This window comes from Leiobunum rupestre, chromosome 2 (genome assembly GCF_980474605.1).
Source record: "Leiobunum rupestre chromosome 2, qqLeiRupe1.1.hap1, whole genome shotgun sequence".
Classification (NCBI taxonomy): Eukaryota; Metazoa; Arthropoda; class Arachnida; order Opiliones; family Sclerosomatidae; genus Leiobunum; species Leiobunum rupestre.
The window spans coordinates 84227308-84490319 of NC_143385.1; the positions used below are offsets into that span (position 1 = coordinate 84227308).

General features: G+C 36.3%; 3 protein-coding genes across 5 annotated transcripts; 2 read left to right on the forward strand and 1 right to left on the reverse strand.

Moving 5' to 3' along the window:
* Positions 1 to 3196: 3196 nt before the first annotated feature.
* RpL10Ab (ribosomal protein L10Ab) lies at positions 3197 to 6451 on the forward strand. Its single transcript, XM_090166547.1, has 5 exons — positions 3197 to 3340; positions 4286 to 4438; positions 5757 to 5905; positions 5988 to 6160; positions 6223 to 6451. The coding sequence occupies exons 1-5, from the start codon at positions 3336 to 3338 to the stop codon at positions 6391 to 6393; spliced, it is 651 nt and encodes a 216-aa protein (XP_090022673.1). The 5' UTR covers positions 3197 to 3335; the 3' UTR covers positions 6394 to 6451.
* Positions 6452 to 19167: 12716 nt separating this feature from the next.
* On the reverse strand, positions 19168 to 204748 carry LOC149959843 (neuromedin-U receptor 2-like). 3 transcript variants are annotated; one of them, XM_090166550.1, is made up of 9 exons: positions 204342 to 204748; positions 134466 to 134561; positions 126360 to 127021; positions 118334 to 118646; positions 63040 to 63275; positions 59344 to 59478; positions 35498 to 35963; positions 29710 to 29888; positions 19168 to 19824 (listed from the first exon to the last, which is right to left on the reverse strand). In XM_090166550.1, exons 3-9 carry the CDS (start codon positions 126622 to 126624, stop codon positions 19544 to 19546), a joined length of 1875 nt encoding a protein of 624 aa, XP_090022676.1. In that variant the 5' UTR covers positions 126625 to 127021; positions 134466 to 134561; positions 204342 to 204748; the 3' UTR covers positions 19168 to 19543. The 3 variants fall into 3 exon arrangements, with proteins under 3 accessions (XP_090022676.1, XP_090022677.1, XP_090022675.1); XM_090166551.1 differs by lacking the exon at positions 134466 to 134561; XM_090166549.1 differs by lacking the exon at positions 134466 to 134561 and having other exon boundaries at positions 204337 to 204748.
* LOC149959844 (uncharacterized) lies at positions 108769 to 111533 on the forward strand. Its single transcript, XM_090165271.1, has 4 exons — positions 108769 to 108776; positions 108855 to 109310; positions 109380 to 111158; positions 111216 to 111533. Exons 2-4 carry the CDS (start codon positions 108873 to 108875, stop codon positions 111531 to 111533), a joined length of 2535 nt encoding a protein of 844 aa, XP_090021397.1. The 5' UTR covers positions 108769 to 108776; positions 108855 to 108872.
* Positions 204749 to 263012: the final 58264 nt, after the last annotated feature.

Genomic DNA, 263012 nt, shown 5'->3' on the forward strand with positions numbered 1-263012 from the left:
CATTTCGCCTTGAACCTTCAGCCAATGAGAGGCCGTAGAGTGGTTCCGCCAAGGAGGATAATAATCCTCCTTGGATCCGCTACTATAGCTGGAGATAGGTAACGTCATTCTCTCTGGTGACATTAAATTCTTGGCAGAACCACTCTTTGAGCTCTGATTGGCTGAGATCTGGCTATCGTCTGCCACGGCGTTTGGCCCATTTTCCAGCAGCCTTGGAAATAAGGTTTTTTTTTAAACTGGTCCTTATGACCAGTGACCCACTAGCATATGAATTATTAAACTGGTCCTTATGACCAGTGACCCCCTAGCTTATGAATTATTAAACTGGTCTTATATAAAATGTTCTAATGTCATTTATAAGCCTAAAAAAACCTATACTACATGTTTAGAAGTGAGATTATATTGGTAACATTAACTTTACACGTATTCAAAATAGTTAACTTTATTTTACAAGTACCACAAGAATAGTACAATATAGTACTATCTCACCTAAGACTACTTCCATAGCCTAGAAGACTTTCGCAATTTACCGTATTATCTCTCTTTCTCTGGGCCTCGTAACTCCGGAGTCCCCGGTCCGTTACCGCGTAGCCTACCGTACTCGGGGAAAGCGAGACTAGAGGATTGAGGGTTTGAGGCCAGAGGGGGGTTAGACAGTTAGACTCGTTCGAGGGATGCGAGCGAAGGGACTCTACATAAAACATCGAAGTGCGGCCGCGGCGGTAGTAAGCGGAGTCGTGGTACATAGAAATCCAGTGAATAGGGAAATCAAAATTGATATAAACCTTGAAATAATAGGTCATCTCCTATTATTTGGTATTATTAAACTGGTCACCTTCTGTTTTTTTGTTATTATTTCGAATTAATAAACTGGACACGGTGACCAGTGGCCCCCAAAATTTTGGATAAATAAACTGGTCTGAGCAATTAATTAACTGGTCTTTGACCACCTGACCACCGTTATTTCCAAGGCTGTTTTCCAGTTACACGGCAGCATTCTAGTTACCTATGAGATTTCTATGGCTCTGACACTTAAAGGGTTCCCATAGGCATGGAGGAACCTTTCTCCAAGCCATAGGTTTCATCAGCCTCGTAAGGGGATGACAGTAGGGGGTTAAATAGCACCGTTTTTTAACGCGGAAGGAGACAAAATTTTTGGGTAATACGAATCTTTACAAAAAACGTCGTCATTTCGCGGAAATTTGGATTTCGATTTTGGTCGCAACCATTGATATAAGAAATGTATATAAAGGTCTAGATAAATTTCGGGGCGTCTAAGTCTAACATAAAATACGGAATTGACACCTAGCAGACACCGACGTGTGACCAAGAGCGCGAGCTCTCTTACCATTTTAGTACTAAGGCCATAGTCTTTAGACACCATCTGTTGGTGACTTTTTGTATAATTTTTAAGCAGGAGACAATGGCTCTCGCGACGATAGCACGATCTTTCTTACCGATAGATAGCGCCTTATAAGGATAGCCTGCAGAAATTACGCGTTTCTGCAAGCTGTCAAATCCGTATTCACTCCCTTTGAAATATTTTATCTAGACCTTTATATACGTTTCCTATATCTATGGTCGAAACGGTCGGAGTTTTTGTCACCTTTGCCTAGTTTGCTTTTATTCGAATTTAATTGAAATTAATATGGAAAGTTGTTCTTGTTCAACTTTTGACCGATCTCTTTTCAATTGATTTTCTTTTCGTCTATCACGTATTGTTCGACATTGTTAAAACCGAAAATTTTAAAACAGACTGGGGAACTCGCGGGGAATACTACCATGGAGCTTGCTCCATGATACTACGCGGTCATCGTACATTCGTTTAAGCGACGCACGCCCTCTAGTGGCGGTAATCGAAATCAAAATCCGGACTGGCTAGGGGGGCCGCAAGTTTTTCCCCTTACGAGGCTGATGGAACCCTTTAAGCCGCGTTCACACTAGACACTTTGGAGATGTTTTGAAACGGTTTCGAAATTTCAAATTAAACATTTTCGGTGTCAACTGTATTAATAGGCATACAATAAATATATTCTACACCAAAATTTTACAATTCCATCTGTCAAAACCATTTTAAAACGTTTCCAAAGTGTTTAGTGTGAACGCGGCTTTAGTCTAGGTGGGGCCTAACCGTATTTTTAGCATTGCTCAAACAGGTGAGACTTTTGCCTTCTCCGTCTCGTGCCGAGAAGAAAGTGGGAAACTAGACCATCATGCCTTTGAATGCTATTCTCAAAATCACCTAGATTCAAAATACCTGCCTCCCACGTAGCCAATAGCTGCGTTTACCCACTTCCTGCCGGAGCTCTGAAAAAATAGGCCCTTCAATCAAACATCAAGGAAATCACCAACAAGTAATATTTCTGAAAGCCAGGTGAAAGATTTCATTGCTTCAACAAGCACAGGGCCTGTTACCGGGGTAACCAATTATATAACTTTGATGACGCGCTGTTCAAAGTTGGCCATGATAGGACAATACAATGACCGATTGAGGAGGTCACGTTCCGGAAGTGGGTAAACACTTCGTTACAAAACCGCCAATCAGAACGCTCTCAGATTCTAGGGTACGGAGTTTTATGTTATCATTGTTCTCAATAAGTAGTAAATATAAATAAATACACAGTGCAATTAAATTTCTTCGCCAGTTTTTCGTCCTTTCTTGAGCTCCCGGGTCTTTGCAGGACGTTGACTGGTTTTGGATTCTATGGTCTGGCGGGAAGTCACTGGTGTACACTTTATCTGTACTGGTCCACTACCCAGGATGAATGATTTCTTTTTATGAAGTAACGTGGCCTTATTCATTGTTTAAATATTGCTCTTACGTAAAAGTCTTTTACTTTTACCAGTCTACGAGCGCGCGCTACAGTTGTGAGGAATATAGCTTTTTCTAGCACGCGTGCAAATCGCTCGTGCGAAGAATATACTATTAAACCTGGGTCTTGTGGCGTAAGAGCGACATTTAGGTTAGGCAAGACCTTCACTTTTTATTGTATAAAATCAACTATTGAAGAAATCGAAATACTCGGGATTGTAGAATGCTTGCTGAAACCTTGCTGAAACGGTCTATTTTCCCCTTTCCAAAGTTATTTACAGAGCAAGGAGAGTCTAAATAATATTAAACTCTCCTTGCCAAGAGTATGCTTAGTTTTGGTCATTTGGTGTCTAAGGACTCAAGGCTAGACTAGTTTATATAGTCTTTGGTTTTAGCAAAGTGAATTCTCTCTGGTTTTATCGGTTATCGAAGAACATCAGATATTCTTTGGTGGTTTTTATTCACGCTCTTGGGGTGGTGAACGCGTTGCCTGACGTGGAATTTGGAATAGCTTACATCAGCCATGAGGTAAAAATCTTATTTAATCCGATTCTAAAGTATTATTATTCCGGATATATATTATTTTTTCAAAAATTTACTTATTATGCTCTTTCGTGACAAGTTTATTTGAGGTCTTCTTGCTTTATTGGTTTATTTTTCACATATTACGAACCATACGTATTAAGACTCGTGCTGCTTTACCGTGAGGAAATTCTGCCCATTTATTTTATGTTGTCCTTTTCATCTTGCCCAGTATTTATTTGCACACTGGGATTTTTTTATATAATCAATTTTTGTAATATTTAACTAATCTGAGGTTTAAACGTGTAGCCATCAAAAACACCCTTAAACCAGGTTATGTATATTACAAACCTTAAAAAAACTTAAAATTCATGACATTGCTACATTCTTTTTTGAGTGATTTAAGTGATTACTTTTAGGGAATAATTAAAAGAACCTTAATTCTAAAATACAGTGATCCCTGAATTAATCTGAAAATTTGGCTGCCTCTTGAGACAGATCAGCTTGGATCAATCCACGACGGAGCTACACTACCAGTTAAAGATGTTAATAAAAATAATTATAAGCTAGGCTAATACCCAAGGCACCACCTTAGGCCTAAGTAATGAAGCAACTTTTTTAAAGCCATTAACTCAGGTGGTTGGGTTACAATGCCTAGGAGAGTGGTAGAAATCCATCTTGTAGCTGCTCTTTTTATCTAGTGCTATTGGAGAGTACTCTAAGCAGTCCCATGGCAAACTATTAGTATACACTCTTTAAAGTTAACCACTACCCATGATGAAAATAATGCTGCATGTATTAAATGACAAAACTTATGATTACCATATGATATTTTCTGAGCTGTGGTTAACATCTATGTGAATTAAATTTCAAGTTCGCCAAATAAATAAAAATAAGTGTTAACATTTTAAAGAAAGGTGTCGTTAATTTGTTTTCAATTTCTTTTCTTAGTAAAATCAACAAAGAGACGCTATTTGAAGTGGTGAATTCTGTGTTGGATAAGTCGCAGAAGAAGCCTAGGAAATTTCTAGAAACGGTTGAATTGCAAATTTCTTTGAAGAATTATGATCCTCAAAAGGACAAACGTTTCTCCGGAACAGTGAAGTATGGCACTTTAAAATGTGGAATATGCTTACCTGAATTTGCAGTTTAAAGTGAAAACTATTTTATATTTACTTATATTGTGCAAATACCAACTTTTTCTTGCTCCATTTTCATAAATTGGTTAGCGTAAATTTGAAGTGGTTAATGAGAGTCAAGTCAAAAATTACTCTTAAATCAAATTATATTAAGGAAATTTTAATTTTACTGTAGTACCAGTTTATTTTACATTTAGAAACCCTGTATTACAGGTGTTACTATTAATGATTCGCTATTAAATTGCAAAGACAGGGAGCTGAGTGAATTTGCTCAGCGGACCTGAACCCAAGGTCTTAAAAACTACGGGGAGGTAGCATTGACAGGTATATTACCTAGAAAGCTACCGCTATAGCGCAACAGTGCCTACCAACTAAGTTGTAAGTCTGCAGTATTTTGTTCTTTCAAAACAATGAAGGGTTAAAAAGTATTTAGGAATATGTCATTTGTAGCTCAAACAAAAGTTAAATTCGAGTACTTCATACAGCAGCATTGTTATTTGACCCATCTTATTTCAATTGACACAATTGCTTTTTTAAGTCAATACCAACCTGGAATATGATTACAAATGGGAAATCTTTACTAAAATGACTAGGGGAAACCTGGAAAAGTCTGGGAATTTGAATCTGAAAAAACTGGCAACAGTGATTACAAACATCTGCACAAGGGGTCCAACATTTTCCTCTTTTATTTACGGGATTTTAGATTTATTGTGGATTTGTCATACAAAGTCTATGGGAGCAAAATTCTTTGATATTTTTTTCCAAATTTTGTATGGGATTTGGCCAAATGTCCGACCCCTCACATCTACCAGAACTAATATGCCCATGATGAGAAAAGATGTGTAATGATTTCATATGCAGAGGTTTCTGCAATTGAACATAAAAATAGTTGGATAGCAGACAGAGTTCAATACTAGCTAGACTGAGAAAAATTGGAATGTTAATAAGTCAGTTAAATTACCATTTAAATTAATGCTAAATTCTATACACATTGTTTTAATTATTTTTCAACTGCTTGTTCTGATTTTCAAATTGTATTTGAGGATGCTCGTGGATTAAAAGGGATTTAAATTGATATCAGTAAAGAATTGGCTAAGAAATTTTTTTCTTTGGTAAATACTAAATTGTTCTGTGATGATACTGTACAATCTGAATTCAGTTGTAGATTTAACTGAGACCTGAGAACAAATGCGGCTATTATACATGATATACCTTTTCTCTAAATTAATAGTAGTTAACCAATAACCAATAAAAATACATATTAAAAAACAAGTATATTTTAGGCTCAAAAACATCCCAAGACCAAAGTTCAAGGTTTGCGTATTGGGTGATCAACAGCATTGTGACGAAGCTAAAGCCAACAATGTTGAGTGTATGGATGCGGAAGCATTGAAGAAGTTAAATAAAAACAAGAAGCTAGTTAAGAAACTTGGTATGTTTCACTAATATTGCGGTGTACGGTCCATTTCAGTTCAGTGCAATAATACTTACGTACCAATTTCAACTTTTTACAGCCAAAAAATATGATGCTTTTTTGGCCTCGGAGTCTTTGATCAAGCAGATTCCCCGTCTATTGGGACCTGGATTGAACAAGGCTGGCAAGTTTCCTTCATTGCTAACTCATAACGAATCCATGATGGCCAAGATTGATGAAGTTAAAGCTACCATTAAATTCCAAATGAAAAAGGTGTGATTGTAGTTTTGTTAATTTGTTAAAAAGGGCAATTTTTTAATGTTCCAATATTTTAGGTTTTGTGTCTGGCTGTTGCTGTGGGTCACGTGAAGATGACGCCAGATGAATTGGCTCTAAATATTAATTTGTCCATTAACTTCTTGGTTTCTTTATTGAAGAAAAATTGGCAAAACATCAGATCGCTTAATGTTAAGAGTACTATGGGACCACCACAAAGATTGTACTAATGAAATAAAGTAAACACTTAAACAGTGCCGGTGCTAATTCTGAATTTGGTAAAAAATATTTAAGTCTCCATCCTTGTGTGACATTTTCTTGTAATGGAGAAACAGATTTCTAACAAAGTTTCTCGGTGACACTGAATTACCTTACTATTTGTCGCTAAATTTGGTTATATTCTCTGGGACAAGAAAGTATTTACTTTTAATTGGTGAACTTGCTAATTTTGATTGTGGTAAGTAGTATTAATTTGAAAAAACAGTAGCAGACATTTGCAAAATCACTAATGATTTTTAAAGCAACTGTCCGCCCCTGTTTTAAAAGATGGCCATGAATCTATGCGATTCTTCGAAAAAAATTACTTGCGTGGAGCCATCTATTTAAAATTCCAAATAGCGAAACAATAACGTCGTCAGAGAGCTATTATAGAGTATTATATTTAGACCACTTTTTACTCTACTTAGTGAACTTTAACCTAAGTTATATCCCATATGAAATATATTGTAAACAATTACTGTAATTTAAGTTATTGACAAATTTACAAACGAGCCAATTAACGCCAAGCATACTTTTGGGTCAAAATGTAGCTTCAGCATCTTGTTTTGATTGCGACGCTAGCGACATTTGTTGAAAAAAGAGGTACTTCACCTAGAGCCGACACTTGCTTTTAAGTTTCACTACCACTCAAAAGTGAGTTTTCACTCCAATCACTGTCACTCTTTCACCAAGAGTGAACTCATTAGTTAAAGCTAGGAGCAACAAACGAGGAGAACGCAGCTAGCCTTTAAACACGCTAAGGCAGTGTTGTGTACAAATTTCATTGGACAAACCCTTATGTAGAACGTTTTACGGGCAGGGGGGAAGGCAATTTCCGAATTTTTCCTTCCGACGGCAGCAAACGCTAAAGCGTCTAACCATTGAAAAATCCACTGACTGACGGGTTGCGTTCTCCTTCCAAGTGTGGGGTGCTGTGTTTGTTGTTAAAAGTCACTGCTTTCACTTTTATTCTTAGTCAGAAACTTCAAATTCAAATTTCCCGCCTTAAATTTTATCCAAAAAAACGTACTATAAAAGAGAAGAGTAGTACTCTTTACTTTCCTTAGTTATCAATGCCGTATTAAGAGATGTGGAAGTTTCTACCCGACCATAAAACTCCAATTTAACAACCACCGCATGAAAGAAAGTGGCGGCTCTTATCATTGCCACCTGTATTATGTAAAGGCCCCTGTAGGCTGTTATTAGAGATGGCCAGTGGCGTAACTAGGAACTCCGCCCCCCCCCCCCGTGAAAAACAACTCGGGGCCCTTTTAAATGGCACCGATTTTATTCATAAACGTTTGGGGGCGCTATTTACGCCACTGGAGATGGCCACGAATCTATCAGATTATTTGAAAAACGCGAGTGCAGAGCGTGGTGCCATCTATTTATATCAAAAGAAGGTAAAATTAAAAACAGTCAAATGATATGATAACAGTTTATTATCTACTTACTGGACGTTAACCTAAATTATATATCCCATTTAAAAATATCGTTTATAATTGCTGTAATTTATGTTCTTGACCAACAGTGGCGTAACTAGGAACTCCCCCCCCCCCCCCACGAAAAACAACTCGGGGGCCCTTTTAAATAGCACCGATTTTAATCATAAGCGTTTGGGGGCGCCGCGGGGTCTGCGGGGGCGCTATTTACGCCACTGAATGACCAATTTACAAACGATCCAATAAACGCGAGGGATACCTATAAGTACTGTCTTTTTGATTTTGACGCTAGCGACATCTATTGAAAAAAGAGCTACTTCACGTCGAGCCACCACTTGCTTTAAACATCTTTTTTAATAATTGGGATTTAGAATATATAATTTTGGTTAAAGTCCTCTCAAACTGCCAATTATAATACACTACGATGGTGCTGTGACGATGTTATCATTTGGCTATTTTAAATTTTAGCTTCCCTCATAGATGGCACCGTACTTCAATAAAGTCATTCTTTTAAATTCAAAATTCCCTATCCCACCACTACCAACTTTAAGTTGACTCCTACAAGCGAATAGACGCTTCAATAAATCATCATCAAGGAAATCGCCAAGATATAATGTTTCCGAGAGCCATGACACGCAAAGTTACTGTTTATATAGTGCTTTTTGACATAATAGAAACTTTTCACCATTACGGTATCATAATGTTGGTATGCCAAAAGTGTTTCTTTTTAACCCGGTAGCTTTTTTGTCATATTAAGGCTTAGCAAAAACACGACGGCCTGTTTACAAGGGAAAAGTTTCCATTATTTCAACAAGAACTTTATAAAAAGTAACTTGCAGCTAGGAGCCACAAACACAAGAAGAACGCAGCTTTAAACACGCTAACGAAGGGTTGTGTACGAATTTCGTTGGACGAGCGTCACGAGCATTGAGTTGGGAATAAATAGAGGTACAACTAAATCTGGCTGGCGCGGGACCAATTTCGTTCCATAAGCAGACTTTATCAACTTTATCTGATGCGAAATTGAAATGTATGATTTCTCGTAAAAAACCAACCTTTGAAGTTGTTTAAAAATAATTTTATTCTGTCAACACGATCCTTTTTAACTCAAGTTACGGTGAGTTAGCTAATAATTATTTATTTTTAGCCATATAACTTTACAAAATAGAGATGGCGCTACCGCCTAATAATAAAGATGACTTTCGTACAGTCTTATCAGAAGAGGTAATTGTAATTCTAGCAGTATTATTCCCAATTCAATGGTCACGAGCCTTTACGCTGAACGTTTTACGGGCGGGGGGGGGAGACAATTTCCGAATTTTCCCCTTCCGACGGAAGCTGCAGGCGCTAAAGCGTCTAGCCAATGAAAAACGTACACAAGAAAAGAAATATAGACAAGTTCTATATGGGTCTTTTCATAAACGGTGGTATAAAATCGAGGGGCTGACCACTATCCGTAATCGATGTACAAGCCCGTAGCTTTGACTGTACTAAAGTTATTACGTAATCGATTACAGATTTAGCACTATCAAAGGCTGTACTCGCTGTAATCGGTGTACAGAATTTAAGGAAGTGGTTAGCTCTTCGGATAAAATAGCCCGCATATCACGCCACTTAACATCAAATATGCTAGACCTTGCGCAGCTGGTTTTTTAATGTGTTGTAAGTTCTATTTTAGTTCTTAAACAAATAAAATAGAACTTACAACTCATTATTAAACAGGTCATGCAAGGCTAGCCTATTTGATGTTAAGTGGCGTGATGTGCGAGCTTTTTGTTGGTTAATAATGTAATAAATCGAAGTAACGGGACCTTTAACGATTAGTTACACCCACAACAAGAAAATATAGGAAAATATTTTATTTGTAAAAGTTATTTTAAAAAATTTCATCGGTAAGCTTGGTTCCAATAGCACGTTCGAAGGCCGTACCCGTTTACAATAAATAATGGTACCGTGCGCTGCAAACTTGAAACTACTGCGAGCAACGAATGCTGCCGCTCTATGTTATAACATAAAAAATAATATAAAAATATAGGCTTCGTGCGTAGTTAAAGTTTTGGTCATAAGTTTCGCCGCCTACCGAGCGTGCTTTAAAAGTTCAACCGAAAAACATCGAAATTCAAAAGTTTCTTCACATATTTAGTTGATTTATATTAGGCAGATGGCGCTATATTTCCTAAGCTCCAAGTCTAAAAGTTATACACGTAATGTAAACGGTGATTTCTTCAGAATTTGGCACGCTTAAGTAAAGGCGCTCCCGTGTGAGAAGAGTATTTACCACGGAAAATGGGGTTGAATCGATGAAAAGGAGCTTTCCTACTGCAGCGCCCTGGTTGGCGCTCAGTAGACACGAAAGAAATAGGGCCGCAGTAGACTACCCAAAGGATTATATTTAAAGGGGCTCCAAAGTTCGGTGGCAAAAAAAAGAAAACTGAGCATGCTTTTCATTCCCCCCAACCGTAAATTTCGCACTTTACTGACTTTACACACATTTTGCCACCGAACTTTGGAGCCCCTTTAAAGCAAGTGGTGGCTCAATTACCACCTGTATTATGAAAAGGCCCCTGTTATTAGAGATGGCCATGAATCTATCCGATTCTTCGAAAAACGCGACTTTACTCGAGAGCGTGGTGCCATTTATTTATGGCAAAGGAAAATTAAAAATAGCCAAATGATATCGGCGTCAGAGAGCCATTTTAGAGTATTATAGTTAGACAGTTTATACTCTATTTAGTGGACTTTAACCTAATTTATAAATCGCGTGTAAAAATTTTGTTTATAATTGCTGTAATTTATGTTATTGACCAGTTTACTAACGATCCAATCAACGCGTGGTGTCAAAAGTAAATAGGGGGAGAAAGTCTGGCACCTTGGGTCCAACCGCACGACGTCTTATTTGAGGGGTAAAATTTTTGGGCTTCGGAAATGACTTCCCCCTCGCCTCTTTACAGGGACACAAAGGTATCGGTTGTACTCCGCCACGATGAAAAATAGTTCTCTATAAAATACGTGAATATTAAACTTTTGCTTTCGATAATTTGGTTAATATAGTTCCTAAATAAAGTAGATATATGATAGAAACTAAAATGCGACATTTTAAAATTAATAACACGACTTTTGAAAAGAAATAAACCGGAACTAGAATAACGCTCACTCAAATCGTGGAGAGGGTGTCGCCATCTAAGAGCAAAGATCGGACTAATTGGTAAATCTACGTTGTTAAGGCCTAACAATTTGCAAGTTTAACTGAGCTTTTTTCGTTTATTTTACAATTGATATAGTAATTATTAATTAAAATCAACCGTTATCGAAGGAAATAATGGTCAGCATTTGACAGAGAGACTATTTGAAATCGCGAGGCGGTGACATGGTTGCCAGGGAATAAAATTAAAAATTTTCATCTTGAGCTTGGACCGGAATACCACAAATGCACTACTTCGCGCGTTATGCGCTATCCTTATTGGTTAGAAATATCACGTGATCACTAGCTCTTTAAAAAGGGTGTCCAGCATGGTGGAAGGTAAAATCTGAAGGCAGTGATAGACTTTCTCCCCCTATTTATTTTTGGTGGTGTATCTATAAGTACTGACGTTTTGGTTTCGACACTATAGCGACATCTATTGAAAAAGAGCTATTTCACGTCGAGCCGCCACTTGGCTTAAGGGACATCCAAATGTCATCTGTAATATATATATATAAAACTCACAATTATTAAACCTACAATAAAATAATTTGAAATGTCATGTCATTTTCTTTTAAATCTTTAAAGATTTAACCAAGAATGTATTTATTTATACTCAGGGAGAATGAATACGTCGAGATTATTTGTAGCGTTTCTCCAATTCCACCCGTTGGGGCCCCCGGTATGCTTCTCCACCTTGGATTAATAATAGAGACTATTATTAATCCAAGCCTCCACTTTAATAAAATCAAATAATACTGCAATTTCATTGGTTCTTAAAAATTACGCTTTCGACGCGAGTAACGCTGCTGCGAGGGCGCAAAAAATGAGACCACCTCACCCCCCCCCCCTCGATAGTCTCGACATATTCATTCTCCCTTAGTATAAATAAATATATTCTTGATTTAACTATAACATTTTAAAATATTTTGGTAAACTACAATAATATAACACTTTGTACCGCCAATAGATGATGCTACAAAGTACGGCTATGAACTCTGGCGGGAGATGTCGCTATTTATAATAACAGGAGTTTATTGAACAGGAAAAGAAAGTTTACACTTATTGCGCCCTGCTTTAGTATAGCTATAGGGAATGGCGATAATATTAAATACCATAAAGGTTACACAAAAATAAGAATGAATTGACAGCAATGACAAAGGAATGGCGATGGATATGGCATAAGGTACAGTTAGGAAAAGGAAGCTATATTTTTTTTTTTGGTTTTATACAACTTGTTGAGAAACGAGCCTCAATATAACGCACACCTTTGGAAGTAGTGAATGAAAGCCAATCAATAGCCGGAGCATTAAAATCGCCTAACACAATAAGACGGTCCGCTAACTTGCTGGCCCTCTCCACCGTTCCCACGAGCTTCTTGAAAAAGTCAGTTGGTGTGTTGGGACTACGGTAACAACACAATATAAGAATTAAACGCACTCTCGCCAGCTGAATTTTCTTTGATGAAAAAGAGATGGCGATGGAGTCTATCGCGACTCATGCTACGAGCTATTCCAATCTCACTTCAATCTTTATTGCGAAAGTCGAACCTTAGAGTAAAAGTATATGTGGCAAGGAATGAACTATATGCCCCGAAGAGTTAGAAATCAGTCACTCCAGGGGGCTGAAAATCCTCTCTCCGCTACCTTTGGCTGTACAGCGTAGTTAGAGACACCTCCGCTACTCTCATTGCCGCTACTATCTAATGGAAAAAATTGAAAGAAAATAAGTAGTCCCGAACTCGACGCTAACACCAATTTTGAGCTTGCGAGAGTGCGTTTAAGGAGGAAGCAATTTTAAATTGGCAAGCTAAGATATGTGGGGAGGTAAGGGAGCGATTGAGAGAAACGGCAAGCCACGGATGACAGTAGAATATACATCCACCACATTTGGTGAAGTCACAGTCAACTCTAAACGCGTCGTAACCATCGATATGAAAAATTTCAGGGCCCATATCTTTCCGAAGACAAGTTTCAGTGATAGCAATGAGATCGGGGACACGTTCTTAGGCGAGTAAGCGTAGTTCAGACAGTTTGCTCAGTAACAAGCCAGAGTTCGTGGAGAGAAAGTTCAAAGATCCACTAGTTGTAGGGATGAACGGAGAGGCGCCAGGATTTAAAACCGATAGCGCCACAGTGCGAGGAGTTGGATGGGAGTAAGATGCGTTTTAAGTTGAAGGGAGCACAGACGAGGGAAGCCGCACAGGATTACTTAGAGAAGGTGCGGCTGAAAAGAGTTTTTTGAAGGAAGTCGAGTACTATCGGAGCATGGAGGTCTCTGCGCTGATGAGTTATAGATCGCATTAGGCGGATAGGGGAGACCATAACCAGCGGCGTAGGAACGGGGGGGGGGGTACAGGGGTACAATGTACCCCCCTTGAAATTGGAAAGGAGCGCCAATTGTTTTAGAAGGGGCGCAAAAAGGATGCTGATGAGGGGGCGCCATATTTAGCATCCAAGCTGTACCCCCTTAATCCAAAACGTTCCTACGCGCCTGACCATAACCTAGCGGATGAAACGAAGGTGGTTGACTGGTTGGTATGTGTAGTTAGCCGCCGAGGAATGTGGAGGGGTGCTAGTGGCTAATGACATGACCGAAGTCCTGTCACTCGGCTGCGTAGAGAAAGAATCACGAGAAGGAGAGAAATTCACGACCGTATTATTCCGAATAACTAGGCCAGATTCACCTCTGGCAACACGGCTATGCAGTTCGTCTAAGCACGGCCAACTTTGATTTCTCGCGCATCTCTCGCGCTACAGCGGCCATCTCATTCGTTGACGTTCCTGTGTTAACCTATGAGCAAAAGATGTGTATGACGTCAGCGCCCCTAGCGGATTATTATTTTTAGTATAGTTTTTACATTGGGGACAATATAACCACCGAGCGTGGCGCTGAACTCTTACACATTATAGTACAGTTTATAGGGGGAAAATCCTTGCTCGCGGAATTTCGACGAATGTGTTGGCCGTAGTAGCGCGAACAGCGCGTGATCAAAGTTGGCCGTGGTCTAAGGCACGGCGATAGTCAGCTAGTTGTTTCGGGGTCTGATCAATACCAGCGGAATAACTATAATGCGAGTTAGTGGAGCGTCGACTTTTGATAAGCCCAAGGAAAGCTCGTTTTGCAGCCATGTGCGGAAACACGATAAGGAAGGGACGAGGTCGTTCTCCTGTGGCTGGGGTTCTAGCGCCAAGTCGGTAATACGGTAGGTTAGTGGGAACCCTACTCGAGGCAAAGAGCTCAACAAGTATTCCAAGTTCGTCTTCAGGCGAAAGATCCTCAGGCACACCAAAGAGAATGGCGTTGAGCCTTCTTTTCTCCACGGCCAGGTCCTCCGAAGTTACAAAGTCGGAAGTAGGTGGGGGCAAAGAGGTTTGCAGTTTATGGGTTATTTTCGACAGAAGAGACTGTTCCATGGCATCAAAGGTGGCTTTGAGTGACGAGGCCAGTGTATTGACATCGCCCGCGAGGGAGTCAATCGAGGTACCATTTTTGTTGATAGTGAGATCTAAGTGGTCGATGCGCCGAGAATGATAAGTTTTGGTGATGTGAAGAGCATCCTGTGCGTTTTTCATACTGTCGAAAGCCGTTTTTAGGTCTGCTTCAAATTGATAAATTTTTAGAGCAGTGAGGGCCAACTTATATTACGTCTTTGGTGGTGTTTAACTTATTGGGTTATTATTTTTGTGGCTATACTCATACATACCCATACATGAGTACTTTTGAGTAGGCTACTATGAGTGGTTGAGGAGTTCCAATTAGAGCTCGGGGAAGCGGATAAATAAACCGCCAAAATTTCAATTTTTCATAAAAATTTAATGTTTATTTAAGGATATTATTCTCGACTATTATACGATTTAATATGCAACAAATCAGTTTTTATTCTGATAATTTTCGGATATGGATATAAAAGAAATGAACGGAAAATTTTCTATCCGAACGCCGAGCCCTAGTTAGAATGGGTTTGCTTCAGCATAATACTTGCTCTGTAGCTAGTCACCTTCCCGGACCTTAACTATGGTCTCTTTTGATATTTATGTAGCCGACGTCGACGTGGATGCTGTTTTTTGCCCAAGTCCTCCATTGCAAAAGTAACATAATTACATGAATCAAGTATTTAACCCATGAATTTCCAACTCTATCATTAGCCACGATATACTCAGAGACAACGTGGAGCGAAGCCTATTTTCGCGCCACACGAGTTATTTACTTTTTTAAGCCATTGAGAACGAATTCGGAAATGATGTCATTTTAGCGCCAGATGGTTTAGGCGAGCAGAATTACCCATTGAGTTGGGAATATTAATCTAGAGATCCAATCAAATCTGCTCCCCGCGAAACAAGTTTTTGAAAATTACGAATGTGCCGTCTCCTCTAAAATGACGAGAAAACGTTATCATATGACCCGTGGCGCCAACCATTATTTTTGGAAAAAAAACCCCTTTTGCCCGGAAAACGCGTCTTATTTGAACCAAAGATAATTTAAACTCGTACCCTAGATTCGAATACTGAGAGCTTTCCCATTGACGGTTTTGTTACGAAGCGTTTACCCTTTTCCGGCACGTGACCTCAGAAAAATTGGGCTCCATCGGTTGCGGTAAGGCGCAAGCCATGGAGCGAATTTTTTCTGAGTTTCAGCAGGAAGTGGGTAAACGCTATCGGCAACGCGCGAGAGAGTGATTTCGAATCTAGGGTACGAGTTTAAATTATCTTTGTTTGAACGAACCACTGAGAGATAGACGGCGCCACGGGTAGAATGATAAAGTTTTCTCGTCATTTGGGAGCAGACGGCAGTATTCTTATTTTTTTAAAACTTGTTTCGCAAAATACTGAAATCCGACGTTTTGATTGGACCTTTAGATTAATATTCCCAACTCAATGGAATTACCGCGAACTTACTTCTCGCGGACGGTTCGCGTTATTTCGTTAAAAATAAGGTTTACAGTTATAAATATTTCTAGAATAAAAATACAAAATGAAGGAATGTAACTCCGATCTTTTCAAAGCGATTCTATCGAGTGCCTGTGAGGTTTTTAACAATTTAAACATACAATTATCTCTGAAAAGCTAAGCCACGGTGATAATTTGGAAGAAAAACCTGAGTCAGTGTTTGCCATTTTATTATTATTAAAAAATAAATGCTCTGTTATAATTTGATTATAAAAAAAACTATCAGGCTTTTAGCGAATTCCTGGAAAAGGCTATTCTGTCGCTCAGCGGGATGAGAAATTCCAAAGTGAACAAACTACTGCCTTTCTTGAGCTGGCTCAATGGGCGTCTCAATAAAAGCAGATCAGAGAGTCCCCAAGGAGTAATAGCACTGAGAGCGTAGAATGGAAAGTTAGGTTTTATTTAGTCTTTGTCTCTTGGTTTTGAAGCGGTGCCGAAAATAAGACCACATTTTAGGCGGTAAAAGTCATATAAAAGTTAATTAAAGATAAAATTTTACCTTTATATCATATAAAATTTATCATTTACTTCGACCAGGACGAACACGTGTGCAAAGGCTTGTCTCTTCTGTGAAAGCATGGTGAAAGTGAAACGCAAAATCTATTTTACAAGTTGGATTGAAGTTGGCTAAGTTGGTTGGTTACCGGTTGAATTGGCCACCCTGTTACCGCCCGACCGAAAATATTTCAGATCAGTGACTACGTCATGGGAGAAGCGAAAGGAGAGCGGCGTTTATTGAGACGACTATTGAAGAGAAAGAAAAGAAAATAATCTGACATGAGCTCTCGCTCAATTGATCAACCAAGTGAGAAAATTCATAACCTTCATTTTTGGAAGCTGCTCACAATAATTGCTCACCTCTGTTATAAAATGCGCAATCTTTTGTAGAGTCTCGACGCGGAATAGGGAAAGTGTTTTAAGATGGTCATATTTTGGAGCGGAATCGGAGGCATATTTAACTCGCCGTTTCGGTAACGGATAAGAACATGTGTGTCAGATCTATAGCCCGGTGTACCGCAAACAGAGGGCACACCACCGGAGGTCCTCATCATAATGCCCTACGCCAGCGTCCACAGCCCGGACAGGTGACGGAACAGCCAAGGCAGCCAGAGAACCCTACCGCTGACGGTCGCACCTTCGACGCAACCCGCTCAACTCAGCAGAAGGAGCAGCAAGGGGACGACAAACGCCTCACTTCGCACACAGCAGTGGGAATAAGAGCGGATGCTCTAGCATCGGAAGCTAGCACCCTATCTACGTAGGTAAGAAGTCAAAGCCTTTAAGATACGGCTCCTAAAGGGGAACGACGGGCACACTGCGGCCCAGCGTAACCCGACACAGGTGGCACCGTAGATCCCGGTGGGGCCCACAAGACAGGGAAACAGGGCCACAGCGCCTCATAGGAGACCCGCCGCCCCACATCAGACAACCAAATCTGCCGAGGCTACAGGATGCCTGGCCCTTCTCCGTTAGCCTGAGCCGAAACCCAGTTTCCAGCCCCTACCTGACCGAAGTCGGAGATGGAGATAGGACCAATTGATCACGGCTAACATTTCCCAGTGCGCCACCGCCCTTACGGTAAAGCCACCAGTTATTGCACACTGCGATCCTTGAAGGGCCAACGGATAGGAACAGTATGAGAAAATTTGGTCTCTACAGCTCTCTAACCTTAAAGGGGCTCCAAAGTTCGGTGGCAAAATGTGTGTAAAGTCAGTAAAGTGCGAAATTTACGGTTGACTCTGCGGCCTCTGCCCGCCTCTGCCAAGGCCGAGTGAGGGTTTGGGGGGAAGGAAAAGCATGCTCAATTATCTTTTTTTTTCACCGAACTTTGGAACCCCTTTAATACTTGGCTTAAGTTGGTTTTGAATCACAGCGTTGAGTGAAACTCGCCATAAAATCAGGTTTCATTATCGAAGCTGTCGAAATTGACCAAATACAGGATATACCGAAATATTATATTATCGTTCTTGGTACTTGTCATACTTATTAGACACTTGAAAACTTGTGTGTATACCTAGGTTAATCGTTTACAATCTACACTCTTACAAGTTCCCCGTTCACGTTTCAAAATGGTGGCAACCGAAACGAGTCTGAGTGGTGTAATGGCGTTAGCTTCTCCGAGTTAGCGCCTAAGATTTTGCGTCTGTTACAGACAAATTAAAAAGTCTTAAAAACGTTTTTCTTATGTTAACTTATCAAAATATAAGCAAATGATGCAAAAGTTGTATTAAAATGCAAGTATCATTATTTATAATGTCAAATTTTATTTTATTATTATTATTATAAAATATAAAAACTGATAGCGTCTTCTTTAGCCGCTACCAAAATTAAATAGGGGGAGAAAGTCTATCACGGCCTTCAGATTTTACCTTCCACCATGCTTGACACCCTTTTTAAAGAGCTAGTGATCACGTGATATTTCTAACCAATAAGGATAGCACATTACGCGTGAAGTAGTGCATTTGTGGTATTCCGGTCCGCGCTCAAGATGAAAATTTTGAATTTTATTCCCTGGCAACCATGTCACCGACGCGCGATTTCAAATAGTCTCTCTGTCAAATGCTGACCATTATTTCCTTCGATAACGGTTGATTTTAATTAATAATTACTATATCAATGGTAAAATAAACAAAAAAAGCTCGTAGCTATAGCTATTATTTCAGTTAAACTTGCAAATTGTTGGGCCTTAGCATCGTAGATTTACCAATTAGTCCCGATATCCGCTCTTAGATGGCGCCACGCTCTCCACGATTTAAGTGAGCGTTATTTAGTTATGGTTTATTTCTTTTCAAAAGTCGTGTTATTATTTTTAAAATGTCGCATTTTAGTTTCTATCATATATCTACTTTATTTAGGAATTAAATTAACGAAATTATCGAAAGCAAAAGTTTAATATGAATTTTCACGTATTTTATAGAGATCTATTTTTCATCGTGGCGGAGTACAACCGATACCTTTGTGTCCCTGTAAAGAGGCGAGGGGGAAATCATTTCCGAAGCCCAAAAATTTTACCCCTCAAATAAGACGTCGTGCGGTTGGACCCAAGTGCCAGACTTTTTCCCCCTATTTACTTTTGCCGCTACCTATCTAGGTTTCAATGGCAAACCAAAGGGGGCGTTGCGATAGTTTTCGGTCGCGAATTGTTATTATGTTGAAAGTAAAAAAACCACAGGAAAAGTTGGAAGTAAAAGTTTTATTTCCTTATACAAGGTTTAAACGCAGGCCTTGCAGTATGAAATAGTTCTTTTTATAAAATAACCTTGGCCATCTTGTTGAAATGTTGCCTCCCCGCTTCAGCTGTGGATCCGTTTTCTCTCCCACTAAAGAGTTTATGAACTCATTCTTAGGCATTGGCTGAACTATTCCAGGGCAACATTTCAACAAGTAGGGCAAGCGTAAAGACATTTTATAAAATCAACTATTCTCTCAAACGTTTGATTGATTTGACCCTCGATAGTCTTTTATTTAGGATGCGGCGCACGAAGTCCCGAATTGCGGTTTCTTCGCGGCTCAGAAAAGTCGAAATTCGCCGAAGAACGAAGTTCCTTAATTAAACGCAGGATTCGGTGGTGTTTGAGGAAGAATTTTCCGCACCACGGCTTCCGGTGGTCGATTCGACCAAAGACAACTCCGGCGCTCCGTCGCTCACAGGAAGGTATTCCTGTTTGTGGATCCCGGTCGCGCGTTTCACGCTCTTATTCGAAGCGTGAAACAACAAGTTGCAATTGGTGCAATTTAAACAGCCAGCTCCTTCTTTCTCTCCGGACAGCTTGGCAATTTCGGGACCGATAATCTGCTCCAATTCCTGCGCTAGAACAATCTCGTCTTCATCTACAGAATCATAAAATATAAAATCCCTATTAATTTATTTATACCAATTAAATATATGAATTAATGGTAATTAAATATATGAATTAATGTTAATTAAATATATGAATTAATGTTAATTAAATATGAATTATTGTTACTTAAATATATGAATTAATGTTAATTAAATATGAATTATTGTTACTTAAATATATGAATTAATGTTAATTAAATATATGCATTAATGTTAATTAAATATATACATTAATGTTAATTAAATATATGCATTAATGTTAATTAAATATATACATTAATGTTAATTAAATATATGCATTAATGTTAATTAAATATATACATTAATGTTAATTAAATATATACATTAATGTTAATTATATATATACATTAATGTTAATTAAATACATGCATTAATGTTAATTAAATATATGCATTAATGTTAATTAAATATATGCATTAATGTTGATTAAATATATATTAATGTTAATTAAATATATGCATTAATGTTAATTAAATACATGCATTAATGTTAATTAAATATATGCATTAATGTTAATTAAATATATACATTAATGTTAATTAAATATATGCATTAATGTTAATTAAATATATACATTAATGTTAATTAAACATATGCATTAATGTATACTCATTTCAAATATGAATATCAGATTCTAACTCTTATAATTATTCTTTCTACCACTTGTGGCTAGGATTTGTCGTGCCTTTTGGCATTTTACGATGAATGTATTAATTTCAACCATGATTATCGAACTAAGGATGCGTTCAGTAACTCTCAACGAAGTGTCTGAAAAATTATTTTCGTTGAGACCGTTACTAACGTCAGGGTTGTAGAGAGAGTGCTAACGTGACGTACGATCTTGTTGAACGCTTTCTACGGTTGTTGTAATTTTTTTTTAATATTGTCTGTTGCGGCGTCTGCAGTTAGCCTTACACCGTGCTGTGACGTCACGTGACCGTTGAGCAACGGAAAAACCTGCTCTTACAGCCGATGATTTCGTTGCTCAACGGACGGGCAACGTGACGTCAAAACCGGAAGTAAAAAAACCGTTCAGTAAAAAACCGCTGACCGTTGAACTCAGCGCTGAGCAGCCTGAGCTTTCTCAGAGTTACTGGGTACGTTCAACAACTAGGAAACGGAGTCAACGGTGGCAGCGTTGGAGCGTTGAAAGTTGTTGAACGACTTTTAGAACTTCCGGTATTGACGTCACGATGCTCAACGGTTGAGGAAAAAACTCAACGCCTAGGGGAGACGTTGTAAATACGTTGAGTGCGCTAAAAGGTCGTCTGCAGAAGCGTCTGATCAGTTTTGCCAACCTAACGCTACTCTTTTGTTAAACCGGGATTTTGAATGTAACTCCAATATATCATCCTCTATTTCATCGTCATTAACGAAAATTATAGAGGCAAGCTTCCTTTTCCTTTCCATGACTTTTGAATACGACGCCCAAAAAAATTCAACAATCCAACGCATCCTCCGTTCAACAAATAAATTCTCAACGCTGAAGCGTTGAATTTATTTTGCCGTTCAACAACTGATGACGTCACGATACCCACCGTTGAAGCGTTGAGTTTTTTTTAAGATTACGTTGAATGAACGTTACCTAGTTGTTGAACGTACCCACTGACTCGATCCACAAAACGTTTGCGGTATTGCGCCATTAACCGGCGAAGAAAATGAATCGGTGATTCTTAGAAAAATACCTGTACTCTAACAAAATTACTTGATAGTCATAAATAAAGGAATTTATTATTAATATGCTTACCTATTTTCGTTCAATAAAAAAGATGTGTACTAAAATTTTAGAAACTAAATTTCACGCTAAGACTTGACACTGAAAGCTAGTCATTGCGTAGTCAAGTTTCAAATCGTTGCCCTTCGAGGCTTCGATACCTTTTTTGAGTGGCGGCGCGTGACTGACGTCATAATAATAAAGCCCCTCCTATCCTAGGGACAGAGAGATAACCTCTCAATTCGATATTCAGGGTTGAAATGAATATATTCGTGATTTCACTCAACAGTTTCCTTGGGTCTACAAAACAGGGATTTTGGAGAAAGCAAGTCTGACTTATGGGGGTCATTCGAATGCTTTCGTAATCTCAAGTGTTAAAGTTGAATAACTCAGTTGATCTTTTTAATTTTTAGTGATGTTGGCTATTAGCAGAAGAAAATAGGGGGAAGTACGCTTCTAGTCAGCATTGGAAAGGCGTCACTTTTCACGAATTTTCGCGCCAGAACGGTTTGGCGGGAAATCGCGGATGAATACATCGTTTAAATAATAATTTTTTATCAAATTGAACAATCGTAACATATTGTCCTTTTCATTATCTGCTAAATGAGCTAAGGCGTCTTTACTCTCGTCGTTTATCGCCGTGTTGAAACAAAACAAAAGTGGAACTACTTTTTCATTTTGGTTAATTATGCGTAAAAGGTGTTTTCGTGGGTCACACGACGCCTTCTACAGCTCAAAGCTACAGATACGTACTTCCCCTATTTTCTTCTGCTATTAGCTAAAATTTTAAAAACTGCCAGAGCAGACAAAAAATTCACCGCAATAGCTTTAAAATGTCTATATAGGTTTAACGCCTTACTGAAGCTCTTGTTTCTATTTCTCATTTATATTTTATATGGTATTTCTGAGTGGGGCAGAGGTGGGCATAAATTGTGAGCCCTCTTTTATATGGTATTTCTGAGTGGGGCAGAGGTGGGCATAAATTGTGAGCCCTCTTTTATATGGTATTTCTGAGTGGGGCAGAGGTGGGCATAAATTGTGAGCCCTCTTTTATATGGTATTTCTGAGTGGGGCAGAGGTGGGCATAAATTGTGAGCCCTCTTTTATGATAATCCTCTCGAAATGAGCGACCACGTCCAATACGAAGGTCAGTTGATCTTGTTCAGCGAGAAAGAGAAATTGAGCCAGCTCAGCCGAATAGTTCTCTCAGTCAGTGATTGTTCATGGCGTGGTGAGCGAGATCGGCTGATCGACGCGCTATCCTGCTCAATTTTATGCGCTGCGTCCTCTAGCGGCGGGATAGTTCGTTCACTAGAAAGCGCTGATGGCGGGCTGAGCAAGATCGCACCGAGAGAGGCATTAATTTGTTTAAAATGGAATTTCTTATCCAGCTGAGCGACGGGATACTCCGTTTTCCGGAATTCGCTCACAGCGCGGCGAGAATTTTTTAAATTATACAGGGTGTTTCAAAAGTTTATGCAAAATTTTCAGGAGTTGTCGGGGGTGAGTTGAGAAGTATGCCCGTTTTTTCCCCATTTTCCTACGATGAGTTAAAAAAGCGCCAGAGAGCTTCAAGGTGTGGCCTACTAGCCCTTGGAAGTAAGCTGCAACAAGTGCAAAACCAAGCAGCAGGGAAATGCGAACATTAAGGTTTGTGTAATAGGTAAACAAGTTGGCAAGCCAAAATATACCTCTCCTCTGAAGAATTGTCCCTAGTGGTATTAATTTATCGAGATGACCCTTAAAGATATCTCCGCAATTCAGAGTTATTTACTAAAAACGTAATCCCGGTTCAATCCCGCCCGGTATAAAATTTTAATTTTAATTAAAATAATTGAGACGAAACAACCGAGTTTAATTTCTTCAGAATAATATAAATTAAGTAGTTACAAAAGCGAGTTAGACGTACTAAAACAATGCACAATTGAATTTAACCCTATTTACGGAACAAGTTTATCATTTAAATATAATACGAAGCAAATTTTAATGAAAGAAATATCTACAGAGGGTATTTGTATTTTTCTCGCTTACGACATACTTGCCGCATCTTTAACGCTCATTTTATTTCAATTAAATATAAATATTTAATTAAATATAAGATTAATATAATTTATAAATATTTAATTAAATATAAGATTAATATAATTTATAAATATTTAATTAAATATAAGATTAATATAATTTATAAATATTTAATTAAATATAAGATTAATATAATTTATAAATATTTAATTAAATATAAGATTAATATAATTTATAAATATTTAATTAAATATAAGATTAATATAATTTATAAATATTTAATTAAATATAAGATTAATATAATTTATAAATATTCAATTAAATATAAGATTAATATAATTTAAAAATATTTAATTATATATAAGATTAATATAATTTATAAATATTTAATTAAATATAAGATGAATATAATTTATAAATATGTAATTAAATATAAGATTAATATAATTTATAAATATTTAAAATGATGTAGAATAAAAAAACACCGTAGTTTAACAAACGTCGGTGGCGCAGAGGTTAGAGTAAATCTCTTGCACGCAGCAGACCCGGGTTCGATTCCCGGCCGGCGCCAATAAATCGCAAATTGATACTAAGATGAATACCGTGAACAATTGGTGGAAACCCTGCCATTGGACGTTGAGAGGTTGCATAACACTTACCACTCGGTCCGTCCCAAAAATCAACAAGAAGTTGAAGAGAAAACGCCCGTACAAAGACAACAAACACACACTCAACAGACTCAACGAACACAAACACAACAGACTCAACAGCCACATCCGTCATAACACAAACTCAACACCCACAACCGTCATAACACAAACTCAACATTCACACCCTACAAATAAACATAACAATAACGAAATATCCAATCAAACTGAGTTAAAACTGTCGCGACGGTGAACATTAACGAAAAAACCCCATCCAAACCAAACCCAACCGCAAATTAATCCGTTAACGCTCACCATCGCACGGGGGTTTTACCAACCCTTCGACAGTCCTAGCAACTGCGAACGCAGAGATTTCGAGAAACTGCGTACGAAATGATTAACCTTGGCACAGACAGGGTGATTGTATAACCCCTCCTCGGAGAGGTAAAAAGGACTTTTTAAACAAATCGAGGTAACCAGCGTAAAAAAGTAAACTTAAACAGTATTTAAAGTCCCTGCTGCTTGGTTTTGCGCTTGTTGCAGCCTACTTCCATGGGCTAGTAGGCCACACCTTGAAGCTCTCTGGCACCCTTTCAACTCATCGTACGAAAATGGGAAAAACCTGGCATACTTCTCAACTCACCCCCTACAACTTCTTAAAATATTTGCATAACCTTTTGAAACACCCTGTATATTTTTAGTATGTTTGTTTTAATAAAACAAATCGACTAAAAAATATAATTTTTAAAATTTTTCTCACCGCACTGTGAGCGGGATGAACCATGGGCCAAATAATGATAAATCCAGGACATGACTCTGGTACCTTCACGCGTACTAAATCGGCCGTCCACTAAAAGACACAGGCGGCCATTTTAGTAGGGGGGAAAAGGAGGAAAAATAATAAAAAATTTGGGGCAAAATCAAGCAAGTTTCCGGTTTCCCGAACGCCATCTAGTGATGACTGAGTCGGAATTCGGAAATAAGTGGCGGTTGTAATTCGAAAATCCTGCCATATTTCGCCCCTCATTTTTTGATACATTTTAACGATTCTAGGAAAGTATATGTTTAATATTATATAATTATATATATTATACTAATTATGAACTTAGTACGTATAAAATAAGTACTTACTTTAATAACCACACTATATATGATAACTGTGAATAAATATTCCAGGATATTTACTACGACGACCACGTGTATTATTTTTGAAAACTGTCCCTAAAACATTTGCCCCCAAAATGACGTAGTTCCGCGATCGCGCGTTTTTCCCAATAGGGGGCAATAGTGATCGGGTGTTAGCGCTGTTGGACGGGTTTTTCGCATAGAGTCATGTCCTGGATTTATCATTATTTGGCCCATGGATGAACTAATCTGCGCTCAGCCTGAGAGTACTCAGTTGAAGAGAAACAAAATAAAATCATTTGCCATGAGCTCTCGCTCAATGAGGCTCTTGAAAATTTTTAGATAAAAGGGGGCGAGACATCGCATGACATTTTTTTTTATTGCACGAGTTGCCTCAAGCGCGCGAGTGGCATATAAAAGCCAAGGTTGAGTTAGGCAAATAATGTTGCGCAGCGCCCCCTTTTATCTAAAAACATTTCCAGAACCTCATTGATCAACCAAATGATATGACGGGCTATATTTTTATACAGGGTGTCTGGTTTTACTTTGAAATCGCATTTTTATCACAAACTATAACAAGTAGATTTTTTAAATTTTCATGGTATACGTATGACGTAGGGCACATTCTAATTTTTAATTTTCAGAAAATTCTAAAACGATTTTCATGTTTTTAAAAATATATTTTTTGACCGGTAGTTGTTAGACGAAACCTTTCAATAAGAAAGTTGTAGAGCATACTTGAAACCGTACAAATAATGTTGGTTCGGTCGAAAAAGACCGATGGTTCATAAAGATATGAGGTCATGAAAAATAACAAGTTGGTTTTAGGACGAAGTAGCTTTTTCAGCATAAATGTATCAAAAATTGATATTTTTATTGAACACCAACAAATTACGGATGGGTTCTTTTGTTTTAGACATACAAGTTTCTAGCACATCAACGTTCAGATTATTTACTATTTAAAGCGACAGCTTCCTAATGTAAAATCATCCTCCCTCACGAGGGGCTGATCACTCCGCGTAATCGGTGTACAGAGCCGTACCTTTGACAGTGCTAATCTAAGCGTAATCCGGTGTACAGATTTTCTAAGAGTGGTTAGCCGCTCGCTCCCTCATTACTGGAATTTAGGAGCAGCAAACACAAGGAGAACGCAGCTAGCCTTTAAACCATTGAGTTGGGAATATTAATCTACAGATCCAAACAAATCTGCTCCAAACGAAACAAGTTTTTGAAAATTACGAATTTGCCGTCTCCTCTAAAATGACGATAAAACGTTATCATATGACCCGTGGCGCCATCCATTATTTAAAAAAAAATATATTTTTGCCGGAAAACGCGTCTTATTTGAACGAACCATTGAGAGATAGACGGCGCCACGGGTAGAATGATAAAGTTTTCTCGTCATTTGGGAGCAGACGGCAGTATTCTTATTTTTTAAAAACTTGTTTCGCGAAGTACTGAAATCCGACGTTTTGATTGGACCTCTAGATTAATATTCCCAACTCAATGCTTTAAACACGCTAACGCAGGGTTGTGTAGAAATTTCATTGGACGAGCCTTTACGCTCAACGTTTTACGGAAAAGGGAAGACAATTTCCGAATTTTCCCCTTAAATCGTCTAACCAATGAAAAATGTACACAAGTAAATAGACGACTTTTGACGGGTTGCGTTCTCCTTGTGTGGGGTGGGGTGTTTGTTGCTCCTTGGTGGAATCTAATTAAGCCGCCTCTTTATTATCGCGATCAGCGTGCATTGATGGTTCAATTGTTTTACGGCGAATTGAATTGGAGGAACGCTACAAGAGTAAGTCAGTTATTTGGTATTCGCCATCCAAACACAACACCAAGTCGTAACACCGTTCTCGGAGCTGTTCGAGATTTCAATCACCAACTGCAGGATCCGTGGAGTAGGTCGTCAAAACATCAACATGGAAGACACTGTCCTGGCTTACCTTGTTGCTTACCCTCGACGCAGTATCGGTGGCGTAAGTAATGACCTGGGTTTGGCAAGGGACTAGGTCTGTAGAACCCTGCGAAACCAAAACTTCCATCCATTTTGAGTGACTCTTCACCCTTGGAGGAGGGAAGTATTCTGGAGTGGAAAATCCCATAGCGGTAATAAGAACGTCCTTTCCCGCCTATTGCTGTTAGAATTACCCAGACTACCCCGGTTAAACCGGTTTTTGGTCGGACGTCAGCTTTATCTGCCATCATTCTGGCTTGATGACGTCCGACCAAAAAGTGCATGATGGCAATTTTACAAAGCCGCAGGTGGCGCCCGGCTTTTCCACTCCAGAATACTTCTCTTCTCCAAGCTTCACCAAGCGATACGGAACGTCGTTATGACTTTTGTAACTGGCTGGGCATTATGTGTGAAGAAAACCCGGATTTTCTTAATCTTTTCTTGGTGTCCGATCAAAATTCGTTTTCAAGTCATGGCCCCTTTCAACCACGAGAATAACAACATGAGGGATGATGTTAATCCAAATGGGGGATTCGCTCACCATCATCAAGTCCAATTTCTACTGAACGTTATGGGTGGGTCTGTTCTGTCCCCTTTTTTGCCACATCGTCTGAACGGGCAGAGCTATTTCAAGCTCTTACAGATCGAAGAAGCGAATCCGTTGGACGACATTCCTCTGGCCCACTACCCCCGGCTGTGGTTTCAGCATGACGGCGCGCCACCGAATCAACCTCGATGGAGTGGAAGGAACGGTCCCATTCGATGGACTCCAAGACCACCAGACCTATCAGCGCTCAACATTTTCCTCTGGGGGCTTCATGAAGGAGCACGATTACCAGATGCCTATGGCGAACATCGAAGAAATGCTTCAAATGTGTTTTCTTATAGTGCCCGGAAAAGCTATTGCCTACTATGACCAGCCTCATATCTTTATGACAAATCGGTCTTTTTCGACTGAACCAACTTAATTTGAAAGTTTTCAAGTATGCTCTACAACTTTCTGGTTGAAAGGTTTCGTCAATCACCTTTTTCAAATTTTCTGAAAATTATAAATTAGATGTTCCTTTCGCCATACGTATACTATGAAAATTTGAAAACCCTACTTGTTATAGTTTTTGAGAAAAATGCGATTACAGAACAAAATCAGACAACCAGTATTTTTTTGATAAAGCTTGCAAAATATGGTATTTCATAAACCAAATTTTCTATGACCCCGGTAATAATTTTCAAAATAATTTTAAAGTTGTCCTCCAAATGTACACGTGAAATTCAAATTTTTGCCCCCCTCCCCCTTTGTTGGATATGGAAGGTTTAAAATAACTGTCGGCTTTATCATTGCCACCTGTATATTGATAAGGCCCTTGCTATTAGAAAATAAGACTTTACTGGAGGGCGTGGTGCCATCTATTAATGGCAGAGGAAAGCTAAAATTCAAAATAGCGAAACGATAAAGTCGTCAGAGAACCATTGTTGAGTATTATAATTAGACAACTTACACTCTACTTAGTGGACTTTAACCGCACTTATATATCCCGTATAAAATATATTGTTAAAAATTACTATAATATAAGTAATTGTCCAATTTACAAACGAGCCAATCAATACGAGGGGTACTTTTATGGTCCCGCCTTTTGAATCAAAATATAGCTCAAAGCAAGTGGCGGCTTTATCATTGTCACCTGTATTATGAAAAGACCGCTGTTATTAAAGATGGCCAGAAATCTATTCGATTCTTCGAAAAACGCGACTTTACTGGAGAGTGTGGTTCCATCTATTTATGGCAAAGGAAAAAAAAATAAAATAGCCCAATGATAACGTCGTCAGAGAGCTATTGTAGAGTATTATAGTTAGACAACTTGTACTCTATTTAGTGGACTTTAATCTAAATTATGTATCACATGTAGAAATATTGTTCATAATTGCGGTAATTTATGTTATTGACCAATTTACAAAAGATCCAATCAACGCGAGGGGTACTTATAAGTACCGTCCTTTTGATTTCGACGCTAGCGACATCTATTGAAAAAAGAGCTACTTCACGTCGAGCCGCCACTTGCTTTAAGTATCTTGTTTTGATTTCGACGCTAGCGACATATGTTGTAAAAAGAGCTACTTCACTTCGAGCCGACACTGGCTTTAAAATTTCCAGGTGGTACATGGCCCATATGGCGCCGCCGCTGGGGTCCAAAAAGCGCAATAAATCCGAACTAATATCTTGTCCCATTGAATCTGTTTTTGTGGATACAGATTCCTTGCTTGTCCAAGCCCGGCCGCGGCTGCACGGGCCTTCATGATTAGGACCGTCTTCACGCTTTTCTCGTCGGGTCCGCTCTTGGGGTACATGTCTGAAATTCCCTACACTGACCTTGCGAGAACGTTTTACCTTTCTCTTTTTCAAGAAAGCAGGATGGACTTTGCTGATTGTTAATATCCACCTCGACTTCGACGTTGTTTTGTTTGGCGCTTAACGCCGTCACTGACACGTTGTTTCTTTTGTACAATAGGCGACTGTTAAAATTTGGCTCACTGGAATGATGGCGACGACTTTGATTCTCTTGATTACTAAAAAAAAACAATGTATAATTTAAGAAAACACTGTATCACAATCTATTAAGTAATTTGGACCCTGGCCTACGTTGTTATATAGGCACTTCAAGAGCCAAAATTGGTATTGGTTCGCTGGAGGCACTTTCTTGAAATCATGTACGAAGCGAAACAGTTATCATTAGTCGATTGCGTCATCTACCGCAAGTTTGTGGTGATAATAATTTACTAGCGTGAAACTAGTACAAGCAGGCGACTTTTAAAAAAATTATATTTTCTCTGAAAGATAGGTGACGCCACGGAGTAATGATAACAATTTCGGTTCGAACGTGATTTCAAGAAAGTGTTACTCAATACCTCAGCCACAACAAATATAAATTGTTGCTCTAGAATTACTATATTCCCAACCCAATGGTCGGAACCTTTTATAACTTTAAGCACGGCCAACTTTGATCTCTCGCGTTACAGCGGCCATCTCATTCGTTGAGGTTTCTATGTTAACCTATGAGCAAAAGATGTGTATGACGTGAGCGCCCCTAGCGGATTATATTTTTTAGAATAGCTTTTACATTGAAGCCAATATAAAAACCCAACGTTATAGTACAGTTTATAGGGGGGAAATCCTTGCTTGCGGAATTTCGACGATTGTGTTGGCCGCTGTAGAGCGAACAGCGCGTGATCAAAGTTGGCCGTGCTTTAAGACAACGCCATATTTATGTCGAGCTAATGTGACTCGTGGTATAATATCTATAGAGTGTTGTCGTCTGAAACCCTGCGACGTCACCATTGTAATTTGCCTATTGATAAAAAACGGTAACTGTCATGGCGGCCACTATTAACACTACAGCTGTGACGTTACAAGTTTTCAAAATCGTATGAGACGACAACACTCTATAGCGTTTAAATTAAAATACTGAATATTATAATAATCGTTCTCAACAAATCGAGTGATAATTGTGGTAGGTTGTTCCTTTTCTAGTGACGTGCGTTTTAGCAATCGTAAATACTTGTTTAAATTTTAATGCTCCTAAGCCTCGTATATAGAGTAGTAGCACTCCGTAGCGAATTTTTTATGAATAGGAAAAAGCATGGGTGACGTTGTGTGACGTAGCACTGCCATTACTCTATTATTGGCGAAATTAGAGACACATTTAAAGTAAAGCAGGGTACACGAAATGAAATGTTTGGGTTCAGAGATCAGACAATGCTCGCAGTCATAAATAAGGCACGTTTTAGCAAAGAGTATAAAAACTACGTAACCTAGAGATATAAGGACGGTCGAAAGTAGTAAAGGAAGTTGTAGCAACCGGGGGGGGGGGGGGGGAAGGCACTCAGTGAATTGGCACTTCAAATTTCGGTACCGCAGCGCCACTACGGCAGTATTTAGTACAATAAATAATAAAACCGGAGAAAAATGGCAGTTACGGTGTTGCGGAGGTGCTAAATTTGGCATTTTGGATATTTAATTGTCTAACATCTGTCAATTCAAAAAAGTGACAGTAATTGTTTACTGTTTCGTGATTTTTTTAGTTAGAATTTGTGGATTCGTTGTTTCGGTGTTTATTTTCAAAAAGTGAAGAATAAGGCGTTTGTTCTCTAACGTTGCCAAGTCCTAAAGGTAACCAATTCCTTAAACGCACTCTCGCCAACTGAATTTTCTCACATAGGTAGCTTTTAGTTCTTTGATGAAAAAGAGATGGCGATGGAGTCTATCGCGACTCATGCTACGAGCTATTCCAATCTCACTTCAATCTTTATTGCGAAAGTCGAACCTTAGAGTAAAAGTATATGTGGCAAGGAATGAACTATATGCCCCGAAGAGTTAGAAATCAGTCACTCCAGGGGGCTGAAAATCCTCTCTCCGCTACCTTTGGCTGTACGGCATAGTTAGAGACACCTCCGCTACTCTCATTGCCGCTACTATCTAATGGAAAAAATTGAAAGAAAATAAGTAGTCCCGAACTCGACGCTAACACCAATTTTGAGCTTGCGAGAGTGCGTTTAAGGAATTTTCAAGAATGTTGAACTAAATCAAAATGATTGCCACTTAAAACTGCCGTAGTGGCGCTGCGGTACCAAAATTTGAAGTGCAAATTCACTGAGTGACTTCCCCCTCGGTTGCTACAACTTCCTTTACTGCTTTCAACCGTCATTATATCTCTAGGTTACGTAGTTTTTATACTCTTTGGTTTTAGTATTGGTTAAACACGTTTTTACCTCTCCGAGGGGACTTTGTACCCTAGGAGGGGTTATACAACCACCGTGTCTGTCTGTTTGTCTGTCTGTGGGTGGGTGGGTCTGTCTGTCTGTCAGGCCGGCGAACGCGTTCGCATTTTCGAGGCAAAGGGTAATCACTGCGTACGCAGTTTCTTAGAATCAGGGAAAAGGTTTTTCCAAAACGCCCTCTTTTTGTCATTGGGTGTAGTATAATTTTTTAATCGGCCGGGATTCGAACCCGAGCCCTCTTGAACGACAGGTGAGCGTCCTACCGCAGAACCACGGATACAGTTACGCTTCACTGAAAATTAAACTCTTCCGAGGAGAGGTATATTTTGGCTTGCCAACTTGTTATTTTCGTATTGTACCCGGGTTTAGCAAATATTTCTAAAATGTGTTAAAATTCAATTGCAACTACATGTTTTATTTAGCAGTCAAAGTGAAAAGGTGATAAGGTACATATTACCAATTCGCATAAAGTAAAAATTAAGCCCAAAGATAGAGGTTCTCTAAGTAGACGGCACGTGATTTTCGTTTTAAAAACATGCACCGTGAACACTATTCGCTTGTTCTGGTGGAGTTAATTACTCTACATCGTGAACTATTCGTCAAGTATTGAGGCTACATTTTTTACTCCTCAAAAGCGGGAGTAAAGAGGGTAAATGATAAAATCGTCTGCTTATCCATAATAACGGTAATAGTCAGTGTAGGGAGCTGTTGGCTCGGTCGCGTGGCATGCAGGGCTTGTCACCACCCTCCTACGCATTGTAACCCGGCCACCTGAATTAAGGGCTTCAAAAGTCGCTTGATGACTTAGGCTGATTTTTTTTTAAATTATCCGTCAAAATGGCCACAGGCAGCCAATTTCGGAAAACGTTTTTAGCATGACTCGAACTATTCGACGCCACAGAATCGGAGTAAAAAGTCGTAATAAGATTACTCAAGTTCTTACACTGCTCCGAAATCAAAGAACCAGCGAAAAGCATAATTAATGGAATAATCAATTGTCGTGTGTTTAGAGAGGTCACGCCACTAGCCTATACCATAAGTCTTTAATATTCTTCCGTAAGTTTGTCACTTTGGGGAATATTTTACTGAGAGCTAGTAACGGAGTGACGTCATCACAAGAAAAAATCACCCCCTAGCGAGGCGCTGTCAAAGGCTCCGTGTGACGCGTTAGCAAGCGGACGCAAAACGGCGACGAAGCCCGTAATGTAGTCTGTCTTGCGAATAGCTTTCAGTAAAACTTTTGCGTGTGAAGAATAGGAAGTGTCACACTTTTGTAACAATATTATACACTTATGCCTATATCTACTGTACTTAAAGTACAAATTGCCTTTTCCTGGCAAATTATATCATCATTCCAGCTGTTTGGATGAATATTATAGGGAGCTAACAGTTCTACGTCAAACGACGTCACCCATGCTTTATCCTATTGAAAAATATTCTACCAAACATGGTGGCCCCAGCCCAAGCTACGGAGTTTTTAGCTCCCTATACTGTGCCATATTTGGCGAATAGTTTTGTGATATTAACTGTAGGTGGCGCCAGTTCCTAGAGATCAAGCTAGATCTTTCTAGAAGCAGATTTTAGGCCTATTATGATAGGAGTTGCCCAGTGCATTTATCGGATCAGTTAATTATTAAATGTTTAAGTTGATAATATAGTCGATTATTTCGAACTAGTGTTGTAAGTCGGAAAATTTTCCGGAAATTGACCGAGACCTTTTTCCGGAAAATTTTCTGATTTTTCCGAAAAATTAAAAAAGTTTTCATTACATGATTGGTCTAATATATTGTTGTTTGCAAATTTAAATTAAGCGGCATTTTCGCCTCATTTTTTCGAATCTAAAAGCAAACCTCTAGACTAGTTTAAACTGATTAACAATGTAACACTATTAATGTTTTGTAGTATGTATACTGATAGTAGACATTTTATATCGATAAAAAGTTAAAAACATTAAAAACCCTTAAATATTAATTTATGTTTCAATTTTTTATTTTTAAATTAGCGGAAAAGTTTCTGCAAATATTTCGGCATTTTATTTTTCCGGAAAATTAACAACACTATTTTGAACCCATTTTACAACATATACCTATCTTTTGGAAAATCGAAGATTTTTTATTGTTGATTTGTCATATAAACTCTATGTAAGGGAACTTGAATTTTGTGGATTTGTATCTAAATTTTGTACGGGATTTTTCCAAATGTCTGACAACTCACGAGTGAAAAATTCTCAAGAAGAAATACTTCTCAGCTTCTGAGTCCGGGCTCATTTTTTTTTTTTTTGTGGTTGAAGATAGTGCTCCGCAGATCCGGCCCTTCGGCTCCGGCTCCTGCTCCTTAAAAATCTGGGAGCCGACGTTGGCTCCTAAAAAACCAAGAGCCGGAGCCGGAGCCGCACGTCAGCTCCCAGATTTTTAAGGAGCCGGAGCCGAAGAGCCGGCTCAGGAGCCGGCTCTATTCTGTTAAAAAAACAATTGAATGGTTTTGAATTTTTAATGGAGTGTAGCTTCTCCGAATGCATTTGTACATTTTTCTACTATATACATTGGCGGGAAAAGATTGAAATTTAAACACAGTTGAGGTTCTACAAGCTTTATATGCTTTTAAAATGATAATTTGAGCCTTGCGAAGATTTCAACTGACCAAAAAGTTGGAGGGGAAATAACATTAGTTGCCCCTTCCAGTAAAATTCTAGGGAGGGGCATTGCCCCCTTGCCCCCCCTGGTTCCTACGCCCTTGGCCACAGCACAGATTCACAGTTACAGAATAGACTATCAAGTATAAACTTCAGTAACTCGGTACTTCCTCATATTTTTTGAAAAATAATTGTTTATATTTTCATTTTGTAGAAAAGAACATTCCAAGTTTATTGAAAAAGTTGTCGGACAAATGTCCAATGATCCCCCTAAGATTTTGAAAAGTTATCGGACATATGCAAAATTTATCGGACAATGTCCAGTGTCCTGTACTTATTTCATGCCCGGACTAAATGTAGTAAATATAAACCAAATAACAACACACTACCGTTTACCAGTCCATTCTGAAATTTTAGACAAATGCACGTCAGTTTGATAAACAATAATTGTGAAAGCATACCGCTAATAGTAGACGACTACTACAAAACATTTCCACTATTTGATGCAAAAAGGGAAAGAGCCGGCTCTATAGAAATTGAGCCGGCTCCTGGAGCCGATCTAAAACTAAGGGAGCCGGAGCCACGGCTTCAGATCCGGCTCCCAAAAACACGGAGCCGGAGCCGGCCAGAGCCGGAGCCGTTTTGATCGGAGCCGGAGCCATTATTGAGCCGGAGCCGGAGCCGTGCGGAGCACTAGTTGACTTGAAGAACATGATGCTTATTTTAAGTAACCCTGAGTGTAAAAGAATACGCTCTTGGTGAGACCCACCTCCGAACGTTAGATCTATTTTCGGAGTTAGTTTCGTGGTCCAGGCTGACGGACTCGTAATGCGGATTCCTTGTCCAGGCGACGTTGCCAATGGGGAAAGAGTCGCTGTGCTCCAGCGCGACATGCGCTACCCTGTTCGGGCTTCTGTTCGAATTACTGGAAGAGCCACGCGGGAAAGAATTGTTATTCGGCAAGTTTCTGACGGTGTTATTGGCAGGATAGGTTATTTGAGATTTGACGGAGCTCTCGGAATTCGAGTTTCGAAACGTGGACACTCTCTGTTGACTCCGTTTGCCGATGGCGTCCTGTCCGGTAAAGTGTCGCCAGCAACAACAGCAGCAGCACAGTAAGCACCACACACCCGGCGACCCGTTGCACAACTTCTCCCTGAAGGCCACGCGGAATCTATTGGACATCACACTGTACAGGATTGGATTTATCGTCGAGTTTGAATAATAGAAACAACCTGAAATACGAAAGAACACAAACAGAAAAACAATGTTATTTTTCTTTATGCGTAACATATACATTTCTCAAGGTAGAAGATTCTCCACAGGATCAACGCCATTAGAGGCTGATTCATATGGTAATAAAAATAATAATCAGCTAGGCTAATACCCAAGGCACCACCTTCGGCCCAAGTCAACTAGCGACATTTAATGCCTTTAAATCGAGTGGCCGGGTTACAATGTGTAGGAGGGTGATGGAAAGCCCTTCATGCCACGCGAGCCAACAGCTCCCTACACTAACTATTACCGTTAAAGCAACTGTCGGCTCTATCATTGCCACCAGTATTATGAAAAGGTCCTGTTTTTAGAGATGGCCATGAATCTATCCGATTCTTCGAAAAACGCGACTTTTGTGGAGAGCGTGGTGCCATCTATTAATGTCAAAGAAAGCTAAAATCAAAAATAGCGAAACAATAACGTCGTCAGAGAACCATTGTAGAGTATTATAATTAGACAACTTATACTCTACTTAGTAGACTTTAACCGTAATTATATATCACATATAAAATGTATAATTGCAAATTACTATAATTTAAGCTATCGTCAAATTTACAGACGAGCCAATCAACGCGAAGGGTACCTATAAGTAACCGCCTTTTGGGTCAAAATATAGCTTAACTATCTTGTTTCGATTACGACGATAGCGACATCTGTTGAAAAAAGAACTACTTGACGTCGAGCCGACACTTGCTTTAATCTTCACAAGTTTTTATGGAAAGGGGAAACCGAAGAACTCTTTCTTTGGGCGGTTATGACTGCTGTAATCCCGTTGAGTGTCCTATTGCACTTTCGCTAGCGGATCCTGAAGAGAATCGCGTTTTACACTAAGAAGTTGCTCCGTGAAAGAGCAACTAATTTCTTGCTCCCTGAATCCCTGTTGCTCCGAGGTCAGTGACAGAGCAATGGAATTGGGAACAAATTTTGATACAAAAATGTTTTTTAGGAGTGCATGGAGGCGGTCAGGTAAGAAGAGTTGCAAATTATTATTATATTAGAATGATGATCACCATTCTGACAGTTCAGAATAATTTGGACTTTGCTTATTTTACCATTAATAGATTTTATGGTAAATTAAGTTAACACGCATCTAATATATCTCGTCTGTAATCCATACCTCTACTTGGAATGCTTATCGCGGCAGATTTTCGTCTCGATGTGGCTGACTGTTTTTTTTAACGTCACTATGTTAACTTAACAAACAACTACGTAAAAGGGGAGCACGCGCAGAGGGGATTTTTTTCTCTCGTATGCGGGGCCAAAGCCGTTAGAGTTATTTTACCATACGCGATACGGCATGATAAGCATTCCAAGTAGAGGTATGGATTCCTGCTATTGTTTAATCTCTAGAAATAGAGTATGAAACCTTGCTTGTCTTTATTTAAAATATAGCCTAAAATTTCCTCCAGGAAACCACGTTTTTCAAAGGGAAATCGCATTCTTTCTGACGGAACGATGAAGTCACGTGAAGCATTTACTGGATCCGCTATTAAATACCGAAAGTCTTACCAGATGGCGTACCCAGTCTGAAGTGTAGAAATTTTGAAGCAAGGGGTGACTCCGAAGAAAACCCTTTGGATGCTTTGCCTTATTACGCCAAAAAGACGCCGTAAAGTATCACCCCGTATCAACCGACGAAAAGCTTTGGCAATCTCAACCAATCAAACCTAATAGAATGTTGGAATAGCTTGAATAGCTGCCGAAAACGACATCTATAGTACTATCGAGGTACTACACTAGTGCGGCCATTTGTTTTAAATTACCAAAACAAATTCGGGAAGTAATTATTTTGTTTACATTTCTTTTATGCTGAATTGAACTTTTGTTTATAGTTTTTACTTAGAATAGAGTTTTAAGTAGGGTTTTTGTAATAAAACAGGAACTATTTATATATTTATTTCCCGTCAAAAAGTTTAAATTGACTTCATCGAGTACATAAAAAACATTAAAATTGAACCTCTCAGGAATTCATTTAAATATTTATTTCCCTTTAAGCAATTTATGTATCTTTTCATTTAAACCATTTTCTTTCGGCGGCGCGTCTTATTAGCGACGATAGCCTGCCAATAAATTTCAAAAAACGCGTGACGTCTTAAATTCGACGTAGTTTAACCCCCTTGTCGTTTGTCGATGTACTTTCAGAGTGCGGTACCATTGGGTCCTTGGACATTCGAAGTGTAATTAGTGTATACATATTTCCTGCTGCAATCGATCACGGAGAATTAACAAATCTCATTAACAAAATTTTATATGTGTAAGTATATACGATGAATAGTGGATCAACTTAGTGGACTACTAATTGGTTCTCACTAGCCGAGGCCCGAAGCTGTGCTTTGTCTATGTAGACCTATTACTGGCAAACCATGGCCCATGGCTCGTTGTGTTAGAAATTTAACGATAATGAGGCGCCACTGACGTACTTTTGAGGGCCCGCCGTTTTGCGAGCGAAAATGTTGAGTTATTTTCGTTTATAGTCTACCATTATATTTTATTAATCGCGAGTCCTAATTTACCCCAAATAATTGGTCAGATTCCATTATTAGCGTATTGAATACCTAAGTCAGATTCGTTAATTTTAAGGGCTGTGCGAGTAGTGGTTTTATGCAATCGACTCGTGTTTCGAGTATTAATAGATTTTTCATCGGGTAATATTTTAATCGAGTTGGATTGTCGAGTATTCGATTATTTCCAAACTTTCCTTGTTTGAGTAGTCAAGTAGTCAGAAAAATCGTTCGGGTACTTGATTAATCAACGAGTTCTAATCGGGTAGTCAAGTAATTAATAAAAATGTTAAACAGCCTACTAATTACTACTTAAATGGATATTAGCCTTGTTAGGTAACAACTAACAAAGTAAAAAAGATAAAAATAATTACCAAAACGCTAAACTAAACTCAGGTTTTCACGGTAGAGATAATTCTGTTAATGGATTGTAACAGGTGTAGTTATATATTCGAAATAAGAATTTCCAAAGTTTTAACAATAAAGAACTAAAAACAAAGTAAAGGGTGGGATAAGTTCGCGTGCAGGACTCACGATTTCGACAAAGCTTATGCTACTTTCGTGTTTGTCTGTCAAACAAATTTCAAGCTCTCTCAAAACCAAGACCAAAACTAAAAAACTTAATTACAAATACAGCCAGCCAATCACTCAAAGTCATTTTAAGGGATGTTCGTATTTGGAGTACCCGACGAGTGGTCGATTACCCGAATATTGAGTGGTCGATTACCCGAATATTGAGTGGTCGATTACCCGAATATTGAGTGGTCGATTACTCGAATATTGTCGGCGGGAAAAACAATTCGGATAAATTTACAGGTGGCTTATTCGAGTATTCGAGTACCCGAGTGTTTAAAATTTGCTTAATCGAGTTCGAGTTCAAGTATCTGACCTTAAAAATCGTCGGGTACTCGATGCTGATCGAGTACTCGCACAGCCCCATTTATTTTCGTCTGCTTCGGCTCTTCAGTAATTTTTAGCTGCAAGTGTTTTATATAAAGTGTACAAATAGTTAATAAGAAGTAGTTGTTTAATATTGTGACGAGCTCGGTGGTTTCAGAATTTGAATTTGGTCCACTACCTAAACTAATTTATCAAATTTAACCATATAGACAAATAAAACATTATCCTGAACAACTATAGCGTACCTTTCCTGCCTTGCAGGTGTTCACCCACTTACTGCCGGAACTCAGTGGCTGCGAGCCCCCATAGGGGAAACATACGGGTGCAAAATCCCCACAGGAATAAAATTTAGCAAATATATCAATCAGGGAAAAATTTCTATTCTCACTAAATTTATGTTTATCCGAAGTTATTTTGATATTGAAGGCGCAAGTAATATTAAAATAAAATAAGCGTAACATTGATTTCGATAGATTCGTCTAAATAGAAAATCGCCTCGTCGTGTACCCTGTTTTACCCAATTATCTTAAACAACTGTCGGCTCTATCATTGCCACCTGTTTTATTAAAATGCCCCTGTTATTAGAGATGGCCATGAACCTATCCGAATCTTCGAAAAAAATTACTTTCGTGGAGAACGTGGAGCCATCTATTAATGGGAACTGAAGCTAAAATTCAAAATAGCGAAACAATAACGTCCTCAGAGAGCCATTATAGAGTATTTTATTAGACCACTTTTACTCTACTAACAAGGAGACGACCCGCGGTGTAACGCACCGATTTGGTTCAAACTGGGGGGTTTGGTAGACCTTCATGTAACTTGAAACACCCTAAAGGGAAATGTCTCCATAGGCAACCGTTTTGCCATGGCAACCAAAAATGTTTTTGACAACACAAATTGGAAATTTTCCCATAGAAAATAACATGGGAATCTGTCCAATATTAATTTTTGAAAATGCTAAAAATAGAAAATATAAGTAAGAAAATAATGAAAAAGTTCGAAGTTGATTAAAATCTTTACAGGGGTACCCTTACATTTGGTCAGATTCCCATGTTATATTCAATAGGAAAATTTCCATTTTGTATTGTCAAAAACATTTTTGGTTGCCATGGCAAAACGGTTGCCTATGGAGACATTTCCCTTTAGGGTGTTTCAAGTTACATGAAGGTCTACCAAACCCCCGAGTTTGAACCAAATCGGTGCGTTACACCTCGGGTCGTCTCCTTGTAAGTGAGCTTTAACCTAAACTATATCCATATCAAATATATTGTAAACAATTATTATAATTGAAGTTATTGACAAATTTACAAACTAGCCAATCAACGCGAAGCATACTTTTATGTTCCGCCTTTTGGGTCAAAATGTAGCTTCAACATCTTGTTTTGATTTCGACGCTAGCGACATCTGTTGAAAAAAGAGCTACTTCACCTAGAGCCGACACTTGCTTTAAGTTATGCTAGACAGCCTAAAATAGCTTTGTAATGTATGTTTCCAAGAATATAAAATCTCGCAGTATTGGTCCAAATTAAATAACTAACATAGAACGAAATTAAAAACTTACCAAATATTAGAAACACTTTTGTTTTTAAGTATATGAATTTTTGAATAAAAATAATGGCCCTGGCCCCCACAGGATTTTTTTCCGATCGCCGCAGTTGCGAATCCCTAAAAATTGAGCTCCTTTTTTACCATGGTAACCAACAATACAGGGTGTTTCAAGGACCAGAGAGCTTCAAAGTGTGGCCTACTAGCCCCTGGAAGTAGGCTGCAATAAGCGCAAAACCAAGCAGCAGGGAAACGCGAACATTAAGGTTTGGGTTCGTGTGATAGGTAAAAAAGTACTTTGTAAACAAATCGAGGTAACCAGCGTAAAAAAGTAAACTTCGTATTTAAAGTCACTGCTGCTTGGTTTTGCGCTTGTTGCAGCCTACTTCCAGGGGCTAGTAGGCCACACTTTGAAGCTCTCTGACGCTCTTTTAACTCATCGTAGTAAAATGGGGGGAAAAAAGGCATATTTTTCAACTCAACCCTACAACTCCTTCAAATCGTTGCACCACCTTTTGAAACACCCTGTAGATAGCGTCCTGTAGCTTGTACTAATTAACACGGAGGTTTCAGTTTCCCGAAAATGTAAATCACACTTAGGGTAATCCCTCTTCTGGTAAAAAAAAAGCATTACTCAATCAATTTTAAGCTGTTTGAATAAATAGTATTATCTTTAATAGCTATAAGGTTTCGTAGCTTAGACGTTCAAGATTCGAAATTTTAAGCATGGCCGCTGCTTGTGATACCTTTGCACTTGCGCAGTGGCTGCAAGGAGGATAGGAAGGGAGGCGAAGTAGGAGGGATGATCGCGCCAGCATCCTTGTAAGAAGCATGGCGCGCGCTCGGCGGGAAGATTTCGGAAAAATGGCGGCAAGATTGCGGCCGCTACGCTACGTGTGGCCGCCATTTGTCCGAAATTTTCCCGCCGAGCGCGCGCTAAGCTTCTTACAAGGATACTGGTGCGTTAATCCGTCCTACTTCGCCTCCCTTCCTATCCTCCTTGGTGGCTGTTACGCATATTTCCCCCGATAGAGGAATAAGAATAACCGTGTCGCGCACTTGCGGGCGAAATTCAGTGGAAGCGAAACGAAATTAGGATAATTGGTCCCCTGATTTCTCGTCCCAAATCTATATATATAAAAATGGATGGGGGTATTATGTTTAAGATTGATAAACTCTTAACATTGCTTGACCGATCACCATAGAAGCTGGCACATCAAAGTGTCTTTTCATGGTGAAGGTTCCCTAGAAGGCGCTGCGGCGCATCATCTTCTATACCGTACAACCGATCGCCGTGGAAATTGGTATACATGGATATTTGATCACGGATAATATTTTCGCACCATGAATTTTGCTATAACTTGCCACAAGATGGCACTGCAACGCATCATTTTCTATACCGTTCCCATCGCCATGGAAATTGGTATGCTTGATATAACAATTACATAGCGAATAGAATAGGTAAATAGTCCATAAAAATAACTCCTACTGATAACGTTTCATTATCTTTCATTTTTCCACATTAACAAACAAATATACACTGGCTGGATAACGTCTGCCGGGTTCAGCTAGTAAAATATAAAAGTAAATGTAGACGTATCAAAAGTAAATAGGGGGAGAAAGTCTGGCACTTGGGTCCAACCGCACGACGTCTTATTTGAGGGGTAACATTTTTGGGCTTCGGAAATGACTTCCCCCCTCGCCTCTTTACAGGGACACAAAGGTATCGGTTGTACTCCGCCACGATGAAAAATAGTTCTCTGTAAAACGTTAATATTAAACTTTTGCTTTCGATAATTTGGTTAATTTAGTTCCTAAATAAAGTAGATATATGATAGAAACTAAAATGCGACATTTAAAAAAAAAACACGACTTTTGAAAAGAAATAAACCGTAACTAGAATAACGCTCACTTCAATCGTGGAGAGCGTGGCGCCATCTAAGAGCAGAGATCGGGACTAATTGGTAAATCTACGATGTTAAGGCCTAACAATTTGCAAATTTAACTGAAATAATAGCTATAGCTACGAGCTTTTTTTGTTTATTTTACAATTGATAGAGTAATTATTACTTAAAATCAACCGTTATCGAAGGAAATAATGGTCGGCATTTGACAGAGAGACTATTTGAAATCGCGAGGCGGTGACATGGTTGCCAGGGAATAAAATTCAAAATTTTCATCTTGAGCGCGGACCGGAATGGACGCTTCAATAAAAGATACTCGGTTTCTACTCCCCTCTCCAAATTCTTCTGGGAAGGAGCTATTTCCGGTCGGTCGGTTAAACGGTTAGAATGGCTAGCCAAAATGTCATTTTTAAGCCAAAATGAGACGCGTTTTTGCCTTCGTGCGAATTTTGAATTAGATAAGAAACGCGTTCGGCTCACGTAAATTAAGGAACATAGTATAAGAGGATAATATTATTATTATCCTCTTATGTTATAAATATTTAAAATTATATGTAATATTTTTATGTTACAGGGCATTTTTAAAGCTTCTCATGGAGGCAGAGTTAAATAAGACTCCTATAATTATAAAATTGGGTTCAGGTCAGAAACAAAATCTACTGAGTCCTGTAATAAATCATAATAATTATTCGTCACCAAACGTTTCACCTAGAAATAACGTTTTAAGGGAAACCCCTAGTCAAAATAATATCAATCATCCAAGTAGTTCTCAGCATTACATAGCTTCCACTGGCAAAATTGAAAGAAAACTAAATTTAGTTGATGCTGACGACAGACTATCAAGTGACACATCTATTGACCAAACAGCAGCTGGTCCAAATCGCAAAAGGGAAAACTGTAAAACCCTATCTTTGAAAAATTGGCCTGAAGGCTGTTGGACTAAGCAACTTAAATACATGCCAAAGGGCTTCTGTATCAATGTAATTTATGACTTTTTTAATTTGCATAAAGCTAAAAAACATTTGGAAGATGGGAACCGGATGGTCAAATCTAATAAAGTTAGAAGCGTCTTCCTATCTGGAACTCCAGAAACTCCAAATTCCATATTTGTTAAATGCATTGTTAACTCTTCATACAACTCAAAAAATTATATTGTTCAGTTAGAACTTCACAAAGAAAGTGGTGAAGTCTTAAACTCATATTGTCAGTGCCCATGTGGTAAAGAGGGAATTTGTAAACATGTTAGTGCAATATTATTTTACTTATGGGATTGTAAAGTTGACAAACTTAACTATATTAGGGATGATATTTCTTGCACTCAAAGGGAAAGAATGTGGGGAAATTTAAAGTCTACTTCTAAGCTTCAAACAAGGAAATTTAAAAATCTCAAATTTGTTAAACACAAATTAAAGGATAGGAATGTTGACACAAAAAATTCTAGAGATAGTAGGAATCAGATATATTCATGATTACCAAAATTAGACCCAGAAAAAATAGATCAAGATAATGACAAGTTAAAAAGAAGGCTTGAAACATACTCAAATACATTTCTTAGTAAGAGAAAAATGCTACGTGCAATATTAGTGGAGAATAGCTTTAATCCAACACCATCACCATTCTTATTTAGAACTGATGATTCTGAACAAATTGATCAAGCAATTAGTTATGGGCCAACTTGGGGTCACAGGCTTTGAGTGGTGCGATTTTTTTATTGTTACTGGAAACGATTATTTGTGTCAAAGAATTAAGTTTGATGGCTATTTCTTTAACGAAATAATGGTTCCCAAGCTATGTGATTTTTATTTTAAACACTTCATTTGAATGGATTTTAAAATTTAGTTAGTTTGTAATATATAATTTATGCGTAAGGAATTTTTCAGTTTATTTAAAGGTTTAAAAAATTTATGACATCATTGTATGTTGTTTTAAATAATAATACTTTAATTTATTAAAATTAAATAACCTTTATATTTACATGTAATCACTTAAAAGTTCGATTAAATATAATTTTTAATGCATTTGTTATAAAAATTATTATTCCTCACTCAGCACTCTCTCTAGTAAAGGCTCGTTAGTCAAATTAGTAAGATGACCGCAAATCACCCACAATTTATTCATAATGCCACTCATTGAATTAGGGAAAACATACTTTAGTATTCGGTTAGTTTTTATTTCACCAATGACTCTCTCAATATGTATACGTAGATTGGCAATTTCTCTAGTTTTCTTCACCTCTTCCTTAGAAAGTTGAGTTTTTCCCCCTAAGAAAGGTGGAATATTTAGCCAAACACCTTTTTCCTCTAACTCTTCATACAAAATAAAGCCTCTGTCTGACATAAGAGAATCTCCCTGCTCTAAAAGGTCCAACAATCCACTTTCTAACGTTATCTCTTTATCAGAGATTCTACCTGGTGATAGTTCAGAAATAAATGTAATAAAACCATTGGGCGCAATACCAAGAAGGCCTTTTGCAGTATTGTGTTTTTTATATTGTGAATAAGTATCTGCTTGTGTCGTATAATGGTCCGGTTTCTCAATAAATATTTCAGTAGCATCAATAATCAATCTTGTAGTTGGGTATAATGCTTTAAACGACTGCGGCATGAAATCATCAACTACTTTACGAGATGCCCAAATAGGAATGCGACTTAGTCTTTGATATAACAAATCTACCCACGTTATCCAAATATTGCTCACGGTTTGAGTGCTAATCCCAAAACGGTAACCTAAATCTTCTTCTAACAATCCAACTCTGATACGACATAAAACTAGGAATAATTGTTTTTTAAAATCAACGCTGAGAGGTCTTCCTTGCGTAGATTGGTTTCTTGGTTTCTTTCGTTCGTAAGCCTTAGCAGAATTATAGAAGTTTAAATTAGGTAAATCATCTTCAAGGAACTGATATAAATTATTGAAATCCTCTGCTGATTTAAAACCAGTGTAAAATTTTAATTTGTCTTGCATGCCGGAAATGTTTTCAAAACAAAATCTAGATGAGGCATTTCTTAAGTTTTCCTTTTGTACTTCTTCCAATAATTTCTCCAACTCAACGATTCTTTTCTTGAACGTTTTATTTTCTTGCGAGACTCAAATAGATCTTCTTTTTAACACAGTATGAATGATCGAAATTAAAAATTAAAAGATTAGGCATCTAATTACACTAGTGAAAAAAATTGTGGTTATACCTGAAAACTCTCTTAATGGTTCTCTTATAGTTTCAGAAAATTCAGTATCTATAGTTGTAAAGGCAGCTACTTCGGGCACACAATGTTCAGGCTCTCGAATGGTTGTAATTTCACCAGGGAATACATAGTTTTCAATAAAAATGGGGTACAAGTCATTAAACCTTTGAATACCATCGTGTTGGAAGTGTAACCCGCAAACGACATGGCTTTTAGCTGCAGTCGAGTTGATGGGATCATTGATAGGTGATAGTCTTTTCGGTTTAGGCCTTGGTTTATGGGCGATTTTACTTGATACAAAACGAATTCTTTGAATCCATTCATTACGTATAAACTTATCTTTTGGAAAAAGATGAAAACTAATTCCTTTGGAACTAAACGTATTACCTTTGCAGTACGGTATGCAACAAGTGTTTCCTTTTAACCAGGTAACTTTTTTTGGCATGTTAAGTTTTAGCAAAAAACCGATGTTACGTTCGAAAAAAGTTTCCAGCTTTCTAATATTTCAACAAGCACTATATAAATAGTAACTTATGAGTCCTGGCTGTCGGAAATATTACTTCTTGGCAATTTCTGGGAAGATGTTTTATTTAAGCGCCTAAGTAATGTGCTATCCTTATTGGTTAGAAATATCACGTGATCACTAGCTCTTTAAAAAGGGTGTCAACTTGTCAAGCATGGTGGAAGGCAAAATCTGAAGGCAGTAATAGACTTTCTCCCCCTATTTACTTTTGGACGTATGTATAAAATAAATGTATTTAAAAATGTTGAATAATTCAAAATGAATACAAGTATGATATACATTTTAAAATATTTCTATACATCGTATTGCGTCGAGGTCTATGTATTTTTGTTTTTTGGGAGTCTTTGGCATGCCAGTTTGAATTCCGTTAGACTTTGTTCCTTTTTGATAGCGTGTTGGAACGGCCACAAGGTCGGATTACAGCACGAAATATTGGACTGAAATCCTCTGTGCCAGGATTCAACAACGTTGTTGGTCCTTGGGAAGTCAGGAAGTACTCTGTCTCGAACTGACCAGAGATGTAATGGAAATAGAGCATTTTGACGCTTGTTTCTGATGAATCAACCAAGAAAAGCGTCTTCAAAGTATGCTGCAATACATTCCGCTTCGTGCGGCAAAGTGGATATCAAATCTTCAAACGCATCGTTGACGTGACAAATTCCCGAGAGAGAAGAAACAAGATCACCCCGTCCGAATCCACGCGAAGTGAGAATTATCACTATCATCGGAAAATTCTTAGAATTTTGAAGCAGCCGAGGCATTGCGTTTGCAACATTTTTTCAAAAGGTGGCACTAGCACTAGCAGTCGAGAGTTACGTTGAAAAGACGCGTTTTGGCAACGTTTCAAAAAGCCCGTTTTTTTTTAAATACCCAGCCCAGTGGGTTTTTTTTTGGGTTTTTTCGGGTTTTATTGGGTATTTATGGGTTTTATTGGGTTTTTTCGGGTGTTATTGGGTATTTATGGGTTTTTTGGGGTTTATTCGGGTTTTATTGGGTATTTATGGGTTTTATTGGGTTTTTTCGGGTTTTATTGGGTATTTATGTTTTTTTTGTTTTGTTTTCGGGTTTTATTGAGTATTTATGGGTTTTATTGGGTTTTTCGGGTTTTATTGGGTATTTATGGGTTTTATTGGGTATTTATGGTTTTTTTTGGGTTTTATTGGGTTTTTTCGGGTTTTATTGGGTTTTTTCGGGTTTTATTGGGTATTTATGTGTTTTTTCGGGTTTTATTGGGTATTTATGGGTTTTATTGGGTGTTTTCGGGTTTTATTGGGTATTTATGGGTTTTTTGGGGTTTTTTCGGGTTTTATTGGGTATTTATGTGTTTTTTGTGTTTTTTTTCGGGTTTTATTGGGTATTTATGGGTTTTATTGGGTTTTTTCGGGTTTTATTGGGTATTTATGGGTTTTATTGGGTGTTTTCGGGTTTTATTGGGTATTTATGTTTTTTTTGGGTTTTATTGGGTATTTATGGGTTTTATTGGGTTTTATTGGGTATTTATGGTTTTTTTGGGTTTTATTGGGTATTTATGGGTGTTATTGGGTTTTTTCGGGTTTTATTGGGTATTTATGGGTTTTTTGGGTTTTATTGGGTATTTATGGGTTTTATTGGGTGTTTTCGGGTTTTATTGGGTATTTATGGGTTTTTTGGGTTTTTTCGGGTTTTATTGGGTATTTATTGGGTTTTATTGGGTATTTATGGGTTTTATTGGTTTTTTCGGGTTTTATTGGTTTTTTTCGGGTTTTATTGGGTATTTATGTTTTTTTGGGTTTTTTCGGGTTTTATTGGGTATTTATGGGTTTTATTGGGTGTTTTCGGGTTTTATTGGGTATTTATGGGTGTTTTCGGGTTTTATTGGGTATTTATGTTTTTTTGGGTTTTTTCTGGTTTTATTGGGTATTTATGGGTTTTATTGGGTTTTATTGGGTATTTATGGTTTTTTGGGTTTTATTGGGTATTTATGGGTTTTATTGGGTTTTTTCGGGTTTTATTGGGTATTTATGGGTTTTATTGGGTGTTTTCGGGTTTTATTGGGTATTTATGTTTTTTTTCGGGTTTTATTGGGTATTTATGGGTTTTATTGGGTATTTATGGTTTTTTGGGTTTTATTGGGTTTTTTCGGGTTTTATTGGGTATTTATGGGTTTTATCGGGTTTTATTGGGTATTTATGGGTTTTATTGGGTTTTTTATTTTAAAAATATTAATATTGGGCTGGGTTTTTTTAATTCGAAACCTGCGTTTTGGAGAGGATAGCTTTCTCGGGATAGCTGTACTGGAGAATTTTCTATTTTATATGTTATGAACATAGGGGCTGTTCACAAATTACGTAACGCAGAAAAACCACTTTTTGGACTCCCCCCCTCCCCCTCGTAACAAAAAGTAACAAATGGAAAGACCCCTCTTCTCAAATTACGTAACAAATATTGAACCCCCCCCTTATATAATTTTAGTACGTAACAACTAATATGCTGGCAATAAAGTACAATAAGATCAGGTACTACATTTTATTTGTAATTTACATTTGAAATTACAACTGTATTTTTATGCAACACTTTAATACCCACGGGTTTTATTGTGGTGTCTTATGGGGGAACGCTTTTCCGTAAGCAGATATGAGGGACATAAATTGTCCATTTTTAACAATGAAAAATCAATCTAAACTGAGGAAAAAGTTAAAAATTTACGTGGTAGATCCGGACTAATCGTTCTCGCACCTTTGTCCATCCCTCTAGCGGGGGGAAATAGGCGAAACTGTAGATCAAGGTCATATGAAATTCTTTTAAACGTGAGTAAGCCATCTTTTAAACGTGAGTAAGCCAATGAAAATGCTTATGTTTTAAATAATTGCGACTGTTTCTGAAAGTTATGAAAATTTTATTCTACGATGTTAAAAATAAGATGTGTTACGTAATATTTTAGTCGACCCTCCCTCCCCCCACGTAACAATTCGTAACGCTTGAACCAACACCCCCTACCCCTCTACCGCGTTACGTAATTTGTGAACAGCCCCATAGCAACAATTTTATGCCGATGAAAAGAATTTTATTGTTATCATTTTAAGAAGATGTATTTCTATCCGCCCAATTGCTAAACGCAAAATTTAATAACAATATTTTTCTTTCTTAACGATAAAAACAGAAACCTAGGAATATTAATGATAAAATTAGCGAATAAGTTGATTAGTCCATTATGAAAGGGATAATAAAGCTAAACCCTAAACCATTTTGAAGAAAATTAAAAACTTACTAATAGCTCGTACCGATAGGTCTTCGAGCAAACAAAAAGACGCGAAACTCGGACCAAATAGATCTTCGAGTGAAAAACAAAATTAAATTAAATAAAATAGCCAGAAATTAAAACGGTAGACTGGTTTCGTCCTATTTGGGACTCGTCAGTACCGTGCGGGAAATCAGGCTCGCGACTATAATCCCGAATAGAGAAACTAAGCCTAAACATAAAAAAATTTCAAAACGAGTTGCATAGCAACGGAAAGCCGAATAGGGGGAGAGAATATGAATGACCCGTATCCTGGAATGGAAAACTGTATTCTCCCAATACGAGCTAGGACTTTAACCTAAGCCTGTAGCGCCATCTTACGGCAGGCAGTGTTACTAGATTAACACATATGCAGGTACACATAATTTCGTCTGCTAGATGTTCGAAATAAGAAGTAGCAACGGGTTTTTCTTTGGTTGAGTACTGGAAACTTAATTTAATTAGTGGAGGAAGCTGAATGTTTGGTTTTTGTAGCAAAAAATTTTAATATATAATTAAACAATATATATTTTCCATTATTTACCTCTTTTTTACTTTCGGAAAAAAACAGTAGAGTTGTGTTTTTGGAAAATTAAATTGAACGCTTTTCCTTGTTTCATTGTAAAAACTATATAAACACGTGGCGTGCCAACAACTAGCAGACTAAAATATTTTCTTAAGTTCATACTATTTCCGCTAGATGTCTATATTGTATTAGGTTCAATGGTTTAACGTTGCCAACTACCTACCCAGTCAACTCCATAATTTCCATTCTCCTAGCAGAAACTATTACGAATTATTTCTTTAGGCCTTGGTCTCAGGTCTACTCACTCTGCTACTATGTTACAATCGTAGAGTGGAATTTGTTTTTGAAAAGTAAAAAATAAGGAATACCTCTGTTTACTTTTCAGTATTAAATTTTTCCCTTCCGGGCCTTCCCCGCGCATTCCCAATAGTCTTTCTTTCAAAAACGCAATTCGGATAGATATTTTTATCAAGAGAATTATTGGTTTTCTAGAACCTTTTTTTTTTCTTATTTTAACAAAAAAATGTATTTATAGATACTTAGGGAGAATGACTATGAAATCCCCCCCGCATGAAAGGGGTGGGGGTAAGGAAGGAAAAACGTCACCAGAGTGCGTTAGCAAAAGTAAATAGGGGGAGAAAGGCTATCACTGCCTCCAGATTTTACCTTCCACCATGCTTGACACCCTTTTTAAAGAGCTAGTGATCACGTGATATTTCTAACCAATAAGGATAGCACATTACCGTGCGAAGTAGTGCATTTGTGGTATTCCGGTCCGCGCTCAAGATGAAAATTTTGAATTTTATTCCCTGGCAACCATGTCACCGCCTCGCGATTTCAAATAGTCTCTCTGTCAAATGCTGACCATTATTTCCTTCGATAACGGTTGATTTTAATTAATAATTACTATATCAATTGTAAAATAAACGAAAAAAACTGGTAGCTATAGCTATTATTTCAGTTAAACTTGCAAATTTTTAGGCCTTAACATCGTAGATTTACCAATCAGTCCCGATCTCCGCTCTTAGATGGCGCCACGCTCTCCACGATTTAAGTGAGCGTTATTCTAGTTTCGGTTTATTCCTTTTCAAAAGTCGTGTTATTTTTTTTTTAAATTTCGCATTTTAGTTTCTATTATATATCTTCTTTATTTAGGAACTAAATTAACCAAATTATCGAAAGCAAAAGTTTAATATTCACGTATTTTGTGTCCCTGTAAAGAGGCTAAGGGGAAGTCATTTCCGAAGCCCAAAAATTTTACCCCTCAAATAAGACGTCGTGCGGTTGGACCCAAGTGCCAGACTTTCTCCCCCTATTTACTTTTGATTTTAGGGAACCAATGAGATACCGCGCTGATTTCATTTTTCTTTTAAGGGGGAAGGAGCAGTAGGAGCTTACTCTCAGAGCGTGAGAGCAGCGTTGCCAGACGTACGATAATTATCGTACACGTCGATAATTTCGAACAAATTTTTGGGACGTACGATATTTTCAATGGCGTACTATATAGTACGCATTTTTCGATAATTCAGCTTGCGCGTACGATAATGTACTATAATTTTTAATTTGTCTGTAAAAATTAGAATTTAAAAGTAAGTTTTCATTGTGTCGAACTTTATTAGTGTTATTAAAAAAATATTTAAGAAGTTTACCGTCAATATTTAACAGAAAATTCAAATTTACCGCCAGTTTTCAGGAGTACGATAATGTATTTTTTGGGCTCTGGTACGATAATTTCAGAACTTGCAACGCTGCGTGAGAGGAAATGAAGGAAATCCTAAAAATCGCGTCAACCTAGTCACTCACCCATTCTTGAGATTTTATTGGAAATATTTTTATTCGTTTCCAAAGGAACGGGTTTCTAGAGATAAAATGGGCCGATAGTTCGATACAGCGACCTCTGACGGCGGAACAAGTTATAGCAGAAGTGTATAATATATATCGTACGAGGGAAGTATTTATCTGCCTATCCTGCTAATGTTAGTCGCTTGAAACATGGGTATTCGCGGGCTCCCGCTGAGTTTTCAAAATGCTTTTTGGAATTACACCTAGTGCGGACCTGCTGGGCGAAATTCATCATATAGCGAGTTTCTAAAACTATTACAGAAGGGAAAATGATTTAATAATTAGTACATATTCCTACGCAGTGTAATTTTAACATGGTTAGGAAAAGTTATACGCGTGGGTTAATAAATTTCCTTTATTTCCAAAATAAAATAAAAAGTATAACTGCTAAGATGGTGCCACCTAGGAGCAACAAACACAAGGAGAACGCAGCTAGCCTTTAAACACGCTAAGGCAGTGTTGTGTACAAATTTCATTGGACGAACCTTTACGCTGAACGTTTTACAATTTCCCAATTTTCCCCTTCCGACGGCAGCAGGCGCTAAAGCGTCCAACCAATGAAAATTGTACTCAAGAAAATACACGACTTTCGAAGGGTTGCGTTCTCCTTGTGTGGGGTGCTGTGTTTGTTGCTCCTAGGTGCCACAAGTTCCACTAGCGACGCGCGAACCTAGAACGCTAACCGAATCCGATGGGCCGTGACTTCTTTTAACAAATAGACTACACTAGTTAAGTTTTGTCCACTTTTGACCGCGGATACTGGACCAACTATAGGAACTAAGAAAAATGACAGTGGTAAATTTCGTTCCTTTGTTCAAGCTTAACAACATGTTTAAATTTGAAAAAATCTGTCAAAAGCCAAATTCCGTAGAAGAAGTTCGATGTCCTTTAAAATGTTTTGGGCCCCTTCATAGGATTTACTGCCACTGCACTGAATCAAAATATGTAAAATTTTCTTCTAATTTTTCTTTGTGCAGTTTCTTCCAAGATTTCGGGCCTCCGAGGGCCTAAACGGGTATCACGCCTCTGAGAGTTTTTCAAGCCCCACTAATGGACGTCGCTGAGAAATCAAGGGCCCAAAGCTACGGGCCTTGGAGGTCCCCAATGGGTATCATGATAGAACCGTTTTTAAATTTAAATGATCATTACCCAAACTGAATTTCACACACCGGGTTTTAGGAATAAGATAGCGAAAGGCGAACGTGTTAATTGTCAACTAACTCGCGAGCCAGCGCCTCAGAACCGGGAAAGAGGTGCAGTCATTAATGTATAAAGGCGTACTTATGTATATTGATTGTCCTTGCACGTTAAATGATAGAATCGCTGAATATATTGAAAATTAATTTCAATAAGATTGTACGGCCAAAAAAATCGGTTCAATATTATCGGCAGGGACGACAGTTTTCGTACGTCTGGCAACACTACCCTCTATAGCGATTTCGTTCAAGCGCATTGAGTAACCAACGGATCCAGTAGAGACAAAAGGGAGTTCCAAAACAATATTATGTATATCTCTTTGGCCGAGAGCGTTAGATCATGGATTAAATTAATCCATGGTTAGATTTCCGTCTCACACGCGGAGAGTCCTGGGATCATGTGTCCATTTAAAAAATATATATATTAACTCGTCGCTAACGCCATCTCTAATGCTGTCGCAGGATTAGACTGCTACTATTAAAATGACTATTATTACTACAACTACTTCTACTACATTTAGGCCATAGCAATAGTGCCACTTGAGATATATAAAAATGCGGCAAGGAACCGCATTCTTAATACCTTTGTTACAATTTCTGGCAAACACGCAGACGGCATCTCGTCGCGTGGGTCACACAGATTTCAGAAACACATGTAGACGTTTAACGGTAATAGTAAGTGTAGGGAGCAGTTACAATTTAACACGGCCACCTGAGTTAAAGGCAATAAAAGTCGCTAGATGACTTGGGCAAGTTTTCAAATGGGGGTTTCTATACAAGCTCCATGCTTGGGCCTAGGGTGGTGCCTTGCTTTTTGTTTGGCGGGTGACGAAAGTATCGCCAGCTCTGTCGCACATTGGAAGTTCAGCTGTCAATTTGAAGATCTACGTTTCGAAAGGTAAATAAACCGATTTGTAGGGACTACAGCGCTTTCCTAAACAGCATTTGTTTAATCAGAATTTTCCAAAACAGCGTTTTTCAAATAAACGTTTTGTCAAAATAGTGCTTTGTCATAACAGCGTTTCTTTATACAGCGTTTCCCAAAACAACAAATTGTTCAAACGGCGCTTTGTCATAACTGCGTTTCTTTATACAGCGTTTCCCAAAACAACAAATTGTTCAAACGGCGCTTTGTCATAGCGGCGGTTCTCAAAACCGTATTTTGTCGAAACAGTGTTTCCCAAAACGGCGTTACTTTCTATAGCACTAATAATATACGCCTATTGTAATACATATTTTTCAGGAATTTCGGCAAATTTCATTACCTAATGGTTTCTGCCGATAGTTAGTATTGCAAACTTACCTAACCTAACCTAACCTAACCTAACCTAACCTGACCTAACCTAACCTAACCTAACCTGACCTAACCTGACCTAACCTAACCTAACCTAACCTAACCCCTGAAGTTCCTATGTATGTTATACATTTTCCATCGTCAATTCATATAAATTTTAAGAAACCGCTGTCTTGACCAAAACCGCTGTTTCAAAATCGCTAATTTGAGAAACGCTATATTCAGAAACGCTGTTAATGGAAAAAGCTGTTTTGACAAAACGCTCTACTGAGAATAAAACGCTGACTAAACAAAACGCTCTTTCGACAAACCGCGGTATTGAGAAACGCTATTTCAACAACAGCTGTTTTAACAAAGCGCCGTTGCAACAAAATGCTGTTTTGAAAAACGCGCTTCTGAAAACGATATTTCAACAAATGCTATTTTAGTCAAGCCCTCTATTCCCTACATACCAAATAGACCATTTATTTATAACGTTCTTAGTACTTTATAGGGTGATATATTTTCTTCTAGATACTTTTTTATTGTTACTTTATTATTTAAATAAATGAGTTTGTGGTATTTTTGGCTGTCAACCTGTCAGCATCAAAAAAGTTAGGAACGTTCAGGTTTAGATATCGGTTTCTAAAATACTTTTAGTGGTCTCTGGCTTACCTCCTTTGCAATCTCTGATGTTATGCCAGGAAATATAAGGTACCTAGCTAGTGAATTTCATTAAATAAGTGGTTTTTACCACGTACTATATGTAAATTACAGCACGTTTTCAATATTTTGTACTTTTGTTGTAATTCAGCTCACCTCGGAAAATATGAAGTATGCTTTTGCTTATGAAATGTAGAAATTGTTTTATTAATAAAAGAATAAATGTTATTTATCATGTATTTTAGACAATTTATCTTACAACCTTTATACGATTAACCCAACTATTTAGAGCTTGGACAGGCTTATCCAGCTAGTAAATATATATTTCTGAATATGAATGTATCTAAAAATTTCATTAAATACTGATGTAATGTTAAAAGAGGGCAAGATAATTAATATTTTACCTAGTTGGGTAAATATGGGTTTTTTGCGCGTTTCTAAACATATACAACCTGTTTTTGAACAATTGATTGGTTTTTGAGCAGTATTCGTGAGTCGACAAGAATGAGGTGTATGGGATAATTGCATTCGCGATACCACAACTAAAGTTTGTCTGCTTATTTATATAGAGATGTATAGTGATTGCCATGAAAATTGGAAAGACAAATTTTTGCAACATAATAATGAAGAGGAGCTCAAATTATCTAGCCTCCAGATTTTACCTTCCACCATGCTTGTCACCCTTTTTAAAGAGCTAGTGATCACGTGATATTTCTAACCAATAAGGATAGCGCATAACGCGCGAAGTAGTGCATTTGTGGTATTCCGGTCCGCGCTCAAGATGAAAATTTTGAATTTTATTCCCTGGCAACCATGTCACCGCCTCGCGATTTCAAATAGTCTCTCTGTCAAATGCCGACCATTATTTCCTTCGATAACGGTTGATTTTAATTAATAATTACTATATCAATTGTAAAATAAACGAAAAAAGCTCGTAGCTATAGCTATTATTTCAGTTAAACTTGCAAATTTTTAGGCCTTAACATCGTAGATTTACCAATCAGTCCCGATCTCCGCTCTTAGATGGCACCACGCTCTCCACGATTTAAGTGAGCGTTATTCTAGTTTCGGTTTATTTCTTTTCAAAAGTCGTGTTATTTTTTTTTTAAATGTCGCATTTTAGTTTCTATTATATATCTACTTTATTTAGGAGCTAAATTAACCAAATTATCGAAAGCAAAAGTTTAATATTCACGTATTTTGTGTCCCTGTAAAGAGGCTAAGGGGAAGTCATTTCCGAAGCCCAAAAATGTTACCCCTCAAATAATGCATTCTTGAAGTCAAACAAATGTAGAATACATCAAATTCGTTCAAAGTTGTGGGAAGTAAACTAGCCAGGGTGGATTACGGCAACTTCGAACGTATTTTACAAATCCTTGAATAAGAAAAGTTATTTTTAGGCCCATGAAAAAATTCTTTAGACACCTTATCCCAACCTTTCAGCTTTCTAAGTCCATCAAATTTTAAATGGAACTCAATTTCGCCAAATGCTGTTTGGCACTGTAACTCCGTACAAACTAAGGTAACTCCAAAACCCCCCTCTCTCTACCTCTGAATACACAAGAAAGATTGAAAGAGTATGTATCTTAAGTAAATATTTATCCTATCTTATAACGTACATGGCATTTTATTTCTTGAATGTGAACAGTGAAAATTATTAATAAGCCGGAACTTACCAGGGTTGGACCTAAGGATATTTTTTTAGTAGTCAGTCTCCTATCCTTTTTTATTTTAGCAGTCAGCCTGACTAGTGAGTCTCCTATCCTTATTTATTTTAGTAGTCACTGACTAGTGGGGGTAAAAGGGGGTATAAAAACAAGAAGGACAGCCAATATTTTGCTTTACCCGTCAGAATTAAAATAGGAGTTTATTATCACTTGAGTTACATGACTTTGTCCGATCACTTTTTGTGAAATAAAATGGGATTGATGAATGATAACTTTATGATACGCCATATTCGCCATTATTTATGAATATTTATGTAAATTTTTCACTAGTTAAGTTGACTAGTGAGCCCCCATATTTTGATTAATTTTAGTAATCAGAGCATTTATTTTAGTAGTCAAATGCCGTGACTAGTGCCTTATGTCCAACCCTGGAATTTACGGCATCCATCGTCAATCCAAATTCTCCAGCTGCAATGATCGTTAAACCTTTCCGTAAGGCCTAGGCTTGCCACGCTAATACAGGTTTAATTAGTTACATTACGCGTTAGTTATAGTTAAGTTGGCTTATTTAGAATTTCTAACACCAACCTGTTTAAAGATCTATTTTTACTCTTACAAAATTTAATAACACAGTTTCGAATCATTGTTCAACTTTTAATAACAAACAGCGCGGCGTTTCAAAATATAAAAAAACCACGTTCTCGGGTTGCAATAAAACGCGTCTAGCGACGAGCTTGAGACCGCCATTTTATTTTGGAATTATTTTAGATATGTCCTTTAGTTAGACGCGGTGGAGATGGCGTTACTGTCGTACGCCAGCCAACGAAAAGCACAGGCTAAAGGCATGGAATAACCTGGTTATTCTATGCGGCGCCCACGAAATATAAAAATCGTTCTAGTGATTTCTCCGATTTCTATGGGGGAACGAAATACACTTATCGGCAACTCGAAGCGAGGAGTATGGGCTTTTTGGAGTACAGAACTCAAGGGGGGGGGGGGGGGTTTGCTGGTAAAGCTTTTCGAGGCCTATTCACACTAGCCAAATATTTTCTTTCACTCTTGTACGTGAAACAAGTTGCATTTTAGTTAACACGATCCACGAAGTTGTTGAGATTTCACGCGAAGAAAATTACTCGTAATTCTCAGTAAAAAGCCTTTTTACTGACAAAATATGAAAATTCACATTAATGATGGTATTATCAAAAGTAAATAGGGGGGGAAAGTCTGGCACTTGGGTCCAACCGCACGACGTCTTATTTGAGGGGTAAAATTTTTAAGCTTCGGAAATGACTTACCCCTCGCCTCTTTACAGGGACACAAAGGTATCGGTTGTACTCCGCCACGATGAAAAATAGTTCTCTATAAAATACGTGAATATTAAACTTTTGCTTTCGTTAATTTAGTTTCTAAATAAAGTAGATATATGATTGAAACTAAAATGCGAAATTTTAAAAATAATAACGCGACTTTTGAAAAGAAATAAACCGTAACTAGAATAACGCTCACTTCAATCGTGGAGAGCGTGGCGCCATCTAAGAGCGGAGATCGGGACTAATTGGTAAATCTACGATGTTAAGGCCTAACAATTGGCAAGTTTAACTGTAATAATAGCTATAGCTACGAGCTTTTTTTGTTTATTTAACAATTGATATAGTAATTATTAATTAAAATCAACCGTTATCGAAGGAAATAATGGTCAGCATTTGACAGAGAGACTATTTGAAATCGCGAGGCGGTGACATGGTTGCCAGGGAATAAAATTCAAAATTTTCATCTTGAGCGCGGACCGGAATACCACAAATGCACTACTTCGCGCGTAATGCGCTATCCTTATTGGTTAGAAATATCACGTGATCACTAGCTCTTTAAAAAGGGTGTCAAGCATGGTGGAAGGTAAAATCTGAAGGCTGTGATAGACTTTCTCCCCCTATTTACTTTTGGTATTATTCAATATTAATATTTCATTTGTATTTTCGTAATCAAAACCATGTGTACGAAAATTATTAGATTTCAATATTTGCCTCTAATTAAGCCTCGGTCACAAAAACCCGCCGTTCAAGGCGTTCTTCAAAATTTGGGCTTTTGTGTGACCAACACGTTGTGGAAATATTATCTCCATTCACACTGAGCACCTCTTTTTTGCGATTTCTGTTAGTCAACAATATTTTGCAATAATGATGACTCGTGTGAATGTCCTCCAAATTTCGTTTGCGGCCACCCAACCGTAGTTTTCCAACCGTGAAAAAAAGTTGGTGGGGACACCCTGGCTTTGAAAAATAACTTTTAAAGAATATTGGCGTTGACTCAATCGAAAATTAAGAAAGCGCGCTTAGAAAATGGTTCTAAGAATAAGTAGTCTTACCTGCTAACAAGAACATATACTGATTGACTTTTCTAAGAGTGTCCGACCAATCTCCGTACAACGACACGTAGATGAAAAGCAATCTCTGAGAATGAAAGGGCGCCCAGCAAATGAAGAACGCCAGAACCACGGCCACTGGAATACAACAAAAACTCATTTGGAATTGCTGCGTTAAGATATTCCCAACAAAATATATCCATGAATATGATATGAAATCTTAGTTGCTTAAAGGGGCTCCAAAGTTCGGTGGCAAAATGTGTGTAAAGTCAGTAAAGTGCGAAATTTACGGTTGACTCTGCGGCCTCTGCCCACCTCTGCCAAGGCCGAGTGAAAGGTTGGGGGATGAAAAGCATGCTCAATTTTCTTTTTTTTTTGCCACCGAACTTTGAGGCCCCTTTAATTTCACCATTTTTGGATCCGTTATCCTGATGTTTGGGTTATATTAGAATTATTCTTTATTTGCGACTAAAACAATGTTATATATTCTCGAATTTAGTCACAGGAATTTTTCGATTAATCATCTATTTCGGTTTAATAAATCTCAAACTTAACGAACTATCTCCAATCATAAATATTTTACAATTTTTCAATATATTTTTTTAATGAGAATGGCGCAAGATAAATGGATGGAGTTCGTTTTATTTTGTTACATAGCTAATAACTTCGAATATGTTCAGAGCACAATTCCTAATGAAGACGGTTTCTGTATAAATAATTACTCATTATCATGGAACAACTCTTAATTTTTTAAATGACTTTGCGGCCGAGTCATGAATTAATTAAAAGGTTTTTGAAGCATATTGCAGCCTTTGGTTGGAGATAATTTAATTCACCTTAACTAGTCTATACAGCGCGAAGCTGAGGCTGTTCTTACCCCATCTAGAGACATTCGCCAGTACTAAACATTCGTTGGGTTTCACCTAAATTCAATGTAGGAATGTGTAACGATCAATCGAAATTCTCTTTGTACAACAGCTGGAATTTTAGGTGAAAAACACAACATTTTATTGACAAGTATTAAACCAGAAGGCGCTATTTTTTTAAGTACGCTTTTTGCAGTTATATTTTTGTTCCATTTCTCACTCTTCATAAGTGGTTTTTCTTTTAAAGTGTTTTTTTTTCTTAAAGAGCCACAGAATTCGGAAATAGGGCCTGAAACATGCCAGAATTTGATTGTTATCACGAGGTACAGAAGGGGAGGAGCTACCTGAAATTCGGGACGAATTTTTTCAAATGATTCTGAAGCGTTTTAACTCGTTGCCTACTTTTTTATAGAGGCCCGTACAAGCATCCAGACAAGGGGTTACATTTTAACGGCGCGACAACTTGTTTGTGGCTTCAAATTAACGACAGATGGCTCTCGGATCTGGAACTAATGAAAGGTTTTCTCGAAATTCGTTATGTATTTTTCTTATGTACGTTAGGATTAAAAAACTTTTTTGCTGGTCTTGACTTTTGAAACGTTTTTGTTGCCTAGGCAACGGGGTCCAGATACGAGAGAACCTAGTGGTCGGAATTGGCGAATAATAATTTGAAGATATTTCTCGTGCAAGGGCCTTTATGATAACGTAGTCAACGTTTAACAGAATGAAACCTGTCAGTGTTACCTCTGAGTTACCTGTGATTACTTAAAGAAACTACAGGAAAGGTGTGTTTAGTTTATGTTTGAAAAATAGGGCTGCGTCAGTCGCCTATTTCTCCCGCAATCCGCCATTATAATTACGTTCAAAAGTGACATAATTACCAAAGGTGTACGAGTTCCCATTCTTTCCAATGTTAACGATTTACTGAATGCTGCTATCGAGATAGACCACATAAATGGCTAGGCTAGGATGGACAACGCGCAACCATTTTGGTTTGTTCTTTAGTGATTGGCATTAAAACGTAGATAGATGGCGGTAGTTTCCGTCGAGTGGGAAAAAATTAACAAGCCTGCTAACTTTCCCCAGTGCTTCCTTAGTTCTCGAAGCTGCCGCCAGGCGACACTATTTCTACTTTTGAACTTCATTCCCTCCCCTCCGAACTTTTACTTAGCGTGTAACATATAATATTCCTTTCAAAAACGAATACATTGACACACTATTGTTACGTTAGATTTATCCTCCCTTCAAAACGCCATTTTGTCAAAAAGACTAAAGCGTAAAATTACCGGCTGGTGCCAATTCAGGAGATATATAATAATGTATTTTCTCTTTTGTGAGTTTTCACTCTTCTCTGACAGCAGCTTTGCAGAGCGAGAAATAAGAACGAAAAAAGATAAAATTCCTAACCCAACCTCGCCACCCGAAAGCAATAACCAAGCAAGTCTAAGAAACTCCTATTTAAGAAAGTAGTGGTTTTAGGTTTTATATCATGACTAATAACGATGAAAATACAATAATGCAAATATTTATAAATTTAAGCCGTTCTTCTAAAAACTGCCCAGATTTTAAATTTTGAGCTGGTAAGACTTTGTTTCAGGCCCGTAACCAGCCGCCAAATCTCGGGGGCGCTCAATTTTTTTGTGTGGGCGCCAATGCCTTGATACTAATAATCGTTATTATTAACTCCCACACCTAAAATTAGTAAATTTACTAAAATTGGCTTTATTTTGTTATTTCAATTGTGATAAATTAGCAATCGATTTTTTTGCTGAGCATCCCCTGGCGCCCCCTCCCCCCATATACGGACCTGCTTTGTTTCGTGCCAAAATGTGGGCGCCGCCATTTTGTACAAACCACGACCGGCAGCACTGCTATCAGGGCTGTTTATAAGTAAGCACTATAAATGATACCGTAAGTACAATTTAATTTAGGGTTTTTAACTCTCCATCTAGAAGGCTTAGATGGCCTGCGTCAACAGAATATTTTACAAAATATAGGAAAGGACCTCGCACTTGTTCTGTGGGAAATGGTTTTCTATGGATTTATTTCAAATTTAAATATGTTGTAAGGCCTGGTCAAAAGACCACAATTGTCCATTGCCGATTATACGTAGCTCCAATCAACCGCCATTACATTACAGTCTACGGGGAGGGTGAGGAAAAAATTGGTTTTGGGGGGTTGAAATTTCTGCGGTAGAGGGCTTGCTCGTTAGTTGTCTGTACGATAATGGCGGCGCCCAGTAAACGTTTCTAAAAAGAGTGTTACTCTAGCAAGAAGCAACTGTAGGATAATTGTAGGAACATGGGAGGAATGGTCCAAAATCACCACCTACAATTACTGCTAGGTGAGCGTTAATGGAGGATATAGTGAGCGGCAGGAATCCATACCTCTACTTGGAATGCTTATCGTGCCGTATCGCGTATGGTAAGATCACTCTGACGGCTTTGGCCCCACCTACGAAAGAAAAAATCCCCTCTGCGCACGCTCCCCTCTCACGTTGTTGTTTGTTAAGTTAACATCTATAGAGGTATGGATTCCTGTGAGCGGCAATGGTGGCGCCCATGTTTTGGCGTGAAACAAAGTCTATTCAATAAGGTTAAAGCACCATTCATTAACTAAATATATTGAGTCAGCATAATGTAAAAACACACTACAGTTCTTGTTTCAAATTTATTTTCAAAATTGTGTATCTCGACTTGCTTGAATTTTGCTGTGAGTTAGCGGCCCCGTGAATCAAGCTTTACCGCTTTGTATTTGTTATCGTCGGCAATTTATTAGGAAACCAAAGTGGCAGAAAGTAAATGGGCGCTTTGGTAGCTTCTGAGACGATTACCTAGCATCCTGACAACGATTCTCCGGGACTGCGACTTAAATCGATCGGAGTCTGTCCGGCAGGTGGTGCGCGATTCGGAGGCGGACCTCTGAATGTTGCTGGACTCCCGCAGCGTCACGGCTATTAAGGCGTACAGCACGATGATCATAGTCATGGGAACGATGAAGAACAGGAACGTTGAACAGAGCATCAGAGTTTCCCAGTTGCGGTCCGGGTTGTTGAAAGGGAAGCCACACCTGCCACCGAGCGGAAACAATGAAAAAGGACAAATGAAAATAAGATACGAGATAAAGCTGAGATAAACGGCCAATTCACACCAGAAAGGTCTATTCACACGAGCCAACTTTTATTGGTGAGCGCAGTTTCGACTCAAGTTCGCGAAAAGCGTGCACTTTCGTTCACACGCTTCACGAAAAGTTGTCGAGATTTCAAACGTTAATAAGCGATGAAAATTACTAGTAACTCTTTAAGCGGAGAAAATTACCAGTAACTCTTTAAGCGGAGAAAATTACTAGTAACTCTTTAAGCGGAGAAAATTACTAGTAACTCTTTAAGCGGAGAAAATTACTAGTAACTCTTTAAGCGGAGAAAATTACTAGTAACTCTTTAAGCGGAGAAAATTACCAGTAACTCTTTAAGCGGAGAAAATTACTAGTAACTCTTTAAGCGGAGAAAATTGCTAGTAACTCTTTAAGCGGAGAAAATTACTAGTAACTCTTTAAGCGGAGAAAATTACTAGTAACTCTTTAAGCGAAGAAAATTGCTAGTAACTCTTTAAGCGGAGAAAATTACTAGTAACTCTTTAAGCGGAGAAAATTACTAGTAACTCTTTAAGCGATGAAAATTACTAGTAACTCTTTAAGCGATGAAAATTACTAGTAACTCTTTAAGCGGAGAAAATTACTAGTAACTCTTTAAGCGATGAAAATTACTAGTAACTCTTTAAGCGGAGAAAATTACTAGTAACTCTTTAAGCGATGTAAATTACTAGTAACTCTTTAAGCGGAGAAAATTACTAGTAACTCTTTAAGCGATGAAAATTACTAGTAACTCTTTAAGCGGAGAAAATTACTAGTAACTCTTTAAGCGGAGAAAATTACCAGTAACTCTTTAAGCGATGAAAATTACTAGTAACTCTTTAAGCGGAGAAAATTACTAGTAACTCTTTAAGCGAAGAAAATTGCTAGTAACTCTTTAAGTGGAGAAAATTACTAGTAACTCTTTAAGCGGAGAAAATTACTAGTAACTCTTTAAGCGATGAAAATTACTAGTAACTCTTTAAGCGATGAAAATTACTAGTAACTCTTTAAGCGGAGAAAATTACTAGTAACTCTTTAAGCGATGAAAATTACTAGTAACTCTTTAAGCGGAGAAAATTACTAGTAACTCTTTAAGCGATGTAAATTACTAGTAACTCTTTAAGCGGAGAAAATTACTAGTAACTCTTTAAGCGATGAAAATTACTAGTAACTCTTTAAGCGGAGAAAATTACTAGTAACTCTTTAAGCGGAGAAAATTACCAGTAACTCTTTAAGCGATGAAAATTACTAGTAACTCTTTAAGCGGAGAAAATTACTAGTAACTCTTTAAGCGAAGAAAATTACCAGTAACTCTTTAAGTGATGAAAATTACTAGTAACTCTTTAAGCGGAGAAAATTACTAGTAACTCTTTAAGCGATGAAAATTACTAGTAACTCTTTAAGCGGAGAAAATTACTAGTAACTCTTTAAGCGATGAAAATTACTAGTAACTCTTTAAGCGGAGAAAATTACTAGTAACTCTTTAAGCGGAGAAAATTACTAGTAACTCTTTAAGCGAAGAAAATTACCAGTAACTCTTTAAGCGATGAAAATTACTAGTAACTCTTTAAGCGGAGAAAATTACTATTAACTCTTTAAGCGGAGAAAATTACTAGTAACTCTTTAAGCGGAGAATATTACTAGTAACTCTTTAAGCGAAGAAAATTGCTAGTAACTCTTTAAGCGGAGAAAATTACTAGTAACTCTTTAAAAATACCTCCTCTACTAAAAAATATGTCAATTTACGTAAATAAAGGTATTTTTTAATCGTATTGTAATTTAGTTTTGCGTAGTCAAAAGGATGTGAACTGAAATTATTAGATTTAGACAGAATTGGCCAAAACTCAGAGTAACTTTCCCCCACACTTTTCTCACTCCACTTCCGAAAAAAACTCCACTCGGTGAGTGAGCTCGCGGGAAAAGAGTGAAAGCGGTCAAGGTCAGCTCTTTCACTCTTATTGATTTTCAAGACTATTAAAAGAAGGCGGGAATTTGGAATTTAAATTTAAATAATAACTTTACTCCAGAGCGTGGTGCCATATATTGACGGCAAAGGAAACTAAAATATAAAATTAAATAGCCAAACGATAACGTCATCCGAGAACCATTGGAGATGATTATAATTTGGCAGCTTTAACTCTGCTGAGTGGACTTTAACCTAAATTATACATCCGACATCCTAATTCTTAAATAAGATGTTTAATGCCGTGGTTGCTATTGCTAACGGGCTAGCCCCAAGCACCTTATGCCAATGACGTTGGATTGACAGTCTGCTACCTCACCCTCTTTAAATAAGCTATTGATAACTAAGTATATTTTTTGGAACAAATTTAAACTTCCCTTCAAGAATAAGAGTGACATTGGTGATCTTGAGTAATCTCACTCTTTGCGGAAGAGTGCACTCGGCGAGTGACGGCAAGCGAGAGTGGCAAAGAGTGAAGATTTTTATCTAGTTTCACTCTCAGAGTGCAGAGGTGGGCAAATATTGTGAGCAGCTTCCTAAAATGAATGTCCAAGAGTTTTCCCACTTGGTTGATCAATTGAGCGAGCGCTCATGCAAGATTATTTTATTTTCTTTCTCTTCAATTGAGCAAGCTCAGGGTGAGCGCCGATTAGTTAACTCAGTCAGTAATTGTTCACGGTGCGGTGAGCGAGATCGGTCGATTGACGCACTAGCCTGCTTAATTTTAAGCGCCGCGTCCTCTAGCGGCGGGATAGTTCGTTCGCTAGAAAGTCCTGAGCGAGATCGCGCCGAAAGATGCAGTAGTTTATACAAATTGGAATTTCTCAACCCGCTGAGCGACGGGATAGTTAGTTTTTCGGAATTCGCTCAGAGCGCGAAGAGAACAAAATATTAAATAAATATTTTATCGTTGATTTGTTCATTCTATGTATTTTTTTATGTAAAATTAATTATAAAAAATAAAACTTTTTCCTCACAGCGCTTTGAGCGAATTCCGGAAACAGACTATCCCGTCACTCTGAAGGATGATAAATTCTAATGTGATGAAACTACTGCCTCTCTCGGCGCGATCTCGCTCAGCCCGCCATCAGCGCTTTCTAGTGAACGAACTATCCCGCCGCTAGAGGACGCAGCGCATAAAATTGAGCAGGATAGCGCGTCGATCAGCCGATCTCGCTCACCACGCCGTGAACAATCACTGACTGAGAAAATTATTCGGCTCTCAGCCTGAGCTGGCTCAATTTCTCTTTCTCGCTTAACAAGATCAACTGACCTTCGTATTTGCAGTGTTCGCTCGTTTCGAGAGGACTTTCAAAAATGAGCGCTGACAATTTTTGCCCACCTCTCCTTGAGTTAAAGTTAATATTTAAAGCAAGTGGCGGCTCAACGTGAAGTAGCTCTTATTTCAATAGATGTCTCTAGCGTCGAAATTCAAAAAGGCGGTACTTATAGGTACACCTCGCGTGGATTGGATCGTTTGTAAATTGCTCAATAACTGAAATTACCGTAATTATAAACAATATTTTTACACGAGATCTATAATTTAGGTTAAAGTCCACTAAATAAAGTTGTCTAACTATAATTCTCTACAACGGCTCTCTGACGACGTTATCATTTGGCTATTTTTAATTTTAGCTTCCTTTGCCATAAATAGATGGCACCACACTCTCTAGTAAAGTCGCATTTTTCGAAGAATCGGATAGATTCATGGCCATCTCTAATAACAGGGGCCTTTTCATAGTACAAGCGGGCAATGATAGATCTGCCACTTGCTTTAAAAATCACTAGCATTTTGCCCATGTTTTAAAGGCCGAGAAGAGATATTCTTTTTTCTCGTGCGCGAATTTTGACCCCCGCAAAACGGAACTTGTCAATTTCTTGAGGAGTGACAGCGTGGACAGCTTGACCGACGGCTCAGACTGTTCTTTAAAAGAATACCCATATTGGGCATCAATAAAAGAGCAAAGGTACAATATTCACAATTGTCCAAGCGGTCACTCAAGCTGTCAGAGCTGCCAAGCAAGAACTTTTTCAATGCTGCCAATCAATTTGTCAGAGATGTCAATCAATTTGACACTTGTCAAAAAAAAAGCCGCATCACTTTTGAGAAACCAATTTTTTTCGAGGTTGATGCAAGTCCTTCTTGGAGTAGATGGTCTGTGCTTTAAACGCACTCTCGCAAGCTAAAAATTGGTGTTAGCGTCGAGTTCGGGACTACTTATTTTCTTTCAATTTTTTCCATTAGATAGTAGCGGCAATGAGAGTAGCGGAGGTGTCTCTAACTACGCTGTACAGCCAAAGGTAGCGGAGAGAGGATTTTCAGCCCCCTGGAGTGACTGATTTCTAACTCTTCGGGGCATATAGTTCATTCCTTGCCACATATACTTTTACTCTAAGGTTCGACTTTCGCAATAAAGATTGAAGTGAGATTGGAATAGCTCGTAGCATGAGTCGCGATAGACTCCATCGCCATCTCTTTTTCATCAAAGAACTAAAAGCTACCTATGTGAGAAAATTCAGCTGGCGAGAGTGCGTTTAACTATCTTAAGTTTAGCTCGTGGCTCACCATCGCTTGATTTCATTTAGATGGTTAGAATTACTCATCGGTAAGACATCGATTCAAAAAACGTCACTGAAACGTTATCAGATTGTAACTTTGTAAATGCGACCGAATGATGTAATGTTACCAGTGTTAAAAAATGGAGATGACAGTGAGTCGAGTGACCCATCAAACTACCACCCTATTAATGTACTCCCAACTTTATCCACAACATGTGAAAGAATAGCTTATAAGGACATATACCAATATTTAGAATCAACGGGTGCCTTTTATGAAAATCAGTCTGGTTTTAGAAAGGGAATTTCTACTATTACATCTATTTTTAACATATATGAACATATTCTGGATCATTTAGGAAAAGGACGATATGTAATCATAACTTTCATAGATCTCTCAAAAGCATTCGATACAGTTCAACACAATCTCTTATTAGAAACACTGAAAAATGCCGGTATTGATGGGAAAGTACTATCGTGGCTTCGGTCACGAATAATGGGTTATCATCAAACCCAATGAATGTAAAGCACGGAGTACCTCAAGGCAGTGTCATAGGCCCTTTATTATTTAATTGATATACAGCTGACCTACACAAATCACTTGAAAACTCCCTGGAAAATGAATACGCGGATGATGACGCAATATTAGGAGCGGACCAAAATCTTCAGGTTGCAATAAGGAAAATGGTAGATGACCTAAATAATATAAGCATTAAACTCCTTACTTAAGGACTTTGTTTGAATAAATCTAAGACAAATCTCATAATCTTTAGTCCAAATAGAGAAATGAAAAAAATTGCATCAGAAATTGAAACTATCTGCCAGGGTACAATCAAGAGAACAAGCTCATTCAAATATCTGGGTCTCTGGATGGATGAGAATTTAACATGGGCCCCACATATTGACTACACAGTAAAGAAAATTAAGACCAGACTATGGTTATTAAGACCACTACAAAACTTACTATCCACTGACACGCTTAGAATGTTATATAAAGTGCTAATTAAACCAATACTGGATTATGGAAATATATTCTACCAAACAGCCAAAAAAATCCACAAAAATAGATTACAAAACCTATTTAAAATTATAGTAAAACTTATCGCAAAAAATCAAAATATTCTTCCTTGTCAGAAGCTATCGAAATACCGAATGTAACAAATTTGCAACAAAATTACGAATTATACTTACTCCTCTTTATATTTAAAGTTAGGCAGGAAAAAGCCCCGCAGTATATTTTCAAGTGGTATAAAGCAAAACACATTAATGATTCTGGACCAGCTACCCGGGGTCAAAGAAATAATTTCCATGTAGAAAAAATTGGAAAATTTGGTGAAAAAAGTGTAAAGAAAAATTCATTTACTATGTGGAATAAGATGAATGATGAACTAAAAAGTATAAATTCATACAAAGATTTAAAAAATAAAATAAATGTTTTAATATGTAAAAACCAGGAAGTGCTCAATTGAGCCATAATTTTGAATGATAATTTTGTTCCCACTCCTAAATTAAGTTTTAAATTAATGGACGGTGGACCCTTTTGTAAACAAGTGTAAAACTTAAAAGGTGTTCCTATAAAAGCATTTTACTATATTATTATTATTATTATTATAGCTCAAGCGTTGGTCTTTACATAGCTTAAATGTTGATTTTCTTATGATACTTTTATTGACGGTTTGCTAGTTTTTTAAATATGTTTTCGTGTAAACATACATATTCTCCGATTACATTCTTTCGAAATGTTGATCACTTGTTGATTTGTTCAGCTAACTGAATCTGATGGGATTAATTATAGCAGTACAGTTCAGATGGGTTACTTGGGATAATGAATCAGATAATGAAGATTAGGAAGCGTCACACTTATGTAAAAATATTATACACTTATGGTACTGTTACTATTATCAATTTTTGAATACTTAAATATTACATATAATAGTTTTGTTAAATAAAAATTAAATCAATCAATTTTTTATCTTATTAAATTAAATATATTTTTAATACCTAATTGTATAAGATTAAATTAAATCTTAATTAAATTTTCCAGATTTACTTTGTCTTGGAATTGTTTTAGAGTGTATTCATGGTGTTTCAAAAGGTTATGCAAAAAATTTAAGGAGTTGTAGGGGGTGAGTTGAGAAGTATGCCTGTTTACCCATTTTCCTACGATGAGTGAAAAGAGCGCCAGAGAGCTTCAAAGTGTGCCTACTAGCCCCTGGAAGTAGGCTGTAACAAGCGCAAAACCAAGCAGCAGGGACTTTAAATACTGTTTAAGCGTACTTTTTAACGCTGGTTACCTCGATTTGTTTACAAAGTCCTTTTTGACCTATCACACGAACCCAAACCTTAATGTTCGCGTTTCTCTGCTGCTTGGTTTTGTACTTGTTGCAGCCTACAACTCCTTAAAATTTTTGCATAACCTTTTGAAACACCCTGAATACACTGTGTGATTGTAAATTAATGATTTAAAAACTAATAACTTGATTTAAATCATTCAACCCTGCTTCTCCGTGAAATATATGGATGCCCTTCGAGGCACTGGAGAATTTTTTGAAAGCCAATTCAAGTTCTCAAACAGAAATCCAGCTTAAGAGTTGAATAAATTACATCATTTTGAAGTTTCTGGCGTGTGTACGGCGTTCATTTGATGGACTTTGAGAAGCGCATCTCCGTTCTCAATCATTGCGTATCATCAAATGGAATTTCTTTGAAGCCAGCGAATAGTGCTCGAGGAAATTAATTCTAGGAAAAGACGAGCTATTTTTGAGCGTCTCCGAATGGAGTGAGGCTATGGCCCAAGGGGATTCGGATATCCGCTTTTCAGTTAAATTAATTTCCCTTTATTACAGTAGCACGGGGGAACTTTTGATGGTATCTAGATTCAATTTGGCGAGTTGGGTCTTCATACTTTCTGTGATTAAGAAACCAGAACCGAAGAGATATCCGAAAATAATTGTGATAAATCCGATACCAGATTATCCGCAATTACGTTCGGATATTTAGAAGCGGATTAAGCCAATTTGAGGCGCTCTCGGTTTTTGCGTTTACATGTAGAATACGTTAATAATATTAAATATTGCATCCTTAGCTTTTTCTGTGGTAGCAGTTTTTAACCAGAAATCTCTCCAGCTCGGGATAGAGCATAGCGCCGATTTGATTTCGGTCGGCGGCGGCGTTTGGCGAAAATCTCCGGCGGCGGCCGCGCGAAGGGGTCAAAATATTTATCCTCCTTTTAAAAATTTGAAAAATTAAAATTAAAAAAGGTTTTTGAAAGAAAAAAATAAAGTTACGTAAAAAAACTAAAAAAGTGTTCGCCGGTGAGATCAAAATTATCAGCGGTGGCACGCCGAAAAGTAAATGACTCGGCGGCAGCTAAAATATCGGCGGCGGCGGCGTTGAATCGGCGGCGCTGTGCTCTAGCCGAGTCTAGCTCGGGGCCCCTTGGATATTTGGGGTCCGCTTAGTCCGCCCCTGCGGATATTATCAAATCAGAACGTAATCTGCATTCATTGGGATAATAACTTATACCACAAGTAACATAAGCCCAATTAGTATGATATTTCGATATTGTTTTAATACAAATTTTCTACCGAAAATGTTTTCGACACTGACATTCTCGCGCAACTCCGACTTGGACATGTAACCGAACTAAGTAGTACATTATCATCCTTGGTAATAGTATATTTAGCTTTGCGTATATTTAAACACCAGGGGGCTCTGTGCTGAACTAAATTACTTTGAACAAGGGTACTTTGAAATCAGATTGCCGGATGTGGGGAATATAGAAAACCTGATCTACCTAACTGATTACCTTCAGATATCTTACAATAGGTGGTTTCTTTTCGCTGGTTCCGGGATTTCGGAGTAGGGTAAGAAGAGTAACGCTATGACGTCATTCTACTTCGATTCTGTGGTTCGATTCTATTTTAGGGGAAAAAATTATATTTTTCGCCGGTCCAATGAAAGGTTTTAGCCACCAAATTTCCCCATAGAGAGTGTTATCATGACGGCATTACAAAGCTTAAGAAAACGCTAATAAAAGGTTAGTATTAACTTGTATGACGTGTAGACAGTAGACGTAGCTTTTTGGTGTACTAACTGTCGTCTACAGGTTAAACCTAACCTTTTTTAACACTCGATTAACTTAAGCTCTCTATTAGTACTATCGTTGAAGGCTTAGAGGTCGGGGATGGTTAACTTTTATTCAATAAATAAAGCTCTCAAAATTATTCGTAAAACGTTTTGATCAAGTAATTTATATTTCTGTATTATCCGATTAATTTTTTGATAAATTTGTAAAATTAATCGGAAAAACGACGTTTTTTTCGATAAAAACCTCAAATTTTACGAATAATACATGTTTTTTAATCATTTTCCGAAATATTAACCGGTAAATTTCTTTGTTTACATTTTTTCCCGAAAAAAATCCATTTAAACATGGATAATGATTAACCGTTACCGACCTCTATGAAGGCTAATGTCATTTCACTTTTCTAAACACATCCTTTATTTGAGCTATTAGACAGTTTTAGCAAACCTATTAGACAGTTTGAGCAAATCTATTAGACAGTTTTAGTAAAACTATTAGACAGTTTTAGTAAAACTATTAGACAGTGTAAGCAAACCTATTAGATAGTTGGACCAAACCTATTAGACAGTTGTAGCAAACCTATTAGACAGTTGTAGCAAACCTATTAGACAGTTTTAGCAAACCTATTAGACAGTTTGAGCAAACCTATTAGACAGTTGTAGCAAACCTATTAGACAGTTTTAGCAAACCTATTAGGCAGTTTGAGCAAACCTATTAGACAGTTTTAGCAAACCTATTAGGCAGTTTGAACAAACCTATTAGACAGTTTTAGCAAACCTATTAGGCAGTTTGAGCAAACCTATTAGACAGTTTTAGAAAACCTATTAGGCAGTTTGAGCAAACCTATTAGACAGTTGTAGCAAACCTATTACGCAGTTTGAACAAACCTATTAGACAGTTTTAGCAAACCTATTAGGCAGTTTGAGCAAACCTATTAGACAGTTTTAGCAAACCTATTAGGCAGTTTTAGCAAACCTATTAGACAGTTTGAGCAAACCCATTTCTAGGCGTTTACGCGAACGTGTATGAATTTTTCGTACTACAACTATCTATTACTAAATTTCTCATGAATAACACCTATCAAAACTGTAATTTTTCTGTATTTTCGACGTTTTACAATTTGTTTCCAATTTGAAAACGAATCTCTTCTCACAAATATTCGCTAAAATATGTTTTTATAATTTGCGCGCCTTCATTAAGCCCTACTCTCAGAAATATTTAAATCAAATTTGCTTATACGGATTTTTTTTTGTAAAATATCTACATGAGTATGTAACTAAATATTAAATTGAATAGAGTAATTTCTATCACAATTAAATATTTATGTTTTGCATGGGCAACATAAAAAACTTGACTAGTTAGTTTTGGAAGCTCATTTTCGTTTCTTTTTCATTAATCCTTTTTAGGCTTTGTTTTTCCATTAATCATCCAATTTTTGTAAATTTAATTCCAACTGGGCTGCATATATTTCTGTTTATAGCTCGATGCGTCATCAAATGCAAATCGAGATTTAATTTGTGTTACTGCTTCTATGTAAACGATTCTCGCATTGCTGTAAATTTTATCAATTTCTTTACGATTGAAATCTTTTGTTTGTTGCTGGGTATCCGTTGCTTTTAATCCCAGATATATATTAGATGGTTTGATATATTGGCTCGTTAAAAAATGGTCGATGTAAAATGCATTGGTTTTTTTTACATATTCAGTGTTCATGAAATTCCGGCATAATGTTTGATTAGTTCGTTGACCTCCGATTCAAGTTTACAAAAAGTGGTGTGCTACTTTGAATTAATATGTTGAATGATGTTAGAAATCCAAGAGCATATTCTATAAACTCCATTAAACACTTCATTTGAGGGTTTTGAAGATGTTTAATGTGTAATGGTTGGTACTAAGACGACTCTCAGGAGGACCATTATGTTATAAAATAAAACACTAAAATACGTAATACTTTAATATAGACAAAATATAATATAAACTTTAAAATATCAAAACTATAGACAAAAAACAGGCGAGTGAGTTAGACTACTCGGATAGGCATCCTCGATCGAACATAATCGAAAATTCCGACCAATCGACAAACGCGGAACGTCGATTCTCAAACCATCTTGACGCGTTATCCTTACGAGCACTATGGATAAGCCCCAACCATTGCGAGGAAGGCGTCCCACTCATGGTAAACACCTTGGTTGCGTCACGTAAGAAGTGAAAGGCATTCTCTTTCTTTTTACCGCTAAATGACGCTGACGCCAACCAATTATAGCATCAACGGGATCCCACTTTGCTTTCTAACGTTAACATTGACGACTGATTGACGGGATTCGATGGGGTTAATCCTGGTTTAATCGGAACCCGGGTTAAATTGGGTGGACAACGGTAATACCGGAGTTGGGACTTTTTCCAGTCCCGTAAGGCGCACTTCAACCGATTTAAATCTAGCTGCCGTATCGTTTGTTAAGGTATCGATTTGTTTTCTTTGATTTAATAAGTCTGCCTGAATATCGTCACGGAAAGTTAGGAGATCCGAGCGAAGTGATTGGAATTGCGACGCGACTTGGGATGCAAAATAATTAAACGCATCTGTTAGAGCTTGGTTCGAATTATGAGGGACAATCGGAGGAGGATTGGGTGGTACGATATTGGTGGTTTAACAGGTTGAGATTTTACTAGCGATTGATTGGCTTGAGAAGACGTTGTCCGTGGTGTACTAGTGTGTTGCGGGATTATTCCTGAGAAGTTCGCGGCAATTTTACGGCGAGACGAACTTGGCGTTCCTATATAAGTTAGGTTATCCATGGAACGAGAACGTTCACGCACAGTTTTCGTAACGGTATTAATCACTAGAGCTGGTAGCGGTGGATTTGGCGGTCCACCACCGACACCAGCAACTCCTCCACCAGAAAACGAATGCGCAGGAGGCCGCACCGGACGAGACGGCGTCCGAAACATGGCAAACGGGGCAAAAAGAAACAAAAAACGGCACAGGGAGAGAACACGTTGGGCGCCAATGTAATGGTTGGTACTAAGACGACTCTCAGGAGGACCATTATGTTATAAAATAAAACACTAAAGATGATAAAATACGTAATACTTTAATATAGACAAAATATAATATGCACTGTAAAATATCAAAACTATAGACAAAAAACAGGCGAGTGAGTTAGACTACTCGGATAGGCATCCTCAATCGAACTGGGGACAAAAGGTAGAGTAGAATAACTAACTCGCCTGTTTTTTGTCTATAGTTTTGATATTGTAAATTGTATATTATATTTTGTCTGCATTAAAGTATTACGTATTTTATCATCTTAAGTGTTTTATTTTATAACATAATGGTCCTCCTGAGAGTCGTCTTAGTACCAACCATTACAAAAGCCAACTGGTTCGCATGGGTCGGATCTCTAAATGACAGCTCTGTCCAATAGAGTAGTAACGCTGGCTACTGCTCTAATATTCGTTTCACACAATCACTCAATGTCAGCCATATCATGGTACTTGATTTGAGCATTTCGTGCGGTTTGAGATTGCAGAACTCCTGAAACTCCTTCAATGCGTTTGTACTTTTGGAACTCCTTTTAAAATGATTATAAACAGTTTTACTTGGATCTTCAAAAGTGTTTGAAACCTTCTTGTAAAAATATTCGGCAACCAAATGAATTAAATGGCAAACCCACTTGACAATAATAACTTTTGGGTGATTCTTCTTGATTAATAGAGCAACAGATTTAATGCAACATACCATCGTGTTTGTGGTATCAGAACAAAAGCCTGCCCAATTTAGTAAAGGTAGGTTTAAGCCCTCCACCACAGACATAAATGTATTATAGATTCCAATTACATCTTGTTAACAAGGCACAATTCCCAAGAAGTCAACTTTTAATTCCAGATTGTTGTCGCAATATTCAACCATAACAGCCAGTTGCTTCACTTCGCCATAGTCAGTTGTTTCACCAATAAAGAGTGAAAATGAAGATTTGGCTAACTCTTCAATTAGTTGAGTTTTAAAATATGCTCCCAGCCCTTAACGAATAATAATAGTAGCTTTTTATTTTCCTAAATGTATAACTGATTTACTATTGACTTCTGTGGGATGAAAAGGACTAGAGTGTCTACTGAGCAATTCACTTCGCACACTAACGCACATATAAAAGCTTCCGTTTGTTTAACTTCGTTGCAAACACTAGATGATGCGATATCACGACCCGTTAACTTTCGGGGAGTGATCATCTATTTTTCTCCCTATTTTTTATTTCTTTTTTTCCATCTAGGGGTCAGCTCAAAGTATTATTGTGTTTTCTCTATGTTAAATCAAGGTATTGTTTTTCTAATGTATTCTGGCAGACCCGTAGTTTATTTAAATTTACGTAACCTGATAAGATAAAGTTTTATTAGTTTTTGCTTAGTATACAGGGTGTTTTAAAAGGTTATGCACAAATTTTAAGGAGTTGTAGGGAGGGGGAGTTGAGAAGTATGCCTGTTTTTCCTCATTTTCCTACGATGAGTTAAAAAAGCGCCAGAGATCTGCAAAGTGTGACCTACTAGCCCCTGGAAGTAGACTGCAACGAGCGCAAAACCAAGCAGCAATGTATGGACTAGCGGTTGGCAATGCTTTGGCTGCTCAACGTTTCTACCAGGAAAGGTACCCGAACCCGTGCAAACCCGTCTCACGGACTTTTACCAATGTCCATCGTCGATTACGTGAGACAGCACATTCTGGGTACGTTACTAAATTTTTTACTTGAACTTCTCCGCGACTGGTTCGTTACAAACGTATTATTCGTTTTACAGAACAGGAACGAAGTTGGTCGACCACGGGTTGCCCGAAAAGTTCAGTTCGAAGAAGAGGTGCTAGAGGCTTTCAACGACAACCCGTCAACAAGCACACGTGCTGTAGGACACAAAATGGGAGCCAGTCATTTGTCCGTTTGGCGGGTCACGCACGAGAATCTTCAGTACCCTTTTCACAGACAGAGAGTACAAGCGATAAATCCGGGTGATTGGCCATTGCGAGTGGACTTCGCACGGTGGTTCTTGGAGTGTTCAGAACAAGATGCCTTGTTTCCTAAAAGCGTCCTTTTCACTGACGAAGCTACTTTCGGAAGGGAAGGCCCATTCAACACCCACAAACCAGCGCGAGTGGGCACCCGCATGCCACGTTTACAAGATGTCTTGCCTAATCTTCTGGACGACGTACCACTAGCGACTCTGCGACGAATGTGGTTGCAGCACGACGGGGCTCCTGCTCATTATGCCTTGGCGGTCCGGGAAGAACTGAACCAGCGATTTCCACGCAGATGGATAGGGAGAGGACGTCGTCTTATGACCTTCGAGATTACCCGTCCTAACTCCGCTGGACTTTTTCTTGTGGGGATGTATGAAGGATCTGGTATACGCCACGCCAGCAGATTCTGGCATTGATTTGGTGGCAAGGATCCAAGCGGATACCGAATAGATTCGGAACACACCGGGAGTATTTCAACATGTACGCCATTCCCTCCTTCGACGCTGTCGCCTTTGTGTAAGAGTTGAAGGAAGTAACTTCGAACATTTATTGTAACTTGCACAAAATACACATTTTCCTACTTTGTTCTTCTTTCTTATTACTCATTTGGTTTTTGTTATTTATCTCAAATGGGGAAAAAACAGGTATACTTCTCAACTCACCCCCTACAACTCCTTAAAATTTTTGCATAACCTTTTGAAACACCCTGTATAGCAGACTTAAATTCAGACCAGCAGCTTTTTATTTCCAATTTTTAATCTTTACCAGGTTCGGACATAAGTTTTTGTAAAGTGTTCTATTACCCCTGGAGGCACGAATTATCAAAATGGCCCTTAATTTGTCAAGTCGTTCCATGATTCCATCTATATTTTTGGGCTAGTTTTCGGGAAAGAAAACATTTTTGACGGTGGGCTTTTCGGGGAAAGTTTAATTTCCGTTTGGGTGGCAAAGTGTCTCACTTATACCTGGAATTTCGGACTGATGCGTGTCATATGGGGACTAGATAGATAGTCTGCCAGTCTCGCGTTGGCAGGGCCGTGCAGAGGGCCAAATCCCTGGGGCCCATCGAAAAAAGGGCCATTAAGCATGCCTTTTAGGGGCCCGGTACAATAGGGCCCCATCGGCTTGCCATTCACCAGCACTCCCCCCCCCCTTTTAAAATTTCAGTTAAAAGGGCCCGCGATGACATAATTTGCCCCGGGGCCCGACAGTGGCGGCACCAGGAATTGTCGCGAGGGTAGGCAAACCAAATAAATGGGCCCCCGACCCGGGATAACCCCCTTATCTCAACGAAATGCTTCAATAAAATAAAGTAGTGATGTACATGACGAACAAAAAAGTTCTAACAACAGTAAAACGAGTCCAAATATAACAGAACTGGTTTTATTTACTAGGAGATACCTCCAAAATTTTTAAATACATTATCGACATTTGTTTCATTGTTATTTATAAATACTTTTTTCACTTGGGACAATTTTGAGACCCTTTCTAGATCAATTTGGGGCCCCTTATAGGGTGATTTTGGGGCCCCTCAAAATTTTAAGGTAGGCAGTGGCCTACCTGGCCTACCCCCTAGCGCCGCCACTGGGGCCCGAAATGTCTCTGCATGGCCCTGCGCGTTGGGACTCATTGTTATAAAAGTGTTTTAATAAATTTAAAAAATAACCAATTTCTGCGCACTTATTTTTACAAACTCGCTTTCCTTCTAGAAATAACTTTCAGTAAAAATTTAACGTGCGACAGATGTGGGATTGACTCATTTATTGTAAATTACAGATGTCACATACTTCGTTAGGTGAGTTCGTGTGAAACTATTATTCGGGGCACGGCGTGGCACTCTTGTTTCTTTCAACATCTAGCGAAGTGAAATACGGGGCCATCTGTGTTTCCAATAGAATACTAATTTATAGCGTTTTTGTTTGGTCTGCTCCGAAACTGCTCTCTGGGATCGATTAAATTTTACGAGTGGCATTAGAGAGGTTAACGAAACGTGTAGGCATAGATGCACACCAAGACTTGGTCTCGGGCTCAGTCTCACCCAACCTTTTGAGACCTCGGCTCGGTCTCACAATAATTTCCCCAAAAACATGAGAGCTCGTCTCGGCCTCATAATTTGTTTTCCCTAAATACGAGAGCTCGTCTCGGGCTCATAATTTGTTTTCCCTAAATACGAGAGCTCGTCTCGGGCTGATAATTTGTTTTCCCTGAATACAAGAGCTGGTCTCGGGCTCATAATTTGTTTTCCATAAATACGAGAGCTCGTCTCGGGCTCATAATTTGTTTTCCCTAAATACGAGAGCTCTGCTCGGGCTCATAATTTGTTTTCCCTAAATACGAGAGATCGTCTCGGGCTCATAATTTGTTTTCCCTAAATACGAGAGCTCGTCTCGGGCTCATAATTTGTTTTCCCTAAATACGAGAGCTCGTCTCGGGCTCATAATTTGTTTTCCCTAAATACGAGAGCTCGTCTCGGGCTCATATTTTTATCCTCCTAAACACAAGAGCTAGTCTCGAACTCACCAAAATTATACATTAAATAATATATCACCTTTTTAAATCGGATGTTTTTTTTTCCTATCCACTATCAAATCAATCCAATCTAATCTCACTTCGGTTAGGCCTAGCTACTAGCTCTAGGAGTAGGAGCCAAGGCAAGGCTACCTTACACACGCGGCCCGCGGTTGACGCGGAACAGCACGATACAAAGTCAAACGAAATAGCCAGGCGACCAGGCCTGGTACTCTCTTCACTACAACAACCTTCGAAAATTCTAGATGGTAGTTTACTTTGGACCAATCAGAAAACGACTGGGTTAAATCACGTTATCCGAAATAGCCAATTACGTAAATTCCGTATTAACCCAGTAGGTCAGAGCTATCTTCAAGGGCGACACGGCCAACTGTGATCACGCGCTGTTTGCGCTTTAACCATAGCGCAAACAGCACGTAATCAAAGTTGATCGTGTCGGTGAGATAGAAAGCGTTACGGTTACCGCACGTGTTGCTCTGCGCCGCAGCGCTCCCCAGTGGCCAAGGGAAACATAATCGTGCTAAAACGAACACAAAACCGTCTCTTAAAAATTAAAAGGCCTCATATCGGGCTCGTTACAAAAATATGGTCTCAGCTTGGACTCGTAGTAATACACTATATTATATTGTACTCAGCTCAGGCTCAGGGCAATTTACTATATTTAATGGTCTCATCTCGAGCTCACAGAAATTTACTATGATCCCATCGAGACGAGCCATATCGTATTTAGGAAAAAAACTATGACCCCGAGACGAGCTATCGTAGTTAGGAAAAAACTTATGAGACCGAGACTAGCTATCGTAGTTAGGGAAAAAACTATGACCCCGAGACGAGCTATCGTAGTTAGGAAAAAACTTATGAGACCGAGACGAGCTATCGTAGTTAGGGAAAAAACTATGAGCCCGAGACGAGCTATCGTGTTTTTGGGGAAATTATTGTGAGACCGAGACGAGACTAAGGCCAAACCAAACGTTTGGTGAGACTGAGCCCGAGACCAAGTCTGGGTGTGCAGCTATGGGTGGCGGTAGCATAAAATAATTCCCTAAGCCTATGCCTTTTTCGAATTCATTAGTCTATTCACTAGAGATAACTAAAACAAAATAATAATATAGTTGACCAAACCGCTTAAAGATGTCGCCCTATTCCTGCAGACTTTATTCCTCCAAGGAAATAGAATGTTTTAAAATATTGCGTTTAAATGAGTTTCCGGAACCTGCTAATTACTGATAGCTACTTGTGGAGGGACGTTTAATTGAAGTCATAAACAAACGGATAAGCGACTCTATCGGGAAAAATAGAAGCCCGGAAGTGGGTAATCGCTACGTTATAAAACCTTCAATCGAAAAGCTCTCTGAATTTGAATCTAGGCCTTCTAGGGCGCGGAGTTCTACATTATCTTTGGCCTGAGGTGCACCAAAAATGCGTGCCCAATAGTCTTAGTCGATAGCTACGCCGCAAAATTTTCGTTTTGAAAACGAAAACATTTGAGAGAGTTGGCCGTTTTTGGTCTATCGAAATCTGGCAGCCTTGCCTGCCTTCCGTCCTGTATCTCCATACCGAAAATGGCCGACGATTACGCCGCCGAAAATATTTTAGTAAACTAATCGGCGGCGTTTTTGACCGTTATTTTGAATTATCGACTAAGACTATCTAGAAATCTATCCACAAATCGTTTCCTAGATTTTAATTCTTAGAATATGCTGTTAATTTTCTTACCTATTTTCTTTAAATTATAAGGATGCGTAATTTCGTATTTCAAATTTCGCTCTAAGCCTCGGCCAAGTTACAAAACGTTGCCATTAAAAACAATGTTTGAGCGGCGGCGCGTGACCAACGTCATAAAAACGAAGCCCTTCTCGTCCTAGCAACTGACTACCAAATGCAGTTCGATATATATTCACGGTTGAAATGAATACATTTGTGGTATTACTCTTTGTCTCTACAAGTGTATTTGTTCCGAGCTTAATCGTTTCATATTCTTCTCAAAGGAATTGATAATAATAATCTTTTACACTTTCCTATAAGAGTCCTCCCAACTTTTCTATTAAAATCTTTATCAGAAATATTCTCCTTAAATGCGTGTATAGATTTTAACGCTTAGAAAAGGTTTGCAACAATGGTAGATGCAATTGTAATTGACTATAAAACTAAATACAATCGAACAAGTTTTGGATTGAAGTACTATAAGCAGATTACAGAATTCTTGTATAAGAGCTAATACTCTTTGTAGTAACAGAATCCTTAATTATAGTCGAGCTCACTGTTTAAACGTATGACTGCTTTGAATAGTTCTTTCTATAAAGTAACGGTGCATTCTTGTTCAGAAGTTTCTCTTATTTTTACAAGTCTGCGAGGGCGCGCTCGAGGGGTAAGACACTCCGCGAAATCGGTGTACACTGCCGTACCTTTGACAGTGCTAAATGGAACTCGCGAACTCTTGAAAATATGTACCTTTAACAGTGCTAAATGCACGAACTCGGTGTACAGATTAATCTGAGCCTGTCTTACCCCTCGGGCGCGCTACAGTCGCCAGTGGAATATAGGATTTTCTATCGCGCGTGAAAATAATATTAAAGCTCGGATCTTGTGACGTAAGAGCAGCATTTTAACCAGTTGGGCAAGACCACTTTTTATTTTATCAAATAAACTATCATAGTTTTCTATATGAATGTCTGTTGCTACAAATATCGAATTATTCATCAGATCAGATCATTGAGGTTAAACTTTGACGACATCTTGCCAATTTTGGAAAATATCTTGCCAGCGGAAGCGAATAATTTCCGATTTGTGTCTGAAGAAAAGCGTAACAACAGCTGCGTCCACAAAAATCCCCATCAAAGTGGCTACCGGTACTGACCTTTGAACCGGTTTTTACACCCAATCTCAAATGGGGATGTGTGTGTGCTCTTTTCGCATGATACGTAGCCGCCGCCGTCGCCGCCGTATTAGAAATAGTTCTTCAATAAAGCATTACCGAGCCTCGATAGCCCAATATTGATTGTGAGGCGGTAATAGTCAGTGTAGGGAGCTGTTGGTTCGCGTGGCATGAAGGGCTGGCATTCCTACGCATTGTAACCCGGCCAACTGAATTAATGGCTTTAAAAGTCGCTTGATGACTTGGGCCTAAGGTGGTGCCTTGGGTATTAGCCTAGCTGATTATTATTAAAAAAAGGTTTAGCTCCAAATATTTATGACAGAGGCATATACAGATATTTATGACCGAGGCATATACTACAAATATTTATGACCGAGGCTTAACTACAAATATTTAAATTAATCCTTTTTACTTTATTTTAACGTTGGCAGTACCCATATTTGTTAGGTTAGATGGGTAACTGGTACAACAATCGATAGGAAATATCCCTAACTATCATTTTTTTGGGATTGGGACCCCAAAACGTGAACAGTACCCAAACTACCCATTTTCGTTTTTGCACCATGACTTTTACACACAATCCCATAGGAATTTCTGTATACTATTATCACAGGGTACGTAGCCGCCAGCGCCGTTTCTGCGATTAATTTAAAATGGTAAATGATACAGCCATCGATAGTGCAGACCCTCGACAGTCCAATTTTAATTTCGATTAATGGAACTTTGTCAGTGCCCATATTTGTGATTGCGTGGTACTCTACTAAACTCCTCACACGATTGGGTTAGAAGAGTAGATGATCTATCAATCGATAGGAATTTTAATTTTGCCGATCAAAGGCTTAGAAGTTGGGTAGTCAGGTGCGTACGGGATTTTTAATCTCAAAGTGATTTCAGAAATCAGCAACTGATTTTCGTGATGATTTTTGGTAATTAAGCTAATTTCGGTATTTTGGAACTGATTTCCCGCAGATTTCTGGATTTTCAAGTGGATTTCAAGATTTATAAAGTAATTCTTCTTACTCAATGGACGTATTTATTGAGAGAGTGTTGTAATTTATTGGGATTGTCCCTAATGCACTAGGTTGTTAAGAAAGCGCTTTTGGTTATAAATTAATCTTTTGTTATTATAGTATGTGCTTATCAAGTTTAAGTAAGGGTGATTGAAATATTGTTCATACTAGACAGGGTGATTGAGAAAGCGTTATATTGTGTTTTTGAGGTAAATTTACTCTTCACTTATACATTTAATGTACAGGGTGATTGAAATATTGTATCTAATTAATAAAGTGTTGTAATTAATTTTTCTTGGAGGTAGTGGGGTGATTATTTTAAACGGCAGGGTGATCCGAGATATTGCTCTTAATATACAGGGTGGTTAAGGAAACTCCTCTTAGGTTATTACAGTCGCGTAGGAATGGGGGGTACAGGGGTACAATGTACCCCCTTGGAATTGGAAATGGGTGCCAAATTGTTTTAGAAGGGGTGCAAAAAGCCTGCCGATGAGGGGTGCGCAAAATTTAGCATCCAAGACGTTCCTACGCGCCTGGGTTATTATACTGCACCCAGTAAGTAAATGCACACGGTGATTGAAAATTTGTTCAAATTTAAATTTAATATGTAAAATATACCATAATACATCGTGGGGGATTGTTTGAACTAAAATGTCGGGGACATCTTGATTTTATACTGGCAAAGCAGTGTTTAGCAAAGGAGGTGTAGAGGTGGCAAGACAGTCGTGAATGGTTTTATGGAAAGAAGATTAAATACGCTTGTATAGGGCTTACAAAGACAAGAATAGTCTGGAGAGTCCTTAGTCATTCTAAATTTACTGGACAATGTTCTAGATCCGAGATTTCATGCCCATACCCTAAAAGACTAAAGCCCTATTCACACGAGCCAAAACATTTTCACCAGCTCCACGAAAGGTTATTCGAGAGCCGAAAGGAGTCTAGGTGGCGTAACGGCGCTAGATTATCCGAGGTGGCGCCTATGACAGACAAAATAAGAAGCCATAAGAACTTTTTTCCTTAAATAATCTTATCAAAATTTAAGTAAACGATGCAAAAATTATATTATATTATATTATATTTATTTAGTCAAATTTACGAATAACGATGAGGAAAAACTAATAGCGTCTGCTTTAGGCTAGGCGCCCACTGGCTCTCCGTTTCGTATCCGTCCTGCCTTCCGCGAGGCATTGTCTCCGTTACGAAGCAAAGGCTTGTTAAAGGTAGGATGGAGACGTTACGAAGAGCAGTGAGCGCCTGGCCTAAGCCGATACCTATCTAGCTTTCAATGGCGAACCAAAGGGGGCGTAGCGCTAGTTTTCGGTCGTGAATTAAGATTTTAATAGTTAACCGGAGAAGAAAATTACTCGTAATTCTTAAAAATTCTATTAATTAATGATTTATAAAGGTATTTATATATATATATATATATATATATATATATATATATATATATATATATATATATATTTATACAGGGTCTTTTTTTTTGCTCGGAAAAGTGTTTTTTTTCAAAAACTATTTATAGTACCGATTTCAAATTTGGAAGGTCAATTCTCTATACCGGGGGACATCAGTTTGAGAAATTTGAGCGTTTTCGGTAATGTTTTTCACCAATTTTGAAAAATTATTTTTCGACCACTAGGTGCGAGATAAAAAATTTCTATTATAAAGTTGTAGGCCGTCATCGAAAACCCTTAAAAATTGTTCACTCGACGAAAAACAACTTATTTATCAGTGAAAATTCGAGCTTGAAAAATTTACAAGTTGGTGAAGCCAAATTACGATTGTTTGAAACGATAATTGAAACCGAATTACCTAATCCAGTTGAAACTTTGGTTAAAAAAACGACCGGATTTAAAAAACACGAGGCTATAGGTCAATCCTAAACATGCATTGGGTATTTAAAGGAAAACTTTGGGAGATTATTATCAGTGTTTGATAATATTTCGAACAATGCCTCGTTATTCAGTAGCTGAGCGTACCGAGATAGTTGCCATTTACTATGGAGAAGCAGCGCAAAACCTTAGAAGAGTGACTGAAATCTTCGCAGAAAGACATCCAAATGGAGCACCATCTGTAAATACAGTAAGACGAGCAATTCACGATTTCAATCAATTTGGTAACTTGCAACCTAGGTTTCGCGGATTGGGTCAACCGGATTTTGACTTCGAGAACAATGTACTCGCGTACTTTGTGGCATATCCTCGTCACAGTTGCGCTAACGCCGCTGCTGATTTGGGTTGTTCTGCAAATCGTGTGTGGAAAATTCTTCGTAAGAATCGCTATCACCCATACAGAGCTACGCTCCACCAAGGACTAATTGACGGAGACCATCAAAGACGTTATGAATTTAGCAACTGGTTACTAAATGCTGTCCAAGAAGATAGACAATTTTTGCGCCATGTTTTGTTCTCCGACGAAGCGTCATTTTCTAGAGATCGGCCCTTTAATCATCAAAACAGCCATCTTTGGTCTGACATCAACCCACATTGGGGTTTTGAATATCATCACCAGGTTCAATTTGAACGGGTCAATGTTTGGGTTGGACTTGTTGGAAACCGTTTGATTGGTCCCTTTTTCCTGCCGACGAACCTCAACGGCCAAAGGTATTTACATTTTCTACAGAACGAACTGAGTGACGTAATCGACGACCTTCCATTGGCTGAAAGACGTCAGTTGTGGTTTCAGCAAGATGGCGCCCCTCCGCATTTTTCCCGGCAAGTAACTGAGCACCTCAACAACGAGTTTCCTGAAAGGTGGATAGGGAGAAATGGTCCAGTGCATTGGCCAGCAAGGTCACCTGACCTAACACCGCTGGATTATTTTCTCTGGGGATTCGTTAAAGCAAAGGTATACGCCACGCCCATTGAAACTAGGGAGGAACTCATTAGACGAATAATCAGTGCTTGCCGAGACGTCACACCAGAAATGGTAGAGAAAGCGTTTGAGAACTTAATTGTCCGCGCACAAACCTGTGTTGCAGCCAATGGTGATATTATTGAAAATGTTTTGTAAAAATTTATGTGAATAAAATATCTGCATTTAAAAACCAAACGTGTACATTATTTCAAGTGTGAAAACTCTACTACGTTTGTATTAGACTTGTTCCCTTTTCAATTATCGTTTCAAACAATCGTAATTTGGCTTCACCAACTTGTAAATTTTTCAAGCTCGAATTTTCACTGATAAATAAGTTGTTTTTCGTCGAGTGAACAATTTTTAAGGGTTTTCGATGACGGCCTACAACTTTATAATAGAAATTTTTTATCTCGCACCTAGTGGTCGAAAAATAATTTTTCAAAATTGGTGAAAAACATTACCGAAAACGCTCAAATTTCTCAAACTGATGTCCCCCGGTATAGAGAATTGACCTTCCAAATTTGAAATCGGTACTATAAATAGTTTTTGAAAAAAAACACTTTTCCGAGCAAAAAAAAAGACCCTGTATATATATAAGGAACACGGCGTTCTTCGGCACTTGGTCACCAAAGTCGTTTGTGTCCAACGCATTCTGGAAATATTTTATCAATTCACACGGCGCAAATTGGTTTGCGTTTCGTGTTGGCCAACAATGATTTTGCAAAAATGTAGTCTCGTGTGACGAGGCCTTAAGTATAAACTCTTTTACGTTTGCCCTCGACAGCTGCAATATAGAAGCAACTTTTAGAATCCTTGGGAGGACCGTTTTATGTCCTGATGTAAAGAAAGCTGCTATCTACTGCCGGCTACCGAAAATTCGAGCAACTAATAAAGGAAAAGCGTAGGTACTGGTTCGTACTGCCGACAAAACCCCAATAAATAGTTATAACCTACATGTATTTCTCTCGTCCAGGGATCAAAACAAGTTTCCAACTAACAAGTTCCTAACTGGTTAGCGAAAAATTACACTAAAAAAGCGTGGTTTTTCTTCGGGGAATCACAAGGCTAACTATAGATTCTCTGTTAACCTAAATGTATTCTTGTTATCTATCTTTGGTAATAAAACAGGACACACGAAAACGAAAAAAAGTGATTGAACGATACAGCAGCCAAGGAAAAATAAAACCCATAGGAGTGCAGTGCAGTCCATGTTTACGAATAGAAACGGACCATCCTCACGTATACTAGTTCTTGTTTAAGGCGAACTAATTAAGTATTATACGGCCTGAGGCTAAGCGTTTACTTTACCATCACCAAATTTTTAATACAAACTTGGCAAGAATAAGTCAGTTTCGTAAAGAAAGTCGCTAGTTCCTGTTTACGATATCTTATTTCCTGTAGTGTACCTTCCCAAGAATATGCTTGCCAAATATTTTGTTTAAATATTTACGATATCCAAAGGCAATAGGGCAAGAATTTTATTCGCCCACTATCTCGAGTTAAATCGAACGCCGGAAGACGAACTCGGTAAAAGAGACGTCAAAAATTGGAGATGAGGTGCGGAAGCTTAGGTGTCCCTCGGGAAATGGAGACCGCGAACTAAATTTATTCGCTAATAATCCGAGGAATGGGCAGCCCATCTATCTTCGGCCAGCGACGTGAGACACTCCGCTTGAAAACTGTGACGCGATGAACACGTCGTTGACGCCAGTAGCCAAAGTCGGGGATGTCACGTGTCAAATAAAGCAAATTGTCCTGGCATTTCGCCTTTTTTAAGGTATCTTTCGTTGACATCTAATCGATAATACTATTTTTAGAAACACCATCTAAATTATTTACCGTCAACTACTAACTTCATATTTTCACTTTTCAAATTCTTAATTGTCTTAGATTCGGCCTAGAAATTATTTATTTATACCAAGTATACATTTATTTATATACTTAGGGATAATTACTATATTGAGACCGAGGGAGTAGTCACTTCAGTAATCAGGTGTACAAATCGTAAGTAATCACAGAAAATCGCTTAAGAAAAAAATTTAAGAAATCTTCTGTAATCACCGATAAATTGCGAGAAATCATTGGCAATCACGGATAAATTGTGAGAAATCATTGGTAATCACGGATAAATTGCGAGAAATCATTGGAAATCACCGAGAAATTGCGATAAATAATTGGAAATCACCGATAAATTGTGAGAATCATTGGTAATCACGGATAAATTGTGAGAAATCATTGGTAATCACGGATAAATTGTGAGAAATCATTGGTAATCACGGATAAATTGTGAGAATTCTTTGGAAATCACCGTGAAATCATTGGAAATCACCGATAAATTGTGAGAAATCATTGGAAATCACCGAAAAATTGCGATAAATAATTGGAAATCACCGATAAATTGTGAGAAATTATAGGTAATCACGGCTAAATTGTGAGAAATCATTGGAAATCACCGATAAATTGTGAGAAATCATTGGAAATCACCGATAAATTGTGAGAAATCATTGGTAATCACGGATAATTTGCGATATATCAATGGGAATCACCGAGAAATTGCGGTAAATCATTGGGAATCACCGAGAAATTGCGATAAATAATTGGAAATCACCGATAAATTGTGAGAAATTATTGGTAATCACTGCTAAATTGTGAGAAATTATTGGTAATCACTGCTAAATTGTGAGAAATTATTATTAATCACTGCTAAATTGTGAGAAATTATTGGTAATCACTGCTAAATTGTGAGAAATTATTGGTAATCACTGCTAAATTGTGAGAAATCATTGGTAATCACGGATAAATTGTGAGAAATCATTGGTAATGACGGATTAATTGCGATAAATCTTTGGAAATCTCCGAGAAATCATTGGAAATCACCGATAAATTGTGAGAAATCATTGGTAATCATGGCTAAATTGCGATAAATCATTCGAAATCACCGATAAATTGCTATAAATAATTGTAAATCACTGAGAAATTGTGAGAAATAATTGTAAATCACTGAGAAATTGTGAGAAATCATTGGTAATCACCGATAAATTGTGAGAAATTATAGGTAATCACGGCTAAATTGCGATAAATCATTGGAAATCACCGAGAAATTGTGAGAAATCATTGGAAATCACCGATAAATTGTGATAAATCATTGGTAATCACGGATAATTTGCGATATATCAATGGGAATCACCGAGAAATTGCGGTAAATCATTGGAAATCACCGATAAATTGCTATAAATAATTGTAAATCACCGAGAAATTGTGATAAATTATTGGTAATCACTGCTAAATTGTGAGAAATCATTGGTAATCACGGATAAATTGCGATAAATCATCGGGAATCTCCGAGAAATTGCAGTATATTAATGATATATTGGGCTGATTCGATTTCGTATAGGGAGAAGAAGCTTACTTTTAAAGTATGCGGGGGGGGGGGCAACGCTAAAAATAGTATCAACATCGTCATTGAAGATTAATTCATTCGGGATTCCGCATTTCTGTCAAAATGAAATTAGGAGGGGTTTAAAGGGCGGATTAAGCCGATTGGAGGCCCCTGGGGGTAAAAATTCCTGGGCTCTTTTGGTTTTTGCGTTTACATATAGAACACATGAATAATATTGTGTCTTAAGCGTTTTCTGTTGTCGCAGTTTTCAACTAGGCATCTCTCCAGCTGGGACCCCTGTATATTTAAAGCGGATGAACATTTTCTCGGAACTTTGAAAAGTTAAAAATGCATAAGTTTCGGCTCTTTTAAATTATTTAAATTAAGTATGCGTAGTTTATTTTATTCACTCGAGCAAGCTGAAACTTTTGTTATGATCACGTTTCGTACAAGCACTTGGTATAGTAGAGTGGTCTTGCAGAACACTCTAGAAGTTTGAACAACGTCGGGAGTCACGTGAACATTTTAGACGTTTTACTTTTCCCGTTTGTACTTCGGAGTCGAATATTTCACAACTTCAAGACGACGCCCTATTTCTGTCGAGCTTACGTACGTGACACATTTAAAACGTCGTAAATAGTTCTTTTTATTATCTAACGTGGGCACGTGGCCTTCTTGTTAAAATGTTGCTCTTACGTCACAGTCTCTTACTTTCACAAGCCTACTAGCGCGCTACAGTCGCGAGGAATATAGGTTTTTTTCGCGCGCGTGGAAATCGCTCGTGCGCAAAATATACTAATAGAGCTGTGTCTTGTGACGTAAGAGCAACATTTGAACAAGTTGGGCAAGACCCCTTTTATTTTATAAAATCAACTATTGGTTAATAACTTAAATTATAGTAATTTCTAACTATATATTTGATGGGGTATATATAATTTAAGTTAAAGTCCACTAAGTAGCGTATAAGTTGTCTAATTATAATAATAATAAAAGGTTCTCTGATGACGTTATTGTTTCACTATTTTGAATTTTAGCTTCCTTTTCCATTAATAGATGGCACCACGCTCCAGTAAAGTCCTTTTTTTCTAAGAATCGGATAAATTAATTGTCATCTGTAATAATAAGGGCGTTATCATAATGCAGGTGGCAATGATAGAGCCAACATTTGCTTTAACCTCTCTAATATTTGGGACTCCTTCAAAACTTGGGCATCGAGAGCACTCTCCGGCGCTTTAAATTTAAGTACAGTTATTATAACAATTTATCATTAATAATAAATTATAAGCCGTATGGAGCATAGATATATGAAATATTATAGATCCACAATTCTACGAGGGACTGATACGGAAGCGACAACTAGCAGACAACGTGTACTTTCTGGATGCGCCCTCTTTCCACCAAAGCAAAAATAAATAACACCCGACTTCAACTCCACGTTTCTCAAGGGCTATCAACATTATTAGGCCTAAGCTACCGTGTTCTTTCTTCCAAATACTAATTTTTGTCACAGATAGATGGCACTAGTACGTAGCGAATCCAGAAAATATGGGTCTTCTGCTAGCTGTCCGTGTTCTTTCCACGTGTATCGAGAACGAGGGAGCTTGTAAGAGTGCAGATTGTAACCGATAAAGCTACGTATTCACTCCTACAAGTTTTCACCTGTCTAATAAGTATGACATTTAGTAAAAATTATCACCGAGCTGAAGTCGTGAAGTGGTGGGACTGGCAGCCATGTCGAAAAGAAAAATTCCCCCTTTTCTACCTCCAACTACAAGAAACTTTCAGAGGCCGGGAAGCTGTTGGAATTTATTTTACTGTCTATTGTTGAGCGCAGCCAGGTAAATATTTATTTTATATTGAAACCGGTGCACACCGACCCCATCGTATCAAAAGTAAATAGGGGGAGAAAGTCTATCACTGCCTCCAGATTTTACCTTCCACCATGCTTGACACCCTTTTTAAAGAGCTAGTGATCACGTGATATTTATAACCAATAAGGATAGCACATTACGCGCGAAGTAGTGCATTTGTGGTATTCCGGTCCGCGCTCAAGATGAAAATTTTTAATTTTATTCCCTGGCAACCATGTCACCACCTCGCGATTTCAAATAGTCTCTCTGTCAAATGCTGACCATTATTTCCTTCGATAACGGTTGATTTTAATTAATAATTACTATATCAATTGTAAAATAAACAAAAAAGCTCGTAGCTATAGCTATTATTTCAGTTAAACTTGCAAATTGTTAGGCCTTAACATCGTAAATTTACCAATTAGTCCCGATCTCTGCTCTTAGATGGCGCCACGCTCTCCACGATTTAAGTGAGCGTTATTCTAGTTACAGTTTATTTCTTTTCAAAAGTCGCGGTATTATTTTTAAAATGTCGCATTTTAGTTTCTATCATATATCTACTTTATTTAGGAACTAAATTAACCAAATTATCGAAAGCAAAAGTTTAATATTCACGTATTTTATAGATAACTATTTTTCATCGTGGCGTAAAGAGGCGGGGGGGAAGTCATTTCCGAAGCCCAAAAATTTTACCCCTCAAATAAGACGTTGTGCGGTTCGACCCAAGTGCCAGACTTTCTCCCCCTATTTACTTTTGATCGTATACAGCTGCTCCCGCCCTATACGCTATTCGTGCATTGTGGCGGCTGGGGAGTGAGCAATTTCCAAACCCTTTTCGAGACCATGGACGAATTACTGAAGGACACTTCGCGGGCTGCCTTCTACCACGCTATCTCCAAAGCTTGACTTCTGTATCGAGTCAGATTTATCTCACTGGGGAGGAAGACTAGTGTTCGGGGGGTAAAAATGTACTTTTTGGGGGGCAAGAGAAGTGATCACTCTCGAAACACTGTTGCCCCCTATTGGCGAATTTCGGAACTATTATAAATAAAATACTGTCTGCTCTCTCTAGAAATATTCAAACATTTTATTTTACGTTTTTAATAAAGGTATAAAATGTTTTTTTAATTACTTACCGCTTTTTAAATCACCAATATACCTTTAAAAAATCGCACGCTGCTTTGTGTTAAATACACGTGGAGATTCGGTGGTCACGTGACGTCTTATTTTCCCCTGAAGTCGAAGCCAGCGCGCCCTTCTGAGAGAATCGCGAAATAACCCCATCTCTAGAAGCGGGAAATGGAAAGCGGCCGGAGAAGTGTCCTCATTAATTCGTCCATGTCGAGACCCTCCAAGTGCTAGAGCCCTGCGTTGGCTCAGTCACAGCGTTGCCAGACGTACGATAATTATCGCACAGTGCGATAATTTAATCAAAATTTTTAGGGCGTACTATAATTTTCATGGCGTACGATATCGTACCATTATTTCGATAATTCTGCCTCAACGTACTATAATGTACGATAATCTTTAGATTTTTTTAAAAACCTACGAACGATTTATATTTTATTATTAATTTATATAACTTTTCTACTTAAAAATGAATGATATATATTTTCTGTGCGCGTAGTCCAGAGTGTGAGTTTATTACTCCTAGCTATTACCGCATTTTTTAAAACATTTTTAAACATATTAAGTTCAGTTAATAATGATAATAGACATTTTGTTTATTTCCCTGAAATGAAACTCCTGTAGTGCTTTAAAAAGTCATCTAAATTCAACGCATTTATGTATGAATTAAAATTTATCGCCAAAAAGAAATGTACGATAATTTTCCAGGAAAATCGATAATTTTTTGGCCTAGATACGATAATTTCAGATTTTAGATCTGGCAACGCTGCTCAGTCAGCATAGCCGCGCAACGCCGAAGTATCGGACTCCTGAGTTCGAACTCACGCTAGAGATTAATATCCCGTTGTGAAACATTCCGGGGGATCCTGCTCTGCGGACGGAGCCAAAATGGCTTTTCAATATCGTCTTAATAGGTGGTCAGACTAATTAGCCTTTTACGCGTCACCGATTTTTGGGTGCTCAATTATATTCGGTAAAATAAAATAAAGGTGGGTGGAATTTTTAACCATCTCTACATAGTCAGTAACTGCTTCCCAGAATCGAAAGATTTTGAAGTGGGTTGTAGGGAAAAGGGGAATTTTTCGTGATGCCATGGATGGCGGCCTCACCGCTTCGCGACTAGTGCTTCCACTTTGAGGAATAGTTCTTTTTATAAAATAGCCTTGGCCATCTTGTTGAAATGTTGCCTCCCGCTTCAGCTGTGGATCCGTTTTCTCTCCCACTAAAGAGTTTATGAACTCATTTTTAGACCATGGCTACGTTCAGTAGTTTGCAACAAATTATACGTTGCAAGATTTCGGAACCGGTTTTCTACTGTACGCTTTTTTCCATTTCCGGTGTGACGTAGCGTTGCTGAAACATTTGGACCTGCTATTCCAGGGCAACATTTCAACAAGTTGGGCAAGCGTAAAGACATTTTATAAAATCAACTTTTAAGGATTTTAAGACTTAAAGGGGATTTTATTTTGTAAGAGAGGGAATAAGGGAAAATTAAGGGTTTTGGAAATTTTCTAAATTTCGCCAGAAATATTTTGGTCTACTTCTTCAAATACCACACCTCAACCTTTATTGGAGCCCCCGAATTCGGAATCCCAGGCGGAGGCGCACTAGCACTTGCTCTCTGAGCGCACCATTCTGCCAGTGTCAGTGTCAGTAGCGGCGCTAAGGTTTTTTCACGGGTGGGCTAAATATTTTGTGGCCCCTAAGAGTTTTGTGGCCCTTACCATTTTAGTTACCCCTTATAATTTGGTGGCAGCTGTGGCTTGCCCTCCAATATGTCTCTTATAGCTTCTACATATTTAAAAAATTGAAAATTTAACTCAAAGTATAAATTGCACTCTTCTCTTTTTTTTACTAAACTCGTCAACAACCAACAAAGGGTTGTCTCTTAACCTATTAGATAAATCTCTATTTATAGAGAGCAAGGCTAAATTTGTTAATCGATTTTCAGACATTGTTGTTCTTAAAAATGATTCGAGTCTATTAAGTGTACTAAAACTACGCTCTGAAATAGTATTAGCAACAGGTATGCATAATACAATTTGGAAATATTTTACGAGATCTGGGAATGCCTGCTCGTATGTCAATAAATATTTATAGCAATCGGAAACATTTTGCAAATTTTGAGGTTTAAGATATTCATTGGTTTCGAGCTGCGTTTGCAAACTTTCTGTGTTTATGTTTTCACCGCTTTTGGTACTAAATAACATTTTGGCAACGTTGACCTGATTTTTCAGAGACTCCATTTCAAAATTAAATCTTTTGTAGTTTTGACAAAACGCAGTAATTTTTTCAACGTTCAAAAACTCGCTCGAATTTGGGTCTGATGCGCAAAGTTCTTCATAAATAGAACAATTTTCTAACAATCTTTTTTCCTTTCTAATACGAATCTATCTAAAATTTCAAAATAAGTTGCTTTAAGTTGGTCGCCAATAGTTTTGAACTCCGTTTCCCGACTTCCTATAGTACCCGTTATTATGGTACCTTTTAACCTTTTGTTTTAAATAATTTTTCTTTTCATGGGTACTTTGACGGAACTATTCTTTTCTGGTACTGGAATTGAGGCTGAGAGAGCTAATTGTTTCGCAACATCCCAAATTTGATCGAATCTTTCAGAATTTCGGTCTGTTTCTAACTTTTTTATTGTGGCACCGCAAATTGCTACGGCTTGAGTTATAACTACTTTTGGATTTTGCAAATATTCAGACAACACATTTGTTACGCCTAAAATCTCATCTAAAGCTACGACCATTAATAAAATGCTGAAATTTTGAAGCTGGGAATGGTACCCTCTACATTCGGCTGCTTCCTCAGATTTGCCACTTTCAATTAAGTTTTCTAAAGCTAAAACTACAGCATTATATCTAGTTCTAAAAAAATGTATACATTTTTTTTACTGGACCATCTAGTGTCACAACTCTGGGGTAATTTTAATATTACATCGTATTCAAGCTCTTTTTGGGCCTCTTGAAAATACTCACTTCGAAGTGACGAATTACTTTGAAATGTATAAATTACCTGTAACAAACCAAGTGTTTCACGAATTATTGGTACATTCTTACAGGTATCCACCAAAAATAAATTTAGGCGATGGGCGTAACAGTGCACATAAGGACACATCCCACCCACAGCATCCTTAATCCTAATGTTCACTCCCGACTTACTTCCACTCATTACACTCGCTCCGTCATATGTTTGCGCTACACAGTTTGATATTTTAACCCATTTGATAAAAGAATATTAATAATCGCGGAAGATAAAGATTCAGCGTCAAATTTATGTAAATCCACAAAAGACAAAAACCTTTCAAGAACCTCTCCCTTAGTGGTGGTAAATCGAACACAAACACTTAGTTGTTCTACACCGCCTTTGTCCCTAGTTTCGTCAGCAATTATTGCGTAAAAACCACCCGAATCATTAATATCCTGAATAATCATTCTTTGAACAAGTGCACCACTAGTGTTAATAAGCTCGTTTTGTATTGATCCGTGGGTATATTTTGCTACATTGGGCATGCTATCTACTTTTTTCTTTAAGTCAGGTGAAATGCGCTTTAACAATTCTAGGATTTCAATGAAATTTCCACGATTTTGCTGATCGTCGTTCTCTCGATGCCCTCTTAACGCGATATCCTGTTGAGCGCATGTTAAAACAATTTGCACATGGGCGGATAAAACTTCTCTGTTTCGAATAGTATCTAAACGGTGTTGCTTATTTATCTGTGAAGTTATAGCTCCTCGTTTCTTAGACTGTAAAAAATGTATGTACTTCGTTTCCGCTAATTGGTGGGTCGATTTCTCGGAAGTAAAATGTTCGTGAAATTTCTCATTCATATTTTTCCAATTTTTAAAACCAGTTGTGAAATATGTTTTTTTACCACTGCTTGGAAAATGACGACAGCAAAAACAGTATACCATGTCATTTACTGTCGAATATTCCAAAAAGGGATATTTTACATAATAAATACTATTGACTCTTCGTTTTTGACCCCTAATAATCGTTTGGGGAAATGATAAGAGCCTTGGTTGAGCGAGTGGAGAATCCATGTCGATACTAATGTCAGGAATAATTTGAGTTGCATTTAAATCAGATAGAGCAGGAGTTAAATGGTGCACGATACTGCTATTCTCATGGAGTTCTCGGGAATTCCTGGAAGCGACAAATGCAAGTGCAATGTCATTTGAATTGTTTGATTCACTTTCACTAGGAGCTCCTATTAAGATATTATCAATAACTGATCCTTCAATGCCTTCTACAACTTTATCGAAAACATTTTGACTCGTTTGCAACATAGAATGTTTATTTATAACATCGTTCGATTTATTAGTTGAAAGATTACTTTCAACAAGAACCCCTATAGCGTCCTTCAATAAGCTTATTTTATTGTCAGTACTATTTTGTTTTGGTTCGGATTCTAGCGATTTGTTTTCGTTGTGGGAAAGTTGATTTTTTAAAGATTCAGTAGTGGTTGGTAAGTCAAGTTTGTTCGCAATTGCATTTAATTGCGTTTGTTCTAAGACTGGAATTGATGTTTTGAAGTACTTATTTAGAGCCCCTTTTTGAGAATTTAAAAATTCTTGACTGGCTTTTCGCTTTTTGCGACTTTGGCTTCTGGACGAAAATTTTCTCCCACTCATTTCTACAATTTTTTTAATTTGTCAATACTTAAATAGTTAAATTTACCGGATATAATTATCTAAAATGTATCTCTAATATCCTTCTAATTCTCGAGGAATATTTATCTTAGTAAATAATAAGACTAAGTTTCTAAGATATTAGAAAAATAACTAATAATAGTAATTTGCCTTGACAAAGGCGGTTTGGAAAATATATATCTACTAATAGTTAGCTAGCCCTGAAAAATGCTTTTTGGAAAAATTAACTATTAAAAGTTAATTAGCCTTTAAAAGGCTGTTGAAATAATTTGAAATAAAATCAAACTATCAACTAGTCATTTAGCTAAGTGTTTATATTTTAAACAAGCGCATTAGGGCTTCTTTAAACCTCGAGGAGGTAGAAGTCCGCTCTTGCCAAAATAATAGAACAGAAAGACTAAAGACTTAAAATTCGAGGAAGACTTTCAAAATAGACCTGACTCGTTCTGGAGCTCAAGACGAAATGGAAAGAAATGTTTAAAAAAAAAGCAGCTTAGCGGTCGAGCCTGGCATTGACCATATTTCGCAAAAGTGGTGAAATCGAAAAACCGCAGAATTTTCCAGGAAGCGAGAAGAGCAAGGTCGTTTTATTGTTGTGGCTATCGTCGCGTTTACTGGACCCCCTTCTGAGCTTGTATCCGAGCGTCGGATTCCGAGCATTGACGTGCATGCCCGCTGGGGTATTTCCCGAAATTCCCTCAAGCCCCTTTCTTTTCTTTCAATTGTTCATTAAACTTTCTCTCCATTTCCGCTCCCTTCGCCTCCCGAATCTATCTGTTTATGGTCTACTATCTCTTTGAGTAAACGAATTGATTTTTAAAGATTTTTCCCCCCGAAAAACTTTACTTGGCAATAAAAACAAAGAAATTTCAAATATGTGGCCTCTTAAATATAAGTATGTGGCCCTTTTAATATAAATATGTGGCCCCTCTCAGAAATGCAAGGGCGCTAAAGCCCACTTCAGCCCACCCTTAGCGTCGCTACTGGTCAGTGTGTCACAGATTTTCGAGGGGCTAACCACTTCTTTAAATTATGTACACCGATTACAGCGAGTACAGCCTTTGGTAGTGCTAAATCTGTAATCGATTACATAGTCACTTTAGTACAGTCAATGCTACAGGGTTGCACACCGATTATGGAAAGTGATCAGCCACTCGCCGATTTTAAAATATTTTTAAGAAAAATGTTTTTCTTTTTATAGGGCCTAAAAATTGTAATACTGATTGTTTTAGGTAAAAAAATATTAAAGTGGGAGAAAAAATTGATTTTTCTTTATGAAAGGGATAAAAAGGGATTAATTAGAACCGACAGAGGGGGAAATGAGATTGTCCAAGTGGAAGCAAATCACGACATCAATTGTCACTGAAAACATTTCTACTGTTTTCCACGACTATGATGATTCGTTCAAGTAATAATTTGCATTTTAAGTTAACGAGCTCAAAGTTAAAGCAACATTTTAGTTAAACGAGCTTTTTGTCAAACCTTTGTTTCCGAAATATAAAGGTTAGTTTACTTAGATGACGCCAGTGCTGCACTAGGGACCATGATTTATATAGTTATTGGTTTCTCGGCGACATGCGAAAATTGATCGCTGCGCGTGCTCAAAGGTCAACCAATCCAATGCTTCCCTCCTGAGATAGCATTGAGTTTTTAACATATCGCGACCGAAAACTATCGCTACGGCTACGCCCCCTTTGGTTCGCTATTAACACCTAGATAGATAGCGGCTAAAACAGACCCTATTAGTTTTTCCTCATTTTATTATAATTTTTACATCGTTTGCTTATATTTTGATAAGTTTATTTAAGAAAAAACGTTCATAGGCGCTACCTCGGAGAAGCTAGCGCCGTTACGCTCTGGTTTTGAAGTAGCATAGACGGTGAAAAATGTCACCTCTATTTATTTTACCATCTATCGTGAATATATTTCTTATTTCATTTGATAAATGGCTCCGATAAGTGGTTTCAATAGTTAGGCTTAACCTTTTCCATTGAAACAAAACCATAATTTATATTAAAATCATTTAAATTAATGAAATATTTGTTATCACCTTTCTTTTTCTTATTGTCTGGTAAATTAAGTTACTTTGAAGAAGCTAAAAAATCGTAAATTACAAATTTTATATAATACCACAGTTCGCACTTTGCAACGCCATATTTTATGAAATTTGAACCAAGTTAAAAGCATGCTGGGTGCATGGAAACGTGCAAAAGAGCCCACAAACAATCCCCCCTTCCATACTATATGTTTTTGCACAATATCTATTATTAACCCAAGGTGCTATTAACCTATATCCTGTATGGATAAATGAAAAGAGACTTAAAACGGTTTTAAAATTCACAATTTATTTATTTAAAAATCCCTGAAGAAGGAGGAAGAGTTCCTCCGAAACGTTGGATTTTTAAATAAATAAATTGTGACTTAAAACCGTTTTAAGTCTCTTTTCATTTAGTTTTTCACAATGTGCTTCTCTTCACTTCTGTTTGGATAAAGTTTTTTGGTTTTTTCTTTTTATATAATTTTTATATTCAATGTATTTCTTTTTGTTTATCTTTCTTTTTTGATTCTGTTACCTGCATTGAGAAATAAGTAGTACTGATAAGACTGTGCTCCCTGAATTAATAGGTGAGCCGCCCTGTTCCAAAAGGGCTATATATTTTTGTACAAGTCGTCCATTAAAATCTTTAATCTCTAATCTTTGAAACCTTGCCGTTGCCTGGGCAACGGGGTCCAGATACGAGATAGACTAGTGGCTGGGATTGTCATACTAAAATGCCAGAATATAATTGAGGAAATTGGCCGTGAACGGGCCTTATAATAACGTAAGCAACGATACAAAAGAATTTGCATGTGGGCAAAACGCTGCTTGTTGAGGTTAACGGTAATAATTAATGTAGGGAGCTATTGGCTCGCGTGACATGAAGGACTTGCCACCACCCTCCTACGCATTGTAATCCGGCCACAATGTTTAAGGCACTGCAAGTCACTAGATGACCTTGGGTATTAGCCTAGCTGATCATTATTATTATTATTTAAACCAGAGAAAAATATATTTGAATTTAAATGAAACATCAACTAATTTATAAATTTTTTAACTAATGTATTCGTTATAAATTAGTATAATGAGGAAGAGTTTTACACCTGGCGCTACACAACACTAGTGGGATTTCCCTTATTTAATAACGGCATGTGACACAATCTCGGTACGTTTCGATTAACACGTGCCACCTGAGAATGAGTCACACGTCGTTATGAAATAAGGGAAAGCCCCCTAAGTGTGATGTAGCGCCATCTGCAGCGAAGTCGGTGTAAAAATCTTCCTTATGATATTTTCAATGGCCAGAATTTTTTTTAAATATTCAACCGACACCGTACTTTCTAAGTCAATCGATGAAATGGAGCTTTAAAGAACCGTTAAGACCGTGAAATTTTGTTAGTACTAAATTAGTTGTTCATATCCTATATACCAATTAATTGGTCACAGCGCCGGCCCTAGGGCGGTGCGAACGGTGCGACCGCACCGGGCGCCGTCATAGGTGGGGGCGCCGAAACGGGATCGAAACGACGGGACCAATACCTTTTGACCGCAAGACCGAAACGCCTGAAATTATAATTTTGCACCCTAAAAAAATATCAAAGTAAGTAAACAAAATCAATAAAATATATTCTATTAACATATTATATTTAGTCATGCCCAACTATACAAACTCTATTATTTCCATTCGTGTATTTTGCTTTACTATATTATTTCCCTTCCAAGTTCCACGTGCACGAAGTAATCTCGATTCGATTTCGTTGGGAAATTAATCGGTAAATTATATCAAATTCTCGATAGAGCAGAACCAACGATGTAGTAAAGAAGAACAAACCGTAATTCGTTGTATTTGAAGCAAATTATTTGTTGTAAAATTAGTTAAAATTGTCAATGTTGATCTTTAGAGAAGAACGATCGACCCTCGAGGAAAGACACCAAAGTATCTCGAACATTTGTCTCCAAATGTTTACAAGGGATACAGGTGAGACTAATGCCTCTAAAATTATCATAGGCACAGGAGCCAGGGGTTTTACGGATAGCACGGATGATCGCATGTTTCCACAACCCAGGAAGTCTACCCAGTGAGATAGAGCGCGTATAAAGAGAGAGTACAGGCGAGGCTAAAATCGAAGCACCCTCGCGTAGCAGCCGAGGGTGAACATTATCTGGACCCGGAGATTTAGCAACCGATAGTCGTTGTAGGTAGAGTTGCCAGATGGGCGGTTTTCCGCCCAAATTGGGCTGCTTTTCGGAGGCTGTTGCGGGAAAACAAACCTCTGGGCGGGAGGCGGTTTTTTGAGCTGGTGCCAAAAATTCGAGGCGAAGTAACGGGTACCGGTTTTCCCCCTTCCAACCCCATCCTTCATAACGGGAATCAACGTTCCTAGAAAATATAAGCTGGAACCAGCTTTGCAAACTGTGATGTTTTCAATAATTTTCCAAAATTACTTTCAAATAACGCGTCAATTCCCGTTCTATAGCAGAAATCGGTCATTTTTCTTGGGCGGGAATTTGGGCTCTTTTGGGGTTAATCAGATTTTGCCTTGTGCGGGAATTTGGGCTAGTTTTAAAGTTGGTTTGTGCGAGATCTAAAATATTATTCTGGCAACTCTGGTTGTAGGTAGCGTCTAACAGTGGAGTACGTCAAACCGAAGTGAAGAGGAGTTAAATCGCTAGTAAATTTAGAAAATAGATCTTCTAAATACACAGCCTCCAAATGAGACTCCACAGTGAAAATATATTAAAAAATCACGAATATACGACCGCATATGGGGGGGGGGGGTGCCACAATGAGATCTCACACCACCAGAAAAACTTCTTGGGGCCGCTACTGATTGGTCACCCTACTCTATTCACACTTTCCACCAAACAATGCATTTATATGGAATTTTTATGGGTCGCAATAGTACGACAATCGTTCACACGAGGGCTATAATGTTTCCCTGTGTGAAATTTAGAAATATTTGATCTTATAAAGATGGTCTTGCCCAACTTGTTAAATGTTGCTCTTACGTCAAAAGACCCAACTTTAGTAGTATAACTAAGTCTTCGCACGAGAAATTTGCACGCGCGCTAGAAAAACCTATATTCCTCTGGCGACTATTAGCGCGCGCTCCTAGCTAAGCTTGTAAAAGTAAGAGACTGTGACGGAAGAGCAACTTTTAAACAAGAAAGCCCCGTTACTTTATAAAACCTAGAAGCAAACAACACAAGGAGAACGCAGCTAGCCTTTAAACACGCTAACGCAGTGTTGTGTACAAATTTCATTGGACGAGCCTTTACGCTGAACGTTTTACGGAAAGGGGGAAGACAATTTCCGAATTTTCCCCTTCCGACGGCAGCAGGTGCTAGCGCCTAACCAATGAAAAATGTACGCAAGAAAATGCACGACGGGTTGCGTTCTCTTTGTGTGGGATGCTGTGTTTGTTGCTCCTAGCCTCCTAGATAAAACGAACTATTAGGTAAACCTGTCAAAATTATTGAAGTCTGCTATTTAGATAATGTCAATATTAGGCAGTAAGCAGACGACGGGTCCAATCTTTCAAAGTTCCCGCGACAATGACGTTACGGAATAGCTTCATTTCATTGGTTGAATTTCAAATAGTTCGATATCTCGAACGGTCACCCCCAAAAAGTATACCAACATTTGCTATTCATCAAATTTGGTTGCAAAACTAGTTGGCTTTTAAAAATTATATAGTCTGACAGAAATCCATACCTCTACTTGGAATGCTTATCCTGGCGTATCGCGTATGGTAAAATCACTCTGACGACTTTGGCCCCGCCTACGAGAGAAAAAATCCCCTCTGCGCACGCTCCCCTCTCACGTTGTTATTTGTTAAGTGAACATAGTGACGTCAAAAAAACCGTCAGCCACATCGAGACGAAAATCTGCCGCGATAAGCATTCTAAGTAGAGGTATGGATTCTTGAGTCTGAACGCACCCTTTAGAAGTGATAGATATGATTGTATATTTTAAAGCTTGACGAAACGACATTTACTCTAATCAAGTCCTTGGACAGCTGTACAATATTGTGACTATATTGTTTGGAACATCTCCATTGAAGGCTAAATTGAAGGAGGAAATATTTTGGCTTGAGAACATGGTATCGCGCCTCGAAACATTTTTCCCTAAAACTTAGGTTTTTAAAATTATGTATTAAGATAATTTAAATTATGTATTAAGATAATTTAAATTATGTATTAAGATAATTTAAATTTTGTATTAAGATAATTTAAATTATGTATTAAGATAATTTAAATTATGTATTAAGATAATTTGAATTAGTTATTAAGATAATTTAAATTATGTATTAAGATAATTTAAGTTATGTATTAAGATAATTTAAATTGTGTATTAAGATAAGTTAAATTATGTATTAAGATAATTTAAATTGTGTATTAAGATAATTTAAATTATGTATTAAGATAATTTAAATTATGTATTAAGATAATTTAAATGATGTATTAAGATAATTTAAATTGCGTATTAAGATAATTTAAATTATGTATTAAGTTATGTATTAAGATAATTTAAATTATTTTTAAGATAATTTAAATTATGTATTAAGATAATTTAAATTATGTATTAAGATAATTTAAATTATGTATTAAGATAATTTAAATTGTGTATTAAGATAATTTAAATTGTGTATTAAGATAATTTAAATTATGTATTAAGATAATTTAAATTATTTATTAAGATAATTTAAGTTATGTATTAAGATAATTTAAATTATTTATTAAGATAATTTAAGTTATGTATTAAGATAATTTAAATTATTTATTAAGATAATTTAAATTATGTATTAAGATAATTTAAATAGACGGTAAAATAAATGGGGTGGAATTTTAAACCGTTATTGCCACTTAAAAACTGGACACTAGCCAGGGAGGGAACACCGGATTGGTTGGTATTGGAGCATGCGCAGAGACCAATTTTTAACTGTCGCCGAGTAACAATTATCTAAATCGTGATTCTTCGTAGAGCACGTGGCGCCATCTAAGTAAACTGACCGTTATATTTCGGGAATAAAAGCTAGACAAAATGGTTGTTTAACTGTAAATTTACCTATAACTTGAATTCTTTAAATTAAAATACAAATAATTAATTGATATCAATCGTAATAGACGTGAAAAACGGTTGAAATGACTTAAGTGACAATTAAAGTCGCGAAGTGGGGAGGCTGGCAGCCATGCTGTCACGAAACTTTCCCCCTTTATTCCTACCCCCAAATTCAAAAACCCTTCAGAGGCTGGGAGCCGTTGGAATTTATTTTACCGTCTATTCTGTATTAAGATAATTTAAATTATGTATTAAGATAATTTAAATTGTGTATTAAGATAAGTTAAATTATGTATTAAGATAATTTAAATTGTGTATTAAGATAATTTAAATTATGTATTAAGATAATTTAAATTATGTATTAAGATAATTTAAATGATGTATTAAGATAATTTAAATGATGTATTAAGATAATTTAAATTGCGTATTAAGATAATTTAAATTATGTATTAAGTTATGTATTAAGATAATTTAAATTATTTTTAAGATAATTTAAATTATGTATTAAGATAATTTAAATTATGTATTAAGATAATTTAAATTATGTATTAAGATAATTTAAATTGTGTATTAAGATAATTTAAATTGTGTATTAAGATAATTTAAATTATGTATTAAGATAATTTAAATTATGTATTAAGATAATTTAAATTATTTATTAAGATAATTTAAATTATATATTATGATAATTTAAATTATGTATTAAGATAATTTAAATGATGTATTAAGATAATTTAAATGATGTATTAAGATAATTTAAATGATGTATTAAGATAATTTAAATGATGTATTAAGATAATTTAAATGATGTATTAAGATAATTTAAATTATGTATTAAGATAATTTAAATGATGTATTAAGATATTTAAAATTATGTATTAAGATATTTAAAATTTTGCATTAAGATATTTAAAATTTAAAATTTTGCATTATGATATTGAAAATTACATATTATTACGAGTTACTTTTAGAGTTTTCTAGCTAATCTTTCGGTTAATTACCTAGCCAGTATTTCTCAAAATCTTTATACTTTATTTGAATTACATTGCTATTTAGTCCGTTGGTGGTTTTGAAGTCTTATGTCATTGTACGTCAAAATAAAATATATAATATATAAAATGTAATGTATAAATAAATTATGCTAGGGAAAAATGCTTTTTAGAGGAAAAGTAGGTGAATAGGTGTCAATCATTAACGGTAGATCTGGAAAGAAAAATAGTTTGTCTAGTACGAGTTGAGTGAAGTGCTCTTGGCTTTAAGCGGATCCAAAAAGTAACGCTAAATTTGCTAAAAAAATCTCTTTAAAATGTATTAAAAAATGTTGCGAAGATTTTTCAAAGCGAAGCTCAAATTTAGAAATGGGTAGAGTTTCGCCACTCGTTCGATCCATAAGAAAACGAATTTGAAAACTTTAAGATTTACTAAGAAAAGAGCATCAAAACGTTAAAATCAACAAAAATGTTTGAATGTTTCAGGCGAAGAAGTTTCGAAAGAACTTGGTATCGTGTCTGGTTCCAACGCTTATCTTGTCCACGGGCGATAAGCTAATGCTTTCCTTCGAAATCCTAAATGTCTCAAACTGCTCCAAATTGCTGCGGATACTTTCGGTGGTTTTTTCAGGAAGCCTTCCGGGCAAGAAGAAGAGTGCTAGCTTACGTTTTAAGGAATAGTAGGAAGCGATTTGCGAACCTCCTTTTGCGCCTCGCAGCAATTCGGTGATATATATATATATTGGGTCTTTATTCGAGCTATAAAAGAAAACGACTGGTAGGAAGGGCCTTAGGCTCTCTAAAATAAATCGAATATAAAGATGAATTGTCCCTGGTGGCGTCTTTCTAAACGTCTGCGCGAGTCGTCCGTCTTATTCCGGAGCTGGCCTACCTCCCAGATGTCTACAATAAATGCTAATGCGCCGTTGCATAAATGTTTAAACAAAATGTACTCGACGTAGAAGTAGATACCATCCTCTATGAATTCTAACAAGGAGACTACCCGAGGTGTTACACACCGATTTTAATCAAACTCGGGGGATTGGTAGACCTTCATGTAACTTGAAAAATCCTAAAGGGATTTTATTCAATGGGCAACGGGTTTGCCATGGCAACGAAAAATGTTTTTGACAACATAAAATTGAAATTTTCCCATTGAAAATAACATGGGATTTTGACCAATTTCCCTGTGAAAAAAAAAATTAAAAAAATTAATCAAAATGTGATCAATTTTGATTTTTTTCGTCAATTTTTATCAATTTTTTTTGATTATTTTGGTATTTTAATTTTTTTTTTTTCAATTTTGTAAAATGTTTCACCTTGGAATCGGTCAAAATCCCATGTTATTTTCAATGGGAAAATTTCCATTTTATGTTGTCAAAAACAATTTTCGTTGCCATGGCAAAACCGTTGCCCATTGAATAAAATCCCTTTAGGATTTTTCAATTTACATGAAGGTCTACCAATCCCCCGAGTTTGAACAAAATCTGTGTGTAACACCTCGGGTAAGTTTAGTTCGCCGAGTTAAATTGTCCACTATCTTTTAAGCCTCATTTTCGATTCAAATTTAAACACCCAAAGAAGGAGCTTTTAAATGAACAATCTTCACCAACGACCTTTTTGTAAGCCGATTGATATTATGATTTTGTTTTGCCAATAAATGAAGATTTTTCGAAAATTCTAAGAACATTTTGCGCTTTTCCATCCAATGAGATAGAACGAAATAATACTTTTACTGACAATAAATCGTATTTTATTAATTTCCATGAAGTAGCAGTACTTTTATCAAATTTTCACCTTAAATGCTTTTACACATTTGGACAGATAATATTTCGACGAGTTTGTCGTGGTATTTGTATATTTTATAATCATTGTATGTTTTTAAGCAAAATGTCGCCAAGAAAAAAACAACGAACCGTTGCCTACTTTATTATAAAGGCCCATAAACGCCTCCAGACAAGAAGGTACATTTTCGCAGCGCGCAAAGGCGGCGTCAGGTTTTTTGGGGAGGTAGGCTAAGTAAATAAACTTAATATAATATATTACCTTCAACAGCCAAGCGAGTTTACAATATTATGTACCGATTTCATAATTTATCATATTTAAAGTATGCGCTATTTTACTATTGAATAATTGAAGGCGTTTTACTTTTCAATAGGCCTTGGCCACGAGCTTACTATACAGTGATTTAAGTATCACGTGAAACGACGTCATCCATGCTTTTTCCCCTAGATAAAAAATCCCGCACAAAATGGCGGCCATAGCCAAAGCTACGAACTTAAACTACTCTATAGAGATTTCCTGCCGTCGTTATCTGGAAGTTACGCGTACGCGTGAAATATGTAAACACGCCGATAATGTTTTTACGTGTAAACGTGGTTTATAGCCCCTTTAATCCTAATCAAGATTGAAACCTTTGGTTAATTAATAGTGAAAGAAGGTTAAACAGTTTTATCATCTTAACTTCTAATTTGTAAATGTTAATGGAAAATTAAATTTCCCTAAGTTTTTTTAAATGTTTTATTGCTTATAACTACTTTGAACATTAATTTGTACTCATTTCTAGCATTCTTTATTTGTAAGAAATAAGAGCAGAAACATATAATAATAATAGACAATTTCAGTAACTCGTAAAACAGGCGAACGTCTACGACTTTTCCCGCAGTTGGAACCAATGTTAGGAAAGTCGAGGGGCTAACCAGGGCCGTCTTAAGGCATGGGCTAAATGGGCTACAGCCCAGGGCCCCCGCCGGTTTTGGGGCCCCGGAAAGGCCGGCCATACAGCCTCTACTCTAGGGATAAGGGTTTAGTTGGTTAAATTTTATTTATGCTCATTTAATATTATGTATCTTTTAGTTACGTCTAAAGTAATTTGACGTACCAACAATTTCTAAAACAACAGCGAGTCACTGTCAGTAAAAACCTTATGTTATACTTTTGAAATTAAAAGTTTTGGTTTGATTATTGTGTAGTTGAATTTAGACAACGGACATAGAAAGGTTGGCCGTTGGGGATCGCAAAGGTCTTAAGAAATAATATAGCCCAGGGCCCCAAAAGGTCTTAAGACGGGCCTGGGGCTAACCAAAGAATATACACCCCAGGAATGGAAAGTGTAGCTCTATCTAGTGCAAAGTATTTGTCCCTAGCCTCCAAAGCTATAAAAAGTTGTCAGCCATATTTCCGGTTTCTACGAATACCAGTGATTGGTCATTTTTTTTTAAATAATTTTCTTCGTGAAATTCGTCTGCTCAAAATATATATTTATAAGCTAAACAGTCTCAAGTTTCTCAACGTGAAATGTTATGTTTGTTATGATAATTCTGCATTTTTAACTTAATTTATATTAATACACCTTATTATTATTACACATTTGTTCGTGGTATTATTGAAATATCATTATATATTTGTACAAGTTATATATAAATTGATAGCATTTGGATAGCACCATACAGCAAGGTGAGGTGAGCTTTTAAATAATGGTATGTCTGAGTATTTTCACAGTATTTATGCTTTTTTCCTATTGTTTATTCTTAGAAATTTGAAATTAATAAGATGGTGAAAACCTGCTTTTATGGACCATGCACATCGAGTTTGAACCCAAAAACGAAAAGCGTGAATGGAGCCCCAGGAGTTTTTTTTGTAAAGTTTCCTTCCATTAAGAAGGAGCCAGGGAGGTGTAAAAAATGGGTTGAAGCTTGTGGTAGAAGAGATCTCACTATAGACAAAATAAATAAATTTAGCAACATTTGCTCAAGGCATTTTAATGGATTTCAAGGGCCAACGCCAGATTACCCGGATCCCATTCCTCTCTCAGAGGTTTTGACCCCAACTATGTTGACAACTCCTACTGCAGCAAATACACACTCAAAAGAAACAATGATGATATCAAACAGAAATGTGAATGAAACACCAAAAAATAGACATATACCATTTAAAAGGAAAGAACTTTTCATTCCTAATAACATTGTTAGTCAGACTGAAAGATTAGAGGTAGTCTTAAATATTCTAGTAACTAAGTAATAACAGAATCTTAACTGTTTTTTTTTAATATATTTAAAGGGGCAAGCTGTTTCTATGAATATTGGCGTTGAAATTGTCAACTTATTTCCTCCTACAGGATGGGCAATGGAAGCTGGTCCTACGAGTGCTACATTTTCAAAACATCAAAATGACTTTAAAACAATAGAGTGTAAAATTGATCTGGAAACCAATTTGCAGTTCTCCCTTAAAATTTTGGGTGAAAATTTTCCTCTTGAAAATATATGCCCAAATATTCATATACAATGTAACGAGGATGTACTTAACCTTTTAAAGAAGATTGATGGGTATAAATTGTGCCCTGGAAACGCAGATACAGATTTGGTGCAATACTTCAAGAGGTATAATACTGATGGTAACCAAGCTTACAGGAAAAAAGGTTTTTACAACGATAGATTGAATTCTGTTAACAGCATTAGATGTGTTCGTTTACTGAAATTTAACCAAAACCAAATACGATGTCCAGAATGCTCTGTTTACAGAGGTACTTTAAGAAAAATGCGGGTACGAGCTGCGACCAAAAAACTTAAAGCTACTTCTGCCATCAAACGTTCTACTAAAAATGTAATACAAATCTCAACAACCCAAAAGAAAAGACAGCTGATAGAGAAGCTATGCAAGGCAAAACTTCAAGATGAAGATGAAGATTCATTCACTTCCATTGTTTTGAAAGAACAAATCAAGTCCATGACCACCTCCAAATATGGAATGAGGTGGGATCGTGGGTTTTTAAATTGGTGTACCTATTTGAAAAACAAATCTAAGGCATCTTACGAAATCATGAGGAAATCAAAAATTATACCAATGCCAACAACTAGAACATTGTATAATCACAGCCACACAGTTGATAATGGTAGCGGATTTAATAATGAAAAATTTCTTGAAATGGTGAAAGAAACCAAGCTACACGAACTAGAAGAACACCAAAAATATTTTGTGTTACTATTAGATGAGCTTGACATAAAACCTGATTTGGTGAGTCATAAAAATTCAGGTTTATTAACCGGATTTAAAGACATATCACCAGATCATAATAAACTGGACGATATTGAACAAAAAGAAAAAGGTTCTTCTACTCCCCCGCTTGCAACACACATTTTACAGCTAATGATAAGAGGCATTACTACAAGTATCAAGATACCATTCGCCTACTTTCCGACTACAACAGCAACATCTAGTGCATTGTATACAATTATATGGGATGCAATTCGTAGATTAGAATCACACGGTTTCAAAATTCTTGCTGTAGTCGCTGATGGAGCTTCGACTAACCGCAAATTTTTTAGAACATGCCACACCAACTTTGAGGGAGGAAATGCAGATGTGCCTTACTTCACCAACAACCTATACTCCATTGACGAAGAACGTCGAATTTTTTTTATCTCAGATGCTCCCCATCTAATGAAAACCGTTAGGAATGCCTTGTTTTCCTTAAGTAGAAAATTGTGGAAAAATGGTGAATTTATTAATTCCAAAGTGATTGTAAGATTATACTACAAACTACTTCGAGACAAGGGAGAGTTCAAACATTTGCCCAAATTGACCTATTCTCATGTATTTCTGAATAACCAGTCTAAAATGAAAGTTTCATACGCAACACAAGTTCTAAGCGAAACAGTTGCTTCTGCAGTTGAAATGGTGTTTAAACATGACAAAAAGAGTTATACAGAAACGGTGTCATTTCTAAGAACATTCAACAAATTCTTTGATTTATGCAATGTGAAAAACTGCACTGAAGCTTCCCGGTATTTAAAGGAAAATAAAGCTCCGTATCGCATTGCAGATGATGAAAGATTAAAGGTCATTAATTCTATTTTCATATATTTAACAGGTTATTAATAGCTTTTTCTTTTTTAGTGGTTGGAAGTTGACTTCATGAATTATTTGAACGACTGGGAAAGGGAAGTCATGACCAGACCGGGTGAATATTCCAAATCAGAAAGGTTAAACATGCTGCTTAGTCGTGAAACAATAGAAGGACTGAAAATGACTTTTATTTTATATCAATTTAAGATTTATAGCTTAACGTCTACATTTACTAGCTCTATCAACATCTGCAATTGTCAAGTTTCTATTAAAGAAAGGAGCGTCTTACGTACTAACCCAGCATCTAAATCAAGATATTCTCGAACAGGAGTTTGGACGTCACCGAGCTGCCAGCGGAAGAAATACTAACCCTTCTGTATGGCAATACCAATGCAATATTGACAAACTTAAATCCCTGAAAGGATTGGTTCTTGAAGCGCTTGGTGGAAATACAACAATTGACCAATAAATTTTTAACATTTTTAATGCATTTATAAAGTTTTTCATAACATATTTAGGAACTTTTTATCATCACAAAAAAATGCCATCAATTCCCAGTAACTATTAATCGTCGCCTTAAAACCAAAAACACGTAACTTTGTGCACAAATCACGTGGTTTTGGTTTTAAAGTGACGAAATATGCTCATTGAGAAATTGATACACTTCATTAAAAAATTCACAGTGTGCTTTTTGTTATTGTAAAAATTACATATATTGCAAATATAAATCCGCATCTGGATCATCTTTTAAAAAACTATAATCTGAAATACTTGACCCCGAAGGTTGACTTTGACTAGATATGAGAGATTCACATTTACCATTTTTTTTTAACGGAGAATTTTCTTTTCCAACTTTGGGATTTTTCAAAGTAATGCCCTCTTGTTTATTTTTCTCCTTCAAGGCTTTTCTTAATGAAAATTTTCTCTTGATTGATTCTTTGTTTTCATGTTGATACTCCTCTTTACAATCCTTTACTAGAACTTTTCCCCTAGTATTGAGGAAAATATCAACAACTTTACAAAACCACTTTTGATCTCCGTTAGTAAGTTGTTCCCAATCCTTGATTAGATCTTCTGTAATTTTCTTCGTAGCCATTTCTTTGATGTTTGATCCTCTTAGTTTGGTCAAATTGTAATTGTAATAGTTGTCAGCAATATTTTTCATTTTGATAAATAATTCTAAACACTCTTCGGTAACAATTCTTAATTTTCCTCTAGTGAGAGCAAGTGTCCATTCTTCACTTGCATTTGGCTTAGATGAGTCGGATGTATCTTTTATAAGTGCTTTTATTATAGTTTGTGGACAATTTTTCACATTCAATCTTTGCACCACAAAACCTGCTACAAAATGCAACGTATCAAGTTGAGGCTTGGGCTTATCTGTAACATTGTACACAACTTCATTTATCCCCAACTCTTCTCTTAGTTTCCGTTCTTTGTCTTTCTTTTTGGTATCTTTTAAAACATTGTTTTCAACGCCAATTTTTAATTCCAACATAAGTTTGTGGGAAAAGTCTTGCAAAAATAAACTAATGCAAAACTTTTTTAAGTTGTCAGCCAAACCTTCAAAACCTTGCACTTTTCCAAAAATTGTTTCCAATTTTTCACGAATAACTTTATCTAATAAAATTTTGTGCATTTCCATGAAATAATCCTCTCGGGATTTACTTCGCATTACATCTAAGGTAACAACGGTGGTTAAAACTTCATTTAAAGAGAAGAAGACATGTTTAAATGATATTTCTTCATAATTAGATAATATTTTGAAGAAAGATACAGCATCCAAATGTGAAAAGTCCTTCGAATTATTGCTCATGTGTTTTAGGGTGCATTTCAATGCAGCAGTACAAGCAACTATGAAAGGAAAATTTGTTTTAAAATTGTTGATTTTTACACGATTAAGTTTTTGTTTACCTGTTCTTTTGATATCCGACATACTTTTCACTTTACAATTATTTCACTACTTGAAAGAAAAAGAAATTAAGAATATAAAAGAACTTTGGAAAAACTTTGGAAAAACCTAGGCTGAAAGACTTTTTTTTTGAGCAAACTATGAGCAGACGATTTTTTCTTTTACCGGAAGTTGATGTGACTACCTAGTGCCGCGACCAATAATATCCAACTTTCCATTCCTGGGGGTGTATATTCTTTGGGCTAACCTCTTCCTGAAATTCTGTACACCGATTACAGCGAGTACAGCCATTGGTAGTGCTAAATGTGTAATCGATGACTTAAGAGTGCGCCATCTCATGGCAAGTAGAGGTAGTTTTAAAGGTACAAAGATGAACACACGCGACAATAAAAAAAATTGTAGAGGCTGGCTCGCGCACGGCTTAATTTTTAATTTAATTTCGTAAAATAAAAAATGCTCACGCGCTTTTTCTGTTTGCTGTATAAAAAGCCGCCTCAATGTTGAGACAGCTTATTTTCGAGGTTGATGCGAGTCCTTCTTGGGGTAGGTGGTCTGTGGTTTACGAAAGCTATCGGATCTTGCCCATAAGTTAATTCTTTGGATATATATCTTAACAAGATGTCACGAACATTTGAGTACACACAATCCACCCGATGTATCAAATATGTTTTGAATATTAAATTAAAATTTGAACCAATTTTCAATCATCTTGTTCATTAATTTAATAAGCGTATTATAATAACCCAAGGGAAATTTTGTCGTAAATGAACTTTTTCTCAACCACCCTATAATTGAAAAACATTATCCTAATCACCCTGTCGATTAACATAACTAACCTACTAAGCATTAACAACCAAAGACTAATTTTAACTGAAATGAAAAACCATGACCACGCTTTATAACAAACGCGCGATGCCCTAAAAAGTACGCCGAAAGTATACAACAAACTGTAGACGACAATGGATACATTTCGTATAAGCTTCCAAGGTCGAAGTTCAAATATTTGGAGACAGATGTTGCTTGTATTCTGAATCTTAAATTGGTACGCGGGTTGTGGGGTCCCGCGAATTGGCCAGAAGTTTCACTTAAAATTAAAATTTCTTAAGGCAACCGTAAAAGTAGTTCCAAAATGATCAGCACTAACTAAAAATATAATTTTCAAGAAAGTCGGTCTTAATTTTTAAAACTTATGTAGATTTAAAGTCGAAAATGGACAAAAATCACTAAAATTGGCCAATGACCAACTTGTGGGCCACCTAGTGCCAAAATGAATATTGGGATATGAGGATATTGGGATATTGACATATCATTGGCCCTTTTAGACTTAATTGTTGAAGAGTTATGTAAGATTCGACGGCGGCTACGCGGTAAGTTATCTTAATTAGTAAACGCCATGGATTGTGTGTGTAAAAGCCTAAACAATCAACGAATACAAGTCCTGATTATAATTTAGTAGAAATTGATACCACCGAGAATTTTCCAATAGTTTCAGCAGCGCCTGGATCTGGCTCATTTTTTTAAAGACAAAGTTCTCGAACAACCTAACAAATGAAGCTAGTCCCAAGTGCGATTAAGATAAAGTTAATGGATCTCAGAGCAGTGCTATAGAATTCAGCGACCACAAATGACTGGAAAATAACCTTAAGAAGCTCTCAGAACACGAAAATTCACATGATCGCATAAACTCACGTCAGCTTTAACTTTCGTATCCAGAAGAAGCACAGATCAAAATTGTTGATAGTATTTTAACAAAATTTCTATTAAACTTGACGTATTTTTACTATAATTTTTAAATCAGAAATGAAATGTAGCTGTTTATTTTTAGGGTTGATATTTGGTAGATAGCTAATGTAACCTACGATAAAAGAATAGTTTTCAAAATATACGAATAATATAAATGGAATAATCACGCAATATTCAATTGTCGTGTTGTAAGTCGGAAAATGACCGAGGCCTTTTTTCCGGAAAATTTTCCGTTTTTTTCGAAAAAAATAAAAAAAGTTTTCATTCCATGATTAGTCTAATCAAAAGTAAATAGGGGGAGAAAGTCTGGCACTTGGGTCCAACCGCACGACGTCTTATTTGAGGGGTAAAATTTTTGGGCTTCGGAAATGACTTCCCCCTCGCCTCTTTACAGGGACACAAAGGTATCGGTTGTACTCCGCCACGATGAAAAATAGTTCTCTATAAAATACGTGAATATTACACTTTTACTTTCGATAATTTGGTTAATTTAGTTCCTAAATAAAGTAGATATATGATAGAAACTAAAATGCGACATTTTAAAAATAATAACCCGACTTTTGAAAAGAAATAATTGAAACCGTAACTAGAATAACGCTCACTGAAATCGTGGAGAGCGTGGCGCCATCGAAGAGCAGAGATCGGGACTAATTGGTAAATCTACGATGTTAAGGCCTAACAATTTGCAAGTTTAACTGAAATAATAGCTATAGCTACGAGCTTTTTTTGTTTATTTTACAATTGATATAGTAATTATTAATTAAAATCAACCGTTATCGAAGGAAATAATGGTCAGCATTTGACAGAGAGACTATTTGAAATCGCGAGGCGGTGACATGGTTGCCAGGGAAAAAAATTCAAAATTTTCATCTTGAGCGCGGACCGGAATACCACAAATGCACTACTTCGCGCGTTATGCGCTATCCTTATTGGTTAGAAATATCACGTGATCACTAGCTCTTTAAAAAGGGTGTCAAGCATGGTGGAAGGTAAAATCTGGAGGCAGTGATAGACTTTCTCCCCCTATTTACTTTTGGTCTAATATATTGTTGGCCAATTTTCGCTTCATTTTTTCGAATCTAAAAGCAAAACTAAACCTCTAGACTAGTTTAAACTCAAGGTTCCTAGAAAAATCTCATATATGGTTTAAACTGACTAACAATGTAACACTATTAATGTTTTGTTGTATGTTTACTGTTATTAGACATTTTATATCGATAAAAATATAAAAACATTACAAACTATTAAAAATTAATATATGTTTCAATTTTTCATTTTTCCGATTTGTGGAAAAGTTTCCGCAATTCAGAAACATTTCCCAATTTTTTTTGTTAATTTTTCCGCATTTTATTTTTCCGGAAATTAACAACTCTACAACAGTGAGATATCGATATTTCACTGCATGCAATGGTTTGTTTAAGGCAGGTTTACCGATAAATGAGTAGAATTTTGCAATAATATGTTTATCTGATTAAAATTCGAAAAACTCAAAAAGTATTTTTTACAAATCCCCACCTACTGCCAGATGAGGTCGAGAATGGCGGATGAAGTGAGCCGCAGTGAGATTTAAGTTCACGATTCTTTTAATAGATTGAAATAAATAAATAAATTAAATCCTTATATCTAGTTTGACTACTTTAATCTTAATCAAAAATGGGTCTTTAAATGGCTTTCACCGTCATTTCGGTTAGCGTGGTTCATTTTCGTATTGTCTAAGTTGGATCTGAGCGATGCAATTCCTGCATTTTTCGGCTTCCAAAGTGGGTAGAGTAGAGATTGGCGCGGTTCTTTGCTCGAGAGCTAAAAATCTATTAAGGACCTTTAATACGATATTTTAAGTTTTCGCTGAAGTTTATAATAAACCCTCCGAAAGCGGCGAATGTCCAATTAGCCACTCGTTAGGGAAGCATGATTTCCAATAATTTTGAAAAGATAATATAATAGACATCTCCGAAGAGCCTTTCGCTCCACTCCTTCAGTGTTTGAAACGTGACAGCGGTCTCAGTACTGTCCGAGGGGCAGGTCACTTCCATTTTGGGTGCGTCTTAATCATAGTAAAATGATTAAATCAGGGTAATCAAGATTAAAAAATCTAATCACGATTTAAACGAGATTTAATCATTCTAATCATGATCTAATCTTTTTAATCAGGATTTAATCATTTAAACGAGATTTAATCATTATAATCATGATTTAATCATTTTAATTAGATTTAATCATTTTAATTAGATTTAATCGTTTTAATTAGATTTAATCATTTTAATTAGATTTAATCATTTTAATCCCGATTTAATCAATATAATCGGTTGAATCGATAATTTATCATTAAAATCAAAACTAAAGTACGATTTAATCATACTAATCACGATATATTTTTTAATCAGGATTTAATCATTTTAAACAGATTTAATCATTTTAATCAGATTTAATCATTTTAATCAGTTTTAATCATTTAATCATGATTAAATCAGATTTAAACATTCTAATCATGATTAAACGTGATTTAATCAACTTAATCGTGATAAAATTGAAGTAATCAACTTAATCGTGATTAAATTGAAGTAATCAACTTAATCGTGATTAAATTGAATTTAATCAAAATAATCACGATTAAATCGGATTTAATCTTTTGAGGGGTGCGTCGTTAATCAAGGAAGTGACCTGCCCCTCGCTACTGTCTGTCGGTCGCTTCGCAAACGCTTCAATTTGAAACTAATTCTCCTTTTTGCGTTTTTAGTTTTTCAAGGCTGAGCAATCCGGAGATATTTTTAACGAGTTGAAGCATTCGAATAAGAGATCCATTTGATATACCATTTATGTTTCAAATACGTGTTGGTTGAAAATGATTTTACTGATAAATGTAAATTAAGATTTAGTGTAATGTCTTAAAGGGATAGTGAAATTAAATTAAAACTTCCAAAAAATCGGGCCTTGGTGATTTCGACCCATGCAGACTGTATTCCGCGCTTTTCCCGATTCGACAATGGCAGCCAATAAAATCGCGTTTTACTTACTTAAATGCTCCGAGATTTGATTAGAAACCCACGGAAAATATTATAAATCTCGAGAAATCCAAAGAAATATTGGAAATATTAGAAACCCACGGGAAATATTAGAAATCTCGAGAAATCCAAAGAAATATTGGAAATATTAGAAACCCACGGGAAATATTAGAAATCTCGAGAAATCCAAAGAAATATTGGAAATATTTGAGAAATACCGAAAATAATTGATAAATACCGGAAATAATTGAGAAATACTGGAAATATTTGAGAAATATCGGAAATATTTGGAAATCAAATATCTGGTGTACAATTTTTTTCCAAGTGGCTACCCCCTCGGGAGCAACCTAAAATTCCGACCGAATTTTTCAATTTTTTCCGTGACCTTTTAGTAGATTTAAAAATCTGATGAAGACTTAATCTCTATAAAGGCTCAGGCCGCCTTATTTAGGGAATGGGCTAGACAAAGTAAATGAAATCGCTTTTCGCCCAATGAATGGTCTTAGACTCACCACGCCGACTTGGAAATAATTTCTCCACCAGTGTTGATATAGTTGACTTCGCTGAAAACGGCGAACGGTGCAGCCCCGACCAGAGACAAAATCCAGATGATCGTGATGTTGCGGACCGCCCTCCCCAATTTCGACTTCGTCTGTTGGCGGATGGGGTGGCAGATAGCGATGTACCGTTCCATGCTGAAGGTCACGATGGTCAGGATGGAAGCGTACGCGGTGGCTTCCGAGATGAGGGCTTTCAGCTGGCAGATCGTCAATCCCAGCTGCCAAGGATATTGGTGCCACAAAGTGTACAGTTCCAATGGCATTCCTATAATTACACGAGTTAAAATTAATTATAATTTTCAATAATAATTAAATTACTTATAATTTTCAAAAATAATTAAATTAATTATAATTTTCCATAATAATTAAATTAATTATAATTTTCCATAATAATTAAATTACTTATAATTTTCCATAATAATTAAATTAATTATTATTTTCAATAATAATTAAATTAATTATAATTTTCAATAATAATTAAATTAATTAGATTAAATAATGAATTATTTAACATAATGTATTATTTAATATAATGAATTATTTAACACAATGAATTATTTAATATAATGAATTATTTAATATAATGAATTATTTAATATAATGAATTATTTAATATAATTATTTATTGAATATAATTAATTATTAATTATTTATTGAATATAATTAATTAATTATTAATTATTTATTGAATATAATTAATTAATTATTAATTAATTATTAAATATAATTAATTAATTATTAATTATTGAATATAATTAACTATTATTTATTTATTGAATATAATTAATAATTAATTTTTAATTATTTAATATAATTATGTATTTATTAATTATTTAATATAATTATGTATTAATTATTTAATATAATTATGTATTAATTATTTAATATAATTATGTATTAATTATTTAATATAATTATGTATTAATTATTTAATATAATTATGTATTAATTATTTAATATAATTATGTATTAATTATTTAATATAATTATGTATTAATTATTTAATATAATTATGTATTAATTATTTAATATAATTATGTATTAATTATTTAATATAATTATGTATTAATTATTTAATATAATTATGTATTAATTATTTAATATAATTATGTATTAATTAATTATTATTTATTTATTTATTAATTATTTAATATAATTATGTATTAATTAATTATTATTTATTTATTAATTATTTAATATAATTATGTATTAATTAATTATTAATTATTAATTATTTAATATAATTAATATTAATTATTTATTGAATATAATTAATTATTTATTTATTATTAATTATATATTGAATATAATTAATTAATTATTTAATATTAATTATTAAAGTGTTGGTTGCACGAAATTTTAGCTATGGTTAATTAATGATTCATTAGAAAGAGCAAACATTTTATAGCAAGTACAGAAAATTTCATCAAAATCGGTTAAGTGGTCTTTGAATTATTATAAAAAGAAGTCAAAATGGTGGAGATCGAGTTTTTCGGCGAATTTCCAGACTTCTAAAATTCTTCTCGGCACCCATGACGTCAGAAAATGCGAAGCGTATCATTGGCTAATTGTCTGTAATACATTTCTTTACATCAGGGATTAAAAGCAGGTTGATTTAACACCCAGGAAAAAATCCTACGCAATAGTAATTGAAATTGGCATACACAAGCCTACGTAGTACACTGTTAAAAATTGCTGTTAAAATTTACAGGAATTTACCTGGCAGAAAATTACCAGGAAAATTCCTGTAAAATTACAGGTATTTTTTCCTGTAACCGTAGCAAGTAAAAACCTGTTCTAGACACGAGAAATATAAAGTACCATTAACAGTAAATTTTAAATTGCTGTTGTTCCAACATGAAATTTCCCATTACGTTTACGGTAATTTAACAATAGAACCTTATTATCCTGTTGTCGCAAAAATTATGCTGGGGCTATAGGCCTACCCAAAATTAATTCCAAATATTAATTACTACATGATAATTGTACATGAATGGCAATTTTAAATTTAAATAGATAAAACTAAATTATTGATGAACTTTTTTATTTGAAAAACATGATACAGCAATTGAATCAAATCAGCTTATGTGAACAAAATTTTTAAGACATCAAAAAGTGCATAAACCTCACCAAGATTGTTTTTACTAAAAATACTTATACAATTTATAAAATTTAAAGTTCAAATTTTCAAATCAATTAATAAAATAAAATCTGTCAACGTTCGTTAACACTTGTATTTCGGTGAAATTAAATTATAAACGTGAACTTTCTGCTATTTAATACTCTAAGGGTTAGGTTTTCTTCTTCCTGTCACCCTTTAAATTTACTTTCCTGCCACACAAATATACTGGTGGTAGGCCAACTGCAAAAAACGTTGGCCTACCACCAGGGTATTTGTGCGGCAGGTAAGTAAATTTAAAGGGTAACAGGCAGAAAAAAAAGACCTTTAATTTAATTTAACAATTGATGTTTTTTGAAATTATCAGCTTCAGCTTTCTTGTCTGTTTGCCATTGATGGAGATACTCGAAATGAAACTTTACTCAAATCCAGCTGTTTCAGTTTCTCAATCTTGATTTTAATAAATTCAGCCAAAATATTTTTCAATTTGAATTTAACTCTTCATCAGTGTTCAATGTCTTCTATGAGTGTACTGCAGCTAAACAATATAATAATTTTAATAACTGGAAATTCTTCATACAAAATCACAATTATTGAACCAAAAACATATGCACATTAAGCATAGACATTAAGATTTTAGGCAGGTTCTTTCAGCGGTAGTGATTAAAATACAATTACAATTATTTTTAGTAAAAAAGTTTAAATAAACTCAATTTTAAAAAGGGAGCGAAATGGATTTATTTTTCACCTAGCTTACTCAATGGGTGACCACAGACTAAGATAGATAATTTTTGGAGATATTTAAAGGCAACTTCTCTTACATTTCACCCAGAATCACATTTATTGAATAAAGAAAATGTAATCCCCTACTTCAAGACTTGGGCAAGGTGGTTTTTTAGAGGTGTTAAAACAATAACTTAAATTTTAAAATAAGTGAAATTTTGGTGGTGTACACGCTAGAGCTTTTTTTTTCTTCAATTTGATACCATCACTTAAAAACAACTTTGCCAAAGTCTGAATAACTATGTAAAGTAATAAAAGGGTGGTTAAATATTTTTGGATTCAATAATTGTGATTTAGGGCAAAACAAATTGAATATATTAAAGTTATCGTAGTGAAATAAAATAGTTTCCTTTAAATGCAGCTGAAAAGAAACATCATTAGTTTGTGTTCACCCATTGAATACGGTAGCAGGTGTAAAATTTTCACTTCGCCAACTTTTTAAAATAAAAAAGTGGTTAAATATCTTTTGGTCCAATAATTGTGGTTCTGGGTTAAAAAAAATCTTAGATAACAGTATTAAGTTGGTTAAATAAAATTTTTCATCTGCTACCATACCCAATGGTCACACATAGACTAACAAAGATAATTTTTAACTATATTTAAAGGCAACTTCCCTTACATTTCACTGTAAAAACATTGAAACTTCCTTCACTGCCATAACTTTATTATATGCAGTTTTATTTTCCAGAATCACAATTATTGAAGAGAAAAAATACTTAACCACCTTAAAATTACCCAACACTGGTATTCAGACTTTGGCAAGGTTGTTTTTAAGTGATGGTGTTCAATTTAAAAAAAATTACTTCAGCTTTTAAATAAGATTTTATTTTGTATCCACCCTATATCATTTACATATCATTTTTTTTATTCTAATTTAACCATCACTTTAAAAACTTTGCAAGTCTGAATAGCTGTGTAGAGTACTATTAACAGAGATAATTATTTCTTGGTTCAGTTAATGTGATGATTCGAGTGAAAAATTTGCATATGTTAAAGTTATTGGATTGAAGGAAACTTCAGTGTTTTCAGGGTGATAATTAAGGGAAGTTGCTTTTCAATATAGTTGAAAATTATCTTTTTCAGTCTGTGGTCACCCATTGAATATGTTAGGAAGTGAAAAAATTTCATTTAGCAAGCTTTTCTTAAATTTTGGTATCCACCCTGTATCATTTAAAAGCTCGAGCATTTTTTTTTCAAATTAATTTTAACCATATCTTAAAACAAGCTTCCCTAAGTCTGACTAGCTTTGTAAGGTAATAATAAAATAGCTAAATATTTTTTGGATTCAATAATTTTGATTCTGAGTGAAAACTTTGCATATATTACAGTATTAGTTTGGCTAATTAATTTTGTTTCATCTGCTACCATACTCAATGGGTGGACATAGAATAACCAAGGTAATTTTCCACTATATTTAAAGCCAACTTCCCTTACATTTCACTATGAAAACACTGAAGCTTCTTTCAATGTGATAACTTAATTGCATGCAATTTTTTTCCCAGAATTACAATTATTGAATCGAAAAATTACCCAACGCAGCTTATCAGACTTGGGCAAGGTTGTTTTTAAGTGATGGTGTTAAATAAAAAAATATACTTCAGCTTTGAATAAGATTTTTTTCTATCCTACCTATATAATTTATATAAAAGCTGAAGTAATTTATCCATTCAATCAAACAAGCATTAAAAAACCAGGTTCAAGTCAGAATAGCTGTGCAAAGTACTAATAACGTAGAAAATGTTTTTGGTTCAATTGACCTGATGAAAAATTTTCATATGGTAAAGTTACTGGACTGATGGAAGCTTCAGTGTTTTCAGAGCGAAGTCTTCTGTTCACCCACTGAATATGTTAACGAGTGAAAAAATTTAATTTAGCCAGCTTTTACTAAATTTAAGTTTGAAATTTTGGTATCCATCATCGTGTAAAATATACTTAAAAGCTATAGCAAATTTTTTCCAAATTCATTTGAATCATAACTTAAAACAACCTTCCCTAAGTCTGACTAGGGTAATAATATAATATAATATAATAGCTATGCTAAATATTTTTAGTTTCAATAATTGAGATTCTGGGTGAAATATTTGTATATATTACAGTATTAAGTTGGCTAAGTGTTTTTTAACTGCTATTTTGATAACTATAAAATATACAAATTTATCACTCAGAATCATAATTATTGAACCCAAAAATTAAAGTTTTAAATTATAACGTTTAACGGGATAATTAAAAATTGACGCGTTATTGAGTTAAGCCTAGGCGATTTGTTTATACCAATCATGGGCCAAATAATGATAAATGATTTATCATTATTTGGCCCATGTACCAATCAAGCATAAATAAATACATTCTTGACCAAATACACAATACAAATATCTACTTAACTAAAATGGCCCCATTATTAACTTAATTATTACTTTAAAATAATTAAATTTAAAATTCTACTCACTATTTTGTATTTGATGATAATTTGTGTTCCGTGATACGATCATCTTCAATTGCACCACAGCAAAGCCGTTACACTTTGAAACTAGTGAAAACTGCAACCTCCACAAGATGGCGGGCTCAAGCCTTCGGTTACACGGTATCACCGATAATTTACTGTTAATATAACGGTTAATCGACAAACAGGACTATAGCTGTTGCGTACAGCAACTATCTAGTAACTCTAACGGTAAAAGTTGGTACTGGAATTTACCTTTTAAATTTAACAGTAATTTAACAGGAAGCTACAGTAATTTTTAACAGTGTAGAAAAACGATATGAAACCGAAGGCTCCTTGTAAATTCTTCTCAAAACATCGGGTCGCGCGCGCGTAAAAAAAATATTTTTAATAAGCGTAATATTATGATTATAAACCTCTGGTTTGAAAACATCTACAAGTAAACAGCATCCCTCCACTTCAGTTCCTTCTATTTTAGAAATAAAACTACAGCTTTGATTTGCCCCAAATTGCTCGTGCTACGGAGGAGAAAATTCGCCGAAAATATCAGGATTTTGGGGAGCGAAAAAGGTTAGTTTCGGACTCAAAGTTAATGCACTTAATCTTGGAAATTGGTTTCGACAATGACATTTTTGGAAAGAGAACGTCCTGGGCTTCAAAACAAGCCCACATTCATTCGTTTTTATTAGGCATACTATCGATTTTTCGTGCAACCAACACTTTAATTAATTATTATTCATGGGGGCTTCGAATTACAGTACGTGTCCATTCAGGGTTCATACAGACTTCTAAAACCTGGAATATCTGCAAATGTCAGGGAATTAAATTATCGACAGGGAAATCCCCTTTTTTTAATAAAAATAAACGAAATCAGGGAAGTTTAACTGAGGCCAGAATGTTTGCCCTAAAGAGCACAAATTTATATCATTACGTTTTTCTTATTAAAAGATTAAAACATACTTTAATTTAGAACATAGAACCAATTTAGTTTAAATGTATATCATGAATGAGATAGAACCTTTTATTGAAGCTATCTTACAACATTAAGTGTCTTTGTACCTGTAATAATTAGGGAAATATCAGTGGAAAAAACCTTGAACTAACAGGGAAATAGGTTTGCCACTAGTGGTATGAACCTTGCTATAATTATGGGCGGGAAACCTTCTGATTGTATAGTATCAGTCGAGTGCTACCATATTGGAGACACGGCCTTTTTTGGCTATTTTGTGGGGACATTAAGAGATTGCTTTTCAATGAGAGGGAATAAAAAAAAATTCCATTTCCCAGAAATTGTTAAGGCCATACTGTACTGTCACGAAAAATCTTAAATTGAAAAAGAACTAGCTTTTACAGCGCAAACTACTGGAGCAATGCTGCCTCAACTTCCTCAAGACGCGGATTGTATTGCGACGTTTTTGTCCATGGATTTTTCTCGGAACGATGGCAAATAACACTTACTAAAGGAAAAACTAGACTTACACGTAAGCGGTAGAAAACTGTTTAAATCGGTTTAAAACGATTTAGCCTGATTCACGCAACTCCTTCGAAACGTTTTGAATCGATTTCAAGGCAAAGTGTGAACGCGGCTCATGACTTAAATGCGGGTACGAGCGTTCACAGTATAAACATTAATAAATTCAACGTTAAAAACGTTATTATTGTCGCTTAAATGGATATAATTAACTAATCTTTAAATCCGGAAGTTTGGTATGGACAATTTGTACTTGAATATTTTAGTTTATGGACAATAAATAATTGATTGTTCTAGTCCATGTACAATATTTAATTGAATTTTTTTGTTCAAGGACAATATGTACCGGAATATATTAGTTCATAGACAATATGTCTGAATAGTTTAGTTCATAGACAATATGTCTGAAGAGTTTAGTTCATAGACAATATGTCTGAATAGTTTAGTTCATAGACAATATGTCTGAATAGTTTAGTTCATAGACAATATGTCTGAATAGTTTAGTTCATAGACAATATGTCTGAATAGTTTAGTTCATAGACAATATGTCTGAATAGTTTAGTTTATAGGCAATATGTCTGAATAGTTTAGTTTATAGGCAATATATCTGAATAGTTTAGTTTATAGATATATGATATGTCTGAATAGTTTAGTTCGTGGATATTATAATATTTTAGTTCATACCAATACGTACCTAAATAGTTTAGTTCACGGACAAAATGTAACTGAATAGTTTATTTCATGGGCAATATGTAACTGAATAAAATAGTTCATGGACAATATGTAACTGAATAAAATAGTTCATGGACAACATGTAACGGAATAAAATAGTTCATAGACAATATGTAACTGAATAAAAAAGTTCATGGACAATATGTAACTGAATAAAATAGTTCATGGACAATATCTGAATGTGTTAATTCGTGGACAATATGTACCTAATTATTTTAGTTCGTGGATATTTTGTACTAGAATACTTTAGAACGTGGACCATATTTACTAGGACATTGGTCATATATTATATTTTAGTGTGGAAGCCTTTTGAGATACTTAAATTGGTGGAGGTGAGCCCGATTACAACTCTTCGTTGAGAAATAGGACTTAAATGGTAACGCAACTTTCGAACTATCCATATCATACTCAAAGGCATAAACGGAATACTTACCACAGAGTAAAGTCAGCATGTCAGCCACTGCCAAGTTGAAGAGGTAACAATTGGTGGCAGTCTGCATGTACTGATTTCTGGCTATGACCATACACGTGCAAGTGTTCCCGACAATTCCAGTCGCGAATATCACGCAGTAGAAACTCGTCAACGGAATCAACCACTGAAGTTCTATTCGCACTGGACCGAGGACGTTCAACAAATGCTCGTCCAAATCCACGCTGCTAGATGGCGTTAGCGGCGGTTCTACGCTCGAATAGTTCATAATGTCAAGGGAAATAGTTCGCGCTTCCTTTTAAATTTAATTCCCGATTGATATCTACACGTCCGTTGTTCCATAGGGTCGTTGATTATTATTCAGCTCAGCATCGATAAATAGTTCTTTCGATAAATTGACTTGGCCTTCTTGTTTTTATGGTTCTTTGACGTCACTGGGCGCGTGATGAAGTCGCACGATATATTTTGAATTTTTAAGCGCGCGTGCTACGATTGTACTAATAAAGTTCTGTTTCGTGACGTAACAGCAACACGATTTATTTCTTGGTTTTCGTTGATTTTATTTTATCGAAATCCTTCTCAAGAAATAACGTTTGAAAGCTAATTAAATAGAGGGCCGGCTCATTCTCGGAAGCCAAACGAAGCGCTTTCATCTTCCAATTAACCTGAAATAAAAACAAAGAAACAAAATGTTTTAATTTCACTTTGATTTTGCCCGCGGCGCGGCTTAATGAAATAGAAAGGATTTAATTAACATGCAACCTTCAATGTTATAATGGTAATATTAAAATATTATCTATACGTTTCAAAGTGAATTAAATTAAATTAGAAGGAAAACCAGCCTTAAGAAATTATAAAAATGATTTCACTTCATTATAATTAAGAATATTATGGAAATATTGAAATATTATCTATACGTTTCAAAGTGAATGAAATTAAATTAGAAGGAAAACAAGCCTTAAGAAATTATAAAAATGTATTCACTTCATTATAATTAAGAATATTATGGAAATATTGAAATATTATCTATACGTTTCAAAGTGAATGCAATTAAATTAGAAGGAAAACCAGCCTTAAGAAATTATAAAAATGATTTCACTTCATTATAATTAAGAATATTATGGAAATATTGAAATATTATCTATACGTTTCAAAGTGAATGAAATTAAATTAGAAGGAAAACCAGCCTTAAGAAATTATAAAAATGATTTCACTTCATTATAATTAAGAATATTATGGAAATATTGAAATATTATCTATACGTTTCAAAGTGAATGAAATTAAATTAGAAGGAAAACAAGCCTTAAGAAATTATAAAAATGTATTCACTTCATTATAATTAAGAATATTATGGAAATATTGAAATATTATCTATACGTTTCAAAGTGAATGAAATTAAATTAGAAGGAAAACCAGCCTTAAGAAATTATAAAAATGATTTCACTTCATTATAATTAAGAATATTATGGAAATATTGAAATATTATCTATACGTTTCAAAGTGAATGAAATTAAATTAGAAGGAAAACCAGCCTTAAGAAATTGTAAAAATGATTTCACTTCATTATAATTAAGAATATTATGGAAATATTGAAATATTATCTATACGTTTCAAAGTGAATGAAATTAAATTAGAAGGAAAACCAGCCTTAAGAAATTATAAAAATGATTTCACTTCATTATAATTAAGAATATTATGGAAATATTGAAATATTATCTATACGTTTCAAAGTGAATGAAATTAAATTAGAAGGAAAACAAGCCTTAAGAAATTATAAAAATGTATTCACTTCATTATAATTAAGAATATTATGGAAATATTGAAATATTATCTATACGTTTCAAAGTGAATGAAATTAAATTAGAAGGAAAACCAGCCTTAAGAAATTATAAAAATGATTTCACTTCATTATAATTAAGAATATTATGGAAATATTGAAATATTATCTATACGTTTCAAAGTGAATGAAATTAAATTAGAAGGAAAACCAGCCTTAAGAAATTATAAAAATGATTTCACTTCATTATAATTAAGAATATTATGGAAATATTGAAATATTATCTATACGTTTCAAAGTGAATTAAATTAAATTAGAAGGAAAACCAGCCTTAAGAAATTATAAAAATGATTTCACTTCATTATAATTAAGAATATTATGGAAATATTGAAATATTATCTATACGTTTCAAAGTGAATGAAATTAAATTAGAAGGAAAACCAGCCTTAAGAAATTATAAAAATGATTTCACTTCATTATAATTAAGAATATTATGGAAATATTGAAATATTATCTATACGTTTCAAAGTGAATGAAATTAAATTAGAAGGAAAACAAGCCTTAAGAAATTATAAAAATGTATTCACTTCATTATAATTAAGAATATTATGGAAATATTGAAATATTATCTATACGTTTCAAAGTGAATGAAATTAAATTAGAAGGAAAACCAGCCTTAAGAAATTATAAAAATGATTTCACTTCATTATAATTAAGAATATTATGGAAATATTGAAATATTATCTATACGTTTCAAAGTGAATGAAATTAAATTAGAAGGAAAACCAGCCTTAAGAAATTGTAAAAATGATTTCACTTCATTATAATTAAGAATATTATGGAAATATTGAAATATTATCTATACGTTTCAAAGTGAATGAAATTAAATTAGAAGGAAAACAAGCCTTAAGAAATTATAAAAATGTATTCACTTCATTATAATTAAGAATATTATGGAAATATTGAAATATTATCTATACGTTTCAAAGTGAATGAAATTAAATTAGAAGGAAAACCAGCCTTAAGAAATTATAAAAATGATTTCACTTCATTATAATTAAGAATATTATGGAAATATTGAAATATTATCTATACGTTTCAAAGTGAATGAAATTAAATTAGAAGGAAAACCAGCCTTAAGAAATTATAAAAATGATTTCACTTCATTATAATTAAGAATATTATGGAAATATTGAAATATTATCTATACGTTTCAAAGTGAATTAAATTAAATTAGAAGGAAAACCAGCCTTAAGAAATTATAAAAATGATTTCACTTCATTATAATTAAGAATATTATGGAAATATTGAAATATTATCTATACGTTTCAAAGTGAATGAAATTAAATTAGAAGGAAAACCAGCCTTAAGAAATTATAAAAATGATTTCACTTCATTATAATTAAGAATATTATGGAAATATTGAAATATTATCTATACGTTTCAAAGTGAATGAAATTAAATTAGAAGGAAAACAAGCCTTAAGAAATTATAAAAATGTATTCACTTCATTATAATTAAGAATATTATGGAAATATTGAAATATTATCTATACGTTTCAAACCGAATGAAATTAAATTAGAAGGAAAACCAGCCTTAAGAAATTATAAAAATGATTTCACTTCATTATAACTAAGAATATTATGGAAATATTGAAATATTATCTATACGTTTCAAAGTGCATGAAATTAAATTAGAAGGAAAACCAGCCTTAAGAAATTATAAAAATGATTTCACTTCATTATAATTAAGAATATTATGGAAATATTGAAATATTATCTATACGTTTCAAAGTGAATTAAATTAAATTAGAAGGAAAACCAGCCTTAAGAAATTATAAAAATGATTTCACTTCATTATAATTAAGAATATTATGGAAATATTGAAATATTATCTATACGTTTCAAAGTGAATGAAATTAAATTAGAAGGAAAACAAGCCTTAAGAAATTATAAAAATGTATTCACTTCATTATAATTAAGAATATTATGGAAATATTGAAATATTATCTATACGTTTCAAAGTGAATGAAATTAAATTAGAAGGAAAACCAGCCTTAAGAAATTATAAAAATGATTTCACTTCATTATAATTAAGAATATTATGGAAATATTGAAATATTATCTATACGTTTCAAAGTGAATGAAATTAAATTAGAAGGAAAACAAGCCTTAAGAAATTATAAAAATGTATTCACTTCATTACAATTAAGAATATTATGGAAATATTGAAATATTATCTATACGTTTCAAAGTGAATGAAATTAAATTAGAAGGAAAACAAGCCTTAAGAAATTATAAAAATTATTTAACTTCATTATAATTAAGAATACTATGGAAATATTGAAATATTATCTATACGTTTCAAAGTGAATGAAATTAAATTAGAAGGAAAACAAGCCTTAAGAAATTATAAAAATGTATTCACTTCATTACAATTAAGAATATTATGGAAATATGGAAATATTATCTATACCAAGATTGTATTTATTATTACTATTTTGAGACCATTTTTACAGTTGCTCCCAAAACCCCTCGTGATCTAACAGTAAGCTTCTCCCCTTTAAAAATCAATCAAATCGTCTCGGAATATCATTGGTTCCCTAAAACTGACACGGGTGACGTTTATCCATTCTCTCGTACCGGATAAAATTCTATTGTAGTGCCCACGATTCATTTTGGATAATTACATTCAACGACGGAGATTTTTACCGCGACTATGTTGAAGATGGCACTACACAACACTAAGGAGCTTTCCCGTTTAATAAAGCGACTGACGCATACTTGGGCGCCGGTTCCAATTAACACGTGGCAACGAGGGTGCGGTTATTAAATAGAAGCGAGAAGGTTATTTAGTATTGTGTAGCGCATAGTCGCGGTAAAACCTTTTGGATGACCAATAGATAAATGAAAACTTTACTTTTGTGTATAGAGAGGCCGAAGACTTGGCCCGATTTTTCATGAACCAGGGAGGCTCCAAAAATGATTATCTGGCAAACCTGCCAAACCTAGTTGTCTGGATAAGTAGTCGATTGGGATCAAAATCCTACTCATTTTTCGGTTATAGTTTTATACAAACCATTATAAATAGTTAATGAACTATATCTTATTGATTATGTAAATAGTTCAGTTTAGGACTCACAATATTTTGAAATATACTATCTTCACGTAGGCTACCTCAGCTATATTTTGAAAATCGACTTTACCCGTGTGCTTCAGAAAATACCATTCTTATAGTATTGATTATAAGCAGAATTTTAAAAACCAAAGAATAAATAATTTTGCAAGTCGTACTGAAGTAACGCTTTGTTGTCTTTGTGAAAGTGTTTGGCCTGTTTAGCTAGGAATTTATAGAAAGGTCTATTCCGAAATGAACGCTCATATGTTTTTATTTTGAGTGATCGAGTGTGCGAGTGTTCAATGTTTAAGGCATTTTAAGTCGCTAGATGACTTGGGCCAAAGGTGGTGCCTTGGGTATTAGCCTAGCTGATTATTATTATTATTATTATTATTATTATAATTATAGGCGACGCTATTTTCTCTCTATTCAACCGAGCCAGCTCAGGCCGAGTGCCGAGGAGCTCATGCTCAGTCCTCTCCCTTCACCGCTCAGGGCAGCCAGCTCACTCTCCCCACTACACCTTGGGGGATGTCGAACTTAAGTCCGTCACCTCCCAAAAATACCCCGGGATTACGCTATCCTTTACTATTATCTGCACGTGAGCAGCTTAGACATCTCTATTTCTAGCAACGTCTGTTTTATGATGCTGATCAACCTGACATACTATTGAGCCTCGAGATTTCGATTCTAAATAGTCTGAATATTTTTTATAAGACTGTTGGTGTAAAGATTTAGTCGAAGTAAAGTGTTCTTCCAACTTTTTGGCCATATTTTTCCAGTCCGAAAACCCCTCAATAAATCCCGTATTTCTGCCACTTAAAAAATGCCGACAACAAAAACAATAAACTTTATCGTTTGCTACAGAATATTCGAGCATTTGGTATTTGGCGTACCAAGAAGAATTGAAGCCTTGGTTTTTACCAGCCATTAGGGTTTTGGGAAAAGACGCGAGCTGCTGAGATTTTTCAGAAAACAATTGAAGATGTTATTCGTGGAATCAATAACACGATAAATACCAGCGATGACATAATAATCGGAGGAATTGACACTGATGACCATGACCGGAAACTATCGAGCGTCTTGGAAAGAATCTCTTCACATGGCCTTACATTGAATAAAAACAATTGTGAATTCGCAAAACCAGAGATCACATTCTTCGGGCACATTTTTGGCACGGACGGTCTCAAACCGGACCCTAAAAAGATTGAAGCCATAAATTCTTTACCAGCCCCACGTAACATTTTTGAGTTACGCAGTTTCCTTGGACTAGCTAACTATTGCGCTCGATTCGTGCCAAATTTTGCAACTCTAACCGATCCGTTACGAAATTTACTTAGGAAGGACGCTGAATTTATTTGGACCTACAATCATCAGACAGCGTTAGAAGTAATCAAAGCAAACAGACCACCGTCATTATAGATGCTAGCCCTGTCGGTGTTGGCGCTATTCTCACCCAGCATAATACTCAGGGTCAAGAATATGTAATTGCATTTGCTAGCAAGGCACTGTCAGCAACTGAACAACGTTATTCTCAGATAGAGCGTGAAGCGTTGGCTATCGTCTATGGGTGTGAACATTTCGATCTTTATCTCAATGGCTCAAATTTCAAAATTTTAACAGATCACAACCCGCTGGTTGCGATATTCAATAACCCACGCACTCTCACGTCAAACCGCACCCATCAATGGATTCTCCGACTCCAGCATTACCAGTTTCGAGTCACCTATCAACCTGGAAAAAATAACCCTGCTGATTACCTGTCACGCCATCCTCTACACTTTCCGACCAATCACGAACTCAGCCTGGATGCGCTAGATGTTTCCCATATCGGAGCGATAACTATTTCAGACGTCGTAGCCGAAATTTCTAAGGACCCATTACTAAGCAAGGTCAAAGAAGCTATCTTTAACTCAAGGATTTGAGAGATGCATAAACCTGCCGAGACAGACTTGTTAACGTGGAATAACTACAAAAACGTACGTCTAGAAATATCTGAAGACAATGGACTGATTTTTCGTGGGGATTAAATAATTCTACCACCTTCGCTCGTTGATAAAGCGATAACAATAGCGCATGAGGGCCACCCTGGCATAGTTCGAACGAAACAGACTATACGCGACAAAATTTGGTTCCCCGGAATCAATGACAAAGTAAAAGCACGAATCGGTGCTTGTATAGCCTGCCAAGCCACGGTGCCACACTTCCAACACCAACCAGTGCACATGACTCCTCTACCCGAAAGACCATGGTACTCTGTGGCTATCGAACACTTTGGACCAACGCCCACTGGAGAATACATCTTAACCGTTGCAGATGAATTCAGCCGTTATCCCATTGCAGCAACGGTGTCGTCCACTTCGTTCGGTTCTAACGTAAAAGCGCCGCGTAACATTTTCTCCAAGTTTGGAGTACCAACGAATGTAAAGACTGACAACGGTCCTCCATTCAGCGGAGGCGATTTTGATAAATTTGCTCTCGAATACGGGTTTATTCATCATAAAGTAACACCTCGATGGCCACAGGCTAACGGACTTATCGAGCGTCAAATGCCCATGCTGGCTAAAGTTATACGCACCGCACTTCTGGAACACACGTCCTGGCAAGATGTCCTTCCTAACTATTTAATGAATTTCCGAGCCACGACTCACCCTACCACGGGACAATCGCCAGCAATTCTATTTTTCAATAGATCCATCCAAACCAAATTACCCGCTATTCTACCGCCCTCCCCACATGATAATGAAGTTCGCACGAGGAATCATCATAAGAAATCCGCAATGAAGAGTTATTTAATTTGGAGATAAAGTGTTACCAAGGTTGATTCAACGTAATAAATTTGATCCGTTCTATGACCCGCAGCCTTGGTCAGAAATTGCGGTCAAAGGATCCAGTGTAACTATTCAAAACAAGGAAGGAAAACAGTTAAAGCGAAATTGCTCTCTATGAAAACCGCTTAACGCTGGTCAAGAGAAAGAACGTGAACTTGGAAACGTTGAAGATATTTATAATAACGTATATGACCACAGAACGAGAACTCATCACCCACCACTCAACAACGGACCAGCTATCCCCCAATTACAACCAGCCATACCCCAACTACAAGTCAACAACGCGCCTGGACACAATACCACAACTCAACAACGCACCAGCCATACCCCAACCCCAAGTTAACAACATACCGGGAAACCATCAACCACCACTCAATAACCCACAAGGAAAGCAGTAAGGCAGTCAAAATTATCGGCGTAGCCTCCGACCACGTGAATCCATTAAGTAGCCGCATCGTCACCAGCCATGATGGAAAGCAACTTAAAAACAGATTGAATTCATTGTGTATTTTGTTTTATCTACTATTTCTTTATTTGGTAAAGGGAGGAGTGTAACATTCTCTATTCAACGCTAGCCTATCTCATAATTGAATAGCACGAAGAGAGATATAATTTAAACTTGCGTGTAATAAGAGCGCGTGGAGGATTTGAAGATATTAAAAAAACGGTTAGTTAAGAGGGTTTTTCAAAATGGAAAAGTAAAAATAAAATTATCTCCAGACTCTACTCCGTGTATTTCTTTATTACAACACAACAATAATATCATAAGCGAGGACACTAAAGGTACCACCCTCGGCACCACCAATAGTTTGGTTCAAAATATCTAGCTACTAAAAGCTTGAAAAAAGCCAACTAACTATATAAACTAGCCCGAAATGTTTGTATTTAAAACAAGCGCAGTATGGCTTCTTTAAACCTCTAGGAGGTAGAAGTCGGCAATTGCCAAAAATATTTAAACAAAAAGGACACTAAATTAACTGACTGAGAAAGTCTCGAAATGTAGAGAACTGCTTTGAAGAAGCGCGCAAAATGAAATGAAACTCTGGTAAAAATAATGTCTTAACTTCGTTTAGATAAGAGTGACCACCAGCCTTTCGAACACGTTACCCAGTGGGCGAATCACAAACCCCCAAATAAGCTGGAGCTTTCCAGTTTTACCCCCATGGTGGAGGCCCACCCCTTCTAGGACGATATTGCGCTTATCAACAAACGACATTCTTGACAACACGGTAGCTCTCGGACGAACAGGTGTCAGAGGTGGAGGGGAGCTAAGGTCTAAGGTCATTTTTACGTTTTACGATAACGTGTGCGGCTTATGGAAGCAGCTGTTTTCCCCCGAATTTCAATGATCCCCCTTTACAAATAAGCTCGGAATGTTAACACCGCTTAACCTACCCTTTACAGGCTGCAGGGGGCCCCTGAGGGGGCTTGTTTTCTAAAGTGAAAAGCAAAGATTACCGGCCGTTCAGGAATAAAAAAAACTGGTAGTCAACTAGTCATCTTTTCAATGAATTTTAGGCCCCAAGAAGGCACCTTTTCTTAAATTGGAGGGCCCAAGTAGGCCTATAGTTCTTAAAGTGGAGGTCCCCTAAGTAGGCCCAAAATTTTTCAACGTAGGCACGTGCCTACTTGTGCCTACCGCTGGCGGTGCTACTGGTTTACTGCTGTATCTTGAATAAATTCTTCCCAATAAAAATATAATCTAATGCTAAAACACTATCATAAAACGTATTGTGGCATTTGTCGCGGCCAAAAAAAGACCGTTGTAAAAACAGAGATAGAACATGGATAGTAGATTTTAGAGGATCGGTAAAAAACCTGGTTTTTAGCCCCCGTAAACCAATCACACTAAGGGAGTCGTCCAAGGTTATTTGAAAAAAAAAAAACAAGTATCGCTAAGAGTGGGCGATACTGTTCGAAAAAAGAAAAAAGATAAACACGACTTACATTTTTACACCAAAAGGTATTTTTTCACGTTTTTAAAGATTAAATATGATATACTAAATATCAGTTGATAGTTTTTATTGAATTAAAAAACCAAAATTAAAAATTACTAAAATACAAAGCGCAAAAATTACGTAACAATATCAACCGCATTAGATTGCCATTTTGAAATTTTGAGATCATGTGGTACAAACGACCTTGCAAGACTCCCTCTGAGTCTCTCGAGCTGATTGATACGCGGGGAGAAATAAAATGCACTGTCGAAGGGTATCGAAAACCGGTCCTCTTAATTTACTGTCCATGATATTTTTTTTCAAAAATCAGAAGTGATATTGAAAACTACTAGATGGCGGTAGCCGTTTCCTTTTTGTGACATTTTGACCCGAGTAAAATTCTGTCGGGGGGGATAAAAAGAGGAAGAGCATTTAACAAGGGTTTTTCGGAGCTCCTTATAGAAATAACATGAGAACGGAGTGTCCCTGTGTTAATCAGTCCCTGGTTAGAGTCATGTCTAAATAACTGCAGTATATATTTTGAATTTAATAACTGAAGTCACTAGTCACTACTGACGAAACTTTTGTTACCTTCGATTTCGCTACGAGGTTACAATAGTCAGTATAATTACAAGCTTTGAAGGTATTTTCTTTTTTGAAAAGTTTATACCGAGCGACCACATTTCGTTAAAATATTAATTGATTAATTAATTATTTAACAATAACCATATTAATTATATTAATAATTATTATAATTTAATTTTTTGTCACGCAAGTGGACAAGTAATGGAATTGCTCACGACAGGTACCCATACCTCTTCTTGGAATGCTTATCCTGCCGTATCGCGTATGGTTAGATCACTCTGACGGCTTTAGCCCCGCCTACGAGAGAAAGAATGCCTTTTGCGCGCGCTCCCCTCTCACGTTGTTGTTTGTTGTCAAAAAAAACGTCAGGTATGGATTATGACTTCAAATTAAGGTTGGCTGATTTAAATAAATTTTGAAATAAAATGATTTTTTTACGATAAAATTATTGATTGAAATAAGTATTTCAGTAAGGGAAAAAATTGCAAAAATTGTTTGAAATATAATCACAATACAAAATAAGTCTGAGAAATCTAAAATATTCAATAGAAAATTATTTTAATTAAAATTGAATTGAAGCGACGGAAACCCTTTAGTTCTGCTCCAAAGTGCTGCCGCATTTATTTTGAAGGGGAACTACAACTTCTACAAGCGAGTTCTTTGGAATCAAAGCTTGTTTATCTGACCATTGTTAGTATTTTGAGAGAACAAGGTGAGGCGGTATACGAGGGGGGTCACTAAATTCGGGGTATTCGATAGGCCCTCGAGCGTTTTCAGACGGAGAAAAACGTTGTTTACAGCAGCGCAACAGACAATCCAAAGACAGCACTTGTGTCTGTGAATAAAGGAGGACCCAGAAGCCGTATTCTCCCTTTGATTCTCTCGGTAGCTGGTACTCTATATTTATTTATCCATGTTTCTATAATCATCCTACAGTTGCTTCTGCTAGAGTGTTTTGTCCCATTTTCAGTGGGAAATCTGTGGGTTTCCGAAACGGTGTCCATTTATCACACATATTCCGATTTATTTATTATTTCTCACTTATTAAATTTTCATGAATTCATACCTCTACTTGGAATGCTTATCCTGCCGTATCACGCATGGTAAGATCACTCTGACGGCTCTTTGGCCCCGCCTACGAGAGAAAAAATCCTCTCTGCGCGCGCTCCCCTCTCACGTTCTTGTTTGTTAAGTTTACATAGAAAAACCGTCAGCCACATCGAGACGAAAATCTGCCGCGATAAGCATTCCAAGTAGAGCTATGGATTCCTGATTTTCTTTATTAAACCAATTCTTATGGAAAATATTGACAAATAATTCCACGTACGAAAATTCATCGAATAGTAAGTTAAAATGAATGAAAAATAAGTAACGTAATTTGTATTTTCAATATGGAATTGTGAATAATATGTCAGTCAACCTGAACCCGCGACGCACGAGACTGCAACGCGAACCAATATAACGTAAATGTTTTTTTTTACAAAAAGACTCTACTAACAAATAAGTTTTGTCCAACTTTGACCACAAACTATAGGAGCTACGGATAATCGGCAATGAACAATTTTGGTCTTTTGACCATTCTTAACAACATATTTAAATTTGAAATAAATCCATAGAAAACCTTTTAACACTGAAGAAGTGCGATGTTCTTTCCTATATTTTGTAAAATATTCTATTGACGCAGGTCATCTTAGCTATATTCCAAATATCGACCTTCTAGATAGCGAGTTAAAAACCCTAAATTAAATTGTACTTTTCATACGGTATCATTTATAGTGCCAACTTATAAACAGCCCTGATAGCAATGCTGCCTGTCGTGGTTTGTACAAAAGTCCGGCGCCCACATTTTGGCGCGAAACAAAGTCGTACCACCTCAAAATTGAAAACTTTGTACAGTTTTTAGAAGAACGGTTTTAAATGATAAATATTTGCATTATTGTATTTTCATCGTTATAAGTCATGATTTAAAACCAAAAACCACTTCTTTCTGAGATATAAATTTCTCAGACTTGCTTGGTTATTGCTCTCAGGTGGCGAGGCTGGGTTAGGAATTTTATCTTTTGTCGTTCTTATTTCTAGCTCTGCAAAGCTCTCAGAGAAGAGTGAAAACTCACAAAAGAGAAAATACATTATTATATATCTACTGAATTGGCACCAGCCGGTAATTTTACGCTTTAGTCTTTTTGACAAAATGGCGTTTCGAAGGGAGGATAAATCTAACGTAACAATAGTGTGTCAATGTATTCGTTTTTGAAAGGAATAATATGTTACACGCGACGTAAAAGTTCGGAGGGGAGGGAATGAAGTTCAAAAGTAGAAATAGTGTCGCCTGGCGGCAGCTTCGAGAACTAAGGAAGCACTGGGGAAAGTTGTCCATCCTAGCATAGCCATTTATGTGGTCTATCTCGATAGCAGCATTCACTAAATCGTTAGCATTGGAAAGAATGGAAACTCTTACACCTTTGGTAATTATGTCACATTTGAACGTAATTATAATGGCGAATTGCGGGAGAAATAGGTGACTGACGCAGCCCAATTTTTTAAACATAAACTAAACAAACCTTTCCTGTAGTTTCTTTAAGTAATCACAGGTAACTCAGAGGTAACACTGACAGGTTTCATTCTGTTAAACGTTGACTACGTTATCATAAAGGCCCTTGCACGAGAAATATCTTCAAATTATTATTCGCCAGTTCTGACCACTAGGTTCTCTCGTATCCAGACCCCGTTGCCTAGGCAACAAAAACGTTTCAAAAGTCCAGACCAGCCAAAAATGTTTTTAATCATAACGTACATAAGAAAATACATAACGAATTTCGTGAAAACCAGATCCGAGAGCCATCTGTCGTTAATTTGAAGCCACAAACAAGTTGTCGCGCCGTTAAAATGTACCCCCTTGTCTGGAGGCGTGTACGGGCCTTTATAATAACGTAAGCAACGAGTTAAAGAGCTTCAGAATCATTTGAAAAAATTCGTCCCGAATTTCAGGTAGCTCCTCCCCTTCTGTACCTCGTGATAACAGTTACTACCAATCAAATTCTGGCATGTTTCAGGCCCTATTTCCGAATTCTGTGACTCTTTAAGAAATACGTAAGACGACGTATTGACCGCGGAAGGCTTTCCCAAAAAAACACTTTATGAACAACAAGAAATAGAACAAAAAAATATCCGCAAAAAGCTTTATGCTTAGAAAAATAACGCCATCTGCTTTAATACTTATCAATAAAATGTTGTATTTTCACTTTCCTACATTCAATTTAAGGTGAACCCCAACGAATGTTTAGTACTGGCGAATGTCTCTAGATGGGGTAAGAACAGCCTCAGCTTCGCGCTGTATAAACTAGATAAGGTGAATTAAATTATCTCCAACCAAAGGCTGCAATATGCTTCAAAAACCTCGTCTTTTAATTAATTCATGACTCGGCCACAAAGTCATTAAAAATTAAGAGTTGTTCCATGTTTATGAGTGTTGAATGTGTAATTATTTATACAGAAACCGTCTTCATTAGGAATTGTGCTCTGAACATATTCGAAGTTATTAGCTATGTAACAAAATAAAACGAACTCCATCCATTTATCTTGCGCCATTCTCATTAAAAAAATATATTTAAAAATTGTAAAATATTTATGAGTGGAGATAGTTCGTTAAGTTTGAGATTTATTTAACCGAAATAGATGATTAATCGAAAAATTCCTGTGACTAAATTCGAGAATATATACCATTGTTTTAGCCGCAAATAAAGAATGATTCTAATATAACCCAAACATCAGGATAACGGATCCGAAAATGGTGAAATTAAGCAACAGAGATTTCATATCATATTCATGGATATATTTTGTTGGGAATATCTTAATGCAGCAATTCCAAATGCGTTCTTTGTTGTATTCCAGTGGCCGTGGTTCTGGCGTTCTTCATTTGCTGTGCGCCCTTTCATTCTCAAGCATTATCCAGCAACCCCCCCCCTCCTTGAGGAGTTCTGTAATCCAGAAAGCCCATACTCCACGCTTGCAGTTGCCGAGAAGTGTGTTTCATTCACCCACAGAAATCGGATAAATAAGATTTCTCTGTGCTCCCCCATAACACACTCTTCGCTCCGCCTTTGTCGAAAATGTAATTATCCTATCCAAATCTTTGGGCGTGAAATTCAAATTTGGGTAGCGGAACCGAGCGTAGCCAGCTAAATATGGACATACGGACACTGAGTACTAATACTATGAAAAATAATAATAATCAGCTAGGCTATAATACCCAAGTCATCTTGCGACTTTTGAAGCCTTTAATTCAGGTGGCCGGGTTACAATGCGTAGGAGGGTGGTGGCAAGCCCTTCATGCCACGCGAGCCAACAGCTCCCTGCACTTACTATTATTAAGTAAATGGAATCTGTAGGACGCAGTTGTGAGTCACGTGACGAAATGACGTCTGCGTGTTTTCCAGAAATTGTAACAAAGGTATTAAGAAGGTAGTTCCTGGCCGCATTTTTCAAAGAGGAAATCGTGAAAAAAATTAGATCGGCCATTCGACCAGGAAATTATTGATTCTATAGTAAAAATTATCGAAAAAAGGGTGGTACATAATACTAGGTTGAAATAATGTGTACGCCCCTAAACTTCGCTCTAAATTATCAAAAAGTAGTATAGTTATAGGACGTCTGGCATCACTGATAGTGAATAATAATAAAATCAAAAATGGACTGGACATGCAACTTGGTTTTCTTCATACTGCCAAAGCTGTTGTCATAGTTCTGGCAGTAGTGTTCGAACGGGGGGACAGACAGTTTGGGGATGATTTTATGGAAAGATATTTATTCATCATTGAAATCTTGGAAGAAACTGCAAGAAGAAAAATTAGAGGAATAATTTGATTCAGTACAGTGGTAGTAAGTCCTATGAAGAGCCCCACGAAGATTAAAATTAGCGACCATGTTTAGGGGTTAACTTCTAAATTGCTTAAAATTCTATTGAAATTAATTGTAGAAAGCATTTATAAAGATTTATACTTTGAATTTGATTCGTCATATTTTGATTGCTTTAGCAAAAAAACAATTCGGCAAAGCCATAAGGTCAGTTCCACATCAACATACTTAAATTCTAGATACTAGGACTTGAATAGTGACTCCGCGAGCCCCTTTGCAAATACACGGAAGTTATGTAGTGCCCGTTCGTCAGCTTTTGGAAATCCCAACCAATCTGACCTAATACACTAGGTTGGAGAAGCTGCCGAAAACGACATCTATCTTAGCATCCAGGTACTATTACTACGCATCTAAAGGACCCTTAGGAACATTCGTATATAAGCAACTTATATAGATGGAATAACTTTGGGGCCTCTAGGCGGCCCTCCAGAAGACCTCTAGAGCGGCACCCGGTTCAACATGACACTCTGCCCTCCTATCGGTACTTCTCCGCAGTGGAGGTTTGGTGAAACTTATCAACATAGACCTACATTTTCTGAGTATTACCGTATTGGCTGACAAATACTTACATTTTATTGCGTTATTTATGGCACTACGCGAAAATAATTCCCACAAGTCCCTTAGGGGAAAAAGAGGATAGAATATCTTCTGGTGATATCGAACGGTGTATTTAAAAGATCGATAAAATCGTAAGATCCGCTAATCAAACAAAGCCGTCAAAAGATCAATTACCCGCCAGCAAAAACTCATTATAATCTGGGACTTGATTATCCGAAGACCTGGTTCAGTAATTGCCAAGATCGAAGGGGGAATACTAGCTTTGAATTGCAATTAATATATCTAAGAGTAAGAGTGGATAAAAACGCCGTCGAAATGTTTTAAGAGGTTAATTTGTAATGCAAATTTACAATTCGGCTTTCTTGAGCTAACAGCGATAACAGCGTCCCCTTTACAAACTTTGACGTTCTCGAGAATTAATTGACGTCACGCCGGTTACGATGGCGATCGGTGTCGAGTCAGATAGCTAAAGGCGGATGCTCTTCTATTAATCTAGTTAAGTTTTACTTTAACATAACGCTGCTGTTTACGACATTTTCGACAACCCCCAATATGAGAAAAAATTTACGTGGAAATTATGTAATAATAATAATAATAATCATCATCATAATTAGCTAAGTTTATAACCAAAGCAAAACTTAGGCCCAGGTAATTTAGCGACTTTTAATGCCTTCAAAACAGGTGACCGGGTTACAATGAGTTACGAGTAGGAGGACGGTGGCCAGCCCTTCATGCCACCCGAGCCAACTCAGCTCCCTACACTCACTATTACCAGGGTTGGATATTATTTTTAGTAATCAGCCTGACTAGTAAGCCTACTATCTTAATTTATTTTAATAGTCACTGACTAGTGGGGGTAAAAATGGGGGTATAAAACCAGAAGGACAGCCAACATTGTGCTTGACCCGTCAGAATTAAAATAGGAGTTTTTTATCACTTGAGTTACATGACTTCGGCCAATCACAATTTTATAAATAAAATGGGATTGATGAATGATGAATTTATGATGCGCCATATTCGCCATTATTTATGAATATTAAGGTAATTTTAGTAGTCAGAGCATTTATTTTACCGTAAATCTCAAAAAGGTTTTATGAAAATGGGAATCCGAAGATATATAGCTAAAACCCCTTTAAACAAAGGGGACGGTAATTATGGTGTCCAAGAATTTGTATTTATTTGTACTTGTTGAGATGGACTTGTCGAGACGATAAATGTTTTTATGATTGGTTGTTTAGTTTCGTAAAAAAAATTTAATTTAATTTCGGAAAAATAATATGGTTTTCGAGAGAATTGTGGTACCGATTATGGTTTAGCTAAGGTGTACGGCGAAATTGTTGAGGCGATCGACGCGGGGAATTATGTCATGGCTGTCTTTATTGACTTAAAGAAGGCATTCGATTTCGTAAACCACGATCTACTCTTGTATAAACTAAATCTAATGGGAGTTCGTGGAAGAGCGTTAGAATGGATAAAAAGTTATCTATACAATAGAACAGCTCAAACAAAGATTGAAGTAAGCTATTCCTTAAAAAAATTATGTCTTGTGGCCTTCCCCAGGGATCAATCTTGTCGCCACTGTTGTTCAACCTCTTTCTAAATGACCTAACATAGATAATTAGATAAAGATAATAATTTAACACTCTACGCGGACGACACTCTCCATCTAGACGCAAATACGAATCTAAGTACATTGTACGCCCAAACAAAGAAAAAACTGTGTATATGATTATTAGAACAAAAAATAAACCCATGACAAACAATGTACATAATATCAAATTAGATGATACCAATTTAAACCAAGTGTCGGTAGCTAAATATTTGGGGTTGTGGATAGACGATCACTTATCTTGGAATATTCGTGTAAACTATTTGGTTAAAAAAGTATCGTTTAGTGTTTATCTCTTAAGACGAAACCGTGAACTATTCAACTCTAGTGTAATTCGCCGATTGTATTTGGCGTTCGTCTACTCCCACCTAGCTTATTGCATATTTATTTGGGGTAACACGTCAGTCCACAATTTAAATAGATTGGCTGTGCTTCAAAAGAAAGCGATACGTATTCTAGACAATGCCCCATACTGCACCGATCTTTAAAAAATTCAACCTTCTTAAAATTGAAGAACTATATATGTACAATATGTTGGTATTTATTTACAAATCTTTGAATAATAATATGTATAATATTTTTAATTATAAAAAACAAACGAACTATGGTTTTAGAACACAAATGATACTCGCTAATACTTTGCCTCGCACTAATATTAAATTAAACTCAATTCTTTACAAGGGTGTAAACCTTTTTAATTCTATGGCTCTATCGGAACCCCCCAAATTATATAAATTTAAAAAACTGGCTCGGGAATTTATTCAGAATTACCTAGATTAGTTATAAACATGTCTGGAAAATGTAAATTACTGTATGTAAATAATTATAGTCACTGACTCTAACGTAAAATGTAAATAGTTGTATGTAGCCTGTGTTGCGGCTTAAAAGTCACTCACTGACTTAGCCCATAATTCCTGTAATAACACTTTTTTGAACTAACCAAATAAAGATTATTATTATTATTATTATATTTAGCGTTGCTGCCAATCTCCCACACGCTCGAAGTCTAAGCTGCTTCCTCGTTTGGGCAGTACAACATCGAATAAAATGTAGCAGTATTAAAGTTTTTATTCTGCGTCATGAAATGTCTACTTTCCAGCACCGTTTCTCTTTTTAACAGAAAGTTCTTGTATAATTGGAATTTATCATCACGAAATCTACCATAGTCGATCATTAATTCCAGTTTTCAAAGGTTCCTAAAAATGGATTTTCCAAAGGCTTAAGACTAGTTCTCAAACCGAACGCCGAAAATGAACACCAATGTCTAGCTATAAGCAAAAAATTGGGTTTCGCATCGTTAGAGTTCCTTGACGAATTTCTGACTAAGCTACTGACTTTTCCATCACCGGAGATCATCACTGATTTATTTGACGTCAAAAAAATTTTTAACCTTTATTTTAATAAAGGTTTTCTATTTGCAACAGAAATTAAATTCCCTGACATTTCCCTGATTTTTAGACTATTTTTTTTTAAATTCCCTGACATTTCCCAGACTTTTAGACTATTTTATTAAAATTCCCTGACATTTCCCTGGTTTTTAGATATTCCCTGACATTTCCCTGATTTTTAGACTATTTTTTTAAATTCCCTGACATTTCCATGGTTTTTAGACAATTTTTAAATTCCCTTACATTTCCCTGATTTTTAGACTATTTTTTAAATTCCCTGACATTTCCCTGATTTTTAGACTATTTTTTAAATTCCCTGACATTTCCCTGATTTTTAGACTATTTTTTAAATTCCCTGACATTTCCCTGATTTTTAGACTATTTTTTAAATTCCCTGACATTTCCTGATTTTTAGACTTTTCTTTTAAATTCCCTGACATTTTCCTAATTTTTAGACTATATTTTTAAATTCCCTGACATTTCCCTGATTTTCAGACTTTTTTTTATATTCCCTGACATTTCCCTGATTTTTAGACTATTTTATTAAATTCCTTGATTTCTGTAACATTTTTTAAATTCCCTGACATTTCTCTGATTTCTAGACTATTTTTAAATTCCCTGAATTTTTAAATTTTTTTTTTAAATTTCCTGACATTTCCCTGATTTTTAGACTATTTTTTAAACTCCCTGACTTTCAGACCCATATTCAAATTCCGTGACTTTTCCAGTAATTCCAGGTTTTCCAGGCTACCCAGTTTAATTATATCTTGTTCACGGCATCATCAACTTTGAAAGGAAACTGAAGTTAGTGATGCGGATTTTGAACAAGCGCCAAATTCCCGGGGCACGACGGAAAAAGGCCACATGGCATTGACCTACACCAGCAACCCCTTCCCATTGGAAATTTCCGATAGAAGGGCCCGTGACGACGTAATTTGCCCCTGGGCCCGAAATATCTCTACACGGCCCTGCTATCACGAGATATTACTTCCATGGTAACATTTTCAACGGTACAAGGAATATAATAATTTATCATTTATGGTTCACTAATTGTATTTTCCGTGTGAAACAAGGTCTCATGGAAATTTTGTCTATGGAAATGTTACACATGTAGTCAATTGTTTTCGTTTCTATATAGTAGTCGCCTTATATTTACTGTGGTGTCACCACATTTATTTAAGTCTAGTCAATGCTACCATAAATAAACTTATGATGACTGTAAACTTGTTCAGCATTTCTGCGGCAAGTTCTGAGGAAATTGCCGCCATAAATGTCTAAACACGTAGATTATCTTTTCGCGTGTCCCACTGCATTTCACAATTGATCAAATAAGAAAATACAGACTGTTTCCTCCGATGTTCGGCACCTTTGAGTTGGGAATAAATAGAGGTACAACTAAATCTGGCTGGCGCGGGACCAATTTCGTTCAATAAGGAGACTTTATCAACTTTATCGTTCTACCGTGGCGGCATCTGTCTCTAGTGGGTGCAACTATATTGCAATTGAATTTTTTCGTGAATCTGATGCGAGATTGAAATGTATGATTACTCGTAACAAACAAACCTTTGAAGTTGTTTAAAAATAATTTTATTCTGTCAACACGATCCTTTTTAACTCAAGTTACGGTGAGTTAGCTAATAATTATTTATTTTTAGCCATATAACTTTACAAAATATAGATGGTGCTACCGCGTAATTATAAAGATGAATTTCTTAGTCTTATCAGAACAGGTCCCGCGTAACCATGGCAACCGAAATCGTTATTGTAACTCTAGCAGTATTATTCCCAATTCAATGTTCGGCACCTTTGGGGAAAATCCATTCATGGTAAATTATGGAATCCTTTGGGGAACTTTGTTTATTTTAGCGTGACCTTATTTGGGGCAGCTTATTGGCTTTATTCAAACTTGGTAACCCGAAGAGACCGTCCACTCTGTTCCGCGAATGGAGAAATAGAAACTAGAGAACAAGTCTGTGAAATCAATATTGTCGCGGGATTCGGGTTTTCCCGTGTAAAGCGTCGACGTCAATACGAAATCTCCATTCTCAAGAAGAACTCGCGGATAGATAAATATAAACATCGTAAGCGGCCTCATGAAGGATGCATTTCCATTCAAGGGTATGACTCAGTTTCCCAAAATTGATCGAGCTCTTAAAGACGTAACTGATGCTAATTTGACAGTCGAAACTCTGAATTTCTACGAAAGCACTCTAATATTCTCTCGGGAAACGGTGGGATCTTCGACCTTCCTTTCGAAATCGGCATTCAAGCTTGGGCACGTTTGAAGGATATACCCGAGACTTTATCCAGTCAAAAAACCAGGTTTTATAGGAAATACTCGGAACCAATTATGTTGGATTTAAAAATTTCATGGAATATGCCCTAGTGTTCGCCGTGTGCGTTCCCCGCCATCTTGGAAGATGGACGACAAAATCACCCGTTTTATGAAACCTTATATTTTACTAACCGTTCATAGTGGAAGCATTAGAAAAGGGATAAATGACCCCCAAGACAGTCTATTACTACGTTTATGTCCGGTTCATTACTTGCAAGTAATGCACTTTTAAAATATGATTTTTTTTTCTCGAATTTAAAAAATGTGTTTGTTTTCCGCAACTTTTAGAGCATTTTGTACTATCATTTTACTATGCATTATGAGTAGCACAAATTTGCACTTGCTGTAAGCATAATTAAGTAATAAATACATTAGTATACCACAATAGAATACTTTGTAATTGTAGGTAAGCCTTCTCAAATGGGCAAACGTTTTGGCAGGTTTCAGAAAATTTGTTAAGGTGGCCCATATTTCAGATAATGGGTTCAGCATTAATGAAGAGATAAAAAGATAGCAACCGGGCCTACAAAGGTATTCCTGCGCATAAAACATTTTATGCATTATAGGAACAGGCATATTCTTTATAATCTTGAGATATTTAGGTCCACGTGTTTAAGTTAATTTAAATACACTTTATGGGTGAAAAGATGTGAAACATCAACAGAGTTGAATTACATTATGGTGGTAACAATAACCAGGAATCCATACCTCTACTTGCAATGCTTATCGCGGCCTATTTTCGTCTCGATGTGGCTGACGGTTTTTTTGACGGCACTATGTTAACTGAACCACGGGGTCCACGGCCAGCTTTGATCACGCGCTGTTCGCGCTACAGCGGCCAACACATTCGTCGAAATTCCGCGAGCAAGGATTTCCCCCCTATAAACTGTACTATAACGTGTAGGAGTTCAGCGCCACGCTCGGTTGTTATATTGACTTGAATGACTTCAATGTAAAAACTATTCTAAAAATAATAATCCGCTAGGGGCGCTCACGTCATACACATCTTTTGCTCATAGGTTAACACAGAAACGTCAACGAATGAGATGGCCGCTGTAACGCGAGAGATCAAAGTTGGCCGTGACTGAACAAACAACAACGTGAGAGGGGAGCGCGCGCAGAGGGGATTTTTTCTTTCGTAGGCGGGGCCAAAGCCGTCAGAGTGATCTTACCATACGCGATACGGCAAGACATGGACAGTAAATTAAGAGGACAGGTTTTCGATACCCTTCCACAGTGCATTTTATTTCTCCCCGCGAATCAATCAGCTCGAGAGACTCCGAGGCCGAGGGAGTCTTGCAAGGTCGTTTGTACCACGTGATCTTAAAATTTCAAAATGGCAATCTAATGCGGTTGATGTTGTTACGTATTTTTTTACGCTTTATATTTTAGTAATTTTTAATTTAGGTTTTTTAATTCAATAAAAATGATCAACTGATATTTAGTATATCATATTTAATCTATAAAAACGTGAAAAAATACCTTTTGGCGTAAAAATGTACTTCGTGTTTATCTTTTTTCGAACAGTATCGTCCACTCTTAACGATACTTGTTTTTTTTTTTCAAATAACCTTGGCCGACTCCCTTAGTGTGATTGGTTTACGGGGACTAAAAACCAGGCTTTTTACCGATCCTCTAAAATCTACTATTCATGATGTAAGGCTAAACGTCATACAACAGGACGTGCTTTTGGCAGCCATTTTTTTATGTTGCTTTCGAAATAGTAAGTATGGTTCACTGATGAAATGATGACACCCACTTTTGTGACCCTACCGCACCAAAATGCGGAGTTTCTTATTTCAATAAAATTGGGTTCGATTAGTCGTAGGTCGTCGCTAGTGGGAGGGACCTTCTTTCGTTGCCATGGTAACGACTTTATGGCGACCATGACGTTATGGGGCCCATGTTGGTGTGGTGTATTGCCTCGTGATCGGTGACGGAGAGTAATCCTACGAAGTATGGCTACGACGCTACAAGCAAGCAAGCACCGAATTGAAAAATGATTTGTTACGTTACATTGCAGTGCCTCTTTGTAATTTATTGGCTTTTTTTTTCACGCTATGCATAATTTGTAAACTGGCAGTTTAATATACAGAAAAAAATGTTAAGGAGTTGTAGGGGGTTGAGAAGTTTGCCTGTTTTTCCCCCATTTTCCTACGATGAGTTAAATGAGCACCAGAGAGCAGGGTAGGCAATTTTTTTATTTAAAAAAAAATCAAATAAATCAATTTTTTTATTTAAATCGGATTTTTACGGATTTTTCGATTTTAATTAAAATTTGAAAGTTTTATATAATTAAGCATCATAATTTTACCAAATACAAATATGTTTTAATTTATTTATTAATTTTTAATGTATTCAATTTTAGCTATTAATCATATAGAAGTTTTTATTTTTAAAACCTATTTTGGTACTTTATAAAAACATTTCAGCGGAATCCCCACCCTCAGGTAGACTCCAATGCAACATTAGGGGGGGAAGTACAATAAAGATTATATTTAAACCTAAATTATAGCAATTGGCAAGCAGGCTGGGCGAATAACCGAAACAACCGAATAATTCGGTCGAATATCGAGACGCCTCTTTTGGTAGTTGATCGAATATCGAATAGCATTTGTATTATTCGGTCCTTAATATTCGTTAAATATTCGGCGAATATTCGGAAAATATAGTTTCTTATTTCCGCCTCTCGAATAGGCCTTTACTACAACATAGAAAGCTACGGGGAGACGGTGAAGGCCAAACCTATTTTTTTTGGGGGGGGGGGGGAATTACTACGGTAGAGCTCTCAGAAATTGGCGGTTGACGGATAGGACGGCGGCGCTCAGTAATCAAACGGTAATTTTATATAAAAGATCGTTGTCATTGGTCAGTTGGCTCTCCGCCGAATTTGGGTATGAAAATAAGTTCTATTATCTCGGGCATATTAACTTAGGACAAATTTTTATTTTATTAAAAAAATAGAGATAACAGTAACAAGAGATAACAGTAACAACAACTAGTCTAGTATAAAAAACGAAAAACTAAAACTAAAACTATTATCCCTTCAGCATATTATTCGACGAATATTCGATAAGGTAATATTTGTATTAAGCCCAACTATTCGGTATTTGGTTCAAAAGCTACTATTCGTCTCGGTATTCGATTAGAAATTTATTGGTTATTCGATATTCGTCTCGATAGGCTAAAAATGCTATTCGCCCAGCCTGTCACTTTTTTCTTTTTCAAAAATTCTATATAAAAATTGATTTAAATCAATGAAAAAATCATTGATTTAAATCAGCCAACCCTGCCTGAGACCAGCCTACTTGCAAGGGCTAGTAGGCTGCAACAAGCGTAAAACCCAGCAGCAGGGAGTAGGGACTTTAAATACTGTTTAAGTTTACTTTTTTACGCTGGTTACCTCGATTTGTTTACAAAGTCCTTTTTCCCTATCACACGAACCCAAACCCTTAATGTGCGCATTTCCCTGCTGCTTGGTTTTGGGCTTGTTGCAGCCTACTTCCAGGGGCTAGTAGGACACACTTTGAAGCTCTCTGGTGCTCTTTTAACTCATCGTAGGAAAATGGGAAAAACAGTCATACTTCTCAACTCACCCCCCATAACTACTTCGCATTTTTGCATAATCTTTTGAAGCACCCTGTATTTTAATTAATGTAATATGAATTAATTTAATATTAATGCAATATGAATTAATTTAATATTAATGTAATATGAATTAATTTAATATTAATGTAATATGAATTAATTTAATATTAATGTAATATGAATTAATTTAATATTAATGCAATATGAATTAATTTAATATTAATGTAATATGAATTAATTTAATATTAATGTAATATGAATTAATTTAATATTAATGTAATATGAATTAATTTAATATTAATGTAATATGAATTAATTTAATATTAATGTAATATGAATTAATTTAATATTAATGTAATATGAATTAATTTAATATTAATGTAATATGAATTAATTTAATATTAATGTAATATGAATTAATTTAATATTAATGTAATATTAATGTAATATTAATTAATGTAATATTAATTAATTTAATATTAATGTAATATTAATTAATTTAATATTAATTTAATATTAATGTAATATTAATTAATTTAATATTAATGTAATATTAATTAATTTAATATTAATGTAATATTAATTAATTTAATATTAATGTAATATTAATTAATTTAATATTAATGTAATATTAATTAATGTAATCTTAATTAATTTAATATTAATGTAATATTAATTAATTTAATATTAATGTAATATTAATTAATTTAATATTAATGTAATATTAATTAATTTAATATTAATGTAATATTAATTAATTTAATATTAATGTAATATTAATTAATGTAATCTTAATTAATGTAATCTTAATTAATGTAATCTTAATTAATTTAATCTTAATTAATGTAATCTTAATTAATTTAATATTAATGTAATCTTAATTAATTTAATATTAATGTAATATTAATTAATGTAATCTTGTTTAATTTAATATTAATGTAATATTAATTAATGTAATCTTGTTTAATTTAATATTAATGTAATATTAATTAATGTAATCTTGTTTAATTTAATATTAATGTAATATTAATTAATTTAATCTTGTTTAATTTAATATTAATGTAATATTAATTAATTTAATCTTAATTAATTTAATCTTAATTAATTTAATATTAATGTAATATTAATTAATTTAATCTTAATTAATTTAATATTAATGTAATATTAATTAATTTAATATTTATGTAATATTAATTAATTTAATATTTATGTAATATTAATTAATTTAATATTTATGTGATATTAATAAATTTAATATTTATGTAATATTAATTAGTTTAATATTTATGTATTATTATTTAATTTATTTTTAAGCTATTGTTAATTAATTTAATATTAAAATATTGTTAATTAATTTAATATTAAAATATTGTTAATTAATTTAATAGTAAGGTATTATTATTTAATTTAAAATTAATTAATTTAATAGTAAGGTATTATTTATTAATTTAATATAAAGGTATTATTAATTATATTATTATTAAGGTGTTATTAATTGATTTAATATTAATGTATTATTAATTAATTTAATATTATGGTATTATTAATTAATTTAATATCATGGTATTATTAATTAATTTAATATTATGGTATTATTAATTAATTTAATATTATAGTATTATTAATTTTTTTAATATTATCGTATTATTAATTGATTTAATATTACGGTAATATTAATTAATTTAATATTAATGTATCATTAATTAGTTTAATATTAATGCATTATTAATTAGTTTAATATTAATACATTATTAATTAATTTAATATTAATGCATTATTAATTAATTTAATACCAATGCATTATTAATTAATTTAATATTAATGCATTATTAATTAATTTAATATTAATGCATTATTAATTAGTTTAATATTAATGCATTATTAATTAATTTAATATTAATGCATTATTAATTAATTTAATATTAATGCATTATTAATTAATTTAATATCAATGCATTATTAATTAATTTAATATCAATGCATTATTAATTAATTTAACATCAATGCATTATTAATTAATTTAACATCAATGCATTATTAATTAATTTAATATCAATGCATTATTAATTAATTTAAAATTAATGCATTATTAATTAATTTAATATTAATGTATTAGTAAATAATTTAATATTAAGGTCATCTTGCGACTTTTAAAGCCATTAATTAGGGTGGCCGGGTTTCAATGCGTAGGAGGGTGCTGGAAACTAGGAGGATTCCAGCTAACCGAGTTTTCATATTCCTAGGTTAAAATCCCTTCATGCCAAGCCTTGATCGCCAGTCTGCAGATATCCAAGGTGCGTTGTATCTTAGGCAGTGGTGTCAACCACAACATAAATTTAATAAATTGGTCCCTTTATCAGAGTCGAGGGGCAGATCACTCCTCCTTCTAAAAATCATATTCCTAGAGCAAAAATTAACAACCAAAAATGTTAATCGTGATAAAATTTTTAATCACAAGGTAATCTGTTTAATCGCAACCTAATCTTTTAATCGATATTTAATCGCGATCTAATTTTTGAAAATATTTTATTTTTTAATCGCGAACTTGTCGATTTCTTGAGCGTGGACAGCTCAGACCGTCTTTGAATAGAATATCAATAATGAGCATCACTCAATCTGTCAGAGCTGTCAAACAAGTTGTCAGAGCTGTCAATCAGTTGTCACTCGTCAAAAAAATAAGTACAAGATGAGAGGGAGGGGTGGATATTTGCTCTCTTCTCGATCTATCGTGATTTAATCGGCTTAGAAACTAACTCGATTTAATCGTGATTGAATTATCTTAATCATGATTTAATCGGAATTAATCGATCAAGGGTCTAAACTTAATCATCGAAGTGAACTGCCCATCTATGATGCGCAGGACTTAATATGCATTTGATTTTCATAGATTTAAAGCCAGCCCGTGTTTGTGTGCTTTCTTTATTTTTTAAACCATGTTGTATTCTCAGGCCGGGAGTAGTGGCGTACTCGTGTAATCCCAAGCGTCTGGGAGGCAGAGTTTGTGGATGGCCGTGGAAGACCACCAATCCCCCAACGGGTGGTCGGAATACTTCCGCCACGGGTGTCCCCGCCCCTTTCCCCACGTATCCCCCCGTTGGCCAGGGGCCGTTACACTTATCTCACCCTGATTAATCAGTTATTGTGTGCTGGTGTCTAAGGCCTTGGGTCGACACCGATTTGTGTGTATAAAAAAAAAATTGTATTCTCAGCGTCTGCTGCAATTATTAAATCAATAGTTTACTTGATCATCAGGTCTCCTTAAATTTGGTTTATAGGACCAGACGTGTATTTTTCGAACTCTTATTTGATGTTGCCCGAAATTGAGGTTCTTCTCAATTTACATTTATAGGATCTGATTTAAATTTATAAGAAATTCCGTAGGGTGGGAGCGGGAAAATACTTTGGGGAAGTAGACTTTCGAGGTGAAATAGCTTTTCACCTTCTAAAATCAAGTACTCAAATATACTCCACGTGTAGAATATTTCCATACGATAAACATTATTTTTCGCGTCTTTCCTTGTCCCTCTTATTTGGCCACCGCTCGTCCGCCAATAGAAAGGTTAAACAAGGCGCTCTAGAATTATAACAACAACGTGCAGAGCCGTATCTAGGGGCACTGTCCCCTTGGCACTCTCTCATATTGTAAAATATAAACAAGGCAAAACCATTATAGCTGTATCCTGTAAAACGATAAAAGGGCACTCACCGATAGCGCCATTCCGGGAAATGCAAAGAAGAAATGTAGTGAAAAGGAAGTAGGGTAAGGCAAAGTCATCGGCAGAGAAAGGGCTCACATCTTTGATTCTTAGGGGCCAACTACGAACCGAGCCCACGTGCTCGTCAAAACTTCGTTCTTTGAAATTATAGTCAGAATGGCCCTTGACTAAATAATTTTCCGAAGGGCCAGGAATTTCCCTGAACGGTCATGAGGACAGCGTCGATACATACATAAAGATCGTGGATACATACATAAAGATCGTGGATACATACATAAAGATCGTGGATACATACATAAAGATCGTGGATACATACATAAAGATCGTGGATACATACATAAAGATCGTGGATACATACATAAAGATCGTGGATACATACATAAAGATCGTGGATACATACATAAAGATCGTGGATACATACATAAAGATCGTGGATACATACATAAAGATCGTGGATACATACATAAAGATCGTGGATACATACATAAAGATCGTGGATACATACATAAAGATCGTGGATACATACATAAAGATCGTGGATACATACATAAAGATCGTGGATACATACATAAAGATCGTGGATACATACATAAAGATCGTGGATACATACATAAAGATCGTGGATACATACATAAAGATCGTGGATACATACATAAAGATCGTGGATACATACATAAAGATCGTGGATACATACATAAAGATCGTGGATACATACATAAAGATCGTGGATACATACATAAAGATCGTGGATACATACATAAAGATCGTGGATACATACATAAAGATCGTGGATACATACATAAAGATCGTGGATACATACATAAAGATCGTGGATACATACATAAAGATCGTGGATACATACATAAAGATCGTGGATACATACATAAAGATCGTGGATACATACATAAAGATCGTGGATACATACATAAAGATCGTGGATACATACATAAAGATCGTGGATACATACATAAAGATCGTGGATACATACATAAAGATCGTGGATACATACATAAAGATCGTGGATACATACATAAAGATCGTGGATACATACATAAAGATCGTGGATACATACATAAAGATCGTGGATACATACATAAAGATCGTGGATACATACATAAAGATCGTGGATACATACATAAAGATCGTGGATACATACATAAAGATCGTGGATACATACATAAAGATCGTGGATACATACATAAAGATCGTGGATACATACATAAAGATCGTGGATACATACATAAAGATCGTGGATACATACATAAAGATCGTGGATACATACATAAAGATCGTGGATACATACATAAAGATCGTGGATACATACATAAAGATCGTGGATACATACATAAAGATCGTGGATACATACATAAAGATCGTGGATACATACATAAAGATCGTGGATACATACATAAAGATCGTGGATACATACATAAAGATCGTGGATACATACATAAAGATCGTGGATACATACATAAAGATCGTGGATACATACATAAAGATCGTGGATACATACATAAAGATCGTGGATACATACATAAAGATCGTGGATACATACATAAAGATCGTGGATACATACATAAAGATCGTGGATACATACATAAAGATCGTGGATACATACATAAAGATCGTGGATACATACATAAAGATCGTGGATACATACATAAAGATCGTGGATACATACATAAAGATCGTGGATACATACATAAAGATCGTGGATACATACATAAAGATCGTGGATACATACATAAAGATCGTGGATACATACATAAAGATCGTGGATACATACATAAAGATCGTGGATACATACATAAAGATCGTGGATACATACATAAAGATCGTGGATACATACATAAAGATCGTGGATACATACATAAAGATCGTGGATACATACATAAAGATCGTGGATACATACATAAAGATCGTGGATACATACATAAAGATCGTGGATACATACATAAAGATCGTGGATACATACATAAAGATCGTGGATACATACATAAAGATCGTGGATACATACATAAAGATCGTGGATACATACATAAAGATCGTGGATACATACATAAAGATCGTGGATACATACATAAAGATCGTGGATACATACATAAAGATCGTGGATACATACATAAAGATCGTGGATACATACATAAAGATCGTGGATACATACATAAAGATCGTGGATACATACATAAAGATCGTGGATACATACATAAAGATCGTGGATACATACATAAAGATCGTGGATACATACATAAAGATCGTGGATACATACATAAAGATCGTGGATACATACATAAAGATCGTGGATACATACATAAAGATCGTGGATACATACATAAAGATCGTGGATACATACATAAAGATCGTGGATACATACATAAAGATCGTGGATACATACATAAAGATCGTGGATACATACATAAAGATCGTGGATACATACATAAAGATCGTGGATACATACATAAAGATCGTGGATACATACATAAAGATCGTGGATACATACATAAAGATCGTGGATACATACATAAAGATCGTGGATACATACATAAAGATCGTGGATACATACATAAAGATCGTGGATACATACATAAAGATCGTGGATACATACATAAAGATCGTGGATACATACATAAAGATCGTGGATACATACATAAAGATCGTGGATACATACATAAAGATCGTGGATACATACATAAAGATCGTGGATACATACATAAAGATCGTGGATACATACATAAAGATCGTGGATACATACATAAAGATCGTGGATACATACATAAAGATCGTGGATACATACATAAAGATCGTGGATACATACATAAAGATCGTGGATACATACATAAAGATCGTGGATACATACATAAAGATCGTGGATACATACATAAAGATCGTGGATACATACATAAAGATCGTGGATACATACATAAAGATCGTGGATACATACATAAAGATCGTGGATACATACATAAAGATCGTGGATACATACATAAAGATCGTGGATACATACATAAAGATCGTGGATACATACATAAAGATCGTGGATACATACATAAAGATCGTGGATACATACATAAAGATCGTGGATACATACATAAAGATCGTGGATACATACATAAAGATCGTGGATACATACATAAAGATCGTGGATACATACATAAAGATCGTGGATACATACATAAAGATCGTGGATACATACATAAAGATCGTGGATACATACATAAAGATCGTGGATACATACATAAAGATCGTGGATACATACATAAAGATCGTGGATACATACATAAAGATCGTGGATACATACATAAAGATCGTGGATACATACATAAAGATCGTGGATACATACATAAAGATCGTGGATACATACATAAAGATCGTGGATACATACATAAAGATCGTGGATACATACATAAAGATCGTGGATACATACATAAAGATCGTGGATACATACATAAAGATCGTGGATACATACATAAAGATCGTGGATACATACATAAAGATCGTGGATACATACATAAAGATCGTGGATACATACATAAAGATCGTGGATACATACATAAAGATCGTGGATACATACATAAAGATCGTGGATACATACATAAAGATCGTGGATACATACATAAAGATCGTGGATACATACATAAAGATACATTTAAAGAATGGATATAGCACGAGCATCGAAAACGATTTGTCTTCGTTAGGCAGATAGTATTAATATGTGGCATAAATTACAACCTTGCTGGCCTGGGCGAACCGCCGGAAGAATAAATCAGCTAGGCTAATACCCAAGGCACCACCTTAGGCCTAAGTCGCAAATATATTACGAATGGTCCTTATGATCAGAAACAGCCTTAAGTTGAGTTTTGGAAGAGGACCTCGAGGACCGAAGTTGCTTCTTTACCAAGGTACCAACAAACTTTGTTTTTGAAACAATGTATGCCAGGGAGGACCAATAAAAAGAGATAAGATGGGTGGATTTATTCTTGATGAAATTATAACAATTTTTAATACTTTACTTACATACATTGTTTTGTTCAATTGACAGAATTGCTAGGTTAAATAGTCCATAGGTGGTTCCTTTTAACTTAACATTTCGTATATACTATTCTCCACCACTCTCCCCCTATTCGGCTTTCTGTTGCTACGCAACGCGTTTGAAAATTTTTAATGTTTAGGCTTAGTTTCTCTTTTCGGTGTAATTGACGGATTTTAAAATGACGTTTTAGCGCGCGACACTACAGGTACATGTCTTGGGCACACAGCCTTCTTGGCGTGCTTTGTTGACCATAACATGTAGAGGTATTTTCACGCGCAAAATTAATTTTAAAAGCCGTCAATAGTCGCGAGCCAGATTTCCTGCACGGTACTGATGAATCCCAAATAGGACGAAACCGGTCTACTGTTGAAATTTCTGGCTATTTTATTTCATTTAGTTTTTCACTCGAAGATCAATTTGCTCCTATAGTTTCGCGTCTTTATGTTTAGCTCGAAGACCTATTGGTACGAGCTATTTGTAAATTTTGAATTTTCTTCTAATTTATTTAGGGTTTAGATTTTTTATCCCTTTTCATTATGGACTAATCTTCTTATTCACGTATTTTTTCATCCTTTACAATGCAGTCCATATCCTTTTAACTTAAATAGTCTTGAATCTAATTAAACGAGCGCCGTTTCGATGCCACTGAATTTCCCTCATAGGCACATCGAACGATTCTTTGAAACCCTCTAGCGGAAAAAACTTGGTTTTACATTATTATTTATAAAACAGGATTGCTCCTTCGATACCTTAGCACATGCTAGAGTGAAAAACCCTTGTTTTTCGATCGTAATGATATTTGCTTTACGTTTTAAGAGAGCGAAAATGTCCTTGTATTAAATATTTTAAGTCCCTCTAGTTTTCAAAAAGTGAGACAGTGACCGCGGAGCAGGATATGACATATTTTACTATATCCCTATCCATGGGCCAAATAATGATAAATCCAGGACATGACTCTGGTACCTTCACGCGTACTAAATCGGCCGTCCACTAAAAGACACAGGCGGCCATTTTAGTAGGGGGGAAAAGGAGGAAAAAAAAAATTGGGGGCAAAATCAAGCAAGTTTCCGGTTTCCCGAACGCCATCTAGTGATGACTGAGTCGGAATTCGGAAATAAGTGGCGGTTGTAATTCGAAAATCTTGCCATATTTGGCCCCTCATTTTTTGAAAAATTTTAACGGTTCTAGGAAAGTATATGTTTAATATTAAATAATTATATATATTATACTAATTATGAACTTAGTACGTATAAAAATAAGTACTTACTTTAATAACCACACTATATATGATAACTGTGAATAAATATTCCGGGATATTTACTACGACGACCACGTGTATTATTTTTGAAAACTGTCCCTAAAAAATTTGCCCCCAAAATGACGTAGGTCCGCGATTGCGCGTTTTTCCCAATAGGGGGCAATAGTGATCGGGTGTTAGCGCTGTCGGACGGGTTTTTCGCATAGAGTCATGTCCTGGATTTATCATTATTTGGCCCATGCCCTATCCCTATAGCTGCTATTGCTCAACATGGAGACTCCCAAGTGCGGAAAACGGAGAGCGAGTCTGCGAGGACACTGTATCACCTATCGATCTATGTATTAGTTAACCTTCTATCCCTAATGGTGGGTCATCTTACTCAAAAAATAAATGCGCAATAGATGGGTTCCCGAGCGCCCAAATAGATACAGCTATATCTTATAGTTAAGGTTTTAAGGTCGGAGATGAAATATTTATTTAATGCTTACTTTGAGCTGTTATTAAGAAAATAATTAAACTTTTGGGGCCGGGAAGGTAAATAAAATTAGGGTATTGAATTTTTCAAACATCCATTTCCTATATTTTTTATTTTAAACAATTTTCGTGAAAATCATTTTCAGAATACTCTGTGTGGAAACACGCCATATCCCCCATTAAAATGGTTCTTAGTGTTAACTGGTACTTTATTTTAGGCAAATAAATCTATACGATAAGTAAAATGTGCTTGAACGTGATGAAAACGCACATTTTAGCATCACTGACGAGGCGGATTCTCAATTCACGAAGACGACAATGAACTTCTTCAATCAAACAAAAACCAAAGTTTCAAATTAGCGGTGATGAAGGGGAACAATCTTCAGATAAATGTCGAGAATTTCAGACTAAAGAAGGCATTAACTTCATTACATCAGGTATATTTGATACACATTTATAACAGTCTTTCATCCGTAAATATACCATAATCAAGTATATCCGGAAATACACTAGGAACTAAATTAGAAATATTATATGCTACCACTCGCTATTATTTGTTTTAACGTAACAAGCAACAATTACCGATAGCTTCTGTTAAATATGTTGCAGAAGGTATGGTTCCACATCTATATGTATATATAGAGTGGGACTAATGTTTTCGTTAGAATGTTGTGAAGTGTCGGCGTCGTCGTCGTCGTCCACATTTGCAACATCTTCCATATCTTTTGAACGGGGTGACATAACCCCACCGTTTTTTCTAAGAATTCTTAATATGGTTGCCACTATCTGCACAACCAAGTTTCACGGGTTAAATTTAGTTAGCGGCGCTTTGCCAGCCCCTTCTATCCGACCCCCCTTAGTCACTTCTAAAAAAAATACGCAGCCTTGCAATTTTGGTTACGATTGACTTTTAAATTTCGTTTAAGTTTTAATCTATATAACCGCTATACCTCTACAATGTGCGCACGTTTCAGCTCTGTCGTGGAAACAGGGGGCGCAAAAGCCCCCCTTTTCCGATTGTGAGCGTTGATTTACGCACGCTGATTATTACCCAACTGAGTGACTTAAAAATTTAATTTCTTTTTTAAATTACGTATTTATTTTAGCTCTAACGGTTTGCCAGGTTTCGGTGCCCTAGGAAAATTAGGGGCCCTTGGGCGCCGCATAAACCACATTCCCGCTGACGTTCGTTTTTGCCTTAAGCTTGTTTTCCACTAGCGCGCGTCATAATGTTATTTTCTTTACGCGCGTAAAAATGTTTGAACGTTTCAAAGCTGAGAAACGCGTCGTTGCGCGCGCTAGTGGAAAACAAGCTTTACGCAGAGTGCGTGATTTACGTATCGAAGCCGCGTATGGCCAGAAGAAATAAATAAGTGTGACACTTAGAGTGCGTAATTTACGTATCGAAGCCGCGTATGGCCAGAAGTAACAAATAAGTGTGACACTTGCTTATCATAGCCGTGGATGGCCAGAAGTAACAAATAAGTGTGACACTACTTATCGAAGCCATGTATGACCAGAAGTAACAAATAAGTGTGACACTCACTTATCGAAGCCGTGTATTGCCAACGCTATTCGCGTGCGATTTTAAGTATAAATTTGAAACTTGATGAAGTTATTAGGATGGGTATTGCGGATATTTTATCAGAATTAATTTTAATTTAACCAAGGCTTAGCATGCTTTGGCCTAATTTTAACGCTATTCACGTGCGGTTTGAGGTATAACTTTGAAACTTGATATAGTTATCAGGGTTGGTATTCTGCAAGGTTTTTAAAATACTGCGTATAATAAGGTTAGCTCTTTCGACGGGGTCTGTAGAGAAGCGCTTCAGCGGGTACGTTGGGGGGCTTGGCAACTACCGGCCCACCTTCAGTGACGTCGCTGGTTGACAGGAAACCAGAAACAAGCCGCGGGGAGGGTAGTAGAGCGCGAAGAGAGGAGAGACTAGAGAAATCAGTCGAATTCCTAATAAAAGAAACCAGAAAAAATGTGGTATAGAAAATAAATACGTGCGGTCGTTTTCCCTTCAATTTTACACTTGTTTTTGGCACTTAATATAAATTTCTGTAAGTATTATATTCTCTAAATTATTAAAACTTCCAGTATTAGCTGACATTAAACCCCGAACTTTTATAAGCTTATGGCATAGGGCCTAGGCCTAATATTATTATAAATTAATAGTGAAATTGTAAAAGTGATAGTTTTAACTTTTAAGGTAAAGTTGGAAAGGAAATTAAGATTTAAATTTTTATCAATAACCTAACAAATGAACGTATGCCATTATTTTCAAAATATCCAAGAAAGATTGTTTTTTGTTATTTAAAAATGAGAACTAGAATTAAATATTTAAATTCAAAAAGTATTACTGAGGCCCAAGACAGGAAAAAAGATAAGGAAACTAAAAAATTAAGTAGTTAAGTTTAAAAAATAAGCTGTTCAGTTGACAGATTTAAACGGAACAATATAATCCTTTTTTAATGAATTTAAAAACGTGCCTTTTCAATATTAAAATATTCCTATTTTTTATTTTAAAAAATATTTATTAAAAAATATAGTTTTTTTTCTGACCACAATAATTGAAAAACCCAAAAATAATTCCAACGTTATTTATATTCTTTCACATTCTCCCAAGATTATGCAATTTCACCACATTTTTGCACAGATTTTTTTACCCATGACAGACAAACTACACGGTACTTATAAGACACCCTACTCTCCGTGTCTACGGGAAAACCGTCAACCAGCTTCGTCACTCGCGCGGTAGAAAGAGAGCTAGCGAGTTTTCTCAAAAGGAACGCCGGGCAAAAACGGGAATGCGCTCCCCTTGGGTATTCTGGATATTTTACCAGAATTAATTTTAATTTAACCAAGGCTTAGCATGCTTTGGCTTAATTTTATCGCTATTCGCGTGCGGTTTGAGGAATATCTTTGAAACTTGATTTAGTTATTAGGATGGTCATTGCTGATATTTTACCAGACTTAATTTTAATTTAACCAAGGCTTAGCATGCTTTGGCCTAATTTTAACGCTATTCGCGTGCGGTTTGAGGAATATCATTGAAACTTGATTTAGTTATTAGGATGGTCATTGCTGATATTTTACCAGACTTAATTTTAATTTAACCAAGGATTAACTTATTTTGGTCTAATTTTAACGCTATTCGCGTGCGATTTGAGGTATAACTTTGAAACTTGATATAGTTATCAGGGTTCGTATTGCGGATATTTTACCAGACTTAATTTTAATTTAACCAAGGCTTAGCTTGTTTTGGTCTAATTTTAACTCTATTCGCGTGCAATTTGAGGTATAACTTTGAAACTGGATGTAGTTATTAGGATGGTCATTGCTGATATTTTACCAGACTTAATTTTAATTTAACCAAGGCTGAGCTTGTTTTGGCCTAATTTTAACGCTATTCGCGGGCGATTTGAGGTATAACTTTGAAACTGGATGTAGTTATTAGGATGGTCATTGCTGATATTTTACCAGACTTAATTGTAATTTAACCAAGGCTTAGCTTGTTTTGGCCTAATTGTAACGCTATTCGCGTGCGATTTGAAACTTGATGTAGGTATTAGGATAGGTATTGCGGATATTTTACCAGACTTAATTTTAAATTAACGAAGGCTTAGCATTTTTACGCAGTCTTGACTGGATTTGAGATACGGGGCTCAAACTTTTTATACATTTAAGAAGCTGAAGTCTGACCCTATGTTTAACTCTTTTAACGCGCGCCAAGGGTTAGTGAGCGTATGCGAATTTTCTTCGTAGTTCCTAGTGGATTTGAGATACGGAGCTCAAACTTACAATACAGATAAAGTAGCTTACGTCTGACGTAATGCTTAACCTTTTGACACGCGCCAAGGCTTAGAGAATAATTAATTAATTCATCCATGTGGAACTAATATTACGGCCTTGGCCGACTTGTTAATAACAACTTGTAGAGAGGAACGTTAATAGTAAGTGTAGGAAGCTGTTGACTCACGTGGCATGAAGGACTGGAGTTGTAACCCGTTCTCATTAAATTAATGGCATTAAAAGTCAGTAGGCCTATGCTTGTGCCTAGCTAATTATGAATATTATTGTAAGGTTTGTTTATCTCTATGTACTTTGTGAATCAGTCTATTATATTTGCAGTATAGAATCAATAGATAGATTGATACTGATTTCTAAGGCCACGGTCATAATGCTTTAGTCCCATTCGACCGAAGGCGGTTTTTGAGGTGTCCCATTCGACCGAATTCCGCCGAAACGTGCGGTTTTTATGTGTCCCATTCGACCGAACGCTGCTATATAAATTGGCTTTTGCTATGTCAAAGAAATACGCTGAAATGAACTTAAGGTATGCAACCGCAATGAAAAACTACTACAAAGACCGCGAGAATCCTTTGAAATCTCAAAATGAAGTAGCACTCTCCCTACTAGATGCAGTTGCTATGAATTTAGCTATGCCATTTTAATATCTTTGTACTATGCATTTATTTGAAAATAAAATGGAATGAGCATGAATTATATTTTTATCTTCACCTAGTCAAGAAAAGTAACTGAACCAAAACTGAAATAGTAAACTTAACCAACTCTAACCTAACCTAACCTAACCTAACCTAACCTAACTTAAACATGGATCTTCGATAGTACATACCTTATAAATAAAATACCAAATCACCTTGGAACTTCATTGCTAATAATGTGAATTGAAACGACGTAAACTTAACTTTAAGGTTCGGTGTGCAGATATAGATTTCTAATCATATCACGTCTTTTATTTTAACTAGTTAGTTGTGTTTTTGTTGTAAATACGGGGAATAATGGGTAAGATTTTTAAAGAAAATAAATTTAAAAAATTTCGGTCTTTAGTTGCAGTGGCAAAAAGTGAAGATTTTTATTTAAAGAATCTCTAAATATTACCAGCGATTTTCCCATGTTTGTCTGTCGATCCCAGCTTGTGGCACTGGGGGAACTTTAAAAGTCGCTAGTTAAAAGGGTGGTGGCTTGGGTATTTAACGTGGGTTATTATTATTATTTTCGTCTGGTTTCTTACCATACAGTAAATTTATAATATTTGTCCGAGAGCGAGATGGGCAGCGATGGCCTTACATGAAGAGAGGGTTCAGTAGGGTTCGGCACATACCCGCCTAAACCCTTTTTTCGGGAATCGAAGTGAAACTAGGCCTTTACGAATGCTCGATTTGTCTTTTTGTGAATAGCCACTATGATAACCTGGGCAAATTATTTCCTATATTATCCCCTAGAGGGCCTAGTTTTCTTATTTTCATTACGAAATTAAATTTACATTTATCTCTAAATCGCCTTTTGGCAGATAATGGAAAATTGCCCAAAAACGGTAATTTATGTGTGGCTCATTTGTCCATAAAAGGTTAATTATGAGTGGCTCATTTGCCCATAAACGGTTAATTATGTGTGGCTCAATTGTCCAAAAACGGTTAATTATGTGTGGCTCAATTGTCCAAAAACGGTTAATTATGTGTGGCTCATTTGTCCATAAACGGTTAATTATGTGTGGCTCAGTTGCCCAAAAACGCTTAATTATGTGTGGCTCCTGTAAACGATCAATATCAATAGTTTCGAGGAAATCGCCAAGAAGTAATATATTTGAGAGCCAGGACCTGCAAGTTAATAAAGTGCTTGTTGAAATAATGTAAACTTTTCACACGACGTTCCGTTTACAGTCGAGAAATTTACATAATTTCAACAAGCACTTTATTAACTTGCAGGTCCTGGCTCTCAGATATATTACTTCTTAGCAATTTCCTCGAAGATGCGCCTATTGTGGTCCCATGTTTCACCTAAAATCTCGTCAGATGAGTTATTAATTCTCTTCGGTTGCCCATCATTATATCTAAACGTGATAAATTAGCTTTTTTCCAATTTTCTTTCCTCGGTGCGTAACTAATATTATGGCTTTGCCAACTTGATATGAATAGTTGAGACCTCTCTGCTAGCTTAGAACAGTACATTGGATCCTAGCCAAAGTTTTAGATTGGATATTAGTAAGTGGGAACATTTTTTCGTCGGATCGTTCCGAGGGATATAGCAAAGAGACTCCTCATCAAAGATAAGTATTTTTTATAACGAAAGATCGTCCGCTTTAGATATTCGGGTCATTTTCACCTAGCGCCATCTAGCGATCAAGACAACCAAGACAAAATAAGAATACAGCGGACTAAGCCACATAGAGATGTCACGAGGCGAAAATGATCACAATTACGAGGGCGGAGCTACATCGGCTCTTCGGCCTCTGGTAAAACCGAACTCCCCACCAGGGCTGGACGTAAGGCACTAGTCACGGCATTTGACTACTAAAATAAATGCATTGACTACTAAAATTAATCGAAATATGGGGGCTCATGTTGACTAGTGAAAAATTAACCTAAATATTCATAAATAATGGCGAATATAGCGTATCATAAATTCATCATTCATAAATTCCATTTTATTTAAAAAAAATTGTGATCATGTATACTCAAGTGATAATAAATTTATATTTTAATTCTGACGGGTAAAGCAAAATGTTGGCTGTCCTTCTTGTTTTTATACCCCCTTTTTACCCCCACTAGTCAGTGACTACTAAAATAAATTGAGATAGGAGGCTCACAATTCAGGCGGACTACTAAAAAAATATATCCTTATGTCCAGCCTTGCTCTCCACTCGTTCACTACTCCTACAGGTTTTATTCCTCCAGGATATCTGTACTCTTATATTCTTAGATACCCGAATGCGTAAATAAATACAAAGCAATAAATGAATAAATACCAATAATGTATTTATTTATCCTCGGGCAGATAGTATAAACCTCGTATTCTAGATTTGAAAGTCCTGGCTCTTGGATATATTACTTCTTGGTGAATTCCTTGAAGATGTTTTATTAAAGGGCCTATTAGCTCCATGGTTATTCATAAAAAAATTGCTCAATAGTTACCATGGAAACCAACTATAGATCAGACTACGGCCAACTTTGATGACGTGCTGTTCCCGCAATAGCGCGACATCAAAGTTAGCCATGATAAGACTAAGACAGCGACCGACGGAGGCCGATTTTTCGGAGGTCACGTGCCGGTAATAGGTAAACGCTTCGTTACAAAACCGTCAATCGGAAAGCTCTCAGAAATCCAGGGTACTATATTATCTTTGGTTAAGACGATCTGCGGGTATCATGGTCGATTTTAGACAAGTCACGAGGGGCGGGGCGGAGGAAAGCCGTCACCATTGGCGGATGACTTCAGTTTTAGGCAACCAATGAGATACCGCGCTGATTTAGTTTTGTTTATTGGAAACAACGCTAAAAATGGATGTAAAAATTGTTTTAATTAATTAAAACTAACCCATTCATAGGTTGAGCTTTCGACCCGAGGCTCTTTGTCAAAACTAAGGAAACACAATTGATAACAATACATATATATACCAAATAGGGTAGATATAGTTAGCAAAGCGACACAATCATTGATTGGTCTTTCTTACAGGGTACAATAAATTCCTATCGAACGCACCCCACGATTTCGCACTTAAAATTTTTTGAATTATTATTTTCCATGGACTCTAATAAATCTTTCAACATTTATAATCTTTACCCCAAAGTATAGACAAATTCATTCTTGGGACGACGTACTTTATAATGGTAGATTGCGTTACAGATAAGAACAACGAAAAACATTGTTGACACATATTGGTCCTCTTTCCACCCATAATTAATGGGTTTCGATTAAAGAGTAACAACAGATCGGTTACTTTGTTATTTCCGGAAGATAATTTGCGTGATAAGCAACGCTTCTAGCAAACCCGGCCGCTATTAGCAAAATTAGAACACGTTAACTTCGCCAGAAAGATACAATACCTCTGAGACTGAAGCTCCCTCAGCGACTTCAAATTTCTTTCGCTATCTCGTTTTTTTGGAAAGTGAAAAGTTAATTTTAGAACGAATCGACGTGGGATTGTTTTGATAAAACAGTCAGCCGTAACTTCAAATGTAGCTCACATAATTAGATTTTTTTCTGTTGGAGGTCTCTAGATTAGCTTTAAAATAATTGCACGGGGAAATTAAAATTAAAGATTTTTTTCTTACATTAATAGTTCTTTTTATAAAATAACCTTGGTCATCTTGTTGAAACGTTGCCTCCCCGCTTCAGCTGTGGATCTGTTTTCTCTCCCACTAAAGAGTTTATGAACTCATTCTTAGGCATTGGCTGAACTATTCCTGGGCAACATTTCAACAAGTTGGGCAAGCGTAAAGACATTTTATAAAATCAACTATTCGCGACGGAAGATAGTTTAGGTGGCGCTGCGGAGCCACGCTATGATCTAGGGCCTGCTATAGTCAAATTACAGAAAAATGCCTGAATCTGGGAGTCGTAATTGCTCTAAATTTATAATAAAATGTAAATATGAAATATTTAACTACTCATGCGCGTAATTACCAACTATAAAAGGTGCTTACTCTATAACTGGCTGCCAAAACGCCGAAAGCGTCTGCTAGTATGTTACCATAAGCCTATCATAAGGTCCCCATAAGCAAAGGCACGGCCAACTTTGATCACGCGCTGTTCGCGCTACAGCGGCCAACACATTCGTCGAAATTCCGCGAGCAATGATTTTTCCCCCTATAAACTGTACTATAACGTGTAGGAGTTCAGCGCCACGCTCGGTTTTTATATTGGCTTCAATGTAAAAGCTATTCTAAAAATAATCCGCTAGGGGCGCTGACGTCATACACATCTTTTGCTCATAGGTTAACACAGAAACGTCAACGAATGAGATGGCCGCTGTAGCGCGAGAGATCAAAGTTGGCCGTGGCAAAGGTCTAGGCCAAATTTTGGACGATCACACACCCGTTATTAAGAGGTAGGTATTCCAAATCTGCAACTCCTAGTGGCTACGTCGTCAACTATGCATTTCTGAAATAAATTTCCCGAAATGATTGTGCGCGAACGTTTTTAAACTTAGAACCATGCGGGAGAAATCTCTGCCGCGAGCCCTTAGCACCGTAGCCAAGGCTTATTCGCAATTTTATCACTTTAATACTTAAAATTAAGACTTATCTTTGCCAAATGATTCATCAGAACCTATAACTGGCTCTTAGAAATAAGGGTTTCGTTTGTGAAGGTATTTATTTTTCAAATTTGAGATTTAGACGCGTTTTAGTGGCATTTATCAGCCCGAGTAGGGCTGTGCAAAGTATTAGTCATTATTCGATTTGACCAAATTATTTGGGAATTTTTAGGCTAAATTATACGCACCGCCAACGAATTCTAGTTTTTAATACCAAATAGTTAACTTTGAAAAACCGACTATTCAGTTTAAAAAAAATTAATTTGATTTTGTTGATTTTAATCCAAATTTATCAAATTATTGGGTATTTGCATCAAGTTAGTAAAAAAACGTAGCGTTCTTTTCTGCGCGGCGAAACCGAAGGTCACGAGTGATGAAACAAACAAAATTTAAACTTGTAAATAGGAATGAATTGTATGGGCACAAGGTAACTGTAAAGTAGATGTATACACTTTAGAGTGGAATAATAATAATAATTATTTATCAGGAGAGAAAGTGCTATGCACTTATTGAGTCCCGAATACATACACAAGGATTATACTGTAGTAAATCCAAATAAAACTGGAAACCCAAAAACCAGAAATAAAAAAAAAACAAAATAAAATGAAAACAAAAATAAAATAAAAACAAATGAAAGTACTACCCACGAAACTTGTCAAGACGCGACTTAAACGCATGAACAGACGAGTTGACCTTTACTGTCGATGGCAGGTCATTCCAATGGTTAACTACCCTTTGTGTAAAAAAACATCTTCGAGAGAGGCGACCACATCTCTTTTTCTCTCAAATACTGGAGCAGTAGTCGAGATGAGGGCGTATATACGAACTGTAAAGAATTTTAAAGGATTTGACACTAAAGTGTGAAAAAGATTTACGTAGCATATACAGTGCCCTCATCCCACGAGCGGCTGCAACACGACTATGAGTGTCTCCCAACATATGACCAGAGAGCGTAATTCCAAGGTCTCTTACTACAGAATGTGCCTCTATTATCCGTCCCCGCAACCTATATTGCTGACATGGGTTCCTGTCACCACAGTGTAAAACCATAGATTTAGTTGGATTAAAACTCATGCAATTGGAAGACACCCAAAAGTCGAGGGCGTCAATATCACTTTGTAGCGCTTGAGCATCAGTTTGACCAGAAATGCCACGACCAATTTTATTATCATCCGCAAATAGCTTCAGAAAAGAGTTCTTAATTACAAGTGGCAGGTCATTAATAAAGATAATAAATAGTGTGGGTCCCAACACCGAACCCTGCGGTACACCACTGGTCACATTACACCATGACGAAGAGACACCGTTTACCACAACACGCTGGGATCTGTCCCTCAAAAAATCCGCTACCCAATCGACAATAATGGGGGGAACATCCAGGTCAACCAGTTTACGGATAAGTAACGAATGCGGTACGGTATCAAAGGCTTTCCGCAGATCTAGATAAATAATGTATCGAGGCACAAGATACAAATATCTCCAACATTTTGTCAATATTGGCATCATTCGTTAACTCCTAGTCCTTTGCGATAAGGGCAGCTCTAAAAAGCTCATAATCACCACGATTGTAGGCAAATCTAACAGGGGGATTAGTCGGTTCAGGAGTTTTACATTTAACCCTAAATGAAAAGGAGAGCATGTCATGATCGCCGAGTAAGATTCTCAATCAAGTCCCAATCGTAAGTTAAAATTAAATCTAAAAGAGACGGGATGTTCTCACCTCGTCTACGAGTGGGGGACGTAACATGTTGTTTAAGTTTAAAAGTAGTGATCATGTCAATAAGTCTCCTTTCCACCGATCGTATTCCCTTACTTGTGGTTACAGAAGGCCAATGAATATCAGGCGCATTAAAGTCCCCCACCAAAATAATGCGATCTGCCAACCTATAGGCCCTTTCAATCGTTCCCAACATACGTTTCAAGAAATCCAAAGAAGATGAGGGGCTTCGATAACAACAAAGTACCAGTAAGAGTAGACCATCATCCATCAATCTTTAATTGACAAACTAGTATGTTGGGAGAAGTTAAAGAACGATTCAAAGAGGCTGCAAGTATTGTCTTAAAAAATAGTACACACCCGCCACATTTAGTAGTATCACAGTCTGCACGAAAGGAATCATACCCCTCTATATAACAAAGTTCCCCACCAATGTCCTTATTGAGCCATGATTCAGTAACCGCTATTATGTCTGGAACAGTGTCCCACACCAATATACGTAACTCTAAAAGTTTGTTGAGGAGGGATCCTGTATTGGTGGTCATAAAAGTTATTACACTGCGAGAGGGTATGAATTCAGGCGCAAGACAATTAATTGAGGAATCAATAGAGAAAGATGGTGCAAGTGGGTTTAGTGTAGTACTAAACAAGGGAGGACTAAGAGATAATATATTTACATTATTTACAAAAACAGGATTGAAACCGTGTGTCTCACTTAGTTTTTTGGAACAGTCACGGTTTTACTAGTTGTAGGTTTACCTAGGTTTGATCGGGGTAGAACACTTCCATTTCTTATACATAGGTCTTTTTCACCCTTATGTAGTCGTTTTTTCCACTCGGTGAATGCTATTTTATGAGCCAGTCGCTGAACAGGAGAATGATCGATGGAACATGCAAATTTAATGGTGCTGTCATTTGCCTTTAGATTTTTAACTCCATTGAGAAACAAATGTTTTAAGTCCAAAGATGGAAATTCCAATTTGATCGGAGTTATACGCCTTTGAGTATTAAGCTGGTTTTGTGGTGAGCGCAGTCTAAGAAGCTTGACTAGGGGTATCTGTTCCTGAGGAACGCCTACATCTTTAAGTACTGCCCGAATGGCTGCTGAATCAGACTCAGGATCCTCATCTTCCAAGAAGTTAAATAGCATTGCATTATATTGTCTGCTATGCTCACTTCTGTCACTTGAGATCTTATTCATTGATTCCTGTATTTTTGTATCAATAGTAGTAATTAATTCACGATCCATCGCTGTGACCGTATCACGAATTAGATTCTCCAGATCATCTGGAACTGTGGAATTCTTTATTTGTGTACGCAAAGCTACAATCGAAGACTCCATTTCCTGAACGTGTACAAATATACTATTCTGGAACGAAGTAGTTACATTTGCAAGTTTGGCACACCCTGAATCGATTTTCATTAAGCTGTTAGTAACATTGACATGGTTTGTTTGCACGGTTTTTCTCAAGTCCAAATGGGACATCGGTTAATCGGGTCAGCCGCGTATTAAGGACAAATCGTAAAGGACCGAATCCAAACCTATAGTATAGATCCATTTACAATTTTTAAGGGGCAAAGACGACTTTAAAGGGGTAATATTCATCCGAGGTAACGTGGTGATGGCGTTATTTGTTAGTAGATGGCGCTCTGATAGCAACATGACGTCATAATTTTGATTTTCACCGATTATTTGAAAGTTTTCAGTTTTTAGTGGATAACGGTTTTGTCGAGATTTAAAATACAAAATTATCTTCCCTGATTGGATAGATTAAAATCGTACTATAGATTCTTTTACGCGCGTATTTCATGGGAGTCGCCATTACCGTGCTACACGCGAGAGAACGGGTTTTGGGGGAAAGAACTTTCCACGGTAGAGCTACGTGCAGTACGTCTATGGCAGCTACCTGTGGAGCAAATCGTGGGAGGGTCCTTGATGGGGGAAAGACGCGCGTAAAAGAGTGTATAGTGCCATCTATGGCAAAGAGTGTTAACTACTGTTAAAATTAATTGTTAATTTAAATTACAAAAATTATATATTTTTAATAAAAATTTAAAGTACTATAATTTAGTAATTAATTAGTAACTTTTTAAAAACGTTTTTTTTCATAAACTTTATAGTGTCGCCATCTACCTCAAACATTATTAAATAGGAAGGTACCTCGGGTGGATTTCGCTCCTTTTTGCATATTTCCCTGTAGGCAATATGTGAATGCGTCTATAATGTTAATTTACTTCGGATATTTAGGACAAAATTCCGCTTTATCTGGACAAAACAAATTACGAAAAACCACAAAATGGTTTTAGATATTAAAAGTACACGTATAAATTATCTTGTCAAATCGATAAAACAAATTTATTTTCATTCAGTCGATGTTCAGTCTCATTTTCAAACTAGTCGTGAGTTAATACAGTCCATCAATATGCTACGGAGTTACGTGACTCTTTTGGTTGAAATTAGTCTGCTTAATAGAATTAGGAGTCATCCACTTATCACTAGCCTTCGTCGCTTAGCGGATTTAACTGGTGTTCCAAAGTCTACTGTAGCTTGCCTTAGACTACAAGAAAATCCACTTCGGGATGAATTTCATCATGGACAGTAAATTAAGAGGACAGGTTTTCGATACCCTTCCACAGTGCATTTTATTTCTCCCCGCGTATCAATCAGCTCGAGAGACTCCGAGGGAGTCTTGCAAGGTCGTTTGTACCACGTGATCTTAAAATTTCAAAATGGCAATTGTCACATTTAAAAATTTATCACATTTAAAATAGTCCCTTGGATGTCACGTTAACATTTATTGAATATATTTTTTTTAATGGACCAATTTAATTAGCTTATTCGCATTTATTTTTTATTTCAGTTTAATTGTAATTTTGTATTTCTCGATGATTTTTTTTATTTTCGAAATCTTTCTTTATAATTTTAAAGCAATTTTTATTTTCGGAACCATATAACAATAAACAGTAAAATACAATAAAACGTTTGTTCTCAATTTTCGACTTGAAACTAGCAATCGTCGAGTATGAGCGCTGGACGCTCTGCATCATGACGGTTGTCAGGTTTACGACCCGAACTCTGGAAATAACGCCCCCTAGGTCTTTCGCAGAGTCGCCCTTAAGAGTGGCTTGGAGGACCAAAGGCCACGGTCCGTCCATTCCCCACTCTCCCCCCTCCCCTAATTAAGTCAGCTGTAAAAGAAGATTCTCGTTATCCCGTATCGCATTTTTAAATGTTAACACACGCTTGTATTTTCTCATCTCCTCGCGGGGGTCCACGCCAAACCATCGCATTCTATGTTTATGGTTTTTTTTTAAGTGTACCCCCTCATTGTATTTGAATTCCCCGCTCCCAATTTGCGCTACTGGACGCGAAAGAATTCTCTCTCTCGCTCTCTCTCTCAATAGATTCTTTTACGCGCGTATTTCATGGGAGTCGCCATTACCGTGCTACACGCGAGAGAACGGGTTTTGGGGGAAAGAACTTTCCACGGTAGAGCTACGTGCAGTACGACTATGACAGCTGCCTGTGGAGCAAATCGTGGGAGGGTCCTTGATGGGGGGAAAGACGCGCGTAAAAGAGTGTATACCCGTCGAACATTCGGCTTCCTCAAAGAAACTATTACGCCTTTCCAACATAAAAAGCCATAAATGGTCCTCCACCGACAATATATATATTTCTCCAAGGAGCTCATAGTCTCTCGACTTCCAACTCTACGCTTTTCGTCATACCACTATTTTCCCACCAATCAACAGAGCTTTAACCATCTTTACTATACCGTTCTTTCAACTTTATCCAATCAACAAAATATAAACAAAACTCGACTCAGAAGAAAAACCCTGGACACGAGGGCGACTGTCGAAGAAACCAAGAGTCGAAGGACGAGTGTCAAGGAAGACGTTTGGACAGCGAGTGCGAGGAGCTCAAGTTAGGAAAATAAGAGTAAGGACGGATAAGTCCTGAGAGGTACAAGTAGGCGAAGGTTGCTTAGACCACGATTATCCGAGTGGACCACCGTCAAAGCCAAATCACGCGCACGACCACCGACAGGGTGAGCTATTAAACGTTTATGGTGCTACTGTTTATCTACCGAGAGAGAGAGAGAACCCCCCCCCCCCCATTTTAAATATAAGCCGACGACATGAAAATTATATTATTTTAGTGCATGAATATTTTAATATTTTAAGGTAAATGGTTGTTTGTATTGTTTTAAGCGTCATTACTTGTTTTATTGTGTATTACATTAATATTGATAACTTAAATATATGGTTTGGACACCCGATTGTTAAGTTCTTTACTCACTGAAACCTATCATCCCCTAGACACAACCCCAAACCCCGGGTGATCATATACATACCATCAGACGAGACCCTTCTTTCACCTTTTTGTTAGCGCTAGGGATACCACATTAAGATTAATTTTTTCGTCATCGATAAATTTTAGCGTGACACAATCTAATGCGGTTGATATTGTTACGTAATTTTTTACGCTTTATATTTTAGTAATTTTTAATTTTGGTTTTTTAATTCAATAAAAACTATCAACTGATATTTAGTATACCATATTTAATCTATAAAAACGTGAAAAAATACCTTTTGGCGTAAAAATGTACTTCGTGTTTATCTTTATTCTTTTTTCGAAGAGTATCGTCCACTCTTAGCGATACTTGGTTTTTTTTTTCAAATAACCTTGGCCGACTTAGTGTGATTGGTTTACGGGGGCTAAAAAGCAGACTTTTTACCGATCCTCTAAAATCTACTATCCATGATTGCATTCAAGTTAGAAATAAAGAAAGCCCTATTTCTGCTTTGAATACCTGTTCTGACTTTGTGAATTTACAATATTTTTAAAATTTTAGACAAACCAAACTTAATGATTTCTTAAAAAAAATAATTCTTATTTTATACATGTGTAATTTCAAGATATGAGTTATTTTATTATAAAATTTACAATTTCTTGTAAAGAAAGTTGTACTTCGGATTATTGAGACAGCCGCCTATTTGGGACAAAACGGCTTGGGCCCGATGGGTCCCAATTAAGCGGAATCCACTGTATTAAATAAACAAACCGACGTTATTTCATTACATTTTCGGAAATCTCATGATCAAATCAAAGAATATAAAGCCCCAGGAATGGAAGGATTGATATTATTGGCCACGTTTTTTGGTTGCGTTAGTAACTTCCGGCAGAGCAAATCAGATTAACCGGAAACGGTTAACGCAACCCGGTCTATCTTTAAAAACGAGAGGCACAAAACTCCACTAGACGGAGCTACACCTTCCATTCCTGGGGCTTTATATTCTTTGATCAAATGAACAAGAAAAATATAAGGTAGTTTAATTTCTATTCCGTAAATCGATTTGCAACTTCCTCTTTAACTATTTTCGCTAAAGGATAAAACCATAAATATCTCCACTGCCCATGGCAACGCTGGAACTATAGCAGAATTAAGTCGGTTCGTAACCGTGGTGATGATTTTGTTGGGTCCAGAAAATTACTTTTTCCGTTAGGTGGCTTTCGTAACACAAATCAAATCGATTTCCGTGTTCAAGTACATCTTTTAGTTAATTGATTCATAATCTAGTGCTATTTTCAAATTATTGAAATCGCTCGATTTAAAAAATACATCTAACGATATTCGCGACTGAAAACTATCGCTACGCCCCCTTTGGTTCGCCATTGAAAGCTAGATAGGTAGCAGCTAAGGCAGACGCTATTAGTTTTTCCTCGTCGTTATTCGTAAATTTGACTATTAATTTTTACATCATTTGCTTATATTTTGATAAGTTTATTTAAGAGAAAACGTTCTTATGACTTTTTAATTTGTCTGTGGCAGACGCTAGATCATAGGCGCTACCTAGGAGAAGCTAGCGCCGTTACGCCACCTAGGCGAAACTCTATAACCAAGCATTTTTACGAACCTTATCCACCACTCTCCCCATATATTCGGCTTTCCGTTGCTACGCAACTCGTTTTGAAATTTTTAATGTATAGGCTTAGTTTCTCTTTTCGGTTTAGTAGTCGCAAGCCAGATTTCCCGCACGGTACTGATGAGTTCCAACTAGGACGAAACCGGTCTACCGTTGGAAATTCTGGCTATTTTATTCTATTTATTTTGTAAATTAGTTTTTAACTCGAAGATCTATTTGGTCTGAGTTTCGCGTCTTTTTGTTTGCTCGAAGACCTATCGGTACGAGCTATTTTCTTCAAATTTGTTTAGGGTTTAGCTTTATTATACCTTTTTCTTAATGGACTAATCTCCTAGAGAAAATATTAAACTAGGGTCCTTAATTTTCTAAAGAAATATTTATTTTGTATCAAAATAAACTTGAAACTTACTAGGATTATAAGAGTTTTACCATAAGTGTATAATATTGTTACACAAGTGTGACATCTACTATTCTTAACACGTAAAAGTTTTACTGAGAGCTATTCGCAAGACAGACTGCATTACGGGCTTCGTCACAGTTTTGCGTCCGCTCGCTCCCTTGTCACAAGTATCCTTTGACACCGCCTCGCTAGGGGGAGATTTTCTTCTTGTGATGACGTCACACCGTTACTAGCTCTCAGTAAAATATTCCCCAAAGTGACAAACTTATGGAACAAGGCTTATTGCGTGTTCAGTGTGAAACAAGGTCTCTTTGAATTGTTTTCTACGCAAATGTTATACAGAGGCACACTCACGAAAAATTATGTTACAAATGCTAGAGCCTTCCATTTTCCCCAATTAGCGTTTCAAACTTGTAATTGAAATCCAGGGCCGGGCTGGCCCTTACGGCCGACGTCTGCGATGTAGGTCCAATAAGTGGCCATGCACCCTTAAATTAGATACACGACTTGACCTTTACCTAGTCAGTCAGGCCCAGTTGAAATCACATTATGTGGCCAATAATATATCTATTTATACTTAAGAAGCTTAAGAGTGCATTAAAAATCTACTCTTTATCATAGCACTAGCTATCGCGCAATGGCGAAAACAGGAAACTATATATGAATTCACTAGGAATGTCTATAATGGTAGCCAAAGCAAATTACGATAATATTGAAAAAAAAAAGATTATAATAATTATTATTATGTTTATGAAATAAATATAAATTTAGTTGCGAATGTAATAACGAAAAAGTTAAATTTAAAAAAAAATTATATAATTAATATAGTAAAAAATTAATAAGTTAAAGAGATTCCGAATTGGAATCACAATCAAACAGAGTAGTATATTATCTTACTTGCTAGTAATAATTACAATCAGCTAGGCTAATATCGAAGGCCCAATTAAGTCATTAAGCGACTTTTATTGATATTAACTCAGGTGGCCGGGTTACATAAGCCAACAGCTCCCTACACTCACTATTACTCGGTGGAAAACCCCTTTAACCAACGAGACTGAAACTAATGAAGTCTTTCGCAACCACATATCTGACCTACTGACCCACTTTTTGACTATGCACACATTTTAAATGACGTCTCGAATACTCCTATAGCTTGATGAGATCGAAATGTGGGTTAATTATTCGTCATTTAAATGAAGTGAAAATCAAATAAAAGAATGTCTTGCCAATTAACGAAACGGCTGCCGAGGCCAGATATTTCGTAGTTCCCTCGCGCAGTGGGACCTGTCCTCGAGTTCTGAAAGCGGTTCACTAACAAGAGGACCAATACCCACAAATTTGAAATGTCCTTAAAATTTTTTATTAAAAGCTTAATGAGGTCATCTTTGAGCCATTGAATTTTAATAACGCGATAAAATGAGAGCAACAAGTACATGTCGCTAAGGGAGTATATCAGCCACAAATGAAGATACTTAAAAATAAAGGGTAAAGCAACGCGTTCTTTGATGAATACCCCTGGCCGCAAATTTAGCTCTAAGCTGGACCGGAATATGGTTATATTGGAATCCTTTTGATGGAGCTACAGAAATACTAAAGGTTTTATTCGCTTTAAAAAGCTATTTCTATAATGCTCCAGAAAACCCTAGTTTTTAAAATGTTTGCTCTCGAGTTTAATAGTCCTTCAAACTACGAATTTCAGAGACGGGAGATTTCAACGGTTACTTGTGGTTACCATTTATATTCTGTTAAGGAATATCTGGTTTCCGCTTCTCTTACTCTGGGTTTGTACAGATACAATGTTCAGGCAAGCGAAGTAATAAGATAAGACCAAATGCTAGAAAAAACCAGGGTTGCCTGGTTTAAATCATGGTTGAAACAAAGGGATTTAAAAAAAAAACCAATAGTTTTTTTAATAATTTGTTTTTTAATTAAATAAAATTATTCCAAATTGTTTGTACATTTTCTTACCGAAATAATTACATTTCTAAAACATTTACAAGGTGACCACATTCCCTATATTTTCAATACCTTCCTATAAATTCCTGAGGTTTTTTCCTGTAGTATTTAACGCGAAAACATTCCGTCGTCGTGTACCCTTCTTCATCCTATATTTCACTTTATTTTAGCTACTGTTTTTCGATGATAATCCTTACTTTTGCTTATGGTTTTTCCTATATTTTCCATTAATTCGCTTGAAATATTTATGTATGAACGTTTAAACAAAAGCGAAAAATAGATTAAAAGTAAAATAAAGCAGTGTTTAAAAAAACCCAATTTAAACCAAAAAAAAAACCACATCCCTCCTTCAAACCCGGCCACAAGTCGCTAATTGACTTCGGCCTATTCGAAATCAATGTTACCTGAGACAACCATCTGCTCAATAGATGGCCTTATGGCTGGTTCACACGGGCAGTGTTTTCCTGATTTTCTCTAATTTCTCGTTTTACCACCTTCTCCCGTTGTTCTGGCGCACGGGAAAACGACTGTACACACGGACCAAATTTAACGGATTTTTCCGCCGTCAGCGCTGCCGGTAAACGAGAAAACGGAGAAAAAAAGTTGAAATATCTCTACTTTATTTTCCCGGTTTTTGAAGCTCTTTGAGTTGGACTAATCAGCGAGCGTTTCGCTGTCACGTGATATAAGGAGCGATTTTGAAAGTCTTTAAAAGTAGGCTTAAGAATTTTTGCGTCTACCACGTGACGGCATAACTCTCCTTGACTGGTCGAGCCCAACGTCCCTCAAAAAAAGGTAATTCGTTTCCTCGTTCCCCGGCAGCGATCACTGTGATAAAATCCGGCAAATTGTGTCCGTGTGTACAGTCGTGTTCCTGCGCGCCAGAACCGCGGGAAAACTAGAAAATATAGAAAACCAGGAAAACACTGCCCGCGTGAACCAGTCTTGAGTCCTCTTCCCTGTTTTTAAAGGCGCAATTTTCAATAAAAGGAACCACAGATAATAAATTATCTTACAACTTACGAACTTTGCACACAAGCTCCCACGGAAAAATCGTCATGGTAATTTACATAGAATAATCAGATGTATTCTGTCCAATCTTTATTCCTTAGTTGTAAAATATTTTAAAATAGGGTTGTCGTCATCTTTTAAAGGTAAACGCGGATGTTATTACGAATGGCGGTGGTTGAGGTACTTAATATGCCTAAAGCCCCATTTCCATGCTCGCTGGTAGCGGGTAAAAATCGACAAAATCCGCTTCCGCTACACACTTTTTCACTTTCCGCGTCGATCTGTTTCAAACAGATATTTTAGCTTTATTTTCACGCTTGCGAGTGGCGGATGCGAATTTTGATGATTTTTATCCGCTACCAGCGAGCATGAAAATTGGCCTTAAGGCGGTGCCTTGGGTAGTAGCCTAGTTGATTATTATTATTATTATTATTATTATTACGTCACGGTGTTACTTTAAATTCAATTTTTAAGCGGGAAAATATTTGTAAGACAATAATAATTTTTGTTACAAGCCCTTTCAAGCTCTTACTTCATATTAGTGGCATATAAATTTCACCTAATTCTATTCTTAAAATATTTAACCTAGATCACTTTATCTATCAGACTAGTGGTAGCAGTGGCGTAGCCAGAAATTCACCAAGGGGGCCAGGGGGGGTTGAAGTATGTGAATGTTAAGAAGGGGGTCGAGAAGGGGGTGCGAATTTAGTACAGTTGAAGGTAGGCCCAAGGGGGGGTCTGGACCCAGAAACCCCCCCTTGTCTACGCCACTGAGTTTTAGTGGCAGGGTGACCATTCTTCCTATATTTTAAATTTTTTCCTATAATTCAATGCTTTACTTTATTTTCATATAATTTAATAATTTTTCCTATAATTCAATGCTTTACTTTATTTTCATATAATTTAATAATTTTTCCTATAATTTAATAATTTTTCCTATAGTTTAATAATTTTTCCTATACACTCTTTTAAGAAGTCGGCCATTTCATTACAGGCCTAATTTAAATTAGTACAGGCAAGGGCACCTGCACGTGCTCATCAGCTCGAGACGTCGCGTGCACTTGACCGCGTGAAGCGGCCTTGAATGCACTGTTTGAAATCCGACCTGTAATAAAATGGCAGCTCTCACAAATAAGGATTTAAAAGAGTGTATATTTTCCTATAATTAGATAATATTTTGTATTTCACGCGGTTTTTTTTTAATTTCCCGCGTGCCTAGTTCGCTTTTCATAATACAGATGGCGCTTAATGTACTAAATCCCTTTGATAAAATGTAAAATGATTCTCCAAAGAACTGCACTGATCTGAATTAGGAATATCGTCGTCTGCTTATTAATCTGACTTCCCTGAGGCTTAAAACTAATTTAAATTTTAGAAAGTACTCCTATAAGTTCCTATATTAACAAAGAAAATACTCTTATATTATCCTATAAATCGACTGTTGAATTTCCTATATTCCTATAAATGTTTTGGGGTTTTTCAGTGGTCACCCTTGGTAGTAGCAAAAGTAAATAGGGGAGAAAGTCTATCACTGCCTCCAGATTTTACCTTCCACCATGCTTGACACCCTTTTTAAAGAGCTAGTGATCACGTGATATTTCTAACCAAAAGGATAGCGCATAACGCGCGAAGTAGTGCATTTGTGGTATTCCGGTCCGCGCTCAAGATGAAAATTTTGAATTTTATTCCCTGGAAACCATGTCACCGACTCGCGATTTCAAATAGTCTCTCTGTCAAATGCCGACCATTATTTCCTTCGATAACGGTTGATTTTAATTAATAATTACTATATCAATTGTAAAATAAACGAAAAAGCTCGTAGCTGTAGCTATTATTTCAGTTAAACTTGCAAATTATTGGGCCTTAACATCGTAGATTTACCAATTAGTCCCGATCTCCGCTCTTAGATGGCGCCACGCTCTCCACGATTTAAGTGAGCGTTATTCTAGTTACGGTTTATTTCTTTTCAAAAGTCGCGTTATTATTTTTAAAATGTCGCATTTTAGTTTCTATCATATATCTACTTTATTTAGGAACTAAATTAACCAAATTATCGAAAGCAAAAGTTTAATATTCACGTATTTTATAGAGAACTATTTTTCATCGTGGCGGAGTACAACCGATACCTTTGTGTCCCTGTAAAGAGGCAAGGGGGAAGTCATTTCCGAAGCCCAAAATTTTTACCCCTCAAATAAGACGTCGTGCGGTTGGACCCAAGTGCCAGACTTTCTCCCCCTATTTACTTTTGGTATAACTAATTTAGCAACAAAGAAATTGCAATGAAAACGTCATCGGCCTGTGCTTCAATCGCGTCTGAGAACCAATGTGATATCGAGACTGATTTGTTGGTTTTTAGGGGAAAGGATCTTCCTCCTTGAGCGTGAGGAACAACGCTAAAAATCGTTTTAAGATATTTCCGACATTTTAATTGTAATTTTCCTTATATGGATTTTTAATTGGTGCGATGTGAACCATCATTTGGACGCAATTTGAAGAAATCAAGTGCAAACTTGAAAATATATGATTAAGCTGAGCTTGAGCTGTAAACCGAAGAGCTGCATTTGAAGCATAAAAGTTTCCATCTCATTTCCGTTCAATGTTTGTCTTCCAACCAATTCCATTTCATTTGATATCAATTTTATCATTCCAGTTCATTATAGATTCAAAGTATTGCGAACAGAGGAAAAATCCATTAGGTGATCATTCCTGCACTTAAAATTACATTTCCATTCATTCTCTAACATAATATTTCCTTTTCGATCCATTCATTCTCTAACATAATATTTCCTTTTCCATTCATTCTCTAACATAATATTTCCTTTTCGATCCATTCCTTCTCTAACATAATATTTCCTTTTCCATTCATTCTCTAACATAATATTTCCTTTTCGATCCATTCCTTCTCTAACATATTTCCTTTTCCATTCATTCTCTAACATAATATTTCCTTTTCGATCCATTCATTCTCTAACATAATATTTCCTTTTCGATCCATTCCTTCTCTAACATAATATTTCCTTTTCCATTCATTCTCTAACATAATATTTCCTTTTCGATCCATTCCTTCTCTAACATAATATTTCCTTTTCCATTCATTCTCTAACATAATATTCCCTTTTCGATCCATTCATTCTCTAACATAATATTTCCTTTTCGATCCATTCCTTCTCTAACATAATATGTCCTTTTCCGTTCATTACCTGACATAATATATCCTTTTCCATTCATTCTCTAACATAATATTTCCTTTTCGATCCATTCATTCTCTAACATAATATTTCCTTTTCGATCCATTCATTCTCTAACATAATATTTCCTTTTCGATCCATTCCTTCTCTAACATAATATGTCCTTTTCCGTTCATTACCTGACATAATATATCCTTTTCCATTCATTCTCTAACATAATATTTCCTTTTCGATCCATTCATTCTCTAACATAATATTTCCTTTTCGATCCATTCCTTCTCTAACATAATATGTCCTTTTCCGTTCATTACCTGACATAATATATCCTTTTCCATTCATTCTCTAACATAATATATCCTTTTCCATTCATTGTCTAACATAATATATCCTTTTCCATTCATTGTCTAACATAATATATCCTTTTCCATTCATTACCATTATTTAGGAACTAAATTAACCAAATTATCGAAAGCAAAAGTTTAATATTCACGTATTTTATAGAGAACTATTTTTCATCGTGGCGGAGTACAACCGATACCTTTGTGTTCCTGTAAAGAGGCGAGGGGGAAGTCATTTCCGAAGCCCAAAAAATTTACCCCTCAAATAAGACGTCGTGCGGTTGGACCCAAGTGCCAGACTTTCTCCCCCTATTTACTTTTGGTAGTAGTCGAGGGTATCAGTGATTTCGAGGATAGCGGTTCTCTGCAGATGGTTTAAAAAATGGGTTACTCTGATTTTGATACTGTTGTAAAAACTATAAGGGCTCTCGTACAAAATAAGATACAATCTATCGTGGTTCGGAAGCGATAGTCACCAGCAGATAAAGTTTAAACCTGAAATTTAGAGCATCGATGTAGCTTGTGTGCAGAATCATTGATTTAGTTCGATGCTTCGAATATTTTCCGTTTTCATTTTAGCCAATGTTACAAGCTCCTTTTTAAGCAAAGTATTAGAAAATATTTTGAAACAATATTGTTTGCCGTCAGCTTCGGCTGTTTCTGTGTACTTTAGATTAAATCGCGTTTTAAAAATTCTTTTTAAGCCCGTCTAAATCATCGAAATACATTTTCAAAGTAAATAAGATTTTGATGAATAAACAAAAAGGAAATTTGGAAAGAGAGAGCCTTTTTTTCGCGCATTTTAACTTTTAATTTCTTATGGTCAAAATTGAAGATTTAAAACACGTTTTTAGACTTGATTGACTTTTTCTCTCAGTTAGGGATTTATTACATACATGTTAGGCTAGGCGCCCACTGGCTCTCCGTTTCGTATCCGTCCTGCCTTCCACAAGGCATTGTCTCCGTTACGAAGCAAAGGCTTGTGGAAGGTAGTACATAGACGTTACGAAGTGCAGTGAGCGCTTGGCCTAATTCTGAAATCCCTACAGAAACGCTGGCTTAGACATAATTTTGTGAACACGTTTATAATGCGCGGCATTTTAAGATTTAATATCAAGAGCCTCGAAGGCTCCAACAGTCGTTCATTGCCTCGGGTATTAGCTTAGCTGATTATTATTACGTAGAACAACATATTTGTTTTGGAACGTATGGTTTGGAACAAATCTAAGGTTACCTTTAAAAGTTCTTTTTACACCTAATTCCAAATGGGGATATGTGTGTACTATTATCACATGGTACCGCCGTACTTGAAACAACTTTTCAACCATTAGCAGAAGTAAACCTGTTACTTGATCACGCACAAGCAACATTGCTTATGTGGTCGAAGGTGCATGGTGCCTTGGGTATTAGCTATATTTAAAAAAAAAATGAACCGAAGTTATCGAAATAGCGCCCAGTATTGGAGGGCGATGTCCTTATGAAAATAATAAGAAAATCGAATCAAATAAATGCTAATTTCCACCCCCATCGTTTGACGCGATAAATTGCACTTGGGAATTGTGGGTATAGCTATTTATATGTATAAATAATGGTTTCATAAAAACAAAAACTTTTTTTTCGGTCTAGGAGCGCGCAAAATTTTAAATTCAAGGTCAAAATGTAACTTCATAAGGATAACGCCTCCAACATGGGGAGCATAGCAGTCCGATAAATTCGGTTCATTTTCTTCTGCCATTAGGGTTATAATGGTAAATGGTACGTTCTTTTTATAAAATAACCTTGTTGAAACGTTGCCTCCCCGCTTCAGCTGTGGATCTGTTTTCTCTCCCACTAAAGAGTTTATGAACTCATTCTTAGGCATTGGCTGAACTATTCCTGGGCAACATTTCAACAAGTTGGGCAAGCGTAAAGGCATTTTATAAAATCAACAATTGATAGATCATTACCCACCCTCGATCGCTCAATGATGATTTACTTGACCCTTGCTGCCCTTATCTTAATGTTTTCGATCGGCCCGAGAAATGTGAACACTACCCAGAGGCGGGGAAACAAGCTCATTTTTCTTATGTTATTAAATTATGTACAAGGTGATTGAAAATGTATTCAAGTTAAATTTTAATATGTAAGATACCCTTAAAGGGGAACGATCAAGCTTTAACCAGTTAAATAGCCCTATAGCCCATTAAAAACTAAAATTTATGGCGAAAACCGCAGCAAAAATATTGAGTGGTTAATTTTTAATAAAATATAGAAATTTCGGGAAATCGAAAAGCGCGCGTCCGCCGCGACACCTGGTGAGAAGTCGGTGAGACAGAAAAACAAAGTAAAAGCACGAGCTGCTGAAGATGCAAAAAATTTGTTTGGCACGCGCGGCGCGTTTCAGTTATAAGAGACTTAAGCCTAAATTGCGCGATTTTAAAAGTTAGGATAATTCGCAAAACGCTCATACGGGGCTAGGGGCGCTGGCGGCAGCCCCAAAGATGGCGGCGAAAATTCAAATCCAAACACGTGGCGTTATTTTTCGTTTCAACTTTTTGGGCCAAATGCTATTTTTTCAAGACAAAAAAAGGTACGTGTTAGTATATTGAACGTCTTGTTAATCTTTTGATACGGAAATAAGGCCATATTTGGAAAAGCTTGGCCGTTCCCCTTTAAAGTGCGCGAGTTCCTATACTTTCCAATGCTAAAGATTTTCCAAAAGCGACATAAGACCCAAAAGAGTGTCAGAAAGGTAAATCGTTCAGTGGTAGCTTGTTGTTGCTGGGATCGGGGGTAAGAGAGTCGTACGATCTACGTCATCAAAATTTGAAATTTCCTCCACTCCAGCGCCGCCGAGTGAGGCGTTTTAGAACGTATGTCTACGGGCGAGTAAATCGAAGAGAGAAAATCGCGCCAGACTAAAGACTAAATATAAAGTTGCTAGTACTATTCCAACTAGTAGGTTATGTAGTCTATAGGGAGACTAGCTCTCGCTAGATGTTTTAGCAGGCGCGAAGGTAGAATTGACACACTTTTGGGTCTTACGTCGCTTTTTAATTTACTGCATGCTGCTATCGAGATCGACCACATAGGAGGCTAAGCTAGGATGGACGATGCGCACCCTTGTTGGTTTGTTCTTTCGGGTTTTGTATAAAAACGTAGATAGATGGCGGTAGCTCTCCCCGGTGTTTCCTTAATTCTCGAAGCTCCCGCCAGACGGCACTATTTCTACTTTTGAACTTAATTCCCTCCTTAATGAATAGCCTCCCTCCCCCTGCCAACATTCATTTCAAAAACGATAACATTGACACACTTTTTGGTAATTATGTCACTTTTGGTTAAAGTTAAAGTTGACACCTTAACCGAAAGATTGCAATTATGAATTTTTTTTCAACTTACACTTGTTAGTGAGAACTAGGAGCAACAAACACAAGGAGAACGCAACCCGTCGAAAATCGTGCATTTTCTTGCGTACAGTTTTCATTGGTTAGACGCTTTAGCGCCTGCTGCCGTCGGAAGGGGAAAATTCTGAAATTGTCTTCCCCCCCGCCCGTAAAACGTTCAGCGTAAAGGCTCGTCCAATGAAATTTGTACACAACCCTGGGTTAGCGTGTTTCCTTGTGTTTGTTGCTTCTAGATGAGAATGACTTTTATGTTGAGATAATTTTTTTGTGTGTTATAAGTCCCCTTGACGCTCTAACCAGGCGCGTGCCAACATTTTAACGAGAGTGGGGGCAAAAACCTTAATATAAGCACAACCTTGTTAATAAGGATGCATCCGAAAAAATGCCGAGGTATAAAAAATAAAACACAAAGGTGTCGCACGTTTAGCTAGGCTAATACCCAAGGCAGCACCTTAGGCCTAAGTCATCAAGCGACTTATAAAACCATTAATTCAGGCGGCCGGGTTACAACGCGTAAGAGGGTGGTGGCAAGCCCTGCATGCCACGCGAGCCAACAGCTCCCTACACTAGCTACTATCATTAACCTGAACAAGTTTTTATGGAAGGGGAAACCAGTGGGGAGAGAAGGAGTGGTTCTGAGTTTTCACCCAGTGCCACAAGCTAGGATCGAACCCGGTTCCTCCTGCTGCGAGGCGAAAGTGCTAATCGTGGAGAAGTGATAGATTAAAGCGCCACCTGTCGTATTTCTATTGCTCTACCGGTTTTGACAATATGATGCGACCTATCTACTATCGTAGGCTATGTTATAACGGTCGTTTTATTTGAATTAATTACTTTGGTAATTTTTTGACTAATAACTTTATCACATTTTTCTTACTTGTAGCAGACATTTTAAAACTAGGCCTAACATTAAAAACACGCCGCACGACGCCGCGAATTCGCACGAAGATTTGTTTGTCCCAACAAATTCTACGATTTCCGTTTAGCCACTTTTCTCCGAGAGGTGGCGTGGGGAACGGTTATTGTTCTTTTTTCGAAAGGTCCCTAAGTTAATTGGTTCCATGCTTGACTATAAACATAACTTTATAGTAAGGGTAAGGTTTACCATAAGGGCGACCCTAACTTGTGTTAAATGTTTACTCAGAGCCATTTCTTGATTGACCACACATTTTTGGTGGACTTCAGACCAGGGACGTCATTTTTGTGGCGCAAGGGGGGGGGGGGAATTGTTCCCTCCCTGAATTTTGGTGAGCTAGAAAAGTTCACGAATTTTTCTATTACGAACTCAGAAACGGATGAAGTACAAGGAATTTCTTGGGAAAAGGTTTGGTTCTGTCTATTATCCTGAAAATCACTAGGAATTACGCAACAGCTATTTCGATTAAAACTCCATAAAAGTATTAAATTTGAGGCCTTTTTGCCCTTTTAGACAACTGTTTTAAAATGCTGTAATGACGTCCCTGCTTCAGACGAAGTCAATACGAATAATGAGTGCTCTTTGCGTCGTCGTCATTATTAGCCGCGCTCGAAAAAGGTTTTTAAGTTGCGTATTTTTATCGCTACAGACAGTTATCTTTTCGGGTTTGACGTCAATTCTACGTCACTCTACACGTTGCTATCAGAAATTATGTAAACAAACCGACAAATTTATGAAATATAGTTATAGACTTATGCTACATTGCTACTATAAATGGAATGGGTCTGCGGTGGCGGAGTATAGTCAGCACTTTCGCCTCGCAGCAAGAGGAGCCGGGTTTGATCCCAGCTTGTGGCACTGGGTGAAAACTCGGAACCACTCCTTAAACATTGAGTTTGCAAGTTCTCTCCCCACTGGTTTAAGGCGTTTATAAAAACTTGTTGAGGTTAACGGTAATAGATAGACTCCTACGCATCATAACCCGGCCACCTGAATTAATGGCTTTAAAAGTCGCTTGATGACTTAGGCCTAAGGTGGTGCCTTGGGTATTAGCCTAGCTGATTATTATATTTTTCTTGATAATTCTTATCAAACATGATTTAACGTGGACTGAGAGTATAATATCAGCACGCTGTTCACTTCCTGTTTTACCTGAAACGAGGCAGGCTGAAATCTTAATGCTCGGCATTCGATTAATTTTTATCCACATGTGAATAAAATAAGCTCGGCGATATTTAAATAATATTTATTTAAATAACCAATAGTTGAATAAAAATTGTAAAATGTTTAAATAATCGAAAGTGAATAAGCCTATTATTTAAATAAAACAAACAATTATTTAAATAAATGCCACTTTTATTCAAATAAATGCTTGGTTGCGTAAAAAACATAATTAAATAAGTTAAAATGATATTCTTTTTACCAACGTTTTTTAAATAAATCGGAAAATTTTTGGATAATGAATAAACAATTCCGAGCACTAGTAGCTGAATATCGTCGTTAAGTTAAGCCCAAATATTATCAGTTAAAGCATTATAATTCGGTTTGAAATGGTTATAAAACTGGTGCATAGATAGCGTAAAAAATGATTTAAGTTTTAAGATATAAATGACTTAATCGTTTCTGAAATAAAACTAATCAACGTTTGATTTTTTTAATAGAATCTAATTAAAATTGATATGCCACGCGCTGTTTAATTGAAGGCTCACTAAAAAATCCAGGATATTTATCGCGTTTATTCCCATTCGACCGAAATAATTTTAAAATGTAGCCCAATTGGCGGGATGATTTGGTATTTTATTTATAAGGTATGTACTATCGAAGATCCATGTTTAGGTTAGGTTAGGTTAGAGTTGGTTAAGTTTACTATTTCAGTTTTGGTTCAGTTACTTTTCTTGACTAGGTGAAGATAAAAATATAATTCATGCTCATTCCAAAAGCCAATTTATATAGCAGCGTTCGGTCGAATGGGACACATAAAAACCGCACGTTTCGGCGGAATTCGGTCGAATGGGACACCTCAAAAACCGCCTTCGGTCGAATGGGATTTCGGTCGAATGAGACTAAAGCATTTATCGCTATGATAAAATAAAAAACAGAATAATTTATTTTTCCTTTTCGGTGTCTACGCATTTTTATTTTCTCTTAATAAAATCTGCAATTCATTATATTAGGTTCATTCTATATATATACAGGGTGTTTCAAAAGGATATGCAAAAATTTGAAGGAGTTGTAGGGGTTGAGTTGAGAAGTATGCCTGTTTTTTTCCCATTTTCCTACGATGAGTCCAAAGAGCGCCAGAGAGCTTCAAAGTGTGGCCTACTATCCTCTGGAAGTAGGCTGCAACAAGCGCAAAACCAAGCAGCAGGGACTTTAAATACTGTTTAACTTCAAAATTGAAAATCCATGAAGTAGCAGTACTTTTTAATAGGGTTTTTAAATTTTAACTTTATTTTAAGTTTGTGAGTACGCTCAACAACTTTTTATTTGAAAGTTTTCGTCTACCACCTAGCGGTAAAATATTTTTTTTTCAAAACCGTGAAAAATTCCACGATTTTTCTGAAATTTACCAAGTGTATTCATCCAGAAAAATTTAACATTTCCAGATATATAGATTTTGAGAAAAATGCGTGAGTGGTCAAATCAAAATGCCATGTGTAATGTATACTGAAACCATAGACTATGCTGAAACTGACAGGGTTGCCACAATTTTGACAAGGGTGGAAAAAACTAGATTTTTCCGCGGTTTTTTCCACCTATAGTTTTCCTGTTAAAAACCGTGTGGAAAATTGTACTTCCATGGTTTTTTCCACCTCTAGTGGCAAAATTCAATAAAAATAAATAATAAAAGCAGTATATTCTTCTATTCACTCTTCTTCTGGCCTTTTTTTATCTCTCCTATTTGCAATGACCAAATTAGTCACTTAACAGATATATCAATGATAAATTTAACATTAAAAGAGTTTTTCCACTTTTTTCCGGTTTTTTCCGGTTTTTACCACTTTTTCCCACATATCCCGGAAAAAACCTATTTTTGCCAACCCCGCTGAACCATGAATTTTCGAATGGTAGAAACAGGTGTCCAAGTACGCAGTGGCCTACTTATGTTTCTACCTTTTTTTCGACGCTGAAAAATGTGTATATGAATATTAAAAAGGAGGTAAGCGCGAAATCGAATTTCGAGTTTAAAGTTACGCCATTTCTCGGGTTATTTTCGATTAAATCGATCGTTTTCCCGGAAATGTTTTGAAAAGGATTTGTACGTCGCGCCGTGACAAAACCACAGAATTCCACGGAACTTGTTGAAAATAAAATAGTTTTCCCAAAAGTGGTCTTTTCATTGGCTTACAATTAAGTTTCCCGAAACTACACGACCTCACATCAATTCTGAGCATCGAATGAGTCAGAAGATATCTATTTCTAATACTTTTGTATTCAGAGCAATAAATATACGTAAAACAAATTCTGTATTGAATGGAGAGTTGCTTTTTCTTAAACAAATTGCGGTAAACAGTCAATTTGATACTAGCATCATCAACGGTGTTTGTGGCACTGGGTGAGTAAATTTGTGCAAGTTGATATAAATATTAAGTAGGTTATTGGGAATTAGCCTAGCTGATTATTTTTATTGTTATTACCCGGTATTTCACAAAGAATAGGAAACTTGATATCAATGGTAACTAATTGTGGTATCGCGCTTAGCCCCTAAATAAGACCGTCAATATTTTGACGAATTAAAAAAGCAAGCGGGACAGATTGGATTATCCTGCCTTTTATAAAATGAATTGTAGTTGTGAAAAATGTTACATTTAATAGATAGAGGTACTTCCAATGAACATTAGAAAAACGGTAAACATTGAAGAACTGAAAATTCAGTTCAAGCTCTTCATATATACCAGAACCCCCCACATAATATTGCGTGGGATAAAATAGATTTATTATTTAAAGCCAAAATGGGTGTTCATTTGATAGGAGTCATAATATTAAAATATAGTAAAGCTATGGTAAATAGGGATTTTGTTCCCAGTCCTGATATTATTAATTATGGTTTTTTTCCTAAATTTTTAATGCAATATATAAATAGAAATTTTAATTTGACAAAAACACTTTTTTAATATATAATATATTTATTTATATCTAATAATATATATACAGGGTGTTATGTGTTTTAGAAGACGAGTTTTGGGAGCTGAAATTTTCAAATTAAAGACCCTCAACCACGATGAGGTTGTCTAACAAATTCCAGTACTCTAACAAGAGTACTTTTAAAGGTATCAGTTGAACATCGTCTTTAATACGTTATCAACTTAACGGCCTTCTTGATTTTGGCCTAACATTGCTCAACTTCCTATTTCGCAAATCAGATCGAGTAAAAGCTAGTTAACCATAAAATATGACGGGGAACAACTTTCGAATTGGAACTAACTTCGTAGCTCTTACGGTTCCCAAGTTAATTTTAGAATGACCTTGAAGACATGGTTCAAGGTCATTGACATTTTCATAGTTGGTTGACCCCCTGAGCACTCTATAACAACCTAAAATTTCAAAATCGTAGCTAAAACACATTTTGCATTTTAGTTTATATCTAATAATAATAATAATAACAAAAATAATAATAATAATAATAATAATATATATATATATATTATTATTATTATTATTATTATTATTATTATTTTATTTATTTTTTTTTTTCAGTTTAAGCCCACACCTTACTGGTGTGGGCGTTTATTTAGAAGACTTACAAGTTACAATTGACAAGGTGTAATTTTTCCATATCAAGAAGGGCTAAAAGAAATTCTTTTGTACATTTTTTTTTCTGAACAAAGCGTGACATCTATTCATATTTTTACATTTTATCAGAGGATATATTTTCGTATCACAGATTTTAGGGGATTATTATTATTATTATTATTATTATTAGATATAAACTAAAATGTATAAAAATATAAAGAATGAATAAAAAGGTTTAATAAATAACCAAAATATACCAAAGTACCTTTATATGTTAAAGGTACTTTCAAGAAAGACCTAGTCGATATGAAATACGTCATTCGGTCGTAACTTTGGCTTCACAACGAACGGCGACCGAATGACGTATTTTAAATTGACTAGAGTGTCTCTTGAAAGTCCCTTTAATGGTTTGATCTGTGGGTGTTCTGCCCTTTTTAAACCATTAGTCATATGATTGTAACAATAGTCGTTGTATTACACAGTTATTAACCAAATTATATTAATTAAATGTAAGTAATATGCTCAATTAATATAATAATACTTATTAATATTGTTTCGTATTCTCTTCAAGAGATGGCGCTCTATCATTACCACCTGTGTTATGAAAAGGCCCCCTGTTATTAGAGATGGCTATGAATCTATCCGATTCTTCGAAAAATGCGACTTTACTTGAGAGTGTGCCTTGTGGTGCCATCTATTATTGGCAAAGGAAGCTAAAATTAAAAATAGCCAAATGGTAACGTCGTCAGAGAGCAATTGTAGAGTATTATAGTTAGACAACTTATACTCTATTTAGTGGAATTTAACCTAAATTATATATCCCGTGTAAAAATATTGTTTATAATTGGTGTGATCAAAAGTAAATAGGGGGAAAAAGTCTGGCACTTGTGCTCCAACCGCACGACGTCTTATTTGAGGGGTAAAATTTTTGGGCTTCGGAAATGACTTCCCCCTCGCCTCTTTACAGGGACACAAAGGTATCGGTTGTACTCCGCCACGATGAAAAATAGTTCTCTATAAAATACGTGAATATTAAACTTTTGCTTTCGATAATTTGGTTAATTTAGTTCCTAAATAAAGTAGATATATGATAGAAACTAAAATGCGACATTTTAAAAATAATAACGCGACTTTTGAAAAGAAATAAACCGTAACTAGAATAACGCTCACTTAAATCGTGGAGAGCGTGGCGCCATCTAAGAGCGGAGATCGGGACTAATTGGTAAATCTACGGTGTTAAGGCCTAACAATTTGCAAGTTTCACCGAAATAATAGCTACGAGCTTTTTTTTGTTTATTTTACAATTGATATAGTAATTATTAATTAAAATCAACCGTTATCGAAGGAAATAATGGTCAGCATTTGACAGAGAGACTATTTGAAATCGCGAGGCGGTGACATGGTTGCCAGGGAATAAAATTCAAAATTTTCCTCTTGAGCGCGGACCGGAATACCACAAATGCACTACTTCGCGCGTAATGCGCTATCCTTATTGGTTAGAAATATCACGTGATCACTAGCTCTTTAAAAAGGGTGTCAAGCATGGTGGAAGGTAAAATCTAGAGGCAGTGATAGACTTTCTCCTATATTTACTTTTGGTGTGATTTATGTTAATGCCCAATTTAGAATCAATGCGAGGGGTACCTATAAATACCGCCTTTTTTATTTCTACGCTAGCGACATCTATTGAAAAAGAACTATTTAACGTCGAGCTGCCACTCGCTTTAAATCAAGTTGGAGTTTAAAATGGGGTAAAACAGAACTATAAGCTGCAGTCCCAGAAGGAATATACACGTAAGTTCTCAAAAGTTTGAGGGATTACCTCCGCAACAAACCTCTAAACAGCGCCGACAATTTCAACAGCCACAGCCAGGGAGCGGATAATATTGGAACTTTTTCTAATATTCCATTTAAAGGAAATTGGAGATTAAGAAATGTTTGAAATAATCGGATTAGCAAGCAGCAATAATTAAGCCGAACAAAGTTTTCTGTGGGATTTCAAAGCGTTGGGGAAGTTAGAGCAGCTAAGTTAATACTTTTAAAATTCAGACTTTTACGTTTTTACACTTTCAAGGCTGCAATTTAAGAAAAGATATTTAAAATATATACATCTCTTGCTGATCAATAGATGGAAATTAATTTAGAACATTTATGAAATATAACCAAAGATATTTAAGTTTTTAAAAGAATACTAAAAATATATTTTTAATCCCTTTTCAATATCTGTGCCTTGGTAGATCCCAAAGCAATTTCCCCGTAATTCTACATTTGAACTGGTCTGATGAAAAAAAATGATTAAATACATTAACTAATTTTCCTTTCTGCCACCAGGTTTAACAGAAGCTAGAGGTGATTGCGCTAGTTACGTTAAAAACAAGTTATAGAATGTAAGTAATTTAATTTCTACTCCTTTTAAAGGAAGCATAAAGTATTTTAGAAATTGAGGTATTAATTGTGTCGGGGGGGGGGGTAATTTAATTTCTACTCCCTTTAAAGGAAGCATAAAGAATTTTAAAAATTGAGGTATTAATTGTGGGGGGGGGAGTAATTTAATTTCTACTCCCTGTAAAGGAAGCATAAAGAATTTTAAAAATTGAGGTATTAATTGTGGGGGGGGTAATTTAATTTCTACTCCCTCTAAAGGAAGCATAAAGAATTTTCAAAAATTGAGGTATTAATTGGGGGGGAGGGGTAATTTAATTTCTACTCCCTTTAAAGGAAGCATAAAGTATTTTAGAAATTGAGGTATTAATTGTGTCGGGGGGGGGTAATTTAATTTCTACTCCCTTTAAAGGAAGCATATAGAATTTTAAAAATTGAGGTATTAATTGTGGTGGGGAGTAATTTAATTTCTACTCCCTTTAAAGGAAGCATAAAGAATTTTAAAAATTGAGGTATTAATTGTGGGGGGGGGGGAGTTATTTAATTTCTACTCCCTTTAAAGGAAGCATAAAGAATTTTAAAAATTGAGGTATTAATTGTGGGGGGGTAATTTAATTTCTACTCCCTTTAAAGGAAGCATAAAGTATTTTAAAAAATGAGGTATTAATTGTGGGGGGGGGAGTAATTTAATTCCTACTCCGTTTAAAGGAAGCATAAAGAATTTTAAAAATTGAGGTATTAATTGTGGGGGGGGGGTAATTTAATTCCTACTCCCTTTAAAGGAAGCATAAAGAATTTTAAAAATTGAGGTATTAATTGTGGGGGGGGGGGGGTGTTATTTAATGTCTACTCCCTTTAAAGGAAGCATAAAGAATTTTAAAAATTGAGGTATTAATTGTGGGGGGGGGGTAATTTAATTTCTACTCCCTTTAAAGGAAGCATAAAGTATTTTAAAAAATGAGGTATTAATTGTGGGGGGGGAGTTATTTAATTCCTACTCCGTTTAAAGGAAGCATAAAGAATTTTAAAAATTGAGGTATTAATTGTGGGGGGGAGTAATTTAATTTCTACTCCCTTTAAAGGAAGCATAAAGAATTTTAAAAATTGAGGTATTAATTGTGGGGGGGGAGTTATTTAATTTCTACTCCCTTTAAAGGAAGCATAAAGAATTTTAAAAATTGAGGTATTAATTGTGGGGGGGGGGTAATTTAATTTCTACTCCCTTTAAAGGAAGCATAAAGTATTTTAAAAAATGAGGTATTAATTGTGGGGGGGGGAGTAATTTAATTCCTACTCCGTTTAAAGGAAGCATAAAGAATTTTAAAAATTGAGGTATTAATTGTGGGGGGGGAGTAATTTAATTCCTACTCCCTTTAAAGGAAGCATAAAGAATTTTAAAAATTGAGGTATTAATTGTGGGGGGGTGTTATTTAATGTCTACTCCCTTTAAAGGAAGCATAAAGAATTTTAAAAATTGAGGTATTAATTGTGGGGGGGGGTAATTTAATTTCTACTCCCTTTACAGGAAGCATAAAGAATTTTAAAAATTGAGGTATTAATTGTGGGGGGGGAGTTATTTAATTTCTACTCCCTTTAAAGGAAGCATAAAGAATTTTAAAAATTGAGGTATTAATTGTGGGGGGGGGTAATTTAATTTCTACTCCCTTTAAAGGAAGCATAAAGTATTTTAAAAAATGAGGTATTAATTGTGGGGGGGGGAGTAATTTAATTCCTACTCCGTTTAAAGGAAGCATAAAGAATTTTAAAAATTGAGGTATTAATTGTGGGGGGGGAGTAATTTAATTCCTACTCCCTTTAAAGGAAGCATAAAGTATTTTAAAAAATGAGGTATTAATTGTGGGGGGGGGAGTAATTTAATTCCTACTCCGTTTAAAGGAAGCATAAAGAATTTTAAAAATTGAGGTATTAATTGTGGGGGGGAGTAATTTAATTTCTACTCCCTTTACAGGAAGCATAAAGAATTTTAAAATTGTGGTAGTAATTGTGTAGAGTAGATCTTTGATTTCTTCCGCTCCTCTCTAGTGCCCATGGCCATGGGCCCTAATGCCCAATTCAAACTTAGGGGGCCCTTGATATATTTATACAGACCGCTACAGATTCCCCCTCAAAGTCAACCAACAGCGCCCCTATCGTCTAGAACGTGAAATTCGTTTATCCTCCACGGAATTGAATGTATTATTTGATTTAATTTAAATGTGTAGCGTTTGCTTAATTAATATTAAATATTCAAGATTTCAAGAATTGGATAAATTTAGTACAAATTAATTTTCATTGTAAGCTGCGAGCGACTAAAGGAGCGTACAGAAAATTATTGAAAAACCTTAAATTAAATTTTTAAAAGTTCGATTAAAGTGACCACGAGTGATATTTGTAGAAATGCAGATGTCATTCACTACGCCTGATTATTTTATCCCTTAATCTCAAAAGATGAAATAATGATTAAAATTAATAGTAATTGAAATGATCAAGTAATAACTAAAACAAGTTGGCAAGCCAAAATATACCTCTCCTCGTAAGAGTTTTTAATTTTCAGAGGAGCGTAACTGTATCCGCGGTTCTGCGGTAGAACGCTCACCTGTCGTTCAAGAGGGCTCGGGTTCGAATCCCGGCCGATTAAAAAATTATACTACACCAATGACAAAAAGAGGGCGCTTTTGGAAAAACCTTTTCCCTGATTCTAAGAAACTGCGTACGCAGTGATTACCCTTTGCCTCGAAAATGCGAACGCGTTCGCAGGCCTGACAGACAGACAGACCCACCCACCCACAGACAGACAGACAAACACGTTGGTTGTATAACCCCTCCTAGGGTACAAAGTCCCCTCGGAGAGGTAATTATTATGTAAAGGACCTTGTTATTAGAGATGGCCATGAATCTATCCGATTCTTCTTATGGAAAAGGAAGCTAAAATTAAAGATAGCAAAATGGTAACGTCGTCAGAGAGCCATTGTAGAGTATTATAGCTAGACAGCTTATACTCTATTTAGTGGACTTTAACCTAAATCATATATATCCCGTGTAAAAATATTGTTTATAATTGATGTAATTTATGTTATTGATCAATTAACAAATGATCCAATCAACGCGAGGGGGACCTTTAAGTACCGCCTTTTTTAATTCGACGCTAGCGACATCTATTGAAAAAAGAACTACTTCACGTCGAGCCGCCACTTGCTTTAATTCAATTGGCCGGGTTACAATGCGTCGGAGGGTCAGGGCTGGATTAAGACTTTATGGGGCCCTAGGCCCAAGTTAATTTTGGTGCCCCGTTAGAATAGCGAGCGAAGCGAGCTTAGCGCTTCCTCAATTTTTAATTGAGAAATGGAAGGAAAATTCATTTCGCTGCCAGATTTAGTATGTCGTCAGGGGCTAGACGGCAGTCCGTCAGGGAATGTGACAATGAAACGATTTTGGTTCATAGGGTGGACGCATTTACTAAAATTACTCCGGAAAATATTTTGTGAAAAGCAAATGATTAAAGTTTTGCACTTTTATTTTTTTCAAACCCTCTTGGTGCCCCTTGTAGGCTTGGTGCCCTTGGCCCAGGACTATTCGGCCTATTGGTTAATCCGGCCCTGCGGAGGGTGGTGTAAAGCCCTTTATGCCACGCGGACCACAAGCTCCTTAAACTCACTATTACAGTTCATCTCAACAAATGACAACAAGTTTTTATGGAAATGGGAAACTGAAGAACTCGGGGAAAACCCCTTTAATCAGTGGGGAGAAAACTTTTAAACTCAATGCGAAAGGAGGTGTTCACTCGCAATTGCCAATGTCACAAACTGGGAGATAAATAAAAAGTAATAATAAAGCGTAAATCAAGTTTGGAATAATATAAAAATTATTGAATTAAACAAATTATAGATAGTAGACAGCTTAAGCTATAGAAAACGGCAAGAAAACGAGAACGGGTAATTTGTGCGTCTACACTCCTACAAGTTTACCCTACACGTTTCCGTGCCTTAACCTCTGTATTTTAAAATTGCAATTTTCTACCAAAGCAAAAACTATCGAAAATAACGTACAATTTTCAGTAAATGGTTTAATCCTTGGAGTGAAATGTTGTGTCCCGTATAATTCAAAGTAAATGTGGTTTAATCCTTTGGAGCAAGAATGTTGTGTCCCGTATAATTCAAAGTAAATATGGTTTAATCCTTCGAGTGTAATGTTGTGTCTCGTATAATTCAAAGTAAATATGGTTTAATCCTTCGAGTGTAATGTTGTGTCTCGTATAATCCTGTACATTATAATAAAATGTTGTGTCCCGTATAATCCTGTATAATAAAATGTTGTGACTCGTACAATCCTGTATAATAAAATGTTGTGTCCCGTACAATCCTGTATAATAAAATGTTGTGTCCCGTATAATCCTGTATAATAAAATGTTGTGTCTCGGACAATCCTATATAATAAAATGTTGTGTCTCGTATAATTCTGTATAATAAAATGTTGGGTCTCTTATAATTCTGTATAATAAAATGTTGTGTCTCGTATAATCCTGTATAATAAAATGTTGTGTCCCTTATAATCCTATAAATTACAACATATAATCTTATATCATAGAAACTGCTTATATTTAAATGTTGTGCCTCGTATAAACCTATAAATTTCAAAATATAATCTTATATTTAATTCAGTTATTTAATTTTTTGGTTGGGCTTCCTATTTTGAATTCCTATGTAATTTCAATACCTATATTATGTGTATTATCTATTGTTTATCGTATATAATAAGAATATTATTCATTTCATACCACCAAGAATATACCAGAAACCGAAATGACAAATCATTTAAAATTATGATAACAATAATATAATTTTTCTGAAAGATTAAAATAAAAAGAAAGTAGAGACCAGAATTGATCTATTTATATATAGATCAATAGATCAATTCTTGGTAGAGGTAACGAAATATATTTCAAAATATTACAGAGCTCAAAAAGTCCCTGTTTTTCAAGGTCCCTAAACTACTATCAAATAGGGATTTAGTCTCTAAAGTACCACATTTTCAATAAATCCGGGGAGTAGCAAAATCGACTTGAAATACTCTTTTCATAATGGGCAGTTTCCCAAATTCCCAAGGCTGATGTGGAAGCTTTCGGGAATATTTAAAACTAACAAGGAGAAATCCCGAGGTGTTTCCCCCCGATTTTATTTTCAAAATCGGGGGTTAAATAGACCTTCATGGACCTTGGAAGCTCCTGAAGGAAATAGTTTCAATGGCCATTCGTTTGGCCATGCCAACCAAAAATGTTCTTCACAACTCAAGTTTCAACTTTCTCTACGTAAAATAGCATGGGAAAATCACGGATTGTAATTCAGAGAACGTTTAAATTTGAGTTGTGAAAAACATTTTTGGTTGCCATGGCAAAATGATTGGTCATTTGAAACTTTCCCTTTGAGAGCTATCAAGGTACATGAAGGTTTACTCAACCCCCGAGTTTGAAAAAAATCGGGGAGAAACATCTCGGGATGTCTCCTTGTAAGTCAGCTCTTCAGATAATTTAGTTAAAATAAAAAATTAATTTTGTTTGGATCCTATTTTTTAAAACTTGTTTCCTATTTTACCCCATTTAGTTCAACTAAATAATTAATTTTGTTTGGATCCTATTTTTAAAAATTTCGTTTCTACTTTATTCTATTTAAGCATTTTTAATTTAAAACGTTCCTGTTTGCCCTAGTTATTTTGATAATTCCGGAGGGAGCTATGCTAATAATATAAAATGTTACGAAATGAAGAAATAAAAAAAATTAATAAGCCAATTGCTAATAAGAAATTCTAAACTAAATATGTAAATTAAAACATTGTTCAACGCCTCGGCGATGTAATAACGGTTTTTTCAACCCAGTTTTCGATGCAAATAAATTTAGATCTTCATGAATAAAACATTTTTGCATATTTTCTTAAGTCGACTCTGAACTTAGCGAATAAAGTTTCCTAATAACCGACTCGAATAGTGCTTCGAACCGATAAACAGATGACAATTGCGTAATCTGAACAGAAACAATAGTGGTAAATCAGATCTCAGATTATCCGCATTTACGTTCAGGTATTATCAGATCACGGTTCAAAATGAAAAACAGTTTAGTCCCATACCTAATCCGAATTCAATGTAAACCGAAAAACAAAAGTGGAGTGGATTTCAGATCCCTCGCAGTTCTCGATTTGACATTACCCTCGATTCAATTCCCAACGAAATTTTAATCACTATTTATTTTGATTTCTTTCCACAAGATATTATATCTACTAGGGTGGTTAATTTTCCGGAAAAATAAAATGCGGAAAAATTTCCAGAAAATTTTCCGCAAATCGGAAAAATAAAAAATTTAAACATAAATTACTTTTCAAGGGTTTTTAATGTTTTAAACTTTTTATCGATTTAAAATGACTAATATCAGTAAACATACTACAAAACATTAATAGTGTTACATTGTTAACCAGTTTAAACTAGTCTATAGGTTTAGTTTTACTTTTAGATTAGAAAAAATGAGGTGAAAATGCCGCTTTATTTAAATTTGCAAACAATATATTAGACAAATCATGGAATGAAAACGTTTTTAATATTTTTCGGAAAAATACGGAAAATTTTCCGGAAAAAAAGGCCTCGGTAATTTTCCGGAAACTTTTCCGACTTACAACACTAATATCTACTATACGGAAAGTCAGATAACTGTTCAGTTCACCGAATCAAGTGAAATTAATTAAAGAGGATCGGTTACTGGGGTTAATGAATCAGATACAATATGAGATCAGATTTCTTGGGGAGGAAATAAAAAACTTAAAAATAATGTGAATAACTGATTATATCTTCGGATATCTGAAAATTACGACCTGAAAGGCTGAGTAACCTGGATCCGTTGACCGTTGTAAGAGTCAAATGACCAAATGTTTGTCGTGGTCGTAGGCATAGTTAAAATGACCCATTTTAATTAAATTTTGAAGTCCATAAATCAACCGATGAACTGCGTAGTAAAGGCACCCTAATTTTAAATTGTGGTTTCAGATTTATCATATTCGAGGTTAAAACTTAAAATACGCTAACCTATGACAACGCGGACAAAACCATAAAATACGTTAATCAGATAATGTGGAATATATACGTATCATCATAAGTAACATAATATTAATTAGTATGACAATTACTATTATTTAAATAATAATATCCTGGCGGAACTTTTTTTCGACACTGACAGTCTCACAAAGCTAAAACTTGGACTCGCAACCGAACTGAGTAGTATATTATCGTCCTTGATAAAAGTATATTTAGACACTAGAGGGCTCTGTGCTGAGAAGTAAATCGTGGTTGAGCAATATCAATAATAATACTGTTGAGAAGTTATGTAAAACAAATAACCACTTCTTCGATACCGCTTCCTACTCCAAGTAACGAAAAGTAACATTTGGTAGACCCCACCACCCCCCAAACTTACAATATCACCATAAACCTTTCAAAATTAAACAAATTTATTTATTTTTATCTCTAAAACTTATCATAGTGTTATTGCAAGCTAAAGTGGTTTAAAATAGTTGATAGTTTATATTCTGGTATGGAATTATGATACGCGACGTACCATAGATTCTGGTATGGAATTATGATAAGTGACGTACCATAGATTCTGGTATGGTATTATAATATGTGACGTACCATAGATTCTGGTATGGTATTATAATATGTGACGTACCATAGATTCTGGTATAGTATTATAATATGTGACGTACCATAGATTCTGGTATGGTATTATAATATGTGACGTACCATAGATTCTGGTATGGAATTATTATATGTGAAGTACCATAGATTCTGGAATGACGTAAAATTACAGCGACCGATTCCCCCGGGCCCTGTCACGCATTTAGCGTTACGTCATTTACAAACAGCTCCCAATTAGTTCGGTAATAATGTTTGTTAATTGTCATACTTATGATAATACGTATATTTTGCACACGCTCTGATTGACGAGCCTAATTTTTAATATCAGTCGCATATATAGGCTTCTGAAATGACGCGCCTGATACTCGTCGAAACAACCTAGAAATAAATTGTAAGTGAAGGACCGACGAGCTCAACCGTTAAATTGTGTCTCAGACGAAAAGTAATTAACGAAATTAGAGAGGTTAAGTTAAAGTTTAAACGGGTAGCAGCTGCGTACAAAGTTGGTAGAAGTTCTCAACCATAACGTCGTGTCCTTAACTTCTCTGACGACATTTTATTACGTTATCATCAAGAATTTACGTCAATCGCTCAATTTGTTACGAAAATTCAAAAATAACGCAATGGTTCAAATCATACAAGTTATTGCGCGGTTGGGGAGAGTGTCTTGTAATTGACTGAAAATATTTAATTAAAAACTCTTCATATACGGGGGTAAGGGCGTGCTTTTCTCTGTTTACGCCACTGTGGGGGGTATCAATGCAAAATGAACATAATTGATTGAAAATATTTAGTTAAAAACTCATCACACAACCATACATGTACGGGGGTAGCGAGTGCTTCCCCCCCCCGGTTACGCCACTGTGGGGGGTGGAGGTATCAGTGCAAAATAAACATAATTGATTGAAAATATTTATAAAAGAACTCATCACACAACCATACATTTACGGGGGTAGCGAGTGCTTCCCCCCCGGTTACGCCACTGTAGGGGGGGGGGGAGGTATCAGTGCAAAATAAACATAATTGATTGAAAATATTTATAAAAGAACTCATCACACAACCATACATTTACGGGGGTAAGGGCTGCTTTCCCCCAGGTTACGCCACTATGGGGAATTATCAGTGCAAAGTGAATGATTATTTTATCAGTTACGAACATTTTTAAAAACCTACCTTACATTTCTGAAGTGGCGACTAAATAATAGCAGCCTCAATTCTGTCTGTCAATTTCGTAGTTGAGAAACTAATCCTTACGGATAAACACGAAGCTATTAAAAAGATTAACCTTCGAAGAAATGACGCGTTGTTTTTAGAATATTCGGGTCGGCATCAGTCAGGGCAGCGGCACACGGGCGCGCGCTAGCGTGCTATTTTTAGACCCTTCGCCCGTTTGCCTTTATGAACGTTTTGGCGCAAAGTTAATTTTTTCTCGAAAACAAACGCGCGTTCACTTTTTCAGCGACTCTGGCCAGCAATCAAGAATGGCAAGAGGAGTAATTGTCGTTTCATCCTTTACGCGAGATCTCTCGTCTCGGGGTCAGAGCGAAGCGTGTCTGTCGTTGCCGGAGCTCGCGAGCGAGTGTCCGTTGCGTCGCGGGCGCGCTGTTCCAATAGCCGAGAGAGATAAAAACCCCTTTCGAGCGCCTTCGTCCACGCGCGCTCTGCCATTGCGGTGAAGCCCGACCCAATCTCCTCTCCCGTTTCTTGTCGGAGCCCCCCTCCAGCGCTAAGAGGGGGCCATTCCACGAGGCGTCTCTCCGTCTGGCGAGATCCCCAAAAGATCAAAGGCTAACCTACGTTTCAAGAAAAGCTTTTCATTCAAATCGTGAACGCTACTTTCGTCTGGCCCTTGCCAATGATCGCCACCAAAGCTATTGAAATTTGGTGAAAACTATCGGGTGTCTGCGAGCTAGGAGCGACAAACGCAGCACCCCACACAAGGAGAACGCAACCCGTCAAAAGTCGTGCATTTTCTCGCGCACATTTTTCATTGGGTAGACGCTTTAGCGCCTGCTGCCGTCGGAAGGGGAAAATTCGGAAATTGTCTTCCGCCCCCGCTCGTAAAACGTTCAGCGTAAAGGTTCGTCCAATGAAATTTGTACACATCACCGCGTTAGCGTGTTTAAAGGCTAGCTGCGTTCTCCTTGTGTTTGTTGCTCCTAGCTGCGTGGCTGACAAGGTTAAACGATTCTTAATTGACACAAGCCAATGGTACACTTTAAATAACAGCGAGTATTAATTTAAAGTGATCAAGTCATACTCAGCAAATCTCCTCATCGTTTTACGAAGTTAACTCGTGGTCTGAACAATCAACGTAGCAATTCTCTTAATATCTTTGATCCAATAGTTCGGCATCGCATTAATGATCTGGTTTAGGTTTACGGCCTTTATCTTCGATCCCTGAATACTCCCGGCACTGCCGTATTTCATGAACTATTTACGGTAACAACTAGTACTCATACAAGAGGTTATCAAGCTAAATTGGTCAAACCTTTGGTAAAATCCTCTGCCATTTATCAACTAGAGTCTTTAATGATTGGAATGCGATTGCACCTGAAGTTCTCAAATCAACATCAAAAGCTTCATTCCGCAAGGCAATCACATCATGACTTTGTACTCTAAATATTTAGGGCTCGGCGTTCGGATAGGAAATTTTCCGTTCATTTCTTTTATATCCATATCCGAAAATTATCCGCATAAAAACTTATTTGTTTTGCATATTAAACCGTATAATAGTCGTGAATAATATCCCAAAATAAACAGTTAATTGGATTTTTTATGATTTATTGAAATTTTGGCGGTTAATTTATCCGTTTCCCCGAGCTCTATAAATATTTCAACTCAATAGTTGTTCATTTTAATCTATTTTTGTTGGTTTACTTTTCAGATCACACATTAGCCTTCTGTGGCTTCGTGATCTTTGTATTTTTAATATAAATACTTAAACATTTTTACTATGATGAGCGGAAATTTGGTCGTCATGTTCGAATTTTGAATTTTCCAACCGTCACGAGATGGGGAAGGATTCGAGGGAAAACTTCATCAGATTCAATCGTGTGCTTCAGGGAATCAGTGAGATGCAGGGTGAACATGAGCATGAGACCACGCTCAAACTTATCTCCACATAGTCAAAGACTTTTAGCCAATGTTCATTCGCCTAGTCCTAAATAAATGCTTTAAATTGGGATACAAAAAACCCTAATGACTTTTTCCGAAACGTTGCTCTGGCGAAGTTGTATACATTAATTTTCTTTCAGCGACTGCACATTTGTTTTTCCTATTACGAAAATACATGTACTTTACGCATTTAATTCTACCATAAGTAACTTAATAACAAGAAGTATGACACATCCTACTGTTTAACTCACATTTTCTGAACGAACAATTTTTCGACACCGACTAACAATCGAACAGAGTAGAATGTTATCGTCCTTGGTAATATTAATAATAATAATAATAATAATAATAATAATAATAATAATAATAATAATAATAATAATCAGCTAGGCTTCTACCCTTGGCACCAGCTTAGACCAGCTTTAAAGCCTTTATATCAGGTGGCCGGGTTACAATGCATAGGGGGTGGTGGCAAGTCATTCATGCCACGCGAGTCAACAGCTCCCTGCACTAACTATCAATTTCGTGAGAGTGGTCAAGCCAAGAGCTCCCTAAACTAACTATAATCGTTAACATCAAAAAGTTTTTATCGAAAAGAGAAACCTAAGACCTCGGCGGGAAACTCCTTCAATATGTTACTAGATATTAAGTGAAAATAAACAGTTATTAAAATATTAAATAAAATAATTTTCATAAAATCGATAACTATGTAAGCTATCCGGTTTGCAATTTGATCCGTATCAACTGATATAATAAAATCTGAACGTACATCAAGATAATCTGACATAAGTGTTACGTTACTTATACTTTTAACGAGTACATATCACATAGAGTACGTGACACCCGGCTGAAGCGATAAAATGAAGTTCAGGTAAGAAATTAGTCTTGTGAGTGTTATATTCGCGCCACTTGTATAGGCAAACCCCAAGGCAGCCCGCGAGAAGATGAAAAATGAGTCATTTCTCCAAACGGGGTCCCCAACCCCCTGGAAGGCCGTTGTCTAGTTCGCTTTGCCCCGAGTGTTTAGTTAGCATTTTCATATTTGTCTTGGTTATATCGGAACTCCTCTAGTGTCGTCTACATGCATTGATATAAATATTTATAACAAGGAAAGACTATTTCTAGAATGTCAGAATGAAAGTAGTTAGGTTGTTTATCACTGAAAATGTCTGAATACTAGGGAACCTTTATCTCCGCACTTACTCTTTTAGCGACAGGGACCACCAAAGGTCTTATGCAATTAAATCAGGCTGTGTTCATACAACTATTAGCAAACCCATTTCCCTGATATCTTCAGGTATTTCCACTGATATTTCCCTGATGGGTAAATCCATGTCAAATCACCCGATTTCAAGAAATGTTCCCACGGCACCATTTTCGATTTCGTTTAAACTTTAACCACTTATATTATAGACCTTTTGAGCAGGAAAGCCAAATTTTTAGCTCTGAAATCGAAGTATTTTTGAAGATACGTTTTTTTTAAATAACCTTGCAAGTAGTCGAGTGTTTTGACAAGAACAATTCTGTCATTTTTGAGCATTGATATCGAAAGATCGGTTAATATCCCGTAGATGTTATTTTTTGTAACGATTTTACTGGTGGTAAAGATAACTTAGTAATCATTACGAGGTTCGAAAATAGTGTCGTTAATTTTATAAAAATCGGCGAATGTGCCATAAAAAATCGCATTACAGGTAAACAGACCAACTTCGTCGGTCTTTAAGACATCGAAAGAATTTTTTTTTAAATTCATTAATTGACCTATATAGGATGAAATTAAGCCGGGGAATTCAAAAAAGGAACCATAATTACTCGCGTAACTATACGTTTGGAGTTATAGGGGTTCAAATGTAACGTTTTTCTCAAAATCGGGAAAACATGGTAGTGAATAGTCGCGTTTTTGGCCATGTCGGATACTGAAACACAAAATAATGTTGATACCATCTGAAAGTATAGAATTCATCGGAATTCATTATATAACATATGAAATTTTCATCTTGTGTTTCCAAGTCGTTCAAGGTCAAACGTTAAGGTCAAAACGAACCCGATTTTTAAAGCTTAAAACTGAGCACTCCACGTCAAATCAACCAGGCCCATACCACTCAAGTCACCGAATATTATTACATTTTCTGGGCAGGTGTAGTTATGGGTAAAACTAACCCCTGTACAGAAAAAGTGCTGAAAAAAATTTATTTGGAAGTTATAGGATAAAATGATTGTTATGCGATTTTCCGAAAATCCGTTGCACCCAAAGAATAAAATAGCTATAATTTCGGCTGTGGCGTAGCGAGGGTTTGTGGTGCCCTGGGAAAATCTCTTGAAGTGCGCCCTTTTTCCTTTAAAAATTCCAAAATCCAAACAGTTTCTGGCGCCCCTTAATGAGTGTCGCCCGGGATGGACGCCCCCCCCCCCCCCTGCCCTCCCCTGAACTTCGGTTCTTAAAGAGATAAAACGTGATCAATGACTTATTTTAAAGGTAATGAAACCCTTAACACATTATATTATTATTTTAAATTTTTTTTAAAACCTTTGAAAAACTTTCAATTTGAAACTTAGATCTACCAAATAGCTATTTAGAAAACAAAATGGCCTCTCTCGACTTACTTCGTCATAATACATTCTCTGTTAAAACATTTTCATGGAGGGAGTAACTTTTAAGAAAGTTACAACCACATTACGGTACGCAGGAAGAGTACATTTTGGAGGTTTAAATGCCAATTTTACGAAATATTTCGTTATAACTCGGAAACGATTCATCCTAACTTCCTAAGGACTTGCGGCTGGTCCCATTCGATTCGGCACTAAACAATACGTTGACCCTGGCCAAAATCTTGATATAACCTTTCAATTGTTATTGAAATTTCCAAAAAAAAAAACATTTTGGATGTACTTTTTGTCCAAACTATTAGTCCTAAAACAAACTACTGAAACGATACCAAACTCGACCCAATTCCTTAATTTATTTTTTTTAGAAAAAAAAACAAGTAATTCAGTGCAAATTCGGTATTAACTCAGAAACGGTTGGTAGCACTCGACTCAGCTTGAAAACTACCATCCAGTACGACACCAAACACGGTCCAATTCGTTGGTCGCAAATTTTGGGGGAAACTGCCCCACTTGCCACCTTTATCCACTCCCAAATTATGTTGTCTATACCGCATCACTGCGGACTCATCAGATGCTCAAATAGGCGCTTATAAATAAACCCCTCTCTGAATGTCTTGCCCCCTGTTGAAAAATGCCACCAGATCTATGAATAGAAAATTATCAGCTTTGGCAGTATGAAGGGAAACCATAGACAGACCAGTTATAGGTCCAGTCGCAGCAGCACAAACTCTATAATCGGCTTTAATGACCTCTTATTTAAAGGACTATTAGACACCAAAATTGAATTTTTAGGCAATATTGCAAGTTGGTACCAATTTTGTTGTTGAGCAACCCTCTTTTACCATTTTATCATATATAAGTGTGCTAAAAAGAACGTCTTCTCAATGAGACCTTGTTCACAAGATATGACGTAATAGACGTCACTTTCCAATCGATGACGCCTTTTTTGTCATCAAAACCAGGTCTGGCGGGAAGGGAAGGAAGTTAAACCGGTTTTGCGCGCAGTTTGTTCGTGATTTCTTTCGTGGCTGTGAAACAAGGTCTCATTGAAATTTTTAATACAGATATGTTATATAGAGGCATACTTATGAGTAATTATGTTACATATGTCCGTACTAACCGTGCAGTAACATTTTGCTAGTAATTCCAAAAGTAATAAAATAATAACATTTCAATTTTGATATCTCATGAAATAAAAAAAATAAAACCCGAAGGAAAAATAAATTAAAGTATGAAAACTTCTAAAATCTAAAATTGCTTGGAGGGGGGGGGGGGGCTACGGTAATTTGGTTATAGCTTCCTTAAACGTTAATTCCCCAAGAAAATGTTTTAACAGAGAATGTATTACGTCGAAATAAGTCGAGAGAGGCCAAAAATTAATTTTCATAAATTTAGCTATTTTGGGGATCTGCGAATAACTTACTTCCAAGTTTAAAATTTCCAGATATTTAAACCTTTTATTTTTTTTAAATTATAATATGGTGTGTTAAGGATTTCATTACCTTTAAAATAAGTCATCGATCACATTTTTATCTCTCTTAGAACTGAAGTTATAGCCGGGAGTAGTGGCTCACTCCTGTAATCCCAGGCGTCCGGGAGGCAGAGTTTGTGGATGGCCGTGTGAGGACGACCACCAATCCCCTGACGGGTGGTCGGAATACTTCCGTCAAGGGTGTCCCCACCCCTGTCCCCACGTATCCCCCGTTGGCGTGGCCGTTACACATATCTCGCCCTGATTAATCAGTTATTGTGTGTGTGCTGGTGTCTAAGGCCTCGGGTCGACACCGATGTGTGTATATATAAAAAAAAACAAAAAAAAACTGAAGTTATAGCTATTAATTCTTTTTGTGCAACGGATTTTCGGAAAATCGCAAAACAATTATTTTATCCTATAACTTCCAAATAAACTTTTTTCAGCACTTTTGCTGTACAGGGGTTAGTTTTACCCATAACTACACCTGCCCAGAAAATTTAATCATATTCGGCGACTTGAGTGGTATGGGCCTGGTTGATTTGACGTGGAGTGCTCAGTTTTAAGCTTAAAAAATCGGGTTCGTTTTGACCTTAACGTTTGACCTTGAACGACTTGGAAACACAAGATGAAAATTTCATATGTTATATAATGAATTCTATACTTTCAGATGGTATCAACATTATTTTGTGTTTCAGTATCCGACATGGCCAAAAACGCGACTATTCACTACCATGTTTTCCCGATTTTGAGAAAAACGTTACATTTGAACCCCTATAACTCCAAAAGTATAGTTCCGCGAGTAATTTCTTGAATTCCCCGGCTTAATTTCATCCTATATAGGTCAATTAATGAATTTAAAAAAATTCTTTCGATGTCTTAAAGACCGACGAAGTTGGTCTGTTTATCTGTAATGCGATTTTTTATGGCACATTCGCCGATTTTTATAAAAATTAACGACACTATTTTCGAACCTCGTAATGATTACTAAGTTATCTTTACCACCAGTAAAATCGTTACAAAAAATAACATCTACGTGACATTAGCCGATCTTTAGATATCAATGCTCAAAAATGACAGAATTGTACTTGTCAAAACACTCGACTACTTGCAAGGTTATTTAAAAAAATCGTATCTTCAAAAATACTTCGATTTCAGAGCTAAAATTTTAAAGTGGTTAAAGTTTAAACGAAATCGAAAATGGTGCCGTGGGAGCCATCGGGTGATTTGACATGGATTTACCCTGATATTTTCAGGTTTTTCCACTGATATTTCCCTGATATTTTCAGGTTTTTCCACTGATATTTCCCTGATATTTTCAGGTTTTTCCACTGATATTTCCCTGATATTTTCAGGTTTTTCCACTGATATTTCTCTAATATTTTTTGGTTTTTCCGCAGATATTTCCCTAATATTTTCTGGTTTTTCCACAGATATTTCCCTGATATTTCAGGTTTTTCCACAGATATTTCCCTGATATTTTCAGGTTTTTCCACTGATATTTCCCAGATTTTTCCAAATGTTTTAAGATAGCCTCTTATTATGTTATGTTATGTTATTAATTAGTTAATAATAATTATAATAATCAGCTAGGCTAATACAAATAATAATCAGCTAGGCTTATACAAATAATAATCAGCTAGGCTAATACACAAGGCACCACCTTAAGCCCAAGTCTATTATGTGTAACTCTGCATATCATTGGTAACTTAACCAAACTTTTCACGAATAGGCATAGGGTGACCCATTTAATGATTAACCTTTAATCTAAATTGGTTACATATTTTTAGATAAATAATAAAGGCAAGTCTTTAATAAGAAAAACTTATTAATGTAAATATGTACTTTTTCGGGCAATATTTCTGAAAGAAATTAAGTACACAATCTATTTCCCTGATATTTCTAATAATAAAATGGTTTTTTAAACCAGGTTATTTTGGTTTAATGAGGTTTCTTTAAACGCTGCTTTATTTTACTTTTAATCAATTTTGCTTTTGATTAACGGTGCATACATATTACCAAACAACAAAAATTAATATGAGTAATAAAAATTATGCTTAATTAAACCATGCCCAGTCTCTTGGGTATTAGCCTAGCTGATTATTATTTATTATTAAATTTTATAAGCAAAAGTAAGGATTATTATCGAAAAACCGTAGGTAAAATAAAGTGAAATATAGGATGAAGAAGGGTACACGATGACGGAATATTTTCGGACTATAATACGTGACAAAACTTAAGAGATTTATAGGGAAGCATTGAAAATATAGGAAATGTGGCCACCTTGTAAATGTTTTAGAAATGTAATCATTTCGGTAAGAAAATGTACAAACATTTTGGAATCATTTTTAGTTAATTAAAAAAACAAAATATTAAAAAATCATTGTTTTTTTTAAACCAGTGTGTTAAACCAGTGTGGTTTAAAATAGCCAACCCTGGTATGAACCAATTTATGATAAAATAACCTATTAAAGGGCCACACCGGCGTTTAAATTGGACCTGTTTCACGTGATAGTTTCGAAATATTATTTTTCGTATCTGCTATCACTTGCTAAATTGGGGCTGAATTTTTCAAACGCCGTTGTAGCCCTTTAATAGAGAGGTTAAGTCAGCGCCCAAAATCGTGTACGGGAAACTATTAGGAGTGTAATCGGGGTAGCTTTTGTATACAGACGGCAACTACACATTTTTGGCCTTTTTCTGGTGCTGGCTTAACATGTCTACTATCCAACTTAATTTAGAACATTTATAAAGAACTTCCTAAGCCCACTTAGCGTGTTAGCGGAAATTATACTCTCCACTAGGAACGTTTTAGTGCACGATGTCGGGCTACAAAGTTCGGGGTCGGCTGTAAGATAAAATTACTTCGACTGTATATCCAAATGATTAAATCCGAAGGTTTGTGACCGAATTAACGTCATTCACTCTAGAGCGGTCAAAGCCGCGTTCACACTTACGTTTCGCGTCGTTTCACCCTCTCAGTAGCGTTTGCTCACAAATTCAAGATCAATCGCGTTTTATCAAAAATCGGGCGAGTTCGTTTGCTCGTGGGACCGAATTAGGATTTAAAACATAGAGTAACCCACTCGCATAGAGTGCAAGGCACTGTGGAAGGCCCTGTGGAAGTGCATGAAACTTTAATCCTAACAGGTCAACTTGTTTTCGAGGCGTGAATAAATATAGTCCGAAGAGTGATAGTGTTGTTTTTAAATTTTTCCCAGTATTAACTTACTTTTTTATCCAGATATTGTACATTACCTTCAGGCCAACTTGTTTATTCAGGGGCGTAGGAACCAGGGGGGGGGCAAGGGGGGCAATGCCCCTCCCTAGAATTTTGCTGGGAGGGGCAACTAATTTTATTGCCCCCTCCAACTTTTTAATCAGTTGAAATCTTCAAAAGGCTCAAATTCTCTTTTTAAAAGCATAAAAAACTTATAGAACCTCAAATGTGTTTCAATTTCAATCTTTTCCCGCCAATTTAAAATGTACACGTGCATTCGAAGAAGCTACACTCCATTAAAAATTCAAAACCATTCTCCAGACCCCTTTGGGTTTCTCTTTGCCCACTCCAACTTCCAGAACATTCTTACGCCCCTGAGTGGTTTACTCTATGATTTAAAACGTGGGTAATAAAGAAATCTGCTGCAGTGCCGCAGTATCCGTAAGAATTGAGGCACCAAGAGCCACGCAACACAAGGGGGATTTCGACGCACCCACAGAAACTCGAATTCCGGGCTGCCCCGCGATCGCGTAATACAGCACTGAAAATCGAAAGATTATGGCTTTTAAACGGACAACGATAAAAATTTAAAGAAGCGAGTGGAAACGGATGCGATGACGTCACGAATTTCAGTCAACCTGGCAGGGTTGCAGGGTTGGAATGGAACAGGCCATACCAGTTATAACCACCTGGTTAAAACTGTTTATAGCAACTTGAAAAATTCATATTTTTTGGGCATTTTTTTAAATAAAGAAACTTTCAATATTTTAATAAAATAATAGCTTTTATTTAGTTTAGGTTTTGTTTAATATTTTAACAAATTGGGGGGAGGTTCAAATTCTCCTCTAATTGAGGAGGACAGGGGTAGGTTTAAAGTTCAAAAGTTCACTGCCTCGCTTCCGTGACTCGGTCGGCGTATCATAAAAAACGGTGGGGTGGCGGAGTGGTTAGCACTTTCACCTCGCAGCAAGAGGAGCCGGGTTCGATTACCGCTTGTGGCACTGGGTGAAAACTCGGAACAACTCCTTCCGCGTTGAGTTTGTAAGTTCTCTCCCCAATGGTTTAAGAGGTTTTCTCCCGAACTCTTCAGTTTCCCCTTCCATAAAAACTTGTTAAGGTTGACGGTAATAGTGATAGGGAGCTGTTGGCTCGCGTGGCTTGAAGGGCTTGCCAATACCCTCCTACGCATTGTAACCCGGCCACCTGAATTAAAGGCTTTAAAAGTCGCTTGATGACTTAGGCGTAAGGTGGTGCCTTTTGTATTAGCCTAGCTGATTATTATTATACTCGGGGAAAATCAAAAGAATTTAATTATTTAATATAGTTATTTAGCTTACTTTCTTTAATTTACAATTTACAACAATAACAGCACACAATCTGAACTGATAAATCTAATCAAATTCATTCAGCTCAACCATTATCTGGCTTATACGTTCAGAATATATAATTTTGTGTGAAATAAACCAAAAATTGAAATTTCGAAAGGAATTTAATCGGGGAATATGTAAAATAGATAACTGCCAGCTAGGAGCAACAAACACAAGGAGAACGCAGCTAGCCTTTCAACACGCTAACGCAGTGTTGTGTACAAATTTCATTGGACGAACCTTATCGCAGAACGTTTTACGGAAAGTGGGAAGACAATTTCCGAATTTTCCCCTTCCGACAGCAGCAGCCGCTAAAGCGTCTTACCAATGAAAACTGTACACAAGAAAATGCACGACTTACGGGGGAAGACTACAGTGGCCATTGTCTAATTTCGCGCTATTTCAAGCTGACCTCTTTTAATTTTGTATTTTTACTTATAAAATTAATATTTAAGTGTAGAACAGCCTCTTGTTTAGTGCTTAAAATAATTTTGACAATTATAAATTTAAAAATAATTAAGTTATTACGTTTTAATTCGGACCCCCGGAGCTAAACAAGTTGGGCAAGCGCCCAAACTACCCTTTAGTTAGGACCTTATATCTCGTTAACTATTAATATTAGAATTATAAAAATTATTTTAAGCACTAGAGGAAGGTTCAGCCTAATAAGAAAAATATAATTCAATGATGTAATTGTTGAAACAGAAACGTTCAGCTTGAACGAAAAAGAGGCTTTTACTGTATTCTTCCCCCTTAAACGTTTCAAGCAGTATGAAGCAAACGAGGGTAAAGTCCAGTTCACACTATACAATTAATTGGGCCACTTAAATGTATCCAACTAATTGTAAACAAGAAAATTGCATAGTGTGAACAGAAATAGTTGGAAGCATAGTTACAATATTTCTGTTCACACTATACAATTTTCGTCCTTACAATTAATTGGATACAATTAAGTGGCCCAATTAATTGTACAGTGTGAACGAGGCTTAAGTGTGAACGCGGCTTAAGCTTAGTCCTCGAAAGAAAGCGCGTAATTAAAGCCGCGTGTCTCGTTTCGCTTTGCCCAAAAGAACTTCAACTCTCACTACTTACTAATCGAATTTAATCCCTTTTTTCTTTGTCCGACCAACCTAGTGGTCAATCAAAGGGTCTAAGGCATTTTGGGAATGCAAGGACAGCTTATTTGTTTATTACAATTCTTCGTATTATATTACACACGCGCGAATACCATTCCTAACAAGAACGTTTTTAGGACACTTCGACACTTCAGACTTTAACGAATGACAAAAAAAGTCGAACGGACATATCTGTCAAAAAAAACTTCCTTGGAATAAAATAAGCAAAAAACGTCAAAGTATAAAAGAGAACAGTCTAGAAGTTTGAGCGATAACGTCGAAGGTCACGGGATCACCTTCGACAGTTTTTTATCGCCATTATGCCAAAGAAAGTAGACTGAGATTAATATATTAGAGAGTATATTACCGTTTGTATGTCGGCTGTTCAAATATTTACAAGGTGACCACCATTCCTATATTCTATAATTTGTTCCTATTTTTCATATAATTACTCTATTTTCCTATTTTTCATATAATTACTCTATTTTCCTATTTTTCATATAATTACACTATTTTCCTATTTTTCATATAATTACACTATTTTCCTATTTTTCATATATTTATACTATTTTCCTATTTTTCCCTATAGTTACACTATTTTCCTATTTTTCATATAATTACACTATTTTTCTATTTTTCATATAACTACAATATTTTAATATTTTTCATATAATTACACTATTTTCCTATTTTTCATATAATTACACTATTTTCCTATTTTTCCCTATAATTACACTATTTTCCTATTTTCATATAATTACACTATTTTCCTATTTTATATAATTACACTATTTTCCTATTTTTCCCTATAATTACACTATTTTCCTATTTTTCCCTATAATTACACTATTTTCCTATTTTCATATAATTACACTATTTTCCTATTTTATATAATTACACTATTTTCCTATTTTCATATAATTACACTATTTTCCTATTTTTCCCTATAATTACACAATTTTCCTATTTTATATAATTACACTATTTTCCTATTTTTCCCTATAATTACACTATTTTCCTATTTTCATATAATTACACTATTTTCCTATTTTATATAATTACACTATTTTCCTATTTTTCCCTATAATTACACTATTTTCCTATTTTTCCCTATAATTACACTATTTTCCTATTTTCATATAATTACACTATTTTCCTATTTTATATAATTACACTATTTTCCTATTTTCATATAATTACACTATTTTCCTATTTTTCCCTATAATTACACAATTTTCCTATTTTATATAATTACACTATTTTCCTATTTTTCATATAATTACACTATTTTCCTATTTTTCATATAATTACAGTATTTTCCTATTTTTCCCTATAATTACACAATTTTCCTATTTTATATAATTACACTATTTTCCTATTTTTCATATAATTACACTATTTTCCTATTTTTCATATAATTACACTATTTTCCTATTTTTCATATAATTACACTATTTTCCTATTTTCCCTATAATTACACTATTTTCCTATTTTTCCCTATAATTACACTATTTTCCTATTTTCATATAATTACACTATTTTCCTATTTCATATAATTACACTATTTTCCTATTTTTCCCTATAATTACACTATTTTCCTATTTTTCATATAATTACACTATTTTCCCTATAATTACACTATTTTCCTATTTTTCCCTATAATTACACTATTTTCCTATTTTCATATAATTACACTATTTTCCTATTTCATATAATTACACAATTTTCCTATTTCATATAATTACACTATTTTCCCTATAATTACACTATTTTCCTATTTTTCATATAATTACTCTATTTTCCTATTTTTCATATAATTACACTATTTTCCTATTTTTCGTATAATTACACTATTTTCTATTTTTCGTATAATTACACTATTTTCCTATTTTTCGTATATTTACACTATTTTCATATTTTTCATATAATTACACTATTTTCCTATTTTTCATATAATTACACTATTTTCCTATTTTTTCCTATAATTACACTATTTTCCTATTTTTCTATAATTACACTATTTTTTCTATAATAAGACTATTTTCCTATTTTTTCAATAATTACACAATTTTTTCTATAATTAGACTATTTTCCTATTTTTTCCTATTATTACACTATTTTCGTATATTTGTTAAATTTTTCGGTCTTCCCCTCTTGCAATTATGCTTTTGACATCAAAATCTAGAAAATAATTTGAGAAACAATTGAAATCTTCGCTCGTTCAAAGCATAATTAAACCAAATTCCCTTTCAAAACCAACGATTTTAACTTTAGAAATACGTGAAATCAATGTTTTATTGTAATTTTAATGGAATATATCTTATTTTCCAAAAAACGTTCCTGTAAAATCCTATAAATCGTTTACAAAAATGTGTACGGGGTCAAAATAAATTCGCTGTTGGGGTTAACGGTAATAGTTAGTGTAGGAAGCTGTTAAACAGCAAATCATTTAATGGCCTCAAGGTCTCAATTTTCACCTCCTTCAATATGTTTCGTAGTATCACCCTATCCTAAAGGAATTTCTTTGACATTACTGTCTGGGTTTCATCTACTTCATTTAATGTATTCAATTCATCCGTCTTTTCGAATTATCGAGACCAAATTATCAGGTCTAATTAGGAATTACCGAACCAGCACTCAGGCCTTTGCGAAATAATTTCTCCAGAATCCTCCCGGCACATTAATCAATACCAAATCAAATACATTTATCAAACTTCCGAGCACTGTATTTAGCGATGAATGATTAAATACCTTTAATAAAATATACTAATGGACCTTTTAAGGCGACATAATCCATTTAGGCTATCTAGTATCCAAACATTTCTATAAAGAATAACAAATTGATTTGATAAAATATCCACTCAGCTAAGAGGTATATTTATTTATACTTTTGGAGAAAGAGACGTTTCTTAGGGCTGCTCCTCATCCCGCTCACGCTCCAAGAGTAAGTTTCTACAGTTCCCTGGCTTCTACATCCTAAATAAACCAACTCAGCCTGGTATCTCCTTGGTTTCCTTCCCCCTCTCCTGCGGGGGGGAGGGGTAAATTAGACATGACGCTCGTGGATAGTCATTCTACCCATATTTCTACCCAGAAATCCATATTTCTACCAGTGGCGTAGCTAGCATGGGTGACACCCGGTTTGGATGTCATAGCATGGCGGATATCATGGTGTGCTACATACTTGTCTCTATAGTTTGTGTAAATTTTAATTTTTTTCACAGTCGGGTGTCACCCCCGAATCACGCCCAAACGGGTGGTACCCGAGGCGGGTCGCCCCCCCCCCCCCCTAGCTACGCCACTGATTTGTACTTGCGAGGTGTGCGGAGGTGTGGAAATATGGTAACATCTTCTTAACGCAGTTCAAGTGTAACTCCCAGTCACCAGAACGTTCGGCTCTAAAGAAAACGCACACAATTGTGACTAGTTCAAAATACAGCAGCCATAGTTTTGCTGTTCGAGAGGAATTTTTGAAGACACTATCTTAGCGATAAGGCTGGCGTGCAATTTAGTGATATGTTTGGATTCGAAAAGTTTTCAGTCGATACAACGTTTTGAGATAAGTCGTTGCGCAGTTTTATTGTCCCGTTCTTGAGATCTTCGTCAATATCCGTTGACAAATTGAGAATTGGTTCTGCTAAGGCCCATTCAAATAAAAAAATGAGCGTGGTGGGCCACTTAGCATGTGTGGAACCGACGCCTTCGCATATACAGTTTAAACGCTTCAGCTCTTCCGCTTCAAGCCATAATGTATAATACAGAAAGTGAGAAACCCACCGAGCCGGACAACAACTGTAGACAGGTCCATACCCTGGAATGCTTATCTTGCCGTATCGCGTATGGTAAGATCACACTGACGGCTTTGGCCCCGCCTACGAGAGAAAAAAATCCCCCTCTTACGTTGTTGTTTGTTAAGTTAACATAGTGACGTCAAAAAAACCGTTAGCCTCATCGAGACGAAAATCTGCCGCGATAAGCATTCCAAGTAGAGCCGAGGGGTCGGACACTTGCCATTATTTTGTACGGGATTTCGGGATTTCGTAGAGATTTTGGCGATTTTATCATTACTTATTGAAGTGATTTTGGGATTTCAATGTTAATTTACCATAAAGAGAGTTAAAAGATTTTGCGATTTTAGACAAAGTGTACGGGATTTTGGTAAATGTCCGACCCCTCGAGTAGAGCTATGGATTCCGGTTCTCCCTAAGAATAAAAAATAATGTATTTAACTATATATTTAAGGATAACGACTATGTTGATATGATTTATAGAGTGGCTTCCAATCCCCCTCATTCTCACACAGTAAGCTCCAATTTTGAATCTTTTCAGCGAAATCAGAAATGGCTTATTATAAAGTTTCACTGCTAGCTTCACTCTGGAGCGAGGGGTCCGATATTTACTAATTTTGCGTGCGGGATTTTGAATCTCAAAGTGATTTCAGAAATCAGAAACTGATTTTGAGATTTCACAACATGATTTTCGTGTTGACTTCTGGTTGTATAGATTGATTTCAAGATTTTGGAATGATTTTCGCCGAAATTTCAGGATTTTCAAGCTCATTTCAAAATTTCTAAAATCTTTTGTCTCTAGAGTGTACGGGGGGAGTACGAATTTCAGACCCTTTCGCTCTGGACGCAACTAGTTTATCGACAACTTGTTTAACATAGCCATTCCCCTAACTATCCCGACTTTTAGATTTGCGTGGGCCAACGTCGTTGTCTCGATACAAATGAACTGTACTTTTCTTGAATCGTATTTTTACAAATGATAAATTTTCGTGTTACAACATACACTTACTTATGAAATGAATTTGAGGGTCATTTATTGGGGGAAGCGGGAGTTACTTAAACCATTCGCGAAGCAGGATTGCTGTTGGAACATGAATCGTATGTGCTAAGCCAGATTAAAACCTTTAGAGTTTAGAAGCCCTAAGCTGACAATGGTGCGAGTGAACATGATTTCCCATTTCAAGAAACCAAGTTCAACTACTCCATTTGTAGATTGCACCATATGGTCCACAAAAAATGTCTACGTCACCACCTATCCCTTGTATTCAAGGGCGTATCCAGGATTTTATTTCGAGTGGGGTGCTAACTTTAGCCCTCCTTTGAAACCTAAAGAAACTTACGATTTGCCAGTAATGTTACGTTGAGAACCCCCCTTTTGATCCATTTCGGATGTGTTAAAAAACCCCAAAACCCCCTTAAATAAGCCCTTGAGCTAATTACCTTCTGACATGTAGCGGGAGATTATTCGGTTTCATACTACTTGTGTTTTTTGATTGGGTGTATTAATAATAGTAATTGAGATAAAGAACCACATAATTTCTTAAAATCGTCCTGAATATCAAGTGCTCCTTCCTAGTGATAGAAAATACCAGCAAACAAATTCTGGAGACTAGCACGGGAAATTATTCAAAGCGAAAGTTAATTCAAATACGTTAATTTTCAACAAGTAAGTACACCTAACTTCCGACGTGTTCGATGGAAGATAGCTTATCGTCTTTAGATATTGATTATCAGATCTGCCGTCCACTGAATCGGTTTATCCATTAATCAAGAATTAGCTGGACTTCTCGGCATTATTAGTTGTTTCGCCAAATCTAGAAAGCGTGTAAAAGGGAAAATACGACTGAGGAATTACCGCTAATTGGAAAATTGAGTCGCCTCGGAAACATTCGCGTTTCAAGCTTTCACAACAGTTTTCTAACAACTCGTTACAACGTAGACCATGTCAATTATGAAACTGTGGTAACCAAATTGGTTAGGAATATAGAATTAACTTATTTAATTATTTAATTAATTACATTGTAACTCTTTCTTATAGTATCTCCGATTTTGACATTTTTTAAAGAAAATTAGATATTATGTGACAAATGAATCGGGCTAAATAATAAAAACATTTCGGACCCGGAGACAAATTATGCCATCGCCGGCTTTTCTAACTATCAAGGGGGGGGGTGGGGGGCTGGCGTACCGGGCCCTTAAATAGCATGCTTCTGAGCTCTTTTTTCGCCGGGCGCCGGAGGATTAAGCGACTTCCCTGGAGAGTCTTAAATGATGTATTTATTTCTAGTTATGTGATAATGAGGATGTTTGCGTTATTTTTAGCGTTGCTGCCAATCCCATTCATGCTCTAACATAAGTAAACAAAATCAAATCAGCCCTTAATATCATTCATTCCCTAAAACTGGCGTCTTCGTATGCGATTGAATACAAAAATCAATTTTCAATAATTATATAATAATAATACTCAGCTAGGCTAATACCCCCTAAAGCCCCATTTTCATGCTCGCTGGTAGCGGGTAAAAATCGAAAAAATCCGCTTCAGCTATACACTTTTTCACTTTCCGCGTCGATCTGTTTCAAACAGATATTTTAGCTTTATTTTCACGCTTGCGAGTGGCGGAAGCGAATTTTGACGATTTTTATCCGCTACCAGCGAGCATGAAAATGGGGCTTTAGGCCCAAGTCATCTAGCAACTTTTATCCCTTACAAAAATTATCTTAAGAAGTCCTAAGAACATTTGTAAAGAAAATGTTTGGGAATTTCTTAGGAGTTACCCTTAGGAAACATTGGGAAGTTTGGCACCTTTTTCGCATGACCGTTCTTAAGATTTTCTTAAGAAATGTTTAAAATAAATTCTTAGGAAACCCTAAAGAATGAGTTTTACTAAAAACATATATTCTAAAGAATACCATAAAATTCCCTAGACATTTCCCAAATTACTCCCTAAAAATTTCAAAAATTATTTTCTAACAATTTCCCAAAGAATTCCCTAAACATTTCCCAAAGAGTTCCCTAAACAATTAAGATTTCTTGAGACATTTTTGTAAGGGAATGCCTTTAAGCCGGTGGCCGGGTTACAAGGTTAGCCTAATTAATTTGATCGAGGCATTTTATTCATTAGTGGATAGCCAAAATTTAGTCTTTTATCTATTTATTTGGGTCTTTCATTGGCTTCCATACCTGGTCAACCCCCGCAAATTAAGCTTCGCCCTTGGCCGTTAGGTAGCGCCGTAATGAAGGGTGGATATTCAATTAACTCTTAGCTTCACAGTAATTGCAACGGATTGCTTGATGCAATTTTGCCCTTTTTTACAATAAAATAAAGGAAGCCGCATAAAATCAAAAAGCACCTGCTTAGCGGACGATAACTCAGACGTTTATGAGTTTCTCGCGTTTGCCGCTACGTGGCTCTATGTACACTGAAAATGCTCATAGTTTAGGATGAATATTTTGTAAAAGATCCCGTAAATTTTTCATTTTGAATCAATCCATTCTTAATTGAAAATCATTTCTTTCTGTATAAACACAAAACTTTGGAATCGATTTTTTTAAACCTTCCAATCGACAAAAGCGTTTGCTGCTAATAGACAGCCGCGCAAGGTTGCAGACAGTGCCGTCTTTCCCATTTGGCCCGTTGGGCCAGGGCCCAGGGCCCCGAGTTCGAAAAGGGCCCCCTCAGTCTCAAAACCAAACCATTCAACATTAAAATTTCATATCTGCAATAATGGCTAAGCGAAGTAAAGGTATATCCTCGCCCCACTTTTTTCATTTCACTGAGACATTTTATTGCAATCTGCAACGGTTTGAACTCGCCTCTCTTGGTACGCCACGCTAACCGTTGTCATTTAATCGACGACCACGAATTATCGAATGTGAAGAGCTAAGGGTATGCTAAATGGCTACGAGAAATCACCATGCCAATGATCATTTAATACCCAAATTAAACGCTTAAACAAATACAATACTAAGCACCTACACAATTTCAATCAATATTGACAAATAACATTGCAATTCCCCGACAATCCCAACCCACATGCATCATCATTCCAAACCCTCATTAAAATAAACCCCGACACTACTACTATATACAATCATTAAACCGATACTAGTAAAATCTTATAACAAGTCGGCCCAGGCCGTAATATTAGTTCCACATCAGTGTATTCGAGTGGGCAAACCCATACACCCTTAGTAGACACAGGTAGGCAAACTAATACAAAAGCTGTTGAGGATACGTGATTTCTTATCGTTTGATATATAAATTGCCATCCTAAATTTAAGAGTGGATGCCGCCCACCATCAGGAGACCCGGGTGGGAAAAGTGATATAAAAGCTGTTGAGCCCATGTGATTTCCTATTGTTTGATATATAACTTACCATCATATGTTAAAGAGTGGACACCGCCCACCCTCAGGATACGCGGGTGGGCAAACCAATACAAAAGCTGTTGAGGCCATGTGATTTCCTATCGTTCGATATATAAAATACCATCCTAAGTTGAAGGATTAAAACTTGGTCGCCACCCACCCTCAGGATACGCGGGGGGGGGGGGAGCAAACCAATACAAAAGCTGTTGAGGCTATGTGATTTCGTATCGTTAGATACATAAAATACCATCCTAAGTTGAATTATTAAAACTTGGGCGTCACCCACCCTTAGGATACGCGGGTGGGCAAAGCAATACGGAAGCTGTTGAGCCCATGTGATTTCCTATCGTTTGATATATAATTTACCATCCTATGTTAAAGAGTTTCCACCGCCCACCCTCACGATACGCGGGTGGGCAAACCAATACAAAAGCTGTTGAGGCCATGTGATTTCCTATCGTTTGATATATAATTTACCATCCTATGTTTAAGAGTGGCCACCGCCCACCCTCAGGATACCCGGGTGGGCAAACCAATTTAAAAGCTGTTGAGGCCATGGGCTTTCCTATCGTTTGATATATAATTTACCATACTATGTTAAAGAGTGGCCACCGCCCACCCTCAGGATACCCGGGTGGGCAAACCAATACAAAAGCTGTTCAGGCCATGTGATTTTATATTATCTCGGTGATTAAATTAGTATTTTCTTAGAGCAGATATTTAATATGGATTATTAACAACTGCATAAATCATATTATTGCAAGAATGTATTTATGTACTAAGAATATGGCAAGACGGAGATTCTGTCCCCATGGTCGCATACTTTTCAGCTTCAGGGCCTGTTCCCAAAGTGCTAGCCCATTGAACTTAACATGTTTGATTCTAGCAAAGCAGACTTTTGCAACACGCCCTAAGTTCGACTGCTTTGGATTTTTTGGTCTCACTCTTTCAAGTCGACGCTAGCGTAGACGATCCAATCTTTTACTTTTATTGTTCTATGAGACCAAATTGTTTTTTTCGATCACTCTCCCTTTAAGGGGGTTGGTCGGAGGGGGCGGAAAGTAACAGCACTGCGTGCGCGTCAAAGAGCTCTATCGAATGAGACCAACTTGTTTTTTCGGTCACTTTCACTTTAAGGGGGTTGTTCGGTGGGGGCGCAAATTAACGGCACTGCGTGCGCATCAAAGAGTTCTATCGAATGAGACCAAATCTCTGGACCAACTATACAAACTATACAAGTTCTCAAAGAAGGCGATAATATTAATTTGTGCCACATATAAACGACTTCGATAAGAAAGTGCCACACTTATTTATTACTTCTGACCATACAAGGTTTCGATAAGAAAGTGCTACATTTATTTATTATTAGGGGCCACTAATGTTGTAAGGGCCACAAAAATTCTTAGGGGCCACAAAATAATTAGCCCACCTGTGAAAAAACCTTAGCGCCGCTACTGATCTACCGTGTCGTCGCTAGGCCACTAATATAAATAATTTTTCGCAGCTCCATCTACCGTGTCGTCGCTTTTCCACGTCAAACAACATACAACATACAACACTTAACGACAATCCGTCCATAGCAATAGTCCCACTTCGATATATATATCTCGATGTGGAACTAATAACGACAATCCGTCCATAGCAATAGTCCCACTTCGATATATATATCTCGATGTGGAACTAAAAACTATTTGCCAAGCCAGCCCTGTATAACTTATAATTGTACTTATCACAATTGTCGGTACCGACCGCTGATGCGTCACCTTCGGAAACGGAATTTGAAGAGTTGAGTACAGTTGGCCACAGAGGAAGACTAGACGATTGAAGATAGCAGCGACGAACGAAGGCTCCGACAACGAGACAGGTGGTGTTCGCGCATAGCGCGACTTACGAGCGAAAAACTTATATTTTTATGGTTCAACTACGAACTCTTTTAAACGCACATTTGACCCTAAGGTCCAAGCCCCATACTAGGGTTTTAATTTTAATTTGAGCTTAAGTTGAGATTCCGGATTGATAGACAAGTAAAAATAATAATAATGATTTTCCACAGAGTTCCCTGGTTTTGATGTCAAGGTTCATCCGGGAATCTTGGGTCACGTGTAGGTGACCATGGGTGGAGTTTATACTACCCAATCCAAAAATTACGAGTCGTTACAATAGAGTTCTACAATTATTTGTGATTTACAACTGATACTAAGAAATTTTAAAAGTTATTCGGAAGATGGCTTTATGGCTTATTCATCATGGCTTGGCAGTTGGCTTGGCAATTACCCCAATTACTAACCCACCAAAATACACTAAAAAATTATATAAAAAGACAAGTAAAAATATTCCCACAAAAACCTAAGCGTACACTTTCAAAACAAAGTCATAAATTCGACAACACGAAAGGTGAAATATTTTTCCCGAGAAACTCGGACGTTTGGCGATTTGACCATCGGCACGGTATTTTTTTGAAGAAAGGATTAAAAAGAAAGGTTGGGGGCTCCCTGACGGCCATTAAGTGGGGGAAGGGGGAGCACTTAGGACGGCGACCAACAAAGGCGATTCTTATCTTCGCAGACCGAGCGGGTTCCAAGAAATGGGCCCCACACAACTTTATCTCAAACCTGGGGAGGGGTTATTCTACTACTTTTCCTCCCCGTATACAATTACCACTCTTATTTCAATAACTCTATTTAATTCAAAAAATTTCGTTGCAAATCGGCGGGCATATTTAGTCGGAGCTGATTTCTACCTTCGATAAATTGTTTTCTCTTACCAGGGCCGGCGCTAGGGCGTGCGGGGCCCCTTTCCCCCCATAACAAATTTGTCGAGGAAATGTTCTAAACAAATAGGGTTCGCTCGCTCGGTGAACAAATTCATAAAATTGCTATACACCTGATTCCCATATTCCAAATCACAGGAATCTGACCGATAATCTTAATTTTTTTCGGAATCAAAGAAACATGTTCGAATCTGGAATCGAGTTCGAAGCATAAAAGCTTACTCGGAATCAAATTCGAATCATTGAATCGTCTCAGGGCTACCGAAGGCAGCGCTTTCCGCGGGACTCTAGGCGGTCACCTCGTTCGCCTTGCCCTAAGACCGGCTTTGTCTTTCACCAACAGTTTTCCGGACACAGCCAAATTTTTATGGTAACTATGTTTAGAGTGCGAAGTTGACGTCAAACGAGCTTGAAGTAGGTCCGTATAAAATATTGACACTTAAATTTCAGGTTTACTATTCCCACCGGCGAATCGAAGTTTTGTTATTAATTTTCTGAAATACCAAATAATGAATTTCAGAAAACCGAGTATTTTATTTAAACATTTTTACTATTTGGTTTGGTCAAATTTAGAAAATTATTTGGCATTCCCATCAATTTTTAAGCGCTGAAACTTTTGCAGTGTTTGAGAGAAGGCGCTAAAATTTTTCATGAAGCATTATCCTTGCGCAATGTGATTTTTGGTACTATTTTGTACTTCTTCGCAGAAATAGGAACCGGGTTCTATCCCAGCTTGTGGTACTGGGTTAAAAACTAGTAACCATTCCTTCCACGTTAAGTTTACAAGTTATATCCTCACTGGTTAAAGAGGTTTTCTTTCGAGTTCTTCGGTTTCCCCTTGTTCTAAAAGCTTGTTGAGATTGGGTTTCAGCCACTATATTTAGCGCCTTAATTGGTCTACTGGAACTCCACCTTTGTGTCTATAGTGAATAACTCCTTCCATCGATTTTCTACAAAATATATTCTGATTTTATTCTAGGAACCAGAGCATCCTTTCATTTAAGCTATAGTTCGATAGCTCTAAAGCAACATTTCTGACTAATCCATTTTCAATAATAAACGTCACTTAGGATTAAAATTTGTATCGTCCCATGTAACACAATTTACGGCCAACCTTTATGAGATCAAATCAAAACATTTGTTAACGCTAATAGTGAGTGTAGGGAGCTGTTGACTGGCGTGGCATTAATGGCTGGCCACCACCCTCTTACGCATTGTAACCCGGCCCCACTTTATTCAAAGGTATTAAAAGTCGCTAAATGAATTGGGCCAAGCTGATTTATTTTATTAATTTAAATTGTGGGCCCTAAGAACACTTCAATTGTGGCTCAGTGTAGTTGAAGTCTATAATTATTTTACTCAATTGTGTGCCTTAAGCCACGAACCACAAAGCTGGCCTTGACACTGTAAAAACATCTGGACAAGCTAAAAAAAAACAGTGGCGAATTACCCAATAGGCGCATGCCTAGTGCCTCGTCATTATTACCATATGTAACATAATTACTCATAAATATGCCTCTGTATAACATTTCCATTGAAAAAAATTCAATGAGACCTTGTTTCACGCGGAACATACATTAAGCGGACCCAAAAATGCAAAAATGCTTATAATCCTTGCGCTATTGAAAAGGTTACCATGGAAATGAAATCATGTGATCGCGAGGCACGAACTAAAATTGACATGGGAAAACCAGAATTCTCACTAACTTCCGTTTCCAATCAGTAAAGTTGATGACGCTTATTTCGTCACGGAATTGTAAGTGACGTAATTAACGTCATATCCCGTGAACAATGTTTCATTAACGAAAATGCTTTTATGGCATACTTACGAGTTATTATGTTACATATGTTATTACATAGCAAAATAGTAAAAAACTTTTACCTTAAGGATCTTATAAAACATTTCGATTAGAATCTGAAAGGAACACGTTCACCACTATAAAGCTGGTTAAAATGTCTATATAGTTCTTTGCCCTACTTAACAAAGTGGAATTATTCCGACCCCACTGCAGTCGGGGAGAAGGCTTAATTACAATACGAATTTATAATACACAAATAAAGTCGGAAAACTTGACACAGATTTTTTGAAAGCGCAGGGTCCCCGATTCTCGCGAAAACCTTTCTCGATAAGATTTACTTTGACGGTATTATGGGAAGAAGGTACTTTTTTTCTTAAAATAAAGATATCTCAATCCCACGAAGAGGGCCACGTACCCTAGTAGAGGGTGAGTACGGTATTGTTGGCGAGATTCCAGATTTTGTATGATCAATAAACGTATCTCTCGTAGCTAGTCACTGAACAACGGGAGAGCGTACGCCTTTCAGCTAGGCCTTGTTTCTAATTTCAGACGAGCCTAGCATTTGCTGGTGTAAAACTACTGTGGCCGCTACGGCACCCGCCGCCGTTCGCCGAGACAATCAGGCCCGTACATGGGTGGGTGCCAGTGGATGCTCAGCGCCCCCAAACGAGTACTTGAGCATCCCCACTCCGACCGACCCAAAAAAAATCGATTGCTCAATTACCGAAAGATATGATCTAAAATATTTGTATATTAATCAAAAAGGAAAATTACTTTTACTAGCGAGCTAGTATCGGTAGATATTTGAAACCATTTTACTTTAGTTTTTGAAAATTGCTTTCGCGCCTCTCATTGCACCAGAATAACACAATAAACCAAATGTTGGTATATTTATTACTTTCATAGGTGGGGAGATAAAAATGACCCAAGGCATTGGCACCCCCAAAAATAATTTGGGCGCCCCCGATTTTAGCGGCTGTGTACGGGCCTGGAGACAATAAAATACTAGTAACGGCGGGTCGTGGTAGGAAATTCCCTACCACCAGATAAATTTGTTGCAATTACACGAGCCAAGCATATGTTGGTAGCCGCTATTGTTCCCGCCCCCGTTCTCAAGGACAGTAACTAAAATCTCAGTAACGTCGTGTCGTGGTCAGGGTTGGACATGAGGCACTAGTCACGGCATTTGACTACACCCTTACAAAAATTTCATGGCTGCAACTTAGCTGCAGGACAGTCATATTATAGACTGCCAAAACAAATATTTTATAATCTGTAAATAGTTTGTAAGGGAACTGTTATTTGGCTGAAAAGTGATCAATTTCAGCCACTTTGCAGTCTGCGATTTACAGACTACAGCAGCAAAAAAGTTACTTCATTACAGTTTTGTTGAAGTCTAAATACAGCTAAATAGCAGCTGCTTTCAGGCAGAATTACAGTGAAAACAGACCTGTACTACAGGACAATTGCAGTCCCATTACAGATATTTTGTAGCTTACTTGTAGTAAACTTGCAGCGCTAAAGCAGCGAAAAAATAGTTTAATTACAGACTTATTGCAGTTCAGTTACAGATAAATTACAGCACCTTTACAGAAAAATGAAGTAAAGAAACAGACTTGTATTAGTGACATTTCAGGGCAAATGCAGTCTCGTTACAGCTATTCGGTAGTCAAATTGCAGTTGCAATTCAGCACCACTACAGTTAAACTGTAGTAGAATTGCAGCTCTTGAATACAATCAATTTGTAGTTCCATTAAAGTTAATTAAATCTTTACTATTGAATATTTATTTTCAATTTGATTATTATTTCATTTTAAAATAAGCTTTTATGAAACTTATTTATTATTGTCAATTTTGTTTGAAAATGTGATTTTTAAGAAATAAAAACAAATGGAATATACATTATTTTATTTAATGCTGGCAGTTTTATAATCTGCAAATGCAGCTTCATGACAGTCGTTTGCGAGTCATCAAAATCTTTTAATAATATAATTACTGATTTTGCAGCCAGCTTTCAGTCATATTACAGCTCATACTAAGACTACATTTCTAGGCTATTTACAGTCAAGTTGCAGAATTCATCATAGCAATTTTTAACTTTTTTAAGCCAAATTACAGTCATATGGCAGACTTTGTGTTATTGCAGTCAAAAATCTGGAATTTCCGCTCGATTACAGTCTCAAATTTTTTTTTGAAATCTCAACTGAAATTCCAGACAATTCCATCTACTTTGCAGTTTACGTTTTGGACTGTAATTAGACTGTACTCCATTGCAGTTAATTGCAGACCAACTGCAGCTAAATTTCAGACCAGTAGCCATATAACAGCCCAACTGCAGCAAATATACAGCCATAAATTTTTGTAAGGGCATGCTCTGACTACTAAAATTAATCGAAATCTCGGGGCTCACTAGTCAATTTGACTAATGAAAAATTTACCCAAATATTCATAAATAATGGCGAATATGGCGTATCATAAATTCATCATTCAACAATCCCATTTTATTTAAAAATTGTGATCGGCCAAAGTCATGTAACTCAAGTGATAATAAATTCCTATTTTAATTCTTACGGATGTAGCAAAATGTTCTGGTTTTTATACCTCAATTTTTACCCCCACTAATCAGTGACTACTAAAATAAATTAAGATAGGAGGCTCACTAGTCAAGCTGACTACTTAAAAAAATATCCTTATGTAAAACACTGGTCGTGGTAGAAAAATCCCTATCACCAAAGAGATTGGTTGCGAAGGAGAGTAGACGTTGTTCCAAAGCCGTTGTAGAGAATCCCCATAACGACATGCATCAGGAGTGAGGAAAAAATGAAGGAGAACCAACCCACGCGGTAGATGCGGAGGGATACAGCTTGCAGAAGAGAAGGTGTTCCTGGAGGGTACAAATTCTAAGCCACAGCTCGAGAAGGGGATATTTATTTTGTTCAGCCCTCGTCTAGTGCTGCCATCATTTAGAGGAATTTGAAACTAGCAATGATATTTCTATTTTATTTAACCTTGACCACTAGATATTTTTAAAATCGTACATCGAACTAAAAGACTACTTCCTCAGGAACCTGGCGCCTAGGAGCAACAAACACAAGAAGAACGCTAACGCAGTCTTGTGTACAACCCACGAGGTAGACGCGGAGGAATACAGCTTGGAGAAGAGAAGGTGTTCCTGGAGGGTACAAATTCTAAGCCACAGCTCGAGAAGGGGATATTTATTTTGTTCAGCCCTCGTCTAGTGCTGCCATCATTTAGAGGAATTTGAAACTAGCAATGATATTTCTATTTTATTTAACCTTGACCACTAGATATTTTTAAAATCGTACATCGAACTAAAAGACTACTTCCTCAGGAACCTGGCGCCTAGGAGCAACAAACACAACACCCCACACAAGGAGAACGCAACCCGTCAAAAGTCGTGGATTTCCTTGTGTACATTTTTCATTGGCTAGACGCTTTAGCGCCTGCTGCCGTCGGAAGGGGAAAATTCGGAAATTGTCTTCTTCCCCCGCCCGTAAAACGTTCAGCGTAAAGGCTCGTGACGCTCGTCCAATGAAATTCGTACACAACCCTTCGTTAGCGTGTTTAAGGCTAGCTGCGTTCTCCTTGTGTTTGTTGCTCCTAGCTGGCACCTAGGAGCAACAAACACAAGAAGAACGCTAACGCAGTCTTGTGTACAAATTTCATTGGATGAGCCTTTACGCTTAACGTTTTACAGAAAGGGGGAGAAGACAATTTCTGATTTTTCCCCTCCTGACGGCATCAGGCGCTAAAGCGTCTAACCAATGAAAATTGTACACAAGAAAACGCACGACTTTTGGCGGGTTGCGATCTCCTTGTGTGGGGTGCTGTGTTTGTTGCTCCTAGCTGGCACTCCCCTTGTCCAGGGTTAGGTCCATACCGCCTGCGGTAGAGGTATCGTATCTTCCCCTCCAAAACCATCTTCTCTTCTCCAAGAATACAGTATCACGTTTTCTGAAGGTGGATATTTGTAAATTTTGATTATTTTTGTGAAGTTCCCAAAAAGAAATCAACAGCGCAAAATATGAAAATTCAATTTCAATAAACCATCTTCAAGAAAATTGCCAAGAAGTAATATTTCCGAGAGCCAGGACCTGGAATTTACCGTTTATATAGTGCTTGTTGAAATAATGGAAACTTTTCACTTGTACTAAGTTTTCTTTTCACCAGGTGTATTTTTTTAACATATTAAGGCTTATCTAAAACACGACGTTCTATTTACAGGTGAAAATTGTCATTATTTTAACAAGCACTGTATAAACAATGAAACTTCTAATTGTATTAATTCCTGCGTAATAACAAAAATAAATTATCATTGTTATGACTACAGGCTATCAAGGACCTGTTATAAATTAGTTGACGTAAAATGCTACGGCACCGTCAACAACGGGTTAAATGTATCCCGTCAAAAATGTGAACCAGATCGAGTCATGTCCGAGGCCTGATTATTCGTGGCCTCGGTAGTCCAATGGTAGTGGCGTTGGGGCGGTGACCCAAAGGTCGTACGTTCGATTCCTGCCCGAGGTGATATGATTTTTCTCAATCACTCTGGTAAGGAACCACACGCAGAGGCATTCCTTGGTTTAAATGAAATTTCTTACTATATTTAACAGACTTGCAGGTCAGGCTCTCGAAAATATTACCTTTTGGAAATTTTCTTGAAGATGTTTTATTGAAGCGCTTATTGTAATTTCACGCCGGTTTGTGTCAAATGTACTTATACTCTTCGGGTAAGCTCGTGTGAAACTATTATTTGGGAGCCAGCGTGGCCCCCTTGTCTGGAAAGCTTCGGTCGACGAAAGCGACCGCGTTGCTGAAGCGCTGTGCGAGCAAATTTCATTCACAAGAATAACAGTATAGCGCGCAAGGCCCCAATTGGACTTTCTTAGCGATCAATGAAACGGGCTAAACTCGTAAATGAAGTCACGAACGAGGGTCGCCCCCCGGTTGGGCATTTTTTGGGAAATTCGCGCTCAGCTCCAAATCGACTCGAATACGGACTTGAAATAGTAGACAGGATGAGTGAACCCTCGAAAACGTGTAGGTGGAACTCGTGGGCGTGTAGTTTCTACACAATAAAGCTACGTCTACACTCCATCAAGTTTCGCCCGCACGTTTTCTAGCACAGGCTTAATTTGAAATATTGAAGTCTCCCCGGCTCTTTCAGAGCGGTTCTCGTAACTTGCTTCTCTCATAGTCGCCCATTACGCTCATTTACCACGGTATCGATATTTTATTTTCATTTAGCGATGTAAATTTAAGTTCCGGAATGGATTGAAAGGTAATTTTAAGTTTAAGAATGGATGGAAAAGGTAATTTTAAGTTCGGGAATCGATTGAAAAGGTTATTTGCGGTTAAAGAATGGATGGGAAAGGTAATTTTTAAGTTCGGGAATCGATTGAAAAGGATATTTGCGGTTAAAGAATGGATGGGAAAGGTAATTTTTAAGTTCGGGAATCGATTGAAAAGGATATTTGCGGTTAGGGAATGGATGGGAAAGGTAATTTTAAGTTCGGGAATCGATTGAAAAGGAAATTTGCGGTTAGGGAATGGATGGGAAAGGTAATTTTAAGTTTAAGAATGGATGGAAAAGGTAATTTTAAGTTTAAGAATGGATGGAAAAGGTAATTTTAAGTTTAAGAATGGATGGAAAAGGTAATTTTAAGTTCGGAAATCGATTTAAAAGGAAATTTGCGGTTAGAGAATGGATGGGAAAGGTAATTTTAAGTTGGGAATCGATTGAAAAGGATATTTGCAGTTAGGGAATGGAGGGAAAAGGTAATTTTAAGTTCGGGAATCGATTGGAAAGGAAATTTGCGGTTAGGGAATGGATTGAAAGGTAATTTTAAGTTTAAGAATGGATTGAAAAGGTAATTTTAAGTTTAAGAATGGATGGGAAAGGTAATTTTAAGTTCGGGAATCGATTGAAAAGGATATTTGCGGTTAGGGAATGGATGGGAAAGGTAATTTTAAGTTCGGGAATCGATTGAAAAGGAAATTTGCGGTTAGGGAATGGATGGGAAAGGTAATTTTAAGTTTAAGAATGGATGGAAAAGGTAATTTTAAGTTTAAGAATGGATGGAAAAGGTAATTTTAAGTTTAAGAATGGATGGAAAAGGTAATTTTAAGTTCGGAAATCGATTTAAAAGGAAATTTGCGGTTAGAGAATGGATGGGAAAGGTAATTTTAAGTTCGGGAATCGATTGAAAAGGAAATTTGCGGTTAGGGAATGGATGGAAAGGTAATTTTAAGTTCGGGAATCGATTGGAAAGGAAATTTGCGGTTAGGGAATGGATTGAAAGGTAATTTTAAGTTTAAGAATGGATTGAAAAGGTTATTTTAAGTTGGGAATCGATTGAAAAGGTTATTTTAAGTTCGGGAATCGATTGGAAAGGAAAGTTGCGGTTAGGGAATGGATGGGATAGGTAATTTTAAGAGCGAGGTTGGATTGAAAAGGAACACTTCGGTTAGGTGATGGCTGGAAAATGTAATGTTAGGTTAGGGAATGGATGGAAACCGTAATTTTAATTTAGGGAATGGATTTAGGAGTAAATATCATGGTAGGAAATGGATTAAAATTATAATTTTTGGTTAGGAATACATTTAAAAAGATATATTATGCTAGGAAAGGACATGGCACACTTTCTATGGGATTTGGCTTTCTACGGATTTCCGTGAAATTTAAATATATTGTTAAGCTTAGTTTAAGGAGCAAAATTGTTCACGGGCACTTTTCCCTAGCGCCAACGGATTTTCCAGTATCAACGATTAAAGTTTGGTCACTAGTAGTTGGGTCTGGGATTTGCCATACCATTGTTTATAGTCTTGAAACTAATCAACTTTCAGCGCGCTTAAAGTTGCGCAGTTGGTAAATGCGTTATCGATGTACCTACAGAGACCCGGGTTCGAATCTCCGAAAACCTTTTAAGATTTTTTTGGCGAATGCTAAACAATTCGTTAAGCTGTGCGTAGGTTTAACCAATAATAATAATACTTCGAATCTCTGATTTTATTTCTTTTTGAATGCTTAAAACGGTAGTTGCTTAGGTAAAGATTATAAAAATAATAATATCTAATAGACACTTGCGTATCATAAAGTCAGGACGCGGGTTTATACTCCCACCCCTTTCTGGCAAAAATAAACTACATGTATCACTAGTGACTATACTATATTCTCCATGTGCATTCAAAAACCTGGTCTTTAAAAGTTGTATAGTCTGAACGGTCCATCGCCTAATGAAATTTGGATTGCTCTAACATTTTTATTTATATCTTACCTTTAACTTGCTGAAATATGTCCCCCCCCCCCCCGCCCGTAAATTTAGTTTCGTCATTATACGATAGGTGGCACCATGGTGTAGGGTGGATTTTTAATTAACTCTTAGCTTCGCAGTAATTGTAACAGATGCCTTTATGAACTTTCGATTTTTTAAATCGGCTTACAAAAAATATGAATTTTCAGTGCTTCTGCGGAGTCTTAATTAGACAAAAGAAAATATTAAATTTGTACTTACGAAATTAACCCGATTCTTTTAATCATATCATAAGTAACAGTATGAATATAAGTATGACAATTAGCAAATATTATCACTCAACTGATTTCAGAGACATTGCGCAATTAAGGTTTAGTTCAACAAAGAGCCCCCTGGTGTCTAAATATGCCCAAGACGATATATACTAATACCAAGGACAACAATGAACTACTTAGTTCGGTTGCGAGGCTGATGTCGTGAGTTGTAGCTTACTTGTTGTTTGTAATGTAACTTATGATCATACTTACTATTACGAATCCAAAATGCTATACATATAATTTAAGACAAATTATAAAATTAAAGGTAGTATAAAGTTGGTCGGTGATGGTTAGTGCATGGAATCTTCAAAGAATATTCTGATTAATAACTTACTTCGCAAACTTTGAAAAACGCCTATGATACTGTACTGGAGTGGAGATTTGAAAATAAAGTTACGATCAGACTACGATTTCAAAACAGTTTTCAGTGCGAGTTTCATTTCGTTTTATTGGTCAAAAGTGGCGTTCGAAACAACTTATAATGCTGGTTTTCACTAGGGCAAAAATGTCAGGATGGTGAGCGTCGACAAAATAAAATCGCTGTTAGTACTAAAGACTGGTTTTCACTAAGGCAAAAACGTCAAGATGGTGAGCTTAATAAACAATTAATAGATGAACTTAAATTAGAAACGGATATAAAATCATACCCACACAAGTGGGAGGGCGAGCAGTAGCTGCGCAGCTTTACAAGTTACTTAATAATATTGACAGCATTAGTCTTATTTACATATTTACATACAAAAATAAACATTACGGCAGTCCTGGTGGCGCTGACCATGATGGCGATGTGTGTTGCAACGAAGAACGGTGTGGTTACGGTGGCGCGAGAAATGGATATGCGGCCACGTTGGCAACAGTTACCTAGGAACAACAACCACCGCACCCTACGCAAGGAGAATGCAACCCGTTAAAAGTCGTGCATTTTCTTGCATACATTTTTCATTGGTTAGACGCTTTAGCGCCTGCTGCCAACGGAGGGGGGGAAATTCCGAAATTGTCCATTTTATGGTGGTCACCCCGAATGGGTGGAAAGTGTTCCATTTTATGGTGGTCACCCCGAATGGGTGGAAAGTGTTCCATTTTATGGTGGTCACCCCGAATGGGTGGAAAGTGTTCCATTTTATGGTGGTCACCCCGAATGGGTGGAAAGTGTTCCATTTTATGGTGGTCACCCCGAATGGGTGGAAAGTGTTCCATTTTATAGTGGTCACCCCGAATGGGTGGAAAGTGTTCTATTTTATGGTGGTCACACCGAATGGGTGGAAAGTGTTCTATTTTATGGTGGTCACACCGAATGGGTGGAAAGTGTTCTATTTTATGGTGGTCACACCGAATGGGTGGAAAGTATTTCATTTTATGGTGGTCACCCCGAATGGGTGGAAAGTGTTCCATTTTATGGTGGTCACCCCGAATGGGTGGAAAGTGTTCCATTTTATGGTGGTCACCCCGAATGGGTGGAAAGTGTTCCATTTTATGGTGGTCACCCCGAATGGGTGGAAAGTGTTCCATTTTATGGTGGTCACCCCGAATGGGTGGAAAGTGTTCCATTTTATGGTGGTCACCTCGAATGGGTGGAAAGTGTTCTATTTTATGGTGGTCACACCGAACGGGTGGAAAGTGTTCTATTTTATGGTGGTCACACCGAATGGGTGGAAAGTGTTCTATTTTATGGTGGTCACACCGAATGGGTGGAAAGTGTTCTATTTTATGGTGGTCACACCGAATGGGTGGAAAGTATTTCATTTTATTGTGGTCACACCGAATGGGTGGAAAGTATTTCATTTTATGGTGGACAGCTCGCGTCTTTCGCCAAACCAACTTTGAAAGTGAACGATTGCACGAAGTGCGGGTGGTGGTTATTCATCCTTTTGAAGATGCCGGACCTGCGTGACGATCCCAGAAATAACTTAATTGGCAGGGATTGATGCCGGGATTCCCAGGGCACGGGTCTTGATTGGTCCTAAAAGGATGCAATTCCAAAAGACCACTTTACAAAAGAGAAGTTGAAGACGGGTGTAAAGACACCGTGGTTCCCGAACCCTGTCTGACTAGGGCTCTTGTCCCGACGACTCAGAGTGTGTGTTTTGCCGTGAAGCTAGCCCACGAACAGAAACGCCTTCGTAACTGTAGGAGCAACAAACACAAGGAGAACGCAGCTAGCTTTTAAACACGCTAACGCGTTGTTGCGTACAAATTTCATTGGACGAGCCTTTACGCTGAACTTTTTACGGAAAGGGGGAAAACAATTTCTGAATTTTCCCCTTCCAACGGCAGCAGGCGCTAAAGCGTCTAGCCAATGAAAAACGTACACAAGAAACTCCACGACTTTTGACGGGTTGCGTTCTCCTTGTGTTGGGTGTTGTGTTTGTTGCTCCTAGATAAATAGTAACTTTGCAAATCCTTGGTCTCGAAAATATTACTTTTGGCGATTTCCTTGAAGATGGTTTATTTAAACACCTATTTGTAAAGTTAGGATTTGTGCCATTACCGGCGCTAGTGGAATCTATAACACCTAATACATTGTTTTTTAATGGACTCTCACCGTCGGGGCATTTTTGTGGTAATGGAAACCAGCCATTAAACGGGGTTTTAAGGTCTAGTTTGAAAAACCTGTTCCCTAATTCCAAGCAATTGCGAACGCGGTGATTTCGAGAAACTGCGGTCGCAGTGATTACGGTTTGCACCGAAATTGCGTTCGCAGGACAGACAGACAGACAGACACGGTGATTGTAAAAACGCCGCTATGGTGATAGATTTGACGCGAAAATTTCGTGTAAAAGTTTTGCGTCGATGCATAAAAATTCTGCTTAGCCCAAAGAAGATTTTTGAGTCGACGCATAAAAATTGAGTTAAGCCTAACGAAGATTATTGCATCGACGACGACGCGTAAAAATTGTGTTAAGCTTAACCGAGATTTTTGCGTCAACACTGGCCATTGTGCCGTTTTTGCAATTTAAAAAAATAAAACCAGCCGTAAGTAAACAAAATGAATTTATAAAATGAATGTTGAACCCAGTTGACTCGTTCAAATATGGTTTGTATTAGACTTCTATGGCTAGTCAGGCCGCAAATCTGGTAACCGACCAACCGGAAATATTTCATTTCGCGATTCTCTTTTCGCCTAGTATGGGGAGAGTAAACGAAGGGGTCGTTTATTTAAGCGCCTATTGTTGTCTAAGCTCCAAAAAACCAGCAATTTTTATCTCCGTCGAAACGCCCAGAACGGCGCTATAGCTTTTGACAGAAAATGACATTACACCTTATCAAAATAAATGATAAAAGTAGGAAAATGAACAAAAAGGTCGCAGAGAAAATAAATAATAAAATATTTTGTAGCTCAGCCAATCGTGTCGTATTCGCAGTTTTAACGATGTACCCGAAACACGTAGATTTTGCGCCTTCGTTGACTTAAAACGCGTCCGCCGCTCTTCATGTAACCGCGTTCAATTTACCACCCAGCTAACTCTTGTTATTTCTGCAATAAATCGCTTGAAAATGAAGCTATTGTGAAGGTTCTGTGAGAGAAAATGATGGGAAAGTCGGAATAATGGGTCACTTCAATTTAAGATCATATTGACTGCCGTAATGATTAAATACACAAGACCAGTGACAATGCTTTGAAAAGAAAACACGCAATACTGTTCGACATGTAGAACGCGAGCTAATCAAACGTATAATAAATTATATTTAAGAATATACTTGGTTAAGACCTTATATAATCCTTTAGAAAAGACAGTTTCTCTAAACAAACGTACATCTAATTTTAACAGAAAACTAACTGAAAACCTACTATAAACTAACAAGGAGACGACCCGAGGTGTTACAAACCGATTTTGTTCAAAGTCGGGGGATTGGTAGACCTTCGTGTAACTTGAAAAACCCTAAAGGGAATTTATTCAATGGGCAACGAAAAATGTTTTTGACAACATAAAATGGAAATTTTCCCATTGAAAATAACATGGGATTTTGAAAAATTTTAAAAAAAAATTAAAATACTAAAATTATAAAATATTGATTAAAATTGACGAAAAAAATCAAAATTGATCACATTTTGATCAACTTGAACTAAATGGGTGAAAATGAACCGATATGGCTAAAATTGGAAAAAATGTGAGAAAAAATACAAACATTGAAAAAAATATTTCAAAATTTATTAAAATACTTTTTTTTTCAAAATTGAAAAAATATATAAAATTGCAAAAAATATTGATCAAAAACTGTAGTTTCGATCAAAATTCATAGGAATTTACGGAAATTTATAAGTTGTGTAAAATTGGATTAATGTATAGATAAATTGCGATTTTTTGAAAAAAGTATTTATTTTGGTCAATTTGATCAAACTTGACCAAAATTGGATAATAATAGATCTAAATTAGCCCAATTTTAAAGTTTTGTAAAAATTATATAAAAATAAACTAAATTCGACCAACTACCTCAAAATTGTTTGAAATATTTTTTTTTCAAAATTGAAAAATGTTAATCACACTGAAAAAATTATCAAAATTAATAGTTTCGATCCAAAACCATCAAAATTGATAGGAATTGATGGAAATTTATTTATATAGAAAAATTGCTTTTTTTAAATTATTTTCCAAATTTGGAAAATAATAGATCCAAATTAGCAAAATCTTTAAATTTTGAAAAAAAAAGTATAAAAAATTTAAAAAAAAAGTAGTTTTGATCAAAAACCCCATTAATTTCCAATCTATATCCGTAGTTGTTTTGGTTCTAAAAGTTCTAAAATATTATTTTATAAATAATAAATAAAAAAATAAATGAAATTCAATAAAATAATTTATATCAAATAAATTTGGGTGAAAACCTTTTAAAAATTATTTATATCAAATCAAATTGGTTAAATTGGGTGAAATAAAGAAATTACGCTAAAATTGAACCAAATTGGGAAAAAATAAAAAAAAATAAAAATTGGGTAAAATAAAGAGATTTCGCTAAAAATGATCCAAATGACAGCGATTTTGGGCTTTTATAGGTAATTTTGCATGCCTACAATTAAATACGGATGAAAGCGAACAAATTTGGGTAAAACCAATAAATATTAACAAGAATGTATTGAAGTTAGTTACTTCAAGTACAATTGGAAAAAATTATCAATCATTTCAAAAATAAATTGGGTAAACTCGTAAATATTTCAATTATACTTGAGTAAACCATCGAATAAGTTACTTTTATTTAAATTCACAATTGTTAGTAAAAAATCATGTTGGAACGGAAATGACGAGCTAATTTCTTTCCTATATAGTATTATACTACTGTATATAAATATGTAAATATGTAAATATAACGTAATTAAAAAGGTAAAATATGAGAAAACAAATGATTAGAAAAACCGAGACACGTTTAATAACAACGAATAAAACAATTTCGTATTACACTGTTTCTTAAAATAATTAATAATAATAACAATAATAATAATTTAAAAATTTTGCTAAATTTTATCTATATTTTACAAATTTGGAAAATAATCAAAATTTTTTTTCTACATAAATAAAATCCATCAATTCCTATCAATTTGATCGTTTTGGATCGAAACTATTGATTTTGATAATTTTTTCAGTGTTATTAACATTTTATAATTTTGGAAAAAAAATATTTCAAACAATTTTTAGATAAATGGTCGAATTTAGTTTATATTTATATAATTTTTACAAAACTTTAAAATTGGGCTAATTTAGATCTATTATTTTCCAAATTTTGTAAAGTTTGATCAAATTGACCAAAATAAATACTTTTTCAAAAAACCGCAATTTATCTATACATTAATCCAATTTTACACAACTTATAAATTTCCGTCAATTCCTATGTATTTTGATCGAAACTACTGTTTTTGATCAATATTTTTTGCAATTTTATATTTTTTTTTTCAATTTTGAAAAAAAAACGTATTTTAATAAATTTTGAAATATTTTTTTCAATGTTTGTATTTTTTTCTCACATATTTTCCAATTTTAGCCATATCGGTTCATTTTCACCCATTTAGTTCAAGTTGATCAAAATGTGATCAATTTTGATTTTTTTCGTCAATTTTAATAAATGTTTTTATAATTTTAGTATTTTAAATTTTTTTCAATTTTTTTAAATTTTTCACTGGGGGGAGGGGGGGACCCTTGGAATCGGTCAAAATCCCATGTTATTTTCAAAGGGAAAAATTCCATTTTATGTTATCAAAAACATTTTTCGTTGCCATGGCAAAACCGTTGCCGATTGAATAAATTCCCTTTAGGATTTTTAAAGTTACATGAAGGTCTACTAATCCCCCGAGTTTGAACAAAATCGGTGTGTAACACCTCGGGTCGTCTCCTGTAAGTATTATAAATTGTGGGGTCTATGCGAGCAATGTAAAATTCCCAAACAAACAGTGAAGAAAAATTAACTTTTGGATATGAGCTAGCTAGGTAACATATAATTGCATAACATTAGCTTACAAGACTCATGAGTTACAGAATCAGATAGCAAGGCTAAGCCTAAGCCTTCCAAACTAGCCCTAAATAGAGTTAACTATTTTTTTTAATAATAAAGATAAGTTGCAACAATTACTCAGAAGATAATCTATCATCTCGTAAAATAACAAAGAAATGTTGTATTAACCTTTCGAACAATATGAATCCGAAAACCACATTCTGGATAGTTGCAGCCTTCTCTCGCTTTGTACTCATGCTTAAACCGTTAAAGAAAGTGGGAAAGACCACTAATGAATCAACAACACCTGTAAAGGGTTATTTGCATCAGTGCCTTCGTTATTCACAAAGTAGACCTGATCACTATATAAAATAAGCTTCGTGCGCGCAGCGCAGATGGCGTTACTGTCGTTTTAGCCAAGAATCTAATCGGTGCCTTGTCAGCCATTCGATTAAGCGTTCTAGTTTGTTATCCGATTTCTATGTGCTATTTTAACATGGTTACCATGCATTTTTAATTTTAAATTATTTATTCCACATAGAAAATGTATGGCAGCCCTGTTTTACACTGACTTTTTAGCAGGGTTGCCATACATTTTCGATGTGAAATCAATCATTTAGAACGAAACATTTATGGCAACCCTGTTCACCATGTTCCACACGCAAGCTTCCGAAAAACGCCGCTGGAGGGAAATAGGAATAACGCCCATTGAGATAATGCTAGTATTTTCCATGCTGGACCATTTTTCTTATTTCGTTAGTAGCTTGGTAGGAAACAGTGAAAAATTACTATTGTAACATATATAAGTCAAATTGAGCTGCGGCAGCAGAGTTCAACCGTGGAACTACATAACTTTGGCGGACGACTAATGATTTATTTATCGCGCGACGCTTTATTCTTAGCGTCAGACTTGGAAATTGTGATATTTTTTACGGGAGCCCTGCGGGTCCCCAACCCCCCTTAAGTTTATTTTTATTGAGAGCCGCTGGCCCAGCGGGGGGGGGGGGAATTTTAAATTAGGTAGGGAAAATAGGAAAATAAAAATTGGTTACGTTACTTACATAACATTTATTAACTTTAAAACAAGCAAGTATATTATTAGGTGGTTTTTTTCGCCTGTTCTGGGTTTTTTGAGCAGGTTCAAAAGTGTAGCCCTATGACGTCATTTTAATCCAATTCTATCTTGACGAAAAAACGAGTTGGAGTAAGAAGGGAGTAGTTAGAGGTTAAAGGTTATATATTTGTTTTGTTTTTAAGATGGCGACCGGTGGTGAGATCATCTATATAGGACTCATTTTTCTTATTTATTTAATAATAATAATAATCAGCTAGGCTAATACCCAAGACACCACCTTAGGTCTAAGTCATCAAGCAACTTTTAAAGTAATTAAATAGCATTTAACAATTGGATATTCGTTATTAAAAGCTTGCCACATGATAAGATGTTCAAAACCCGTTATGCTTTCGTGAAACGAAATTTAAGCAGACGAATTTTCTATATAAGCTAGATTACTCCCTCTACACCATAGAAATCTCATAGGTAACTAGAATGCTGCCGCCTACGGCCGAGCTTGACGCCAGTTCGCCTTGAACCTGCAGCCAATGAAAGGCCGTAGAGTGGTTCCGCCAAGGAGGATAATAATCCTCCTTGGATCCGCTACTATAGCGGGAGATAGGTGTCGTCATTCTCTCTGGTGACATAAAATTCTTGGCAGAACCACTCTTTGAGCTCTGATTGGTTGAGATCTGGCTATCGTCTGCCACGGCGTTTGGCCCATTTGCCAGTTACACGGCAGCATTCTAGTTACCTATGAGATTTCTATGCTCTACACCTCCTTTGGAGGAGGAGTAAAAAGTGTAACGTTTGAGCTCTGGAACAAGCGATCAAAATTCGGGACCGGGTAAATCTTACCCCGAGAACAGGCAAATAAAACGTTTTAGGGTAAAAAGTTTACACTTTTTGTCCCCGGACAGGCGAAAAAAAACCACCTATTATCACACATAATCATTTGTAACGCTAGATCCCGCTCTCGTATAGGGTAGGAAAACAGAGTTTCAAAAACGGCGTACAAATCATGTTCCAGAAATTTCCGTAAAATGTTTAATAAATATTTTTTAATTAAATTGAGAGCCCCGGTGGCCCGCAACCCCCCTTCGCATGATTTATTTTAAGAGCCCACTGATTTTTATTAAGAGCCATTGGCCCCAAGACTCCCGCTAATTCCAAGTCTGCTTAGCGTACCCTTTTGTCGTTTTGAAAGGTTGCGGCGCGAATCCTCGACTAAATATGTATCATATTTTAAAGATAATTTTTTGTGATAAAAACCATAGATATAGGAAACGTATATAAAGGTCTAGATAAAATATTTCAAAGGGAGTGAATACGGAGGTAACAGCTAGCAGAAACGCGTAATTTCTGCAGGCTATCCTTATACGGCGCTATCTATCGGTAAGAAAGCTCGTGCTATCGTCGCGAGAGCCATTGTCTCCTGCTTAAAAATTATACTAAAAGTCACCAACAGATGGTGTCTAAAGACTACGGCCTGCGGAAAGGTCAAGCACCTAGTACTAAAATGCTAAGAGAGCTCGCGCTCTTGGTCACGTGCCTTCCTCGGTGTCTGCTAGGTGTCAATTCCGTATTTTATGTTAGGCTTAGATGCCCCTAAATTAATCTAGACCTTTATATACATTTCGTATATCTATGATAAAAACTTGGGAGAACTTCAGCTTTTTTAAATTTAAAAATCCAGTATGGTTAAAACCAGTTGTAACCGGGGGTTTAAAGCCGAGTAAAACCCTTAATATAAAATGCTCAAATTGCTTATATCTAACACTCACTACTTCGAAAATGCTCAAAATTACGTTTTTGCACGTGACAGTACTTGTAAGGTATAGCCAATGAGGTAGAATTGATAGAGATCCAAACAAACCTGGGATTCGCGGGACACGTTTTATTTGAGTAGGAGAATTAGGCTTAAGTTTCAACTTTATCCAATCGTGTTGGCGCCATCTGTTTCTATAAGTAGACACTTTGGCGAAATATATTAAGGTTTAGTTTTCCAATAACACGATCGATGGCGCCAACACGATTTGATTAAGTTCATTTACTAGGCCTAACTCTCCAACTCAACAAATACTGTCCCGCGAAACGGTAGGTCCTAGAAGGCGGATTTGGATCTCTATTTATTCTACCTCATTGGGTATAGCAGGCTTATTTACCTGCTTTTATACCCTAACATGGCGGCGTATTTTCACGCGCAAAATGATTTTTAAGATCCCCTAGTTCCTTATATCTAGCTGGAGTTGTCCCCGATTATAGGGGCCCCAAAAGGGTTTCGTGGGAGGACCCCGGGGGCTTCAGCTACGCCACTGACACACAAACTTTTAGAAATAGATAAATTAGATGGTACGGCGCTCCGCAAGAGATAACTTTGATCCCGTGGATAACATTTCCTTTAATAGCCTCAGGCGGACCGCGGACCAAAAGCATATACGGGTCACGAGAACCGAGGGGTAAGACACTCTCGGACGACCTGTACACCGAGTTCGCGTACTTAGTACTGTTAAAGGTAGGGATTTTAAAGAGTTCACGAACTCTTATTAGCACAGTCAGAGGTACGGAAGTGTACACCGAGTTCGCGGAGTGACCAACCCCTCGACGAGAAGAAAGTTCGGGTGGAGGATTCCATTCACTGAGTGCGCAATGATAAAAAAATGCGCAAAGTTTATATTCCAATTGAATTTTTTCGCGAATCACTTTTTTCGCGAATCTGATGCGAAATTGAAATGAATGATTACATTTCAATTCACTTATGAGTGATTATGTTACATATGCTAGCAGTGATTTTACGTTGTGATTTGGTAAAATTCATCTCATGTTTTTCTAGAATCATCCCTCAGCTGCTTTGGCTAGTGAGCTTTCTTCATTTGGAGTTTGAAGAGGATATTGTTTTTACCAGAATGTAAAATGGGTACGAAACCTTACTCATTTATCGGTGAACCTTTCTAAAACCAACCATTGCATACAGTGAAATAACGATATCTCAATGTTGCCGTATTATTAATATTCGTATTTTTGGAAACTATTCTATTCACGTAGGTCACCCTAGCTATATACCAAATATCATCCTTCTGGTTGGTGAGTTAGAAAAGTACCAAAGTTAGAAAATACCCAAGGTTGGTAAAATACTGCGTGTAATAAAATATTTAATTAATTCTTTTTTATTTTTTGATAACAACTTATGGGGTCGGCCAAAGGCCTTAGACACCCAAATACCAAATTAAATTGTACTTTTCTTAATGTACCAAATATAATGCCTACTTATAAACAGCCCTGATAGCAGTGCTGCCGGTCGTGGTTTCTACAAAATGGAAGTGTTCACATTTTGGCGCTGAATAAAGTCTATACGCTACCGAAACGAGTCTAGGTGGCGTAACAGCGCTAGCTTCTCCGAGGTAGCACGGCTAGCGCCTACGATCTAGCGTCTGCTACAGACAAATTAAAAAGTCATAAGAACGGAATTTTTTCAAACTTATCAAAATATAAGCAAACGATGTAAAAATTATACAGGGTGTTTTGAATTGCCCTGACTGGGTATTTTTTCCAAAACTGCAAGAGATAGAGTTGCGAAATTTTCAGGGTATTATTTCTAGTGTGTGATCGCTTTAAATCATAAATTTAAAAAAAATCGGAAATAATTTCGGGTTTTTGTAAAAAATATTTTTTCACCGGTAGGTGCTAGAAAAAAAGTTTCAATGAGAAAGTTGTAGAGTGCTGTCGAAAATGTTCAAAGAAATTGGTTTCATTGGAAAAGAACACTTTTTCACGAAAATATGAGCTATCCATAGGGGCCAATAGCCTTCGCATTTTTGTACGTAAATGAAAGAAATCACGTTAAAAGATTAAATTCCTTAAAAAAAGTACATGTAATTTATCCAAACGCCAATTTAGACCTACAGTAGGCCTAAAAACGTACCAGTAGGCCAACTACGCACAAAGGTCACGTTTTCAATTAATATTTAATATGAAATCTAGTTGTTTTCAACCATTTTCAAACTTTTATTGAGTCTAATTAGCATGCCACTAAATTATTCTGGTGATCAGCGTGCTTTTATGGTCGAGTTATTTTATGGTGAAGCCAATCGTAACGCGCAGAGGGTTAGTGAATTGTTCACCGTTCGATATCCAGATAGAAGACCAAGCCACAACACCGTCCTTGGAGCTGTTCGTGACTTTCAAACTTACGGAAACGTCAATCCCAAATTTCGCGGACCAGGTCGTCAAAATATCAACATGGAAGACACCGTTCTAGCCTATTTTGTTGCGTATCCTCGAGCAAGCGTCAGAGGTGCAAGCCACGATCTCGGATTATCGACGAACTAAGAGAGGTCCACTTTTCACAATCACAACTTTTATCCGTATCGAGCGACCCTCCACCAAGCTCTGCACGTAGGAGATATGGAATGTAGATTTGATTTCTGCAACTGGCCAATAACCATGTCTGATGAGAACCCAAATTTCATCAATCAAATGCTGGTGACCGACGAGTGTTCCTATGGGAGAGATGGGCCTTTCAACCTACAAAACGCCCACATGTGGTGTGACGAAAATCCTCACTGGGGTTTTTCTCGCCACCACCACCACCATCATCATCATCATCATCATCATCAACAACTCCGACTGAATGTTTGGGTGGGTTTGCTCGGGGATCGAGTTATTGGCCCATTTTTCCTCTCAGCTCGTCTTAATAGACAGAGCTACTTGGCGCTTTTGCAGAATGAAATAGCAAACGCTTTAGAAGATATTCCGCTGGAAGCTTAGAGACAGATGTGGTACCAACACGACGGCGCACCAACCCACGTACCTAGATGTGTAGTGGCGCATCTTAACAACGAGTTCCCTCAGCGTTGGGTTGGCAGGAACGGTGATATTCGATGGCCTGAGAGGTCTCCGGACCTAACTCCGATGGGCTTTTTCTTGTGGGGGTTCATCAAAGCACAAGTTTACGTGACGCCCGTTGAGAACATCGAAGATTTGCGTCACCGAATCATTGCAGCGTTACTCCTGATATGATCAGACGCTCGTTTCAAAACATGCTTCATCGTGCCCAAAAATTTATCTCGGAAAACGGAGGTATCATAGAACCTCACTTGTAAAATTCTTGTTTATTCGAATAAAATGTTCAATTAAATCTTTCAGACAATTTCTTTCATTTACGTACAAAAATGCGAAGGCTATTGGCCCCTAGGCACAGCTGTTTTTTTTTCATCAGCTCATATCTTCGTGAAAAAGTGTTATTTTCCAATGAAACCAATTTATTTGTACATTTTCGATCGCACTCTACAACTTTCTCGTTGAAACGTTTTTTCTAGCACCTACCGGTGAAAAAATGTTTTTTACCAAAACCCGAAATTATTTCCCAATTTTCTGAAATTTAGGATTTAAAGCGATCCTACACAAGAAATAATACCCTGAAAATTTCGCAACTCTATCTCTTGCAGTTCCTGAAAAAAATGCCCAGTCAGAGCAATTCAAACACCCTGTATTAAAATGCAAGTATCATTATTCATGAAGTCAAATTTACGAATAACGACGATGAAAAACTAATAGCGTCTGTTTTAGCGGCTACCTAAATAGGTTACAATGGCGAACCAAAGGGGGCGTAGCGATAGTTTTCGGTCGCGAATACGTTTAATGGTTTGGTAGGAAACAACAACAAATGACCGTCGTGTGGTTTAAATTTTAGTCACAAGTATCACCGCCTACCGACCGAGTTTTCAATTGGATGTATAAAAGCGGTCTGCTCATTCAAAATTATCTCTGCACAACAGCTAAACGTTTCGGCCCCGTAACATTTAAATTCCAAAGTCGTCTGCTTTCCTCATAAATTTAGTTGGACAGTATTAATGAAAATGGTGCTTTATTTAATAAGCTCAAAGACTTTACTTAGAAAGTGTGTAATAAACCATGGACAGTAGATTTTAGAGGATCGGTAAAAAGCCTGGTTTTTAGCCCCCGTAAACCAATCACACTAAGGGAGTCGGCCATGGTTATTTGAAAAAAAAACCAGTATCGCTAAGTGTGGACGACACTGTTCGAAAAAAGAAAAAAGATTAAAAGGATTAAATATGATATACTAAATATCAGTTGATAGTTTTTATTGAATTAAAGAACCAAAATTAAAAATTACTAAAATATAAAGCGTAAAAATTACGTAACAATATCAACCGCATTAGATTGCCATTTTGAAATTTTAAGATCACGTGGTACAAACGACCTTGCAAGACTCCCTCGGAGTCTCTCGAGCTGATTGATACGCGGGGAGAAATAAAATGCACTGTGGAAGGGTATCGAAAACCTGTCCTCTTAATTTACTGTCCATGAATAAACTCTATCCGGTGGAAGTATGAAAGCTTAGGCAATCGGGTAACAACGGAGTACAACCGTGGAATTATATTACTTTGGCGGACGAGTACTCATTAGTTTTACCATAAATCTATAATATTATTCCATAAGTTGGTAACTTTGGGGAATATTTTACTGAGAGCTAGTAACGGAGAGACGTCATCACAAGAAGAAAATCTCCCCCTAGCGAGGCGCTGTCAAGGCTACGTGTGACGCGTTTGCAAGCGGACGCAAAACGGCGACGAAGCCCGCAATGAAGTCTATCTAGTGAATAGCTCTCAGTAACACTTTTGCATGTGAAGAAAAGGAAGTGTCACACTTATGTAGGAATATTATACACTTATGGTTTTACACGAGCCGCAAAAAGTTTCTTTTTACATCATCATTCCGTAATGTCTTTTGTTATTCACACGATTTTTCGAACCAATTTCAATAACACCGGTACATTTACTTCAATCTTTTTGCCCATTAAGTGCTTTAAATAAAAAGTTTGCTCTTCTCCGCTCAGCTCAACAGTTGAAATTGTAGCCGTTAATTTCTACTGCGAACGCTCCAGCCTGCTCGAAAATGAGTGTAGCGTGCCCACCACTAGATTGGAACTTGCCCCAACCAATTATCTTCCCCCATTCCATCCCCTTGCCCTTAATGCCCTGGCTTTTACTCCGTTCACGATCCCCTCTCATTCCTGCTTATCTTCCCAAGAAATAAATGGACCTGTAATTTTTTCTCGATTGGTTAATATCTTTCGTGTTCTACAAAAAAATTTGTTCGGCATCATCCTTCTTAATAGCTGGGGTGTGGCTTGTTCCGAATTTAATTAAGCACGTAGAAAAAATAGCCTACCGTAAGACTACCGCGTTCTAACGAATTTCAAAGTCCTTAATTGTCTGATAAATCTACAAGTTTCGTAATTATATTAATTAAATTGGTCTTGGGACAGCAAAAACCATTTTAGATATATTTATCGCGATGCTTTTGAGCTTTCTAAATTAATTAGATTCGCCAAGCTAGTTAATTAATTTGTTTTGAGAATACTAAAGATTGCGAAAGGGACATACTTTAAAATTTTATCAAAAGTAGGGGAACCATTGAGTTGGGAATATTAATCTAGAGATCCAATCAAATCTGCTCCCCGCGAAACATTTTTTTGAAAATTACGAATGTCTAAAATGACGAAGAAACGTTATCATAAGACCCGTGGCGCCATCCATTATTTTTGAAAAAAAAATATTTTTGCCGGAGAACGCGTCTTATTTGAACGAACCATTGAGAGATAGACGGCGCCACGGGTAGAATGATATAGTTTTCTCGTCATTTGGGGGCAGACGGCAGAATTCTCATTTTTAAAAACTTGTTTCGCGAAATACTGAAATCCGACGTTTTGATTGGACCTCAAGATTAATATTTCCAACTCAATGGGTGGAACCATAATAATTATTATGTGGAATTATTACTTACCTAGCCTAGCCAGGGTCGCTGACAGCGGGAAAATAAGAACAATTTCTTAATAATTAATTAAAAGTAACTATAAACCTAGTTGACCTAATTATGAAATTCACATATACGCTGCCAGCAAACGTGGCACTTTCAGGTAAAGACGGCGATAAATATTCTTCGGCAACTCATTTTTGCTGACACCAAGGCTTAATGCAAATTAAAAGGATTTTGCCATGGAAACTGACAGTTATTTGGGGGATGGGGGGACGTGTAGGCGTACCTTTGGGTGTACAGCCTGCACCTTCTACAAGTTTTCCAGCCATTTTCAGCCGCTGGCTTCATTTGTTAATAACCTCTCTATTAGCTATTCAGGACTGAAACGAGTCTAGGTGGCGTAACGGCGCTAGCTTCTCCGAGCATGGACCAAGAATCTAAGGGGGCTCACTGTTCCCGATATTTTGCACGCCTAAAGGCTATATCGGAAGGCTTACTGAGGTACACCAGCCACCTCAAGAATTCTGTTCAACTATCACTATGAGAGGCTTAGGCGACAGTACTTGCGATTAAGTTAGGTTAGGCTTAGTTCAGTAATTTTTTTAATTTTAGAAATGAAATGGATTCCAGTGAATTTGGTTAAGAAATATGCGGCTTATTGGTTATTTTTACTTAACACAATGGTTAATTACCATCTTTTAAAGGACCAATTTCAAAAATAAAAGGTCTAAAACTTACTAAGCCTAATCATTTAAACTACAATGACGGCGCCATTTGGTCAAAATTGAACGTAAACGCTCCAGAGAAACTACCATCAAATCGACTTCAGCGATGCCAAGTTTGTCCACATTCAAAAGAATTAACCGTGACTTTCCTATTCCCAGTATTAACACGTGCTTTTTAAAGCCTAAACATTGAGTTACCTTAGATTCTTGATCAAGCGTCTGCTACAGTCAAATACAGGGTGTTTAAAAGGTTATGCAAAAATTTGAAGGAGTTGTAGGGGGTGAGTTGAGAAGTATGCCTGTTTTTTCCTACGATGAGTTAAAAGAGCGCCAGAGAGCTTCAAAGTGTGGCCTACTAGCCCCTGGAAGTAGGCTGCAACAAGCGCAAAACCAAGCAGCAGGGAAATGTGATCATTAAGGTTTGTGTTCGTGTGATAGGTAAAAAAGGACTTTGTAAACAAATCAAGGTAACCAGCGTAAAAAAGTAAACTTAAACAGCATTTAAAGTCCCTGCTGCTTGGTTTTGCGCTTGGTGCAGCCTACTTCCAGGGGCTAGTAGGCCACACTTTGAACATAGACTAAGAAAGGTTTCACAAGGACATTTCGCGCGCGAATTTAGAACCATGTAAAGTCTTAGCACGGGAGGGCGCCACGTATATTAAAATGCTGGTGCGAACCAAATTCGAAGGACTCAAATATTATTCTTATTAGCACGTGTTTTAGAAATCAGATGTGATACATGTGAGGTACTATATGGGTTTGAAAATAATATGCACGTGATCACCACTTTCTTAAAAATCCGCTGGGCGCGCGGCCGTTCGCACCATTAACGAAGTCGGGGGGGTCTTGCGCCGTCGGTTATACAGGAAAAAGCTACAGTGGGTCACACGCGAAATGTCCTTGTGAAACGTTTCTTAGTCTGCTTTGAAGCTCTCTGGCGCTCTTTTAACTCATCGTAGGAAAATGGGAAAAAAACAGGCATACTTCTCAACTCACCCCTACAACTCCTAAAAAATTTTCATAACAATTTGAAATACCCTGTATATTAATTTATTTGCTAGAGAGCTGCTCAAAATCTTATGGAGTTAGTGGTCCGTGTCAAAATCCATGATATGGTTTATGTTTGAGCATGAAATGAACCGGTACAAAATACAAAATAAAATCAATGTGAGAACAAATGTGGAGTAATTACTTTTGAATACTTAAAAACAAGAGAAATAAAAAATTAAATGTCAAATTAAAAATTAAATCGAAATTCAAATCAGAGATTAGAAGGCCCCCTAGTGTTTGCCACGTAAATAAGTGGAAGCTTGGTTCCGAAAGGCATTTCTATTAGACACTGTGACTATATCCGGTGGTGGGAGTTGAGAGCACGCTGTTAATTTAATTTAAGGGAATGGCCACGGGTTTGGGAAGAAGTCACGAAGTAGACAAAGGTTATTAAGGCGATGACGAATGTGAACCGGGTCGATATGAAGCTTTTGCAGACGAGTAGGGGCTGCAAGTTTTCATAGTTTATATGGAAGTTTGGAAAAGGAATTCTGCGCCTTCTGAAGGGCTAGAATATGTTTGAAGATGAGGTTTCCAAACTGGAGATATTACGACGGATAATACCAGTGGTGGAGCGAATTTTCTTAGTGACTTCATGAACATAACTGGAAAACTTTAACCCCGGATCGACCAAGACGCCCAAATCCCGTTCGGAGAGAGTGGTTTTGATAATAGAACCAGATAGACCGTAATCAAAGTTTGGGATATTTTTGTCTAAATGTAAAACTGAACATTGGTCAGCATTGAAAGTGAGACCAAAGATAATATAACTACGTACCCTAGATTCTAAATCACGGCGTTTCTAGATAGCGCGTTTTCTCGTGAGGCTTTTACTGAGTTCGCGCCGGAAGTCGGAAAAATTGGGCTCCATAGGCAGGGTGAGAAATAAGGAATTTCAATAGATATCCCAAGATTATTTTACTCACCTTTAGTTTTCTTTCGTTTAGAAACATTTTTAGAGCTACAGGCATGATCCATTATTGTTTTAAAACAATATAATGCAAAAATATCTGGTATCTTGAAAACCGCAAGTCAAAAACCACGGCGCAATTTTCACTAAAACTTTACGTTTCAACTAGATGTCGGTAGCCCTGCCAGCTCGATGGAGGCAGTTTTTTCCGACTTCCGCCGGGAACTCAGTAAGAGCCTGCGTTACGTGAAAGGAGCTGGATTTCGAATCTAGGGTACGTAGTTATATTATCTTTGGTGAGATCTTTTGAAGTTGTTCTTACAACAACTACATTTAGGTCAGACTGTAACCTTTGTCAGTCAAGCTCCGAAAGTATAGAATGATACATTTTGGTTTCATCAGCAAAGAGAGCTACAAAGCATTCACTTACAGAATCAGGGAGGGAGATTATTTTTAACAATAACGGGCCAAGGATCGAACCCTGAGCTACCAGTTTTTTAATAAATATAAGTAAACGATGCAAAAATTATATTAAAAAGCAAGTATCATTATTTATAAAGTCAAATTTATGAATAACGATGAGGAAAAACTAATAGCGTATGCCTTAGCCACTATACCTACCTAGGTTTCAATGGCGACGTATAAAGCAGTTTTATATTCATGGTAGAAATGGATTAATTAATTTAGTGGCCATAAACAGTAAACCATCAATATCTAGTTTTCTATTGAAAAACTCAAGAGACTTAGATTTAGAAACTCAAGAATTCTATAACTAAAATTCTGTAAAAAAATTCGAATGAGCATTAATCAGTGCAAAATGTCAAAGTTGAACTGGCAGTCATGGTAGAGGTATCGAAAGCGAAATCTTATTTGATTGTTTACAGAAAAGCGCCTTTTCTCCAGACAAGTATTGCGTGTTCCATTTAACAAATCGAGCGAAAAATATATGCCACCCTATGAATTGTGCAGTTTCGATTTTTTATAGCACTAGTGACATACAGTAGGGTGAAATGTAACCAGTCACCTCTTTTTTTGTCTGTTCGCTCTACTCACTTTCAAAACTTTCATAAATAAACCACTCTAGCAACAAAATAAGTATCAAATAGCAAAAATAAATAATACATTCTTTATTAAATAAATTATTTATTTTTTGCATCTTTTTGGATTTCATAAATATAAATGACACATTATTTTCTATGCTCGGAAAGTATTGTTGTATCAGTTTCTCTTATTCGCAACCGAAACGATTCTAGGTGGCGTAACGGTGCTAGCTTCTCCGAGGTTGCGCCTATGCAGGCAGCAGACTTGCAATTAGGGCAGTCCGGAGATCATTGACTTTCAAAATAAATGATGGGACCCCCGAAATAATTTATTCAAAGAGGGATACCACTATAGACGCTTCAATAAATTATCCACCCAGAAAATCGCCAAGAAGTAATATTTCCGAGAGCAAGGACCTACAAGTCACTGTTTATATAGTGCAACAAGCGTTCCCCATGGCTTTCCCTTTTAACCAGGTAGCTTTTTTTGACATATTAAAGCATGGCAAAAACGCGACGTTCTGTTTACAGGTGAAAAGTTTCCATTATTTCCACAAGCACTATATAAACAATAACTTGCGGGTCCTGGCTCTCGGAAATATTACTTCTTGGCGATTTCCTGGGAGGATAATTTATTTTAGTCGCCTATTAGCAAAAGTAAATATTGAAATATTTACTTTTGCTATTAGCAAGTCTGCGCCTATGATATAGCCATTCTAGCGTCTGCTACAAATTAAAAAGTCATAAGAACTTTTTTCTTAAATAAACCAATTTTCTCTTGTATATAATTAGCAAAATATAAGCAAACGATGCCAAAATTATATTAAAATGCAAGTATCATTATTTATAAAGTCAAATTTAACAAAAGCGATGAGTAAAAACTAATAGCGTCTGTTTTAGCCGCTACCTAAGGTTTTTATAATGAACCAAAGGAGGCGTAGCGATAGTTTTCAGTCGCTATAATAACCTTTCAAAACGTATCAGTCGGTGTTCGAGATTTGTTCCAAATCCATCTCTGTCGTCATTGATCTTGCTCCGATCGAGAAAGAAATGGATTTGCTGTAGTCGGCAGATCAATTTAAAGTGCTCTGGCAGGGCTAGCGCTATAAACCCTCAAAACTTCCCAGGAATAGATAAGCAAATGGAACGAAATGTTGATCGGGTATATCTCAAACCGCGGTACAGTAATAAATGAAAAACGCTATAAATAGAACGTAACGCTGCTGCACAGAGCAGGCGATTTTCGCAAATTCAATTTAGAACTAGGCCAGTATAGGCGTCGACACTGACCACAAGTTAAAGGGCAACGCAAGTGGCCGGACACAACTGAGGCGCGAAGTCCTTAGTGGATGAAAGTGTGTCTAAGATGGAATTGGATTTCCTAAGCGCACTAGCTTTCCCCCTTGCATGGAGAAGGGGGAAATGCAAGAGAGACAATGGGACGAGTTTTTGGCAACGTGTCGCCATCTATCTATCGTCGAAGGTACAAGCATTTTGAATTTGCGAAGAGGCGGAGTGAATGGGGTTAATTTACTGGAACACGAGTTTGGTCTCCGAATATTTTCACGCTACCCTGCGTAGTCCTTTGATTTACATATATCCGTTAATTTTAATATAATATTCATGAACTAATATATCAATAATATAATCAATATTACAACTCCTTTTCCTTGACCGCCTCCATTTTCTCTCAAAAATATTTTTGGAAATAAACGTTTTCTCTGAATTCCGATAGTCCGTAAATATTTTGAGACTATCCCTTAGGGCTGTGCAAAGTACTCGTCTTTATTCGATTTGACCAAATTATTTGGTAAATTTTAGGCTAAACTATTCGCACCGACAAATTTAATTCTAGTTTTTAAACTTCTAGAATACCAAATAGTGAACTTTGAAAAACCGACTATTCTATTTAAAAGAAAGTAATTTGATTTTGTCGATTTTAATTCAAATTTATCAAATTATTTGGTATTTGCATCAAATTTCTACCGCCAGAGGGCACTAAGTTAGTAAACAAAAAAACCTAGCGTTCTTTCTGCGCGACGAAACCGAAGGTCATGAGTGACGAAGCAAACCAAATTTAAACTTACAAGTTATTTGACGTTTGTAAATAGGAAAGAATTGTATGGGCACAAGGTAACTATGAAGCAGATGTATACACTATAGAGTGGAAGAAACCATTTTGGAACTCTAAAATAATTATACAGAATTTAGACCAGTGAGCCTCTTTCTTAAATTTGGTATTTGATAGAATAATTTGATAAAAAAAATGAATTTGGTCCAAATTTTTAATCGTCGCGCTATTTGGTCATTTTCGAAATTCGATCCGACAGATGGTTCCCAAAAACCGACGTATTTGGTATTCGCCAAATACCTAAAACAAAACTATTCGCACAGCCCTACTATCCCTCTATCTCTCTCTTTCTGAGCAAAGATAATTTAAACTCGTACCCTAGATTCGAATACTGAGAGTTTTCCATTGACGGTTTTGTTACGAAGCGTTTACCCTTTTCCGGCACGTGACCTCAGAAAAATCGGGCTCCATCGGTTGCGGTAAGGCGCAAACCATGGAGCGAATTTTTTCTGAGTTCCAGCGGGAAGTGGGTAAACGCTATCGGCAACGCGCGAGAGAGTGATTTCGAATCTAGGGTACGAGTTTAAATTATATTTGTTCTGAGTAACCTTTCGTTTGCGTTATTTTTTGGACTGCTCCCGAAGTGCTTCAGAAATCATTGAGTGTCGCACTGGGCTATCTTAGACAAAGAGTTTTACTTTGGGGCCTCGTGAGATAAAATTACTAATTCTTTCTATACCTTTATATCATTTAAGCTAAATAATGTGCTCAAAATACGTCACACATAAAATTTATACTTTATCCGAGTGACAGTTGGGAGCACTTCCGGAGCAGTCCAAAGAAAAACGTAATTATATATATTTTTTGATACAAAATGGAGAGTTGATATATCTTGTTTAATTTTTAAAGAAATGTTATAAAACTTTGCGACGCCTTGTTTTAAAATTTTGGTAAATATTCCCCAAAATACTAGCTGCCTCTGAAAACATAGCGTTTCTCATAAGGCATTGGGTCTCGCCATGGTCTCGCTTGCTCTCTAAAGGAATTATTACGTAACGATTTAAATTTTCACGAACTGAGCAGGTGAAATTTCCCAAAAAAATGCCACTGAAAACATAGCTTTTCTCATAAGGCATTGGCTTTCACATGCTCTTTAAAGTAAAGATTACGTCACAGGTAAAATTTACACGATCCGAGCGCGACCAGCAGTTTCGGAGCAGGCCAAAGAAAACGCCATTAAATAGTAACCATTAATACCATTGAGTTGGGAATATTAATCTAGACTTTTTAGAGGTCCAATCAAAATGTCGGATTTCAGTATTTTGCGAAACAAGTTTTTTAAAAATAAGAATACTGCCGTCTGCTGCCGAATGACGAGAAAACTTTATCATTCTACGCGTGGCGCCGTCTATCTCTCAATGGTTCGTACAAATAAGACGCGTTTTCCTGGTCAAATGATAACGTTTTCTCGTCATTTTAGAGGAGACGGCACATTTGTAATTTTCAAAAACTTGTTTCGCGGGGAGCAGTTTTGATTGGATCTCTAGATTAATATTCCCAACTCAATGATTAATACAGCCATAATTAACAACACAAAAATATACATGGAATCATAAAACGACTAGACAAATTAGGATTTAGGAACCATTTTGATAATTCGTGCCTCCAGGGGTTATGGAACGCTTTACCAAAAACAAAAGTAAATGAACCGAAGTTATCAGACTGCTATACTCCCCATGTTCAAAAGTAAATTTACTTTTGCCATGTTGGAGGCGTTTTCCTTATGAAGTTACATTTTGACCTCGAATTTGAAATTTTGTGCGCTTCTAGGCCGAAAAAAAAAGTTTTTGTTTTTATGAAACCATTTTTTATACATAGAAATAGCTATACCCATAATTCCCAAGTGCAATTTATCGCCTCAAAGTCAAAGGACTGGGATGGAAATTAGCTTTTATTTGACTCGATTTTCTCATCATTTTCATAAGGAAAACGCCTTCCGATTCTGAGCGCTATTTCGATAACTTCGGTTCATTTAGTTCTGCCAAAACGTATTTCCGAACCTGGTAAAGATTAAACAATAGGAAATAAAAAGCTGCTGGTCTGAATTTAAGTGTGCTATATAAATGCGTCTGTTGCTTCAAATTGGATTGGCTTGTGAAGGAAATAGAGTCAGAGAATTAATTTAAATGTTCGACTTAAATTAATTTGTGGGAGAGCGGTTTGAAGCAGACTGAAATACTTTCTAAAGGTGATTCGCGGGTTTGAAAGAATTAAATACGAAAAATAATTGAATAAACGCAAAAACTGATTTTAATGAGAAATTAATATTTTAAAGAGATAAAATTAAATATAAACACTTAAATTACTAACGGGTTAAAATTTGGTGGCGAGTACGATAGAGAATTAAATTGAAGGCTCTAGGCAATTTTGGCGACCTAGAGAGTTGAAGTTTAGTGTTCGAACTAAAGGTAAAGATTACGCTTTTCCTAACTTCACACGAGGCCAGAAAAACTGTCAATGCTCACAATGGACCGTCCCAATAGTGCGTTCGAGCGCTTGTAGGAACCTTGGGACCGTCCTATTTTTTAGAATATATAATAATAATTTTATTAGTCAGGAAAAGAAAGTGAAATACACTTATTGAACCCTGAAACACGAAATATACAAACAAGAGAAAACAATAAGAAGGAAAGTGACATACAATATGGGTCTACAGCAGATAGAAAATTATATACAGTAGACAGAAGATTATTGAGCGGAGCGAGCGAAACGAGCGTAGCTCTCTTAGCAGCGAGTTCTATGGGAAAGTTTTGTCCGTCCGTTAGTAAGTGTTTGTGTTAGATTTACCACCACTAAGGGAGAGGTTCTTGAAAGGTTTTTGTCTTTTGTTGATTTACATAAATTTGACGCTGAATCTTTATCTTCCGCGATTATTAATATTCTTTTATCAAATGGGTTAAAAATATCAAACTGTGTAGCGCAAACATATGACGGAGCGAGTGTAATGAGTGGAAGTAAGTCGGGAGTGAACATTAGGATTAAGGATGCTGTGGGTGGGATGTGTCCATATGTGCACTGTTACGCCCATCGCCTAAATTTAGTTTTGGTGGATACCTGTAAGAATGTACCAATAATTCGTGAAACACTTGGTTTGTTACAGGCAATTTATACATTTCAAAGTAATTCGTCACTTCGAAGAGAGTATTTTCAAGAGGCCCAAAAAGAGCTTGAATACGATGTAATATTAAAATTACCCCAGAGTTGTGACACTAGATGGTCCAGTAAAACAAAATGTATACATTTTTTTAGAACTAGATATAATGCTGTAGTTTTAGCTTTAGAAAACTTAATTGAAAGTGGCAAATCTGAGGAAGCAGCCTTATGTAGAGGGTACCATTCCCAGCTTAAAAATTTCAGCATTTTATTAATGGTCGTAGCATTAGATGAGATTTTAGGCGTAACAAATGTGTTGTCTGAATATTTGCAAAATCCAAAAGTAGTTATAACTCAAGCCATAGCAATTTGCGGTGCCACAATAAAAAAGTTAGAAACAGACCGAAATTCTGAAAGATTCGATCAAATTTGGGATGTTGCGAAACAATTAGCTCTCTCAGCCTCAATTCCAGTACCAGAAAAGAATAGTTCCGTCAAAGTACCCATGAAAAGAAAAATTATTCAAAACAAAAGGTTAAAAGGTACCATAATAACGGGTACTATAGGAAGTCGAGAAACGGAGTTCAAAACTATTGGCGACCAACTTAAAGCAACTTATTTTGAAATTTTAGATAGATTCGTATTAGAAATGAAAAAAAAGATTGTTAGAAAATTGTTCTATTTATGAAGAACTTTGCGCATCAGACCCAAATTCGAGCGAGTTTTTGAACGTTGAAAAAATTACTGCGTTTTGTCAAAACTACAAAAGATTTAATTTTGAAATGGGGTCTCTGAAAAATCAGGTCAACGTTGCTAAAATGTTATTTAGTACCAAAAGCGGTGAAAACATAAACACAGAAAGTTTGCAAACGCAGCTTGAAACCAATGAATATCTTAAACCTCAAAATTTGCAAAATGTTTCCGATTGCTATAAATATTTATTGACATACGAGCAGGCATTCCCAGATCTCGTAAAATATTTCCAAATTGTATTATGCATACCTGTTGCTAATACTATTTCAGAGCGTAGTTTTAGTACACTCGAATCATTTTTAAGAACAACAATGTCTGAAAATCGATTAACAAATTTAGCCTTGCTCTCTATAAATAGAGATTTATCTAATAGGTTAAGAGACAATCCTTTGTTGGTTGTTGACGAGTTTAGTAAAAAAAAAGAGAAGAGTGCAATTTATACTTTGAGTTAAATTTTCAAATTTTTAAATATGTAGAAGCTATAAGAGACATATTGGAGGGCAAGCCACAGCTGCCACCAAATTATAAGGGGTAACTAAAATGGTAAGGGCCACAAAATTCTTAGGGGCCACAAAATATTTTGCCCACCCGTGAAAAAAACCTTAGCGCCGCTACTGCAGGGAGATAGAGTGCGTATAAATCGAGAGTAAAGGTGAGGCTAAAATCGAAGCGCCCTCGCGTAACAGCCAAGGGTGAACATTATCTGGACCCGGAGATTTAGCAACCGATAGCCGTTGTAGGTAGCGTCTAACAGTGGAGTACGTCAAACCGAAGTCAAGAGGAATTAAATCGCAAGGAGGCGAAGTAAATTGAGGATGCCTTGAGCAACGGGAACAGGCGCGGTTCTAGGGGGTGGCCCAAAGGGCCCGTGCCCAAAGGGCCCGTGCCCACCCAAAAATTTATGATTTATGTAAACTTCCATTCGATTTCCTTCCCCACCCCTATCATTTCCTGAAGTATGGGACCACCTAAGAAGTAAGAATAACTTTCTAGAACCGCGCTTGAACGGGTGGTGATGACATGGATCTCTTAATTCTTCTGATAGTGCTTGGAAAGCCAGCCAAAGAAAGTTCGATATTTTTTGTGAAACCAGGACAAGGAAACCATCCCGATAAAGCTTAAGCATAAAAGACATTCAGGGGAAATTGGGTGTCATAGTAGAATCACTATTTATTCTTCATGCAGCAACCGGATGCGATATAACTTCGTCACACTATCGACGCGGAAAGAAAAATGCGTTTAATCTTCTAATGAAAAACCAGGCTCTCCGAGAAGATTTAAAGGTATTCGATTTCCCAAACTCTACCCACGAAGACTTAAGACAAAGCGGGTCTAAAATTTTTATTAACCCTTTATGGGGCAGCTTGATTTGATAAGATTCAAATCGTATGTTAAAGCAACGGTGCAGTCAACTTTAAGCTCGGACTTCGAACTTGCAACGTTGCCACCAAACAGCGCAGCAGCCAAACAGCATATGTACAGAGCGTACCATCAAGTACAGACGTAACTTCGAAATGAAATGGACCTGACCTACTCCGGGGATGGAAAGTCGTAGGAATCACTCTAAGACCAACTATCTCAACCATTGAGTTGGGAATAATTCTATCATTCCCAACTCAATGATCTCAACATTGAAACCAGCACTGGAAGAATGACTAAAAATGGTTTATTACAAGTGTAA

Excerpts from the sequence above, each read along its gene's own strand:
- RpL10Ab (XM_090166547.1), top strand. Across the intron at positions 5,906-5,987 it reads GAAGCTAGTTAAGAAACTTG|CCAAAAAATATGATGCTTTT; the intron begins GTATGTTTCACT and ends AACTTTTTACAG. Across the intron at positions 6,161-6,222 it reads TTAAATTCCAAATGAAAAAG|GTTTTGTGTCTGGCTGTTGC; the intron begins GTGTGATTGTAG and ends CCAATATTTTAG.
- LOC149959844 (XM_090165271.1), top strand. The coding sequence starts at position 108,873 with ATGGTGAAAACCTGCTTTTATGGACCATGCACATCGAGTTTGAACCCA. Across the intron at positions 109,311-109,379 it reads GTCAGACTGAAAGATTAGAG|GGGCAAGCTGTTTCTATGAA; the intron begins GTAGTCTTAAAT and ends ATATATTTAAAG. Across the intron at positions 111,159-111,215 it reads CAGATGATGAAAGATTAAAG|TGGTTGGAAGTTGACTTCAT; the intron begins GTCATTAATTCT and ends TTTCTTTTTTAG.
- LOC149959843 (XM_090166551.1), bottom strand. The coding sequence starts at position 126,624 with ATGAACTATTCGAGCGTAGAACCGCCGCTAACGCCATCTAGCAGCGTG. Across the intron at positions 118,647-126,359 it reads CATGCTGACTTTACTCTGTG|GAATGCCATTGGAACTGTAC; the intron begins GTAAGTATTCCG and ends GTGTAATTATAG. Across the intron at positions 29,889-35,497 it reads AATAGATCTAACGTTCGGAG|TAATCAAGAGAATCAAAGTC; the intron begins GTGGGTCTCACC and ends GTTTTTTTTTAG.